The sequence below is a fragment of the Schistocerca piceifrons genome, chromosome 4 (assembly GCF_021461385.2).
Source record: "Schistocerca piceifrons isolate TAMUIC-IGC-003096 chromosome 4, iqSchPice1.1, whole genome shotgun sequence".
NCBI classification, from domain to species: Eukaryota; Metazoa; Arthropoda; class Insecta; order Orthoptera; family Acrididae; genus Schistocerca; species Schistocerca piceifrons.
In genome coordinates, this window is record NC_060141.1 from 378,089,891 (window position 1) to 378,378,248 (window position 288,358).

Consider the following 288,358-nt stretch of genomic DNA (forward strand, 5'->3'; position numbering starts at 1 on the left):
TCGATTCTGAAGGGCTCTTGCTTGTGGACATCATGCCAAGTGGAACCACCATAAATTCTGATGCATATGTGACGACACTGAAGAATCTTCAAGATCGACTGAGTCGTGTTCGGCCACATCGGCAAAAGCAGGATGTTTTGCTGTTGCACGACGATGCACGGCCACATGTCAGTCAAAAAACCATGGAAGCGATCACAAAACTCGGATGGACAACACTGAAACACCCGCCTTACAGTCCTGACCTGGCTCCATGTGACTATCATATCTGTGGGAAACTGAAAGACTCTCTTCGTGGAACAAGGTTTGAAGATGATGACTCCCTTGTGCAAGCTGCAAAACAGTGGCTCCAACAGGTTGGTCCAGAATTTTACCGTGCGGGTATACAGGCGCTGGTTCCAAAATGGCGTAAGGCAGTTGAGAGGGATGGAAATGATGTGGAGAAATGAAAATATTGTTCCTAAAGAATGTATCTACACACTGTAAAACTTTCAAACATGTAGAATAAAAGATGGATTTAAAAAAAAAACAGTGTGCATTTCTTTTGGCGTGACCCTCGTACAATAGCCCACACTAGGCTGCTTCCGTTGAGCGGTGCCTGTTTCGAGCAGCCGTTCACATAGAGGACCAATATCAATTCTTTTGACGATGACCGGTTTCAGTCAGTAATGCCCATCCTCAGATCTCAAAAATGTGTGAAATCTTATAGGACTTAACTGCTACGGTCATCAGCCCCTAAGCTTAAACACTTTTTAACCTAAATTATCCTAAGGACAAACACACACACCCATGCCCGAGGGAGGACTCGAACCTCCGCCGGGACCAGCGGCACAGTCCAAGACTGCAGCGCCATCAGACTGCTCAGCTAATCCCGCGCGGCCCTCAGATCTTTTCTACGCCATGTCCTCAGCACAGCATCGTCACGTAGATCTAAAATAAGGTGCAGAATAGGCCACATCGTCCACACATTCATTTTTGCAACTCGCTGTGCTGTGCTGTGCTGAGTATATTTATATGTTTTGACGATGCCATTAAGGCCTTATCGGTTTAGGATATGGTGTAGAAAAGATCTGAGTATGGTCATTACTGACTGAAACCAGTCATCGTCAAAAGGATTGATGTTGTGATCAAAGACTGCAATAAAAAACATTTGACAGTATTTGATGACTATCCATATACGCTTCTATGTCGCAGCTGGTGATATTTTATTTAATTATTCCAGAGACTCGCTGCATCTAAGTATAGTTTCCCAAACAGAACATTATTTTTACATCATCCAGCTGACGTATTTCGTCTAATTCTATGTAAATCAAGTTTCTATCAACTGTAATTTCAGGAATGGGTGCAACATGCTGTACGTAGTTAGCCGTTTTCAGGTGGATATTCTGGTGTTCAAGTGGTTCAAATGGCTCTGAGCACTATGGGACTTAACTTCTGAGGTCATCAGTCCCCTAGAACTTAGAACTACTTAAACCTAACTAACCTAGGGACATCACATACATCCATGCCCGAGGTAGGATTCGAACCTGATACCGTAGCGGTCTCGCGGTTCCGGACAGTAGCGCCTAGAACCGCTCGGCCACTCCGGCCAGCTATTCCGGTGTGGGAATGTTAATTTAAGTGAGGTGATCAAACGAGTGCTCAATCTATTGAACGGACAACTCAATGCACCTTCTAAACGACCTACAGACGAGATGTAAAGTTGCTGGTAGAGATCATATTTTCGTGACTTATTGTCATCCTTAAACCTTAAAGTTCCTTTTTTTTTAAAAAAAAATTAAAGTTCTTATTTTTTTCTCCGTGAACTGTACATGATGTTAACGCTAGTATCAGCGAGTTGTGCGAATGGAGAAGAGTGTTGTCTGGATTTACTGGAGACCATGAGTTCGATATTGGATTGGAAGCGGTTTGGATTTACAGTTGTGGGAATACAGGTTATTTGGTTTGGTTAGGCGTTGGTTTTTCCTACATAACTGACTGGTTAGCGCCTCTGATTGCCGTGGGAAGGACTGGGACCCAATACTCGTTAGTGGAAGGGAGTGCACACAACCTCGTGATGCTAATTGCGAAGCTACTTGTATGAAAAGTAGCGGCTCCACGGTTTGGAAGGTCGGTAACCGCTGGGAAAGGACTGCACCGACATCATGCCTCTCCTGTATTTTTCTTTGCTTTTGGGTTCATTAGTATTGAATGTGTGCGGGGAGAAGTATTTTCGCCACTGGATCAGTGCTGGCAACACACGTTATGTACTACATACTGCCGATGCTGTGCTGCAAAATCATAGATGGCAAACGTTGGCAGCAGGCGATAATGGCATAAAATCATCAACTACTCGATTTGAACAACGGTAGCTGGAGCCCTAATTGATGAACAAACTAGTTATCTGTTGTTGGTTTGCCGGCCGAAGTGGCCGCGTGGTTCTGGCGCTGCAGTCTGGAACCGCGAGACCGCTACGGTCGCAGGTTCGAATCCTGCCTCGGGCATGGATGTGTGTTATGTCCTTAGGTTAGTTAGGTTTAACTAGTTCTAAGTTCTAGGGGACTAATGACCTCAGCAGTTGAGTCCCATAGTGCTCAGAGCCATTTGAACCATTTTTTTGTTGTTGGTTTGCATGTAAAGTTCTGCGCTAGTTGTTCGTTAATTTCGTGCAAGTGTTCCCATGCATATCTACTGAATTTATTCGCAAAATATCTGACATTTATGACGAGAAAAGTAGAAGTTGAATGCGGCCAGATCAAGGAGAAATGAACGACGAGTTATTTTTTTACAATATGCAAGGATAAAAGTGTTTGCTTGCTAGGAAATAAATCACTATCTGTTGGGAAAGAATACAACATGAAAAGGTACTTTTCTACGAGACACATTGTTCAAGGCAATTGCAGGAAGAGAAAATGAAAACATTATTTTCCAATTTGGACAAACAACGGCGAACGTTTGGCAAACGGAGAACACCGTATGACAGTTTGCTTGGAATTAGTTTTATAGTGAGTAGAAAAATTAACAAATCGTTAAAGCCTTTTCCTGAAGGCGAGTTGGTAAATAAGCGCCTCTTGGAGGATGCAGATAAAAAGAGTTGTAACAAATAAGTTTATCGACATGAACAATCGTTCGCCAAATGAATTTATAATGAATTAGCTGCAACCAGTTGCTTTTATAGGCGTTTATTTTTCGATGATGGCGTTTCCACGATGCCTGGTATCTCATCTTCAGATGTTTACATTCATTTACGTCTTATAAATATGGTTTCTTTATACGTCGTTCCAGAATTCTGCAGCGGAAGTTTCTTAAATGCAGATATTCTAAAACGTCACAAGTAAAGAAACAATCTATATAAATAAACATGTAAACGTTCGTTCGTTAAAAATCAATAATGAATTTTTGACACAACATTGCATTACAATACAGGCATTTTTGTAGATACCTATTCCTTTGTGCCTGTGTTTGTGTGTGTGTGTGTGTGTGTGTGTGTGTGTGTGTGTGTGTGTGTGTAGCTTTTGGAGATTTTTTTTTTTGTAACAACGTTCCACTATTGTTAAATTTATAAGAAATTGTATATCACGTACATTAAAACATTGGTAAAATTATATATTACATATATTAAGGAATAGCTATAGAAAACATACACATGTTCCAATGCAGCATTGCATGAAAATTTCAAAAACTTTCGAGGATTTGCGATTACGAACATTTAAAATTTCTATATAAGTACAAATGTAGATGTTTGTTTCTTCAGAATCTCAAGTTTCTAACAGTTCTTCAAAGATTATTTGAAATTTTGAAACAACATTGCATTCTAATGGTTCAAATGGCTCTGAGCACTATGGGACTTAATATCTGAGGTCATTAGTCCCCTAGAACTTAGAACTACTTAAACCTAACTAACCTAAGGACATCACACACATCCATGCCCGAGGCAGGATTCGAACCTGCGACCGTAGCGGTCGATCGCGTTTTCGGACTGAAGCGGCTAGAACCGCTTGGCCACCACTGCCGGCTGCATTCTAATACTCACGTGTTTTCATATACCTACTGGAATGCCATCTGGTATATATGTAATAAAAGGGGAAACGTTATAAAAATGTAAATGCTGATTTGTTCAAAATCGTTAATCTCAAAAAGTTTTTGAACGATTGCTTTGAAATTTTGACACTACACTGAATTCTAATATGGGGGTGTGTTTAGGTACCTAATTCTTTAATATATGTTTATTTTTAATACATATAATGTGTAAATATGTATCTATGTAATATATAAGAGGAAAATTTTGTTACCAGAAATCTCAAAATGTACCTTTCCGATTTGGTTCAAATTTTTACTCATTAATGGAAATTTGGAAATTTGTGGTAAGTTCTTATGGGGCCAAACTGCTGAGGTCATCGGTCCCTGAGCTTACACACTACGTAATCTAACTTAAACTAAATTACGCTAAGGACGACACACACACCCATGCCCGAGGGAGGACTCGAACCTCCGACGGGGGGAGGCAGCGCGGACCGTGACAAGACGCCTTAGACCGTGCGACTACCCTGCGTGGCTTACACATTAATGTAATGAAAGTTTAGATACATACAGATTATATACTATTTAATACATAAATATGAACGTAAAACATATTATAGTGAAACTAGCGGACCCGACAGACGTTGTCCTGCGTGATATTTCAAGCCATTAGGACACGAAACAAAGTATGAAATTAAAGACAAATAATATAATAATTTCATTATTCTTTATTTTGAAATAACATCAATTTTTTCTAAAAACAATTCGATATAATCAATAATGTTTGTTTAATTTTATCTTAATGCGAGTTGATGGACAATATTTTTAGTCAATTCCCGAGGAGTATAAGTGAATAAAATTGACGGTTTTCCAAAGCGAGAACACGCTACATATAATTGGCCATGTGAAAAGACAGGATTTTCTAGATCGCACCTACAAAGCGACATTGTTTGACCTTGTAACTTATTAACAGTCAAGGCAAATGCCAATCGAATTGGAAATTGCAAACGTCTGAATGGAATGGGTGACTCTGAAGGGATCATTGGGATTCGTGGCAGGAGAACAACTTCACCTTCAAATTTGCAGTTAGAAATTGTAGCTTCAAGAACATTGCCCACAATTTTTTATGACTAATATTGTACCGTTGCATAGCTTAGGTGCATTTAAAATCCGAAGCAGAATGATAGGTGAGCCAATTTTTAATCGTAAGTTATGTGGTGGCATTCCAGGTAAATCCAGCGAATTCAAAAATTCAACAGGATAGTTTATTGCTTCGTCAGGATCGGTAACAGTGTCGATCGATTTGAACAATATCTCATTGCCGGGCAATGACTGTTGTATTTTGAAGTTAATAGCGTCAATATCAATATTTTTTGCAGCTAAAATAGCTCGTTCACGAAGCCACGCATGATTAATATAATTAGATTGTAAATCTGGAAATATGGTTTCAATCAAAGCCTCTTTCGTATTTACCATGTTGCAGAAATTGTCTGGCAATTTGATGCATTGTGTGTCTCCATGCAATGGTATTGTTCCATTTCCAATGTTGAGCAGTTGTTCCGAGAATGATAGTGCCAATGGATCGTTTTGCAGTTGAACACGTATATTTGTGTTTAGATGTAATGTACTGACATTTCGCCATTGATAAGATTGTTTTATACATGCGTTAAACAAGTGAGTAGTTGCTTATTATTTTCAACGAAAGTAGTTAAAGAGACCGTATTGTACTGTTGTTCGCGCTGAATCTAACTGTTAATGATGTCTGTTGCTGGGCAGTTAGGTGAGGGCACACCAAAATGAATGAGTGGCATATTCGAAATCAGAATGCAAATATCTTCAATCTTTATTGGCGCCTCGTTATATATTTCCGGCGAAAAATCGATATTGGGATCTTGATCAGCGATCCGAATGCGATGCAGAATGTCGTCGCTCATGGAATCTTTATATTTGTCCCAGAGGACAGAAGCATGAGATGGAAAACATGTCGTCAATGATATGGCAAGTAATTGGCGAATTTGATGAGGAGAGGAACTCAATGCTGCATCTGCAAGTGTAATATCCCAATGGTTGTCATCTTCCAGCAAATGTAATTCGCGACAGGCATCATGATATGCGTCGCACAAAATGCCATTGACTGTTCGCAAGTACTGGAAGGACGTCGGCCCATGAAAATTAACCAACAATAAACGCATGAAGAAACATTCGCGTTGCTTTGGATGGACTGTGTATAATCGGCCTAATGTATTTCCCATAAATATGCCGTTGTATCCTTCAACCGGAACACCTCGCTTTCGTGGTTCCCACATTTATGACTGTTTGTTCCATGTGAAATATCGTGGCACATCAGTGTACATTAATGTCTTTGCAAGTTGACCGGGAATACCTGGTCGGTTGCATAGTTCGAAAAACTCAGTTAATGTGGTTTTCGGGGCAACTGATGCACGTTGTAGAGCAGTCTCTTCCGTGAAATAAACACGCTGTCCATTTACAAGGTGTACGGCCAAATGTATAAGTGCAGGGTCTCTTTCGTGTATCGGAAAACCCAAAATACGCCAAACTGCTTCATTGCTGCTGATGTATCGGCCCATTTGATACCGTGTTATTTCATCGTTTTCGTTAACATTCTGAACAGCAAATACAGCCATATCACTGCCCTTATGGACATATTTGCATACATATTTTATGGACTCCACCGAACTGCAGAGCTCAATGTTTATGTGTGCTTTGTAGATTTTACACAGCAATGGTGAATACTGAACCACCCAGTGATTTTCAGTGTCAGCTGTTGTACCGTTTGACATGCGTAATTGATGTGATTGACCACCACGGTCAGTGTCTCTACGACGATACAATGGATAGCCATCGATATTAGTGATTGTATCATTTATACAATTTTTTGGAAAACGTTTCTAACATTTTCCATTGTCCATGCACGGCGCCGTCATGTTTATAGCACCGCATGGAACATGGATAATGTTAGCGATAACAATCTCATACAATACTTGATCGATATTCCGATCCGGAATTTCTGCTGAGATAATTTTATCAATTTCTTCAGACTATATTTTGTCGACCAACCAAATCAAAATGTGCGCCTGGGGCAAACCTCGTTTTTGCCATTCAACAGAATACAGCCAGCATCGTGTTTTGCCAAATACAGAGGAATGTATAATCAAGTTCATCAACGATTTTAAGTTTTGTCTGAAGGCACGTGCAGTGATATCGTGCTGATGTATTGCAGTTTGACCTGGCAATAACGCAATTTTAATTTCATCCCATTTTGGAATACACGTAAATGTAATGAACAAATCTGGCCGTCCGTACGCGCGCACAGAAGTCATGGCGTCTTGAATATATTCTTGCATATGACGTGGGCTACCAATATGTGATGATGGAAGAATGTATGAAGTACCGATGTCGTTGATATTAGTTATTCCATCTACGTTACCAACAATAGTACCACGCAAATGAATGTATGCCTCAGCTCGAAGTTTCGCTTGATTATACCTGATGTATCGTAATCGCACGCTTTCAGTTTTCGCATACATATCAACGATATATTGATGCAATAGCTGGCGGCATCGGAGAATATTATTGTCTTCATTGGCACGAATCATCAACCGATATGCGTAGAAGTTCATCGTGCTCATTTTCTTGCTGGTTTCTGCACCTGCAAAGTAAAAATATAATTAAGACAAGAAGAAATTACACGTGCATAAAAATAAAATATTAGGTGATGACATTAGATCGTACCTGTTGCTGGATTTCTTTGTTTGATATTTAAATGATATCCATCTTCTCCTTCCCAAAATATCAATGGATATTGCAAAGCGTCGTAAGATTGATGACTATCTTCAATCGTATGCACTGTGTTATCTCTGCGTTGGATTCGTATATCTCGACGTTCAAATGCGTCGTCAACCATAACAACTGCAACTTCATTAATGGTCGGTGCATTATATCGGCCCGTGTGCTGCCCAGATGGAACTTTGATGTGATGACGATCGTATAGTTGTCGTTTTGCTGTCTGTTTCAAACGGTATTAAACAACTGGACCAACTGGTTGTGATTCTGTAAGAACGGTTCTAAAATAACCTCCATCTGCTCGATATGGTTGTACTGGCAGCGTGCGTTTATTTGCTGCTCCTCATCACCCATGAAGTAGATTTGCAGAAATTTTGAAGCGGTATCAGGCATTGGCATTAAGGAAACAATTTGATGACACACTTGGCCCTGAATCTTAAACGTTGATTGAAAAATTGCGACCATCTTCCTTCTGAACGATTTTTGTTGCTTCAAATGATGTAATTTGAAAGCACGAATTGAATTTGCGAATTTTACGCAAAAACAATTTAGACTGAGATGTAGATCCAGCCAACAGTGTTTTCTATGATTCTGGCGGCGAGTTCAATGGTGGCAATACAACTTTTCCAGACACGCAGCAGAAACCGACCGATTCACCTTTGTATTTGAGTGCATAACAGTGTTGGCGCCGGCCAGTGTGGCCGAGCGGTTCTAGGCGCTTCAGTCTGGAACCGCGCGACCGCTACGGTCGCAGCTTCGAATCCTGCCTCGGGCATGGATGTGTGTGATGTCCTTAGGTTAGTTAGGTTTAAGTAGTTCTAAGTTCTAGGGGACTGATGACGTCAGATGTTAAGTCCCATAGTGCTCAGAGCCATTTGAACCATTTGAACAGTGTTGGCACTGTTTGTTCATAGCACCGATTACAATCTGCGAATGTGACGAATAGTCGATGTCCTACTCATATTCAAACGCAAGGCGAAGAAGTGATGCTCGTGTCAATGCGCGATACACTTGCAAACGCTGTTGTTCACTTGTTCTGAACGTGTCGTTGATGGGCCAGTCTTTTTGTCTCAATGCATTAGCTCGAAGGCTTTCGTTGCGTTGCTCTTGACATTCATTAGCACGTCTGATTGCAGCCTGGTTTCTTAAAGTTTCGTTGTCCGTCAATTGATCTTCTGCCGATCTATTTAACCGACGGTTCTGGACTAATTGTGAATTCCGAGTCCGTCGACCAATATTTCCTCCTCGTCCACGAAGACGTAGCACTGTTTCATGTACGTTAACTTATATGACAATATAATACACTTAATATTCACTGAAATGCGACGCCTGAAATATCAAAAGACACCGTACAAAGAAATTAAATTGTCAGAATAACAAAACACGCATAATATATTACAGTCAAATAAAATGTCGAAAAATAAACAAAATCCTATGCACGTAACTTACATCTGAATAGAATACGCTCAATATTGCACACAAAGATGAAACGCCATCTACGGTGCTGATTTAAGAATGTAAATTTTCCAGGACCCCAGTTGAATGCATTCACAAATATTCATTGAAATCTATCCAGCCGTTTAGTTGCAGTATAGATACCGACGGCAGGGCCATCCGCCCGGCTGATTTGTGAATCTAAACCATCCAGGGTGCCACCCAAACGCATACAAAAAAAAATTCATTCAAATCGGTCCAGCCGAGGAGTTCAGTGACATACACACGTACTGTAGAATTATATATATATATATATATATATATATATATATATATATATATATATATATATATATATATATATATATATAAAGATATTGTCAGCAAAAGTTGTATTTATGGCTTATCGGTTTATGCTTAGAATACTACTTCAGAACCTGAATTTGCAGTAACAATAAACAAGGCTCAAGGTCAGACGGAAGAGGCGAAGAGGAGACGGACGGAAAGGTGGGATGGAGGAGATGGACAGAGATAGGGGGCAGGAGAAGATTGAGAGAGGGATGGCAGCAGAGGATGGAGAGAGAAAGATGTTGGTCTGATGGAGGTGGCAGAAGGAGATGGAGAGTGAGAGGAGGGAGGAGAAAATGAACAGATAGAGAGGAGGAGAAAATGGACAAAGAAAGGGGGAGGGGAGATGGACAGAGACGGGAGAGAAGGGTATTTGGACGTATATCCAATTCTCATGGATATTAGAAACGTGTGCTTCCTCTTTTCTTTCGTTTCCATTTAAGCAGACTAAGCCACATCAGAGCTTGGCTGGTTTCAGCTAATATTCACTGAAAATGGGGTTAACATAAAATGGATGTCCTCTCAAAAACGCGTGTTTTAAGGCATAAATTGTTGGCGTGTCGTGTCGGGGAAGGGGTACCACTCATATCGCAGCGTTACCTCTTAAACGTTAACGTAACAGACGCTATAGTTTTGACTTGATGCGCTAGGAGCGCTACTGTCGTGTAACGTGGAGGCGGCCTGCAAAGCTAAATACGTAAATAAGGCCCACAGATCACCAAAGGTTGTCCATGCCTGTTCTAGAGCATAGGTTTAATTGGAGCCTCCGCCGTGAAATTCATGTGATGTTATATTTGAAACAGATGTTCGCCAGAGGCACGCAGTAGCTTCCGGATGCTGGCAGGAAGGCGGGGGAGAATGTGTGGGGAAGCTGTGGCGTTCGCGGCTTTAGTCACGGTCGCTTTAGGCCAGAGCGTTTGGCGGCCGTCCAGCACGGCTAGTACCGACCGACTAGCAAGCAGCGCTGAGCGGGACACCTGCCCCGCGAGCAGATCTTGCGGGCAGGCACTCTGTGACGCTGGCCGCCGAATCACGCGGTATATTTGCCAGCGGCCGCGCTGTCACCAACGTACCGAACAACTCCATTCCATCCAACTGGCTCACGCCCTCGAGTCCGATGATTCAGTCTGTGTATCGGGGCTTTATTTAGACGCCAATTAACTTTGCTTCTGGTACATCTGAGTCAGAAATTGTTTGTACGCCATTCGCGTAAACGCGAGCTCGAAGGTCTTGGCAAGGTTGAGAAAGTACCGTCACTCACTTCTAAAATACAGTTTGCGGATGACGTTTGGTTTCTGATTGTCAGTCAGCTCAAGTGTGGCTCTTAGGCAGGCTACATCCTTCGACAGAAATTTCGCATTTTCCCAGTAGATCACGTACACTCGACAGCAAAAAAATTAAGGCCATTGTGGACAGAACGACAGAAATTTCGAACTATTTGGCAATAGCAGCAGTAAGGGGGCAGTGCCAAAGAGTACACTCTACAAAACCGAAATGTAATTCCATCCGGACCTGCTGACTTATTTACTTTAAACTCCTTTAGTTGGTTTTAACCCCAGGGATGCCTATTTCTATTTTCTCCATACAGGAGTCTGTGCGACCGTGAAATGAAGATATGTCTGTACGGCCGGCCACTGTGGTTCTAGGCGCTTCAGTCCGAAACCGCACTTTTGCTACGGTCACAGGTTCGAATCCTGTCTCGGCAATGGATGTGTGTGATCTCCTTAGGTTAGTTAGGCTTAAGTAGTTCTAAGTCTAGGGGACTGATGACCTCAGATGTTAAGTTCCATAGTGCTTAGAGCCATTTCAACCATTTTTATGTCTGTACGATCCTCCTGCATGTATGATTTCTTAAACGCGATATTTAAGACTTGAGGTTTCCTTTTGCTGTCTCTATTGCCACACCACACTGGTCAACCAGTGAGTGAATAGAACCCGTCGACTCGCTTAGTTATTTTACGTATAATCAGAATTTTCCCGGATTCTCGGCAAGATCTTTCGCAAAGATATCACTGTGGAAGTGGTTCAATGCTTCGTGCATCGATCGTCTTATAGATGCAAGAATTTCTACGAACTTTTGCTCACAGACATTTCTGCAGTCTTTTATCAACCGAGAAACCAACAATATTTTTCTTTGCATTTTTCGAATTTTATTGTTAAACGACGATTGGTTTTTCCCGTTCTTATTCCGCGTACGAACTTCTTCAGGCGATTTGCAATCGGTTTAAACTTTGCTCGTAATTCCTCTACCTCTATCATACTGTACATTCACTGTCTAAATAGGACGCTTACAACTGCTGATCAGCCCGAACCAGCACAAAACTCACCTACTCTTTTTGATGGATATACTACCTTCAGTAATTATCGTCGCTATGATGGCCTTACGATCCCTAATCCCTGTCTCTATAATGACACTATCCATAAGTTGAGGGCTATTTGCAACGTCTAAAATGTTCCCATTATGTATGGGCTTTCGAACTAACTGCTCAAGGCACTTTTTGGAAAATGTTTTCAGAATAACTTCACAAGACTGTCTGCAATGTGTCCACAGACGTGCCCGTCCATACTCGATACGCTAAAGTTGCCTCCAACTAATATTGCATGATTTGGGTATTACCGCGCTACTGAGCACAGACTTCCTTTAAATGACTTTACAACTTTTGCTGCTGAATAGGGCGGCTGCTCGATAGCTAAGTTCGTCTAGGACGGTTACTGGCGTCCAGATATCTAAGCAGTCAGACTCGATTTCGGCCTCGATAAAATAATATTTCTGTTGATTAAAATGTAAACTCCACCTCCTCTTATGTCTTTCGGAGTTTTCTACTACGGATTTCATCCAGCTCTCTGTTCTGAGTATGTCCGCGACAGCTTTTCTGGAGGTGGTGAATTCAGAGACTTCATTGGTAATGTTTCGGAAATTCACTGGTAAGATCTTGAAATTTCAAGTGTCTCCACTTTGTACGTGATATTACATCGCTTCATACCTATCGACGGCGACCGTTCATCAGAGGAGCTCAGACTTTCGCCTATTCTAAAATAAAAGCGCACTCCACAAGTACTCCGCTACCTCAGCAGCTGTTTCCTCTGCGTAGTGTACCCCAAACCTATCCGCACACTCTATGCGATTTGCAGTGCGTGAGACGAACTACGAGACGTACTTTTCGGTGGTTATACTCGAAAAAGTTTAATAGCGGATCTGGATTAATTCTTTGCACTTCTACGCTTATGAAATCAGTCTAAAGAAGTTCGTTAGACTTGCTGTGCCCCGCGAGGAAGGATTAAGACTACTCGCTGCTTCGAAGTCAATAATCAAAACCGGAACCGCGCGACTGCTACGGTCGCAGGTTCGAATCCTGCCTCGGGCATGGATGTGTGTCATGTCCTTAGGTTAGTTAGGTTTAAGTAGTTCTAAGTTCTAGGGGACTGATGACCTCAGATGTTAAGTCCCATAGTACTCAGAGCCATTTTTTAATCAAAACCCTGTGCCTATCCAACAGCTTTCCGAAAAAATTATAATGTACAGTCACTGTACTGGACTTTGTTCGTCGCTAACAGTTCCGTGTACAGCCTCAAACGGCTACTAACAGTCCTTCCGATGATCACAATTTCAATACAGTAATACAGTTCAATCTCAACAAAGGAAAATTACAGCAGTATAACACTTATATTTTCACAGAAACAAATGGAAGTTATTTGTTCCACTAAAACCTTGACAAGTTCCTCTCGTTCGCTGAAATATCATCGTCCAGTTTGGTACAAATGGTTCAAATGGCTCTGAGCACTATGGGACTTAACTTCTAAGGTCATCAGTCCCCTAGAACTTAGAACTACTTAAACCTAACTAACCTAAGAACATCCCACACATCAATGCCCGAGGCAGGATTCGAACCTGCGACCGTAGCGGTCGCGCGGTTCCAGACTGTAGCGCCTAGAACCGCTCGGCCACTCCGGCCGGCTCAGTTTGGCACTTGGCTCCTCAACTTGATATAAGATGCCTATACTTACCGCGCACTTGCACGCTCACAAAACGGCAAAAGTCACCTAGAAAAAACGGTTATGGTTCACGATGTTGGCCTGAAACTGCTGGTAGAGATATGCGATTATTATTATTAATATAACTCACTGGATTTTAGGAAAGCTGAGTATCTCAAAGATACAGATACTAGTTGTTTTTTGGTATATTTATTCCAAATGACATGTTTCAGGCTCTGCCCATCAGCAGATTTCCTGGTGTAAACAATGTAACAAATAATTAGTTATACATTCTTTTAAAGCACAAAATGATAACAAGAAACCGCAAATCAAACGAAGTATCAGAACCAATATATATAAATGATCTCGTAGAAAGCATCGGATGCTCTTTAAGGCTACTTGCAGATGATGCAATCGTCTACACCAAAGCCACAATGCCAGAAGATAGTAAGAATTTGCAGAGCGACCTGCAGAGAATTGCTGAATAGTGCAGGCTCTGGCAGTTGACCCTGAACGTAAGTAAATGTAACATATTGTGCATACATAGGAAAAGAAATCCACTACTGTACAGCTGCACTATTGATGACAAACAGCTGGAGATAGCGTCTGCCGAAAAATATCTACGCGTAACTACCCAGAGCGATCTTCAGAGGAATGACCACGTAAAACAGACGGGTGGAAAAGCAGATACGAGACTCAGTTCCATCGGAAGAATCTTAAGGAAATGTAACTCATCCACGAAAGAAGTGGCTTATAAGACGCTTGTTCTCCCGATTCTTGAGTATTGTTCATCTGTCTGGGATTCCTGTCAGGTATGACTGATAGAGAAGATCCAACGAAGAGCAGCGCGTTTCGTCACGGGATCGTTTAGCTGGTGAGAGAGCGTTACGGAGATACTAAACAAACTCCACTGGCAGACGTTATAGAAGAGGCTTTGAGCATCACGGAGATATTTACTATTGAAATTTCGGGACAGAACTTTTCAGGAAGAGTCGGACAACATATTCTTCCCCCCCACATCCATCTCGCGTATTGACCACGAGGAGAAAATCCTAGAAATTAGAGCCAATACAGAGGCTTACCGACAATCATTCTTCCCAGGCACTATTCGCGAGTGGAACGTGGTTGGAGGGATCAGATAGTCGTACCAAAAGTGCCCTCCACCACAAACCATTAGGTAGCTTGCGGAGTATATAGATGCAGATGTATACATACTATTTCGTAGCAAAAATAACTTTCACAATTTTTTCCTTACTCATACATTCACGGACCATAAGGTGTCACATATAATTTAAACTTGAAATCAGGGAATGTTGGTCGCGAGAAGGACTACGGAAAACTGCTACTTCAGTGCGCTCGCATTTTATGAAATTGGATATATAGACAACCACCTCTCCCTTTTCTATTTTTCTTTGTGCTCACAGTGATTAGCGAAAACCACATAAAGGATACAAAAAGGAAATAAATTGAACTTTGAAATGTACAGTCCCTTCCCTATGTTCTACTCTGATTAGTGTATCAAGACAAATTTTTCTGTAATTTCGATACGTTATCCTTTTAAGATACAGAAATTTTCTAATATTCTGAAAGGTACAATTTCGTGCCCTTGTATTACAGTGCTGCTTCTGTTATTATGCTTAAGATCAGGCAGACAGTCTCCCTTCCCTTTACTATTTTTTACGTGCAGGCACACTAAATATACTTTTGTTGTTATTTTTTACTGATTTGACAAGTAGTAAACCTTTTGGCATATGGATAGCCGCAGTAATAAACTACAAGATGGCACAAATGCCTTAAGATTTTATGTTTGATGAAAAGTCCAGAAGTGTAATTGCAAATCTAAACTAATATTTTTGTAATCTTCGACAAGTTATGTCTATCCAAGTTAAAAATTCTTTTCTACAATTTTGTAATGTACTTTTGTAATCTAAACAAATCTTTTTGTAATCTTCGACAGGTCTTGCCTTTCCAAGACAAAACATTTTTTTCTACAATTTTGTAATGTACTTTCTTGTACATTGTACTAGTGCCTAATAGGCACACAACACGTACTTTCAGTTGTTATTGGTTACATTTTTAATTTTTAGTGAACATAGCGGTATTTGCATACACGCAATGTCGTAAGGTGGTGCCCTCTTGCACCGCTTGGTTTACCTAGCAAGGGCGAGACCATTGAAGTGGCAGTTTTCCGTAGTTCTTCTCACGATCTACATTTCCGTTTTTCAAGTTTAAATTATATGTCATACCTTTTGGTTCGTGAATGTATGAATAATAAACAAATTTTCGAAGTTTTTTTGCTATGAAATGGTATGTATTGGTTCTGACATTTCGATTTTGCGCTTTCTTGTTAACAATTGGTGTTTTAAAAGAATGTATAACTAATTATTTGTTACACTGTTTACACTAGGAAATCTGATGATGGGCAGAGCCTTAAACACGTCATTTGGAATAAATGCACCAAAAACAATTAGTATGTGTTTGTTTGCGGCTACTCAGCTTTCCTAAAATCCAGTTAATTATAGAACTGGTTCAGCCTGAAATCCACGCCTGCACGCAGCTCACGCACTTTCGAATTCTCTCAACTTCCCATCCAGTTAGAAACAACTGGTTAAAACATGAAGGGTCATCTTCTTCCATATTCTGCAGTACACTACAGAAACACCAGCTCACACAACTTCTGCAGTCCATGAGGGCTACCAGCCGAATTCTCGAGCAACAAACTACTCTACAGAATTATTTAACAGCTAAACTGTGTTCATAAGAATCAACCTGATTTATTAAACATTACACCATGTATACTTCCACGTTTTATGGAATTTCACTGGACATCGTTCCACGTGTAGCCGAACCCAAGCTGTCTTAGTACAGTCAAGTTCGGTAACAGGGATACGTTTTATGCTGTGCGTTACGTCCATATCGACTGAGGTTTAATACGGTAAAACAGCTTCGCCAGTGCGTTTAACTTGGACGGCACATGCCAGCCAACTGGCCCAACTAACCTGCAGTGATGTGAGCTGTTGCAGTTTAGACGTAAAATGAGAAGAGCAGAGTAACAATATAGTTTCGAATGTCATTTAATTTTTAGTAGTCAGTAAAAATTCCAGCAATAACGCACGCTTCGTAGGGGACCAGACGGAAAGCATCACGTGCTCCGAACCCGAGAAAAACATTTCATATTGGATGTGTAATCTGGTACGTTGATTACGAGTCGATCAACAGCAGAATCGACGAAGCCATCAAAGTGGCACATTTTCTGCTCTTATTTTATGATGCGCTGTTCTGTATCCCGCCAGCCTTTGGTAGTAACGTGTAACAAAGCTTCGTGCGTTAGTTCCTGTACATTTCTCAGCGTAAATGTCTTGTTATTTATCATGGCAAATCCCTTAACTTGGCTCCAGATCAGGTCATACTGTAGTGGTTCTTGGCAACTGTAAAGACGTAGGATTTGTGTGGCGTGCTCGATGATGTGAAACTTGTTGTTTTCCATGTTTCTACGACGCTTATCACTCTGGTTCGTGTAAGACCACATCTGTGATATAAAACAATGGACACTGACCAAATATAGAGTATATGATTTCTCATTTTTGTCCTAAAAATTAATTTGTTATGTTCTCTTGGTTCAAACGATATATATTAACAATCTTTTATAAAATATCGATAACTGTTGTTGTTGTTGTTGTTGTGGTCTTCAGTCCTGTGACTGGTTTGATGCAGCTCTCCATGCTACTCTATCCTGTGCAAGCTTTTTCATCTCCCAGTACCTACTGCAACCTACATCCTTCTGAATCTGCTTAGTGTATTCATCTCTTGGTCTCCCTCTACGATTTTTACCCTCCACGCTGCCCTCCAATACTAAATTGGTGATCCCTTGATGCCTCAGAACATGTCCTACCAACCGATCCCTTCTTCTGGTCAAGTTGTGCCACAAACTTCTCTTCTCCCCAATCCTATTCAGTACTTCCTCATTAGTTATGTGATCTACCCATCTAATCTTCAGCATTCTTCTGTAGCACCACATTTCGAAAGCTTCTATTCTCTTCTTGTCCAAACTATTTATCGTCCATGTTTCACTTCCATACATGGCTACACTCCATACGAATACTTTCAGAAATGACTTCCTGACACTTAAATCAATACTGGATGTTAACAAATTTCTCTTCTTCAGAAACGCTTTCCTTGCCATTGCCAGCCTACATTTTATATCCTCTCTACTTCGACCATCATCAGTTATTTTGCTCCCCAAATAGCAGAACTCCTTTACTACTTTAAGTGCCTCATTTCCTAATCTAATTCCCTCAGCATCACCCGACTTAATTAGACTACATTCCATTATCCTTGTTTTGCTTTTGTTTATGTTCATCTTATATCCTCCTTTCAAGACACTGTCCATTCCATTCAACTGCTCTTCCAAGTCCTTTGCTGTCTCTGACAGAATTACAATGTCATCGGCGAACCTCAAAGTTTTTATTTCTTCTCCATGAATTTTAATACCTATTCCGAATTTTTCTTTTGTTTCCTTTACTGCTTGCTCAATATACAGATTGAACAACATCGGGGAGAGGCTACAACCCTGTCTTACTCCCTTCCCAACCACTGCTTCCCTTTCATGTCCCTCGACTCTTATAACTGCCATCTGGTTTCTGTACAAATTGTAAATAGCCTTTCGCTCCCTGTATTTTACCCCTGCCACCTTTAGAATTTGAAAGAGAGTATTCCAGTCAACATTGTCAAAAGCTTTCTCTAAGTCTACAAATGCTAGAAACGTAGGTTTGCCTTTCCTTAATCTTTCTTCTAAGATAAGTCGTAAGGTCAGTATTGCCTCACGTGTTCCAGTGTTTCTACGGAATCCAAACTGATCTTCCCCGAGGTTGGCTTCTACTAGTTTTTCCATTCGTTTGTATAGAATTCGTGTTAGTATTTTGCAGCTGTGACTTATTAAGCTGATAGTTCGGTAATTTTCACATCTGTCAACACCTGCTTTCTTTGGGATTGGAATTATTATATTCTTCTTGAAGTCTGAGGGTATTTCGCCTGTTTCATACATCTTGCTCACAAGATGGTAGAGTTTTGTCAGGACTGGCTCTCCCACGACCGTCAGAAGTTCCAATGGAATATTGTCTACTCCGGGGGCCTTGTTTCGACTCAGGTCTTTCAGTGCTCTGTCAAACTCTTCACGCAGTATCGTATCTCCCATTTCATCTTCATCTACATCCTCTTCCATTTCCATAATATTGTCCTCAAGTACATCGCCCTTGTATAAACCCTCTATATACTCCTTCCACCTTTCTGCTTTCCCTTCTTTGCTTAGAACTGGGTTTCCATCTGAGCTCTTGATATTCATACAAGTCGTTCTCTTATCTCCAAAGATCTCTTTAATTTTCCTGTAGGCGGTATCTATCTTACCCCTAGTGAGACAGGCCTCTACATCCTTACATTTGTCCTCTAGCCATCCCTGCTTAGCCATTTTGCACTTCCTGTCGATCTCATTTTTGAGACGTTTGTATTCCTTTTTGCCTGTTTCACTTACTGCATTTTTATATTTTCTCCTTTCATCAATTAAATTCAATATTTCTTCTGTTACCCAAGGATTTCTACTAGCCCTCGTCTTTTTACCTACTTGATCCTCTGCTGCCTTCACTACTTCATCCCTCAAAGCTACCCATTCTTCTTCTACTGTATTTATTTCCCCCATTCCTGTCAATTGCTCCCTTATGCTCTCCCTGAATCTCTGTACAACCTCTGGTTCTTTTAGTTTATCCAGGTCCCATCTCCTTAAATTCCCACCTTTTTGCAGTTTCTTCAGTTTTAATCTACAGGTCATAACCAATAGATTGTGGTCAGAGTCCACATCTGCCCCTGGAAATGTCTTACAATTTAAAACCTGGTTCCTAAATCTCTGTCTTACCATTATATAATCTATCTGATACCTTTTAGTATCTCCAGGGTTCTTCCAGGTATACAACCTTCTTTCATGATTCTTAAACCAAGTGTTAGTTATGATTATGTTGTGCTCTGTGCAAAATTCTACCAGGCGGCTTCCTCTTTCATTTCTGTCCCCCAATCCATATTCACCTACTATGTTTCCTTCTCTCCCTTTTCCTACACTCGAATTCCAGTCACCCATGACTATTAAATTTTCGTCTCCCTTCACAATCTGGATAATTTCTTTTATTGCATCATACATTTCTTCAATTTCTTCGTCATCTGCAGAGCTAGTTGGCATATAAACTTGTACTACTGTAGTAGGTGTGGGCTTCGTATCTATCTTGGCCACAATAATGCGTTCACTATGCTGTTTGTAGTAGCTTACCCGCATTCCTATTTTCCTATTCATTATTAAACCTACTCCTGCATAACCCCTATTTGATTTTGTGTTTATAACCCTGTAATCACCTGACCAGAAGTCTTGTTCCTCCTGCCACCGAACTTCACTAATTCCCACTATATCTAACTTCAACCTATCCATTTCCCTTTTTAAATTTTCTAACCTACCTGCCCGATTAATGGATCTGACATTCCACGCTCCGATCCGTAGAATGCCAGTTTTCTTTCTCCTGATAACGACATCCTCTTGAGTAGTCCCCGCCCGGAGATCCGAATGGGGGACTATTTTACCTCCGGAATATTTTACCCAAGAGGACGCCATCATCATTTAATCATACAGTAAAGCTGCATGCCCTCGGGAAAAATTACGGCTGTAGTTTCCCCTTGCTTTCAGCCGTTCGCAGTACCAGCACAGCAAGGCCGTTTTGGTTATTGTTACAAGGCCAGATCAGTCAATCATCCAGACTGTTGCCCCTGTAACTACTGAAAAGGCTGCTGCCCCTCTTCAGGAACCACACGTTTGTCTGGCCTCTCAACAGATACCCCACCGTTGTGGTTGCACCTACGGTACGGCTATCTGTATCGCTGAGGCACGCAAGCCTCCCCACCAACGGCAAGGTCCATGGTTCATGGGGGGTATCGATAACTAAGAATTTATATTTGCAATGAAAACTGGTGGAATATTGTGTGCAATATGTAATTTGGAAGATGGTCATTTTTATTAAAAAAAATGGTGATTAGATACGTGTTACTTAGCATATATTTGATGAGTTTTATATTTAAAAGACGTACGTATTCCAAACTGAACGAAAAACAGACGGTCAAAATGAGATTCCAACCAGCGATCCGTGACCGTCAGATTACGATTCTCCAACGCTATCGATACATTATACAACCCATTTACTGATATGACTATATTCATTAAAGTTTCGGAAAACTTCAAAGGCGATTTTTTTCTGTAAAGTTGTAGAAAAAGTTGAGAAAAATCTGTTTCTCGACACTTTTTAACAGCGTTCTATGCGCGTTTATCACTACGAAGCAGGAATCAGCGTCAGCCATTTTCACAGTACGTATTATCACGGCAACAATCAGGGCAAAAGAGTACAGAGATACGACTGTACACGATTTTTGAAATGAAAGCTACTTAGCTAAATCATGGTTACCGGTTCGCAAAATGTTGATGGCTGTTTACACATTCGAATACCTTAAAGTTTAATTTAACGTAAAGGAGGAACAAGATATCTAATACATAAGTAGGACCTACTTCCATGAGTGTACCAACATCAGTGTATGTAAGCTACGGCTACTGACCAATCATCGCGTTTGTGTTTGTATACATCGGGTTTATTCTTATGATGAACGAAGTACATATGAGTACTCGGCTGGTATATATTTAGTCAATCACCTCCTCCCCTCTCTCTCTGTCCATCTTCTCTGCCACCTCTCTGTCCATTTCCTTCTTCCACCTTCTCTACCCCCTGATCTCCGCACTTTCTGTCCATCTCTTCCTTCCTCCTCTCCCTGACATCTCCGCCTCTTCCCTTTCTCTGTCCATCTTCTGCTTCTCTCATATCTCCTGAACTATGGGTCGCAAAACGATATAATTTCGTAGTTACTTTCAGCAGCGTATACGCAACCTTGTAAGAAAATGAGAAACCTACAGCCGTCCTTATGATCTTATTTATTGTTTAGCTACCAGTTTTGGCACTTCAGTGAGCCACCTTCAGGTTTTAGTTGACGGTGAAGGGGCTATCACGACCCATATACAGGGTGAGTTACCTAACGTTACCGCTGGATATATTTCGTAAACCACATCAAAAATACTGGCGAACCGATTTCACAGACCGAACGTGAGGAGAGGGGCTAGTGTAATTGTTTAATACAAACCATAAAAATGCACGGGTATGTTTTTTAACACAAGCCTACGTTTTTTTAAATGGAACCCCGTTAGTTTTGTTAGCAAATCGGAACATATAAACAAATACGTAGTCAGTGCCGTTTGTTGCATTGTAACCTAAAGTTGACGCTTGAAACCTCCGACGTTCAGTTGCATGTTGTAACAAACAAGGGCCACGGTCGGCGAGCAGCATCTGCAGGGACATGTTTACGATGACGACCGTGTTTACGAGTGTGGCTGTAGTGCACTGTTGTGGTTTGGTCTAGCTGTCGCAGTGTCCGCACGTAGCGCTTGCTGCTATTGTTATTCTGCATCCGTCTCCGCACGCAGACCAACTGTAGTACACCGTGTTACCACACGTCTGTGATAGTGTAGTGTTGTAGGAACTGTGGCCATGGTGTATTCGAACTCTGAAAAGCCGGGGATGATACTCATCTACGGCGAGTGTCGACGAAATGCAGCTGAAGCCTGCAGGGTGTATGCAGAACGGTACCCGGACAGAGAGCATCCAACGTGCCACACATTGCAAAACATGTACCGCCAACTGCATGCAACAGGTATGGTCGTAGCACGTAAACGGGTCCGTAACAGGCCCGTCACAGGAGAAGCGGGTGCAGTTGGTGTGTTAGCTGCTGTTGACATGAACCCACACATGAGTACACGGGACATTGCGAGAGCCGGTGGACTGAGCCAATGTAGTGTCATGTGCATACTGCATCGTCACCGCTTTCACCCGTTTCATGTGTCGCTACATCAGCAATTACATGGTGATGACTTTAATCATCGAGTGCAATTCTGTCAATGGGCATTAACAGAGAATGCGGTGCAATTCTGCCTGTTTACTGATGAAGCGGGTTTCACAAACCACGGGACAGTGAATTTACGGAACATGCATTACTGGTCCGTGGACAATCCTCGCTGGCTCAGACAGCTAGAGCGACAGCGACCGTGGACTGTAAATGTACGGTGCGGAATCATTGGCGACCACCTCATTGGTCCTCACTTCATTGCAGGGGCCCAAACAGCTGCAACATACATCGCGTTTCTACGGAATGATCTGCCAACGTTGATCGAAAATTTCCCACTGGAAACGCGTCGACGTATGTGGTATCAGCATGATGGTGCACCTGCACATTCCGCAATTAACACTAGGCTGACCCTTGACAGGATGTTCGACGGGCGTTTCATAGGACGTGGAGGACGCATAAATTGGCCAGCCCGTTCTCCTGATCTTACACCTCTGGACTTCTTTCTGTGGGGTACGTTAAAGGAGAATGTGTACCGTGATGTGCCTACAACCCCAGAGGATATGAAACAACGTATTGTGGCAGCCTGCGGCGACATTACACCAGATGTACTGCGGCGTGTACGACATTCATTACGCCAGAGATTGCAATTGTGTGCAGCAAATGATGGCCACCACATTGAACATCTATTGGCCTGACATGTCGGGACACACTCTATTCCACTCCGTAATTGAAAACGGAAACCACGTGTGTACGTGTACCTCACCCCTCATGGTAATGTACATGTGCGTCAGTGAAAAAGACCAATAAAAAGGTGTTAGCATGTGGACGTAATGTGCTGTTCCAGTCTCTTCTGTACCTAAGGTCCATCACCGTTCCCTTTGGATCCCTACGTAATTCGGTGCTCTCCGATGCACACGATCGAACAGCGGAGGAGTGGTACTCATGCGTCAACTTTAGGTTACAATATCTCCGGATGTAATTAACATTTTACAATGCAACAAACGGCACTGATTACGTATTTGTTTATATGTCCAGATGTTCTAACAAAACTAACGGGGTTCCATTTAAAAAAAACGTAGGTATGTGTTAAAAAACATACTTACGTGCATTTTTTATGGTTTTTATTAACCAATTACACTAGCCCCTCTCCTCACGTTCGGTCTGTGGAATCGATTCGTCAGTATTTGATGTGGTTTACGAAATGTATCCAGCGGTAATGTTAGGTGACTCACCCTGTATACGAAGCATCAGTGGCCAACACGACTGGTGTACGCAGACTGTGTTGTCGTCTCTCCAACCAGCAACTATCAACTACATCACAGTTACAGATAGTCTGCGTGAACCAGTTATGGGTTGGATTGATTTGGGTGAAGAGACCAAACAGCGAGGTCATCGGTGTCATAGGATTAGGGAAGGAAGCCGGCCGTGCCCTATCAAAGGAACCAACTCGGCATTTGCTTGAAGAGATTTAGGGAAATCACGGAAAACCTAAATCAGGATGGTCGGGCTTGGGATTGTACCGTCGTCCTCCCTAATGCGAGTCCAGTGTGCTAACCACTGCTCCACCCCGCCCGGCAGACCAGTTATGGCGATGCATCGTATCTATGGATCGTGATAGCCCCTTCAGCGTTAACTAAGGCCTGAAGATGGCGCATTGAAGTGCCGAAACTTGCAGCTACTCAATAAATAAGATCGTAAGGACGGCTGTAGGCATATCACTCACTTACAATAGTGAACGGCCGTGATTCCCGAGACCTCCAGTCAAAAGGATGGACATACAAAAACTATGTGAATGCTGTCTGCTACAACGGTTGCGAATAGAGTTGGTAGCAAAGAAGCGATAAATGTAAATGTCGTAACGTCTTGCCTGAACGAACGTTTTACTGCGTAAACAGCGACAATGTAGCAAGCGGTCAACTTTTCTCCTTTCATTATTTTGTGAGAATTGTCATGGAGGAAAGGTTTCTTAAAGGGTAGAAATTATGTGTAAAGTTTGTTACAAGTCACGAAGATATTTCGTTCTCAATACTGGATGATTAAAGTAAGGGTTCTCGCGCGTCGTGTTCTACGCTGCTTTTTCACCTACACCCCTTTGATATTGATTATGAACCCCACAGGGATTCTTTCCTGACAGTAAGTGATGTGTGCACCAAGTTTGGTTGAAATCGGTCCAGTGGCTTAGGAGGAGGTGTGGAGGATGCAGAATATATTTATTTTTGAAATAATATTTATGTATGTTTATAATAAAATAATATTATTACAATAATATATGGCTGATCAGTATACGTTAAAACTAACTGAGAGACCGCTTTGCCCGGCTACATACACTATTGGCCATTAAAATTTCTACACCACGAAGATGACGTGCTACAGACGCGAAATTTAACCGACAGGAAGAAGATGCTGTGATATGCAAATGATTTTCTTTTCAGAGCATTCACCCAAGGTTGGCGCCGGTGGCCACACCTACGACGTGCTGACATGAGGAAAGCTTCCAACCGATTTCTCATACACAAACAGCAGCTCACCGGCGTTGCTTGGTGAAACGTTGTTGTGATGCCTCGTGTAAGGAGGACAAATGCGTACCATCACGATTCCGACTTTAATGGTTTAAATGGCACTGAGCACTATGGGACTTAACATCTGTGGTCATCAGTCCCCTAGAACTTAGAACAACTTAAACCTAACTAACATAAGGACATCACACACATCCATGCCCGAGGCAGGATTCAAACCTGCCACCGTAGTCCGACTTTAATAAAGGTCGGATTGTAGCCTATTGCTATTGCTGTTTATCTTATCGCGACACTGCTGCTCGCGTTGGTCGAGATCCAATGACTGTTAGCAGAATACGGAATCGGTGGGTTCGGGAGGGTAATACGGAACGCCGTGCTGGATCCCAACGGCCTCGTATCACTAGCAGTCGAGATGACAGGCATCTTATCCGCATGTCTCTAACGGATCGTGCAGCCACGTCTCGATCCCTGAGTCAACAGATGGGGACGTTTGCAAGACAACAGCCATCTGCACGAACAGTTCGACGACGTTTCCAGCAGCATGGACTATCAGCCCGGACACCATGGCTGCGGCTACCCTTGACGCCGCATCACAGACAGGAGCGCCTACGATGGTATACTCAACGATGAACATGGGTGCACGAATGGCAAAACGTCATTTTTTTCGGATGAATCCAGGTTCTGTTACAGCATCATGATGGTCGCATCCGTGTTTGGCGACATCGCGGTAAACGCACATTGGAAACGTGTATTCGTCATCGCCATACTGGCGTATCACCTGGCGTGATGGTACGGGGTGCCATTGGTTACACGTCTCGGTCACCTCTTGTTCGCACTGACGGCACTTTGAACAGTGGACGTTACATTTCAGGTGTGTTACGACCCGTGGCTCTACCCTTCATTCAATCCCTGCGAAACCCTACATATCAGCAGGATAATGCACGACCGCATGTTGCAGGTCCTGTATGGGCCTTTCTGGATACAGAAAATGTTCGACTGCTGCCCTGACCAGCACATTCTCCAGATCTCTCACCAATTGCAAACGTCTGGTCAATGGTGGCCGAGCAACTGGCTCGTCACAATACGCCAGTCACATCTCTTGATGAACTGTGGTATCGTGCATGGGCAGCTGTACCTGTACACGCCATCCAAGCTTTCTTTGACTCAATGCCCAGGCGTATGATAGCCGTTATTACGGCCAGAGGTGGTTGTTTTGTGTACTGGTTTCACAGGATCTATGCACCCAAATGGCGTGAAAATGTAATCACATGTCAGTTCTAGTATAATATATTTGTCCAATGAATACCCGTTTATCATCTTCATTTCTTCTTGGTGTGGCAATTTTAATGGCCAGTAGTGTATATATGCCAGTCTTCTATTAGTCCATATCCTCCTCCATCCTATCTCTGCCTATCTCTTCCTGCCCCTGTCTCTGTCCATCTCCTCCTCTTTTCTTTCTCTGTGCATCACCTCCTCTCACCTACCTCTGTTCATTTCAACTTCCCCTCTCTTTGTCCATTTCCTCCCCCTCCCCCTTCCCCAAATGAGCCCATCTCCTCTCCTTCCCTCTCTCTGTCTGTGCATCTGCTCCTCCTCCTTTTCTGTCCACGTTATCACCCTCATCCCAATAGGAGGTTGGTTGTTCTTATTCCCACAGTATTTCATTCCAGATCGTAAGTAATAAGTGTATCAAATTTGGCTGAAATCGTTCCAGAACTTTAGATGAGCTTTTTACCTTTGGCCCTACCCGCGTGCGTGCATGTCAAATATACCAGGTGATCAAAAAGTCAGTATAAATTTGAAAACTGAATAAATCACGGAATAATGTAGATAGAGAGGTACAAATTGATACACATTCTTGGAATAACATGGGGTTTTATTAGAACCAAAAAAATACGAAAGTTCAAAAAAGGTCCGACAGATGGCGCTTCATCTGATCAGAATAGCAATATTAGCATAACAAAGTAAGACAAACAAAGATGATGTTCTTTACAGGAAATGCTCAATATTTCCACCATCATTCCTCAACAATATCTGTAGTCGAAGCATAATGTTGTGAACAGCACTGTAAAGCATGTCCGGAGTTATGGTGAGGCATTGGCGTCGGATGTTGTCTTTCACTATACGTAGAGATGTCGGTCGATCACGATACACTTGCGACTTCAGGTAACCCAAAAGCCAATAATCACACGGACTGAGGTCTGGGAAACTGGGAGGCCAAGCATGACGAAGTGGCGGCTGAGCACACGATCATCACCCAACGACTCAATAATCGATTCAGTTGGATCGGAGGACCCAGCCCATTCAATGCAAACACAGCCCACACCATTATGGAGCCACCACTAGCTTGCATAGCGCCTTGTTCACAACTTGGGTCTATGGCTCCATCTGGTCGGCGCCAAACACTGACCCTACCATCATCTCTTACCAGCTGAAATCGGGACATCTGGTCAGGCCACGGTTTCCCAATCATCTATAGTGCAATCCATATTGTCATGAGCACAGGAAAGACGCTGCTGGAGATGTCGCGCTTTTAGCAAAGGCGCTCGCGTCGGTCTTCTACTGCCATAATCTATTAACGCCTAATTTCACCGCAATGTCTTAACTGATACGTTCGTCATACGTCAACACTGATTACTGCGTTTATTTCACGCAGTGTTGCTTGTCTGTTACCACTGACAACTCTACGCAAACGCCGCTGCTCTCGGTTGTTAAGTGAATGCGGTCGGCCACTGCGTTATCTGTGGGGAGAGGTAATGTCTGAAATGTAGTATTCTGGGCACGCTATCGGCACTGTGTATAATACTGAGCTCCCTAACGATTTCCGAAATGGAATGCCTCATGCGTCTACCACTAGGTACCGTACTGCTTTCAAAGTCTGTTGATTCTAGTCGTGCTGCCACAATCACGTCGTAAACCTTTTCACATGGATCACCTGAGTGCGAATGAGAGCTCCGGTAATGCACAGCCCTTTTATACCTAGTTTACACGATACTACAGCCATCTGTGTATCTGCATACCCAAATTCCATGACTTTGTCACATCAGTGTAAAGCTTTTTCGCGGTAAGTCAGCCGGCCGGAGTGGCCGAGCGGTTCTAGGCGCTACAGTCTGGAGCCGGATGACCGCTGCGGTCGCAGGTTCGAATCCTGCCTCGGGCATGGATGTGTGTGATGTCCTTAGGTTAGTTACGTTTAAGTAGTTCTAAGTTCTTAGGGACTGATGACCTCATAAGTTAAGTCCCATAGTGCTCAGAGCCATTTGAACCATTTTTTTGGTAAGTCAACCATCTGTTTCAGTAGAGGCGTCCACGAATACAGGAAGTGGACAGAAAGAATTACGAGGTCTTCTTCCTGTAGCACATGAGACGTGGATGAAAAATTTTCAGAATTACTAGCTATACATATATAGAACAGACCACCTTGAGATTAAGGGACCCCTTGTCCTCACAAGCTACAATAAACAACTTTAAATAAAGCACTAACTGTCATGACACAGGAGTGACTTAAATCACATGAGACTTTACAATTCTGAACAGGGCACTCAGTCGACATAACCCGAGTTGGCCAAGTGGCTCCATTAATGTCACGAGACCAGTTGCAGATAGTCGCAAGGAAATCACTTGACATCCAGCCCGAGATAATTAGTTCACTGATTCTACCGTGGTTTTGACAAAATTTGGGTAGCCAGGACGGCGAACGCACAGATGGCTATATCACATAACGAGATAACAGACGTACAAACAAACAAAAATGCTGTCCGTAATTTCTGAATACCGATGTATAAATCAACGGCGGCCACAAATAACAGAGACTGCTAGCAAAGTGGGCCCTTACACAGTATAGCTCTCGTTCAGGAACCAACAGGACGTGATCCAATGGCAGCCCTTGCGATCAATGACCACAACTGACATCCAGACAGGAAACCAGTCATCACAGCTGACACAGGGTTCTTCCAGATACTCAAATGCTGAGCGCAATTAAAAGTCCAACCGTCCACGTCGGAACAAGTTTCCCACCGGGCGATGTTCACTGGTCAAACAGCAAAAACTGGCACTTCGAACCAACACTGATTACCGTTTTAGATAATTTTAGAACTAAGGCATCCATATCTAAAGTAGTTTATACCGTGTAGCTAATTGACATCCATACAGTATAACACAGGTATTTACATATAGTGTTGGTCCGAGCACGGGGCTCACAACCCGAACCACACTGTTAAGCACTAATGAAGGACTGGGTCCCTTACTTCGATTGCACATAATTGATTGAGGTCAATTCAACACATTTATTTCATATAACATAAATGAAGTTACATTTGAATCTGTCTTACATTAAACAGAAATTAAAAAAAATTCAATATCAGCTGATTTAGTGCGTGAAGCGCCAGTTAAGCCAATAACCAGGTAAACTAAACAATTCACAGTAATTCAAAAGAAAGAGAAAAACAAAATTGAATCAATACGCCCCACTGACAAATATCCAAAATACCTTACAATACTACTCAAAAAATACACTGAAGTAGGGAGCAGTCATTCACCCGACAGAACACTTCAAAATGAGTTCAATAACACAGCTGCGTGCCCCAGAAAACAGCAAGACATTAAATACACTTCATTTGGCAATTAACAAATACTCATTAACATTACGCCACTCCTGTTTGAACTGCAGTGTCCCAAAGAAACAGGCGCTTATTCTGAAAGAACAATTTTTATATGTTTAAATTACAGCATTAAGGAATTCCAAATCTTTCCCCTTTCTAGGCGGAGGCTGAGCCAGAAACACAGAATGCCACAAAAACACAGTTTTGCTGTGAAATCTTACAGGACACTCGGAAGCAGTAACAGACAAGGGATCGGCACCCACAAATAACACAGGCTAAGAGTCAGGCTGGGAGCACATCCTACAAGAACTTGTTCACACTATGCTCACCACAAGCTTTAGACATTCAGGCCGAACATCCGCTTGCGGTGGCTGCCAGAAGAACGAAGCAACCAACAGGCCCACGCCATGCTTCTCACACAGGCACCTCAATTTGTACAAACATCTAGGCCAACACCAACTCCGGACTCCTCTCTCACTGCGAGGCTTGGCACAGTTTATATGAAATGCCTTCCAGGCAACCAGTAACCGCCGCAGGAGTTTCACGATTAGCAAACAGCCCCAGCGTAACAGACATCACACATTTGCTTACGCCCGAGCCACAACTCCGCCAGTCTCACCGGCCGCCCCAAATCAACTGCCTCTCGCCGTCCCGCACGCCCCAGCCGAAAATGTAAAGATCCTCATGCCCGGGGACGCGCCAAAGATAACAAGCCGATTGCTGATGATCGACCAGCGATCTGGCTCAGGTGTTAAAACTTTTAAAATATAAAACGGAATGAAAAATCCAATAGTCCGCAATAGCTGTATTTGCTGATGCTGGTTAGAGACTAACACAAAACAGTTTCTCAACTTTTAACTTCTGCTGCCTAAGCGTACTGCCGGTCACGAATTCACTGACCTTCCTCACAGCTCACTGCTTGCCCGGAACTGACTGAGGATGTCCACCGCGACAGCACTAAAATCGTCTGTCACGAGACGCGGCCTCCCTCTGGTGGCGAATACATTGCTTGTTGCAGAGACACCACCAGCGATGCTGCCAACCAGAGGCATCTATCGACAAGGTGCGATAACGAAAACGGTACCTCGCGCAGCGCAGTTTTGTATGAATCATTTTCCAAATATCATACACTGAGGTGACAAAAATCTTGGGATACCTCCTCCTCATATCACGTCGGATCTTCTTTTGCTTGGAGTAGTGCAGTAGTCTAACGTGGCATTAACTCAACAAGTCTTTGGAAGTCCCCTGCGAAATACGGAGCCATGCTGTCTCTATACCCATCCACAATTGAGAAGTGTGGTAATTTGTGCACGAACTGATCTCCCGATTATGTCCCATAAATGTTCTTTGGGATTCATTCGGTCGATCTGGTTGGTCATATCATTCGCTTGAATTGTCCACAATGCTCTTCAAACCAATCTCGAATAATTGCGGCCTGGTGATAATTCCATAGTTGTTTGGGAACATGAAGTGCACGAATGACTGAAAATGGCCTCCAAGTAGTCCAACATAATCATTTCCAGTCAATTATCAGTGCAGCTGGACCAGAGGACCCAGTAGTTTAGATGTAAACACAAAATGTTGAAATGGCTCTGAGCACTATGGGACTTAACGTCTGACGTCATCAGTACCCTAGAAGTTTAGAACTACTCAAACCTAACTAACCTAAGGACATCACACACATTCATGCCTGAGGCAGGATTCGAACCCGCGACTGTAGCAGTCGCGCGGTTTCAGACTGAAGCGCCTAGAATCGCTCGGCCACAGTGGCCGGCCTCACGTAAACACAGCCCACACCATTATGGAGCCATCACCAACTTGCACATTGCCTTGTTGACAACATGGGTCCATGGCTTCGTGGGGTCTGCATCACACTAGAACCCTACCATCAGCTGTTAACAACTGAAATCGAGACTCATCTAACCAGGCCACTGTTTTCCAGTCGTCTAGGATCCAACCGATATGGTCACGAGCCCAAGAGAGGCGCTGCAGGCGATGTCGTGCTGTTAACAGAACACTCTTGTCGGTCGTCTGTTGCCCTATCCCATTAATTACATATTTCACCACACGTTCGTCGTACGTCCGACATTGATTTCCGCGGTTATTTCACGCAGAGTCGCTTATCTTTAGCACTGACAATCCTACGCAAACGGCGATGCTCTCGGTTGTTAACTAAAGGCCGTCAGCCACTGCGTTGTCCGTGGTGAGAGGTAGTGCCTGAAATTTGGTATTCTCGGTACAGTCTTGACACTGTGGATCTCGGAATATTGAATTTCCAAACGATTTCCGAAGCAGAATATCCCTTGCGTCTAGCTCTAACTACATTCCGCGTTCAAAGTCTGTTAATTCCCATCGTGCAGCCACAATCACGTCGGAAATCGTTCCACATGCATATCTGAGTACAAATGACAGCTCCACCATTGCACCACCCTTTTATACCTTGCGTATGCGGTACTCAAATGTTCACATGTGTGTGAAATCTTATGGGACTTAACTGCTAAGGTCATCAGTCCCTAAGCTTACACACTACTTAACCTAAATTATCGTAAGGACAAACACACACACACCCATGCCCGAGGGAGGACTCGAACCTCCGCCGGGACCAGCCGCACAGTCTATGACTACGCGGTACTACCGCCATCTGTATTTGTTCAAGTCACTACCCCATGACTTTTGTTTCCTCAGTGTAATTTTCCCTTTTCTTTCTGTTGAACTATACAGGAAGTAATACTACCTTCTTTTTTTTAAGATCTCATCTTCCTTTCAGCTGCTAGTATTTTATTTTGCGACTGTAAGTTCGACATTAAGCCATTTTCAACCATCTACGAAACACAATATAAGTTAATGAGAACAGTTTACAACAGTGGACATCTACGAAACAATAACCATAACAGCAACAGCATCTTTGAAGGTACTGCACAGAGTAGTGAAAGACAGATTGGCTCAAATGGTTCAAATGGCTCTGAGCACTATGGGACTTAACCTCTGAGGTCATCAGTCCCCCAGAAGTTAGAACTACTTAAACCTAACTAACCTAAGGACATCACACACATCCATGCCCGAGGCAGGATTCGAACCTGCGACCGTAGCGGTCTCGCGGTTGCAGACTGTAGCGCCTAGAACCGATCGGCCACCCCGGCCGGCGAAAGACAGATCAGTGGATGATCTAAAGGAAACTGGAATTTATAGTACCTTCAAACAACAACCACATTACGTACTCTGTGAACAAACGGAATTCAGAAATAAAAATTTTCTCGACTGTTTTAGACATTAACCTTAATGAATCGTTAAGTGTGCCCTTGTAGTTGTCTGATATATACAATGATACAATGTACTCAAAATCTCAGCACATAAGATGGAATATTGACTACGGTAGTATCGCTGACTAGTTGTTCTTCGACTTGCAATTGTGCATATTACATCGTTATCTCTGTCTAACGTAAACCTATAGGTCAAAATCTTGTATGTACGGTTTAAGGATACTAAAAAGCTACAGAATTGTTTGTACCTAATGTTAATTCCACTGTAAACAGTTTTCATTACGTTGTATTATGTTTTGTAGATGCTTGAAAATGGGTTAATACCGAAATTGCAATCGCAAAATAATACTCTAATAGATGAAAGTAACATGAAAGTCTATACAAATTTTTAGAAGCTATGGATCTGTACTACAAGAAATAATTCCTTGCTATTACTGTCATCGGTGAAACTAATATATGTTTATAACAAGAATAAATGAAGACTTGAGGAGAAGGCTGAGGTGGTTACTTACATACTCCTCAGCCGATTTCTTGGCTCAGCCATTTTTGTTCGAAATATTGTGCCCTCACTCTAACGACGTCATCATCGGAGGGACGTTATACCCTAATCTTACGCTACTGGCCATTAAAATTGCTACACCAAGAAGAGATGCAGACGATAGACGGGTATTCATTGGAAAAATATGTTATGACATGTGATTACATTTTCACTCAGTTTGGGTGCATAGATCCTGAGAAATCAGTACCCAGAACAACCACCGCTGGCCGGCCGGTGTGGCCGTGCGGTTCTAAGCGCGTCAGTTTGGAACCGCGTGACCGCTACGGTCGCAGGTTCGAATCCTGCCTCGGGCATGGATGTGTGTGATGTCCTTCAGTTAGTTAGGTTTAAGTAGTTCTAAGTTCTAGGGGACTGATGACCTCAGTAGTTAAGTCCCATAGTGCTCAGAGCCATTTGAACCATTTTTTAACCACCGCTGGCCGTAATAATGGTCTTGATACGCCTGGTCATTGAGTCAAACAGAGCATGGATGGCGTGTACAGGTACAGCTGCCCATGCACGATACCTCAGTTCATCAAGAGATGTGACTGGCGTATTGTGACGAGCCAGTTGCTCGGCCACCATTGACCAGACGTTTGCAATTGGTGAGAGATCTGGAGAATGTGCTGGCCAGAGCAGCAGTCGAACATTTTCTGTATCCAGAAAGGCCCGTACAGGACCTGCAACATGCGGTCGTGCATTATCCTGCTGAAATGTAGGGTTTCGCAAGGATCGAATGAAGGGTAGAGCCACGGGTCGTAACACTTCTGAAATGTAACGTCCACTGTTCAAAGTGCCGTCAATGCGAACAAGAGATGACTGAGACGTGTAACCAATGGCACCCCATACCATCACGCCGGGTGATACCCCAGTATGGCGATGACGAATACGCGCTTCCAATTTGCGTTCACCGCGATGTCGCAAACACAGATGCGACCATCATGATGCTGTAAACAGAACCTGGATTCATCCGAAAAAATGACGTTTTGCCATTGTGCACCCAGGTTCGTCGTTGAGTACACCATCGCACGCGCTCCTGTCTGTGATGCAGCGTCAAGGGTAACCGCAGCCATGCTGCTGGAAACGTCGTCGAACTGTTCGTGCAGATGGTTGTTGTCTTGCAAACGTCCCCATGTGTTGACTCAGGGATCGAGACGTGGCTGCACGATCCGTTACAGCCATGCGGATAGGATGCCTGCCATCTCGACTGCTAGTGATACAAGGCCGTTGGGATCCAGCAAGGCGTTCCGTATTACCCTCCTGAACCCACCGATTCCATATTCTGCTAACAGTCATTGGATCTCGAGCAAAGCGAGCAGCAGTGTCGCGATACGATAAACCGCAATCGCGATAGGCTACAATCCGACCATTGTGAGTCGGAAACGTGACGGTACGCATTTCTCGTCCTTACACGAGGCATCACAACAACGTTTCACCAGGCAACGCCGGCCAACTGATGTTTGTGTATGAGAAATCGGTTGGAAACTTTCCTCATATCAGCACGTTGTAGGTGTCGCCACCGGCGCCAACCTTGTGTGAATGCTCTCAAACGCTAATCATTTGCATATCACAAGATCTTCTTCCTGTCGGTTAAATTTCGCGTCTGTAGCACGTCATCTTAGTGGTGTAGCAATTTTAATGGCCAGTAGTATAGTTTCAGTTTTTCCTAAAGCGAGCAGTTTACGCATTACACTACGTTTCGTATATTTAGAATGTCTAGAGCTGCCTCAACAATCTACCAGAAGCGAGGAAGTTGTTCCATCCGTTACAAACGTCATTGAGAAGTAAGCTCCGCCAGTAAAACTATTGCTTATTTGTCAGTTGGTCCCTAGCGGACAGCAACGGCCCTCGCAGAACTGTCTGGTCCCGCAAGGATGTTTGGCAGATTTCTGTGGCCTGCCGGCGTTCGCAAACAAACTGTAAAGGCAGACCGCAGCCTTCACGCTCTTGCTGCTACGTTCACACTCTCGCTGCCAGACTTTGATCCTCTGCGTTGGCGCTGACTGGTGCAGGACGAAGCAAGTCTACCACCTTAGCAACTTGTGACGCAATATTTCGTCAGACTGCAAAGTTACGCGCTTGCCGTACGTCTCTCATTTTCGGCAAAATACGACTGTACAAAGTACATGTTTCCGTGCCGCTGTTGAAAGCGTCACGCGCATGCGCAAGACTGAATCAAGAGTGATTGTGATGACCCACCGTAAGTAACGGGACCAATTGTTAGTAAAACATGTAAGAATACGGCTATAAATACCCTTAAGCATTAGACGTCAAATGTTTTCAGAAAAGTGTTTCATTCAAGCCTTGGCCTTCATGAGTAGTCGTGTCTAGCGTGGAGACTGCTTTTACCAATTACGGAGTGCCTCCAAGGCAGAAACTGAAATTCGGGCCGTCGGCACCAGCTTCCACTTTGTCTCGTATCATAAATTTTATGCGATTTTCTTCATCTTTGCCTTTATTTGAAGATCATCTTGAAACACTGAGCTGCCAGATTCAAGCCTATTATTACGACAGGACAAGCTCGATTAGTGTTAATGTAAATTGCAGATTTAATGGTCTCACTGAAGCTCAGTGGCCTGATGCAAAATTCGTCTAGAGGAGTATACTGGACGTTCTTTTCTATGCTCTCGCATCCAAGGTAGTAAAGCCTTCAAAGTATCTAACAGTGGTTCAGTTCTTACGGCGGACTGAGGCAATTTTGGAAGCAATAAAGTTTTTATCTTCAAATTTCTTCTTGAAGATATTAATCGTGTTCCCCAGAACGTTTTTAAAAATAATCAACATAGAAGATGGAATAAAGCAGCCAATTGTTATATTTTGATGTGGTCTTGGAGTATGTTTGCTGTAAACGAAGGGGGAAGTCATTCTGCTGTGGGTGCAGTCCCGCACTGGCCACTGCCACAATGAGGTAGTTGACATTTTAGCGAAGCCAGTTGCATCCACAGGAATGTTCTCGATTTGAAGTTGCCATTTACATACTACCTACAAGAAGTCAAGAGCCACGAAAACAGCAATGGCAAGAGATTTGGAGTGCATCCCAACAAAAGAAGGGCGATTATTTTGCAGCATTACACTCTCAAATTCCTACAAGGCCGTGGTTTACCAGGAAATATTTGTCCCGATTTACGATTTCCACCATCGTTCGGCTCTGCTTTAAGCATGCTTTTCCTCTCACTCTATATAGAATCGACATGTTAACTCCCTGAATCAGCTTCTTCCCTTTCGGTAACTCAAGACATTCGCCTATATAAACTGATTGTTAATTTCATTAAGATTGTAGGGAACAATCTGTAGATTTTAATAGTTGTTGTTGTGGTCTTCAGTCCTGAGACTGGTTTCATGCAGCTCTCCATGCTACTCTATCCTATGCAAGCTTCTTCATCTCCCAGTACCTACTGCAACCTACATCCTTCTGAATCTGCTTAGTGTATAGATCTCTTGGTCTCCCTCTACGGTTTTTACCCTCCACGCTGCCCTCCAATGCTAAATTTGTGATCCCTTGATGCCTCAAAACATGTCCTACCAACCGATCCCTTCTTCTAGTCAAGTTGTGCCACAAACTTCTCTTCTCCCCAATCCTATTCAATACCGCCTCATTAGTTACGTGATCCACCCACCTTATCTACAGCATTCTTCTGTAGCACCACATTTCGAAAGCTTCTATTCTCTTCTTGTCCAAAATGGTTATCGTCCATGTTTCAATTCCATACATGGCTACACTCCATACAAATACTTTCAGAAACGACTTCCTCACACTTAAATCCATACTCGATGTTAACAAATTTCTCTTCTTCAGAAACGATTTCCTTGCCATTGCCAGTCTACATTTTATATCCTCTCTACTTCGACCATCATCAGTTATTTTACTCCCTAAATAGCAAAACTCCTTTACTACTTTAAGTGTCTCATATCCTAATCTAATCCCCTCAGCATCACCCGATTTAATTTGACTACATTCCATTATCCTCGTTTTGCTTTTGTTTATGTTCATCTTATATCCTCCTTTCAAGACACTGTCCATTCCGTTCAACTGCTCTTCCAAGTCCTTTGCTGTCTCTGACAGAATTACAATGTCATCGGCGAACCTCAAAGTTTTTATTTCTTCTCCATGGATTTTAATACCTACTCCGAATTTTTCTTTTGTTTCCTTTACTGCTTGCTCAATATACAGATCGAATAACATCGGGGAGAAGTTACAACCCTGTCTCACTCCTTTCCCAACCACTGCTTCCCTTTCGTGCCCCTCGACTCTTATAACTGCCATCTGGTTTCTGTACAAATTGTACATAGCCTTTCGCTCCCTGTATTTTACCCCTGCCACCTTCAGAATTTGAAAGAGAGTATTCCAGTTAATGTTGTCAAAAGCTTTCTCTAAGTCTACAAATGCTAGAAACGTAGGTTTGCCTTCTCTTAATCTTTCTTCTAAGATAAGTCGTAAGGTTAGTATTGCCTCACGTGTTCCAACATTTCTACGGAATCCAAACTGATCTTCCCCGAGGTCCGCTTCTACCAGTTTTTCCATTCGTCTGTAAAGAATTCGCGTTAGTATTTTGCAGCTGTGACTTTTTAAACTGATAGTTCGGTAATTTTCACATCTGTCAACACCTGCTTTCTTTGGGATTGGAATTATTATATTCTTCTTGAAGTCTGAGGGTATTTCGCCTGTCTCATACATCTTGCTCACCAGATGGTAGAGTTTTGTCATGACTGGCTCTCCCAAGGCCATCAGTAGTTCTAATGGAATGTTGTCTACTCCCGGGGCCTTGTTTCCACTCAGGCCTTTCAGTGCTCTGTCAAACTCTTCACGCAGTATCTTATCTCCCATTTCGTCTTCATCTACATCCTCTTCCATTTCCATAATATTGTCCTCAAGTACATCGCCCTTGTATAAACCCTCTATATACTCCTTCCACCTTTCTGCCTTCCCTTCTTTGCTTAGAACTGGGTTGTCATCTGAGCTCTTGATATTCATAAAAGTGGTTCTCTTCTCTTCAAAGGTCTCTTTAATTTTCCTGTAGGCAGTATCTATCTTACCCCTAGTGAGACAAGCCTCTACATCCTTACATTTGTCCTCTAGCCATCCCTGCTTAGCCATTTTGCACTTCCTGTCGATCTCGTTTTGAGACGTTTGTATTCCTTTTTGCCTGCTTCATTTACTGCATTTTTATATTTTCTCCTTTCATCAATTAAATTCAATATTTCTTCTGTTACCCAAGGATTTCTATTAGCCCTCGTCTTTTTACCTACTTGATCCTCTGCTGCCTTCACTACTTCATCCCTCAGAGCTACCCATTCTTCTTCTACTGTATTTCTTTCCCCCATTCCTGTCAATTGTTCCCTTATGCTCTCCCTGAAACTCTGTACAACCTCTGGTTCTTTCAGTTTATTCAGGTCCCATCTCCTTCTTAAAATCCCACCTTTTTGCAGTTTCTTCAGTTTCAATCTGCAGTTCATAATCAATAGATTGTGGTCAGAATCCACATCTGCCCCTGGAAATGTCTTACAATTTAAAACCTGGTCCCTAAATCTCTGTCTTACCATTATGTAATCTATCTGATACCTTTTAGTATCTCCAGGATTCTTCCAGGTATACAACCTTCTTTCATGATTCTTGAACCAAGTGTTAGCTATGATTAAGTTATGCTCTGTGCAAAATTCCAGAAGGCAGCTTCCTCTTTCATTTCTTCCCCCCAATCCATATTCACCTACTATGTTTCCTTCTCCCCCTTTTCCTGCTGACGAATTCCAGTCACCCATGACTATTAAATTTTTGTCTCCCTTCACTACCTGAATAATTTCTTTTATCTCGTCATACATTTCATCAATTTCTTCATCATCTGCAGAGCTAGTTGGCATATAAACTTGTACTACTGTAGTAGGCATGGGCTTTGTGTCTATCTTGGCCACAATAATGCGTTCACTATGCTGTTTGTAGTAGCTTACCCGCATTCCTATTTTCCTATTCATTATTAAACCTACTCCTGCATTACCCCTATTTGATTTTGTATTTATAACCCTGTAATCACCTGACCAAAAGTCTTGTTCCTCCTGCCACCGAACTTCACTAATTCCCACTATATCTAACTTTAACCTATCCATTTCCCTTTTTAAATTTTCTAACCTACCTGCCCGGTTAAGGGATCTGACATTACACGCTCCGATCCGTAGAATGCCAGTTTTCTTTCTCCTGATAACGACGTCCTCCTGAGTAGTCCCCGCCCGGAGATCCGAATGGGGGACTATTTTACCTCCGGAATATTTTACACAAGAGGACGCCATCATCATTTAATCATACAGTAAAGCTGCATGTCCTCGGGAAAAATTACGGCTGTAGTTTCCCCTTGCTTTCTGCCGTTCGCAGTACCAGCACAGCAAGGCCGTTTTGGTTAATGTTACAAGGCCAGATCAGTCAATCATCCAGACTTTTGCCCCTGCAACTACTGAAAAGGCTGCTGCCCCTCTTCAGGAACCACACGTTTGTCTGGCCTCTCAACAGATACCCCTCCGTTGTGGTTGCACCTACGGTACGGCCATCTGTATCGCTGAGGCACGCAAGATAGTGTCAGTTGATAACACAAAAGTATTTAGTTTATTATCGCGTTATTAAAAATTTACTGTGGGGAAAAAAACTGACGGCTTGAATTTTCAATTTTGTAAATATGCGTTTATGTATTTTCTCTGTAATAATATGTATCTGTGTAAGCAGGTGTTTTTCAAGTAGAGCACAAACTTTGGAGAGCAAATAAAAAGAAATAAGAAAACAAAAAAATTATTAAACTTCACATTTCAAATCTCGAACGCAAGTAAATTGGAGAACACACTGATGGAAAACAACGCAACCCTCACAAGCTCTTCTGACATTCCACGTCATGTATGCCTGCTTAGGAATTCGTATTCCATCACTTCCAACATCATTTATTTGGTTTAATTCAAAGTTACGCTGTTATACTACTAAAGTTGAAAATGATTAAGAGTTTTGTTTCAGCGCTTACTACAATTTCTAGCACAATGAGCCACGATATTATTGCACTTGACCGTTATCGGAAACACACGGTGACGTAAGTAAGTGCGGTGGTGACTAACGAAAACGAATCGCAGTGAAAATGCTTTCAAGGCAGTTGCGCATATGCTATCAACAAGCACCTTTACTCCCAAAAATGGCTCTGAGCACTATGGGACTTAACTTCTGAGGTCATCAGTCCCCGAGAACTTAGAACTACTTAAGCCTAACTAACCTAAGGAAATCACACACATCCATGCCCGAGGCAGGATTCGAACCTGCGACCGTAGCAGTCGCGCGGTTTCAGACTGTAACCGGCACCTTCACTCCCAGGTGCAACAGTACAGGGAGTCCTGGTTAAACGTACAGGGTGTTCAAAAAGTCTCTCCGCAGTGCCGTATGATTGTTAACCTCGAGTGCCGTGTCATTGTTCGCCTGCCTGGGTTACGTCCCTTCAAGTGGACTCTCCCAACATTCCACTGTTACGTTTAACTCACTCAGCGTCAGTAGTATCGTTGGTGTGTGTCGTTACGTGTTGACGTGAACATTTAAGTTTAGTTCTTTTGTTCGTTTGTTTCGTGTTTGTCACTGTTAAAATGCTAACCATTGAAGAACGTGTGTTTTTAGTCGAACCATGAAATTAAATTACTTGTACATGTTGACACACAAGAAACTTAAGTTTGTCTTTATAACTGAATATCCAGTCCTTCAATCCAGCGCACTGCATCTGGAGTTGCTAGCAGGAAGTCGTCTTTGGCGCCGTGATAGGCTCGAACCCTGCATTCACTGACAATGTGGTGAACAGTCTGGTACGGAGCCCCAAGTGTTCAAAACTGGCGGTAAATACACAGTTTCAGTTTGTCAAACGTTTAATTCAGTTTTCCCGGAGACAACACTCCCACATCGCGATACTGTGAGAGATTTGATTAACAAAATTCTAAGTACGGGTTCAGTAACAGATGCACCGAGAAGTGGTCGTCCTAGCGTTTTGTCTGAGGATAAACTACTCGATATTTCCGATAAAATGTCCATGAGTCCGAACAAGTCAGTAAGAAAACTCGCCCAGGAAATCGATGTTAGTGTAGAACGGCCCACACAGCTGTAAGAAAAAAAATTAGAACTTTCCCCATACAAAGTGACAGTCGTGCAAGAACTGAAAAATACTGATCATAGCAAGAGACTGCATTAATGTCAATGGTTCAAATATTTCGTTCAACAGAATGGAAGGGATATTCTTAATTAAACGTTTTTCACTGATGAGGGGTAGCTTCATTTGTCCGGGTACATGAACTCGCAAAATTCTCGTATGTGGAGTACTGCAAATCCATTGTGTATTCATGATGAACCACGTTATTCTGTGAAAATATGAGTTTGGATTGCAAATTCTAGACGTCGGATTGTGGGTCCCATATTTTGCAACAAAACAATAAACGCACAACGACACTGCAGTGATATTCTGTACCCATTCATAGGACAACTTGTGTTAAGTGAAATACTGAACGGTTATTTTCAACATAATGGTGCAACCGTGCATACAGCTCGCCTTGCAATGTCACTACTTGCTGATGTTTTTGGTTATCGCATAATTTCACAGGGACTTTGGCCTCCACAATCGCCTGACCTAACACCACCTGACTTTTTCTTCTGGGGTGCAGCGGAAGTAACTGTCTATAAAAACTGTTCAAAATCCATCAAAGAATTGAAAACTGCAATATTCACTTTCACTGCTTCTGTTACAGAAGAAATGTTATAGCTTGTGTTTGGAAACATGATTAGACGAATTGAATTGTATTCAACAACAGGGGGGACACTTTCAACATTTAATGTGAAAATATGTAAATGAAAATGAATATTCAATAAATTATTAACTTGTATTTCACTCAGTTTCATTTCGGTATATTCACTGCGTCATACGGCACGTGCGACCAACAATCATACGGCACTGCGGAGAGATGAACACCCCTTATAAGCTACAAACCTTACATGTGTTCTACCCACTAGCTCACTCTCATCCATTTCCGACACGTAATTTGTTGAGTTATCGTTATGATTTTCACTTGGTTTATGGTAACCAACGTATTTTCAATCCGAATCAAACTTGTAGTTCAGCAAGAGGTCTTTGATAGTGACAGTGCAGACCTAAAATGCAACACATACACTGATGAGTCAAAAAAATACAGTGTCATCTGTATTCACTGCATCATCTGGCGTTGCAGGCGTGTGACAATGTAGGGAAAGACCATATATAAACAGAGCAGAGAAGAATCTTCTAGCGACGGTATTGTCCGCAGATAGGAATATCCACTGACATAAGCGACTTTGACAAAGGCTAATTGCTATAGCCCGGAACTTGGAAACGAATATCTCAGAAACTACAAAGCTGGTCGAATGTTCGGTTGCTGCTGTCGTCAGCATTTATCGAAACTGGTTGACTGACCGTCAGTCCCCGAGTAGGCGACAAGATGTTGGACGTTTACGCCTTATCACAGAACGTGGAAGTCGGAAGTGTGTTCGCTCTGTAAAGATACGCGGTGATCTGTGACAGGTCTGACGAAACGGTATAATTCTGGTGCACGCGCAGGTGTTTCGTAACACACTATTCAGCGCTCATTATTGAACATAATGCTTCGCAGCAGACCAACCCTACGTGTTCCCATGTTGATCAAATGGCATCATCATTTGCGATTTCAGTGAACACAAGATCATCGACATAGGACTGTGGATCAATGTCAATGTGTTACGTACTCGGGTTAAACACTTTTCTTATTCCAGCAGGTCGATGGCCGTGGTGAACGTCTGCTCGAAACACGCACTACGCCAAGTATGCAGATCAGCCAGCGAGGACAAATGGTTCAAATGGCTCTGAGCACTATGGGACTCAACTGCTGAGGTCATTAGTCCCCTAGAACTTAGAACTAGTTAAACCTAACTAACCTAAGGACATCACAAACATCCATGCCCGAGGCAGGATTCGAACCTGCGACCGTAGCGGTCTTGCGGTTCCAGACTGCAGCGCCTTTAACCGCACGGCCACTTCGGCCGGCCCAGCGAGGACAGAATTATGCTGTGGGGGGACATTCAACTGGGCTTCCATGGGACTTGCAGCAGTGAACACTGTCGGTTCGATATCTCGAAACTGTGGAACTTTACTTTGTTCTGAGCAAAAATACGCTTGTACTAAATTGACCGTCATGATACTAGCATCTGGGAGTCGCGAGAAAGCTTGCTGTAAATGCGACGCGTTCATCCTGAGACTTTGAAAAAATAAGCAAGTCGTCCATGTAGCAAAATATAAATTCCAGCGCGTGTAGCACGTGATGAATAAAACACTGCCGTATTTCAGCAGCGTTTTTATCCCAAAGGGCATGTAACAATACTGGAGTAAACCAATGGGCGTGGCGTCCGCCGTCTTGAAGTGTCTGATGGGAACACAGGAATACGTGAATACACACGTGTGCCTCCAATTACGCTGAGAAATGTACGTCTCCCACCGAATGGTTCACATCCCTGTGGAATAGGGTATCTGTCTGGGATTGTTCTCTAATTTAACACTCGGTAATCTCCGCACAGCCTCCATGTGCAGTCTCGTTTCTTGACCGTACGCAGAGGCAGTGGCGGATACACAAAAGCCTCAAGGAGGGGGCGCTAAAGATATCTTGAGCTAACCTTACTTTTACCGTAATAAAAAATAAGCAAGTCACATGCAAAGTTTAAGGAAGTTTATTTAAACTGATTATACGCATATACAAGACAATGCCATCTTATGATATAAATAAGTTACACTGTGGTTCTCTTCCTTAAATGATGAATTCTATTCTTCCTGTCAAATTGGTTAATTACATCGTCAACAGGACAATCAACGTCAGGGTGAATGTTCATCAGAGCTAAGCCATCCTCCTTCAGTGTCGACCTCAGCCATGTTAAAAAAAACTTCTTTCTACTGCAGCAATGGATGCAGGTAGACAAGCAAATATTTTATACAGCGTGTGCAAGGTAGGATAGTCAGATGTAAGACAAACAGACAACGCTTGCATAACAGAGTGATCATGATTAAGGGCGTTTATGCTCGTTTGCTTGTATTGAAGAATCTCGCCCATTAGTGTTTTTTCAGTCACAAAGAGTGATTCTTCTTTGAAGAAGTTCAGTTACGCACTGATTCAGTTTATCTGCCAGATCATTACCGTCATGTTTCAGTAGTTGTGACAGCAAAAGTATGTTGAATTTTAAATGATAAATATTTTCTTCAGCAACACGTTCTCTCAAGTCAGCCGTAACATGGCCCAGTGCTGGAACAAAAACAGTTATTTTCCAATTTGTCATAGCATCATCATTATGATCGCAGTTTTCTCTGTGCCTTTGTCTGCCTCGTAGCAGTTTTTTAGTGAGAAATTACTATGAATTAGTATTATTAATACTTCACAATCAACTCACTCTTGACTAATCTTCACACTTGCACTTGCTACGACTGAAACCTTCCCGTCTCCTCTACACCTCTTTTGTTGATAACCTTCCCTTTTACAATAACCTATGTAACCTTCCCTTAGGATTCCTATCTCTTGCTTAATAATAACAAATGAAGTCTTCCCTTTGAAATTTATTCTCTTTCTCAATCTTCGCATACAAATTTAATTGCTGCTTATTAAAAGTGATTTTCTGATTATTTCGACTAAACATAGAATGTGTCGTCGTCGTGGCCCTCAGTCGTTATCTGCAATAACCCAAAACTGTTCCTTAGCTTTTTTTTTTCTTTTATTGTTACTGGATCGCCATCTGACTGCTACATCGAACTGCGACATGAATATACTAACTCTGGTTTTATATACTCTGTTAACTGCTGGGGGGCTGTCATAATAAGTGGCTGTATTTATTACCAAAGATGACGTTATTCTTTAATAGCAAAGCTGACGTTATTCTTTAATTAATTTGACTGAAGTTACGTAATTTATAGTTACACTTTTTCTTGACAACAATAAAATTTTTGCAGAGTTTTACGTTGTTGGTTTTTGAGATGGATTATAATCATAAATGCAATATTGCTGGCAAAAATTAATTATATTCTGAACGAAATGATTTTACAAACGTTCAAACGGGACTTACTTTTTACAATAATCTTACAACTAGCATTGCGCAAACATACCTTCAGTAGTCTTGAGTTTCTCAAAAAAATAATTCAATAATATTAGTTCCTCTTATGATAATTCTTAGGTGATGTCTCTGTACACCCGTTTATAATCTCTTATAAATCATAGCTGGTGGCTGGCAGGCAGACCGCTCCTCTCAACCTCTCGCTTCAGACCTGCTACCGACTCGCTTCACTTCTCGCTTCCTACTGACTTCCTACGAACTCTAAAGTGCGGTCTCTCCTGCCAACGATGCTTTCTGGTGCAGACAATCCCTGTTACCATTACAAAATGTATCAATGCGCGGTCTTTCCCGTTCTTTTCTTAAAATGTATCCATACGCGGTCTCTCCCGCCCTTTTTAAAATTCTATCAATTTGTGGTCTCTCTTGCTAACAATACTCTGGTGCAGACATTCCCTGCTACCACAGTTATTTCCAACATGACAAATATTAATTATTTCTACTTAATCCTATTAATAAAATATAAACATCTTTCATAAATTGTGCTTTGAAAATAGAAATATACACGTCTTACATAACCCTCCACTGGGTTTCCTTAAAATTTTCCTACATCGTTAAGTTATTTGGACTCGACGTAAGGAGAAAATTTGATTATAGAAATATGTCTAGTAATAAGTAAGTTAATGATAAAATATTTCTTTCAACAAAGCACATACATATACTGTCATAAGAATTTGTTTTCCTGAGTCTAACAAAGAGAATTTTCAAAAGAGTATACATCAAAATATAGAAATAATATGAGTCAGTAAGCTGAAAGTGTACATCGGGTAGTAAAAGTTATTTATATCTCTAATAGTAATTGATGGCAAAAAATTAGAACATAATTTATGTTTCATTATGATTTTTTTTGGTAAAATTGGCATCTATTAGTACCATATTCAAGGAAGGGAAAAAAAAGGAATTGGATAGCTTGGTCAAAGCACTGGCAACTGTCTGTTAATGCACACAAAAGTCCGTTTCTTTCCCTGACAAAGCACAACACCAGGTTTCGCCATGTGATTCCGTCGTCTCTTTGATCCATAGTTTTAGTGTAACCAAACACTAAGTTAACCGTCGAATTGCCTGAGTTGCCGCAGCTACATCAGGCACAAGTTCCAACTCCTATTATCCATTAGCAGTGATGTTGTGCATCTTGGTATGCAAGCACCTATTGACGTACATCATGACTGTGGTGTGCATCTTGGTATGCCGACACCTCATAGAAAACATCGTAGATTGAAGTAACCTGGGTCACTATTCACTTTGTTTGTGCTCCATAACCATGGGGATGCACAGGAATTAAGTTACAGGTATAATCATTTTGTCAAAAGGTTCACGGATATGGTTGATACCGTTATTACCAAATTTTACATCGTCTCTTTCCTCTGTGCTCATAAAAATTATTTATTTTACCTTTAAAAGGACAAAATATGTCACCTTGTGCGATTGTAGAAAAAGTTTATAGTTTTAAACAATTACATAAAAAACACATTTTCCATCTGTAGTGTATTCAGCCTACAATACACATTACATTACGTGACAGTCAATAACAGAAACAAATATTTCTGTAAGTGGAATTTAGTAGTACATTTAGGCATCAACATTTTAAATAAAATAGACAAGTACCTTTATACAAACTATGCCACTTTCTGTGACTCTAAATAAATCATAATCTGGTGCTCATATAAATAATTACATAAAGACACTGTTACATTACTTCACAGGTTGTGAATTCACAGTTTTTGAAATATGAAAGCACATTTTGATAAAATATGTCACTTTCTGTGACTTCATTATGTTCGGTAATATGTTCGTCAGTTCCGAGTCGTATTGTCTGTCGACTATATATTATGTTTGAGTTGTGTAACACACATCGTCATTGTTATTTAAGAGAAAACATTTGTATTTTACGTAAAGTGCGAATCGGTATGCTGACATTTGGTGTGATCTGTTTTTCCTATGCATGTATCTGATGTAAAAGATATCATGTTCAATGCAGAAAAAAATTTTCGAATAGCAATGTACATATAGTAAGCAATTTAATGTGGTTTCTCCATCCGTAGTGCTGCGCTGCGATGTGTCACCTGTTATCAAAATAAACCATTACTAAATTATATTCCTTACATACTAACATCTTCATTCTCCTCTCTCCTTTGTACATAGTGTCATCTCTCTGCATAGCCTATAATAAAATATTCATTGTTAATAATCATCAGCGCACGGCATGACTTCAATATCTCTCTGTACTACCTATAACATAATATTCATGGTTAATAATCGTCAGAGCACGGCATGACTTCAACATCTCTCTGCATATGGAAAATCGCGTCAGCTCTCGGCGTGACCTGTAAAGCATTTATACACATTTCTCCATATTCAATACTTATATTATAATTAAAACTAAGTTTATTTTGGTGAACTATGACAACAATGCTGCATGCACGGGTTAAAGAATACATCTAATTGCTACTACTGTATGAAAATTATTTGTACGTATTATACATTTACTTTTAAAGTAGCCCTGTTAATTGCTTCACTTAGCTTACATAATGTGAAATAAATGTCCTGCGAGAACGTTTCTAAGACAGCTATTAATGTTCAGTGTATTTATCTGCGGTCGAAATTAGTAGCTCACTGTATTCGGGCTTGCTGGAATGTGTCAAAAAGCTCATTGTTATACTCTCCCTATATGTATCCCTGTAAGAAGGTTTATCTATTTTAAGAATTTCTTTACGTTTGACATATGATGGTTTCCTCTCGATTTTTTTGGTCTGAGTGTCTCAATGTGTACTACATTAGCGTGCGGAATATTTCGAATTCTGTACGGTCCTGCGTATAGAAGTTCAAATTTTTTGCATCGTTTCTTCCCTTTATGTGACAGATACTGGGTACGAACTAGTACCTTATCGCCAATCTCGTACTTGCGTAATCTACTTACCTGCTTCTGCTGTCTCTTCCGACGATCTGCAGCTCGTTTAATGTTCGCTAGTGCCATGTCTATTATCTCACAATGACGAAGTCTACGCTTCTTTGGAAAAGTAATCATTTCAGTAAGTTTATTCGGTGGGTCTTTATTCGTCAGTATTACAGTTGGTGAGAGCATCGTTGACTCGTTAGGTATTGCATTTATTACTTCCTGAAACTGTGAAATGTATTCGTCCCATGTTGTATGCTTTCTGTAGCAATAAATTCTACAAAGTTTCCGGATCTCTTTCATTATTCTTTCTGACGGGTTAGAAGAACTATGATATCTTGATATGTAAATTGGTGTTATGTTCTTACTCTCTAACATTTGTTTCCATATGTCTGACCTAAACTGCGGTCCGTTATGTGAAATAACCTTCTGTACATGTCCTACTATTGATATAAAATCTCTTACAAATGCTCTTGATACTCATCTAGCTGTTGGTTTCCTTAGTGGAGAAAATGTTACAAATTTGGATGTCAGTTCTACGGCTACTAGAATATAACTATAACCTTTACTTGTTCTGGGGGTTTGACCGAAAAGACCTACTGCTGCCATGTGTCTTAACTTACCCGGTATGATGGGATACAGTGGTGGAATATGTGATACTGTAGATGATTAAGCTTTCTGACATATCTTGCAGGATGCTATAACTTTGCGAATGTGTTTTTCCATATTGTTGAAGTGACAATTTTGTCGAAGGTTTAGAAAGCATTTCCTAGCTCCGTAATGTGCATAGCTTATGTGCGTATACCATATCAATTTGCTTCTGATCCCTTCTGGAATGCATAAAAGCCAACTGTTGCCGTCTGGGTACGAGCGAATAAACAGAATATTTTGATGTATAGTGTAATTATGTCTGATTTTTGCGTTCCTCTTGTCTCGTCAAAGCGTTAAAATCTCTTTTAGTGTTTCATCTTTCTGCTGTTCTCTCTCTATATCCTGTAATGCTGATGATATAAAGTTTTCGAAAGCTACTTGTTTGATATACATAATACTATGGTTGTTGTAGCAGAAGGTATTTTCTTTCTCTAGTCGTTTAAACTGAATAGATCTCGATAGTGCGTCGGCAACAATATTCTGCGTGCCTGGAATGTGTACAATAGTAAAGTCGAACTCTTGTAGATATAATTTCCAACGACTTAATCTATCATGCGTTAAGTTTTGCTGATAATAAAAACTGGATTGCTCGGTGATCGGTATATACTGTGGTGTGTCTTCCATATAGATAATGACGGAATCTCTTAAATGCCCATACTACACATAGTGTCTCTAATTCTGTTACAGAGTAATTGCGCTCTGCTGGAGACAGTATCCTGCTTGCAAACGCAATATGTTTAACGATTGTCTTACCGTCCTCCTCTACTTCCTGGAAAATATGTACTCCTAGTGCTGTAGTTAACTATCTGTTGCAATGGAAAAGTTTTGTGTTGGGTCAGGATGCGATAACAAAGGTGCCCTTAGTAACGCTTCTTTAAAATTCTCGAATTCAGCTTCAGCGTCTTCATTCCATGACCATATTGTGTTTTTACTTGTGAGCTGGTGTAGCAAGGGTGTGTCTAATGCTTTATAATGAATGAATTTTCTAAAATAATTAATAAGGCCTAAAAAGCTCCTAAGTTCCTTCTTATATGTGGGCTCGTTGATATCTTTCAATGCTTGCAATTTGTCGGGGACTAGTGCAATACCTGTTTGTGAAATGATATGACCTAGAAATTTTATTGAGGCTTTTCCAAATTCAGATTTACGGAGGTTTATAGTTCTGCTCGAATGTATTCAGTAATTGTTGAAGGGTGTGGTTGTGCTGTTCCCAGTTTTCTGCTGCGATTAGAATGTCATCTACATATGTAGTAATTTTGTTTTTAAGATCCTGTGGGAGAATTGTATTCATGCCTCGTATAAAGGCTGCAGACGAAATCGTTAGTCCAAACGGAAGTTTACAAAATTAGCAGCATTCATCAAAACAAAGGAATGCCGTATACTTTCGGCAATTTGAATGGAGCTGGAATTGCCAAAATCCTGATTTGAGATCGAGGGTGGTATATATAGAGGTGCCATGAAACTTTTGCAGTAACTCTTCTAACGTCTGTGGTCGGTCAGTTTCTGTAATGATTATTTTATTAACCTCCCGTGAATCTAAAACTAAACAGAGTGATTCATCCTTCTTTTCAACGATGTGTAATGGATTTATATATTGGCTTGCTGCTGGTGCAATTATGCCCTGATCATCATTGCTCGTAACTCTTTCTTAACCGCTTCTGTGTATATATGTGGGATTGGATAGTGTTTTGCTTTGAAAGTCTCGTGTGGTTTCACCTGAAATTCGTACATAAATCCTGTCATCGTTCCTGGAACATTGTTAAAAACTGTTTTATGTTGCACAAGAATATTTTCTAATTCTGTGCGCTCTGTGCCGACTTCTGCTATACTGTCTCCAGCCTTGCGTGTAATTGTCTGTAATACATTATACTCCTGTTCCTCTGCCATGTCGTTATTATGTGTATTCGTGTCTAGTGTGAGATAACAATCGTTATCTTTAGAATCTGCAATAATCTCGATCCTGTGCATATTTTGTTCTTCTGAGGATACTGTGTTTTGTTATCTCACTACCACTTCACTGCCTTCCTTCTGTAATGTTAGGTATGACGAATTAAAGTCAATCTTTGCGTCGTACTGTACGAGAAAATTCATTCCTAATATTATATCAATTGTTAAATGTGGAACTATACAACAATTGCTGTGGAAAGTTTGCCCTGCAAAAACAAACGTTAATTGTGTCTGTCTTTTGACTTCAATGATTTTTTCCTGGAAGTGCTCCCTTAACTTTAGTTTTGTGTAACGGGAATACTGGATAATCATTATCGCTATTGCATCTGTTAAATGTGTCTTCGTTAATTACGCACATTGGTGAGCCTGAATCAATTATTGCTAAAATATTTGTGACTTTAAATTTATCTGGATTATTGGGTGGCATATAGTTTTCTGCATGATCGGTTTTTCTTGTAACAATGTGTCTCGCACGTCGTCGAATGTAATGGCATTCTCTATCTTTTCTCTGTCCTTATCCATAGTGTCGTCATTTAGAGATTAATCACAGGCTATCTCTAGTCATAAATGTTCTGACATTTCATTTTCTGTTGGGGAGTGTTGTGCGTTTTCTATGAGCTGTACTGTTCTACCGTTTAGATTATTAGCGGTAGGTGGTGGATGAAATATTGAGTCTGGCACATTCATACGACAATTTGGTTGTTGTGCACTGTTTGAATTTCTATGAAAATTATCATTGTAGAATGCCCTTTGCGGTCGGTGTTCGTTTTCTCTCCTTCTGTCGTCATAACTGTAGTAATACGGCGAGGCACGCGTGTTTCTCTGAAAAGGCTGTCTTTGTTCATTTTGTGTATTTTGCGGCTGACCCATGTAATTGTTTGCACCTGTCGCATTTTCTTGGTGAAGAGTCATGTGAAAGATTGACCGGTTCGGCATTTCCTGTCGTATATGGGTCGTGTTATTTGGATGGCTTTGTTGTTGTCTTGAATTGTAATGTACATTATTATTATACTGCTGTTCATTGAATCCCTGTGTGTATTCTCGATTAAAGTTTTCATTTTCGCTGCGAAAGCGTTTATTATGATTGTTGTTGCCAAATCGTGTTTGCTCAAAATCAGTATTGTTTGTCTGGTTTGCGTTACGTCGTGAAAAGTTCTTATTAACAAACGCATAATCTGCCTGCTGTACCTCTAGCAATTGCAGGACGTCTCTAAATGCGTACACACTGTCATTTTGCTGGCCTGTTAATGATGACACTTTTAATGCTCTGGGGAGTTTTGAAATACACAGCTGTATTTATGCAGATTTACTGTATGGCTCATTGAGGTATTGGTTTTGTTCAACCATATACTCGAAAAATTGTGTGATTGTTGGGAAAGTAGAATTCTCGAAATTTGGCAGATTAATTAGCAGATCTTTAATGCTATTCTGTGTGGTATCTGACCAATATGCTGCTAGAAATGCTTCCTGGAATGCTTCTACTGAAAAACACTGTCTGGCAATTGGTCGCATTCTTCTCGCTGGTTCCCCTTCAAGAAAACTAATAATAAATTCTAGCTTATGTTGAACTGGCCGTGATGGTGGGAGTGCCGCATTGAATTGTTGCATCCAGTCCAGTGGATGTATTTGCGTCCTGCCGTTTTTAAATGTTTTAAACTTTCTCACTGACAGGAAATGCTTGTGGTCGAAACCGTCATATCTTTGTGTGTAATTATTTTCGTAATGTTTTGAATATGAATTTATGTGCCTTTCTGCCTGATTAAGATCTCTTACTCTCTGAAGTCTACCGACATTATATGTATTGTGCATCTGAGGCATGTCGTAATGTGTGTTCTGTTGGAATTGATTGTTTGCAGTTGTTTCTTGTGTGTCACCTATCCTTTGCCGTAAAGAATTGATTTTCGGATGTAACAAATTATTACGTGATTCTAGGTTTGCGATTGTTTGTTGCACATTTGTAATTTGCGTATCTTTACTATTAGAAATCTGTTGAACTGAGACTGGTGTTGTGTCATCTGATTTACTGTCATTGGAAGTATCTAACAGGTCTATTCTTGTAGTGAGTTCGTTGATCTTTTCTGTCAATTCGTTTCGTAATTTACGATTACTTTTGGTTACTTTCTTAAAATCTGCTTTCAAATTTTCTGAGTCTTGATTGATTTCTATGTGTTCCATTTTGTCAGTTAGTGTCAGAACTTCTTCTGTTAATTTATCCCTAATATTCTGGATTTCAGTATGTGTAGAAATTTTCGCCTCAATTGTATGTGATTGGATTTCCGTGAGCCTCTCTTGCATTTGAATATTTGTCTCCTTAACCGTTTCGATTTCTTCCGAAATCGAGTGTATGTGATTGTCCACGTAAGTTTTTCCCTGAGCAAACACTTTCTTTTTGTCGTCCTGTCGCTGTTTATTAATTGTTTGTGATAGTTCTTTTCGTTCTTTAACCTGCGATCGAACCAGTTTGCGGTGACGTATCAAACAGTTTTCTGTGTGATTGTTAAAACGTTCATCAATGTGAGCGTTTTGTTTAGAAAAGTTCTCTGTCACTGTTTCTCGTATGCTTAGCGCGAATGCTTCTTGTTTATCTGTGATTTCTTGAATCTTGGCGTGTAATTCTTGGTTTGATTTTTCAGCGACTGCTTGAATTTCTACTTTGATTTCGTGTTTTAGATTTTGGTACATTTTGTATAATTTCTGGTCTGTGTGTGAGCGTTCTGCCTTGATTTCGTTTTTTAGGTCTGCTGATTCTTGTGCCCTTCTGTTATTAAGTTTTGATTCATGTCTTGTCTCATTTGTAGCAAAAATGCCATTATTGGATCCGTTACGGATTGACCTCTGTGTGTATTTGTATTCGTTGTCACCTCTTCTGTGGTAATCGTGTCACCTCTTCTGTGGTTTCGGAATTTTTGTCAATAAAACTGTGGTATCTGCTACGCAGATTGTGTAGCTGTGTACCGTTTGAATCTGTTTCGGCACGTAATGGAGTCACACTGTTTGACTGCATTGTAGTGGTTTCGTTACTGAAACTATTATGTCTGCTACGCGTAATTTGTGACTGTGTAGCGTCTGTTGTATTTAAAAACAAATTATTTTGCACTAATGTCTCAATATCGGTTGGCATTTCTGAAGTTGATTGTTCGTCAAAAGAATCCGTATTATTACTGTTCTCGAATGTCTGTTCACCTAACATTTCACTACCGCGTTTTTCACACGTATTATTTGCGTCCATTCCTGAAAAGAATTTCTCATGACTATTTTCTAGACTTTTATCGCTTTGAGAACGAATAATTATTCTGCGGAACATTGACTATAATTAACACACGCAACAAAATATATCACTGTTCAAAGCGGATTCAACACTGAGCAAACACTTTTCAACGCAGAATCAATAGAGCAAACAGAATTGCCGATGGGCTGTGAATTAAAGGTATACAGTTTAGTATAAGCGTTGCGCCACTTAACACTAGCTTATTCATACAATTGTCAGAGTCAGTATATTCATTTTCACAGTAGATTCACTAAAGAGTCTTACTGATTGGATGTCGCCAAGTGAAACCTTCCCGTCTCCTCTATACCCTTTTACAATAACTTACGTAAGCTTCCCTTAGGATTTCTCTCTCTTGCTTAATAATAACAAAAGAAATCTTCCCTTTGAAATTTATTCTCTTTCTCAATCTTCGCATACAAATTTAATTGCTGCTTATTAAAAGTGATTTTCTGATTATTTCGACTAAACATAGAATGTGTCGCCGTCGCGGCCCTCAGTCGTTATCTGCAATAACCCGAAACTGTTCCTTAACTTTTTTTTTTTTTTTTTTTTTTTTTTTTTTTTTTTTTTTTTTACTGTTACTGGATCGCCATCTGACTGCTACATCGAACTGCAACATGAATATACTTACTCTGGTTTACTATACTCTATTAACTGCTGGGGGGCTGTCATAATAAGTGGCTGTATTTATTACCAAAGATGACGGGTGTATTTACTACCAAAGATGACGTTATTATTTAATAGCAAAGCTGACGTTATTCTTTAATTAATTTGACTGAAGTTACGTAATTCATAGTTACACTTTTTCTTGACAACAATAAAATTTTTGCAGAGTTTTACGTTGTTGGTTTTTGAGATGGATTATAATCATAAATGCAATATTGCTGGCAAAAATTAATTGTATTCTGAAAGAAATGATTTTACAAACGTTCAAATGGGACTTACTTTTTACAATAATCTTACAACTAGCATTGCGCAAACATACCTTCAGTAGTCTTGAGTTTCTCAAAAAAATAATTCAATAATATTAGTTCCTCTTATGATAATTCTTAGGTGATGTCTCTGTACATCCGTTTATAATCTCTTATAAATCATAGCTGGTGGCTGGCAGGCAGACCGCTCCTCTCAACCTCTCGCTCCAGACCTGCTACCGGCTCGCTTCACTTCTCGCTTCCTACTGTCTTCCTACGAACGCTAAAGTGCGGTCTCTCCTGCCAACGATGCTTTCTGGTGCAGACAATCCCTGTTACCATTACAAAATGTATCAATGCGCGGTCTTTCCCGCTCTTTTCTTAAAATGTATCCATACGCGGTCTCTCCCGCCCTTTTTAAAATTCTATCAATTTGTGGTCTCTCTTGCTAACAATACTCTGGTGCAGACATTCCCTGCTACCACAATTATTTCCAACATGACAAATATTAATTATTTCTACTTAATCCTATTAATAAAATATAAACATCTTTCATAAATTGTGGTTTGACAATAGACAATAGAAATATACACGTCTTACACAACTAGGACTTATTATTTATTTATTCTTCAGTCTTAATATTTCTGCTACTGAATGTAAACTAGCTTCCTATTCGGCGAATAGTCCGTATTTATAACGCTACGTATCGAAGGTTCTCTGTGCGAGAAAACAGTAGAATATTCGCGACTTTTTTCGAACAAATGCCAGACACAATAATCACTAGAATGGCCGCGACTTTTCTCGTGGGTATGCATTAGCTATCAATGTGTCAGACAGAAACGTATAAGATACGATAACGCGGACGCGCATACTACATAGGAAAGCACAACTACTCGGTAACTCGATTTAGTCGAGTCGACTGGCGAGAGAAACGAACGAGTAGCGTGAGGGTTCACTGCTGACTGGCGGGGGCGGCGCGAGTGGCAATGGCAATGCGGGCGGCCCCGCAAGAGGAGGTGGGGAGAGGCGCCCCCCTCGACCCCCATATGTATCCGCCACTGAGTAGAACCGACTCAGTGACTATCTGATGGCCTTGTCACACTCTGGTGTATTTGCCTCTCCATGTTTTGCCTTGCTGCTACAAATTTTCGGGCGTGAGACGTCGTGCTTTGGCAACTACTGGCTGCCCTGGCATGGTGAGAACAAATGTTGAAGACGGCCCTTGTAGCCGAGCGGTTCTAGGCGCTTCAGTCCGGAACCGCGCTGCTGCTACGGTTGCAGGTTCGAATCCTGCCTCGGGCATGGATGTGTGTGATGTCCTTAGGTTAGCTAGGTTTAAGTAGTTCTAAGTCTAGGGGACTGATGACCTCAGATGTTAAGTCCCATGGTGCTTAGAGCCATTTGAACAAATGCTGAATGTTGTGTCGCGCCTTTCACCGTGCCTTTGCTCTTGATAGGATTCTTGTACTACGCTGTGCATTCATTGTATTCGCTAACTGCCGTGCTTGCTGCAGTAATCATCTCTTAATGTCGACTGTGGGATCAGATTTGTGTAAAAAATCAGCACCTATAATTGTCTCTCTGGCATCGGCTAAAATTACATGTCGTGTGCTCTTGAAAGTCAAGATCTAAACTAATGATTTGCCTCTATACGCCTTGATTGCTGAGTTATTTGCAGCTGTTAAATATAGAGAAGTAACTGTGCTGTCCGGATGGAACAATCTTTTAAGTAACACACTGACATCTAATCCTGTATCTGCCAAAAACTTCTTTATAGAGTATCTATTCGTTACGAATAGCTGTTTTGTCCAGTTCGCCAAAGCTGTGAATCCTACCCCCAGATCATGATAGTGCCCGTAAAAGCGGAGCTGCACAAAGCTGACGATTTCATGAGCTGGAGTTGCTGTGATGTGTTGATGTCTTGTGCATATTGCTTCTGTCCCAGCTGCCGGCTCGAAGCTGCCTAGCTGTTTACCTGTTGCTTCCAGTTCGTGGAACGTAACAGCCCATTTGATAATTCCATTTGGACCTGTCCCGCGTATGCTTGACAGATGCAGAACCGACGTCGTCGGCTTACTCGGGTGTACACAAAGGACTAGTGTTTGTGAACGCCTCCTGCGAACCTAGCGCAGAAGGCTCAATAGGGGCACAAATGATGTACTTCTGTTGGGAACTTAAGGACCGATTGTATAAAGTATTTAACCTTACATTAAGACAGAGAAAGACCTTAGACCAAGCTTATCGTGGAAATCTGCATTGTATAAATGTAATCCTAGATCATATCGCCGTGAAGCTGTATCGTATTTGACTGGCGGAAATTCGCAGTTCTGAGTCAGGTTCAGCACTAATCGTCAGTTTACCTGCCCTGGTGGGGGGGATGAGGGTTAGTATAAGTAACGGCAGTGTACGTTTGCTTGCCTTGCCGCCACTGTCCGGTGAGGCGTGTGAGTTTGACAGCTTTCTTGATTGTAGGTTGGTTGGCGGCTCTTCTACCTTGGTAGTAGTGATTCCTTTTTTATTCTGGGCGCTCTAATCACAGTACTCTGCCGGCGGTGTCCAGACCACCGGTTCCGGCTTTGGCGTATTTTTACGTCTTTTCATTTGGTTTATTGGACGTCAGGTAGCCTCACCAAGATTATCATTAGTCAGTCGTTAGACTGCCACTAATCTGAGTTACAACCTTGTGAAGTGAATGCAACTCTTGGCTGCCTTTCTCATCGCTCGCGAAAGTGTTTTTGACCTGACCTACTCAGAGGTCGATTCCTGGGGCACCGTGTGTGACTAGCCCTTGTGTTTTATTATTGTGTTTTTATTTGAATATTGTATTACCAAGTTACCACCATTTTCTCACCTTTTTGGTGATCAGTTGCTTGCTCTTTTGAATTAACCTTGTTATTATATTTGCTGTTTTATTGTATATTTCTAATTTTTTTTAAATAATTGCCTTTCTTGGTGTTACAGAAAGTTTAAACGGTTGTGCTACCAAGTTTACTATCATTTGTCTCACCTGTTTGGTGATCAGTCGCCTGTCTTTTACATTGACTTTTGCTATTGTCTTGCTATTTCACAGTATGTTTGTTATTTTTTTTAAATAATTACCATTCTTGGCCTTAAAGGCCTTCAGCGGTGACTGTCGCTACTTGTCTTAAAATTCTAATATGGCAATTGTATTTTTAGCAGTTAACCATTAAGACCTTGGTGATTTGTTTTCAATATTTTAATATCCGTAGTTTGTAAGTTGCAACAATTTAAGCAATTCTTAATTTATTGCCATTAAGGCCTTCAGCCGTGAAACAATTCTTAAATTACTGCCATTATTTCAATTTGTTGTTGATTTTAAATAAATTGTGTGTGATTAAAAGAAAAGCCAACCAATAGTTTTTGTTCGTGTATACTACAGACAGAGGGACACGACTAGCATGTGGCCAACGGACAAAACTACCGTTTTAATAGAGAAATGGGTAACAACTGCGTTTTTTTAAAATAGAAACCCCCATTTTTTATTACATATTCGTATAGTACGTAAAGAAATATGAATGTTTTAGTTGGACCACTTTTTTCGCTTTGTGATAGATGGCGTTGTAATTGTCACAAACGTATAAGTACGTGGTATCACGTAACATTCCGCCAGTGCGGACGGTATTTTCTTCGTGATACATTACCCGGGTTTAAAATGGACCGTTCACCAATTGGGGAAAGGTCGATATCGTGTTGACGTATGGCTATTGTGATCAAAATGCCCAACGGGCGTGTGCTATGTATGCTGCTCGGTATCCCGGACTACATCACCCAAGTCTCCGGACCGTTCGCCGGATAGTTACGTTATTTAAGGAAACAGGAAGTGTTCAGCCACATGTGAAACGTCAACCACGACCTGCAACAAATGATGATGCCCAGGTATGTGTTTTAGCTGCTGTCGCGGCTAATCCGCACATCAGTAGCAGACAAATTGCGCGAGAATCGCGAATGTCAAAAACGTCGGTGTTGAGAATGCTACATCAACATTGATTGCATCCGTACCATATTTCTATACACCAGGAATTGCATGGTGACGACCTTGAACGTCGTGTACGGTTCTGCCACTGGGCACAAGAGAAATTACGGGACGATGACAGAGTTTTTGCGCGCGTTCTTTTTAGCGACGAAGCGTCATTCACCAACAGCGGTAACGTAAACCGGCATAATATACTCTATTGGCCAACGGAAAATCCACGACGGCTGCGACAAGTGGAACATCAGCGACCTGAGCGGCTTAATGTATGGTGCGGCATTATGGGAGGAAGGATAATTGGCCCTCATTTTATCGATGGCAATCTAAATGGTGCAATGTATGCTTATTTCCTACGTAATGTTCTACCGATGTTACTATAAGATGTTTCACTGCATGACAGAATGGCGATGCACTTCCAACATGATGGATGTCGACACATAGCTCGCGTGCGGTTGAAGCGGTATTGAATAGCATATTTCATGACAGATGGATTGGTCGTCGAAGCACCATAGCATGGCCTGCGCGTTCGCCGGATCTTACGTCCCCGGATTTCTTTCTGTGGGGAAAGTTGAAGGATATTTTCCATCGTGATCCGCCTGACAACATGCGTCAGCGCATTGTCAATGCATGTGCGAACATTACGGAAGGCGAACTACTTGCTGTTGAGAGGAATGTTGTTATACGTATTGCCAAATGCATTGAGGTTGACGGACATCATTTTGAGCATTTATTGCATTAGTGTGGTATTTACAGGTAATCACGCTGTAACAGCATGCATTCTCAGAAATTATAATTTCACAAAGGTACATGTATCATATTGGAACAACCGAAATAAAATGTACCTACGTTCTGTATTTTAATTTAAATAAACCTGCCTCTTACCAACTGTTCGTCTAAAATTGTGAGCCGTATGTTTGTGACTATTACAGTGCCATCTATCACAAAGCAAAAAGTGGTCCAACTAAAACATTCATATTTCTTTACGTACTACACGAATATGTAATAAAAAATGGGGGTTCCTATTTTAAAAAAACGCAGTTGTTACCCATTTCACCTATGGCAGCGTCATCTAGCAGGCCAACCATAGCGCCATCTGGTTTCCCCTTTCAAGCTAGACAAGTTTCGTTCTTTGTAGTTTTTTCGTTTGACGCGTATTTCGTGATATATTTGGCCCGGTGACGATCAATGGACCACCTTGCATATCCATTGCGTGTCGGGATCACGCGGAAAATTGTGCATTCGCTGTTGTAATGCACAAATGGAGCAATTTATCTGACATCTGAAAGGGCATGATCATTGGCTTTCACGCCAAGGGTGGAGTCATTTTGCAAACGGCTAAGTGTACTGTGGTTAAAGTATGCTGTGCATGGCAAAATGACGCTATCAGAAACTGGTGCCGAGACAACCTCGGTGCGTCAGTGGCGTGGGATGACAGAGGTGGACGGCGGCTGCAAAGATGTGTACGGTCTAATAGACCAGTAACTGTTGAGCAACTGACTGCCCAGATCAACCAAGGAGCTACGAACAGTCTCCTCAGGGTCGGATCAGCAAACATTACTGACGATGGGCCCGTGCAGCAGGCACCTGGAACGTATGCTCTCGAAATTACAACAGTAAATCTCTCCTTGACGCACAAAGACTTTCGTGTAGCATCTGCCACTATAGTTTGTTAAACGTCTCCTCAAAGCTCTCGCGCCGAACGAACGATCCAGTGTTGAAATGCGCCGCTCTTCGTTGGAGGTCTCTCTCTCTCTCTCTCTCTCTCTCTCTCTCTCTCTCTCCCCTATCAGTCCTACGTGGTAAGGGTTCCAAAATGATGAATAATACCCAAGAATCGGTCGAACAAGCGTCTTGTAAGCCACATCCTTAGTAGATGACTTTCTTTTCCTTAAGATTCTTCCTATGAATCTCAGCCTGGCATCTGCTTTTCCTATTACTTGTTTCATGACGTCATTCCACTTACTCGGATGTCGTTCTGGATGGTCGCTTCTAGGTATTTTACGGCATTTACTGTTTCCAGCGATTTGTGACAACACTGTAATTGTACAATAGTGAATTTATTCTCTTGTATATGCGCAACATTTTACACTTACTTGTGTTCAGAACCAACTGCCAGGCTCTGCACCTTTCATTAATCCTCTGCAGATTTTCCTGCACTTCGCTGCAGTCTTTTGGATTACCACTTTCTAATAGACGACAGCGTCATCTGCAAACGGCATCAAGGAACTTTCGACGTTATCGACTATATCAGTTATCTGTATTGCAAACAGTAACAGACTTGAAACTTCCTGGCAGATTAAAACTGTGTGCCGGACTGAGATTCGAACTCGGGACCTTTGCCTTTCGCGGGCAAGTGCTCTACCAACTGAACTACCCAAGCACGACTCACGCCCCCCCTCACAGCCTTACTTCTGCCACTCTTTCAGGAGTGCTAGTTCTGCAAGGTTCGCAGGAGAGCTTCTGTTAAGTATGGAAGGTAGGAGACGAGATACTGGCAGAAGTAAGGCTGTGAGGACGGGGCGTGAGTCGTGCTTGGGTAGCTCAGTTGGTAGAGCACTTGCCCGCGAAAGGCAAAGGTCCCGAGTTCGCGTCTCGGTCCGGCACACAGTTATAATCTGCCAGGAAGTTTCATATCAGCGCACACACCGCTGCAGAGTGAAAATCTCATTCTAGTAACAGACTCGTCTCGCTTCCTCGAGGTACTCCTTAAATGACTTTTATATCTGTCGCTTTTGTTCCGTTAAGAACGATGTGTTGAGTTCTATCTGCAAGCAAGTCTTGACTCCAGCCCCAAATCTTTTCCTTGTGTCTTTGTCTCGCATTGGGGCAGGGTCGGCATGGTCATTAACGGATTTCGCATGGTTAGTTTAAAGGGTGGTCGTATGCCCTTCTCGTATGCTCTTCATGTCGCCCTCCCCCCTCAGTTAACTCCCTGGGACAGAATATGTGTACCCCAATTTCACCCCGAGCAGTGTTATTCATGTGAAAATGAGTTTTTCTAAATGTTTGCGAACCATGTAACTGAGGTGGGATTTGGAGACCAGCCTGGTATTCATCTAGTGGTATTTGAGAAACTACCTGAAGGCCACATCCATGCCGGTCAGCTCACCAGCCATCGTCGTTAATCCGCCAGGAGGATTCAAATCGGACCAGCGCATCCCCCATCCCTAAGGCGGAGCCTTAATACGCACAGCTATATCGGTGGATTGACTCTAGGCACAAATCTGGGCCCGATGCTCGGTAAAATCTTTTTTCCACTAAACTGCTGTGCGGGACGGTGTCAAATGCCTTCCAGCAGTCAAGAAACACAGCAATAACCTGAGCGCCGATGTCTATAGTACTCTGGATCTCGAGGATGATAAGAGCGAGCTGAGTTCTTAAGAACTCAGTTTGCGGAATCATGCTGTATTTACAGAGGAGATCTTCGTTTTCCAAAGAGAGCATAATATGTGAGCATAAAACACGTTCCATAATTCGACAACAGATTGACGTCAAGGATATAGGCCTAAATTATGGGCAACTGTCCTAGAAAACTTCTTGTAAATCGGAATGACCTGGACTTTTTTCAGGCGCTAGATGCCTTTCGAGGCTCCAGTGACCTACTATCAACTGCTACTGTTGTTGTTGTGGTCTTCAGTCCAGAGACTGGTTTGATGCAGCTCTTCATGCTACTCTATCCTGTGCAAGCTTCTTCATCTCCCAGTACCTACTGCAACCTACATCCTTCTGAATCTGTTTAGTGTATTCATCTCTTGGTCTCCCTCTACGATTTTTACCTTCCTCGCTGCCCTCCAATACTAAATTGATGATCCCTTGATGCCTCAGAATATGCCCTACCAATCAATCCCTTCTTCTAGTCAAGTTGTGCCACAAATTTCTCTTCTCTCCAATTCTATTCAATACCTCCTCATTAGTTATATGATCTACCCATCTAATCTTCAGCATTCTTCTGTAGCACCACATTTCGAAAGTTTCTATTCTCTTCTTGTCTAAATTATTTATCGTCCATGTTTCACTTCCATACAAGTCTACACTCCATACAAATACTTTCAGGAACGACTTTCTGACACTTAAATCTATACTCGATGTTAGCAAATTTCTCTTTTTCAGAAACGCTTTCCTTGCCATTGCCAGACTACATTTTATATCCTCACTACTTCGACCATCATCAGTTATTTTGCTCCCCAAATAGCAAAACTCATTTACTACTTTAAGCGTCTCATTTCCTAATCTAATTCTCTCAGCATCATCCGATTTAATTCGACTACATTCCATTATCCTCGTTTTGCTTTTGTTGATGTTCATCTTATATCCTCCTTTCAAGACACTGTCCATTCCATCCAGCTGCTCTTCCAGGCCCTTTGCTGTCTCTGACAGAATTAAAATTTCATCGGCGAACCTCAACGTTTTTATTTCTTCTCCGTGGATTTTAATTCGTACTCCGAATTTTTCTTTTGTTTCCTTTACTGCTTGCTCAATATACAGATTGAATAACATCGGGGATATGCTAAAACCCTGTCTCACTCCCTTCCCAACCACTGCTTCCCTTTCATGCCCCTCGACTCTTATAACTACCATCTAGTTTCTGTACAAATTCTAAATAGCCTTTCTCTCCGTGTATTTTACCCTTGCCACCTTCAGAACTTGAAAGAGAGTATTCCGGTCAACGTTGTCAAAAGCTTTCTCTAAGTCTACAAGTGGTAGAAACGTAGGTTTGCCTTTCCTTAATCTATTTTCTAAGATAAGTCGTAGGGTAAGTATTGCCTCATGTGTTCCAAATTTGTACGGAATCCAAACTGATCTTCCCCGAGGTCGGCTTCTATCACTTTTTCCGTTCGTCTGTAAAGAATTAGTGTTAGTATTTTGCAGCCATGGCTTATTAAACTTATAGTTCGGTAATTTTCACGTCTGTCAACACCTGCTTTCTTGGGGATTTAGATGTGGTTATTTCGTATAATATTAATAGAAACTTAACAGGTACCTCATCTGGTCTAGGTGCCTTTCCGCTACTGAGCGATTGTGGCTGATTTTTTATTACATGATCACTTATCACAATATCTGCCATTTCGGTATTCGTGAGGTGAATGACAGGATCTTTTGCGGTGAAACAATATCGGAAAATCGAATTCAGTATTTTGACCTTCTCCCTGTCATCTATCGTTTCAGTGCTATTATGGTCACTAAGCGATTGAACAGATGATTTCAATCCGCTTGCTAATTTTACATAAGACCAAAACTTCTTATAGTTTTTAGACTGATCGGTAGGCAAAATTTTACTTTGAAATTAATCGAAAACTTCTCTCATACATCTTTTTATGCTAATATTCGCTTCGTTCAGCTTTTGTTTGTTAGCTAGGTTTTGACATCAGTTAAATTTGTTTGTAATGGTTAAAAAGTTTGTATGCTAGAAACCAATAAAAAATAAAAATAAATAAAAAAGCTAAATGTGCACTCTCTTTGCTTGTGTAGTAGCTTTATAATATGACTATTAAACCATGGTGGATCTGTCTCATCCCTTAAAAAAATCGCTTGGAACAAAATAGAATAGTGGGACTGGATATGTTCTGGCCCACTCTGCATCCTCCAAAATACTGTGAGCTTAAAATAGCAGATTCAAGTACCTTTTCCTGGAAGTCCTCCATAGATAAATTCGCTACCAAGGGCAAGGAGGTATTATCTGTGGCGACACCATCAGTCTATTTATTAAATTTATTAAATTATTTATTAAAATTCTTTATTAAATAAAAAGTATGTTAAGAGAACATTACATGTCTGAAAAAAATTGAAATCTCTTTATCAAAACTTCTGCCAATAAGTGATGATTCTGAGGGTGGAACTTTTGTGAATGGTATGTTGACGATACATTTGTAGTGTGGGTGCATGGTGAAGATAAATTACAAAAAATTTTCAGCCATTTGAATTCCATCCTAGAGAAATCCAGTTTACGATGGAAACTAAAAAGGAGAGATCCCTTCCGTTTTTGGACGTTTTGTTTCGGCGCAATGATGATGGCACCTTCCGACATATAGGATATCGGAAACTGATGCATACAGATTTACATTTAAGTGCAAATAGCTGCCACCACTCTTCGCAGACAATTAGTGTTCTCAGAACTTTAGTTCACAGAAACATTGCTGATGAGAGCAGTCTACAGGATGAGCTCTACACTTAAAGAGAGTTTTTGAAGCCAGCAGATATCCTCCACAGCAGATATGTAAGGCACCATGAATGAAGCCAAATGTGGTCGGTCATTAGCAACGCAGAAGAAGATACAAAGATTTTATTCCTGGCTTTCCTTCCATATCGTCAAATGTAGGACAGATCCTCTGTAAGCACTAACTAAAAGTGATTTCTCGCCCTCCACCGAAGAAAGTGGCACTGTTTGGCTGCAAATGTGGTCGCTCATACATCAGACAGACGACTCATACAGTCCATGAGGGATATACGAAGCACCACAGGTACATCCATCTTTTGCTGCCAAATAAATCGGCTATGGCAGTATACTGTACTGATACTGGTCACTATATGATGTATAAAGAGGTAGAAATTTTAGCACCTACAGCATCTTTCTGGAACTCAGTGATGAAAGACGCGACTGAAATTCGTTTGGCGACGAATTCAATTAATAAAGATAGCGGCTTCAACGTGGATAAATCATGGGATCCTGTACTTCCTGTAATAAACTTAAAAATACATCGCGACAGTGCAGCTGAGACTGATACATCGACATCCCAGTATGGCTCGATTGCACAGCCACAGATATAATTCATGCATCCTGTGTTTCTTTCCCGCCGATCAACATCTCTGGCACCTGTTTATCTATGGCCACATGCACAGTGGCACAGTCCACGAGTTTAAAAGGACAGAGCGAATGCTGGAGTGTTACAAATAACCATGTTACCTCCGCCTGCAAGAACCCCCGCTACCTGTCCCCACTGCAAAGCTTCACACTTCTTAAAGAACTGCCCCAACCTCACCTCTCCCCCCTCCTGCGACACCTGTAACGAACCCCATCCTACCTATTGCTTGAAGTGTAAAGCGAAACCTCCTCCAGTCACCCCTGAGCTCTCTGTCCCTGTCCGTCCCATCGATGACCCCATCCGCTCCAACAACTCGCTCTGCCCTCCCTCTAGTGCAGAGGACATCATCCATTTCATCACCATTGTGCTCCAAAATATCCACCCCTTCAAAAACTCCCACACTCTTTCCCAAATCGCCCTCGCTGCCCATTCCATCTTCCATCTTACCACCTATGCCACTTATTCCCACAACCAGGCCTACTTCACCTTCAGCCTTCTCACTACCCTTGTCTAACCCTCCCCTCCCATGGTGCAACAACGCTACAGTATCCTGTACCATAATATCCGGTCCCTGCCCACTCACAAACTCCTCTTTCTCCACACCCTCCATCAGCTCCATGTGGATGCCTTCATCCTAAATGAAACCTTCCTTCAACCCCATATCTCCATCTCCACAGCTCCTTACACCCTTCACTGCACCGATAACCTGTACCCTATGGCACGTGGTGGGGTTGCTATAGGCCACCTCAAGCACCTCCCTGTTCGGCCCCAACCTCTCCTCAACAATCCTACTGAGCATCTCACCCTCAGCCTCTTCTTCCCCACCTTTACTGTCACCTGTGCCACCATTAGTGTCCACCCTAGAGCCCCCATCCCGTACAATTTCCTGGCCCACACTGACCGCACCTTCTCCACCTATGTGATTACCACTGACCTCAATATCCACAACCGGGCTCCTGCCGACCTCAAGCAGTGGCATCGGTTTATCACCACCCTCCAGGGAGACCTGGTTCCCCTCCCCCAGCATGCCCGACCCGAATCCATCACCACTCCCAATGTGATCTTTTCCTCTCCCAACCTCCTTGGGCACATCACCACAGATGTCCTTGACCTCATTGGCAGTGACCATGCTCCTGTTCTCCTCACTATCTCTCTTAAACTTGTCCATGATTACTCCCGTGCCAACTGGGATGCCTACCAGGACTCTAGTCACACCCAGGTTGAAGGCCACGACTTTACCCTCCAATCTCCTGATGACATCTCCCGCACTGCTGCCTTCCTGTACCAGACCTTGTCTGAAGCCGTCGCCACCCATATCCCTGCCAAAGCCATCCTCCCTCACTGCCCAGACCTGCCCCCACAGACCGTCCTCCTTCGTGAATCCTGCCGCCTCTACCGCTCTTTTCTCTGCACTCATGACCGGGACACACTCATCCGCCACCGGCAATTACAATGACACATCCGCAACCTGCTTACTGCGAAGAAATGTCGCACGTGGCGACAGACATGCACACAACTCAAAACCGCACTACCAGTAAACTCTTTCAAGTATTGGTCTGCTCTCCACCACCTTACTGGAAACTGCCCCCCCCCCCCCTCAGTACCCTCTCCTCCTTGATGACCGTCCCTTTCCTGACATCCTCAGTAAGGCCAACCACTTTGCCTCTCACCTATCTGATGTTTTTTCCATCCCAAATGATCCCCAATTTGATTATTCCCTCTTCCCTGACATCATCGATCGCATGGATACCTCTGTTCCTCCCCTTGCTCCTAGTTTCCAGTACTTGGGCCACACACTATCATCTGAACTTAACGTTCCCATCACTTCACGGGAGATCAGCCTCACACTCCGCACTAAACACAACGCTGCTCCCAGCCACGATCGTGTTACCTACTGCCACCTCAAACATTGCCCTCCCTCCTTTCTTGCAGTCTTTGCCACCCTTTGCAACGTAATCCTTGCCACCGGCTTCTACCCCGACATGTGGAACCTGATGTTCTCTTAACCCAACAAGCCTCTGCCGATTATTTATCCCTCCTATCAACTCTGATCCTCACTTCCCCCTTCCTTTTCTGTCCTTTTCCTGGGCTCCCTCTCCCCCTTTCCATCCTGTTTTTTTCCCTGCCTACCCCCTCTCTCTGCCTCCCCTGAGTCCTCTCTGGCCAGACATGGGGGTTGAACCCCTCTACCATCCTCCACACCTACAAATCCTTAATCCATCCCATCCTTTGTTATGCCAGTCCCACCTGGATATCTGCCCCCCCCCCCCAAAAATTCTATAAGTCCCTCCAGATCCTTGAGCACCACGCACTCCGTCTTGCCTTCTACATATGCCTCCCGTCCCCCACGTGGATCCTCTACGAAATGATTCCTTCCCCCATCTGCTCCTATTCCTCGAACATATCTACATACTCTACACCTCCCACCCCCTTGATCCCCCTCATCCCCTGGTTGCTCCACTCCTCTCCAACCCCCGCACTTCCACTATTGTATCCCCCCTACCCTCCATCTCCTTTCCCAAAGTGGCTTCCGTCAACTCCCCCTCCCAGATGATGCCCTCCCTCCCTCCATTTATCCCTCCTATCAACTCTGATCCTCACCTCCCCCTTCCTTTTCTGTCCTTTTCCTAGGCTCCCTCTCCCCCCTTCCATCCTGTTTTTTCCCTGCCTACCCCCTCTCTCTGCCTCCCCTCTCTCCCCCGAGTCCTTTTGCATTTCCCTCCTCTGCCTTTCCCCATTCCCTCTCGCATCTGCCATGCCCCCCCCCCTTATGAGTCCTCTCCCTCTGTCGGTCCCCCCCCTTTTTCCTGTCCTCCCCCTTTTTCCCCCTCACCTGTCCAGGTCCCCCCTCCCCCCCATCAGCCCTTGGCTGTGGTGTGTCATCTTCATGCCGACCTTCTAGTGCAGTGTACTGTCGCTGGGTGTGATTTTTATATCTCCTGCGAACAGAAACTAGACTGACGCCGTGTTTTTTTTAATTGTCTGTCCACTATTTTACCTGTCTGCTTCCTGTGTATTTTATTAGCATCACCCACACTTTGTTTTATGTTTTAACTTTACACAATTTTCTGCCGTTTTGCAGTTTAAGTCACCGTTTTATCGCCTGCCTTTATTGTTTCTTATCTTCATATGTTTTAAAAATTCTGTAGGCTGAAGAGCAGCGTACTAAGCTGCAACCAGCCCACCCCCTCAGGGGGAATCGATATTCAATAAAGGGAAAAGAAAAGTGTGTAACTCATCAAATTCTCACGTCTCACACTCGTAATGAAAACCTCTGAACAGCCTATACCATCCTATTTTTCTGATAATGCAGGCGTGCCTCATGTATTATGTAAGACTTTTCAGAACTCCAGTAACAGTTATTTTACGAATTAATACATCCACGTAAGTGGAACCATGATTCGTTAGAAGAGTAAGTTAGATAAGGATCAATTTCTGCATCATATACCCTATTCTAAATCCGTTCACAAAACTGCGAAGTTTGTGCAGTGTCATACAGTTTAAGTTCTTGCACTGCAGTTATTTTATACGGCTGCAACTTAAGAAAGTTCTTAGTCGTTTGAATAGAGCCGTAGGAAATTCCCATTTGCTGAGGAAAGACATCGAACTAATTTTCTAGGAGATCTTTCCGAAGCGTGCGCAGTGTTATCCAGAGTTACTTCTGTGAGTACTATACGTGGTTGTCTGTGTTTCCTGTCAAGAACACTTCCCGTTTCGGGATTAGGAACTTCAACATCAGGAAATTCCTTTTTAAATAATCTCCTAACTGCATGCACTGATTTTGTAAGCACGTATACTCTTTGGCAAATCGAAAGTTGTATTTCGCCATTTTACTTGAAACACTTTCATTCAATACACTGTACTGCGTCATCTAACAAACACGCGCTACCTGGGCAAAAAATAAAAAGGTCTCGCAGAGAGGGGAAACATACTCCCCGCTAACGCTGCTGCCGGCCGGACCGGCAAGAAAATCAGAAAATCCTCGCCAGGCAGCTGCATTAATGAATGATCACCCTTAGAATTCTTGGCGTCTTGTGTTAATGGCAGCTCACGGTGCCACTACAGAAAGCTACAAGCTGTGGCGTCACATTAGTTGCGGGTGTGAACGCTGCTTAAGATGCCGTCCTCATAGGTACCTGTGTTAACATACTACGGATCTGATAAACTAAACTAAAAATTGTTTGAAGTCTGTGCTGTCACAATTCTTTGTACACTGTTTATCAGATATGAATGGAACCAACAGGGTAATGCCCTCGTCGTTGACGGGATATTAAAATGCCTGTACATTATCTTTGTCCGGAAGAAGACTTCGCTGTGATCTTTGAAGTGGCGCGATCAGAGGAATGAAATAAACACACCCACGTGTACTGTCAGCCGTGTGTCTTATTGTTTATAAATTTTTGTAAATATTGTTGTACGAGATGGATGAGTCAACGTTGTTAAGTTATAAGACTCGAGCAGAACAAGCTGTAAGTAACGGTACGGTAAGACCACCACAGTAACCATTTTACAGATTACAATTTCTTCACATAATTTCATCATATTTTTATTAGGAGGCTGCTATTGTTGCGTTAACTAAGGAGCTTGAGAATATAAAAGGAGGGAAATGTGTGAGTGAATTATCGAAAACCAACCCAGAAATTAAGAAATTAGCGGATGCAAATAACGCTTTGAAGTACCGAATACGAATTCTGCAGCGGGTGAGTATTTTATAGGTTTTACAGTGGCTACGTATTTGTTGTCGACGTTACTCTAATATTTGCGTTTGATGTGCGTACTCACGTTTCGAATCCTGTGTGACATGCGGGTTTGGGTAAAAGAAAGGAAATAGTCTTTATTTTGACACACAGCCCCGAAGAAAATATGTATGTTATTACACGAGAAATCTACATACCATCGCGACCTTAGGATGCAGACATACGTTAGTACTTTGTGTACATAATATATGTTGATGAAGACGCCTATGACATTTGATGTGTTGAAAGCTGCCAAGTGCTCTTAAGGTAACATACTTGATTACAAGAATCTCAAGCTGAAAGAATACTTGCAACTGTCTGAGGACTGGCTGATTATTTTATGGCATATTGATAGTAATGTGATATACATTGCTCCCCAGGTTTAAATTCGATTATTTAAGTTATTTAGATACTCTTCAACCCTTGTGGCTATAGCACAGACGTACAAATAGACTGTTTCACATGGATGACTACAGTAAGTGCATACAAGTAATAAGAAATTCCCCATTATTTACATACAAACTCTTCTGCATTGTAAAACTCTGCTTATACTAAATAAAATCAGAAGTTTCTGAAATATCCTGTCATTCATAGTGTCCTGTAGATTCTTAATAGACAATTAATTAATCTCTTATGTGAGTATTTAGGGTGTTTCTTAACAACAGTGTTTGATATATTTCTCAGTTGGTCTTTATTTCTTGTCTTATTAAGTAACATCTGTGTTTGTGTCAAGTAATGTATTGTCTTTAATTAATGAAACTATTGTTCTATATATTTAAGAGCTGGAGATGTTAAAGTTTAGATGTTGAAAGGCATTTTTGCATGAGCAGTTTCTTTTTTATTGGTATGGGTTTTTTTTTTTTTTTTTTTTTTTTTTTAAGAAGATACAAAAATTGTAATACTGCCCATACAGTAATGCCATACTGCAAGTATGGTTCAGAAGGAGGGTGGTGCATTGTACACACAGTTTATTTACATATTGCGCAATCTCTTTCACAAGAAATGGCCTGTTACAGTTCTTAATTTACAGCAGATATTGCCTGTGTGTTTCCTCCATTGGAGCATATTGTGTAATATAATTCCAAAGTTTCATGCAGAGTTTACTAATTCCAGTCTTGTTTCATCTATATCTATGTGATCTTTTTCTTTGTCAGTGGACACCATGAACATTGGCTTTTTCCATTTCAAAAACACGTGTTGTATGTAATTCAAGATAATATTTTACACCTAGGTAACTAATAATATGCAGCTCTGTAACAGGATGTACTAAAAAGGAGTATGTCCTCCTTGAACAGGTTTGAAATTTGTAATGGACGTTCATGGCATTTAGTTACATAGAACTGTTCTTGACCATTTGTGAAAGTGATGTTCATTACTGGCACATTTATTCTTTTCTGACTCTGAGTGCCATTTTTACAGTCCACTATGGCTTAATTGTACATCCATCTTGTTAAATGGTGGGATAAAATTGTTTTTCAGTAGTGAACTACCCTCTAGAGCAACTTGATGGAGTAGCTTCATCTTACAGGAGCTACAAGTTTCCAGATATATATTGACTTGTGATCCTGAGGAAGGAGTCTTATTTAGGTATACCTCTATATTTGTATTTTTGAATTTACAGAAGTTTGAGTGTGGTCATTGATAACTACTCTCTCATTACAGTGGCTGGGCTGTGTTTTCCATCCACAACCTTCAGCACAGTGTAATTCCTATCTCAAAACATGGATTCCTTAATGTGGTGACAGTGAGCATCACACATCTTTGAAGGCTTTGTAGTATTTATTACATTCAACCTCCAGTTATAAATAAATTATTTAAAATAATACATCAAATGATAGAGCAAATCAAACAATTGGAATCGGTCATTTCCCTTGACCTATATAAGTCAACTATAACTGCTGACACGAAAAAACCAAAACCACAACACCTCGAAAATTAAAAACTCAAACATCCCTATGTAAATTAAGACACATTCAATACACAATAAATGCACAAAACATTACAACTCGAGAAAAATAGACACAAAAAAACAATTATGTACCACCAACAAATTTCGACTGGCTATCCCCCCCCCCTCTCTCTCTCTCTCTCTCTCTCTCTCTCTCTCTCTCTCTCTCACTCACACACACACACACACACACACACACACACACACACACACACACACACACACACACAACTAACTCGAACTCCGCACTGTAATGATGTCACACACCAAAATACCCTTACGTCATGGGTCAAAACAGACGGGTGGAATCGGACGCTTCTGTTGATCCAACTTTGCAAACGTGTTGTTGCATGATGATGATTTTTGTCATCTTCAGTGATGAATTGACATTACACCTAAGTGGAAGTGAACACACATAATGTGTGCACGGGATGGTAAAGTTGCAGCGAGATTTCCTTAATTGACTTGTTTTTTGTGCCATATCCTGGTAAATAGTTTATGGGCCTTTCTTTTTCAGTGAAGCAACTGTAACTTGTGTTTCTTATCTTCATGCTTTAGAATTATGGCTCTTTTCTCAATTGGAAGAAGCTGAACCACATAAATTTGCCTCACTGGCATAACTCAGTACGTGACTGGTTAAACAACGTTGTACCATACCGCTGCATTGACCATAAGATGCTAGACGGCAGAACTTGTATCGCAAATCTCCATATTCACACACAATCTGAGATCATGCGATTTTTATCTTGGGGGTTCAGAATGGATCATGTATATGTACTTTCCCTACCAAGTTATATACCTGACTTTAGAAACAGTAATATTGCAACAATTTTTCCAGACACACTGATCAAGGTTTGGGAAGAATTCAGCTATCAACTGGACATGGGTGAATGGTGCTCACATTGAACACTTTTAAGAAAAACTGTTTGAGTTGTTGTTTCATTTGAAGTATTATTTATAATTTTAAGTTGAATGTAATAAGGCCTAGAAAGCCTTAAATCTACGTATTCATTTTGAAACACCCTTTAGTTTGAATATTGTAAGATAATTTGAGAGGTACACAGATTAATACACACTACTATCATCTATATTTGCATGGTATGAAACATTTGGAATTGGTACTTCAGAGGCTATTAACCACATCCCCATTGGGATCAAAAGAATGAGGTGCAAACCCTTGGTTCTCAGATTCAGTTATCTTCAAAGAATTGGACACTAAAGTGATAGAGCTCTATAAGAACATTATTGTCAAGTGTAACAATGGGCTTTCTGGTTGTTTAGCTGCAGGTAATAAAGAATACTGTGATACTCAGTTGGGAAAATCAGTAAAATCGTTTAAGAAAAATTTAGAGGAAAAAGTAGATAATGTGCACATGAAATTAAATTCTGTATTAAATACATCTGTAGAGCATTTTAAACCCTGTTGTTACGTAAAACCAACCAAAAATGAGGAGAATGAATGCCTGACATTTTATTTCAGTGCATCACATCTGGAAAAACTAACCCTTCTCATATTCCGAGTTCTGACAGTGATAAGTAACCAGGCTTAACTATAAATTATATTGTAAAATGTGCTGTGTTATTAAAAAGCCTTACAGTATACAATATTTAATTAATTAAAAGCAGTGATATTATAGGGCATTATCAAACTGTATGAACAAAATATCAGTGAGAGAAATGAGATGGGATCAGGGATGATGAGACAGTTAAACCAGATTTGATACTATGTTTGGCAATTTTTTCCATTTTTTTTAAAGAAAAAAAAAGAGAGATATATACATTAATTTGGCCCAATAAGGCCACTGTTATGTAGTTCTTGCATTGGGATAACAATGTGTTGTGCTTTCTGAACAGCTGCAATATGGAACAACTTCAAAAATCATTTAGAAAGGTCAGGTGGCATATAATCCATAAATGTAAATTTAGGTGCTTCATTCTGTGTTCAGAGGGGAGGGGGGGGGGATGGTTTAAAATAAGTGTAAAATATTATAAAGTAACAATAAATGAGTGATACCCCCTAATGCGGAACTTCGGTGCTACAAGACAGTTGTGCCTGGAGTATTACATGTCTTGAGGAACTACGTCTCTAGGAGGCAACTCAAAAAGTAGTGGAATTAGAAAGGAGAACCGAAAAATTCTCGGGAAAAGCTGTGATTCCACTAATTTAAATGGCATGCAGATTAAAAGAAAAATATAGACCTATGTACAGCAGTAAGCAGGTTTACTGATGCTGTACATAGATTGTATGGTCACATCTGTGGAATAGGCAACACTAGATTAAAAGAAATTAAGCGGGACTTAAATGAATGCCACAAAAGATTCCGTCAGAGAACACAAAGCCTTTGGAATCCTAGTTGAAAATTACACATTCCCAGAGAAAGCTAAAAAGACTACTCGAAAACAGAGGGCAGAGAAACACTAGAAACAACATAGTAAATTGTAGGAGAGATTTTGAAAAGAGAAGAACAAAAGGAAGCTGTCAGACCTAGCTAATAAGTTCAAACTGTACTTTAACTGTGCATAAGAAAGAAAGAAGTGGAAGAAAGAACATTAAATACAGCATTCTGTACACATACTCTTTGTGTATTAATGTTGTGTAGTAAAGACATACAACACTTTTTAACAACTGCAATATCTGCTGCAATGATAAAACGTAGATGTTAACCATAGGGGGAAGTTAATGTGATAGTGCAGCATACATAATGGTAGCTTATGCTTCCACAACACAAAGAGCCATGTTATACAATTCTAAATGAGTAGCAGTAATTCACAGGTCCTAGTAATAAAGGGTACTAGCCAAAAGTAATTGAAATTTCACCTGTGAAATTCCTTAAGTTTTTGGGAAATAATATACAGAAATTATATGAATGCATTGAAAAGATTATGGCAAAAAAAAGATCACTAGGTTTGTAAGAGATTCTTGAAGTTTTAATATCAACGAGGATAGATTGCTACTCACTGTAAAGATAACACGCACACTAAGCTTTCAACCAAAGCCTTATTCAGAATGAAGGAAAAACAGATACACACATGCAAGTAGGCGCACCTCACACACACGGTGGCTATCTCTAGCTGCTTAGGCCAGACTTGATGTTTTCCTTATGGATAGAATATTTCATTGTCTTTTGGTCATGCATCCAGCACAACAGTACTAGGTATACACAGCTGGTTTGTAGAGGTCCTTTCGAGGACAGTGAAGCTCTTATGCTAAAAACTGAACTCTTAGCTGCTGTTATGCTTTCTGCTGATTTAAATTCTGCTTAATGTATCATTGGATAGTAGTCCTCAAGGGTCTTGTAGGGAGCAGTTTCAGTTTTTGAAACTGGAGTCACTGTTCCTTAAAATAGGTAATTAAAGTTGTAATTGACAGTGGGGACAGATTCCAGAGCTCACACCAAGAAAAAACCCTCTAGACCTAACAGAGGTCCTCCATTGTGCCACTAGACAAGCTAACCACTTGCCTATGGTGGAAAAATTATGACCAGTAATGAATGTAAATTTTTGGTGGCTCTTGTAAACATAGTCACAACACAGGGTAAAATGCATATGGCAGTGAATGAAACAGTGATAGGTGAGTGTAGAAAACATGGAAGAGTGGCATGCATGCATGCATGTCAGTGATGACAGTAATGCATGGAGGAAAGGCCTACAGGAGACCTTTATTGAGCAGGTAAAGCAGCAGCAACAGCTGAGTGCAATTAGAGAAGCAACAGCAGCAATTAAAAATTTAGTTATTACTTTTATCCAGTTACCTTCATTAATAATTGTTGTTGTTATGGTCTTCAGTCCTGAACTGGTTTGATGCAGCTCTCCATGCTACTATATCCTGTGCAAGCTTCTTCATCTCCCAGTACTTATTGCAACCTACATCCTTCTGACTCTGCTTAGTTTATTCATCTCTTGGTCTCCCTCTATGATTTTTACCCTCCACACTGCGATCCAATGCTAAATTTGTGATCCCCTGATGCCTCAGAACATGTCCTACCAACCGGTCCCTTCTTCTTGTCATGTTGTGCCACCAACTCCTCTTCTCCCCAATTCTATTCAATACCTCCTCATTAGTTATGTGACCTTCCCATTTAATCTTCAGCATTCTTCTGTGGCACCACATTTTGAAAGCTTCTGTTCTCTTCTTGTCCAAACTATTTATCGTCCATGTTTCACTTCCATACATGGCTACACTCCATACAAATACTTTCAGAAATGACTTCCTGACACTTAAATCTATACTCGATGTTAACAAATTTCTCTTCTTCAGAAACGCTTTCCTTGCCATTGCCAGTCTACATTTTATATCTTCTCTACTTCGACCATCATCAGTTATTTTGCTCTCCAAATAGCAAAACTCCTTTACTAATTTAAGTGTCTCATTTCCTAATCTAATTCCCTCAGCATCACCCGACTAAATTCGAATACATTCCATTATCCTCGTTTGGCTTTTGTTGATGTTCATCTTACATCCCTCCTTTCAACCCACTATCCATTCCGTTCAAATGCTCTTCTAAGTCCTTTGCTGTCTCTGACAGAATTACAATGTCATTGGCGAACCTCAAAGTTTTTATTTCTTCTCCATAGATTTTAATACCTACACCAAATTTTTCTTTTGTTTCCTTTACTGCTTGCTCAATATACAGATTGAATAACATCGGGGAGAGGCTACAACCCTGTCTCACTCCCTTCCCAACCACTGCTTCCCTTTCATGTCCCTCGACTCTTATAGCTGCCATCTGGTTTCTGTACAAATTGTAAATAGCCTTTTGCTCCCTGTATTTTACCCGTGCCACCTTTAGAATTTGAAAGAGAGTATTCCAGTCAACATTGTCAAAAGCTTTCTCTAAGTTTACAAATGCTAGAATCGTTGGTTTGCATTTCCTTAATCTTTCTTCTAAGATAAGTCGTAAGGTCAGTATTGCCTCACGTGTTCCAACATTTCTATGGAATCCAAACTGTTCTTCCCCGAGGCCACCTTCTACCAGTTTTTCCATTCATCTGTAAAGAATTTGCATTAGTATTTTGCAGCTGTGACTTATGAAAATTACCAAACTATCAGTTTAATATCTGACAACACCTGATTTCTTTGGGATTGGAATTATTATATTCTTCTTTAAGTCTGAGGATATTTCGCATGTCTCATACATCTTGCTCAGCAGATGGTAGAGTTTTGTCAGGACTGGCTCTCCCAAGGCCGTCAGTAATTCTAATGGAATGTTGTCTACTCTCGGGGCCTTGTTTTGACTCAGGTTTTTCAGTGCTCTGTCAAACTCTTCACACAGTATTGTATCTCCCATTTCATCTTCATCTACATCCTCTTCCATTTCCATAATATTGTCCTCAAGTACATCGCCCTTGTATAGACCCTCTGTATACTCCTTCCACCTTCAGGCTTTCCCTTCTTGTCTTAGAACTGGGTTTCCATCTGAGCTCTTGATATTCGTACAAGTGGCTCTCTTTTCTCCAAAGGTCTCTTTAATTTTCCTGTAGGCAGTATCTATCTTGCCCCTAGTGAGATAAGCCTCTACGCCCTTACATTGCCCTCTAGCCATCCCTGCTTAGCCATTTTGCACTTTCTTTCGATCTCATTTTTGAGACGTTTGTATTCCTTTTTGCCTGCTTCATTTACTGCATTTTTATATTTTCTCCTTTCATCAATTAAATTCAATATTTCTTCTGCTACCCAAGGATTTCTATTAGCCCTTGTCTTTTTACCTACTTGATCCTCTGCTGCCTTCACTACTTCATCCCTCAAAGCTATCCATTCTTTTTCTACCGTATTTCTTTCCCCTATTCCTGTCAATTGTTCCCTTATGCTCTCCCTGAAACTCTGTACAACCTCTGGTTTAGTCGATTTATCCAGGTCCCATCTCCTTAAATTCCCACCTTTTTGCAGTTTCTTCAGTTTTAATCTACAGTTCATAACCAATAGATTGCGGTCAGAGTCCACATCTGCCCCTGGAAATGTCTTACAATTTAAAACCTGGTTCCTAAATCTCTGTCTTATCATTATATAGTCTATCTGATACCTTCTAGTATCTTCGGGATTCTTCCATGTATACAACCTTCTTTTATGATTCTGGAACCAAGTGTTAGCTATGATATTAATAATAATAGCAGTAATAATTGTTATTAATAATAATGCTGCATAATATGTCAAATTTATCAAAAGATTATTTGATTGAGAAAAGTAACAAATTATGATACAGAATTGCTTTCTAGTTCATAATTTTGGAGGCAAAATATTTAGTGTTGCCAAAGGATGCACATAAAAGTAGAAGTAACAAGACTATCCTAGTTTTCGGATCTAAGAATGTCTTCCTCAGGTAGAAGAGGAGAGGCTGAGGAAGATTAAAAAGGAAGGGAGGCTCACCAGACCTCAGGTTGAGACAGACCCATCTGTAGTATGATGAATGGTGTATCCCTCGTATGTTGGGGTCTGAGTGACCTGCCCTTCCTTTGTAACGTCCTTTTACCTATACTTCTCTCCTCCCTGAAGAAGGAACTATTAGTGCTGAAAGCTAAGTAGTGTGCTGTCACTTTTGATTTTATATGTATCTATCAGCAGCACTACAAATTTTGCCTCGTGAAGTACTGGGCAACAGTGGTATCTCATAGTTCATTATGTTAATTCCGAGTTAGTAATAACAAGAGGATAGGGAAGCTGTTGAATTTGACCTGTTGTTATTAAACCGTCCTTACAGTCTATTGGAGAAATTTAGGAAAATATACTTTAGGAGACTATTCTGTGTACTAATTACAAAAATATCTTGTAAATTCCAACAGTATTATGAAAATGATGGATTGCTTCTCACCATATAGAGGAGATGTTGGGTTGTAGACAGACACTATGAAAAGACTTCTATACATATAAGTTTTCAGCCAAGAGGCCTTCTTCTGAACTAGAAAACACACACATGTTCAAATAAGCCCAAATACACACAGATGACTCTCTCTGGCCACTGTGGCCAGAGACACGTGTGTGAGTTGCGCTTGTGTAATTGTGTGTGTTTTCTGCTTCAGAAGAAGGCCTTTTGGCTGAAAGCTTAAATGTACAGTAGTCTTCTTGTTGTGCCTGCCTGCAACTCAGTGTCTCCTGTATATGATGAGTAGCAAATCTGTCCTTTCAAATAATATTGTTGTTATTCCAGCCTTACTTTCCATTATTTAATTTCACCGAATTCCATTAATTTTACTATCAGTAACAGTCAGCTCAACTGTAAATAGCGTACAGGGAATAAATTTCCCCAAAGAAATGCCTTCAGCTTCAGCTCGAGAATATGTAGCTCTCCCTCTCTCCCTCCCTTTTTGCCCCTCCAGAAATATGTTGAAAATGCATGCTGCAGGGTAACACACACTAATTTGGATGCTAGATAATGACAAAGTTTCCCCATAAGTACCATGTCTACTGTATTTCCTATGTACTCTGATATGTGCATCTATTCCTTTGAAAAAGTTGTGTGTTGTTAACAGCACATTTCATCAGAGAGTAAATATACTGCAGTTTTGAGTAAATGTACTGCAGTTACCAAATGACTCCCCAGCATTTTAACTACAGTAGTGATCAACATGAATTAATATTACAAATTATCTACATGGCATAGTTTTGTACTAAAAATATCCTTTATGCCGTGTAGTTTGAGGTGCCATGTCACAGATTGGGTGGCCCGGGGACTGATGACCTCGGCAGTTTGGTCCCTTAGGAATTCACACACACAATATCCTTTTTGATTAAACTTATTCCCCAAAATATTATCCATTGTGATGCCAAGGATTGAAATTGTTTAAAGTGAGTCAGCATAAGTTAGTGCCAATGAAGTTGGATGATATCCTGATTGTGGACATGCTAATACTCTTTGGCAGGTCGAGAATACTTACCTTCCATCAGTGTTTCCATCCTCTTTATTTGTTACCAATACGTTTCCTCTGGTTTATCAGTTCAACATATATTCACAAAATCTTTATTTTCTCCATGTTTTCTTCTTGTTCTTGTCTGCTAACTTCACTGTGTCATATTTTCGTAATGAACAAGTTACACATAATTTTCTTGTTTTGTTTTCAGTCTATCAAAGAAGAGGAAGAAAAGAATAAACAACAGGGAAAGATCATGGATGGAAAGGTATATTTTTGATAGAGTGAACTAATAACAATAGAAATTTACTTTCCTAAAACTTGTCTTAATACAATTTTGTGTGTGTGTGGGAGCGGGAGAGCGCGCACGTCATAGCAGCTGAGAACGCTATAAATGTGGTACATTTGAGAGGGAATTTTTACATCATTTACGTTTTGTCTTTAATGTATAGCAAATTTGAATGTGGTTTAATAGTTCACTATTTTTGCTACTGTGCGATTTTTTCATAGCAGGTTTTATTATTCACCTTACTATAGCCTGCAGCTAATGTTACTGAGTTTAGGATGACAAATTAACATTGTTATGCCTATCGAAAGCTCTTCATCCAATAGTGTAGATAAACATATTTACCTGAGTATACATTTTTGTAAGAGTCTCGTGGAGAAAATTTTATTTTTAACGTTTTCTGACTAATGAAAGTTAAAAACTTGATGTGAAGTATCTGCCAAAATAGTTAACCTTATATCTATTCTAAACATATGCCATTTATTGATTATCTGCATTTGATAATACATGGAGAAATAAAGTAAACAAAAAGGAAACAGTTTATGTTACTTTGTAGCTCCACTGCCTTTTTTGCTTACTATTTAAGCCAGATTTTTGTGATATCACTATTTTTAATAACAATGGTGGTGGTGGTAGTGGTAGTAGTAGTAGTAGTAGTAGTAGTAGTAGTAGTACTAATAGTACTAATAGAAAAATGCGAAGTTATTGATACTAATAGAAATAATAATAATTACTGATATCATTATCTAGCGCGATTCTTGGAGCTAGTGTGTGATATTGGACCCTGTCCTGAAATCTTGGTTGTTGTGACAGACTGATCTGTAGTGTGGTCCAAGATAAAGAAGGTTTTTGAGTTGATGAAGCCGGTGAAATGTAAATATGAAGTAATTGTTGTGGTATCAGACTGACCTAGGGTGACTTAATATTTGCACATACATCATATTTAAATGCGCTTTGCCATATTTAACATTCTTTCCGTCATAAAAAGTAAAACTGCAGTATAATTTTAGAAAATATTCATTAGATAATGGGCAAGTCTCTGACATGTATTTTGATGTGTATTACGCATATAAATAAGTTACATGGTGGTGTCTGCTGTGTAACTTTTATCAATATTAAGCTTTCAGAATGAGATTTTCACTCTGCAGCGGAGTGTGCGCTGATATGAAACTTCCTGGCAGATTAAAACTGTGTGCCCGACCAAGACTCGAACTTGGGACCTTTGCCTTTCGCGGGCAAGTGCTCTACCAACTGAGCTACCGAAGCACGACTCACGCCCGGTACTCACAGCTTTACTTCTGCCAGTATCTCGTCTCCTACCTTCCAAACTTTACAGAAGCTCTCCTGCGAATCTTGCAGAACTGCCTGCGAAAGGCAAAGGTCCCAAGTTCGAGTCTCGGTCAGGCACACAGTTTTAATCTGCCAGGAAGTTTAATATTAAGCTGTTTCTTCTGTATATGTCGCGATTATTTCTGAGGTATTAGCTGGCTCTGAGCACTATGGGACTTAATAGCTATGGTCATCAGTCCCCTAGAACTTAGAACTACTTAAACCTAACTAACCTAAGGACAGCACACAACACCCAGCCATCACGAGGCAGAGAAAATCCCTGACCCCGCCGGGAATCGAACCCGGGAACACGGGCGTGGGAAGCGAGAACGCTACCGCACGACCACGAGATGCGGGCTGAGGTATTAGCTGGTGTGGTACCTTATAGCAGAGCTGCAGTTGCTTGAATGAAACAAGCAACAATGAAATTTGTAATAATGGTTGTCACAAGCATTCGACTGGTTCTTCCAAGTATGTGGTGATTTCTGAGGTTGCGTTTATAATGGGAACTGAGAATACAGTTGTTTTTTCTGAATGCATAGTGGATGTCACATCTATGTTGATGTGAGAATGCAACAATATCCTTTTGTCTCTTGTTTCCGAGCAAGGTGTCTGCCCACTGTTCTCATAGGTTGTGTAGAACTGGTGGTTGGCATACCCCTTTTCCTTCCACCATGCCACACGGTGAGGATCATTGTTGAGTATCCGTCCAATTTTAAAGTCAGTTGAATTGAGACTGCAAATGGATTCAGGAAAACTGCACTTGAAATGTGGTAGACGTTCATCAGAAACCGAGGAATGTGGCGTACATTCCCATGGTTGGCAGCATGACAAAATTTGCTGTCTGCTCCCCATTCCCCTCCTCAAATTTGTCCTAGTTCTCAGCCAAGGTGGTGTCACTGTTTCCCCTCCAACCCTTCCACATTCATCAAAATAAATCAGCATGTGATGTCAACTGCCAAAGCTTTGTCTGTAAATGAAGACAACCCTTATATTAATCTCTTCCACAATGTAAAAATGTCGACCTCAGCAGCAATAGCTTAATCTGAAAATGTAAGATAACCTTGTATTTTTCAAATGACGAATTTTGGAAATAGCTCTTCTTTTAATCGGGTAAATATTTTATTTGTTACCATTTCATCAACATAAGACTCTGACATGTGTAAAGAATTGTTGCTTTCCATTGGTTTTGACAGAAATAAGAACAAAGAATGTATTGTAGTTAACAACTCTACTTTGTTAGATGCCTTTATTTGTGATTGGCTGGTTACCACAGTAGTTACGCTTTGTGAAAGTTCTTTTCAGTACTAGTTGGCTAAGCAAATATTAGTTCTTTTGCATACAAAATTTTCTTGGACGGTAATGCTTACAGAAAAAGGTCTTCTGTTGGTCTGTTTCATCCTTTTGGATATTAAGTAATTATATCAGTTCTTGTAATTTTAGAAAAGGATGCAAAACTTTATAATACAGCGCACAAGTGGTTATGCTCTCTCAGCATACTATTAAACTAAAAACACAACTTTTCCTTGAGCATCAATGGACATTTCAACATGTTAGTGAGGAAACTGCAGTTGAATAAGACATTTTGCACCAATTCACAAAGATCCCTATTAGTACTGTATAGTACCACTTTCACAGAAGTACTTTGCAGAAGCTCTACATTGAAAGTCACTTGAAAACTCTTGTAGTATGCATTATTGGATTGCATATTTAAAAATAATGTGTTTGTTTGTGGACTTGTGTGCACATGTAGCTTGTTTGAAATAAAATAGTTTATGTTGTTTGAAATCCTTGGGATATATAGTTTACAAGATTTCTCAGTGTTTTTCACCATGTAAGAAGAAAATAGGAATTGTTAATGGATGTGCACAGAGTGGATTATTTTTGCAAAGGCACTTCTGATGACAAACATCATCCGCCATGGTTCACCATGCACGAGTGTTTTGAAGTGGCACCGAGAACCCAAGGGAATGTGTTGTTCATCTGGCAAAGTTTTCCTAGAAAGAATACAAGACCCACCAGAGCTATTGAAAGAGTTAGTAAATGTATAGAATCTGCTGTCAAAACATTTTTTGGAGAACTCACGGGACAACAACAGTGCTTTCCAACTGACTTCTTTTGGAGCGAATCAGATCAGTGAAGGAGTGTGTATGTGTACTTCTAAGGTACAGGACCAAGTATACTATTTGAATGGCTCTTTGTCGCCAGTTAATGTCCCAGGGTTTTTACGAATTTATTTTGTAGCTAATTACCAAGACCAGGCAGGAGTTGGATATTTGTAATTTAAACTCAGGTTTGGTAAGAAGCCTGCAAAGTATACTACACAGTGTGAACCCTTATGTCAACAGCTTTGAAGCAGTATTGCAATCAGTTCCAAATGAGGAGAACAATAACTGCAAGTTTCTACTTGCAGCTGAGAAAAGACAGAGGACCTCACCCGAGTCGTTGTAATGCACCAACTACAAATGAGGTCGCTGCCTGTTAGTCAACCAGGGATGTGATAGAGACATTGTGTTATGTACTTGCGATGATTGTCTTCAGCATATCAGTGAAACAAATCAGGCTTATGATTTGTTACAATATCCATTAATATTTTGTGGAGGTGGAGACGGCTATATAAATTTGCTGTGTATAGTGTAAATAAATGGAAATAGAGCGGAAATTACTAGATGTAACTTAGGAAATCTGGCTGAAGAATCTACAAAAGAAAACTTAATCAAAGAACTGGAAAGCAACCTAACAAAAACTAGGCTTTCCATCAGGGAACAAGATGTCAAAAGCAGATGGAGATACCTGAAGAACAGTACTCAGGAAGTATCTTCCAAAGTTATAGGAAAAAGAAAATGGCCTAACAAAATTTGGTTTAACAAATAGTGTCAAGAAAAATTTCTGGAGAGAAGAAATGCGAGAAAAGTGTGGATTACAGAAATGAACAATATGACACTGAGGGAAAGATATTACAAAATCTGCCAGGAAACACAACAAACCCTTCGACAGGAGAAAAGGGAATACTACAACAATATGATAAAAGAAGGAGAGGATGATTTCAAACACCACAGAGCAAGGCAGATGTATCAAAATATTAAAAAACCTTTGAGTAAATTTACTAAAAGAGAACAGTTTATGTAGGACCAGCATAGAAAAATAGTGACGAGCAAGAGTGACGTACAAAAAAAATGGAAGATATGCTTTTCACAATTACTCACCTGCAATGATCCACAGTCTTACTTTAAATTTGAAGAACCTGATTAGTCAATGTACAATTAGCCACCTCATCAGTAAATTAAATAAACAAGCCATAAAGAAATTAAAGAATAACATGTCTTGTGGTGAAGACCAGATATACGCTAAGTTATTGAAGGATGGAGCATCACAACTGGAGGACTCTTTAATAGAAACAATTTGGAAGACAGAAGCCATACTTGCAGACTGGAAAACCACAATTATATGCCCCATATTTAGGAAGAATGATCCCCTTGTGTGTGACAACTATAAAGGAATTGCTTTACTGGATACTACTTATAAAATCTTATCAACATGCCTGTTAAACAGTCTGATTCCAATTACTGAAGAATTAATTGGTGACCATCAATGTGGTTTCCACAGGAACTGGTCCACATTAATCATCTTTTCACTCTAAGACAGATAACTGAAAACGTGGGGAATTCAGTGTAGATGTTCACATATTATTTGTAGAGTACAAAAAGGCCTAGGATAGCATATACCAACAGACACTTCTAAATATACTGAGGGAATTTGAAGTACCATCAAAGCTAATCAGATTAATTGAAATCTGTACAAATGATACTTTGTCGTATTAAGGCATTTGTAGTAGAAACAGAAAATTTTAAGGTGTTCACTGGACTCAGACAAGGAGACGCCATTTCACCTATTTTATTTAACCTCGTCTTAGAGAAAATCGATAGAGAATTTAGTAAAACTAATCCACCAGGTATCCAAATGCAGAAGATGAACATTACTAGACTTGCATACTTGCCTAGTTCCAGAACAGAATTAATCAAAAGATGCAAAATTAATACAAAAATGCTGAGAAACCAGGATTACATATTAGTGAAGAAAACACAGAATATCTGGTCATAAGTAAGAAAAACCAAAGTGATACAGCTTTGGCTGTAGATGGATTCACTTTCAAAACAGTTGACTGCTTCAAGTACTTCCGGAGTTTGTTTAGTAACAGTAATGGAATGGATATAGAAGTAGATGCCTGTCTAGCAACAGCGAACAAAACACTCTTTAGTTTTATCAAAATCTTATGGAAAAGGTCACTTAGTACTAACTTCAAAATCCGCTTGTATCAATCAACCATTATACCAGTAACATTATACGGATGTGAAGCATTAATATTTAAAAAGAAATATGAAGAAAAACTGTTCATATTTGAAAGAAAAACACAAAGAAAAATTTTTGATCCAGTATATGATGAATATAACATGGAATGGAGGATAAGAAAAAATGAAACGTTAAGAGGGCTGTACAAACACTGTAACATCATAGATGTGCTAAAGACGAGAAGGTTGAATGACAGAAAACAGACTACCTAAAATAGCATTTGGAAGAACAATTCATGAAACGAGAGGAAGAAGAAGACCTAGAAATAGGTGGAGAGATAACATCTGAAGGGCACAACTAGGATGAACACAAACACTGAATGGACAAACAGTGCACTCAACATAAGGAAGTGGAAGCGGCTTGTAGAGCAGGCGTATCATCGATAAGACCTTTGCCACTTGTAAATATATAATAATGTTTATCCTCACATGGGTGCTCCAAATTTTAACGAAAAAAGCTTCTGCAATGCAGCTGTGCAGTTTTCTAATTCAGCTGCGAGAGAACGAACATATATGCTTACAGATGTTTTTGACCAATTTTTAGTTGACATATATGCAGAAATTGAAACTAAACGGTTTGGCATCCTTCCTCATTCGCTAGAGACAATTAAATACAGAAAATTACATCAACCTTATTACAGCAATATTCTGATGCTGAAGACTTGGGTTGGATGATGATTCTCCCTTTCACATTTATTGGTGGTCCCAGGTATATTTATGAGCTTAGTCAGGATGTGTTTGCATATTTTAGAAAATATGGTGATACAGATTTTTTTTTACTATAATCACCAGGCCATAGTGGCCTGAAATGGAGAACAATTTGCTCGTCAGCCAGGTCTCCTACAACAGGCACAACTTGATTTCTCGATTATTTCATTTAAAACAAAAATACCTGATGGACCTTCTTATAAAAGAAAAGGCATTTGGAGCATGCGATACTATATGTATTTGATAGAGTGGCAAAAGTGTGTTTGTCTCATTCACACAACCTTTTGTGGCTTTAAAAGAAGATTAGGCTCAATGACATTGATCGAGTTATTAGCACCGAAATATCAAATTGTGACACAGATCCCATTCTGCACAGGACTGTCAAAACCAACATAATTCATGGTCCATGTGGCTCATTAAATACCAGTTCACCTTGCAAGAAAGAAGGTCGTTGCACGAGGAGGCTCCCAAAAACCTTAGTTGACAAAAGTATTATTGGTGAAAACTGGTATCCATCAAATCGCTGCTGGACGCCTCAGATGGTGGTTTCACAGTTGAAGTTAATATGCATGTTGATTGTGTTGTAGTAGGCGATTGATGGGTAGTACAATCCTCACCAGTTCTTTTATGTGCATTTGAAGCTCACTTGAATGTTGAATACTTTGCTAGCATAGAGTCATGTGAGTAAGGGAAATGACCAGGTAACATTTGGTTTTCAGAGTGCATATCGTGACAAGGTGACCAAATATTAATAAGGTTACTATGTTACTACATTGGAAGCAGTGTGATGGATACTGAGTTTCCCCGTTCACGAATGACACCCTACCAATATGCACTTATATGTTTATTTATAAAATGGCCAGTGAGTCTATTTCACTCTGGAAAATATACAGGAACATATAGAAAATCCTCACCATACCACACTCTTAGCTTATTTCAATCTCTGTAAGGAATATAGTTTTCTTCAAACTCATATGTATAATGATGTACTATCCTACTACACTTATGACAAGCAAAGAGGCATTTTCAGTTGATGCTGACGCAGTCAACCAGTGACAGGGTTTCTAGGTGTTTATCAGCAGTCGCATTAGGTAGAGTGTACACTGTTCATCCAAGTAACAGTGAATGCTATTACTTGCGCCTTTTGCTGCACGCAGTCCACAGAGCCACATTTTTTTCATTTCTGAGAACTGGAAAAGCGTTGAACATTCAACGATTAATGTGGCTTGCAGTGCACAACTTCTGCTAGATGATGACTGAAAGTGGGACGAAATGCTCAAAGATGCCGTAATTGGTGAAAGTCCTAGCTGATTATGCCAATTTGTTTGCAGTTATGGTGATGTTTTGTGGACTTTCCCATCCTGTAGGTTATGGGAGAAATATCAGTGACATGTAATTGAAGATTTTCTTTTTGCAGTTAGGCTTGTTTATTGAAATGATACAGTAGAATCTGATGAGAGTGTCACCAATCGTTGCCTTTGCTTGCTTCAAGGTATTTTTATTTCCATTGGTGACTATCCTTTGAGTCATTACAGTCTTCCAGAACTGCAGGAAACTGCTGATCGTCCACAAGCTAGTCGCGATTATGCTGCAGAGACAAATTATAGTTCTACTGCAAAGGCTGTGATCATGAATAATAAAGTTGGGATCCTTTCTGATTTGCAAAAGTGAGTATATGACAAAATATTATGGAGTGTTAATCAACAACAGAGTGAAACCTTTTTCATCGATACCCCTGGTGGTACAGGCAAAAACCTTCTCCACTCAGTTGTTACTGGCTGAAATCAGAAGGCAAGGGAAGATACCATCAGCGGTTGCGTCTTCTGGATTTGCTGCTACATTACTGCCTCAAGAGAAAATTTGTGCACACTATGTTTGGACCTATGCATAAATGAAACCCCGGTATGTGCAGTATCGCGAAATAGCACCAAAGCAAAAATTCTTGGATTGTGTAGCCTAACTGTTCGGGATGAATGCACCATGGCATACAAAAATGCTGTGGAAGCAGTCAGTCGCACTCTGCAAGACATCCAGTCAAACAATCACGTTGTAGGAGGCATCACTGCTTTATTTCGTGGTGATTTCCGCCAGGCTCTACCCATTATAACTCAGGGAACTAGAGCAGATGAGGTGATCGCATGTCTCAAAAGCTTCATGCAGTGGCCTCAGGTACAGAAAATGAGTCTTACGTGGAACATGAGGGTTCAGGTGGGTGGCAGTCCCCATGTGCAAGAATTCTTGGATGTTTTATTAAAAATTGGTGACACTATGTTGACCGAATTGAATGGTTTAGTGACCCTGCCAGAGAGCTTTGTCTAATTGTTCCTTCTGTGGGGGAATTTATTTGGTTTGTTTATGGAGATCTATCCCACATAATGTGTCATTAGAATTCTTGGCTTTATGAAAGAGCAATACTGACACTCAAAAAGATCAAGTGCCTGCTATAAACCAGAGCATTTTGGAAAAAAATTGATTGGAACAAGGTGTTATATCCCCAACAATTTCACTTTCCATTTCAGACACATGCAGTTTCCTGTGAGCATATGCATCTACAACTTGCAAGAACATATGTTTCGAACACCAATCTTGACCTTATGATGAACTGTTTCTCATATGTGCAACTTTACATAGCTTGCTTGTGGGTCACTAGCTCAGTTAATTTGTTTATAATGGCTCCTGTGAGCAAAACACCAAATGTTGTATGTAAAGAAATACTTCAATTTTTGTAATTTCTTTAAATACACTAGGTTGTTCCCCCAATCCAGTTCTATTGCTATTTTGTGCTTCAAATATCTGTATTTGTGCTTACAAAGACACAAATTCTTTACTGTTGTGCTCTTTTGTCAGCTTCATCTTCATTTTTTATATCAATTTACTCACAGATAATAAGCTTCAGCATTTTTTGAAATTCACATGTATTTGAGATCCACGCACACAGAATCACATGCAAAAGCTAGTTGAATGATAAAGTTCGGGATTTCCAGACAAGATGATGTCCTTTTCTCCTTCCATATCAGAAATTTGACGATCTTTGGCTTTAAGCATCCAAATCTTCATGTTGTTTGGCAAATGGTGGATAAACCTTATACTTGGGTGAAGCAGGAGATGTTTCTGCAACATTTGCTAATGCCTGCGCTGCTTGTAGTATAGCTGTTGTTAGCTCCTGACAACTGTATGCAGTTGTAAGTGTTCCATACTCTTACCTAATTACAAAAGTTTTGAATATCCGATTTACATGCATTACAATCCCTTCTTATCGCTGCTTTTGTAAAAGCAAGTTACACACTAGCTAGTGGGAACTCACTGTGGTTCATTTACAAAAAAAGATATGTATGAGATGTTTGCTGGGAACAGTGCAAAGTAACTTAAGTCCATATTCTAAAGCATGGTCTAGCCCGCACTATATCGAACTTCAAACGGAGCCCATTACAGTAGCACATATGCCAGACAAGTGCTGTCTGAGTGGTGGCACAATGGAGGTCGATAGTAATGTACCAGCTACTTGGTTTCTGTAGGAAGGAACATTGGGTGGTGGCCACTAGAGAGAGAGAGAGAGAGAGAGAGAGAGAGAGAGAGAGAGAGAGAGAGAGAAGAGGACAGAAAGCAGAGGATAATATCTACATAATTTGTTTCCCACAGTTTTAAAAACTGGAAAGACAGACAGTGATGAGCACAGTTAAGGTGAAAGGTACATTATGATTTTGAATTTCATCAGTAACAGTATATTTAAAATAATAACCTATTGAGAAGTTCTGTTACATATACCCTTTATGGCAGAATCTAGAAATTATAATCTTTCAGCAGGCTGCTCTGTCAGATAAAGAAAAGAACTTTTCTGTCATGAGGACCCTATAGGAACAGAAGGAACAAGGAAATAAGAATTAGTTTGTCATTTATTTCATGTTAGAGATTGAAAATGTTGTGTTGATATAATGTTTTACACAGAGCTGTGACAACCATTATTACAGTTTTATAATAGAATCTCTCATAAACAAAAGTAACATAATCCATGTGATGAGTGAAGGAGATTGCTTCTATAATTGTCAGTCAGTCACTTGAATAAACGACAACCATTCATTCAGAGTAATTAAATAAGGAATGAACACACCATTGTAATTACGGGAATCACTTCTCCTGATTCCTCTCTTTAAATTTATTGAAACAACCCTAAAGAAATATAATTCATCCATAAATGAATTTACTTACAAATTTCTTGTATAACAAATTCTACTGTATTGTTTGCCAGTTCCGAACACTTACTATGTGGATTAACAGAAGTGATTCTGAACATTCATAGAAGAGCTGTGTGATTTGTCATGGGTTTGTTTATTCGGGAACAACACAGAAATGGTCAACAAACACAATGAAGTTTTTGTAGTAGTAGTAGTAATTATCAGTCAGAAGACTGGTTTTTTAATGCACCTTTCCACTCTAGTCTGCTCTGTGCAAGCTTCTTCATCTCTGTATAACCACTGCAACCAGTATTCATTTGTACCTGTGTACTATACCCAAACTCTGGTCTCCATCTACAACATTCATTCCCCACACTTCCCTCCTTTACCAGATTGACAATTCCTGGATGTCTCAGGCTGTGTTCTGTTCACCAATCCCTTCTTCAGCCAGGTTGTGCCGTACATGTCTTTTTTACTAGTTCAGTTCAGTACCTCTTCATTAGTTACTTTCTATATCCATCTAATCTTCAACATTCTTCTTGTGCCATACATGTCTTTTTCCACAGTTCAGTGACTCTTTTTTAATTTCTTGATATATCCATCTAATCTTTGACATTCTTCTTTAGCATCTTCAATTATCTTCTTGTCTGAATTATTTATTGTCCAAGTTTCACTTCTGTTCAATGCTACACTCCAGACAATACATCCAGAATATGTTTCCCTGCATTTAAATTTATAACATTTATTGAACGTATTGCCAACATGTGGAGGAACAAAGTCTCATAAAAAACTGAAATGGCGCTATGTAGTGTTAATGTTCCATAGTATTTATTAAATAGTTTATCATGAGTTTAGGAATTTATACTCATATCCTGGTGGACAGCTGGTTGGCAGTCATACTAATATAAAAAGCTGTGCAGTGATTGCAGCAGAGCTGGTAAATGATGGAGCTTTCACAAGTGGCCCGGCCCCTGATGGGGTAGGATAAACCTGTAACAGGATTGGAATAAGAGGTGCTGTGTGGGTAGATTGGGCAGATCTTGCACCTGAGTCTTCCACAGTGATATGATGCTTGTGGCAATGACGTGGGATGGGGAGTGGACTAGGTTGTTGTGGAGGTTGGGTGGATGGCGGAACACCACTTTAGGAGGGATGGGAAGTGTCCCTAGTAGGATGTCCCTCATTTCAGGGCGTGATGATAGAGGTAACCAAAGCTCTTGCAAAGGATGTTCTTCAGTTCCAGTCCGCGATGGTATCTGGTGACAAGGGGGACACTCCCTTGTGCTAGTTCTTGAGGATGGGGAGAGCATTGTGGGTGTGAGGGGAAATGGCACAGGAGATCCGTTTGCGAACTCAGTCTGAAGGAGATTACATGTCTGTGAAGGCCTGGAGTTTTTATTGTTCGATTTTGCTGTGATGTTTTCCTTTCTACTCTTCTCTATAATATTACTCTTTTCAGTGTCTGTTCTTTCTCTCCTTTCTTGTGTTTATTCACCACCCTCCAAACCTCATCTACTTCTGAGCCACACTGTATCACTGATTACCCATGCACAACACAGACTTTGTGGCCGTGCAGATTGTTGATGCATCATCTGATGCCCCAAATTCTTTCCTCTAATAGTTATAATTATGTTTATTCCTATTGAGCCCACTTCATCCCTCATCATGATGTACTTGGAAGTTTTATTTTCCACACATGCTTGAGCAATACAAACTATTGATCCTCGACCTAACCTATCCCTCCTTCCCTCTCTCTTTGCTTATTGCAAAACACACACACACACACACACACACACACACACACACACACACACACCTCGTCCGTCGTTCCTTTTCTCCCACATTCCTGTACATTGTTAACATATTTATGCATGTTTTTACGTGGTTTCCTGTAATTTTTATGTCTTTTCACTTATCAAGCTCCTCTCATAACCATCAACACCTATTTTACCCATTTCTGCATCATTCCTGTTTCCTTTCCGACATTCCTGCCAAATGGACTCCTGCTCCATCTTTCTTCATCAGTTCAGAAAGGTATTCCTTTCCCTGGCTAAAACCTAGTCCCAAATCCTGTTCCTCAAATGCTACTTAATCATGGAATCCTCCCAAATGGCCTAACTGTAAAGATTTCTCTGGCTCCCACCCCTCCTTTCACAATGTCCTACACCTTTACAGATTCTGCCAATCCCTGACCCTCACAATCCTGGCATTGTAAAAACATATCTCCACGGCACAGGCATCCCAGAACCACTTCTGCTTCCTCCACAAGGTACTACCATTATGCAGTCCCTACTCCATATATCACATCTCTGAAATTGAATCCCTTGCTCTCCAGAACCTGGAGGAGCATTTGAAACCACCACCTCCGTAAGTTATTCAACCTGCTGACATATTACTGTCACCTCAGGGCATCACTATCCAGCCCCTACCATATCCACAGTGTTCCTCCTCATCCACCCTTAACAGCAGCTAACCCTGCCTGGTGGACCATTTCAACTTGGCACATTCCCCAAAGCTCCCTACCAACTCTCTACGAAACCCAGCGCCAAGACATTCCAATAACACTGTTAACATTTCCCCTCAACTTCACAGAAGTTTCAGTTCTACCCAAAGGCCTCATCTGTAGCTCTACGCCCAAATTTACTGCAATAACTGCAGACAAAGGTTTCACCATTGTTGTTATGAGTCACTGTGACTACCTGGCGGAAGGCCTCTGCCATTTATCTGACCGCTCCACATGTAAACTCTGCCTCAGTTATCGTATTCCTGAAGGCCAACATTAGCTTCAAGTCCTACTTAAATATCTCCCCTGAATCTATTTCCCTCCTCACCCTTATGACACCACACATACCCAGCTTCTACAAGGTCCCCAAAATCCACAAATCCAACAATCCTGGACACTCCACTGTGGCTGGTTATTGTGGTCCCACTGAAAGAATTTTGACACTCATTGACCAACACCTCCAGTCAGTTGCTCATAATCTAACCTCCTGCGTAAAAGAGACCAACAACTTCCTCCACAGACTCTCCACAATCTCCACTCTTTACATCCTGAATCCGTACTTGTCACTGTTAATGCCACCTTCCATACACCAACATCCCTCATGACCATGGTCTTACTGGTGTTGAAAACTACCTTTCCCAACGTCCTTCAGACTCCAAACCCACTACCTCATTCCTCATGCACCTTACTAATTTCATCCTAACTCACAACTACTTCTCCGTTCAAGGGAAGGTATATAAACAAATTTGTGCCAAAGCCATGGGCACCTGCATGGCACCCTCCTATGTCAACATTTTTATGGACCACATAGGGGAGACCTTCTGTGCATCCCAAAACACCAAACCCATAGTCTGGTTTGGTTCATTGATGATATCTTCATGCTCTGCACTCAAGGCCGAGACACCATATATTCGTTCCTATACAACATCAACACCTTCTCTACTATCCACTTCACATGGTCCTCCTTAACCCAGCATGATACCTTCCTAGTTGTTGACCTCCTCCTCTCTGATGGCATCATCCGCACCTCTGACCACATTAAAACCACCAACAGTACCTGCATTTAGACATCTGTCATCCCATTCACACCAAAAAATTCCTCCCATTTGGCCTGGCCACCTGGGGGCAGCATATCTGCAGTGACAAAAACTCTCTTGCTCAGTATGCTGAGGGTCTCACCAAGGCCCTCACTGGTAGGCACTATTCCCCAGATGTTGTTCGCAAACAGATCTCCTGTGCCATTTCCCGTCACACCCCCAATCCTCCCACCACCCCCAAGAACCAGCCACAAACGAGTGTCTCCTTTGTCACCCAGCACCACCCTGGACTGGAACAACTTAACCACATCCTTCACAAGGGCTTTGATCACCTGTCATGCACTGAAATGGACGTTGTACCTGAGATACCTCCCACCCCTCCTAAAGTGGTGGTCTGTCACCGACCTGACCTCCAGAATGTCCTAGTCCTTTCTTGTGCCACACTCAATCCCAACTCCTTGCCACAAGGATCATATCTATATGGAAGACCCAGGTCAAGACCTTCCCAATCCACCCACCCAGCACATCCTATTCCAGTTTGTCACAGGTTTATTATACCCTGTCAGGGGCCAGGCCACCTGTGAAAGCAGCCATATCATTTACCAGCTCTGCTGCAGTCATTGCACAGCTTATTATGTTAGTGTGACTACCCTCCACCATCAGCTTTTCTGATCTTGTGCAGATGGGAGTTATCCATACAACACATTCTCCATTCTTGTAATTATCCTGGCCTGAACCTACAGCAACATGCTGTTCCTACACCTTCCACCCAACAGTTTCCACCTCCTTTGTCCTATCATCTCCTTCCCATTCTCATCTCCCATCCTGTTTATTTGCCACCTTCTTCCAACACACCTGCCCACCCCCACTCCTGTCCTTTTTTGCCCCTTTTTTCCCTACTTCCCTGCCCCACAACCTCCTGGTGCTGCACCTGTTGGCATTCTAGTCCCTGCACACTCCACCAGACAGTGTCCGTCTCCACTGAACATCGCAGTTTGTGTTTTTTGTATATATAGTTGTCAAGCAATCAAATACCTTTGGCAATAACAATCTTTGTTCAGAAATAGCTGTCATTGATGCTGTGTGTACTATCTTTTTAGTATTAAGCTGTCTGATAATGACCTAGAAGGCCAAAAGCCAGTTCACATCAAAATATAAAATAAATAGTGTGCAACATTAATACTGTGTGTTTCAGTTTTTAACTTAATTTATATTCTATATTAACAAATTTCTTTCTTTTTTCTTTTTTTTCAGAAACATTTTACTGCTGTAGCCAATGTGCATTTTCATTTTATATCCTCTCTAATTCGTTTATCATAATTTATTTTGCTTCTCAAATATAAAAACTCATCTATTACTACAATTACCTAATCTACTTCTATCGGCTTCACCTAATTTAGTATGACTATCTTTAATTACACTTATTTTTCTCTTCTTATTGTTCATCTTGTAACTGCTTTTCAAAACATTATTCATTACATTCAACTCCTTTGTTGTCTCTGACAGAATTATAGTGTCATTAGGAAATCCCAATGTTTTAATTTCTTCTATCTGGACTTTTTGTTTCACTTTAATAGTTGCTCTGTACATTGCTTCCACCTTTCAGTCTTCCTTCCTTGCATAGTAAGGGCTGGCCATTTGAGGTCTTAAAATTCATAGAGATGCATCTCTTTTCTCCAAAGGTTTCTTTAACTTCCCTGTAGGCAGCATATACTGTTTCCCTAGTCATGCACACTTCTACAGGCTTGCTTTTCTCATCCAACCATCACTGCTTTGCCATTTTGAACTTCTGATCGGTCTCATTTTTAGACATCTGTATTCCAACTTCATGTGAGCATTTTGTCCTTTTGTCAGTTAAATTCAGTTACCTCTTAATGATATCCAAGTGTTTCTACTGTGCCTTTTTTTAAAATTAATTAATTTATTTTTTGCCAATTTTTCTTCTACCTTATTCTATCCCCAGGTTCAGTCGATGCTTGCCAAATGCTTTCTTTGAAACTCTCCATAACCAGTAGTTCTTTCTTTTTATCCAGGTTACATGTTTTTTAAATTTCTGCCTTTTTGCAGTTTCTTCAGTTTTAATCTGCAGTTCATAAGCAATAAATTATGGTCATAGTTCACAACTGCCCTTGGAAATGTTTTGCAGTGTAAAATTTGGTTCATAAATCTCTGTCTTGCCTTCTAAATTCAACATATCCATCTCTCATTTAAAATTCTCTAAACGCACCCAATTAAGGAATCTAACATTCCATGCACCAACCTTACAATGCCAGTATTGCTTCTGCTGATGCAGCATTCTCATGAGTAGTAATCGCTGTCAGATCCAATCTTACCTTCAGAATATTTTATGCAAGAGAATGCCACAATGATTAAACCATGCAGTAGAGCTGCATGTTGTAGGAAACCATAAGGGGTTGAGTTACGGTACAAGTAGCTTTTTGTATATCACTGTAAGCTTCACTCTTAAAATTATGAAAATGGACATTTGAAGAAGAAAGTTTGTTTTTTCATCTGCAATAGCTGTAACAGTAAAATTAAGAGAATTTCAGGATTATTCAAAGAAATAGCTGCTGTAATTGGAACACAAGGGTGGGAAATGACTGGTACACACTTTGTCTTCTACTACACACCATATGGTAGCTTGTAGATTTTGCATGTAGCCGGAAATATCATCTATGTTGTCAGTTAAGACTTTGTGAAAGTAATGAAATTTGCCTGCTTATCAAATGCTAAAGCATGAAAAGTGGGAAGGAAAATTATTACAAGAGAAAGTGATGCAAGGAAGATAAGAGGAATAGAAGTCAAGCAGAAAAGGAAGTGAAGACTGGAGGAGCAGTGACACAAGAGTAGAATGAGAGCGAGACAAGAGTTCAGGGACTATTCATGAGGATCACTTCCTATAGCATTAGCTGTAAGGACTAAGTAGTTGAGAAATGACCCTGCAGTCCACCCATCCTGGGTCTCCAGTCAGTTCGTGTCCATATGCTAATGCAGTTCCATTCACTTATTTGCTTTAAGTTTTACCAATTTTACAAATCCATGCTCTACTTATCATTATGGTCTTCTATTATTGTATATTCCTTTGGTGATATGCTTTAGTACCTAGTTACTTATCCATTTTACCAATCTTCTTGTTTGCTTAAACTCTTTCAGTTAATTTGGTAGCAGATCGTATATTCCCATACTCCTATTTTGCCCGTTCTGTGCTGTCTTCTATTGTTTTCACCTCCACCCACTCTTGTTTTACCACTCTCTTTAGCCCAGCCAATTATTTGTCCTAGTTATGGCATGTACTGTCTACTGTTATAAAATTTTAAAAGTCTAAGCCATCATCTCCTTCTTTTTGTTGATCAGACAGCATTTCGTCTAAAGGTTATCTTTTCTCTCAGGCACCGTTTATCACACTCCATATGAGGAAATCTTGATGAATGTTATTCTTTCTACCTCCTCCTCCTCCTCCTCCTCCTCCTCCTTCTATTAATATAGTTTGCAAGTAGTTACAACTGTTACCAACAGTCAACTCTCATATTGTGATCCAGTAAATATAATTTGTGTCCTTTAATTAAATTTGTAACAGCCGTTAAGTTTTTTTATTTGATGAATTTCAGGAGATGGATGTTGACAGCAGTAGCATGCGAAGTGTACTTGGTGAACTCACCATGTTGTTCTCCAGAGCAATAGAAGCAGCATTTCCGGATTTGGCTGATCCACCTGTTAATGTTTCTCTGTCTCCAAAATTTGCAGATTATCAATGCAATTCAGCATTGCCAGTATTACAGCTTCTAAAGGCACAAGGTATTTATTTTATTCCATAAAATTCTCTCTCTCTCTCTCTCTCTCTCTCTCTCTCTCTCTCTCTCTCTCTCTCTCTCTCTGTGTGTGTGTGTGTGTGTGTGTGTGTGTGTGTGTGTGTGTGTGTGTGTGTGTGTGTGTAAGGGGGGGGGGGTCATTCACTCATAGTGGTAAGTATTGTTAATTGGCAATGAAGACTGATGATGATTGGAAATCCCTCTACCCCATTTTCCGTTGATGCCCAAGAACAAAAGCTACAAATTTTAATCTGAGTAACAGTGGGAGATCCATTCAAGAAACAATTGTAAGGGTTTTGGATTAACAATCCTCTTTCATATCCCTTTTCCCAAGGGTGCTAGTCAGCAAGACATGTAGGATTTTGCATATCTGTTGAATGATAGAGGAAAGATACAGGCTGGCTTAAGCTTTGATTTCTGATGCATATCTGTGTAATGATGAAAATTATTATCCTCAGAAAGCAAGGGCGTTGCTCTGTGCTCATCTTCTAACTTTAATATGAGGGTTATTCAGAAAATATGGAACGATCGGTCGCGAAATGGAAACCACAGTGAAAATCCGATGAAGTTTTGCACAGGTGTGTTGGGCAGTGTGACTAGTATGCTCGTCGATTGCGTTACATCGTTCTTTTTAGTTCTGAGCACAAACAGAGCACATAAAGATACCTAGAACAATAGTGTCTCCTGCCAAGTACGAGGGCCTGCTGAGAAATTTTGCCTGAAGCTATGCAGCAAACATTACATGACTGTTGTGCTGTTTCTTCTTCAAGACAATTCTCAGCCGCATTCTGCAGGGGAAATGAAGATGTTCCTGCATCATTTTCAATTGGAAATATTTGATTACCCACAATACAGCCCGTAATTGTCTCCCTCTGAGTTTCATCTCTGCTCACATGAATTGCTGGCTATGAAGACAGCATTTTGGAGCAGACAACGAGCTGTAGGCTTGCATAGAGAGTTGGCGGAACGCACTGGCAGCTGCCTTCTATAACGAGTGTATTGGAAAGCTGGTACAACACTATGTCAAATGTCTAAGTCGGATCAGTGACTATGGAAATAAGTAGCTGGAAGTTGTAGCTAACTGTTGCAAATAAAACAGTTTTGATTTTCACTGTGCTTTCCATTTCGTGACCTATCGTTCCTTACTTTCTAAATAGCCCTCGTATCACCCGGTGTCTGTGTGTGTGTGTGTGTGTGTGTGTGTGTGTGTGTGCAGTGACTGATACATTATTTAATAAGTTATTTGTAAAAAAAGTATTGTATACCAGGAGCAAATCTAATGATTGTCTCTAACTAGAAGTCTGTAAATGTATGTGTATATAAATTAGCTTATTTTAAATTGTTCTAAACTTGGTAAATACTTTGACATGTCCTATATGCTTGTAAAAAGATCTATGGATGAATAAAGCTGCTACTGCTACTACTATATTAGGAAGTTTCTGATTCATACATTTGTTTACACAATGTTTCATAAATCTCATCATGAAGAAGAGTCTTCAGATATGTGGAAGTGTTGAAGTTCTCATTAACTGAGAAATGCATGTTGCAAATTACTGGGAGATACATGAAAATGTACAAATGGATTAGGATAGAAACAGCTTCTACTGGCTACTTCTGCCAAAAATTAAAAATTATACAAACAACGAATTATCACCAATTATTTTACTCTGCTACTGGATAAAGACAGTGCATAGGTGTTTCCATGTATTAAGGTCATTAACCATACACATTTATATTGCTCCTGTATTTCTTTTAATGCCACATACTCAAATTCAATTAGATCATAATCTGGGCTTTATACACTTCATAGACTTCACTAAAGAACTTCATTCATCTATATACCATACATTTGCCCTCCTACATGCCTCTACTACCTTCATGTCATTTTCATTAAAGTAATAATTAAATATTTTCTTCCAGTCTACTTCCTAATCCATTTGTATGTTTTCATATATCTCCTAGTAAATTGCATCATGCATCTCTCCATATTTTGGCTGCCAGTATTCACATTAGTTGTCCATGTCTCAGTGCCCATAAGTCAAAGCTGGTACACTCTGACCGTAGGCTTATCTTTTCTGGCACAGCAGTAGCTTCATTTTGAAAAATGTTTTTAGATTATGGAAAGACTCCAGGCCATTTCTATTCTTCTGTTTATCTCTGTTTCCTGTTCATCTATCCATTTTCTTCAACTGTCCCGAATACAAAAACCTGTCAAAAATTTCTATTTGCTGTATTTGCTATGTGAAAATTAAAGCTGTTCTAAACCCAAAAGTTGGTTTGAACACCACAATATACTAGGCATGTTCATATCGTATGTATTAATACTCGTGTTTGAGTTTCATATGATGGATGTTTTCGGAATCCATGCTGGTTGGCATTAAGAAGGTTATTCTGTTCAAGGTACCCTCATTATTATGTGTGAGCTCAGAATATGTTCTAAGATTCCACAACAAATCAACATCAAGGATATTGGACAGTAGTTTTGTGGATCACTTTTACTACCCTTCTTGTGGATGGGTGTGACCTGAGCTTCTTTCCGAGAACTGGGCACGTTTTTTTTTGTTTGAGGGATCCATGGTAGATTATATTCTGAAGATGGGCTAATTCAACTGCAAATTCAGTATAGAATCTGACAGGGATTCTATTGGGTCCTGGAGCTTTGTTCAGTTTTAACAATTTCAGCTGTTTCTCAACACCACAGACACTAATACTTATTTCATTCATCTTTTCAGTGGCCTGAGGATTAAATTGGAGCAATTCTCTTGGACTTTTATTTGTAAAAGAACATTCGAAAATGAAGTTAAGTGTTTCAGCTTTTGCTTTGCTACCCTCAATTTCAGTTCCTGTCTCTTTTGTTAGGGACTGGACACTAACTATGGTGCCACTAACAGTCTTTACATACAACCAGAATTTTGTCGGGTTTTGTGAAAGATCATTTGACAATATTCTGCTATGGTAGTCATTGAAAGCTTCACACATTGTTCTCTTGACAGCCAAACATGTTTCATTCAGCATCTCTCTATCTCTAGCCCTATCCTTTGTTTTACACCGATTATACAGGTATTCCTGTTTCTATAGAAACCATGGATGTTCCCTCCCATTATGATCTGTTCTACCGAGTACATATCTCTGCAGTACCTGATCAACTGTTCGTTTAAATTGAGCCATGGTTCTTCTACATGCTCATCCCTTGTGTTGAAAGTTTCAGGTTCCTCACTGAGATATGAACCACTAGTTCACTGAACATATATATATTCTTCTGCTCGTTTTAGTTGTCCTGTGTACTTTGGTAATCGTTATTGCCACAACTGCATCATGATCACTGATAACAGTTTCAATAGACATTATCAGAGTTAGGTCTATTTGTTGCCATTAGATCCAATGTATTTCCATCATGAGTGGGGTTCCTAACTAACTGTTAGAGGTAGTTTTCAGAGAAGGCATTTAGTAATATTCCATAGGATGTCTTTTCATACCAATCACTAACAAAATTGTAATTTTCCCAATTGATAGTGGGATGATTCACGTCTCCACCGATGATAACTGTATGGTTGGGGGGCATATGTGCAAGCAAGCTGAGGTTTCCTTTTAAGTTTTCAGTTACATCAGGAGATGAATCTGGTGGGCGATAGAAGGATCCAGTTACCATTTTATGCTCACCCTTAATACTGAGTCTTGCCAAAACACACACACATGTAACTTCAATTTCTGTTGCAGTGGATTTGAGATTCTTGTCTACTACGATAAATACACCACTTCCATTTCCCATTTCTCGCAGTTCTGATGAAACTGAAAGGAAGTGGCAGCATTTATGCACATATTCTTCAATAAGCTAACTTAAGTTTAATCAGTGCCTTGTCTCTCAAGGGCAGTTTGTACACATTCTTTAAAATTGAGTCAGTTACTTCCCCAGCCTCTAAGGATTCTGAGAAAAGTGGTACTTCATGTTTTCATTCACAACTTAAAAATGGTCTGTTGCATCATATCCATTTCTAAAACCAGTTTTTTACATTGCTTTATTAAAATCTAATCTGTTTTTAAAATTGGAAGATGACAATTTAAGTGAATGTCGTGAACATTACAAAGAGGAACAATTCTTTTTCTCTCTCGATTCGTCATGGATATAGGACAGCGGTCGATCAGATATTTACCAAAGAAAAATCACCAAACAGCCATGTGTTTTCAGAAGTCGTTATTTTTATTTACACAACCAGCTTTGGTGTCTCATTAATGCCGTTTTCAGGCCCCTATGCAGTTGTGTAGAGAATCAGATACACTGATGCATGCCTAACTGGAGCCCTCAATACCTGGATTCCGTGAATTTTTTGTGTAGTGTGTAATTTGAAGACATGACAATTCATGAACGTCTCCTAGATAGTGAATGCATCACTGTGTGGTGTAACTTCAAGGCACAGTTCATGATTGGTCCATTTTTCTTCGAGGAACTCAGACCCCAAGGGCCAAAAACATCCAGTATGAGTTGTTGTCAAGTCTTCGAAGTATGCAATCCACAAAAAATTCATGGAATCCAGGTATTGATGACTCCGGTTGTGCGTGCATCGATGCATCTGATTCTGTATACATGGTGGGCATAGGAGCCTGAAGATGACATATAATGCGGTGCTGAAACTGTTCATGTAAATAAAATTACAATTTCTAAAAAGAAAGATGATGAAACTTACCAAACAAAAGCGCTGGCAGGTCGATAGACACACAAGCAAACACAAACATACACACAAAATTCTAGCTTTCGCAACCAATGGTTGCCTCGTCAGGAAAGAGGGAAGGAGAAGGAAAGACAAAAGGATATGGGTTTTAAGGGAGAGGGTAAGGAGTCATTCCAATCCCAGGAGCGGAAAGACTTACCTTAGGGGGAAAAAAGGACAGGTATACACTCGCACACACACACATATCCATCCACACATACACCACAAATTACAATTTCTGAAAACCAAGGGCTTTTTGGTGATTTTTCTTTGGTAAATACTTTGTTTTGTTTTGTCTGTGTTCCTTTTATTGTGAAGTAAAATAATTGCAACATTGTTACATATTTGGGACTTTGTCTTCCCCCATAGACTTCCCATAGACAGTTTTCCAACTTCCTTTTGTATTACCCCCCCCATTTTTTATTTATTTATTTATTTTTTTTTTTAAGGGCGCCTTGTTCCAGTACCATTGCTTTCTTCATACTTCACCTGACTTTACACAATTCATGTTGTTACTGGTACTTTTATTTCATTCCATTTTACCAAATTTTCGTTGTGTCGTTGTGTCTTGTCACAGCCTCTCAAAGACATATCGGAATGGTTTTACTTGAGTCAGCATGTTCTGACATATTCCTGTTATCATGCACTTTAAACTTCTCCGTCTACATCTACCTGATTACTCTGCTATCCACCTTCAAGCTAAATTTTTTTGTGCAAGCCATGATTTATCTTATTTTATCATGATGATCATTTCTCCCTATGTAGATGGGTGCCCACATAATGTTTTCACAATCAGAGGAGAAAACTTGTGATTGAAATTTCGTGAGAAGATCCCGTCGCAATGAAAACGAAAAATGCCTTTGTTTTAACGATTGCCACTCCAATTCACGTGTCATGTCTGTGACACTATCTCCCCTATTTCGCAATAATACAAAACGAACTGCCCTTCTTTGTATTTTCTCAATGTCATCCGCCAGTCCCACCTGACGCGGATCCCGCTCCGCACAGCAATACTTCAGAATAGAGCGGACAAGTGTGGTATAAGCAGTCTCTTTAGTAGACCTGTTGCACCTTCTAAGTGTTCTGCCAATGAATCGAAGTCTTTGGTTTGCTCTACCCACAATATTATCTATGTGATCTTTCCAATTTAGGTTATTTGTAATTACAATCCCTAGGTATTTAGCTGAATTTACAATCTTCATATTTGTGTGACTTATTGTGTACTCGAAATTTAGCTGATTTCTTTTAGTACTCATGTGAATAACGTCACACTTTTCTTTATTCAGGGTCAGTTGTCAGTTTTCGCACCATACAGATATCTTATCTAAATCATTTTGCAAGTCGTTTTGATCATCTGATGACTTTACAAGACAGTAAATGACAGCATCATCTGCAAACAATCTAAGACGGCTACTCAGATTGTCTCCCATGTCGTTAATATAGATCAGGAACAATAGAAGGCCTGTAACACTTCCTTGGGGAACGACGGATATTACTTCTGTTTTACTTGATGACTTTCCGTCTATTACTATGAAGAAAGTCTTCTGGAAAAAAAGAAATGTGGAATCAATTAGACATCCTCTGTCAATAGCACTTATTACTTCATGAGTATAAAGAGCTAGTTGTGTTTCATAGGAACGATATTTTCTGAATCCATGCTATGTGTCAATAAATCATTTTCTTCGAGATACTTCATAATGTCTGAACACAGTATATGTTCCAAAACCCTACTGCAAATCGACGTTAGTGATATAGGCTTGTATTTCAGCAAATTACTCCTACTTCCCTTTTTGGGTATTGATGTGACTTGAGTTCCAGTCTTTAGGTACAGATCTTTCTGTGAGTGAGCGGTTGTATATAATTGCTAAATATGAAGCTATTTTATCAGCATACTCTGAGAGGAACCTGACTGGTATACAGTCTGGACCGGACACCTTGCCTCTATTACAGAGGTTCCCAAACTTTTGTTTGTCACGCCCCCCTTCTGCCGAAAAGAAAACTTACGTGCCCCCCCCCCCCCCCCCAATAAAAAATATAGAGATTTTTATTAATTATCAAGAAACTATTGAAAAATTTGTGATGGTGACATCATGTAACATGGTTGGCTGTTAATGTATCGAGTCACAGTTATTACGTCATCAGTCTAGTCTAATGATTATAAGCCACTCCGAAAGTAAAGAAAGTCCTTGGTAAACAAGGAAAAATATTTGCAACCTTTGCCGATTAGTGGATGCGAGCTATTATTTTAAGTTGAGTGTAGCTTATTACTTTCACTCATTATCAAAAATAGTCACTCAAGTCACGGTGTTAACGAACATCACTGATTTGTACGCCTATAGCGCTCCCCATTGTCATTGCACCTAGGTTGGCATTTATGTCAACGACGACAGTGACCGAACGGCGACAAAGGCCCAGTTCCCAGAACCAGACAAAAAATTAGTTTTACGCAATAATCGTGCAGACTACACAGAACTTTAAAAAATATGAACAAAACAACTTCCTTATCTTGATTACATTCCCTTTCTGCACACCATTTCTTCACCCATATACGATTTTAGGACTACTCTTTGCTTGCCATATCTAGGATAAACTTTCGCTGTGTCTTCATCCAGAAGAAATACTATTATTAGTTGAAATAACATACCACACGTAACATCAGAATCCATAAGGATCACACACAGTATTTATATTTAAATCAGATTCACTATGTTTATTTTATATTGTTTCTTCGAAATAGTTTTTTATAATTTTACAGTATTACCTACATGTAAGGATAGTTAGGATGAAAATAACAAGTTCTCTTATAATGTGATGTATTTATTATAAAAAATTGTTTCCACACACATATGGCAAGAAACAAACAAATAAATCAATGTGAAGGATGAGCTTGCATATTTTTTACAAGATTTTGAATTCTTGGCTGAATAGTAGAAACTGCGCAACGTAAATCATTGGCAATACTGAGTTTGCTTCTAAGCTTATTTTTTATTGCCACTACCGCTGAAAATGCTCTTTCGCACAAATAAGTGCTTGAAAACGGTAAATACAGTTTCAGCACTTGTTCTGCTGTGCTGGGATACACCGTGAGATATTTCACCCAAAATAAAGACTTATCCATCTTCTCAAAGTCATACTTTGCTGCAGAATCATTTTTAATTTCTAAGACTTCCTCTTGTAGTCTGTCTGGCAACACATCCACGCCAACGTGAAATGGATCCGACGTTAACCTATAATAAATTTTATCATCACAACTGTTAGGGAAGTATTGTTCGAATTCATCAGTGAGGTGCTGCAAATGGTTTAATATTTTACTCTTCGTATCAGTATCCTTAAAATCGTTTTGAAAATGGGCTTCTTCTAGGATTCCAAACAATCTGGGAAAGCAGGAATAATTGCAGGCTAAAATTTTACGTTTCCATAGTTGAAACTTATCAGTAAACGCCTTGATGGCATCCCGATGAAAAATTGTTTGACTCTCCACCTTGTAATTTCAAATTCAATGTGTTTAAAGATTCGAAAATATCTGACAGATAAGCCAATGCAACATGAACACCGGGCTTTCTAAATTCCACATACAATTCAGTTTGTTTGTTATTTTCCACAAACTGCATCACTTCGTCTCGAAGTTCAAATAATCTTCCTAGTATATTTCCTTTTGAGAGCCAGCATACTTCTGTATGAAGTACTCTGCTCAGAACAAACACCTGTACTAATTTTGCATTCACGTCATGCACATTTTTCTGGTGACAAAGGGCATAACCCTGGCATCCAAATTATGAACCCGCCAGTTCATTTGAAGCGTATACAGTCTATTAAGGCACTGTAATCGCATCACATGGGGATCTGCGGGTTGACAGGGTAATAAAACGGCATTTTTGCAGTTACGCAGTGTAAGTGATTATTACTCTGATGAACAGAGCCTACTACGGCTAAAAGTTATAACACGATTACGTTCACTTCATGTGTACAAATGTACGGAATAGTTAATACCTGACTTTTCTGTTTTCCAATTGTCAGAAGTAAGTTGTTTACAAATCTGATATATTAGAATTAACGCATATCGCCTTAGTAATTTTGAGAGTTTCTGTGTGTGACATTCTAAACGTGTCATTCTAAACGTGATCTTCAAAAGCTGTATGTTCTAGGATAGGTTATTGAGCTAGGATTGTGGGAAGTGGGATGCCAAACGATTGCATTTAGCACCATAATCTATCATTAATACCTGCACATTCATTTTTATTAAAATATCGATATTAACTCCACCCGCACCCCCCTTGCAACATCATCACACCCCCCCAGTTTTGGGAACCTCTGCTCTGTTAAGTGATTTAAGCTGCTTTGTTACACCGAGGGTATCTACTTCTACGTTTCTTATCTTGACAATTGTTCTTGATTAGAATTCAGGAATATTTACTTTGTTGTCTTTGGTGAAGGAGTTCCGGAAAGCCATGTTTAATAACTCTGCTTTAGTAGCACTGTCATCAGTGACTTCACTGTTGTTATCGTGCAGTGAAGGTATTGATTGCGTCTTGCCCCTGGTGTGCTTTATGTATGACCAGAATCTCTTTGGATCTTCTGCCAGATTTCGAGACAGAATTTTGCTGTGGAATTTATTAAAAGCATCTTGCATTGCATTACAAGCTATATTTCGAACTTCTGTAAAACTTTCACATTCTCTTTAACAGCTGCCTTGTTCCATTTCAGATTGTCTTTTAATTTGGTTTTGTCATACCTGCAACATCATTTGCTGCTTGCACAAGTATGTTCATTAAATTATTTTTGCTTTTGCCTGTGTCTTTGTACCCTTCAATTTAGTAAATGTTGAATGTGTTGCATAATTTATTTATGCATCCCCACTGTTAAATAAATTTTCATAATCTGCATATCTGATTTTTGCCTGATGAGTCTGGTTTTTTGTATCTATTTATACTCTGCATCTTATGAGTATATGATTCACTACTTGGGAGGGTGTCCATGAAAAATGAGGGATCATAGAACAATGAAAGTTTGTGGAAACATTGGTAAAGAAAAGGACACACGGAAGAGAAATAAAAACAAATCATTAAAAGAAAAACATTTTAATCTCCACTTAAGAGGGTGACAACTGTTAATTGCATCCCACGTTTGAGTTCCAGGCTATTGATGTTGCATGGTATGGCGACCATCTGCATCTACATTAGCCTGAAACTGTAGGAGAGATTGCTTTACTGCTGCCGGGAACATCTCAGGTAGAATGTTGGCTTCCTCCCTCACTGTGCTCAGCTTCAACCTCCAACATGTGTTAGTGTCCTGTTGATAAACTCTGTCTTTTAAGTAGCCCCATAGCCAGAAATCACGTGCATTCAAATCTGGTGACCATGGTGGCCTCATAGTTGGGAACGATCGGTTAATGATGCTGTTTTCTCCAAATGTGTTACATTGCATAAGTAACAGAGTGACCTGATGAACAACATGAGGTGGAGCTCCATCATGCGTCAACACAGTTGAGTCCAAAGCACCTTTCTCGTGTACAGCAGGGATCACTAGTTGGCGAAGCTGATTGCAGTAATGTGTGCTGTTCACATTGCGTGTCCTTGAAAGAAAATTGGACCAATCGTGGACTGTGCCTAGAAGCCACATCACACAGCAATTTGTTCACCCTGCAGGGGAACTTAGTGAATGTTTGTTGGCTGTGATGATTCCCAGATGTGGCAATTGTGAGTTTTCACTGCCTCATTGAGCATAAAGTGTGTGTCATCACTCCATAAGATGTTCCAGGGCCACTTGTCTTCAACCTCAGCCCTTCCAAGAAACATAAGAGCAACTCGAATTGGTGAGTCAGTGAGTAATGTGAAGTTTGTATGGATACCATTTCACAATTTTTAGCAGCACATTTCAAATGGTGGTCTATAGAATGTTTAGCTGTTGTGACATAGCTAATGCATACTTGAAGTTCACACATTGAGTTCAGCATTCCCACCTGTGGCAACATCAATCTCTTCAACAATTTGTGGCACAATTGGCCGTCAGCCTCTCCCAGGAGCAATTCCCATATCACCAGCTAATTTGAACCTCCAAATCAGAATCTTTCTGTATTCCTTTAATACATCAATGCTACCAAATAGCAGCAGCATTATTGCTGTTGTTTTGATAAAAGAGCTATGCAAGAAAAGCTCTACTCATTCTGTCCAGACCCGTGTTGACTGTCTGCAACTGTAATGCTTACTAATGTTTGTGTTTGAACCGTATATTGCCGTGTCACTATGGTTAAAGTATACCATGCAAGGCTAAATAGTGCTCTGACAGGGGTGAGCAAGGGCTGTTGAGATGCGTACAGGAAAATAGACGTGAACTGTTGAGCTACTGACGGCCCAGATGAACCAAGGGGCAACCAACAGTTGTGTGCTCAATTTGAGGCCATTCAGTGAATCTTTCTGTGAATGGTCCTCGCATTAGGCCCCTTGTTCATGCACCCATGTTGACTGCTGTTCATTGGCAATGTAGGCTGGAGTTTATATGCCAGTAAACCAACTGGATGTCCACTGAGTGCCAACAGGTGGCCTTTTAAGATGAATTACATTTTATGTTCCGTCGGACAGATGGCTGTTGGCGTATATGATGTGAAACGTCTGATAGCAAATAGCCTGCAACAACCATCAGAAGGGTCCAGGCCATAGGGGCTTTCCCTGGGTCATCACATCATTCTAGAAAGCACAGTGGATGAACACAAGTATGCAACTATCCTTGGGGACCGCGTTTGTTTTTTCTTGGCGTGATGGCTTCTACCAGCAGATTACTGAACGAGTCACACAGCTAGCAGTGCATGAGTGCATGTGCGTGGTTTGATGAAGAGCACCAGTACGAGTTTACGGAACACCCCTGGCCTCCAAACTGCCTGAATTTAAACCAAATTGAGAATCTGTGAGACAACCTTGATCGGGCTGTCGCGCCATGGATCCTAAGCTGAGAAACATACCGCAGCTGACCATGACACAGGAGTTGGCATGCCTCCACATCCTTCATGCATGTCTCAAAGTGATTCGCACTGCAAAAGATGGTTATTCAGGCTTTTGACATGTTACTTTAATGTGACTGGATAGCGTACATTGTTGTTTTCAGTAAACTGTATGAAAGTAAGATTTCTGTCATTTGTGGTACAATGTAACTGAAGTCTCCCACTGAAGAGTTGTTTTTAAATTTTTCACATTTTTACAGTTCCCTTAGCTGTTAGTAGAGCTCTTCTACCTCGTCACAAGAACATGAGTATTTTAGTGCATAAACTTGAATTATTTCCAAGGAATATCTTTTTGTTTGTTTTTAAAACAAGAATTGTTCTTTCTGATATTCCTTCAGTATGTGTGATAGTATTTTTAATTTTGTTGTTAACCGCAAAGCCTACACTTGAATTTACCACCTACCTTGTTCTTCTGTAATAAAACAAGTGTGCTGTTTTTAATTGTATGTGATTGTCATTTTCCCCCACACTTCCTATAGTTCTGCAATATCCGTTTTAATATTGTTAAAGTGTTCTTCCAATTGCATTAACATAACTTTCTTCCAATTGCTTTAACATAACTTTCTTCCAATTGCATTAACATAACTTTCTTCCAATTGCATTAACATAACTTTGGTTCCTAAAGTTCTGCAAGTCCTCAAATACAAGTGATAGAAGCAGTTGGTTTAAAAAAATAATATCTGCAGACACAGGAGTAGCTGGACGTGCACCATGACCCGAAATCATTGCCTGAGCACTGCCAGACCATTACTCCTAATATTACTTCACATAGACGGAAACATCAGCATCTCAGGAACTCCCACATATCAGCAGAGCTTCTGACAGCCCTATCTCTGTATACTCAGTTAGCAGAACTTGAAGAGTTCAGTGAGAAATATGAACTGCTTAACATCAGCTGAGCTTTGCTTACAACAGTCTCAGTCCAGAACTGAATGGCTTTGAATTTCGTAGCCTGTGATGCCAGTAGAGTTCTCATGTCTCCGCGTAGACTTTGTTAGTATTAAATTCAAAAGGTAAGCAAATGTTGTCTCAGCACTCCGTCCCCTGTGAATTGGTGAGCAGCATATCCATACTTGTGCCCCTTACAGTAACGGATGAAGAGAGTTACCGTATGGATAACAGCTGCAGGATGTGAATACCTGGTTTGGACATCGTGATCTAACCTGGTTGGTTAATTTAATCCTCATTAAGATATTATCATCACCTTTTGCAGCCGAAAATCTCACATGTGAAAATAGATCTTTATACCCCTAATCCAAATGAAGTACTGTGGCGTTATATCTCTTTGTCAGTGTTAACTTCAGCCAAAGTTTAACTTAGTGTGGACAGTAAAACTATACAGACTGTATATACTCATATTGTGTAAGTTTTATAAGAGAAAATCATATTCAGAATAAAATATTTTAAATTCTCTACAGTAATTTTTATTTATATGTTTTATACATATTATTCCGACATTATTGTATTGACAAAAAAAGAACCTTGAGTTTTGCATGTATTTGTTGTTTGGAATTACAACTCAGAAACCAATGGAAATATTAGAGAAATCCATTGATGGATTGAAATAGGTTTATTTGGGTAGAGGTCCTACAATAACAAAGTATACATTGTTGTACATCTGTAAGAGTTCAGAATTTTGCAAGGAATTATGTTTTAAGTTAGACTTATTTGTAAATGAATATCAGTTTAAGTGAGCCAGAATTTTGGAAGGAATCATTTTTTTAAGTTATTAATGTAGGATTTATTTGTAAATGAATATCAGTTTTAGTGAACCAAAATTTTATCTTCTTCACAGGTGTGAAAATGTCTCCAGTTGATATTGCAAAAAAGATTGTGGATAATGTACCAAAGAATGATTTAATCAAGGAAATGAGTGTAGCTGGTGCAGGCTTCATTAATATATCATTGTGTCCTGAATTTGGACAGAAGGCTTTGACTGACCTGTTGAAGAATGGAGTAAAACCACCACCAATTGAAAAGAAGCTGAGAGTTGTTGTTGACTTTTCTGCTCCTAATATTGCAAAGGAAATGCATGTCGGGCATTTGCGGTATGTTTTCATTTTTAAGTAAGCTACCATTGTAACTTTTAGAATAATGTTGCCTGAAAATGATTCATACACTTAATTTCTTCGTTGTTTGACAATAAGTTGATATTTCTTGTACAAATTGAAATGCTATGTAAACATGCAGATCCGATGTGGAAGAGAAGAATGAATGCTTTACTGAGGAAATATGTAACATTAGTTACTCTGGTTCATGTCATTTGATTGGGCATCATTGGACAGTCTGCTGTTGCATGGTAAAATTGAAATGATGTAGGAAATATTGGTACGATTATTATTGTTCGTGGGTTTACAATGTATCTATATTTTTTGGTAACCCGAGATTATAATCAAATTTGATTTTCATTGTCGATTCATACTGGTAGTAATAGTTTGTTACTAAGTCTACACAAAATGTAAGTTTGTGCATTATTCTCTCAAGGCTTAAGAAAATGGTCATTGTTTCATTAGGGTAATGAGTGGCTGGAAATTCAGAACAAGTTGTGCCAAGCCAATTTCAGGTCCTTAACAGGGACACTTCACTACAAAGCAACCATGTTAACAAGAGTAAAAGAAGAGCTATCTCAGTCTTGTAACTCACAGCCATATGCTTCAGATGTCCTCTGTTTGAGGTAACAGTAAGATGAGTAGCGAGAAGATTCTAAGGTTTAGTGTGTATTAAGGGTGGTTACTTTATTCTTCTTAGCAATTAAACACCCAGTCACATTTGGATGCATAGTTGTTTCACAATTTTGACAGTCACTATTTTACTCCTTATTTAAAATTTAGCAAAGGCTCAGGTTTTTATTGATACTCTTTTAAGGTCTTTTTACAGTACTGTACTCCTCAAAAGTGGGATTTTATGTTTTATGAAAGGTATCCTTAGTGAAAGCAGCATAGGAAATAATGGTACCCTGAACTATAACACTTAATTCTTGTCCACTGTGCCACTCAGAAGTTCAGGCTTCCAGATTGAACTCCCTGCAGAAGCCATGACACAGTATGTCGCCATCAGCGTAGCACAGTTTCAAGTAGGAGTTTCTCAGTAGCTCTACTTTTTGCCAATTAATACACCAGTAATGGCTTAACCAGGTTTCTTTGCAATCTGGGGATGATCTAGTTCAAAATAATAGAAGCTGACAAAATGACACACTGCCTGTGAGTGTGGGCCACAACAGATGAGGCAGAACAGTTGACAGAGACAAGTGCACCTGTTTCAGTGCTTCTGCATCAAGTGAATGCTTTGGTGAAGCTGGACTGTCTTTACTGCCATGTTTGCAAAATGGTCATTGTGTGCAGTGGTCACATTAAGTGCTCCAGTACCCTCAATCCTGCATATGACTCTTCTACCCATTGATTCCACAAGTACCTCGTGCCCTGTATGATCTGAAATGCTGTTCTGTGGAAAACTCATCTCCTGAAGTCATACCACTCTACCATATTAAAACTTATTGGCAGTTGCTTTCACTTTTCCACTTTGTTTTACATCTCTTCAGCAACTGTACTTAGTAATACACTGACCTTTTCAATCTTGCTAGATGTGTGGCTGCTAGGCCTATGTACTACACCATCTCCCTCAGAAATATTAATTAAACAATGAAAAATCCAGAATGGGCTGATGACAAGATTATGAAAGGATATTAAGAGTCAAAAGGACTGCTAAAAATGTGAGCTTTTGGCCAAAAGGCCTTCTCCTAAAGTAGACAAGATACACACTTTCACACAAGCACAACTCACTGGCCACTGAGACCAGAGACGGTCATGTGTGAGAGAGTTGGGCTTGTGTCAATGTGTGTGTGTTTTCTACTTCAGAAGAAGGCCTTTTAGCTGAAAGCTTGAATACACAGCAGTCTTTTCGTTATGCCTGTCTGCAACTGAATGTCACCACTATATGGTGAGTAGCAATCTATCCTTTTCATAAAAAGTTGTGGCCTCAGTGGCCAGAGACAGTGGTCATGTGTGTGTGTGTGTGTGTGTGTGTGTGTGTGTGTGTGTGTGTGTCTTGTGTCTTGTCTACTTTAGAGGAAGGTTTTTTGGCTGAAAGTTCAGCAGGCTTTTCATTGTGCCTGTTTGCAACTCACCCCCTCTACATGGTGAGTAGCAATCTGTCATTTTCATAGTCTTGTCTGAAATTGTAGTTCTTACTTCTGATACATTGTTTTGTACATTTCCACATTTGGATTTTTTTGGGCGTCGGTTTTTTGGTACCAAAGTTTGCATAGTTTATAGCTTGGAAGAAAGTCATTCACACAAACCCAAAACAAGGGGAAAGAAATGTGAGAAGCATAGAACAGTCTACTTGGCAGCTTTTGTATTGAAGTTATTGACAATAGTAATGTACCAAAGAATGGAAAAGAAAATCTGTGAGATAACAATTATTTTGGCTTTGAGAAGGGTAATGGTACCAGAGAGGCAGTTCCACCGCTATACGTGTTAAAAGAAGCAAGACTTGAAAGAAAAGAGCTGCTTTTCTAGAAAAAAAATGGTAGGCTATGTAAAGTGGTGCAAATATGTGAAATTCTCGGATAAATCGATACGTACTATGGACAAAGTTGGGTAATGTGCAATATGTACAAGAACTGTAAGGGAACAGTAAGAGTGGAAGATCAAGAGAGATGTGTTCAAGTAAAAAATGGCATGAAACAAGAATGCAGTCTTTCTCCATTGTTAATCCAGTATGTCGATGAAGCAATGACAGAAATAAAAGAAAGGTTCAGAACAGGGATTAAAATTCAAGGAGAAAGGATAGGCCCAATCAATGATAAGATTTGCTAATGACATTTCTGTCCTCTGTGAAAATGAGAATGAATTAAATGACTTGTAGAGTGGGATGAAACAGTTTACTGAGTTACGAAAACAGATTGAGAGTAAACAAAATGAGATAAAAGTGTTGAGCAGAAACAGAAATGAGATTAGCGACAAACTTAAAAATTGAAATTGGGGCTGTGTAGAACACAGAATAAAGGAATTCTGTCACCTTGCAAACAAATATTGTCCAACATAGACTTCAATTTGAGAAAGAAATTTTTGATAATGTATTTATGCAGTACAACACTGTATATGGAAGTGAATATGGACTGTAGGGAAATCGGGAAAGAAAAGAGTTGAAGCATTTGAGATGTGTTACAGAATGATGGCGAAAAATTTAAAATTTAGTGGAGTGATAAGGAACAAGGAGGTTCTTCACAGAATCAGCAATGAGAGGGATATGTGGATAACACTATTAACCATTTCCTGATCATTGTTTCCTGTCTACATGCTCCTATTCTGGCTATATTGCATGATGATCATTGCTGTGTTGTACCTCATTGGAATGTTGAAAATTTGTTATCCTGTATGTGACATATTTTGGTTGGGCGAGAGGTGTAACATACGAGGTGCATTCAAGTTCTAAGGCCTCCGATTTTTTTTCTAATTAACTACTCACCCAAAATCGATGAAACTGGCATTACTTCTCGACCTAATCGCCCTGCAGACGTACACATTTTTCACAACGCTGACACCATGATTCCATGGCAGCGGCGAAGGCTTCTTTAGGAGTCTGTTTTGACCACTGGAAAATCGCTGAGGCAATAGCAGCACGGCTGGTGACTATGCGGCCACGGAGAGTGTCTTTCATTGTTGGAAAAAGCCAAAAGTCACTATGAGCCAGGTCAGTTGAGTAGGGAGCATGAGGAATCACTTCAAAGTTGTTATCACGAAGAAACTGTTGCGTAACGTTAGCTCGATGTGCGGGTGCGTTGTCTTGGTGAAACAGCACACGCGCAGCCCTTCCCGGACATTTTTGTTGCAGTGCAGGAAGGAATTCGTTCTTCAAAACATTTTCGTAGGATGCACCTGTTGCCGTAGTGCCCTTTGGAACGCAGTCCTAAGGCATCCGATTTTTTTTCTCTGTCCCAGAACATGGACACCATCATTTTTTCTGCACTGGCGGTTACCCGAAATTTTTTTGGTGGCGATGAATCTGTGTGCTTCCATTGAGCTGACTGGCACTTTGTTTCTGGATTGAAAAATGGCATCCACGTCTCATCCATTGCCACAACCGATGAAAAGAAAGTACCATTCATGTTGTTGTTGCGCGTCAACATTGCTTGGCAACATGCCACACGGGCAGCCATGTGGTCGTCCGTCAGCATTCGTGGTACCCACCTGGATGACACTTTTCGCATTTTCAGGTCGTCATGCAGGACTGTGTGCACAGAACCCACAGAAATGCCAACTCTGGAGGCGATCTGTTCAACAGTCATTCGGCGATCCCCCAAAACAATTCTCTCCACTTTCTTGATCATGTTGTCAGACCGGCTTGTGCGAGCCCGAGGTTGTTTCGGTTTGTTGTCACATGATGTTCTGCCTTCATTAAACTGTCGCACCCACGAACGCACTTCCGACACATCCATAACTCCATCACCACATGTCTCCTTCAACTGTCGATGAATTTCAATTGGTTTCACACCACGCAAATTCAGAAAACGCATGATTGCACGCTGTTCAAATAAGGAAAACGTCACCATTTTAAGTATTTAAAACAGTTCTCACTCTCGCTGCTGGCGGTAAAATTCCGTCCGCCGTACGGTGCAGCCATCTCTGGGACGTATTGACAATGAACGCGGCCTCATTTTGTGCATGTTTCTATCTCTTTCCAGTCCGGAGAAAAAAAATCGGATGCCTTAGAACTTGAATTCACCTTGTACATAAAAATACTTAGGAGAGAGGTATGCTCTTTTTCTTGATGATGTGATTGTCAACGTTGAAAAATCACAGAAGCCATACCACAAGAACATTTGCACATTATAAAGATACAATGAAGGCATACTGTCATTGTTTTCCGACTACGGTAGTTGTTTCGTCCCACTAGTGCCAGATACTCTATGCTGCAGTGGAGTTTACCATCATATATATATTTGTAAAGTTTGAACTACTCTTGTTTACATCATTTCTAATGAATAATCCCTATGTTGATCAGTTAAGGAGTGTAAAACAGCTGTGTTACTAGCAGCAGTCTATGCAAGGTTGTGGTGTGGTGTAGTTGTCCCACCAGTGCTCTGCTACTGTTGCAATGTGCAGTAAGTGCATGTTCCACCAGCTAAGAGTGTCAGCTTTGTTTTTGTGCTCCTTCACTCTGTCTAGTGGAAGACTAGCTTTTCAGAAGGTGTAAAATAAAATATTCCTTATGATCATTTGATATACGAGCAGCTGTCAATCAATGAACAATGAAATGTGTTTTGCATTTGTAATGGCAAATGAAAACTCAGTCTGTGATGTGCAGTGAAGAGATGGAATCAATTTACTAGAATATTATGAAAGAACAACAAACTACCGTAGTCAGTTTTGCTGTTGCCTTAAGTGTAGCTGTTGTTGTTGTTGTTGTTTGCTACTAGAATCGGCAGTGTTTATGTTGACATGTGAAGGCAGTGAGCTATTTGCGCATAATTTTTTTTTTTTTTTTTTTTTTTCTATGGTTAGGGAATTCTTAGTAAAGCCGAGCAGCACAACTATAAAATATTGTTTATCATGAGAGTCATGTTTTCTATTGTGCTCGTTTGAGGCCCAAATAACTTTCATTGGCAACCTCAGAGGATTAATTTCTTTGTCCAGTGAGTGCAATACTCTTCTGTGCAAAAGGAATTCTTCTGGATTAAATTGCAGTCCTGTGTTGTTCTAGACCTGTAAATTCTATGTGAGATGTGGAATTATATGACAGCTCTTCATTGTTGTATTCCAGTCATTCAATAATATTCTTCCACTTTGTTGGTGAATTTTGTGATATTTGGCCAATCTATAAAAATCATAGACCTCTTTATCACATATAAATTGTCTGTATTGGTCTGCTGTCACATAACTGTGAACCGAATTTTGAGGAGGTTGTTGTGCTGTGGCTTAATTTTCATCAAACACTTTCTATAGTAGTGTTGTGTAGTTTGTTTATCTTACACAGACTCCGTATATATTCATTCCATCTTGCAGCCTTCCATTCTTGCCATCTGATGTCTTAATATTTGTAATTTTTTTTCTTTTTTTCTTTTTTTCTCCAAAAGTTTCTTTAATTTCATTTGTGCGTGGCAACTACCTTTACCCTAGTCATTCCAGCTTTACCATTTTGCAATCTGGTCAGTGTCATTTTTTAGATGTCGTGCCAATCGTGATGTGCTGTCTGGAGACCTGTATCATAAATATGAGAGGAGAGAGTCAGATATAGGCATGTGAAATTAAGTTCCTTAAGTCACCTCTAAAAAAATCAGGAGAGACAGAGTCAGGAACAAAACTGTAAGGACGGAACTGCAGGTAACCTTGACCATGGACGAAAGAATGAGTGCAGCTAGAGTGAACTGGTTTGGTCACATGAAGTGAATACACCCAACTCAAACTCCATGTCAATATTTGGAGATGGAAGTACTAGGAACAAGACCCATTGGGTGGCCTAGGAAGAGAAGTACAGACCAGGTTAAAAGGATCTCAAGAGGTTAAGTGTAATGTAGGATGCAGGGGGAGAGAATTCCAGGACAGAAATCGGAGGAGGCATGTCATTCACAGGAAAGAAATCATGATGATGATGGTGCATTCCCATTTGCCTGCTTCATGTAAAGAATTTTTATATTTTCTCTTTAAATTCAGTACCTCAAATGATGTCCAAGAATTTCTACACGTCCTTATGTATTTGCATGCTTGGGTCTCGGCTGCCTTTAGTATTGCATCTCTCAAAGCTATCCATTCATCTTCTACTGTACTCCTTTCCTCTAAGCTAATCCTTGCATACTGCTTCATTTGAAACTCTGCACAACCAGTGATTCTCTCAATTTATCCATGTCCCATATCCTTTAATTCCTGACTTCCTGCCGTCCGTCAATTTTAATCTGCAGTTCATAACCAATGAATTACAGTTGTAGTCCATGTCTACCCTTGTAAATGTTTTGCAGTCTAAAATCTGGCTTCTGTATCTGTCTTATGATTATGTAATCTGTCTGAAACCTTCGGGTGTCTCCAGGTGTTTTCCACATTCAAAACTTCCGTTCATGCTTCTTAAAACAACTGTTGGTAGTTATTTAACTGAGCTTTGTGCAAAATTCTGCCTGGCAGATTTCTCTTTTATTTCTCTCCCACAGTCCAAGTTTTCATACTATTTTTCCTTCTTTACATGTTCTTACTATTGAATTCTAGTCTCCCATCAGAATTAAAATTTCATATCCTTTGTCAGTCTGAATATTTTTTTATAACATTGCACATTCTTTCAATTTCTTCATCATCTACAAAGCTAGTCTTAGACACCTGAATGCTTGTTAACATTGTGTCCATCTTGGCTTCAGAGATATGTTCACTAAGCTGTTCATAGTAGTTTACCCACATTCTATTTTCTTATTCTACATTTACATCTACATTTATACTCTGCAAGCCACCCAGCAGTGTGTGGCGGAGGGCACTTTACGTGCCACTGTCATTACCTCCCTTTCCTGTTCCAGTCGCATATGGTTCGCGGGATGAACGACTGCTGAAAAGCCTCTGTGCGCGCTCGAATCTCTCTAATTTTACATTCGTCATCTTGGGAGGTATAAGTAGAGGGAAGCAATATATTCGATACCTCATCCAGAAACGCACCCTCTCAAAACCTGGACAGCAAGCTACGCCGCGATGCAGAGCACCTCTCTTGCAGAGTCTGCCACTTGAGTTTGCTTAACATCTCCGAAACACTATCACGCTTACCAAATAACCCTGTGACGAAACGCGCCGCTGTTCTCTGGATCTTCTCTGTCTCCTCCGTCAACCTGACTTGGTACGGATCCCACACTGATGAGCAATACTCAAGTATAGGCCGAATGAGTGTTTTGTAAGCCACCTCCTTTGTTGATGCACTACATTTACTAAGGACTCTCCCAATGAATCTCAACCTGGTACCCGCCTTACCAACAATTAATTTTATATGATCATTCCACTTCAAATTGTTCTGCACGCATACTCCCAGATATTTTACAGAAGTAACTGCTACCAGTGTTTGTTCCACTATCATATAATCATACAATAAAGGATCCTTCTTTCTATGTATTCGCAATACATTACATTTGTCTATGTTAAGGGTCAGTTGCCACGCCCTGCACCAAGTGCTTATCCGCTGCAGATCTTCCTGCATTTCGCTGCAATTTTCTAATGCTGCGACTTCTCTGTATACTACAGCATCATCCGCGAAAAGCCGCATGGAACTTCTGACACTATCTACTAGGTCATTTATATATATTGTGAAAAGCAATGGTCCCATAATACTCCCCTGTGGCACGCCAGAGGTTACTATTATTTGACCTACTCCTGCCTAGCTCCTATTTAATTTTTGGATGACGTGGTCGACTCTTCTGTTCTTTGTAACCCCCTCGCCCCCTTTCTAATTTCATCCTACCTTTCCCTTTTTTAAATTCAATTACCTGTCTACCTGGTGAAGAGATCTGACCTTCATGCTCCAAGTAGAACACCAGTATTGTTTTTCCTGATGACAAACTACTCCTGTGTATTCCCCACCTGGTGGAGCTGGTCTTAGCCTTCAGACTCGCTTGTAGACTCATTGCTGCTGTGTTCTATACTTACAGTCATGAGGTGCAGTGAGGTAGGAGATGGTAATAAACAACTGTCACAATGAGCTCTCTTTGCACTCGCTAGACTTGTGAGACATGGACACACTACTGCCGTTTGTCATGGTGCTGTGACAACGAAGGTACGCATTCTATAAGTGTTAGCAGATGAAATGTACGTTGTACTGGATAGACCCATAATAATTCGGAGTAGCTCCAGCTGGGATAGTTTCAAGTCACTAGTATAATTTTATTTCAAATTTGCGTCATTTCATGTTAGGTGAACAAGGCGCCCAAGACAAAGTTATGAAGTTTCCTTAAGTTCCGCTTATTTTCTCTGATGACAATGTCAAATAAGAGTGCTTAAGTTTTATTTTCACACCTTTTTTAATCTCTGAGGAGTGGGATTGAAATTATACAACCTGAAAGTTCTTTCGTTAATTAAGAAATATCATTCACACTATTTAATGAAACAGGTTCCCAAAAACTACTTTCCATTTTAATTTCTTGTGACTGTGGCCTGTTGTGATATTACTGAATCTTTGTCTGTGACTTAGCTTTTAACTTTATTTGGAATCTAGATAAATTAAATCAGATAATGAGCAGAAGAAATGGACCAGTTTGTACAATTTTAATCTACCATTCTTCAAAAATTAAAAAAAGGTATGAAAATAAAACTTAAGCACTCTTATTTGACATGGTTATCAGACTAAATGAGGGAAAATTCAGGACACTTCATTACTTTGTCTTGGGCACATCGTTCATCTAACAAGAAATGACACAAATTTGAAATTAAATTAAATTAATGGCTTGAAACTATCCCAGCTGGGACTATTCGGAATTATTTTGGGTCTGTCCAGTAGAATGTGCATTTCATCTGCTAACACTTATAGAAGGTGCTCCTTCTTTGTCACGGCACTAAGACAAATGGCACTCAAGTGTCTACATGTCTCCCAAGTCTCACGAGCACAGTGAGATTCCGCAGGTTCACTGCGACCATTGTCTTATCAGCAGCTCCTACCTCATTGCACCTCCCAGCTGCAAGTCTGCGACACAGCAGCTACGAGCTTACAAATGAGACTGAAGGCTAAGATGACCAACTCTATAAGGTGGAGATTATCATCAGAAAAAAACAATACTGGTGTTCTAAATTTTGGAGTGTTGCAGGTCAGATCCCTTCACCATGTAACTGAGACATCTGGCCAGGTCAACCAAAAATTAAATAGGGGCTGTGCAGGAGTAGGTTTCATAAATAATAAGAAAATGAAAGTGTTATTAGACTACTGTGAATATCTTAAGGGACATATTATTGTAGCCAAGACAGATACAATATCAACAAGCACTACAGATGTCTCTAAGTTTATATGCAGACTAGGTTTGCAGCTGATGAAGAAATTGAGTAATGCTAAAAAAAAAAAAAAATTGGACTGGTAAAAGGATAAGTAAATTTAATTCTAATGGGAAACTAAAATTCAGTGGAAGGAAATGTAGAGAAGGAAAAATAACATGAAAACTTGGACTGTGGGAGAGAAATAAAAAAGAAAACTGCCAGGCAGAACTTTGTTCAGACCCCAGTTAAATAGCTACTAATAATTTTTTTGAGAAACTTATAGGAAAGGGCAGATGTTGACTACAATTGTAATTTATTGGTTGTGAACTGCAGATTAAAACCGAAGAATTTCAGAAAGGCAGGAATTTAAGGATATGGGACGTGGATAAATTGAGAAAATCACTAGTTGTACAGAGTTTCAAATGAAGCAATATGCAAACATTAGCTCAGAGGAATGGAATACAGTAGAAGATGAATGGGCAGCTTTGAGAATTGTAATACTGAAGGTAGCTGAGGCTCAAACAGGCAATTCTTAGTTTAATTTTCATTTGAATATCATAAAAAATATTATTTCCGTCATTGAACAAGCACAAAGTGACAGTGATAAATTTAGTTTTGTTATAACATATAAAAGCTTTGCTTCTGGACAAATGCTCAATGAAAAAAAATCTTGTGAGCATTTTCTGAAACTATGATGTTTCTAAATGAGAGAGCTAGAAAATTCAAGTATCAAAATATTATGGTGATTAAATAATATGTTCATTAAACTTACTACGTGTGGAATTTTTAATTGCCGGTCATTCATTACCAGTTATCACTGATTTCCCTCTCACTATAGCCAGTATTACACTATCATATTTCTTTGTCAAAGTTGATATGTCAAATATTTGTCAAAGAAATTTGATGGTGTAATAGAGAACTATGTCAAATATCACCTCTTGTCAAATAAATGTGTTCAAATCTAGGACCTCGCCATAGAGTTGATCATGAAAGTCGTTCATCTTCTGTTCACTGCAATGTGAAATGTAACTGCTTCGAGCCTTGGCATTGCTACAGCTATTTGCCCTCTCTGTAGTGTCTTTGTAAACCTGGCTTCAAAGTTGGTTTGTTTCTTCTTCTTTTTCTTCTTCTTCTTCGTCTCAGAGGATGTGGTCACACTCTATAATAAAACAGTCTTCCTTAATTTTCCATTCTAATTTGTCTATTTTTGAGCTCTGGATGCCACAACTTGAAAAGTGCCTCATCTGTTTTGTACTTTTTATTAATTTTGTAGTTGTTGGAAGACTGATTTCACTAATTAAATTATTCAAAATTAAAAATATTTCTTATTGCCCATATAGTGTACTAAACATTTTTTTACCTTCATCTATTTCCATTCAGTGCTTTGTAAATCACTTCACATGTTTCTAGAATTGTTTTAGTTAATGTGCAATGTGATATTCAAGTGCTGTGTTGTAAACTAGAGTAGCTCTCTCACATATCAAGAAATCACAGTGTCACAGTTTGCCTGTCTTCTACGCACACAGCATTTCTCAAGAGAGTATTCTGTTTTGTAATATGAGAAGCCACTTTACTGAGCAAATATTAAAACACACTCATCCATTCGTGAGTAATTTGTGTATTAAGACTTACTTTCTCCACCTGGCAGTTCTCGTAACAAATTTTGCTGAATGCTTATATTATCTCAATGTAATGTCTAGGCCTCCATCCAAATATGTTTCCTTTTTTTTTCTTTCAAATACACACACGTGATTGTATCGTGACAGGAAAAGAGCCTATGGCTATATTTGATGTGCAGCTTTGTCCAGCACGGATGCTGAATGGTTAAAAAGAGACACCAGTGATTTGTGGTCTGTGATGATGAGGTGAAACTTTGAACTGTATAGAAAAACATGAAATTTTTTAAGAGCATACACGATAGCCAAAGCCTGTTTCTCTACTTGAGAGTAATGTTGTTGCGCTGAATCAATGGATTTAGAGGAATATGCAATAGGGCATTCAGAACCATCCACATTCTTATGAGTAAGGACAGCGCCAAGGCCAAACTGAGGCACGTCCGTCGCTGACACCAAGTGCTGGTCTGGCTGCAAAATGACTAAACGGGGAGTCGACTGCAGCTCAGATGTCAACAACTTGAATGCCGAATCACAAGATGGGGACGAATGGAAAGGAACAGCTTTACATGATAATGCGTGGACTGGTTGTGCCACAGTGGGTTTGTCCCGTGCGAATTTGGGGTAGTATGCAATTGTGCCTAAAGATGCTTCTAATTCCTTTATGGACATGGGTTATGGCAACACAATAATAGCATCAATATGCTGGCACAATGATATCCCAGTATGCAACATTTCAAAATAATGTATGATTAAAAAAACTGTGTCTTTTCCAAATTGCATTTTAACCCTGCAGATTGTTAAACACAAAGTAGAGCACGAAGGTTCTGCAAATGTTCCTCTGTAGAGGCACCAGACACTACTATGTCATCTAAATTGCTGATTCAGCATGGAACGGATGCAATAAGTCACTCTGAAAGGTGTGGAAAAATAGCTAGCATGCTTGCCACACTAAAAGGTAGACACTAATATTGATAAAGCCCAAATGGGGTATTGATAATTAGAAGGCGTTTAAATTTCTTGTCGAGTGGCAGCCATAAATATGCCTCTGCCAAGTCAGTCTTTCAAAACTAATGAAACCCCCCGCCCCCAATAATTTTGCTATCAGCATGTTAGGGCACGGCAAAGAATAGATATTGATGGTTAACTGTGGATTAATAGATTTTTTAAAATATTCACAGAGACCTGATTTACAGGTAGGTCTTTTGACTATCACCAGTGGTGCTGACTATTCACTGGAAGAAATAGGGTGAATGACATCAGGCATCTGAAGACCATTAATGGCCGGGCTCAGAGAAAATTGCGGCGGGCGAACTGTTTCATTGTAATATGAGCCTGAAATTCTGTTGCACAACCCAGTTCTGGATAAAATAGAGAGGTAAATTTGGCACAGAGAGCATTCAACCGTTGATATGGAACTTGATAAGAAACCAAATGCTCTTCACCATTGATGACAAATCCAAACAGCTTAAAGGTGTCCAGCCCAAACAGATTTTCAGTGTAAGCGTTGTCCACAACTAGAAATGTTAATGAACATACCACAGCCTTGTAAGTCACAGGTGCAGTAAACTGTCCAAGAATGGGAATTTGTTGTTTGTTACAATTCATTAGCCTCCGTGACACTGGAGTTAAAGTGGGAGAACCCAAATCCACATAAGTATGAGAATTCACCAACATTGGTATTGCACTAGTTTCCATTTGCATTCTCAGTGATTAGTTAAAGACATGTACATCAGTATATAACTTTCTTTGAGACACAGTCACTGCCGACACACTGTTCACATCCATGTTCGTTTCATCCTCACTCAGGTTTGGAAAGGAGTTACGTACTGAAGCAATGTGTCCTTTCTTATGCCATCTATTACATGTTGCTCAGCACTTGGGGCCCACGATCTGTCCATGCTGAATGAATCAGTATGGGCACAAAGGCAGTAGAGCTTGAAGCTGTCACTGTTGTGACACGAACTACTGTTGTCACAAACGCCAATTACCTATATGATGCTAAGACATCTGCTGGACTGCTGCAATAGTGTCTGCGCTTCCTTATGAATTGACTGAAGGCTGGGAGGGGTGAGAGGAACTGATTTCTGAAACTTCAGACCAGGCTACCTGCAGCCTGTGAAACTTCATGTTACGAAACTTCATGTTACTGAGCTATGTTCAATACTTTGTAAACATAGGATTTTCACACTATAGAGTTTGCTCTTGAGCTTTTCTATCAGGAGTGAAATGTGTGATTGCATCATGAACCATTTGATCAGCAAAGGATTCGTTACCACTATTTGTCACAAAATTACAACGATGGCTAAGTCCTTATAGTTTTGCTGCCCATGCCTTGTATGATTGTTTTGCCCACTTTTGGAGTGGTAAAACTCCACATGAGCAGCAATACTGTGAGTACTTTTATGGTGATAGGTAGAAAGTTACTCACACATCTGATCAAAAGGATGACTTGAAGGTTCTTGCAAGTGGGCGAGCTGACACAGCAACTAATACCTGAAAAGTGAAATCCGTGACGAAAAAACGGCCTGGCACTAGTTTACATCTGGTACCCCAAATGCTTTGAAATGTTGCCGCAGGCATCTTTCGTAAGCATCCCAGTCTACTACTGCATCATCTTACACAGGGGATGGCAGCAGAGGTTGTGCCAATGTAGTCATTAAACTGGAAATAGCAACTTTCAATGTCTGCGTTGTTCGAGAAGAGATTTAAGCACTCTCTCTATGGAAACGAAACTCAAAGGACTACTGACTGAAGTGGAACACATGGAGTCGAATACCATACTTGCTTCCAAAAAGTATTCTAACCCAAGAACATTGTAATTTATTGCTCAAAAAGTACTCACACAGACAAGGTACAATCCAATTAGCAATACACAAGCAGCCAACTGAGCATTGGGCTCCAGCCTATATGTTCGTTAGTTCCAGCAGGGGTGCAGTCGGCAGGCTGCACCCGCAACTGCTGTCATATTAGCAGACCAAGTGCGCTCTAGTGCCTGAAACAAGCACAAACTTCATGCCTGAATTATGAACCGGTGTACACACAAAATTAAACAGTGGAAAATCCAGGATGGAATGTAACAATATTTTGAAAAGGAAAGTTGCTACTCACCATATAGCAGAGATGCTGAGTTGCAGATAGGCATAACAAAAGACTGTCACAATATAAGCTTTCGGCCAACAAGGCCTTTGTCGGAAATAGATGGTGCGCGCGCGCACACACACACACACACACGCACACGCACACGCACACGCACACACACACGCAAATGCAACTCACATACACATGACTGCAGCCTCTGACAGATGAAGCCACACTTTGCGTTTGTGTGTGTGTGTGTGTGTGTGTGTGTGTGTGTGTGTGTCCTATTTTTGACAAAGGTCTTGCTGGCTGAAAGCTTATATTGTGACAGTCCTTTGTTGTGCCCATCTGCAGCTCAGCATCTCCGCTATATGGCGAGTAGCAATGTTCCTTTTCGTAATATTGGTACGTACAAAATTGATAGTTGCCAGTGCATTAACTAAAAGGCCTTATAATCTTGCAGAAATGTTAAATATCAAATACTAGAATGTATCCGTCACCAATGAACACTGCTTAGTCGTTATGTCGCAGTGCCCAATGTGTTGTCTCCAATGTTTCCCCCTTCCTCTTTACCTACCCTCAGGATCATTTTCATCCTGTGGCCTTGTGGGTCTTGCTCTTCCTTCTCAACTTTCCCCAACCTCACCTCACCAGTTAATGTACTATTCAACCTCACCTCACCAGTTAATGAACTATTGTTTCCAAGAGCTAGTTAGTGTGTGACTTTTTCTCTTGTATGTGTCTATCAGCAGTTCTGTACATTTTGCCTCCTGAAAGTAAGTACTGACTAACAATTACATCCCGTAATTTATTTGTTTTCTTGATAGAATTTTCCTTTGATACAGCAATGTAGCTAACATCTTCATATTTAGCCCATTAAAATTGTACATTTGTTCTGCAGCTCTACAATTATTGGTGAAAGCATTTGTCGATTGCTGGAGTTTCTCGGTCATGATGTGCTCCGCATCAACCATATTGGAGACTGGGGCACACAGTTTGGTATGCTTATTGCTCACCTCCAAGAGAAGTTCCCAGACTATCAAACAAATGTCCCACCCATATCTGACCTTCAGGTAACTGTTTTATTTATATGTGGATTCATTGGATTTATTATATGTAAAAATCTGTTCTTCTAATAACATTGAGAAAACTTGTATGCGACACAGACACGCACACAAGCGCGCGCGCGCGCGCACACACACACACACACACACACACACACACACACACACACAACCGATTATATTCAGTATGAAGTTACTTGCAGTAAACAAAAATTGTAATTTTCTTTTGTTTTCTGAAGATAGGTAGATATTACAAATATGCTGCATTTTCCTAGGAAAGTTGACAATTAAGACATGCAGTAACTTGTACACCCCCTCTCCACACTCATTTTAAAAGAGCTCATAGAAATCTAATAGCCAGATTACAATTCCGTTTATGTTTTTGATCTCCATGTTGTTTTTCATTGTAGTTTAAGTAGGTATTTTTATTTAGAACATTCTTCAAACTGATTTGTCAATGCCTGTAAATTAAGCGAACTTAGTATATTTTACACGGAAATCACTGAATAAGAGTATGTCAAGGAACCCAGGCATTTCGGTGAAAATTCATGTATGGAGGAGTGACACTCCTTCTAAAATTTACTCTTCTCAGTGCTTATTTCTTATGTACAATCATGGCAAAAAATAAAAGTAAAATAAACCTACGAAACTTCTAGAAGATTAAAACTGTTTGCTGGACCAAGAATTGAACTCGGAAACTTTGGCTTTCGCGGGCAAGTGCTCTACCAACACAGCTACCAAAGCAAGACTTATGATCCCTACTCACAGCTTCAATTCAGCCAGTACCTTGTCTCCTACCTTCCAAACTTCACAGAAGCTCTCCTGCGAAACTTGCAGAACCATCACTTGTGGAAGAAAGGAGATTGCAGAGACATGGCTTTGCCACAGCCTGGGGGATGTTTCTAGAATGAAATGTTCACTCTGCAGTGGAGTGTATGCTGATATGAAACTTCCTGGCAGAGTAAAATTATGTACTGAGTGCAAGTTCTGCAAGTTTTTCCGGAGAGCTTCTGTGAAGTTTGGAAAGTAAGAGATGAGATACTGGTGGAATTGAAGCTATGAGGATGGGTTGTGAGTTGTGCTTGGGTGGCTCAGTCGGTAGAGCACGTGCCTGTGAAATGCAAAGTTCCTGAGTTCAAGTCTCTGTCTGGCACACAGTTTTAATCTGGCAAGAAGTTTCATATCAGTGCACACATTGCTGTGGAGTGAAATTTTCTAAAATAATCCTAATTTAACAGCTATTTTTGAAACTAGGCTGTTAGGACATGGACATATATGTCAGTAAACTGACAGAAATCTAAATTCACAATAAAATGCTGATAAAAGTAAACTGGGGAAATCACATTTTGAACCTCTAGTTTCTGGATATTTTTAGCAGTTCCTTTATTGTAGAAAGGGGTGGAAGGGAAGAATTAGGAAAGAGAGAAGAAAGGTGAATATATGTTTGTGAGAAAAAATTTATACTCCAAATCTTGTATAGGGAAGGAGACAAGATGCTGGAAAGGATGTGAAGTACCAGGGACCTACAACAGTTGGAGTTTAAATTCAGATCCCCTAATAAACAACTGCAAACTGACAGTATGTCAAAGATTAACCTAAAAGTTCAAAGAAAACACATGGTATGTACCAAGATAAAAGAAAGGTAAAGAAATAACATTACATAGTGAACCATCAGAATCCCGATCCATCCACCACATGCAGTGTTTGTACCAATCACATAAGAAATATAAGAAGGCTCAGCTATAAATTTTTTAGTGTTTGAATGTTGTATTTTGAGATGAATTAGGGACTTCTCATGTTATTTTATGCTTTTGTGTTGTATGGTTGAATATAACCACAACTTGAGTAAGAAAATCTCCGAAGAATGCATAGTTCGTGGTCTCCATACTGTGGAGATTTAAGATGTTTAGTGATCGGAACTAACATTGACATTCAGCCTTGGTATGGCAGTTCATAATACAGAAGTTATAGTACAATAACTGTGAAATATGAAAATTCCTTAACTATCAATGTGACATTTCTTGTCATTTTATTACAACAAATCATACCAATAACGAAGCATTTGTAAGTGATCCTCAATATGTTGATGCTGTATTCATAGGTTGTAACACTAACCAAAACGGCCTTGCTGTGCTGGTACTGCGAACGGCTGAAAGCAAAGGGAAACTACAGCCGTAATTTTTCCCGAGGGCATGCAGCTTTACTGTATGGTTAAATGATGATGGTGTCCTCTTGGGTAAAATATTCCAGAGGTAACATAGTCCCCCATTTGGATCTCCGGGCGGGGACTACTCAGAGGACGTCGTTATCAGGAGAAAGAAAACTGGCGTTCTACGGATCGGAGCGTGTAATGTCAGATCCCTTAATTGGGCAGGTAGGTTAGAAAATTTAAAAAGGGAAATGGATAGGTTAAAGTTAGATATAGTGGGAATTAGTGAAGTTCGGTGGCAGGAGGAACAAGACTTTTGGTCAGGTGAATACAGGGTTATAAATACAAAATCAAATAGGGCTAATGCAGGAGTAGGCTTAATAATGAATAAACAAATAGGAGTGCGGTTAAGCTACTACAAACAGCATAGTGAACGCATTATTGTGGCCAAGATAGACACGAAGCCCATGCCTACTGCAGTAGTACAAGTTTATATGCCAACTAGCTCTGCAGATGATGAAGAAATTGATAAAATGTATGATGGGAGAAAAGAAATTATTCAGGTAGTGAAGGGAGACGAAAATTTAATAATCATGGGTGACTCGAATTCGGGAGTAGGAAAAGGGGGAGAAGGAAACATAGTAGGTGAATATGGATTGGGGGTAAGAAATGCAAGAGGAAGCTATCTGGTAGAATTTTGCACAGAGCATAAATTAGTCATAGCTAACACTTGGTTCAAGAATCCTGAAAGAAGGTTGTATACATGGAAGAACCCTGGAGATACTAAAAGGTATCAGATAGATTATAAAATGGTAAGACAGAGATTTAGGAACCAGGTTTTAAATTGTAAGACATTTCCGGGGGCAGATGTGGACTCTGACCACAATCTATTGGTTATGAACTGTAGGTTAAAACTGAAGAAACTGCAAAAAGGTGGGAATTTAAGGAGATGGGACCTTGATAAACTGGCTAAACCAGAGATTGTAGAGAGTTTCAGGGAGAGCATAAGGGAACAATTGACAGGAATGGGGGAAAGAAATACAGTAGAAGAAGAATGGGTAGCTTTGAAGGATGAAGTAGTGAAGGCAGCAGAGGATCAAGTAGGTAAAAAGACAAGGGCTAATAGAAATCCTTGGGTAACAGAAGAAATATTAAATTTAATTGATGAAAGGAGAAAATATAAAAATGCAGTAAATGAAGCAGGCAAAAAGGAAGAAAATGAGATCGACAGGAAGTGCAAAACTGCTAAGTAGGGATGGCTAGAGGACAAATGTAAGGATGTAGAGGCTTATCTCACTAGGGGTAAGATAGATACTGCCTACAGGAAAATTAAAGAGACCTTTGGAGAAAAGAGAACCACTTGCATGAATATCAAGAGCTCAGATGGAAACCCAGTTTTAAGCAAAGAAGAGAAAGCAGAAAGGTGGAAGGAGTATATAGAGGGTCTATACAAGGGCAGTGTACTTGAGGACAATTTTATGGAAATGGAAGAGGATGTAGATGAAGATGAAACGGGAGATACGATACTACGTGAAGAGTTTGACAGAGCGCTGAAAGACCTGAGTCGAAACAAGGCTCCGGGAGTAGACAACATTCCATTAGAACTACTGATGGCCTTGGGAGAGCCAGTCCTGACAAAACTCTTACCATCTGGTGAGCAAGATGTATGAGACAGGCGAAATACCCTCAGACTTCAAGAAGAATATAGTAATTCCAATCTCAAAGAAAGCAGGTGTTTACAGATGTGAAAATTACCGAACTATCACTTTAATAAGTCACAGCTGCAAAATACTAATGCGAATTCTTTACAGACAAATGGAAAAACTGGTAGAAGCCGACCTCGGGGAAGATCAGTTTGGATTCCGTAGAAACGTTGGAACACGTTATGCAATAGTGACCTGACGCCTTACCTTAGAAGAAAGATTAAGGAAAGGCAAACCTATGTTTCTAGCATTTGTAGACTTAGAGAAAGCTTTTGACAATGTTGACTGGAATACTCTCTTTCAAATTCTAAAGGTGGCAGGGGTAAATACAGGGAGCGAAATGCTCTTTACAATTTGTACAGAAACCAGATGGCAGAGTCAAAGGGCATGGAAGGGAAGCAGTGGTTGGGAAGGGAGTGAGACGGGGTTGTAGCCTATCCCCGATGCTATTCAATCTGTATATTGAGCAAGCAGTAAAGGAAACAAAAGAAAAATTCAGAGTAGGTGTTAAAATCCATGGAGAAGAAATAAAAACGGAGGTTCGCCGATGACATTGTAATTCTGTCAGAGACAGCAAAGGACTTGGAAGAGCATTTGAACGGAATGAGTAGTGTCTTGAAAGGAGGATATAAGATGAACATCAACAAAAGCAAAACAAGGATAATGGAATGTAGTCGAATTAAGTCGGGTGATGCTGAGGGAATTTGATTAGGAAATGAGACACTTAAAGTAGTAAAGGTGTTGTGCTATTTGGGGAGCAAAATAACTGATGATGGTCGAAGTAGAGAGGATATAAAATGTAGACTGGCAATGGCAAGGAAAACGTTTCTGAAGAAGAGAAATTTGCTAACATCGAGTATAGATTTAAGTGTCAGGAAGTCGTTTCTGAAAGTATTTGTATGGAGTGTAGCCATGTATGGAAGTGAAACATGGACGATACATAGTTTGGACAAGAAGAGAACAGAAGCTTTCGAAATGTGGTGCTACAGGAGAATGCTGAAGATTGGGTGGGTAGATCACGTAACTAATGAGGAGGTATTGAATAGAATAGGGGAGAAGAGGAGTTTGTGACACAACTTGGCAAGAAGAAGGGACTGGTTGGTAGGGCATGTTCTGAGGCATCAAGGGATCACAAATTTAGCATTGGAGGGTAGTGTGGAGGGTAAAAATCGTAGAGGGAGACCAAGAGATGAATACACTAAGCAATTACTCGGAGATGAAGAAGCTTGCACAGGATAGAGTAGCACGGAAAGCTGCATCAAACCAGTCTCAGGACTGAAGACCACAACAACAACAACAAGAAGTTATAATATAAAGCCCACCAAATATGAACGTCAACAGAATAGGGCAAAACCCAGTATGACATCTCCCAAGTTCTGCTTGTGATGTTGGAGGCAAGGCTGAATGGACCAAGCCTTTGGGAGCCCGATAAAAGCTGTTCTTATAGAAAACCATGCCACCAAATCTCTGCTAACTGGTATGTCAATGTGCTGCCTTAAGACTGGTTACTGCCTGATTGAAAAACATCACTCAATATCCCCAGTTCCAGAAAGTGAATTTCATTATGCAAGTTTGTATGGGAAATGTCCAAAATGCGTACTGACAATTTAAATTCTGTAATCTATTACTGAGAAATTTATTTTAATATATATTTTGGGGCTGCTCTACTTCAAGGCCCTCAACCCTAGGGATACCGATGGGGGTGGAGGTACCTTATGTCCATTTTTGTAAATGTTGTATTCTGGTCATGTACTTTAAAATTTTGAAGAAAATATTTATTCTTCTCATTGGAATCTTCTATCAGATTCTTTGTTTCAATTTTTTCAGTTCAACTTAATCCAAAAATTGAACTGATATCAGGTGCGACTTTTCACAAAGGATTTTCACATATTAAGTATTTTCAGTTTCTGAACCCTACTTATAAATCACAATCTCTTTAAAAAGTATGTTATTGATAAAGTCAATAACAGTTAATAAAATGTATTTTTTTCCCTAGTCATAAAGTACCCCTTCGTCTGATGGTAATATGTTATTGAATATGTGTTGGTGTGTTAAGACAGTACTAAAAGATATTTTCAGGCTCTGAATCCTAATTCCAAATCAGTATGTTGTTAATAAAAATGAAAAAAATAGTTAACGAAATTTGTATCCTTTTTTGTGGCATGCGTAAAGTACTTCCACATTAGTTGTAAACGTTATGGAAAAGGCATTGATATTGATAGAGTTAGTTAAGAGCCGCACGTATTCTGAATGTCAAGTAAATTTTTCTGGCAAAGACAAAAAGTTATGTGTTTGAGTTATAGTATTTGAATTGATAAAACGTTCATTGGTAATATTCTCGGTAAGTTATCTGTTATAAACTAGATACAGAGATTTTTATTTTAATAGCTCTTAAAGCAGCTGCCGAAGTAAAAATATATCGTAAATTTACCTCTGGGAGAAAATTGTGACAAAAATATACCGGCAGTAGTAGATACAATAAAAGTTATAAAAAGGATCTCGGACAGAACTCAGTGAGTTAGTACAAATCAGTAACAAATAACAACTTGACTGTTTGTGATTAATGGCAACCTTTGTGTTTGCCTATCTCACTGTGTTACTGTCATAGCACAATATTAAAGACAGTTTATGTTGCATTCAGCTCTCTCTCATGGCACCCCGTTCTGGGTGTCAGTACGTAGGAAAAATTTTGTGATGCAAAGGAAGCTCGTAAAGGTAATGGAACAGGTGTCTTCTCTAACAGCCATTAAACCAATATTCAGGAAATTAAAAATATTTGTCTGTATGTAATATACACTCTAGTGCAAACATTCATCTTAAGAGCCAGAGACTGACCAGGAATCTGCTTCTGACAAGGAGTATGGGTAATGTGCCCCACAAGAAATTACCCTAATCAGTCCAAGAAAACAATATACATTTAGGAATCAAGTTAAGAACATTTTAGTTAAACATTATTTTTATGCAGTTGATGAATATGTAAAGAAAAATTTGTATTAAATGTATTACATCGCATGCACAACCTTTTTATGCAGCTGATGAATGTGTAAAGACAAATTTGTATTAACTCTGCTAGAATGTTTATTATACTTACTGTTAGTATTACAATTCATATTACTTTGACTCTTACAATGTAACTAAATTGCTGTATACAAATCTAACACATAAGTTACATAATTTTTGTTGAACTGTGCCATATAATTTCATTATTAGAGCTTATTGTTGTGCTTTACTATAGTTCTCTGCTGCATTTTTTCTGTTTCTATGCACACGATTTGTCCTATATCTTTTACACATTGTCAGGATAAAATTCTTGGGAGCAAAATAAATAAAGAAATAATGCAACAAAAAAAAAAGACTGTGTTGTAGAGATGATCTGACATTCTGTTGCTTAGCAGCATTAACATACAACAAACTTCTACATGTGTGGCCAGTCATGAAACATTTTGTTTTATGTTATGAGTGTTTTAGATACATGTTAATATAGCACCTACTCTTTGTCTTTTGCTACAGGCATTTTACAAGGAATCAAAAGTTCGATTCGATAATGATCAAGATTTCAAGAAAAAAGCATATGAATGTGTTGTCAAACTTCAAAAATTTCATCCGGAGGTAACAAGTGCTTGGGAGCTCATTTGCTCTGTCTCAAGGAAAGGTGAGACAAATAAACTGATTTAAATTTAAAATTTTTTTACTTTTGTTTTTGTTCTGCAAAAAAATTTACTTGACGAGTACATACATCTTTACTGTTTTGACATCAAAAGGATTCTTCCAGTTGAATGATCTGATACAGGGCTTCTTAAGATGCAGAAACTCAGCTCAATTTTAATTTTCTCAAATTTAACTACCCACAAGAAGAAGAAGAAAGATAGAAAGGAAGAAAGTCTCTCTGACAATACTGATAGTGTTTTATCATTTTATGCGATTTCATGTGATCGTTATGGGTGTTCCCTAAAGAATTTATCAATTATTGCACATAGTGTGATTGTTGAGAATGTAGGTATTCTCCAATTGAAGTTAGGCTGCACTGTAATTTTAAATAGAACTGCTGTTTTAGGAGTTTATTCTTTCAGTAAAACTGACCTCAGACAGGTATCAACTGGATGTCCTCTGGATCTCTCTGTCCTGCTAGGAGTTTATGCCCATAAATATACCTTCCATAAATTTAATGAAAGTGATAGATATCTATTTTTGATAAGAGTCTTGTAATGCTACATGTGTCATTTTTATGTGTGCAGTTGCATTGCATATTAGTTTTTGTATCTGGCTCGTTACAGGTGATAGTAAACTGACAGCTAATTCAACACACATAACCATTAGTCAATTTGGATCACGTGATAAGCTTGTAAGCATCATAAGCATAATTTTGAACAATTTCAATAGCTCTTCAGATTTATTTCCAATGAAAAGAAACAAATGAGGAAATGTGTGCCTTTGGAAAAGCAGAAAAAATTTTGCTGTGAGAACATGGAAACAATGAGAAAACATGAAAACAAAAGATAATCTGACCTTATTCATATGAAGAAAATATACCTCTCTGGAAATATTAACAACATCCATAATAAAACAAAATGCTCACTGATCATGTGTTGTTATACAGCAGTCTAAACCATGTCCAGCATTGTTTGGACAGTCTCTACGCTGATAAGATGTGTCAGTACGCTTGCCCTATTCAATGCATTTTTACCTTTCTTCCTCATGATTTGTTTTCTCCTTCGGTTGGTTCCCGTATTTGCACACTGTTTGTTTTATTATGAGGTTTCTTTCTCATGTCTCTTCTAATTTCCATTGGAGGAAGTATAGCCCCTTTATTGTTTTTATTCTGTAATCATTCAGCGTCATTTTACTCTCTGAATATTTGTTGTAAAGATAATGCGAATTGAAAAGTAGCATGTTAGTTAAGTAGAAGAGTAATTTTTTAGGCCAGCAGACATTTCTCTGTTCACATAAACAATATGACAGCATCTGATTGTGTCCATCAGTTCCATACACATTCACATTGCATTTGACCATTCGTAGCAGTTTTGAGATTGTTTGCTGGCATGAATTTGTCACTTGTACCACTGTGTTCTTAAATCCTGTGGAAATTAACTATCATCTTGTTTAGCCTTCGATTTTCCTGTCTTCACCATTGCAAATATCAAGCAATTGTGTTTTCTTTACTCAGTTTTGAAGAAGCTAATTCAGCTGTTGTAGTAATTGTCCATGTAAATATAATGGGCAACATGCACCTACTTCTCCATCAAATGCAAAAAGACCAGCCAGATTGTTTAGCATGAACATTTTGATGCCATATTTATGCCTTTTATTTGTATATGTTGTCTAAAGGACAATATTGTCTAAAGGACAATCTCCCGCTTCAAAGAATCATTGCTTAATCTAAAGATAGATCTCTTCCTGAATAATAAACTCGACAGATTCTGTTAATTTAGTGTCGGTCATATATTACACAATTGATCATCCTGTTAGGGTTGTCCGGCTGTAGTTTATTAGCAAACTTTAATGAGCATAAGATGGAATGGATTAGTAAACATTCCTGTTTGTGCATTGTGTGCTACATCATCTGCAATTTTGTGACCATCATCATCCATATCTTCAGATTCTGCACTCTAACGAAACAGATTTGAAACTGCTGTTTCTATACTATCGTGACTAAGGCATGGTTCTATGAGGGTTGGAACTTAAATAGTGGCAACTATTTATTCACAACCGATACAGAAGTGTTACATGTTTGCACCTGTTACTGTCCTTTAAAGTAGCCACCAGCGTTGTGTAGAACCCGTTGCCAGAGATGTGGAAGGTGTAGTATACTGTTAGCAGAGCCTGTTCTGTTGATGGTGTGATTGGACTGGTCTATTGCCTTTCGAATCTCTGGAACAGTTCTGAAGCAAATGCCACGAAGTGGTTCCTTTATCTTCGGAATCAACTCAAAGTCACAAGGATTTAAGTCCAGAGAGTATGGTAGATGGTACAGTACTTCCCAGTCCCATCGATCGAACAGAGCAGCCACAGCTTGCACTGTATGCGCCCGCGCATTGTCATGCAAAATGATGGGTGGGTTGTGCAGAAAGTGTTGCTGTTTCTTTCGCAAGGCTGGTCACAGGTGATGCTCCAAAAACGAACAGTAATACTGTATGTTGATAGTCTGCTGTGGAGGAACGTAATGCGTTAGGATAACAACATCACAGTTGTACACTAGAATCACCATAACTTTAACCATTCTGGGGCTCTGATGCTCTTTTGACTCTCGCGGCAACCCGTAATGATGCCATTCATTGGATTGGCATTTCAGTTTTGGCTCATACGATGTGGCCCATGTCTCATCCAGTGTTACGATACGGTGTAAGAAAGCCTCTCCTTCGTGCTCACAGCACTCCAAGTGTGCCTGAAAAGCCTTGTAACACATCCATTTCTGCATTTCTGTCAAGTCATGTGGAACCCATCGTGATGCAATTTTTTGCATGCCCAGATGTTCCTTCAGGATGCGAAGCATAGTCATATGCGCTAATCCGGTTTCATGGGCGAACTCATGAATTGTATGGTGTCAACTAATCTTCTTCAGAGATGCTAGGATGACCTGCCCGATACATGTCTGCCATAGTTTGCTGACCTTCGTTGAAGGTTTTTACCCAACGTGCCACTGTTCTGTACGGCAATACCGATTCCCCGCACACCTCTTGAAGACCTTAATGACACTGTCGTGCTATAGGACCTCTAGCACATTCAATCTTGATCCAACTACATTGTTCCTGTTTCGAAACCATAGTGACACCATTACGTTAGACCGCTCGCTCACAAGTGACTGTGTCGATTGTGCGCATGCCGGTGACATGGGACAGGCAAGTCCATTTGCTCGGAGGTAAGGTAGGTATGTCAACAATGTGTGCTATCAGCAACAGTAGTAGATTCCATTGCATAGTGTTTCCACAGCAGTGTTGCCACTATTTAAGTTCCAACCTACAATTTTCTTGATATTCCAGCTCTCCTCCTCTGATTCATCTTCGAACTCAAAATCACTATCTTGTAACACATTCAGTACCTGAATAGCAGTGAATTTTCATTTTTCCTACACTTTTGAATATTATAAGATCCTGGTGTCTGTTGATTAGCTGCCATGTTGAACAGTCTAATTTACAGGTAACTAATTGTAAGTGCATGCAAAAAAGAGTTGTAGGCAACGAAATTATTGCCGGAGACTTTTATTGCACATCTGCTGAACGAAAGTGAATACAGTGAAACCCTGCTTTTACTTCCAAGGGACTTCATAAAAATTGTGTAAAATTCAGGAAAATGTAAAATGTGGAAAATAATGTTTTAAGCTGTAAAAGTTATGTATAGGATACCATCCTGCATTTTTGCACACATGTATGGTATGTGCACATAACAGGCATCAAAAGACTTGTCAGTGACTTGCTTATTATCTGATGCAGGTTTATAATCTAGTAAAAACTTCTGATGTAACTGGAACTGATAACTGTCTGGGAAGTAGGATCATTTGACTCACTTTCGTATGTCATAATCAATGTTTTTGAAAACCTGCAGGTGTCGTTCATTATTTAAATAATGAAATACTGCACTAGTCACATATTTTTTCTTGCTTAGCATGAATGCATTTCGAGAATTTTTTCTTGTTAAGTGCAAATATGTACATGAGCACTATAGTTGACTTTTTGATGTTGTGCCTCTTCAGTTATGTGGAAAACCACACACACGCAAACTATCTCACATTGTTTGTGTAACATCACAAAAAATACATACATCAATACTGCACTTGACAACAAGCATAAATTCTCAAAACATGTTTTGCTCAGCATGAAAAAAAAAAAAAAAAAAAAAAAAAAAAAAAAAAAAAAAAAAAAAAGGTTACTGGCACTGTGTTTAAACCAAAATCATTTGAGCAATGCAAAGTGAATGATGGTGTGAACTAGCACTACAAGTGGCAAAATACCGAAACATGCTAAATATAGTTAGACAAAGATGTCACAGTGATCACAACTATCATGAAACTGCATTTGAGCGGTAGAGACAGTTTGGGAATGGTTGTGATTGGTCATGATGTATTTATTCGAACAAACCTAGTTACTCCCATCAGCCAACACGCCAAGTAGAGCTTGGCAGCAGTGGGAGATACGGCACGAATTGTTCCAACTTTTTACACATTTACTGGTTCAAGTCCGCTGAGTAGAGTGCCCTAGTGTCAAGAAACATAACCAGATAATACTTGTAAACACTAATGGATGGTCAGAATAATTCAGCATCATTTTTTTCTCCATCAATCTTTTTCTTGGTAATGCATAAATCGCAGGAAAATTATAAATATGGTGATGCAAAATCAAGTGTAAATTAACATTGTGGACATAGGAAATTTGATGGGAATGATAAAAAAAAACCTCGTAAACAGCGGGAAAATGTTAATTCCGGGAACGTAAAAGCAGGGTTATACAGTGACTGCCACACTGGCTAATTGCTCATGGAAATGCTAGAAGCATTAGCAGCACTGGGCTAGTGGTTCGTGTTGACATTTATAAAAGTCAGCCACAGTAAACATCTTAAAGAAGAAGTGACATAGATTTTCAGAATAGCTTAATTACAAAACTGCTTCAAAATTGGTGCTGTAATAGCAACTGGAAGTCTTAATGTCCCAGTCAAGAATTTCTATGTAAACCTCAGCTGTAATTTTATGTGTGATATTCATGCTCACAGTCAGTAGTAATATCAAACTCATGACATTCAGTCACTAAATCCCAATATAATGAGTTACGAACAGTCTCCATTTCACTCAGTGTTCAGCTTGTTGTTATGCTAGCCAAAAATACCAAACAGTCCATTACTTGTTTGTATGTGGCTTCTGCGAAATATATACGACACAGAGTTAAGACATGTAGTAAGAAAAACCTGTTTCACTTCATCAAAATACCTTATCAGAACAACTAATTATAAACATGCCTTCTTTTGATGGTCTGTGATCCCTTTGGTTTCTCAAAAATGCATTTTGCCAACATTTTAAAAACTGTTGGAGCCCCTGCAAGACAGCTTTATGCACTGGTGATTCAGTTATGATTTCTGACTGTAGCCCACGCAGTACATCCGGCTCCAGAATGTGGGAATCCGTTATAGTGATGGCCAGTGAGAGAAGCACCTGTTCTCGTATAACTCAGAAAAACCACTTACTGACCAATAATAACTCTTAAATAGAGTGTGTGTTAATTTCCCAAATACTATTTTCAAAATGCCACGTGAACTTCAAATAAACATATCTTCACATACTTTTCCCATTCACTACCTACTTATTTTAATAATATGCCACCTGTAATTTGTTTTCGGTTAATGGATTTTTGTGCATGTAATTACATAGGTCAAAGTTTTATTAACATTGGTTTATGGAAATGTATGGACTAGAGTAACAGCCAGGTGTACGATTTAGCTTCTTGCTGCATTCTAGTGCACTGTGGCATGCCATATGGCACTTCACATAGTGTGGGAGCTAGCCACACTGAAGCGCCAAAGAAACTGTTATAGGCATGCATATTCAAATACAGAGATACGCAGACAGGCAGAATATGGCGCAGCTGTCGGCAATGCCTGTATAAGGCAGCAATGGCAGGTTATGAAGATTTAAGTGAGTTTGAATGTGGTGTTACAGTTGGCGCACAAGTGATGGGCATAGCATCTCCAAGGTAGCAGTGAAGTGGGGATTTTCCCGTATGACCTTTTCATGAGTGTACCGTGAATATCATGAATCCTGTAAAACGTCAAATCTTCGACATCACTGCACCTGGAAAATGATCCTTCAAGAACAGGACCAACAATGACTGAAGAGAATTAATTGTTCAACTTCACAGAAGTGCAGCCCTTCCACAAATTGCTGCAGGTTTCAGTGCTGAGCCATCAACAAGTGTCAGCAAGTGAGTCATTCAATGAAACATCATCAATATGGGCTTTTGGACCTGAAGGCTCACTCGTGTACCCTTGATAACTGCAGAGGTTGAAAATACCGCTTCATTTGTAGATTTCTTTATTTTCACATGACCGGTTTTGGACTGTTATAAGCCCACCTTCAGGTGTCATAGCTGTGTTGTGGTCCCCGAGCGCCGCGTGTACCAGGTGCAGTGTAATGCCTATGACCGCAGAACAGGGAGAACAATTTTCTGCACAATACAGAGCTTTACTACTCACCTGGGCCCTTCAGCATTGACATTGCACAATTGATGACTGGAAACATGTTGCCTAGTTGGGTGAGTCTTGTTTCAAATTGTATCATGGAGATGGACGTGTATGGGTATGGAGACAACCACATGAATCCGTGGACCTGGCATGTCAACAGTGGCCTGTTCAAGCTAGAGAAGGCTCAGTAATGGTGTGGGGTGTGTGCAGTTGGAGTGATATGGGATCCCTGATACGTCTAGATATGACTGATGGGTGACATGTACATAAACATCCTGTCTGATCACCTGCACCCATTCATGCCCATTGTGCATTACAACGGACTTAGGCAATTCCAACAGGACAGTGTGACACCCCACATGTCCAGAATTGTTACAGAGTGGCCCCAGGAACACTTTTCTGAACCAGACTCCCCAGATAAGAACATTATTCAGCATATCTGGGATGCCTCGCAATGTGTTGTTCAGGTGAGATCTCTATCCCCCTTGTTCTCTTACGGATTTATGGACAGTCCTGCAGGATTAATGGTGTCAATTCCCTCCAGCACTACTTCAGACATTAGTCAAGTCCATGCCATGTCATGTTGCGGCACTTCTGCGTGCTCGTGGGGGCCCTACACGATTTTAGTCAGGTATACCAGTTTCTTTGGATCTTCAGTATAGTTTCTGCAGAGGCTCAAAACTGCTTTTAAGATTGAACTACATATTGCTACACCACACCCTGGCCAGAACAAGTTCATGGTCGAGATCAGAAATGGAGTGAGTACAGATCTCATGTTGAGGGTTGCATACACTAGAAATCAAGGTGTTGCTGTTACATTAGTGCATTACTGGCATTTCTTCCACTAATTCTGCATGTATGAGGAGTCAGAGAACCATGGCACTTCATTCTCTTCATATTGGTCGACTCATTGTCTCTCACTGAAGCATGCTGGAGTGGAGCTAGTTGTGACTATGTACAGAAGCTGAGTGCATGATTATGCTGCAATGTAGTAGCACAGATAGGGTGAAATGACAGATTGTCAAGATCAGATGGCCTCTACAAAGCTGTATTTTGTGACTGTGGAGGGTGTAACATGAAAATTAAGCAACACAGTGAATACAATCGCAAATGTGCTTCATTGGAGGAAGAGTGATACCTGGAAAAAGGTGGTTGCTATAAACCATGCTTCAGATGAAAACCATAAAAAGTTCATCAATTGCAAACAGAATGGTTGTATTCTTTGTTTATTCCACTTCCACCATGGGAAAACGTTTGTACCATGTCAAGTGAAAACTAAGCCCAGAATTGTCCCTGTTATGTCCCTGTGAACAATATACACACTACATGTGTATTCTAATGGTTATGGTAACCAGCGGTTGTGGGCTGATAGTGAGTTGTGTAGCTTATCATTCATTTCTCTAACTTTTTCAGGAACTGGTGTGAATTTATTTTGATAGCTAGCTGTTACCTGCAGCTGCACTTGCATATCAGTAGTTTTGTTACGATGAATGATGGTGAGGGTTGTATGTGCAGTAATATCAGCTGCCCTCATGTGTCTGCCTGTTTGGGTAAGCATAGCTCATGATGTGTGCCCTGCTCTCCCTGCTACTAGCTGTTCCAATGCGCAAAGTGTTGGCATAGCATTGTCGCTGCCGAGCAATGCGTACAGAGAAGCATGGACAGGAGCATGTATTGTGCTATTGAAGAAGCTACAAATTATACATGTAAATTATGCAACAAATGTGTGGAAGTATGGATTAAACACATTGAAGATGGCATAAGTGTTGTATTCATTACTTTGAATGGTATAATGTAGCACACGTCAACCAATAAAAGCACTTTCACAAATATGAAGAAGGTCAGAAGACAAAGAGTAAATATTTTTCTGTAATTCACGTAATACTCTTCAAGTCAATAAATATTTGTACACTTTCTAAACAGCCTATGTTGTCCATCATGGTTCAAGCTATCTCAGTATCAAATTTCATCAAAATCACTTCTGCAAGTTTGTCATGAAAACATCATTGACAAGGTTCCATTTGTATTTATAATATTAATATGGATAAAACTTTCAATTATGGTATCTTTTCTTTCCATAATTTGATTTTAATGAAATAAAACCTTTGCTGTGCCCGAAGCTGTACTGAAGTTCCCAGTGAAAATACCAGGAAAAAGATTACCTTGCTCAAACGGAACAGTTTGGCAGATTAAGTATTGGTATAGGTTAGTCACCATGTAAAGAATACACTTCATCCTTGTAACGTGTTTTCATGTCACAGACTCCGTAATGTGTCCAAAATGTGTGTATGTCAAAGTAATTGTTAAACATTCTCTGAAAAGAGATTAAGTATCAAAATAAAATTACAGCAGTCTTTGAAAATGTTTTATAGGCAGAAATTGTGAGATCACAGTGATTACACAGAACTCATTTCTGATTTCTTAGCTCATGGGTGTCACAATCCTATTCACAATCCTAACTCGCAGGTCTGCTGCCCCTTCCTCCCTGGTATTAGCCACCTTTCCCCAAGCCCCCCTCCCACATGCCTTTTCCTTTCTGCTCTTATCCACTTCATCTGGTGCAACCCCTTACCCCAGTTGAGCTGCCATCAGTCAGGAAAATGTTCCCATGCAACTTTATATGTATTGTCTGTATGTACATGTGTTGTGTTGGCTGTGAAGGAGGATTCGTCCAAAAGTTTAGCGATTTTGTTTGTCTGTTTTATGTGCCTATCAATTATTCAATGTCTCAACTATACAGTGAGTTGTTACCTTTCCTACGTTCATTATTTGGGAGAACAGCAGCTGGTTTGCAAAAAGCCACTGCCCCTCTCTTACAATATGTAGCTGCTGTTTTTATCCAGTAGTTCAGAGTATTTACTGCACAGAATTGACACAGATGAATGTACGCTGATCAACCAGAACATTATGACCGCCAATCTATAAGGGACATTCAAATGAAACCTGATCACTAGTGTAAAGTAACGGTAATGATTTTATTAACTCAAAAATGTAGCTATACACAGTACACATAATCAAAAATAGTCGCCAAAACTGTTGGCACATTTATGCCATTGTAACACTAACTGGTTGATTCCATCCTTGAAGAAGCTGGTACGCTGCTGTCGGATCCAGGCCTGGACCCAGTCACACACTTCGTTGTCCATTGCAAATTGATGTCTGCTGATAGCTAGTTTTAGAAGTCGAAACACCTGAAAGTCATACAGTGAAAGATTGGGACTGTACGGTGGATGTTCCAGCGTTTCCCACCGAAACTGCTGCAATGTCATCTTCACCGCATTGGCCATGCATGGGCGGGCATTATCATGCATGAGAATAATGCCATTGGACAACATAGCTCGACGTTCCGATTTGTTGGGTTGTCTAAGGTTCTGTAAAGTGGTTTGATAATGCTGGGCATTGATGGTGGTTCCCCGTTCCAGGAACTCGACAAGCAGTAGGCCCTTGTGGTCAAAAAAGGACATCATGACCTTACCAGAACAGGTGTGCACGGCCTTTAATTTCTTTGGAGGTGGTGAAGTTGCGTGTTTCCACTGCTTGCTCTGACGCTAGCTTTCCGATTCAAAATGATGACACCATGTTTCGTCACTTGTGACAATATGCGACAGAAAGCCATATTCCTCATCATGCAGATGACTGAAAGACATCACCATTCGAGTATTGTGCTATTCGACAGTCAGTTGGTGGGGAACCCACTGCACATAGATTTTTCGAAAGTTTAAGTGTTGATGCATTATGGTGTGGGCGGTGCCTACACTAATACCCAGTAACCGATGGATCTTGTCCACGGTGATTCTGTGGTTGTCCAAGACTAAAGCATTCACTTCCGCAACCATTTCCGATGTGATGACACGATGAGCCTGTTCAGGACGAGCATTGTCTTCCAGTGACTTCCGCCCCACAAGGAATCGTTTGCAACATTTGACAACACTTGAATGACTCGATTGTGCCCACCATACGCAGCCTTCATCCGTCGATACATTTCACGGCCTCCAACTCCCTCCACCGCCAAAAATCGAATCACTCCTCATTGTTCCTGCTTACTTGCCTGCATGTTCAGTAGTGGACGATAACTTGTGTGACCACCTTCACTTTGGCATGAAACCACACTGGTGCTACACAACATCAAAAGGTGCGCATGCTTCAGTCTCTCCACCAATAGATGGCGTCCCCATACCCACAGTTACGTGGTGCCACCTTACATGTAAAGGTAGATGCACTGACCAGGTTTCATTTGAATGAACCTCATACTATTGATATAAACCAGTCCAGGCAATAGCTGCATCACCTGGTGAGGAATGACTGTTTGTCATACACACGCATGGTGCATGAAGTATCAGTGAGCGTGCTGTTCTTTTGTAGAATGGGAGAAGCGCTTGATCTATCTGAGTTTGACCAAGGACAGATTTTGATTGCCTGGAGGCTCGGTGTGAGCATTTCAGAAGTTCCTTGACTTGTCAGGTGTTAATGGAATTCTGTGGTGTGTGTCTTCAATACATGGTGAAATCAAGTCCAGACGTCGTGGGGTTGGGTGGCTACCCCTCATTACAGATGTCAGACATTGTACCTTTGGCAGACTGGTAAAACAGGACAGGCAGCGAACTACGGCGGAATTAACATAAATGCTGGGCAGATTACAAGTGTGGCTGAACACACAGTGCACCAAATACTCCTAACAATGTGCCTCCGCAGCCGACGACCCATTCATGAGCCAATGTTAACACAACAACATTGGCAACTGCGACTGAAGTGTACATCTGACCATCATCATTAGACGTTGGCGCAGTGGCAGTGTGTTACATGGTCTGATAAATCACGATACCATTTTCATGGGATGGCATGAATCCATCGTCTTCCAGGGAACGGCTCCTTGACACCTGTACTGTGGGACAGAGACAAGCTGGCGGTGGTTCCATTATGCTCTGGGGAACATTTGCATGGGATTCCGTAAGTGCAGCATAACTCGTGCAGGCTGCCATGATAGCCAAATAGTATCTTACACTGGTTGCAGACCACGTACACCCTTTCATAACAATCATGTTTCCCAATGGCAGTGGCATTTTTCAGCTAGGTAATGTACAACATCACAGGGCCAGGAGTGTGATGGAGTGGTCCGTGGAACACAGTGGCAGGTTCCAGTTGATGTGATGGCCCTCCAACTTGCCAGATCTGAACCAGATCAAACACATCTTGGATGCAATTGAGTGTGGCATCAAAGCTCGTTGCTCCCCTCCCCAGAATTTATGGGAATTAGGTGATGTGGTGTGCAGATGTGGTGCCAGCTCCCTCCAGTGACCTACCAAGGCCTCATTGCTTCCATGCCATGACGTGTCACCAGTGTTATCTGTGCCAAAGGTAGACTTACCGGAATTTGATTGGTGGTCATAATGTTCTGGCTGATCAATGTATGTGGTAATAGAAGCAAAAAATTTTCCATTAACCATGTGTCCGTAAATAAGTAATTTATGGGGTAATTTCGAATGTGTGGTTACATATCACCACTGACTTCAGTATGAAATATTGACCTAATTAGCACAAATATATTTAAAGTGTTAACTGTTTGATTAAGTCCCTAACTAACTGATTTTGAATTCTGTCTATGGGTCATGATTGGGTATGTGGTACATGCATGATGGAGCACTGGCACATTTTCTTGATGATAAAACACATCGATATGGTCAAAGTCAGGAAGTTGTTTCTGAAAGTATTTGTATGGAATATAGCCATGTATGGAAGTGAAACATGGACGATAAATAGTTTAGACAAGAAGAGAATAGAAGCTTTTGAAATGTGGTGCTGCAGAAAAATGCTGAAGATTAGATGGGTAGATCACATAGCTAATGTGGAGGTAGTGAATGGGATTGGGGGGAAGAGAAATGTGTGGCACAACTTGACTAGAAGAAGGGATCGATTGGTAGGGCATGTTCTGAGGCATCAAGGGATCACCAATTTAGTATTGAAGGGCATTGTGGAGGTTAAGGCTCATAGAGAGATGAATACACTAAGCAGATTCAGAAGGATGTAGGTTGCAGTAGGTACTGGGACATGATGAAGCTTGCACAGAAGAGAGTAGCATGTAGAGCTGCATCAAACCAGCCTCTGAACAAAAGACAACAACAACAACAACAACAACAACAAGGGTCGAAGACGGATGGATAGGTGCATCTTGTGCACCTTGGACATCAGTATCCCCTGACCTATATCCTGTGGACTCCTCTGTCTGTGGTAATATCAAAATTGAAGTGTATAGCACTTCTGGGGATTCACTTGGACAATTGGAGCTGTCTTGACCAGATTACAAGGTGATCCTTGGGTGTTTGAAAGAAATTGTAACTTTAACACACTGCAGATGTGAGTGTACAACACACTTCAGAGGTGAGTGTAGTATTGCATCACAGTGAAAGGACAACTATAGAAACACTACTGTTAATAGTTAAAAGTTTATTGGAAACTGTTATACATAATGTAATGAAGTAGTATTGTATTTATTGCCGAAGAACACGATGAAAGAAATTTGAGCTAAATTAGATGTGGAATTAATCAAAAAGTTTACATTTAAAATACATTGTAATAACTAGGAAAATATTTTGTACTGAAGTCAGTGACTCCTTTTAACCACAGAAAAGCAATTATTTCGCATACGAGTTGCTTGCGGTCCCATGTTTACATGCATGTCCAAAGCAACATTGCATTGTAATTCGGAATAACATAGGAACTGTAATATTGATATATCCGCCAACATCGGGCAAGTGACATTCAAGTAAAATGCTTCCCCTGTACAGGATTATACATAATGAATGTACAAGTACAGGAATGTACAAGTACAGGTTTTAGACACATGGTTGACGACATACGGAAGTTTGAGTCTAGCCATGAATCATGCTCCAGTAGCCAAATGAAGTGGTAAGGAGACTGCTCACAATAAGCAGTCCAGCACAAATTTTCATTGTCATCATTTGCAACTGTAAATACATTTCGTGTATGTAATAGAGTTTGACCATATTTTATGTGAAATTACGTACACGTCTGAGATGAACATTGGTGAAGTTTAACATTCGTTGAAGCAATACTGGCCAAGATACATTTACTGGTTTGACTCAAAGTGCAACTTTGCACAGTGCGAACATGGGACTACGACGACTTTGAGCTGTTATGTCTCTGGTAGCATTTGTTGAATGAAATGGAAGTTAGCCACCTTTTACAACTGTATGCATTCTCTTGAGAATAACAATGAAAAGAATTTTACGAGTCATATTCAGCCAAAAAAATTTAGGCAAAATCGCCCAAAAAAATCAACAACCAAAAAAATTTCAGGGTTTGACTTCTTATATCTCTGGGACTAAAGGTGTGAACCATGGCGTGTAGTAGACTAATAAGACAAGGTTGTGTGATATAATGTTTCATTTATGTACCACATTCCAATACTGAATAAATTAAGTGTAAATTGAAGATTTTGTAAAGAAGTGAAAATGTGGTTCTTTGAACCTGATTTTACAAGTAACTTAAGTTCTACAAAGCTTTCCAAACTGGGCACATTTGAAAGACCATAGTTTTAACCACCTAAAATGTATTTTTGATTATCCAACTTGGATTAACAATGCTAGATAATTTTAATCAAAGTTGGGTGCAAAAATTGTGATATGGAAAAAAAATTTAAGCTTTGGATTCTTACAGCTCAAAGAGTAAACTCACGCTGAGCATGAAACACAATACACGGTATCTCGGTAGCACAAGGATGTGGAATACAAAATTTCTTTCACCTACTCTTTTCCAATAATCTGAAAATTCACCAAAAAGAGAAGATGAAAGCAGTATGTATTTGACACTTCTTTTACAAATACTATTTTCTATTAAAGCTTCAAAACCAGTCTCATTCGAAAAAGCGTACTTTTAGCCACCCAGAACAGTATTTAAAATTTCCAACATGCATTGTGCTCTTAGAAAATCTGTTTTGCATAATTGATTTCAGACTAATTTCATTTGAAAACAGCATGTTTTAAATCATTCAGGAAATCACGTTTGATTTTCTAAAGTGCACTAACAATACCTGAAATGATGGGCAACTTTGAGGGAATGTACCATGGCAGCCGGCTACATTACAGCAACCTGTTGTCTGTGTATTGTTGCGTGTGGCATTTGTTTTTAAATTTACAAGTAATGTCTCGCTATATTGCATTGATGTATGATGACATTATCACTACCTGTTCAAGAACAGGAACCGGCAACCACATCACCGTAAGGGTATTGCCCAATAGCTGTGAAACACCAGCCATAGAGAGGTGTCTTCATTCAGGTCCTGGAGCCTGTAATCTGGTTTCTTAATTGAAGGTCAAATGCCTTATGGTCTTACTTTCCTGCTTTCGAAGCCATTTGCTAAGTAAGTACCGTATCCTTATTTCTCAATCCATAGGAGTATCTCAGGACAATCAAAAATTAATACCAGTTTTGGTTTTAAACTTCTCAATATTGCGGTTTACATTTTTCAAAATTTCTTAGTCACTTTCTGCTGCTCATCTTCTGGAAATTGATACTGCCAGCCAGATGATGATATTGAAGGAACAGAGGACGTGGAAATGAGATGATGTTGTGGTACCCATACAATCTTTCAAGGCAATAAAATGAATGAACCAGGCCTTGAGTATGCGGAAGTTATATCAGTGCATCATTTTATTCCATTGAGATGTCACTATGTTGCAATGTTGAGAATCTTAAAATCAAAATTGATTACTTTTTGCTTGCTAGGCTTGAGAACCTGTATGAAGAAACCCACCAGGGGCTGGTATTGCACAGCTGTTGGGTGAGACCCCTATGTTGGGGTTGCCAGTTCCTGATTTTGAGCCAGTAGTTACATGTCACCATGAATCAACGCAATATTGTGAGACATTACTTGTCAGTTTAGAAACAAAAATCACATGTAACGAAACACGGACAACAGGTTGCTGCAGTGTAGGCTGTTGCTGCGGTACTTTCCCTCAAAGTTGTCTGTTATTTTCAGGTGTTGTTAGCACACTTGTGAAAATCAAACAAGCGTTCCTGAATGTTTGAAAACATGCTCTTTCTAAATGTGATTAGTCTGAAATTAATTATAGGAAACTAATTTTCTAAAAGCAAATTGAATATGATCTATTTGTGTAATTTTTATGAATACCAGGTTTGAACTGATTTAGTAGAAATGTAGAAATAAGTATCTGAATGATATATTGTGTTGAAAACCTAATGTTACTAAGCTGTTGTGCCCAAAGTTTCTTGTTTATCATGCCTTTAATCAATGAGATAAAGAAGCCAAAGTTAAAACTTTATTTGCAACATGATTTTTTTCTGCCTAACTTGCTGCAGTTGATGTAGCATTGTTAGCCCATGTTGGAAATTTTACCCACTGCTCTGTAGGGCCTAAAACAAGTTTTTTCGAATGAGACTGGTTTTGAACTTTAAATAGAAAACAGTACTTGTAGAAGAGGTATCAAATATACACTATCTACACCTTCTCACAAAAATGATCATCTTTTTGATGAATTTGCAGATTATTTGAAAATAGTACATGAATGAAATTTTGTATTCTACATACTTGTACTACTGAGCTATTGTATATTAAGTTTCACATTCAGCATGCGTTTACTCATGAAGATATAAGAATCCAAAGTTTACATTTTTTTCATGTCACAATTTTTGCACCCAACTCTTACTCAGATTATCTAGCAATGTTAGTCTGCATATACCTATTAGGTGATGAACACCATGATCTCTCTAATGAGCCCAGTTTGGAGAGTTTTATAGAACTTAGTTTTTTGCAAAACCAGGTCGAAAATACTGCATCTTTTTACTGTTTTACAAAATCTTGCATTTAATTTATTCAGTATTGGAACGTGGTATGTGAATGGAACTTTATATTTGAGAACCTTGTGTTGTTAGGCTACTACATGTCAAATTTCACGTTCTTCATGCCTTTAGTCCTTGAGATACACAAAGGCATGCTTTGATGTTTTGGGCGTTTTTGTGTAAAATTTTCTGGCTGAATATTGTTCATAAAATTCTTTTCATTATTATTCTTAAGAAAATGTTAGAGTTGTACTAGATGGACGAATTTCATTTCTTTCAACAAAATATTGTCCGATATGTAACAGATCTAAAACACTAGAAATTCACACTCGCTCTGCACAATGTTGCAAATGGAGTTAAGCAAGAGACTACATCCCAGTCAGTACTGCTTCAATTGTTGTTAAACTTTACCACTGTTCATCAGTGACATGTTCAAACATTCACATAAGATTTCGTTGAAATCCGTGTTAGTCAAGCAGGAAAATGTTCTGAAATTAGGTAATTTGACATGGAATGATCGTGCTTTGTAATATCATATCATCATCATCATCATCATCAGCATCAGCATCATCTTCATCTTGTTCATGATGATGACATGGTTTTATTTGAGTGCTTTTTTATAGGACATCTTCACAGTGTACGTACTAAATATTTAGAGGCATTAAAAATGTCGAAACTAAGTACGTCCAAGAATTTTTTAATATGCTGTGAGAGGCTACTTTTATAATAATTTTTTCCATACTGTTTGAGACAGCAGAATCAATCTTATCCTACACTGCTTTCCTACTAAAGATTAAAGTGCCTTAGCCTGTAATATTATCGTTTTTTTGCAGAGTTCCAAAAGGTGTACGATAGATTGGAAATAAAACTGGAGGAGCGGGGAGAGTCCTTCTACCAGTCAAGAATGGAGGCTGTTGTGAAGGAATTGGATGAGAAAGGTATGTTATTTGCTAGTGAAAAAAATATGTTTAACAAAATAATTGTCCATTTTGTGCCTCTGCCAGTATTTGAAAATTCAGTGAAGAATGATGTCAATATTTGCAATAAACAGTTGTATAACTGTTGTTCAAATTTGTGTGAAACTGTTTTGGTACATGACTGTGCAAACAACGGAAGTCGCGATATTCATTGCACAATATGCTGATCTTTTTTTAGGGTTCCATACACCAATCAGTATATACGAAACCCTTATTGGTTTCACTTTCTTGTCTGTCTGTCTGTCCAACTGTTAAAACCCTTTTTCTCACATACTAAGGACTACAGTCCCTTGGCAATATAAAAAATTGAAACTTCTAAGTCAGTGCCATTTATGTTACATATTTTGACACTCACGAACTCACTCATCAAATTTGTAGAGTACCTCCCATTGACCTAGAATCATAAAACTTGGCAAGAAGCAAAGTTTCACAGTAAAAGTAAAAGGGAAAAAATCATAAAATTGGTAATTATATCACATGAGAAAGAAATTTTTTTTTTTTTTTTTTTTTTTTTTGCGCTTGTCATCGGACTGTCTGCTCGTCCGTTTGTTAAGATGCCTTTCTCTCTGGAACAGGTAGACGTATAAAGTTTCATGTCACATACTAAGGTCTTTATTCCCATGTCGGTGTAGTACATGTTAGCTTCTAAGTCGGTGCAATAAAAGTATATGGCCGTCTATGTCCCTTATTCTGATACTCACAAACTCACTCATTAAAACCTATAGGTACTGCCCACTGACATAGAAACATGAAATTTGGCAAGAAGGAAGGTTTCACTTTAAAAGTAAAGGGGGAAAATCAGAAAATTGTTAATTTGTTATTGTACCACACACACAATATTTCTTTTGCCATTTCAAACAATGGAAAATCCAGGATGAGAGAGAGAGAGAGAGAGAGAGAGAGAGAGAGAGAGAGAGAGAGAGAGAGAGAGTGTGTGTGTGTGTGTGTGTGTGTGTGTCATCTGTTTTCAACAAATGCCTTGTTGGCCAAAAGCTCTTTTGTTATTTGTTACGTGACTTAAGGCTTAAAATTAAAACGTTTTCAGTAGTCTCGGAATTCCTGAGATCAAGATCTAGCCAATATCAATGTCGATAATGGGCAAAGACCCCCGAGATTCTCAGTTCAAAAATCCTCGAGACACTCAGTTCAAAAATCCTTGAGATTCTCAGTTCCTGGGAAGGATGAACTGTCTACATAAATAATTAAGTTTGTACGGAACCCTCAGATTATGAGTCCTGCTTGCACCTGGCCAATTCTTTGTAAACTTTTAGAATGTACTGAACTTAGTTTTTCTCAGTATTAATCAACTAAGTTAAGTCCAATTGTATGTGAATATTAATCACTCCCTGAAATAATCTTCTCAACTATTGATAATAATGGTGTTATTTATTGCCTTATATACTCTTTGAATTAAAGGTACACCATGATGTAATTTTATAAAAACATTTCATGACTTAACAGATGGTCTTTCTGAAGAATTTGCCAGAAAATCTGAACCGTATATTATTTGTGCTACATCCGCAAGTAGCCGGATACTGGTGCCCATGTCAGAAAACAGGAGAGAAACGGTGATGATGCCAAGGCCAGAAGATCGCCTGAACCCAGACCAGAGTCGATCTACCGGGCTGAGCGAACGATGGACCCGACACCACAAGAACAAATCAATAGCAGCCTATGCAACAACAGTGTGCAACAGACCTTTGACACAACTCTGTCAGTAGGTCAAATATGAGCCACAATCCAAATCGAGACCAAAGAGGAAAACCAATACCAAAGTGAGGTCGTTGAGGGGTAGACAGTAGTATGGTGGAGACTGTAACAAATGCTATCAGACGAAGTACACAGCTGACTGAGCGGTCGAGAGGCAGTGGTATTTATACCTGCTGTGGGGGACACCATTGACCGGTGTATTCATGTGATAAAACTGTGTCGCACTCACTAGGCGAGTGCAGCCCTGCAGTGATACTGCCGTCTATCGTCCATCGTGATCCATTTGCTCCGGTGGACCTTCAACTTCCGCACAGCCCAATACCAGAATTAGTGTATGTATATTGTTAATTAACCCAAATTCTACAGAAATGAGATTGCACTTTGCAACTAGTTCTTTACAGTCAGTAACTACATTTATTATGTGTTGAAAGTATTTACATTTTCTTAAAAATATGTTTTGTTGCTGTGTGTATTTTTATGTCAAATTTTAAAATAGTGTTTGGCTCAGTGGCTCTGCCAATGATTTGTATGTAAGAAAAATGCCAAGTTGCGCTATGGTTCGGATTCCACCTTAAACTGTACTGTAGGTGTCCCTACAACTGTCTGGATGAGTTGTTTCAGAATTCTGAGGTAGGAAAAGTTATACCACCTCAAGTAGGACCATATCTAGAAATGTTCAAACCAACATTGGGTTGAACGCAGCTTAAAACTGTATTTGTTGTTCTATAACTGGAAAAGACTATAGATTACAGTTTTTGTTATGTATGAGATGTACTTATTTTATGTTACATCCTTTTTAACTGCTCTGTTCCCTCCCCCATAAAAAGGACAGTGGAATACCATATAACCTTGTGAACTGCCACAAAATAACAAGCAGTGGAGGGAATGTTATGAACATATCTTTCTTCATTGGCATCATGAAGGAAAACACTGTTATATGGTTACATGATGACAGTTTGATAACACTTGTAAAAAAACAAACAGGAGGAGTGTTTGGGAAATGGATTGTAATTTTATCCCTGAATGAAGGAAAAGAAATATTATAATTTTACAACCACTGCAACAAAGTGTTTGACTGTTTCTCTAAAACTTGAAGGAATGCCACCAAAGTATTTTTTATTTCCAGGGTTCATCATTAACTCTCCCACACACAAACAGCTACTTAGATAAAAGTTTCAGGTAAAGGAAATCACTGCACTCCTCCCATGGCCTATTGTGTTGGCTAATTCAGCTTGACTTCCAAAATTTATGTGTGCAAACTGCTCTGAAAATAATAAAATTGCAGCTCACAAAAGGCCTGGTAGTGTTAGTTAATTCAGTTAACAACTGCACATTGCTGCCTTCTAAAATCTGATGACTGTAAAGCCAAAACTGATTATTTGTGCAAATAAAATATAACCAAGACACTAAATTGTATGATTTATTTAGATATCAATGCCACAGTTTTCTTAAAAATATCAAAGTGACCTCATCTCATGGAATGTAAGTTGTTCTATGACTTGTGGTGTGCCATCCACATAAAAATTTATAACACTTAATTTGATATAGTTGAGAATATTGACTCCTTTACGTAATATATGTTTTCACAGTCACACATTTGTCTCCATTGAGTAAAGTGTTGTGGACTAATGTTAATCAGATGGGCAGCTAGGTGTAGGACCATTTTGGTGAAACTGTAGTCAAGCAATAGTATTACTGCTGAAACCCTTTAAAATAATCTTTGACTTGTGAATTGCCATTGGCATACTTATGGCCCCTCCACCGGGTACATGTTTTTGTGAGTTTGTTACATCCATTTTGTGTTGTTGTTTTCTGCCACTAATTTGCCATAGTGGAACCTACATGGCTACTTTTGCACCATAGTTTGTAACCACATAGAACTTTATTGAGAATAAATTTGTCAGACAACCAGTCTGTATAATGCACAGAGATTTAGCTCAGGCACAGGAACACTGTTTCTGGTAGCCCAAAGAAGGTGAAAAGGCACTTTGACTGATGAGCTGCAGTACATACTGGTACACATCAATGACAGGTTTTAAGTACATCAGAAACCGCAAGAGGCAATGTGTGCAGCTTGCCAACAGGGTACTGTTCATGCTTCTCACAAGTCAGAACAAAGAGTCCTTACATATCTTTAAGGAAAATAAATAAAAACCTTAGTTCAGCTACTAGCACCAGGGAAGAGCCCCTTGGGAGGATTATGGTGGAAACTTGATGGCGTGCCGAATGGAGAAGATGGACTCGAGTGTAGCCAGTGAGGCAAAAAGGAGTGTCCTGTTGAATGTATGTATGTCAGTGGACAGCAGGTTTTGCACTAGTAGGTTATAGGAACATACTTCCTTTAAAGGCTGAATGCCACACACACTTAAGCAAAGATCACATAATATTTACTTTACTGAGACACTGAAAACAGGCCCATACCCCAGGCTGGTCTCAAATTGTAGTATTAACTGCTATGGAACAACTCTTAAAACAATGAACTATGTCATCCCCTGTAGGCAAGGTGCTGATCTTCAATGACTGTGACCAACCAATATGAGAAATGAGGATGACCCTATCAAGGCAGTTTGGATGTGGTTTGTAAAAGTCCAAAATTACATTATGCAACCAAAAACTTAAGATTACTGATTGATATTCTGAAATTTTGCTTGTTTTATTTTGAACATACATAGTTTTCTTTGTCTTTTGTTATTTATGAGACAATAATCAAGGTGAATTTAAAAAATAATGCTAAGCCATCTTTTCATTAAGACGTTAATAGAACTGTATAGTGTTCTGTTAGTTGCTGCTTAACAGGTATCTATTACTATATCTGTTCTCTTGTCTTTACAATAGCAACTCCCCGAGTTCTTAAAGCACTCATCTGTTTTGAAAGTGAATCCATCTGTGAAGTTAATAGAAAAAGAGAACTCGTTTTTCAGCTTTGGAACAGATTTGTAAGATGAAACTGACATGAAACCAAAAGTAATTTATTTGCCAGGAACTCGAGCAGAATTAAGGATTTCTCAATTTTTTGTTGAAGAATAATATGATTTGAAGATCTTGGATTATTACCCTTAAACAAGGGCAGTTTTTGGGTAGTATAGCACATTGCTATCCTCTTTTGTATGTTTCTTCATAAATGACAGTGACAAACCATTCGTAATTGAAGGAACTTCCTGACCAGTTGTTATAAAAATGGATTTTTCTGAAAACTAAAAGCAACAAAGTGTACATTTATTTTTTAAATAATGAAGAATTGCAGGAATTAATGTTTTTTTATTTGAAATTTGTTTTCTGTTTATAGACCCTTTTTATTCGCAAACGATTAATAAATGTTTTTATTTGTGTAAATCAAAAATGGTTCAGATAAGTTCTTTATTCATTGTGCAAAAAAGTCAGCCAAACTCTCCAATGAATGTACACTAATTGTAGATAAATATGGAATATTGTGTTTCGTAAGAACATTGACCATACCTCCATTTAATGTGCAAATTGTGTTGTTATACATTAAGAGGAACAGATGGTACGTGTGTGTGTGTGTGTGTGTGTGTGTGTGTGTGTGTGTGTGTGTGTGTGTGTGTGTGTGTTATGATGACAATATTCTGATTAATTGTTTATTCTTTTTGAGCTATTACTATACGTTTGTGGATGGTTAGTCTTAAAATGCAGTCCAAACATAGTGCAACAGAATCTGTTTATGCATCTTTTGTACAGGTTTTCTGGAGGAAGATGAAGGGAGAAAAATTATGTGGGGCCTAGACAAAGATGCTATTCCACTAACAGTTGTGAAATCAGATGGAGGATTTACTTATGACACATCAGATATTGCTTGTATTAAACAACGTATTGAGGAAGAGAAAGTTGACTGGATCATATATGTTACTGATGCTGGACAGGTTTGTGATAACTTATTTATTTTTCCATAGCATATAACTGATGTCTAAAAAATGAGACTGACAGGAAGTGCAAAATGGCACAACAGTAATGGCTGCAGGACGAATGAAAGGCTGTAGAAACATGCATGACTAGAACAGAGATAGATGCCATCTATAGGAAAACTGAAGATATCTGTGGGGAAAAGAGAAGTAGCTGTATGAATATCAGTAGTACAGTTGGCAAGCCAGTTGTAAGCAAAGAAGGGAAAGCTGCAAAGTTAATGATTATGTAGAGGATCTGTATGAGGGAAACAAACTTGAGGACAATATTATAGAAACAGAAGAGAAAGTAGATGAAGATAAGATGGGAAATATGATAGAATGGGAAGAATTTGGCAGGACACTGAAAGATATAAGTGGAAAACAGAGCCTTGGAGTAGATGATGATCCTTCAGAATTAGTGATATCCTTGGAGTGGCAGGTGTGATAGAATTATTCCACCTGCTGTGCAAGATACATGAGACTGGCAATATACCTTCAGACCTCATGAAGAATGTAATAATTCCAGTTCCAAAGAAGGCAGTTGCTGACTGGTGTGAATATTACTGAAATATCAGTTTAATAAGTCATGGTTGCAAAGTATTGACACGAATCATTTACAGAAGAATGGAAAAACTGGTCAGAGCTGACCTTGGGGAAGATCAGTTTGGGTTCCAGAGAAATTTCGGAATGTAGGAGGCAATAGTAACACTATGACTTTATCTATAAATATAGACTGAAGAAAAGTGAACCTACATATGTAGCATTCATAGATTTAAGAAAGATTTTTACAGTGTTGGCATGGTGTACACTTTTTGAAATTTGAAAGTTGCAGGGATAAAATACATGGAGTGAACAGCTAGTTGCAAGTTATATAGAAAGCAGACTGCAGCTATAAGATTCAAAAAATCATGAAAGGGAAGCAGTAGTTAAGAAGGGAGTTTGACATGGTTGTAATCTAGCCCCAGAGTTACTCTAACTGTACACTTAGCAAATAGTAAAGGAGACTACTGAAAAATTTGGAGCAAGAATTAAAGTTCAGGGAAAAGAAATAAAAACTTTGAGGCTTGCTAATGACATTGTAAGTCCATGAAAGAATTCTTGGAAAATCAGTTGAATAGAATGGTTAGTGTCTTGAAAGGAGATTATAAGATGAACTTCAATAAAAGTAAACATTGTTAATCGAATGTAGTCAAGTAAATCAGGTGATGCTGAGGGGAATTAGGTTAGGAAATGCGACACTAAAAGTAATCGATTAGTTTTGCTGTTTGGGTGTAAAATAACAGATGATGGCTGAAGTAGAGATGATATAAAATGCCAACTGGCAGTAGTAAGAAAAGCATTTCTGAAAGAGAGAAACGTGTTAACATGTAACTGAATAACTAATGAGAAGATATTGAATTGGGGAGAATAGGATTTATGGTACAAGTAGGCTAATAAAGTGCTGCATTGATAGGCCACTTCCTGAGGCACCAAGGAATTGTTGATTTCAGAATGGAGGGAAGTGTTGTGTTAAAAATTGTAGAGGAAGACCAAGATATGAATACAGTAAGCGGGTTTAAATGGATGTAGGATGTGGTAGTTCTGCAGAGAAGAAGAATCTTCTTTTTTATTTTGATTTTTTTTTTTAAATTGTGACTTTTGCCTTTAAGGCCATACAGCCATCTGTCAGTGTTTTGAAATGTTACAGAGTAAGATTACATTCATCTAAAAATTTCATGATAGTTTTAAAATTAATATATTCTTTTGATGAAGGAGTGTTGCTACATTAGTGGTCAGTCGCTGGTGAGACCTGAGTAACTGTTGTATGAAATCAGTTTGCTGGTTTGCATACAACTTATATTTGGGAAAAAAAAAAAAAAAAAAAAAAAAAAAAAAAAAAAAAAAAAAAAAAAAAAAATAATGTGATTGATACCTCGCACTTTTATTCCATCAAATTCACAATAAGGATTATCTCAGACACTTACTCGGCAAAGGTGGCAGGGAAATTATCCACAATTAAATCTCATGTGAATTATGGAACTTGTAAACTTTTTATTCATCTTAATAGTTCAGAATCAGGGCTTCGAGGGAATGTGTTTTTCTGTAATATTTCCTTTTAATATGTATTGATGATTGATATTCGTAGTCTTGTTGGTGCCTTGTTCTTATATGTAATGTATCTTCATGTCTGATGGCAGTAATAAGATGTTTTTAAAAGTATGGTTTTGGGTGATGGTTTTTGTTAAGTCATTGATCATTTCATGATATTTAATGTTAGTGTGTCCTTCGATCCACATAAATTTTACCTTCTTTTCAAGATTTTCATTGTCCATGGTAGCTTTCATTAAGTCCATTACCATTGGATTAGTTTTCTGAAGAAGGGTTGGTGTCTGGATATCTTAGAGCAAGCTTCTGCTGTCTATTAAAATTACTCTTTCCATCCTCCGCCATGTACACATCTCAAAAGCCTCCAGCCTTTCTCTGTCTTTCTTCCTCAAAGTCCATGTTTCAGCGCCATACTGAAGAACACTCCACACAAAACATTTCATGAGTTTTTTCCTCAGCTCTATGTCCAGGCTGTTTCAGAAAATTCTCCTTTTCTTATAAAATGCCTCTTTTGCCATTGCTATCCTTGTTTTAATTTCTGTGCTGCACTTCCAGTCGGTGTCTATCCTGCTTCCAAGATACTTAAAATATTGCACCTGTTCTAATATTTCCCCATTCAGCATAATTTTTATTTCTTTATTTCCTCCTAATGCCAATACTTTTGTTTTCTTTTTATTAATTTTCATTCCATAATTTTGTACATTAGCTTCAATGGTGTCCACTAAATCCTGTAATTCTTTTTCCCCTGTGGCTAGAAGGACCATGTCGTCGGCAAACCTCAAACACCCTACTCTTCTTCCTCCAGTTTCTACTCCTTTGTCATGTAATGAGCATTGGTCAGTCATATTTTCCAAGTAGAGGTTTGAAAATGTAGGTGATAGGCAGCATCCTTGTCTTACTCCTTTCCCGAGTCTGATCCAGTTTGTACTTTCTCCTCTCACTTTAACTGAGGCTTTTTGATTCAGATATAATGAGTTTACAAGTCTTGTGGTTTACCAGTCCACTCTCTTTTCTCTCATTATAGCCGCCAGTTTGTCCCAATCCACATTGTCAAATGCCTTTTCTGGATCGATGAAGCACATACAGAGGTCTCTTCCTTTTTCAATAAACCTTTCTCCCAAGATTCATAGGAGCCCTATTGCATCTCTGGTGCCTGTATTCCATCTAAAGCCAAACTGATCCTTGCCAAGATTCTTCTCCATTACTTTTTCAAGTCTCTTATTAATTATTCTTTGGCTGCGTGTGAAATGAGGCTGCTTGTTCTGTGCTCACTGCATTTCTTGGTTCCTTGTTTTTTCAGTAATGGAATCATTACCATTGTCAGAAAGTCCTCAGGCCATTCACCACTGTCATATATTTTATTACATAACCTCAATATTTCTCTTATTCCATCTTGGTTCAAGCATTTTAATATTTCTCCCAGTGACGTATCTGTACTTACCGCTTCAATTGCATCACAGTCCTTTTTTAGCCATTTTTTCCTAGCCTGCTCTGTTTCTCTTTGCAGTTCATTATTTAACCTTCAGTACATCTTTCTTGCATCTTCAGTGTTCTTGTTTTTAAATTTTCTTCGTTCCTGCATCTTGGAAATCATTTCTTGTGTGACCCATGGTTTGTTTGTTTGTTTTGCCCTTTTCCCTTTTACATATCCTATATTTTGCTGTCCTGCTTAAGTGATACCGTCTTTCAGCTTATTCCAGTACTTGTCGACATTATTAGATGGTTCTTTGTCTCGTAATGTGTTTAGAAACTCAAGTGACAGCATTTCCGTAATTTGTTCTTTGTTGAATCTTATCTTCTCTAGATCCCACTTCTTCACTGTGGTCACCTTCTTCAGTTTTTTCATTCTTATTTATATTTCTGCCATAAGTAAGTTGTGGTCGCCATTAATATCTGCACCTGGTAATGTAAGCACCTCCTTGATTCCATTCCTGTGTCTTTCTGCTACTAGTATAAAATTGATTTGGTTTCTGTATTTATCCCTACTGAGGTCATTTGGCCATTCATCTGTATCATTTCTCTTTCCAAGACCATCACTGCCTTCTGTTTTTCCCTCTTTCCCTTTTCCCACAGTGGCGTTCTAGTCTCCCATCACTGTTTTGCAGCATTTTTTTTTCGTCCATTATTCTCTCTATTACATTATACATTTCTTCTACATTTGGTAATCATGTTCTGAAGTTGGTACATACACCTGGACAATCAGTAAATCTTTTTGTGCTCCTTTCAGCATTACACCAATAACTCGGTCATTTGCTTAGTTCACATATTCCATACATTTAGCCAATTCCTTTGCCATAATCATTCCTTCTCCATTCATTCCTTTTACTTCTCCTCCTGAATAGTACAGTACATATTCATCTGACTGTAGCTCCCTACATCCATTCCATCTTACCTCGGCAGCTCTTATGAGGTCCATATGATTCTTTTCCATCTCTCTTTTAAGGTTTTCTAGTTTGCCTGCTTGTAGCAGAGTTCTAACATTCCAGATACCAATTCTCGTTTTGATTTTTGCCTCCTTTCGAGGTATAATTACTTGTTCCATTATAATGGAAATGGACCCTTAAGAGACACGTGAAGAATGGAAAAATGTGGGTGTCACAGAAGTGCGGAACTAAATGAGGAGGTTCATTGTAACATTGGAGAAAATGGCAACATTTATTCTAACCTTCAACATCTGGAATTAACTGGACATATTCTTGCAACCTGTATTGTCTTAAAGCTCGACTGTTTGTTCCCAATGCAATGTGATACTTCAGATGTCAAAATTTTGGACATACCACTGTGGCATGTAATGAGTGGGCTGTATGTGGAAATTGTGGAGGCTCTGCTCACAAACTGAGCAACTCTTGTATACTTCCTCTGAAATGTATAAAATGCTATAGGGATCACCCAGTATAGAGCAGGAAGGTTCATAATAAGGAAAGGAAACTTCAGAAGTTGAAAGTTATGAGATGCATACTCTGTGGTGAAGCTAAAAAAGTCTTTTGCAGCTATGCAACCTCCACTGTTTGCTTCTTCTTTTGCATCAGCACTTAAGAAGCCAGTTGCCTAGTGTGATGCCTTTACACAACCCAGACAACAGATTTAAGTATGAGTACATACAATGTGGGGTACCATATCACTCGGAAGGAAGCTGTATTAAGTCTGCTGACCTCTTGGATAAATTACCACTGCCGAAGGAAAAGGACAAGAATAACCTTCATTAATCAGTGGCTCACACAGGTATTTTGTATTGCTGTGTAAGTTTAATGGATATTGGTTGCATTTGGAGGAATTACAACTCTTGGCCCGGGAGAGTCAGTCTTCGATCTGCTTTCAAGCAAATCATTTTGAAATCACTGGCACACTTGAGTTCAGGTGCACAGCTTTGCAGCAGTTCAGACACCATATACAGAAAACCTTCGTGTCTTGAGGTGTGTGAGAGCACAAGTGAAGCAAGTGATAAAAAAATACAAGAGGAACTCCTGGAGGGACTACGTGACTTCCATTAATTGGTCCATTTCCACTACACAAGTTTGGGACTAAGGCAGATTTCAGGCTAGCATATAGTATCCCCCCACCCCTTTACAGCCTTGTTGAGACATGGAATCTTGGTGGACACATATAAGGACAAGGCTCAGGTTTTAGCCAAACACTTTTTTATTGTGTCTGTGTCATCCTGACAAACTCCAGAGTTTCGGATGTTTCAGAGGACTGGAGATGATGATGCTTCATGTCCTGTGTAATGAAGAGGTCTCCAGTCTTCTATTCTTCATGTCGGGATTGGAATCAGCTCTGTCTGCAACCAGAAACACTGCTCCAGGTCCAGATCAGTTTCATTATGCCATGCTGCATCATCTGTGCCCTGGAGCCGAAGACAAACTATTATCTTCTTTCTATCAGATCTCGTTTGATGAGCAGTACCATATCACATGGAATATTAATTTTCTTATGGAAACCAGGCAAGGATTATGCCAACCCTAATAGTTACCAGAGTGTAGCTCCTACCACCAGTATGTGTAAGACTTTTGAGCACGTGGTCAACTGGTGCCTTGTCTGGGTCCTCGAATCCCAGGATCACCTGTGCTGCTCCCAGTACTGTTTCAGGTGCTACTGTTTCACACTTGATACCTTAATTCTCCTGGAGACAGTGATACAAAAATGTTTCATACACCACATCCATTAACCAGTGTGTTTTTTATCTTGAGAAAGCACACTGCACCACTTGGAGATACATCATTATTCACCAACTTCACATATGGGGACTATGTGGATATCTGCCAATTATTATTCAATCCTCCCTTGTCTGACCACTTTGCTCAGGAGAATGGGTTCCTCCAAAGTAATACTCTGTGTCACTGTTTGCATCCACTATACTACCAATGGGATCTCCTCTAGAGTCAGAGGCCCAGTTAAGTCTTTGTGACCATGTGAACTGCTCTTCCTCCCATCTTATGATGACATAGTAACTTCGTCTGACCATAAGGAGACTGGAAACTTGTGCCCATATAACTGATTTCAGTTTCTCACATGAGGAGAATACATGTGCCAGCTTTACCTGTGCTCATCACACTTTTCACTCACTGAATCTCACGATGGGGGGGACACTATTTTAAATTTTAATGACAATATGCGATTTTTGGACCGAGAAACATCCTTGAACAAAGGGCTTCATATCATTGAATATTTCAAAGTGCCTCAGTCGAAAGTCATGGATAGCTAACAGGTCCCCCTCCTTCAGTTTTATAGGGCATGTCAGATCACAGTTAGATTATGGCATTGTGGTTTGTGGATCAGCCAGTATTTCCGACCTCAAGGTGTGAGATGCTGTTCGCCATGAGGACATTCGAATATCGACAACTGCCACTCAGAATTCAGTGGCACCTCCTCCTGGCTCATCAGGCCCTGAAAATCTCAGTGTTCTCTCAATCATTGACATTTAGTGTGGCAGTACACCTCAGTTTCAAGTGGCTGTTCAGGAATTGCTCTGATGCAACCAAACATTCTGGCTTACATGCTACCAACTGTCATGGGCCTGGCTGTGCCATATGTCTGATTACACAACCAGGAATGGGACAAATTTCTGCCTTGGCATATTCAGAGACCCAAAGTGATTTTAAGCCTGATGCAGTACAAGAAAACTTTTACTCCAGCTTATATTTTATTTTTACAACTTTATTTTCTTCAGTTTTAAGTACTTACCACAGTGTTATTATTGTTTGTAAGGATTGATTCCAGCAAGAAAATGCCCTCAGTTGTTCAGCTGTTTTCCGTGATATGATGTACCAAGTGCATCTTCCAGAATAATTTTAAAAACATGGTGCAGAACTATGTAGCATTATGGCAGTCCTGGACGGCATTCAGAGATACTACAGTACAAATTTTCTACTGTTTTCTCATTTGCTCAGTGTGTTACAAGCAGTCCACCAAATGTACCTATTAGACTGGTTGATACAACTCATACATGACCCTTAAAAGCAGCTCCAACACTGAGGTAAGGTGTTGATCCCTTGCAGCGCACCTGAGGACATCGGAAATGACATAGCCAACGAAACAGCCAAAGCAGCATGTTGAGATGGTATTGTAAGTCAATGTGCCACCCCTTGCATGCCGTTGTCTCCTTATTTAACTGATGAATCATATGTCATTGGGAGCTGAACAGTTGGAGGTGGCAGACAGCAATTTTTGGTCACTCAGATCGACCACACAGACATGGCGGATTTCATTCCAGCCACACCGATGGAAGGTGGTGGTGCTCACCATATTACACTAGCACGTAGCCCTGTAACACATCATTTCCTCCTCTGGCAGTAGAATACACCACTCTGTGAAGTTTTGGGTGCACCGTCTTTGGTTCAACATATTTTGGTAACTTGTGTTTATTGACACTGACACCAGTGTAACACGGATTTTGAAATTTTGTGAATAATAATAATCATCCTCATCTTGAAACAATCTGTTGAGTTTCTGTATCAGTGGGTAGTCAGTTGCAGAGTGTGTTTAAAGGAGAAATATATTCGTAATTAATTTCCATCGTAAGGTGTTCGGGATTTCTGTTGCTCGCAGTAACAATGGATTTGTTGGCATGGAATACATAGCTAGGCGAGTCCTGATGCATCTAAACTGGATTTTTTTCTAGTTTCAAAACTGACTTCCTGTTGTCTCTGCAGAACATCATGCTTCCATAGTTGATTTTAACTCTTATTAGACCCCTGTATTTAATAGTAGAAGATTATGATGCATTCCCCATCGTAGTTTCATAACAGAGCGCAACCCATTGAGACAAGGCTGGATCCTCTCTATGAATATGCAATATGTCCCATCCATGAGACTTGTAAGTCCAGTATTATTCCTAGAAGTTTAATTTGAGTCTTCACTGGGAAAATCTGGCAGCTTGGTTCTCATGTTTGCTGTGTAAACATTTTTTGCTGTGTAAACGTTAAACAGAATTGGACTTAATAACAAAATATCAATCCCTGTGGAAGGTCAACAGTGGCATACCTTGGATCTGTAGTTTTATTTTTTAGTCCTAAGAAGACAGTCTTTTTAATGGAAGGTTTGCGTATACCATAAATGAAGTTGTAGAGCAGTCCAGTCTCTATCATTCTCTGCTTGCACGGGATAGACTAGTATGGATAGATGCGTAAAACCAGTCTCTGAACAGAAAACCACAATGGCAGTATATGAGCAAGTACTGTGGGTTGAAAGAACGGTGAATATATTTGAAACATTACCAAAACTCCTGCTAATATTTTTGCAGAGTAATTTTGTTGTTGTGTTGATCCATACACAATACTTGGCATTGGTAGAAACTATGCCACCCACTTTGAGAGTTGAATCATTCCATTAGTATTTGGCAGAGGAGGAAGTCATCTTATTCCATGTCGTAGATGTTCAGTAGTTTTTAATCAAAGAACAATGCAGAAGAAATGTTAGGTTAGTTTCTTAGATAGAACATATGTTACTGGATGTAATAATAGTACTGTCATATTGAATGAATGACTCAGCCTCTGTTTACTTACTTTCCAAAAACCTGGTCTCAGATGTGTGTAAAGCAAATTGTATAATAAATTCATAATATTTAATATTGATTTGATAGATGACCATTAACAGCCCTGTACCTCCATATGTCTCACATATTTCTGTGTCAAATGGGACCATGACCTTCATTTTCAACTGCATCTACAGTCTCAGCTGTTTCTTTCATTTCAGCAAATATTATCATTAAATTGTGCTACTTGTGTTGTTCTAGTATCAAAAACTATCTATTTTCGTCTGTGCGTGAGCGTGTGTCTGTGGTTGTGTGTATGTGCTTCTCTTTAGCTGTCATAACTCTACTTGCATACGTTACTACTGTTGGATGTTATATACATTTTTGTATTGTAAATTATCGTCCAGCTATTTACCGTGTGACTTAATGAAACCTTGAGTCATTCAACTCTGTAAAAATTACACAGATTAATTAACTTACCAAACTAAATTACAGTTATTGTACTCTCATCATTGTTTTTGCATGTTTAACATAACATCTCAATGAGCGTACTGTGCACACGTATTGTTAGTTACACTTCTGCTTGCACCATCAACTTCGTTGTGATGCATAGCTGTCAAAGTCAGTAAGTGGATTACTAGTCCTTTTATTCATGCACTCAATTTAACACCACTTCCATTTCATATCGGACCTGTCACTGTATTTACTTTTTCACCTTCATTATAGGCATCTTCATTATTAATTATAACTTTAAAATTTAGGATGTGTAGCATTCTGCAGCTTTCATTTGTGTCATAAATGACGTTTTATTACAAGCAAGTCAGTCATCATGTCACATAAAGAAAGGGATTATAAAGCAAAACCGGGGTCTACACGGCCCGGGACAAATGGAAAAAACAGGAATTTTTGTCTCTGGAAAAAATCTGGGTAAAACTCAGGAATTTTTCAGTGTTTTTGTTTTCAGTTAAGTTTTTGTAATTTTGACTGGTAAGAACTGATATTCTAACAAAGAATTTTACTTTAGCCCACTACTACAGAGCAATATTGCAGCAATAAAACATTAATGAGAGATTAACACCAAAATAAAACATTAATTGCAAAGAAAATGCGTCATTTGCAACAAAACAACACAGTGCATGAACAAGTGTCTGCCAACTTGCCAGCTGCAAAATGTTTCAAAGGCCTTAGGACAAAAACTATGCAACAATTCGTAACAACAAACTTCTTTCAACGAGCGCGACATCACATTTGTTTGCATTCCTAAAAGGTTGTGGGAAAATATTGTGAATGCTGGTTTGAGAAGCGTTAGTTTCAAAGTAAATTTCCTTTTACACAAGATGAATTATGCTACATGTGAGAATGTGCAGTGAATTTCTTAAATCACGGAGCATTTCAATTTTATTCAAAACGTAGTGCGTTGCGGACCAGGCACGTACAAAAATTTCAGGCCCAGAAGACCAGCCATTTAGGCCATTGTTTAAAATTTTACTGGCACATTTGCGTCCGGTGTACATTAAGAGGGACACACACTAAAAAAGACTAAGCTTTTAGATTAGTCTTTCATATTTATTTTAGTTCTTTCATTACAAATTATGCAATAATGATGGAAAAAAGTATAATTATCCTTCAACAAAAATGGTGAGGTGAGTTCAGCAATTTCACACGTAATTAACTTTTCTATATAAAAGTCATAGTGCTTGACAGAACATGTATTCGGCCCTGCAACCCATGAAATGTTCAGTGCACAGCAGTGTAATGTTTTATCATGCTTGACAGAAATATTCAGCTGCTGCAATTTAAACTGCCTAACTGCACCCTCATAAAAAGCAACAAAAGATTTTTGATGACCAGCATTATATGTGAAAGTCAGCTGTTCTTGTAACTATACTGTATGTATATTAAATTAAACAGTTAACCTTTGCTGTTTGTGTGTTCTTTTTAAGTAATAGTACCCAGTACATGGCCCTTGACAGGGTGCTCATGAGAGACAAGAATATCGTTAGGAGAGCCCCAGGGAATTCTGATAGGACTCCTTTTATTCTCTGTATCGTAAATGACCTGACGGACAGGGTGAGCAGCAATTTACGGCTGTTTGCTGATGATACTGTGGTGTATGGGAAGGTGTCATCATTGAGTGACTGTAGAAGTGTATAAGATGACTTACACAAAATTTATATTTGTTGTGATGAATGGCTGTTTGCTCTGCATGTAGAAAAACATAAGTTAATGAGGATGAGTAGGAAAAACAGTCCTGTGATGTGCAAATACAGCATTAGTAGAGTGCTGCTGACACAGTCACATCAGTTAAATATCTACACATAACACTGTGAAGCGATAGAAAATGTAATAAGCACATCAGGCTGATAGCAGAGAATGCAAATACTCAACTATGTTTTATTGGGGGAATTTTGGGAAAGTGTAGGTCATCCATAAAGGAGACAGTGTATAGAATGACAATGCAACACATTCTTGAGTACTGTATGAATGTTTGGGATCCCTGCCTGGTCAGATTAAAGGAAGACAGCAAAGAAACTAAGAGGTGGACTGTTAGATTTGTTACTCGTACCTTCCATCAGCAAGCAGGTATTACAGAGGTGCTTCTTGAACTCAAATGGGAATCCCTCGGGAAGACCGTGCTCTTTCCGCAAGGCAATAGTCCACAAATTGAGAGAACTGGCGTTTGAGTCCAACTGCAGAAGGATTCTACTGCCACCAACATTCATTTTGCATTAAGGACCGTCGGGATTAAATATGATAAATTATGGGTTGTGTGGAGGTTTTAGATAGTCGTTTTCCCTCACTTTATTTGCGGATAGAATAGGAGAGGAAATGACTAATAGTGGTATAAGGTACTCTCCACCGTATACCATATGGTGATGTGGAGAGTATGTTGTAGATTTCGTCCCTGACTTCAGTGTTGTCTTACATCAGGATATCTGTCCATATCACAAGACCAGAAGTGAGCCATGGTTGTTTGGGGAGCATGTTGATCTTTGATCAGCAAATTCATCTGTTCTGAACTCTGTGGAATTCTTTTGGGATGCTGTGGGGTGTCAGCCCTATGTCCATGTTACCAGTTATCTGCTCTCTAACCATGAGTTCAAGGCAAGCTTCAACAACCACCGTGCTTCTTAGTGGTGGAACATTGTGTGTCGTAGGGAAAAGGAATTCTGGTTAAACAATCCAGGTCACGAGGATGGGGGGGGGGGGGGGGGGGAGAAGGCCCTCAATCTCAAGATGTGCTGTACACCAATGGGATGGACGGCTGTTCATACAAAACATTTGGTAACGAGCAACCTCTGGGGAACCTGCTGCACCTCACTAGAATTAGGCTTACCCAGGAAACCAGCGCTCTCCCTGATTAAGTTATGGATCCGCAGCACTCTCCCTGGTTAAGTTACAGATCCCTATCTGTCTGTGAGAACACCATGAAACCCCACAAACACAAAAACAAGTCCCTACACAACTAACAGGCCTCAGCAGAATAGTGCCTCTGGAATTGAATTAGAAAAATGAACCTTGATGGTTGTAACAGGGCACAACAATGTCAGATTGTTTTATTATGATAAAGAGAGGTGATGGGCTTTTGAGGAAGGCTCCCCCTTCCACATCAGCAAAATGTCAAAAAATATTTCTATAACTGTAAAATCAGACGACTTCACAGTGGCAGCTCACACACACACACACACACACACACACACACACCACACACACACACACACACACACACACACTTACTTTTGCATTTTTAATAGTGTCTGTCTCTTCCAAAAATTCAATGTAACCTTGAACTTCTTTCAGTACTCAACAGCCATTGACATTATTTGTGCATAATAATGCACATAGACTGAATTGTCTGCTACAGTATTTATACATGCATATAACTGGTATTATACTATACGTCAGTTATTTTGACTGAACAGCTAAAGGAGTGGGAAATGGAAAGCATTATAGAAATTTGAAATTTGATGAAGAGAGCGAATGATGAGTTGGAGAAGACTGCCACTCTCATTCTATCTTTCAGTTCATCTGTTCTTCCATAACACTTACCTTCGCTGTTTAGTCCCCCTTAAACATCCCAACAACCACCACCACCATAACACTTCTAGACCATATTTATTCGACTGAACGTAACATCTTTTGTGACCAGTCCAATGTGATGCTAAAAGTGTCGAAGATACAGTCACACCACAGCAAGGCAACATGTGCCAAACAAAGGATAGTTTTTACCTGATCAGTGTCAAGCTTGTCTAATCACTATGCTCGGAGCGAAAATTGCCAATGTTTCTAGTAGAAAAGGAAATGCGGAAAATTAAAGTGACCAAGATAATTCTGTATACTGAGGCAAAAACCTCCTTTTTTCAACACCCACATGGTGAAAAGTTGGAGTGAAAGTCAGCACTACCAAGCGAACACAGACAGTATGTATTGGCACAAGCGTGTATGCATGTAAATGTACATGCAATAACGCTCATACTATGTAGCCTTCAGTTACTATGAGTTCCAGCAGAGGTCATTACCAGGTTACAAAGACAACCTTCTGCCACAAAGCTAAATGCAAAAAGCTGTTCAACCTTATGCAGACAGCATGCATAACAACAACAGAGTTAATCCACAGCCAAAAATAGCCAAATTAAAAAAAAAAAAAAAAAAAAAAAAAAATCTTGTATTAAACCATCAGGTCGTCTGAGGTTAGTATTAACTGATGTTGGTAACTATGAAATGGATCTGTATTTTATATGTTGATGAAGTCAGTGGTAGTGTTGTTACGGCTCCTCTCACTGTCCAACATGTGTTACCAAAAGAGATAGTGGAAAAGAAAACTCCTTCTGATCACTCCCACACTGCAGAAGAGTATGAACGGGGTAAGAACACACATGGAAGAAGTAAGACCTTTGACACAGGGCAAATGCTTGTTCGTGTACATACCAGTCACATTTCAAACTTTCAGATAACCCTATCATCAACAGGAGTGATGACCCACCTTATGAAAATGTAGACAGCAGTTACCTTATCCATGAACTCCGTCATCCTGTTCTATTCCTCAGAGATTTCAGTGCACATCACATGTGTAGTAGTGCTCCACATACATATGCCCAAAGAGTGAACATATTTCTCTTGTCTGATGATGTCTGCCTCTTCAATACAGTGAATTTGACAAGTCAGCATTGCAGATGGATCATCCACACTGACTGTCACTTTAATCTTTAACACCAATACCATCATTTAGGAAGTGAAGGGCTATTAGCACTCTAGTGGCGATTTTCCCATTTGGATCCACTTGTCACATAAATCAGCACCTGTGAGCAAGCCACTTAATTGATGATAAACAAAGCTAACTGGACACTGTACAACAACCTGGCTGTATTCCAACATCAGTCCAGCATCCAGTACATGACAGAACGGACAACTAACATCATTCACTGGGCTGCTGAAGTTCTCTATCTACAGGTCTCTCACTAAATATGGCAGGTGGCCAGTGTCATTTTGCAGCAAGAATGCCACTTAACCATCAGGTATGGGAGGCTGTTCTACGAAAGTTTCAACTTAGTCCATCTGCTGACAACCTTGTAGCATTTGGCACTGCCCAGGTACAAGCTCGGTGCACCATTAGACAGAGTGAAAAGCAGTCACAACAACAATTTTTGTATTGTGTTAACCTTTTCACACCATCAGTAAAGATACTGCAGTCGATGAGAAGGATCAGTAGGAAAGGCAAGATATCTACTGCAACAGCCATTCAGAACAGTGGCACCTGATTACACCAGAAGCTGTAGCTCAATGGTGAAATAATTTGGACAAATTACATCTAGCGTCAGTCAAAATCCCACTTTCCAGTGCAGGCAGGAATTAGCTGAGAGGACATGGTTGGACTTCTGTTACAGTAAAACTGAAGAGTACAACCACTTTTTGTGGATGAAGAAGTTAGAGTCTGCACTTCTGTAGTTCACAATACAATACCAGCACCAGACAAAGTGCCCTATGATGTGTTGTGACATTTGAATAATAAGCCAAAGCATACACTTCTTATATTTAAGAAATCTGGCCTGAGGGACAATGCCATGATTCTTGGGGGTAAGCAATTATGATCCCATTTCTGAAGCCTGGGAAGGATCGCACCAGCCCAAGTAATTACAACAGTAACTGGCACTTACAATTTGTATAGAAAATGTTGAAATGAATGACCAGCAGCCAGTTACTATGGGTTATAAAAACTGGGTAATCTCTTCAGTTGCCTTCAGTGTATGTCTTCCATAGGTATCACTCTTTATTTGACAATCAAATACTCCTTTAGGCAGCAATATGAGAGGCCATTTTATTTACATGGGCTGCACTTGATAGAAACATTTTTATGTTGCTAAGGCATTGTATGACACTAAATGGTGATTCTTCCTATTACAGTATGACTCTTCCTTTCAGAAAGTTATTTTAGATTCAGGTTTGGTTGTTTACTCTCAGACTAACAAACTCAAGAGTAAAATGTCCTAAGTGTTACTATGGTTGTAATAGGCTCAACAGCATAATGGCCACAGTCAGGAGCCCTGTCCTGTTCAATGCCATCTTTATGAACGATTTTAATTCTGATGTAATGTTCTCATGCCTCCATCCGAGTGGCTGCTTTCAAATTCTGTTATAGTTTGATGAGCGCTATTCTCATCATTTTCTTTTGTTGGTCTTACAGTCTTGAAACAACTGCTCAACGATTACCTGAGCTGCGACTGAGGAATACCACTATTGGCTTCAAGGGATCAGTAAAACTCGTGGGCCTCGTTTTGAATGAAAGACTCTAAAATCAAGAGCTCTAAAGGTTGTACACATCTTACTAGTGCCTTAGTGGCAGATACTGTGGGGGTGGAGGGGGGGGGGGGGATTAGGGCTACAGATCCTCCCTGTTGTTATTTTGAGCCTCTGTTTTGGCCACAGCTGTACTATTACTGTATTGTCTATGGTTCTGTACAACCATCCTCTTTAAAGATCTTGGACTCATTTCACCATGAGGACATTAGATTGATGACAGGAGCCTTCAGGTCAAGTCCTATATGAGTATCTATGCTGAGGCTGGCTGTCCTCTACCATCTGTGGAAGTTCCTCATGGTGCGACATGGTTATAATGTCCAGTCAGTTCCCCAGACTCTGGCCTTCAATCTTCTTGTATGATTATCAGTAGAATGAAGGTACGCATTTAAATCAAAGGAGATCAAGATGATCATTTTGGATTGCAGCAAAGGAGCAGATTTGCAGTGTTTTTGTGTGGTGGACCTGAATATTTTAACACAGGCTTGTATCCCCATGTTTGTTAGTGAAACAAGATTGTTTTTAAATTTGCCAAGGTACCAGAAATCTTGTACACCATGTTTTATTTTTAAACAAACCTTTTACAAGTTTTTGGAGTTGAACTGAAATTTGACAGTTATTTATACTGATGGGTCTAAGCAGGGCCGTACCATCAGCTGTGCAGTAGTTTTTCTTGATGGGTCCTTAGAATTAGACTTCCAGACGAATGGCAATGGAGCGGATAAGATCCAACTAACAAAATAACTTCATCTGCTCTGATTCCCCAAGTGCGCTCGACAGCATTCAGCCATTGTAACCAGCAGACATAGCTGCACAAATCTAACAAGACACTTTACCTGCTGCAATGACAAGGAGAGAAAGTATATCTATGCTGGTTACTGGGCCACACAGAAATACTGGAAAATGAGCAAGTTGAGATGTCAGCAAGGAATGCATGCAATGAAAGCAATGTACTGCTGTATTCTGTCCCCTTGTGTGCTGGTACCGTGTTGTGAAAGAAAGCTACATGTATGTGGGAGGATGCATGGCTGGAGGAACAGAATAATGCATGAAGGCAGCTGAAGCCTACAGTTTTGCATGGCAAACATAGCTCGTCAGAGTGACTGAAAGAAGTGGCTTTAACATGACTGAGAATGGAGCACTGTCCTCTGACCCACAGGTACCTCTTCCAGTGGGAGGTGCCTGTGGCACTTACTCAAATAGAGTATTATGAAAAGGATAGATTGCTACTCACCATATAGCGAAGAAGTCGAGTCGCAAACAGGCACAACAAGGACACTACTAAACATGTAAGCTTTCGGCCAGAGGACCTTCTTCTGAAAAAGACAGCGTACACACAGATTCACGCAAACACAGATGACACACACATGACCGCTGTCTCCAGCTGCTGGGGCCAATTATGTTTTATATTCTGCCAAGAGAGCAGCAGTTTTTCTTGAGAAGAATTTGTTCATTGTTGTAAATAACGATGAGATGAGTATGGAAAAGGCTTTATGACTTTTTTTTTTGTGGGGCTCCTACCCAGACTATTGGGTAGTTTAATTTAATGCATCTCAGAGTGGTTTGTGCATCCATTATTAGCCAGTAATCAAACCAGCCATGGTTATCTTAATCAATTTTACAATTCTGATGGTGTTCATTTCTCTTTTTAATATATATTGTTACACTAAGTCTCAAGTTTTTATTCTAGCATTTTTAACACCCTTGTCTGTAGCTGTTGTACGTCATTTTATGTTCTCACAGTGGCTGGATATTTCTCTGGTCTGTGAGTGGTAGTCAGCAACATCTACTGGGGAGTAACTTTCAGCATTTCCTTCAACTAATCTTTGTTTCGTCATCTACTTTATCATGTCTTTATTGTAGTTTCATGTACGCATGAGGAAAAGGCATGACCTTGACCACACATACACTCCCACGCACAAATTTTTACTGTCCATCTTATTGTGTTGAAAACCATTAATTGTGTCTAAGTTATTGCCAACAGTCTTTCAGGTGTCTGATGTGTGCCTGTGGTTCATCATCCAAGAAAATTGCATACAAGGAGAAACTAATTTCACTAAGCTTTTAATTTGTTTGTGCAAGGATGCTGATAACAATGCCATTGAGTGCCCTGAACGGCAATGCCATCCTCATCATTTGTACCCCCCCCCCCCCCCCCCCCTCCCGTTCCACACCACTCTACTGCACACTCCCTCCTCCATGTTAATAAGAGGACTTCTACTGTTCTAATGCCATTGGCATTCATCAAGTCTCCAGTCTTGTTATTTGTCCTAAAACATGTCATCTTTTGTATTTTGTGTCACTGACACCAGTGTGTTATGACCGTATATTTCACTGTGATGTCGATGGGGCATATTTCAAGAATGACAAGGAGAACTTCTGCTGGTAAAGGTTTCTGTCAGTCTCAGGTGAATTCCTCACTGTAGGGCAGTTCAGTTTTGTACCAAATTTAGCAACTGTGCTCAAGAGCTTGCTGCAAAGTTCAAAGTGCCCATCGGACTTGAATTGTAGTGAAGTACTACAGCCATCGAGGTTAAGTTGCAGCTGCCAGTGGAAGTGGTGATAATTTTATGCATCTTTTTGTAGACTGTATGTATTTGTGCCAAAAAGTTCTTTCCATCAGTAAGGAATACTCTTTAGTGAATGCCAACAATGCAGAGTGATTGGACTGTCATGTAACTTTAGGGTTGGATGCAATGTACATAATTTTTTTTTTTTTTTTTTTTTTTTTTTTGCCGTTATTTTTAATTTAGTACTTCCACACCATTGCTGCATCTCTCAAAGAATGTGATTTGCATTTTCTTCAAGCTTGTGGCTGAAATTCTCAGACAGCAGCTCTAAGATGTCATCAGCATGCTCTACCATTCAGTCCAAATTATCAGACCACCCAAAGGTATCACAAGCAGACTTTGATAATATTACTTATTACCTTTGCTGCCCAGTCAGCCATTTGACTGTGTGGCCCATACTATAGTTGCCTAAAATAATACCAAAACTATTTTGGGACCTGGGGGCCTCTTCGGCAAACAAAAATTGTGAGCTACCATTCATTATTGAACATAAACGCATAGTCCAATTTAAGTGTGATCATCACTCTTGCTTCTTGCTATGCAAATGGAGGTAAGGCAACATTGTTTTTATTCTGTTGTGGTAATAATGTCGTGATTGATGGTTATTGTCTGAGTCCTAGCTGTCATTTGGCAAAACAGTGTGTAGTAAATGTCTGGCCAAGCTCTCTTACTGCATATCATTATCCCACCTGTCTTGTGAAGGGTGGGCTGTATGGTGGGGATCTTGATGTCGTTAGTAAGAAAACCTGGGTCACATTTCATTTGTTCATGCACAGTACTTATTCTTGGTTGTTTTTAGTATTAGTTGAAGGTGCAAGGATAAGTCCAGTGCTCTGTGCATTTCATCCCTTTGTAGTGAGTGCTGGTAATACCTGCATTTGTTTCATACATTAAAAAAAATGTCAATTCTGTACTCTTGATTGTCAAGTATTGCCCCTTTGGGATGTTCCTGTAGTACGCTTACTAGGAATGTGTACCCTGATGTATATGTTTTGTGACCTGTGGTCTAGGTCAGAAGAAGCATTTCGTAATGATGACATCCAAGTTTGCCAGTTTGCACCCTTCCAACAGCAGTATCTCAACGATGTGATAGAAATTGGAAGTTTCCCTGCCCTGCCCCCATGCGTTAAAGACATGGTTGCTGATGATTATCTGCTGTTTAATGTTCCATGGTGTCAAATTTGTTAGTGGCTCCTGATTTGCTTGGATAATATCTATATTAGAATCCTCACTAGCTCTATTTGCTAAAGTGTTACTCTATCCTTGTTAATTGACAGCAATGAGATCTAATTCATGAATGTTTTATTAAGAACACAACATGCCATGGAATGGACCTCAAGAAAACCTGTGTATAACAGTTGGGTGGTCATCATATTCTGGTATCACATTCTCTGTGTAATTTATTCTTTGGTCTTTTCTCTTCAGCATCCAGCACTTACTGTAAAATAGGACTACATTTATTTTATATTCTTATGAGCCAAAGACAAGGTACAATGCTATACGCTTCAGTTAAATGTTTTTAATTAATTTGCCATTTTTTCCTCCAGTTTACATCTCTTATTAACTACTTCACACACAATTAATTCATACATATGAAACATAGCACAGGAGCACAAGGCAATTCAGTCTTACTGTTTCAAAGACACTTGCATTTTTGATTGACTATTTTAATTGAATTGATGCTTACCAAATTTTTCCAGTCGAACAGAATAGATAATTTGTAACAATATCATGAAAAGAATAGTTGCTACTATCGAAGATGCTGAGTCACAGATAGGCACAACAAAATGTCTGTCAGAAAGTGAACTTTGAGCCAACAAGACATTCTATGGAAATACTCAACAAACATACAGACACTCACACAAATGCAGCTCACACACACTTGACCACAGTCTCTGGTTGCTGAGTGAGTTGCATTTGTGTGTGTGTGTTGTCTATTTCCGATGAAGGTGGCTGAAAGCTCACTTTCTGTCAGTCTTTTTGTTGTGCGTATCCGCGACTCAGCATCCCCGCTGTATGGCAAGAAGCATCCTTTTCATCATATTGTTACATTCCATCTTGGATTTTCCAGAATAGATAATTTCTATGAACCATACAGCAGGAGATTATGAGGTACATAAAAACTGATGGATTTATTGACTGAAATTTCTGTGCATTGTGGAAAAATAAAATAATTCGCAGTTCTTAATTCCAGTGCTTCCGCTATAAGTTGTAGTGATAAGCAGTTTACTTGACCTTGTCGTTGCAGATGCATATATATGCTAGTATCCTGTTACTTCTGTGGATGTAAGAAAGAATTGTTACGTTTGAAGCTGTAGTTAGTTTGGAATTTTGTATTTATATCTAAATCAAATGGTCATACTAACTCAGATTGTATATTTCAGGCAGGTCACTTCAAAGTGCTCTTCAGCTGTGCAAAACGTGTTGGTATTCTGAAACCAAATGTCCGTGTTGACCATGTGGGTTTTGGGCTCGTCCTTGGAGAAGATAAAAAGAAATTCAAGACACGTTCTGGTGAAACAGTACGGCTTGTAGAACTACTTGATGAAGGTATACATATTGTTCTGAATGTGTTAGTACATTATAATTTCTAATATTATTTTTGAAATTTTGTATTAGTTTTTGCTGAGGAATACACTAGGACTGTGAAGGTTCAACTAATTCCATACATAATATATAAATAAATAGGTTGTCTTCTAATCCTCTTTGCATGTTTGTTCATTAACATATACCTTCTTTAAATTAAATGAAAGACTGTGCATTTTATGCTATTATTACTATAGTTTATGTGCAAAAAACATAGACATTTTAAGGCTATTAATCAGTATTATGTGCCTCAAATATAATGCATAAAAGGAATTAATACGTGCCAGCAGAAAATCAGAAAATAATTTGTTATATTTTTTCTAAAGGTCTTCGCCGCTCTTTGGAAAAACTGAAAGAGAAGCAACGGGATCAGGTACTTACACAGGAGGAATTAGTTCAGGCCCAGGAAGCCGTAGCATATGGTTGCATAAAATACGCTGACTTGTCACACAATCGAAATCATGACTATGTATTTTCATTTGACAAGATGTTAGAGGATCGTGGCAATACTGCTGTGTATTTGCTATATGCTCTGACTCGAATTCGATCAATAGCACGTACTGCTGGACTTGAGTCATCAAAAGTACGTGAAGCTGTTGGAACTGTACCTGTTTCGATCACTCATGAACGTGAATGGAAGCTTGCAAAGGTAAGTAGAAAATCTATCCTGCAGCCGTATGAAATTATTTTCACTGAGCTGCCTTTGTACACGTAAAAACTTTATTTGATACAAGACTTCGTATTAAAGTATGAGTGTGAACTCCAACTGTTTATCAGGGATGTTAGTTGAGTATTCACTTGTAAGGCACGTATGGTCTATGGCAGGAGCTTCAGAAAACACATAAATAGCTACTTGAAAATTCTGTCTTGGCGCGCCGCCCAAAAACCATTAGCGGGCTGCTATTTGCCCACATCTGGTCGGTGGTATCTTATCATTGAGCAGTTTGATAGGAATATTTTAACATCTATTATTTCCCTTTGTATAGAAAAGATGAAGTGTAGTGTACTGAAAATATGAACCCCAGGAGCTAATGAATTACTGCTGTATTTAGGTTTACGATAACCCATCTGTCAAGTTTATAAGGTTTTAATACATTGTAATATGTCACTGTCTGTCTAAAAATCAAAGTCTATTGGAGGCATTTGGTGTTGCTAATCATTTTGTTCAGATTGCAAGTGATTCTTCCAACAGTGCTTAATGTTATTAGATTGCAATTTTTTTAGTTCTTTCAGTAAAAAATCCATTCAAATGCACTTAACAACTAAACCATGTTGTGATAGACTGGTAGATTAATTTTGCCACTGAAAATTTTTGATATTTGCCGGCCAGAGTGGCCATGCGGTTCTAGGCGCTACAGTCTGGAGCCGAGCGACTGCTACGGTCGAAGGTTCGAATCCTGCTTCGGGCATGGATGTGTGTGATGTCCTTAGGTTAGTTAGGTTTAATTAGTTCTAAGTTCTAGGCGACTGATGACCTCAGAAGTTAAGTCGCATAGTGCTCAGAGCCATTTGAACCATTTTTTTTTAATATTTATTTTTTCAATGAGATATGCCAAGTAATCACACTATTACAAATAAACTTTCTCGAAGAGTACAGTGTTAACTGAAGCAGTCTGTGCACTGTAGGGAGAGAACCAATAGATCCGCCACAGTCAGACCACAAAACAAGTAGGTATATGACACAGTAATTAAAGTGAAATCATTTTTAATGTGATAAAGAACCAATATAATGATGCGAGCAAAAATAAAAGTTTGAAAGTAAACAAGATAATACTTGTATTTAGACACTTCATTGGCGAATACTGTGTAGATGTAGGACTCGTAATAAGTACATTGCCTTTTGTTAAATTAGATTGCAACAGAATAGTGAAAATGACAGTAAAATCAAAAATACTTACTTCAAGACAAGCTTTAGATTAAATTATGAATAGATATTTTAAAAAGAAGTGTAGACTGTTGATTTTTGTTAATGTTGATTTTTGTTAATGTTGATTTTTGTTCTTACCCTAGCTATAATCAGGATCATATAAACTGGAATTAAGCAGAAAGTGAAAGAAGAACTACATTGAAAATTCCTAAATTAACACTATATTTAGTTTGGTGCAATCTTCCTTGGGTTAATCTATTGACAACTTGACTTGCAAATGTAATACTATGGATAGTTGACAGGCACATATACAAGGTTAAAATCTTTGCCAAGCTTTTGGATACTGTGCTCCCCAGAGCGTGTTACGTGACTGCATCAGTCTGGATACTGCCACTCCTCACTTCATCATATGCATTTTTACAGATACTTTTGAAATGTCGACACAGTTGTCGCACCCTCCTTTACTCATTACTGTAAGCCTATAAACTAGGTTTAACTCCTTACGAATTTGATCAGCTTTACATTCTTTTGCACGCACAACTCGGAATTACAGCAGATATTTCCCAACTGGACGAACATCAATTTCCATAGCCATTGTAGTTTGCTGTCACTCAGCAAACACTTACTGAATCAAAATGACAACTTCTGTGGCTTTGCAAACAATCAAAAGATGGTGCTGCATTCGTGCCACTTTGAGCAGCCAACATTGAAATACAAACAGAGAACACGTACCTTGTAGCTCTCTCTTTCTTTCTTTCTTTCTTTACATGGGAACAGGCCTTCCTCTGTCTGTAGGTGTCACTGGATATAGGTGAGGAGGGGCACATAGTCAGCACACCGCTCTCCTGGCTGTTGTGTTTTTTTGTGATGAGAGCCGCTACTTCTCAATCAGATAGCACCTCAGTTAGCCTCACAAGGGCTGAGTGCACCCGGCCTGCTAGCAGTGCTTGGCAGACCTGGATGGTGACCCATCCAAGTGCTAGTCAAGCTGTAACAGTGCTTAATGTCAGTTATCTGAAGTGGAACTGGTGTTAGCACTGTGCCAAGTCCATTGACACTTTTTAAATACACGTCATATATTAAAGTAAATACTAACCTAGGCATTTGTCACTCCTCATTATCATCAGATGGAAATTTTGGCTTTGAGTTTGTATGATAGTATTAAAGTTATCCAAATTATTACTTGAGTTATTTTTCTACTCATCATAAGGTTTCGAAATATAGTCACATTTTGTAATTTCTTTGTAAGTACTTGTTTTATATCTTTTCATAAGGTATGTAATAGGCATGTTTACCTGTTATGCTTAATTATTGTGTAATTTTCACCTTAAAAAACCTGAAACCTAGTAAGCATAATTAATCTAAAAGTGTCTCCACTGTATGTACATTTTTATTGCTGTTGTTAATTATGAAATTACTTCAGAAATATGTTACGAATATTTATTTCTCTGTTACAGGTGCTGCTTCGTCTGCCTGAGACTTTAGAAAAAATAACAAAAGATCTCTGTCTCCATCATTTATGTGAATATCTCTACGAAATTAGCTGCACTTTTACTGATTTTTACGATGCTTGCTACTGTGTGGAAAAAGATTCTACAGGTAAGCATAAAATTCTTTTAATAGTAGTTTGTCTGTTCAGAATTTTGAGTAGGTTTCCATATATATATATATATATATATATATATATATATATATTTTTTTTTTTTTTTTTTTTTTTTTTTTTTTTTTTTTACCGTTATCTTTTGTGAGTATGATTTTTTTTTACAAACATTGCAAAACACAGAGTTAACTGAATTATTATTTTGCCTTTTTCTGTCCTTAGAGTGCTGTGAATTGTGAGAAATAGTGAACATTTGCAGTATAGTTAGTACAGAAAGAGCAAAATAATAATTGATGTCAACCCAAATAAATGTGTAGTAGAATTAAACTGGTATTATACGTATTACTGTCAGACTTATAATTGGTGTAAAAATCACCAGCAAACTTATTTCCTCCTAATGAATCACTTACTGCAAAAAAGCATGGCTAATCATGGTAAGTGGTGTGAAATTGTCACAAGCACTGCAGAAAATGCATTGTTAGATGTAAGTGTGAATGTGGTCATGCTGAGCTAAATTTCTTTATTTACTAGACATGAATTTTTATGGAATGAAATGAGCTGCTTTTGCATTGGGGAAGGAAGACTGAATGAGGCAACTCAAAACTTACTTTTGTGTATTACTTACTTTTGTGTATTACGAATGGATGACATCTGTGGAATTTTTGAAACCTGTGCGATATACAGAAACACATTGTAGACACAGAATGCTACTCCACCAGTTACGGACAGGCAGGAAAAATTGGAAAGCCAGTGGAAGTTGGAGGAACTTGGAGACTGAAGTTTCAGTCATTAAAAACATTATTTGTTGAAGGAGGTGAACAAAATGGTTTCAAAAAGTTAATGTGTGTTTAGTCCCTGAAGACCACACAGTGTTGAGGGATCCCCAAGTCGTCATCTGCCATGTGGCATCATTTGGAGACTGTATACAGGAACATGAGGCCTCACCTCTCTTTCAGACCTTCAAGCCATTGTTTGTCATTGTGATAGTTCCTCAGGTGACCTCATAAGGCTAAGTGCATCCTATTCCAGTTCTCTTACCAAGAGAAAAATCGCAGCAGTACTGGGAATTGAACCCATGTCCTCATAGCAGTCAGACGTTGTGATTGTCGAGCTAACAAGAAGTGAATTATTAGAGCACTCTGAGAATTGTAATGACTGTAGTAAAGGCACAGTTCATGCTGTGTGTGTGATGATGATGATGATGATGATGATGACATGAATGAGTGGATTAGGAATGGGGGGGACAGAACAGAGAAAGGCGAGACTGGGGAAGAAGGGTTGGATTCAGGTTTCTTGATGTTTCAGTTTTGGGGCAGGTTGGAGATGGGTTTTGGACAGGAGCTAGCAGAGATTGAGGGAAAGAGTATTATGGTGTAGTGATGTGTTTCAGTCGCAACTCCGATATATGACAACATAGTCTTTAGATGCGGCTTTCCTGAATAAATGCTTTACTTCACAAGAGCTCTTGCCACATCAGATTTGTAAGTATTGAGCTGTGATTAACTTCCTCTGTTGTTATTATTAGGAGATTTCATTGGCTGTTAGGTACTTTAGTTGGCTGATTTATGTCATGTAGACATTATGAAGTCACGGAATTTCCGTATGCTACAGGCATCCTCTCACGGGGCATGAAAATTTTTGTGTATAAGGAGCTGATGATGCCACATTGTGTAATTCAACATTCAACTACATTCAGAGTGTGAAAGGAAGAATATACCATGTCAGGTTTTTGCCTCGTGGAGAGTAACATGGCGAGTGCCATGCAGCATACATCACAAGCAAAGCTTGTATCGAGTCACATGGAGTTGAACGCCGTATTTGGTGGTTTTTATATTATAATGCACTTGCTTGCTTGTTCCGTTCCATCAAACATATCGTATGTTAAACAATGGAAACTCCAGGTAGGAATATCAACAATGTAGGAAAATATAGATTACTACTTACCATAAAGAAGACACATTAAGTTGCAGACAGACACAATTAAAAGACACTTACGTAAAGCTTTCAGCTACAGCCCTCATCAGCAAAAGAGAAAAATATACCATCATACACACAAGTGAGCACTGCTCATGCACACATGACCGCCACCTCCAGTATCTCGGGCCGGAATGCCAATTTGTTCATGAGGCTGTTTGCAGGGTGTACACGACCCGGGAGATCTGGGAAAAACCCGGGAATTTTTCATTGTTTTAGTTTTCAGTTAAAAATTTTGTAATTTTGACTGGTAAGAACTGATACTCTAACAAAGACTTTTACTTTAGCCCACTATTGCAGAATAATATTGCAGCAGTAAAACATAAACAAGGGAAAGAAAACCAAAATAAACTTAAGTTGCAAAGGAAATGTGCCTTTTCCGACAACAAACGACATTGCACACACAAGTGCCTGCCAACATCAAAATGTGTCAAAGGCTTTAGGGCAAAGACTATGCAATACTTCATAACAACAAACTGCTTCCGATGACAGTGAGGTCACAACGGTTTGCATTAGGTTCATTTGAGCAGTTGCCAGTGGGCTCATGCGCATGCGCAGTTGATTCGCATATGAGCAGAACCTGCTTCCGCTTATGGCTGTTTGAAGTACGGCTGTTAGCTGTATTAGCAGTAGCAACAAGCAATCGGACACAGCCGGAAAAATTCTTCTGGCAAGTCCAAGCTGCCAAATTCGGGCATGCACAGAGCAGTCTAAGTAGCAGTGGAGAGGACGCTAGTCTCCACGTGACCTGTGTTTAGGTTTAGTGATTCTGCTGTTTCTTCTTCGTTTACAACTCTCACGTCAAATGAAAACAAAACGAATTTATGTGGCCGAGAGCTAGCAAGTGAATTAAAATAGTCATATAATTACAAAAGACTGAAATGTTATTAGTTTTAGTTTCCTGGTTTTATTTTAATTCCAGGTTTTGGCAGTCAAGCATTAATTGCCTTTCAGAATACTGAAGTTATTTATGTCGATTTGCTAAAGAAATTTGGCCTTTATTAATCTTTTCTGCAGATGCAGTCAATTTATTTGAAACGAAGCATTTTATTCCACAGTACTGGCTAGTGTCAACTGTTAACTGAATTACAAGTGCCCGTTTTTATCTCCTGGCACATATGGCATTATGCCATAATAAAGAACCAAGCATTAGATACTGGTACTCCCAAGATAATTTGCAGCCCAAAAACCACACTGAAAAGCTTAACATCAGGTTGGGGCCTATTTCTTTGTGAATCTGGACATACAAATGCGCACTTTCTGCCAAATTATGCATTTTAGTCTGGTTTATGAAATTCCGATGCTCTTGGGGTACCCTCTGATGCTCTGTTTCATTTAAGACGTAATGTAAGCTCTGTTAACACTTTACAGGTACGAACATGTGGGCTTCCTATGTCATTGTAGCTGCGCGCGCGCAGTAATGCCATTTTCTGGTGCTCTCTGACAACTGCTGAAATGAATCTAACAGGTCATGGGAAATACTGTGAATGGTGGTTGAAAAGCGTTACTTTCATTTTACGCAAGATGAGTTATGTTATGTGTGTGAATGTGCTTTGAATTTCTTAAATCACAGAGCATTTGATTCTCATTTAAAGCTTAACACCGTGATGACCAACCACTTAGCAGAATTTCATGCCTAGACACTTCTGTATTATTTTAAAATTTACTGGCACATTTGTGTGATGTATTAAAGTGTAACATGTGTAAAAAAGACCAATATTATATGTGAAAGCTTTTCTTGTAGCTACACAATGCGTATTAATTTAAACCATTAACTTTTCATATTTATATGTTCACACTGCTGAACAGTGATGTTGGTTGCTGTTGGCTGACTACATAACGTGTCGCATGCTCTGAAGATCTATCATTGGCTGGCGAGATCATGTTACGTCAGCTATGATTAGCTTACTAAAGTCAGATGTCATCTGAAAGGGTATATCACATTTTAACAGAAGAATTAGAAATGAAAAATTTATCTGCAAGACGGGTGCTGCTTACTAAAGTGCATAGCAGTCCTGATTTCAATGCTTCAGGAACTAACATGCTGTGTTCGGTGGAATTCAAATATATACTTTCGTAAAACAAAAATATGCAGCGTACACGCTGCTGCTCGTGAAACATATTTCCAAAATGAGTCTTTTTTTTTGGGGGGGGGGGGGGGGGTCATACTCTGAAGTGCCAGGGAGTTCTATGTCAGTGTATAAAACCTTAACCATTCAAAGGGTTGCTAAGTTTTGTGGTTCCAAGAGAAAGTATTCTGTCACCTAACCTGGAAAAAGTGTATTTTTAACTGGTACATCTGAGAAAATCCAGAAATTCTTTTTTCCCTTGTCCACGTATACACTCTGTGTTTGGTTACAATAGATGTTTCGAAATCACAATATTTTATTTGGTGGTATCATCCAACCCATATGAAAGCAATTTTAAATAAGCTGATATATAAAGCTAAAACAGGGAGTCTGAGATCAGAGATCTGGAAAATGTATTCTGGAAGAACTACCATAGGTAACAAAAAGCACAAAGATAATCATCAGAAAGTGTTCAGCCCACAGCATTCCCCCCTTTCTTCAGAGCTGCGGGGGTGGTCTGAAAAGTTCTCAGAATGGAATAGAAAAAAAGTCCTTACATCATTGAAACTTTTTTTTATTTTTCAATGTAGTCTCCTTGTAGATTAATGCATTTGGTCCAACGATATTCCAGTGCTTTGATCCCATCTCGGAAATGAGTTTCTTCTAGGCCTGCAAAAGAATTATCAACTCCAGCTATCAGTTCTTCATCCACCAAGAAAAATTTTCAGTTTTGGAAAGAGATGGAATTCTGACAGAGCCATATCAGGTGAATAAGACGGGTGTGGCAACAATTGATACCTTAGTTCGTTTAATTTTGTCATGGCAACAGCACATGCATGCGAGTGCGCATTATCTTGATGGAAGATTACTTTCTTCCTTGCTAAACCTGACATTTTTTCTTGTATCTTTTGTTGCTGTTTGCCTAGGAGGTTAGCATAGTATTCTCCAGTAATTTTTTTCCCAGTGGGGAGTTAATCTACAAACAGAATCCCCTTTGCATCCCAGAACACTGATGCCATGACCTTTTCCACCAAAATTGTCTTTGCTGTCTTTGGTGGTGGAGAATCAGCATGTTTCCACTGCTTTGACTGTTGTTTTGTCTCTGGGGTATAGTAGCTCACCCAAGTTTCATATGTCGTCACAAACTGGAGCAAAAAATCTTGTTTGTTTCTCCTAAAACAGGCCAACCATTGTTCCGATATGTCCGTTCTCATGTGTTTTTGATCCAGTGTCAAGAACCGCAGCACCCGTCTTGCAGATAAATTTTCATTTCTAATTCTTCTGTTAAAATGTGATATACCCTTTCAGATGACATCTGGCAGGTGTGTGCAATTTCACGCACTTTCAATCGGCGATCCTCCATTACCATTTTGTGCACTTTTGCAATGATTTCTGGAATAATGACACATCTTGGCCGACCACTTCCTGGCTCATCATCTAAGCTCTCCTGACCAATTTGAAATTCATTTGTCTGCTTGGCAACAGTTGAATATGAAGGAGCAGATTACCAGTGTATTCTGGAAATCGGCATTAATGTCCTTTGCTTTCATACCTTTCGTTACGAAGTATGGAATTCATAAAAAAATCTCATGAACGTAGTACCTTTTTTATCCTGTGTGGTGTGGCTAGAAATTGTTTATCGTCACTTGCTCCAGTGGGCACACCGAACCACAGGAAACCAAACACATGTTCCTATAGGTCCGCAGTAAACTGAGTTCGCAATGTGAACAAAGCACTGTCAAGTCATCGGGATGTAGCGAAGTCAGCATAGGTTTACAACAGTTACAAATCGGTAACCACTCGAGGCCGGAAACAAACCAACAAGAAGTCCTGAGCATTGGTATCGACTTTTTGAAACCGTCTGTACAGTGATGTGGCTTAAGACTCAAGGTGTCATACCCTGCAGCCACTCACTCTGGTGCGCCATTGTGAGTTTTTGATGAAGAAATATTTTGGAATTTTATGTGACGCTCATTACCTACCTTTAAGAAAGTACTGATGTGTAGGTTGGTTCTGTGGCATAATAGAGAAGATATGGGCCTCATATGCAGAAGGGTGTGGGTTTGAGTCTCATTTGGTGCTTAACTTTTATTTTATTTTTTAATCTTTATCGAAATGATTTTGATCATTATTTTTATTAAGATATTCAATGTAATTTTTGGTTGTATTCCTTTGTCACATCACCTTACTCGCAGTATGAACTTTTTTATTTGTTCCCTTTTTTTTTTTTTTCCTTGCATCATTCTTTTTCCTCTCAGAATTTTTGTGAATGTGAATTTAATGACAAGATTGAGATGGTTGAAGACATCCGCCAAGAGTGAGCCTCTTTGACAGGATGCAGGAGAGCCCCAAAAGGGATGATGGGCATTGAAGTCGCTGCAATGGTGTCAGAAATATATTTTTCGGTACAAGATGTTCTTTTTTTTTATTTGGTGGTAATTGTCTTACAAACATTGAAAACAAAAATTCTTATTGCACTACGGACAAAATAATGCAGATGAAGATCTAAACGAAAGTAACATGAAATTCAAGCAAAATGAGTAATAGAAATAATGACTTCACTAACACGGACGAAAAAGTAGGAGGATAAAAGGAAATAAATTAAATCAAAATTAATACATAAAATTAATTGAAATAGTGTGAACGAAGTTTTCAAGAGGAAAAAGAATGATACTGAAGGGAAAAAAAAGCAATTGAAAAAAGGTGATACGACAATTAAAATGATGTGACAAAAGAGTAGTAAAAAATTACATTTAAACCAATTATTGAATAAAAATAATGATCAAAGTCAACAAGTGCCCACCAGGCTGAGTGGCTGCAGGGTGTGCTACCTGTTATCTTAGCCTACACTACTGCATAGACATTTTCCAAAAGTTGATCCGATCTCTGGACCTCTCCTTGTAAGTCAGCAAGGAATGATCATGCCGCAAGCCTGGGCCACAGGCTCAGTGGCAAACAGTCGCCTCCTGGTGGTGCCATATGGCATGCAGCTGCTGTTTGCAGCCTTAGCAACTTTGATATGTTCACGTCTGCACTAGGCAGAAAATCCACTTTTGGGTACAAAACTTCTGAAGAGAGGGCGAAACCGGAATCCCTGCCAATGGCTCGAGCTGCACGTCCTCCACAGCCAGAGTGAGTGGGAGATGGCACCATCTGGATGGATTGTGGCCCAGTAATGTTCTGTGGGGAGTAATGTCCTCTGGGGCATAACTTATGTGATGCGGGTGGTGCCAATGGTTCAGCCTCCATTGGCACCTCACCCCGAAAACTTGCACAATCCCACGATCATTCGGAGTGGACGGCTCCGGCAGTAGGGACAGCAGCTGTGCAAAGTGTGCTGGGAAGGAGGAGAACCTCCATTGGCTCCGTTGCTTGTTAGCCTCTACTTCCCTATGATGCCTTGCAGTGGGTGGAGGGTAGAGGTTGAAAGAGCAGGCCCTGAGATTAGTACAGTTCTGTGACTACAGCTTTGTGACGAGTCTAGTGGTGCTGCCCCATCTATGCCAGAGGAGGATTCCGGGCTGGCAAGTCATGCTGTGGGTGGAGGTGATTGCTGTGACAGACCAACTGCTGCTTGCTGACAGCCACCTCGAACATCTGTTGCCACCTATTGTCAACTGTGACACCTAGGGTCAACTTGAGGTTTCAGCTGAATGTGCGAGCCCACACGTAAGAGCCAGTGGGGTGCAGGGGGGCAGAGTCTGTGCCACCAGATGAGGTAAAACACGGTATGTGTTCGGCACCTGTGCAAAATCTCAGCTAGGCTACATCCATTGACAGGGTTGGCCCGGTATGTGGCCAGAAAGCTGGCGCGTGTATCTCTTAAGTTTGCTAGTGTCAAGATTTTTTTCATCTGTGACTTTAATGTCCTGACCAACTACTCAGTTTCCAAATCGGATGCCGGATGAACAGGGTGGTGGTCAGGTGCTCAACACCATTACATATATAAAATCCAGTAAAACTGTAAAATGTGGGATGTTGTTGTAAACAAATGTAACTGAGGCCCCTTCTTTAGCAAAGATAGTAGATGAGGCTTGGGCTGTGGCCCCAGAGGATGTTTCAGACATCTGCACTACATACAAAAAATTTGAAAGGGCTTCAGTGCCAACAATCACACCAGTCCCTGGAAAAGGCAAAATCCAAGTCTGCTCTTTGCCATGGGTGGTAAGGGTGTTAAAATGCTGTGCTGGGGCTGACTGGTTTTGCGCATGGTCGTAGCAGTTGCGAACGGTATGTTCTGCACCATTGCTTTTGTTTAGCACATTCCCCAGTACGCAGTGCGTATGATTTGCAATATGTGGGGGCAGAGCACAGGAGGGACAAGCACCAACTTGAGCCTAGCTGCAAAGACGTGCATTTGGTGACCATAGTATTCGTTCAGCAAACTGCAAACTTCATACTACTAGGGTCCGAGACTGGGCATAATTCTTGTAACATTTTGTAGTATTTACTGGTATATGACAGTAACAGTGCAAAACAGTGTTCAGGGGTCATCAGTTTGACTTACCTTGCAGTTCAGTTCAAAATGCTGTAAGACTTTCCAGCTCTTTGTTGCCTTGTTGAAGGAAGTGAATAGTAGAGGGGGGGAGGCATGGAAACAGCAGCTGCCATCTGTTGTTGATTCTGGAGAAACTGGAAGAGCATATGTGCTGTTCCCACTGCTGTAGCTGCAACTGCTGCTGCCACAACTTAAACACAGGACCCATGATTCACTAATTGAAAATGCATGATGAAAAAGTTCCTCGCCGCCAGTTACCTATCCTGCATAGCGTGGTAGAAACTGTTTATCGTCATTTGCTTCGGTGAGCACACTGAACCATAGGGAAATGAACACATGCTCCTTTAAGTCCGCAGCAGAGTGAGTGCGTGAAGTGAACAAAGCACTAACAAGTCGGGGGGGGGGGGGGGGGGAGGCAAAGTCTGTGTAGCAATACAGTGTTCCAAATTGGTAACTACTTTAGACTGGAGACAAACTAAGTGAATCTGACTGTGCAGTGGCGCAATATAAACAGTTATAAAGTACAGCAAGGAATGAGCAACGTCACGAGCCCGGGTTACAGTCTCAGTGGCAAACAGTCACCACTTGGTGCCACCAAGTGCCATGCATATCTCTGCAGTAGCTCCCCTTACAACAGCGGCACGCACCTGCTACTCGCAGTCGTAGCCCTTCTGACATGTCCATGTTAGGTGGGGAATCTGAATCACAGTCAGATACAGAAGTACCTGCTAGTCAGTAAATAAGAATGATTTCAGAATGCTGCACAGAACATTGATGCCATATTAAATATCATGATTTCCACAAATCTACTGCTGCAGAAAACAGCATCACAGTCAAACATACCATTATGTTTTCTGGAAAGAAAATATTATCCCATGCATCTACCTACTTGGATTATGTCATTAAGAAACCACTTTGATCAGAATGTGTAACAACTACTTTAACGGAGACAGTGGCTACATACTCTTCTCATAGACATTGACATAGCCTCTGGTTTCATGTGGAAGTTCTGTGACTTCGTGACTGGCATAATTACACCAACTAATGTACTTAATGGCCTACTGAAATTTCCTGATGATGACGGCAGAGGAAGTTGTCAAAAGCTAGAAGTTGATAAATGTGACTTGACAAAAACTGTGTGAAGCATTTATTCATCTCCCATGTGTGTGATAGGGAGAAGCTGGTGTTTGAAGAGACGGTGGGTATTCAGGTGGCACAGGTTGTGAAGCAGCCATTGAGAACTAACATTTTGTTTTCCATACCATATCCCACCATTAGGTGGTCAACTCTACTCTTGCCCACAGTTTGGCAGTGGCCATTCACACACATAGACATCCGGTTGATGGTCAAGACCACAAAAAATGTGCAAAAACTGCAGCATAGCTTACAAATGACATGATTGGTGTCTCAGATAAGATAGAATAGGCCTGTGATGGGATGGGAGTAGAATCTCCTGGCTGGGTTTATCAGACAGGTCCTGCACCTCGTTCTTCCACAGGGTTTGTGCTATGACCCATGTGTAAAGGTGTTGAGAGTGGGCATGGCTTAATTATGGGTAGCATATCGGGTAGCTTGTGTGGGTTGTGGAATTGGTATCACTGGAGGAGGAACGGTAAAGCTTGTGAGTTGTGTATTAATTTCTCTGCACGATGATGAGTAGTTGAAGCCCCGGCAAAGGATATGGTTCATTTATTTCAGTCTAGGAGTAAATTGAGTGATGAAGAGGACATTACTTTGCAGCTGATTCTTTGGTGTTGTCAAAAGATTAGAGAGTATGAGGATATGATGCAGCGAATTTTTATGCAGACTAGGTATGGAGGATAGTCGTGTCCGTGATGACCTTTGTAAGGCTTTCAGCATACTGGGCAAGGGGTTTCGTGTCATTGCAGTTGGACGATCCTTGGGTGGTCAGGCTATATGAGAGTAATTTTTTGGCGTGGAAGGGATGACAGCTGTCGCAATGCAAGTAAATGGGTATGGTATGGACAGCAGTATGGAGGGAGACATCAGAGAGGTTGAGTTCAACATCCAGGAAAGTAGCAGATTGGACTGAGCAGGAGAAGGTGAAATGGATCAGAAAGAAATTATTGAGGCTGTGGATGAATGAGAGCCCAGCATCCAATCTATGCAAAATCTTATGTCTTCCATACACCACACCAAATTGTAACCCCTTGCCATATGGGTCATACCCTTGACCCCTGTGGTAGACCTGGAGACAGGACTTGTCTAATGCACCCACCCAACACAAACTAGTCTATCACATAATGGAATTATCCTATCTTATAACAAACAGGGGCACCTATGGAAGCAGTCATGTTTTATACCAGCTCTGCTACAGTTTTTGCACAGCATTTTATGTGGGTGTGACCACCAACGAGCTGTCTACCCAAATAAATCGTCTCTGCCAAACTTTGACTAATAGCAGGGTCAGCCATCTAGTGCCAGAACACACTGCTTTACAATCCGTGCTACCTGGATTCCATTCCCCAACACCAGCTTCTCTGAATTACATAGATGGGAGTTGTCCTTGCATCAAATCCTTTGGTCCTGTAATCTTCCTAGCTTCAATCTTTGCTAGCCCCCTGCTCCACACCCGTCCTTTGACCCTAACTTCACTCATCTTGCACCTCACACACTCTTTTCCCCAAAGTCTTGGTCCTTTTCCTGTCTCTCCTCTGTGTAATCATCATCTTGTATCACACGAGAATTACTTATACCGGTGCCCTTGCCACATTCTGTCCCATGCAGTTGCTGCCTTTCTGTACTCCTGCATTCCACTCCTGTGCATGTGCTACTTTTCCCTCCCAGCTGACAGCTATTCTTCTCTGACCCTCCCTCTCTCCTCCTCCCTCTCTCCTCCTCCTTTCTCTCCTCGCCCACTTCATCCAACACAACCCTTTCTCAGGCTATAGTAAAAATTTAAAAAATAAGTTGGCGGAGGAGCAAGGAACTAATAAGAAAAGGAATAATGTGAAATGACAAACCAGGGAATGAAGAGAAGTATGTGAGAGATAGGGAGGATTGGGGTGTGTAGGAGAAATTATTATAAACAGGGGATGATGATAATTGTGCAAGAAAAAGTTAAACTGCCAAAACAGTGAAATAAATTTAAAACTCTCAGGTTCTGTTTTGAAATATAATACATGCAGTGGACATTGCCAGTATAGCACGTCTGTTAGAGTTACTGAGATAGTGGTAAATGGCATGTTCACTCTGTTTCAAAATGGTAGGGGTTAAAATACACGGGGTGGGCAAAAATATGGAAACACTAAACACATTAGCAGCATAACATGGTGTTGGATTATATTAGGCATTCAGAACGGCTTCCAATTGTCATGGAATGGATAAATACAAGTCCTGAATGGTTTTCAAGGGAACCTTAAACCATTCCTCCTGTAAAACAGTGGCCATTTAAGGTAGCGATAGCAGTCACACACCCATCTCTCCAAAGTAGACCATGAGGGCTCAGTAATATTGAGGTCTGGTAACTGTGGTGGCCAGGGAAGATGTGACAGATCATCCTTGTGCTCTTAGAACCAGTCCTGGACAACGCGAGCTGTGTTAAGAGAGTCCCTGTCATTGTGGAACACAGCATCGCTACTGGGGAACAAACATTGCACCATGGGATGGACCTGATAGACAAAATGGTCACATAATCCTTGGCAGTAATGCGACCTTGCAAAGTAACCATGGGGCCCATGGAATACCACGATTGGCGGCCCGAATCACCACCAAACACCTGTTATATTTCAGTCTTTGGGCGTAAACTCACACAGGGGGACCATACAAATTTCCACTGACTGAATTTATTTGTATTGACAGTGTGTGCCGCACACAACCACGACTTCAAGTGGGAAGTTGCAGCCTTCAACCAGTTTCATGAAAATTGAATTAGAAACTTTTAGGCATGCTTGCTTACAGTACTGCTTAGGGGCGCAGTGAGTCGCAGTGAAGAGAGTAAGCACTTAGTTTCATAAGCGTGCAGTCTCTGGGTCCTCACCATCGGTACTTTTTTTATTTCTGTGTAATTATAACAACAGTTGTGTTAAGACTGTGCAAATTATAAAAATTTAATAATACCCATATTATTATTATTATTGCAGCTACATTTGTGACAAGTATAATGAGTAACCTATGAAGTACTGCACAAATCAGGATGATACTAATTGTAGGATAATGGATAACAGTAATTATTGTGACATACAGCATGTCTAATGAATGCCGAATTTTTCCATGGGCATGGGTTTTTCAATGTTTATATTGCAAAACAAACTTGGTTAAACTCATGAACATTTCTCAGCTGTCCCACAGTTTTGCACCATATCACACATATTGTAGCATGTCATCGAATACTGATGCAGATTTCTTCAAAAGTTAGAAGTGACAGCGAGATTTGATCCAGAGCTTGCACATAAGAAATTAAGTGTTTATATGCTCGGCTGTGGACACCATGGTTACTAAGTGATCCTACGAAGTCTGTAAGCAGGCCTAAAATTTTCTATCTCAATAGCATAGAAAATGGTTGGAAGTTGTGTCCTCATGTTTACATAGTTGAAATTCTATTTATGCTCTGACACACCCTGTCACTATGAATCAAATCAGTGAGGGGAAACTCATATGGTCCCCTTTTCAGCTAGTTGTTGGCTACTATGTGAAGTAAGACTCATCTGACCAAATGACTTTCTTCCATTGATGGGCATTTGCATCACTGATGAGCATTTTGAAATTCCAGCTCGCCCTGCCTTCTCCTGCGTATGGAGCTCCCTTTGTGTTGTTTTGGTGCTGACAGGGTTCACAAGTGCGACAATCCAGTTCTACAGTGATTTTGCAGCTGTTGTCCTTTTATTTTTCATCACATTGTCTTCAATGACCATCTGCCACGATCACTCATCACATGTGTGCCAGTGTTGTGACTTAGTGGATGTTTTCCTTTTTCCTGTTATGTGGTGTACACACGATACAGTGTCTCTCGAAATACCAAACACTTCACCTACTGTGGCTACGGAAGCACCCACCAGGCAAGCACCAACAATTTCCCCACATTTGGAGTCACTGAGCTCCAACATAGTGCCGTCACAACTACACAGAACACTGTTCTGACTACAACTGACATTGCAATTTAATGAGGACCTTGCACAGGTACCATTTGTGGTCAGATACAACAGCACAGCCTGTGGGCTTGGCTAGCATTTGCATTTGTCTTCAACTACGCATTTCTCATGGTGTTTCCATATTTTTGTCCCACTCCTGTATATGTGAGCAGATCATAAGCTTGGAAGCTGCCAGCAGCTGTAAATTACACAGTGAGAGAAAAAAGGAATTCCCAGCTCCGAAAGAGTAATTATTGCCGTCAAACATTTCTATCTTGTGAGTGGGACTGACAGAGATAACACATTACAGTAGAAGTGATACTGGTTAAAAGAAAAATTCACCAGCTTGTGAAAACTGTTACAAGGTGTTGCTTGGCAAATCAGTGCCAGATTGCTGACATGAGTTCTTGGAAGCTAGTGAGCATTATTGTAAATGATGGTACAAACATGCTATCCTTTATGAAATTCATAAAGAAGAAATGTTACAGATTGTGGTTTTCGTTTATTGTGTTATGTACTGCTTTGGCTGTCTTGTTTTTCATTTTGCCAATAGCGGCTGTCTTACAGTTGTTTTTAACTATTGTCAGTAAGCATGTGTAAGTTGGACTTTGCATTTATTCATGTATTTCCCAAAGTGAGTTTTGCATGTACTTAAATTTCCATTGCTTGAGTTCATAGAACACACAAATTTTGTACAGTAGATCTCAAAGTTAAGCCACACATTCAAAAAGATTCAGCAAACAATCAGCAAATAAATTTAATAATAGTGTATGCTTCAATAAGTTTCACAGAAAACTGACCACTATATGTACTGCATTTTATCACATAATACCGCCCTTTTTTCCTTGAAAAAATTTCTTGAAAACACTAGGGAGAGAATTAAGTGAGTAGTAGAGTGATGCTTGTAGGAATTCAGAAAGGAAGGGATACACTGTATTAGGTAGGTAAAAGTTTTATTTACAGTAATTGTGAAAAAAGTGGTACCTACCAGTATTTATTTTAATTAACACAAAAGAACTGGATTCGTACCGTGGTTTCATTATGTCTACAGTGAAAAGCAGCAATGAGTTGTTTAATTGTTTCTTTTCTCTCACTATTCTGTGGCCTCGCTTTCATCGCTATCATCACTATTTTTAGGCTCAGATAACATATTATCTTCTTCATTTTCACTGTTCCACTGTCAATGACACAAGAAATCCTAGTTTTTTAAAAACTCTTCTTAACAATATCGACACTTATTTTCCCCCTCGCACTGATTAACCACTTGCACATCATCGGTATTGCTGGCTTCCTTATATTGCCTCCTGGAGTCATGTGATGAGTTCTCTCTGCCGTCCATCCTGAATACAGGTGTCTCAAAGATGTTCTTTGAAAGGCTTGTTGACACTGACATCTCAAGATTGAAGAATGGGCGTTAAATCTCCAGGGATGATGACAGGATGGGGCTTCATCTGTTTCATTTTCTCCTTTGCAGCTTCCAGAAGGTGATCCTGGAAGCTGTCTTGGACAAGAAGGGGCTTCCTTTGTAATAATAGCCCTGGTCATCTTTCCTAGACTTTCTCCAATCAATCCACCATCAAATCTGCTATCATTCAGCTCTTTTCCTGAACTAGTAAGTGAATGCCATGTGTGGTAGTCTCCTTTGGTAATGTCTTCGTTTTAAAAATGGTGTGCTGTGGAAGTTTATTGCTCTCTCCTGCAATGCACAGGATCACTGTGCATTTTAATAATCTCTGCTCCAGTTGTCTTCACGAGGACACTTTTTGAGCCAGTTGGAGCAACAGTGGTGTTATGCAACGCGTTAAACACTGGTGTCTGGTCAGTGTTACCAACCTGGAAGAGGAAATAGTCATATTGCTGTTGCAGTTGTACTATGTAACAGTGGTACCTTATCTGTGTAGTGTTGAGGTAAATGCTGGCATGAAGATGTTTTCCTTTGTAGATTGAGATTTTGCTGTCTCATAAAACGAATCATCCAACCAACGCTTGCTTTAAAATTCTTTCTGTCAGTGTTCAGCATAGCAGCTATCTCACAAGCATTGTTCTGAATCTGAAGTATCTACACTAGCATAATAGAAATGCAGTAAACACAACTGTGGATCATCACACGACCCGGCTCTTCATGGGTAGAGATGTTTGTCGACTATACCACGTCCATCTGCAAGAGATCGGCCACCTAGAAGAGGCATCTGGCCATGGCTGCCGGGATGGCAGCTCTGTATACTTCTAAGCAGTTCATTGAACTACCCTTTGCCGGCAGTGTGCCACCCTGTAAAGCCCGTTTGGCGAATGTATTTGCCATAACTATTTGCGATCATGTGCCTGGCATATCAGAGTAGTTCCTGGGCTAACTGCGACCTCTGGTGTAGCTGTTCTGCAGGCTCCGTGAATGGGTAGCGGTCCCTGGCAGCTGTTGGTGGAGGCCTAGTGTGTTGTGACCGCCATTAAATAATTGTGTTGACAACACAGATGACCCAGGTTTTCCTGGTGAATATACACCCTGTGATGCAGGCCTCCCATGGTGGCTGGATGTGAAGTGGGGTGCCAATGCAGTAGGTGCTATGATGTATGAAGTGGGCAGCCACAGCAGGATTGTTTCGTAAGAGACAGCACAACCATCATTCCTAAATTCATTGACATAAGCAATTACACCATTATCAATTTTGGGATATTTCACTGTTTTCAGACCCACGGAAAGATTTGGAGCTTCCCTTTGTAGCCATGAGTTCATGTTTTTGTCTCTGCCAGTACCATATTGAATTAGGATCTGTGGAGAAATATCTTCCAGCATCTTTCACTCCATTTCGATTGGTGTAAAATAACGCATTTAACTTAAATTTTGCCGTGTATTTTGTGTATTTTGACGTTATAACAACTTGTAACAAACTGACAGAAATAAGTCTGAACTTCACTTTTCAAATTTACGGTATGTTGTTACAATGGAAATATTTGTATCCCACTGCTGTGTACATTGGTGTCCATCGTCAAGTCATTTGAAGGTTACGCCAATAAGGATGAACCAATAGAGGGAGTTGTGCTTGATATTAATAAAATAACTTTTTCATTATGAAAAGTCGTATGGGGGAGGGGAGTATGAGAGGGGGGAGCTTAAGCAATAAAATGTAGTGTTATAATAGGTAGTTAAATAAATTGTGGGGTTTGCCTTTGATGTTATCCTTTTTTTCAATGTGATATGTGTATACTATACAATTTTAAAATAAATTAGAAGTAGAAAGCAAAGTTTATTGCATACTAACATAAAGTGTTTGTTCCAGGTGAGATCAAAGCAATAAATATGGGAAGATTGCTGCTGTGTGAAGCTGTTGCTCTCGTTATGGAGAAGTGTTTTTATCTGCTTGGAATCAAAACTGTTTCACGAATGTAGTGCTTAAAACAAGAAAAATAAATAATTTATTTGTGTTGTTTTGTCTTGTGGCTACCATCTCCAGTGTTAGTAACCATAAATGAATTGTGCACCAGACATTGAGTAAAAAAAGTGGCATAACTGTGCTTGTAACCAGAAACGCATCTGAAAAATTAAGTTAGTTTCTGTAACTAGTACAGTTAACGGCTGTGGAGATATTGCCATATAACTGGCCATTCCAAATGGTTTGTATCTGTCCATTATTATGAGTGCATATGGTCTGTTTATGCCTTTGGATGTTCCCTCTGGCCCTGGGGTTAGGTAGTTGATAGTCTGCTATGATTAGAGGTACAGAATTGTTCATAACTGAAATTTCATTCTGCTCTCCAACCCTTAAAAACAATACTTTGTGAGGCTGCATGGGAAATTTGATAGTTCCTCTACCACCATTAACCCCAAGAACTTCAGGTTAATAGATTAAGAAACTGTGTAATTGCGTTCTGCTGCTGGGTTTCTCTCAGGTGAATCTGTAAGAACGTTGCTACTGTGGCAAAACTGTCATTGCTCATCACTTCGACAATGTTATGTACCATAACTGAAAAACTATTTACTTTTCCCTGCAAGACCAGGTCTAATTTTAAACAGGCTTTGTCATCCTTACTAAATGCTGGATTTTGACTCATGTGAAGCTAAAATAACATATTCACATTTGTGTGCTTTTCTATTGCTTTATAATAAATCAAATTGTTGTAAGAACTGAGAAATAGGGCCCAATGTTGTGCCCTTTCGACACCTTTCTCAGATGCATTCATCTTTCGGGTGAACAGTTAGACAAACAGCTTGTGGTCGATGAACAGGTGTAATTTGTGCCATATAAATTGATATGATGTATTATACTGAGTGGCATTGTCCAGAAGGCGTGATTTTTTGGCAAGCCGACTTCTTGCTGTCTTCATGCATGCCTAATGACCAACAATTTTTCTGCTGGACATCGTAGAACAGGTTGTTCTTGCGTACCAGCTGACAAAGAGAACTGCATGGTCCTGTTACTACATCAAATATATAAGCAAAAAATATACAACCTATTAGGTGATGGTGACTTCAGGAAAAATGAAAATTATCATACCAGCTGAGTGAAGAGGAAGATCATTGAGCTTCTCTATAATACATTTCCAGTTAAGAAGATGCTGAAGAGACTTTTTCCACAACCAGCTATGCCATGTAGACTTTATGGACTACCTAATGTCCACTCTGCCAAATTTTTAGCAACATTGGTGCACTAGTTTACTTAACAGTGATGCTCAGACCTTTGTGCGCAAATGCCGGTACCACATATGGTATTCATCCCACATCTTCCAGGAGCTCTAGAACTTTTGACTGGGCCAAGAGGACCTCATGATGATTTTCAGTGTTGTATCTCTCTCTACAAGGGTACGTCCGAGAGACTCTAAGCCTCGTAGGAGAAAAGTTTGGGCCAGCACTAATGAAACTGTCTGAATTCGTAGTTACATCGATCTACTTCTATTTGATGAAAATTACTGTGAACAAACAGACATACTATTAATAGGGTGCATGGTATCGCCAGTAGTTGGCCAGTGTGTTTATTGGGACATCTGAAGAAGCAGCCCTGCGAGTTGGCAGCCTGCAAGTCTTCATACGTTTTTTGATATGTACTTGGGTGACATCACACACAAGATTTCTGCAACAGCTAGAAACTGACACATACAGCTATTCTAGTCGCATACCTCCAGCTGTCATGCCTCTTCACAATGGAAAAGTGTCCTAAGCACACTAGTGCACAGAGCACATGAAATCTTGGAACATGAAAGTCCAGCAGATGAACTGCAGCACCTAAAGATCGTGTTCCATATGAACAGTTACAAAAACCATCATATACAACATGTCTTAAGACCAAAGAAGCCAAGACCACAGCCTGCTGTAGATGAGGAGAAATCTGTTATGACAGCATTTATCCTACATCAGAAACGCACCATATCAGAATAATATGGAAAAATAACATGAAGTGCATGTTTTACTTACCAGCCTTGTTGGGATCAATCAAGGATGACCTGGGACTCTGGAAATCGGGAGTTTACCATATACCTTGCCAGACTATCCGCATGGTACAGGAGAGGTGCAGTGAGCATATAAGCAACAGGGGCAGCAAACAACTGACAAAGTCTGCTGTAGCAGAACACTGCACCTCCCACAGACATGCAATGGATTACGATGGCACTGATGAACTAATAAATAATGACTGCAGCTTTCAGTTAAGCAATGACTGGGACCCAGCCATGATCTTGGCCAGAGCACAGCAGCAATGTATGTGGAAATCCGTTCCAATATGTGCAAATAAGTGTTCCAAATGCTGAAATGTATAAGACTGGCACTATGCTTCAGCACATACACACCAGGGAAGATGTTGATAGTAGTAGCTGATAAATCCCATTAAGGCGTAGGTGCAGTTTTTTCCGCTCAGAAGTTCAGATGTCTTGGAGCAACCAGTCTCATTTTAAAAACTATTTGACAATAGCCCAGAGAAATTATTGGCAAATAGAAAAGGAAGCATTAGCTATGCTTTACACTATAAGAATAGTTCATATCTGGAATATTTCTTACTTAGTCAGCCAGATGACATCCAGAAGGTATGATATTTCTGCAAGCCGATTTCTTGCTGTCTTCTGGCATTCCTGATGACTGTTTTCTGCTTGGTGTCGCCTTTGTATGGGAATTCCGTTGGATCATTAATCTCAGTAAAGCAAACTTTGTGATTTATTCAGATCTTTCGCAATATGAAATACATGGCCTTTACAAGTGTGGCTAGTGCCTCACCATACTACTTATCACATTGTAATTTGATATGACTTCATGTAAGACCTATACATACATTCTGTAAAAATTTCATCGAAATTGTAGAGGGTTAAATTTAGGGCACTTGACATGGAATGATCTTTCTGGGTATTGGTACAAATGATTTGTGTAAAACACACAACAAAAAGTAAGAAATTGGGGACCTTATCAGATTTAAAGTAAGTAAATATTTAATCTCATTAGTCTCTTCTGAAAATTATGTTGTATATAAATGAAAATTTAAGAACATAAGGATACTATGATGACTACAGGGATAAAAGGGGCAGAGGAAAATTTTTCTACTCGTACCATTTAAAATGAGTCATGCTGTATTGATAGCATTAACAAGCTGATGGATGAAAACCCCGGAAAGCAGCAATACAGTCTGGCAGGAGGTTACAACTGAAAACTAATTTCTTACAAAAGAGGTTTATGTTCCACTCTATCATTACAGTTCAAAAGCTGGAAACAAAAGGACTTGTAGTGCTCTACTGTAGATGGGCTGTGGAATGTAAAAGAATGCAACCCGTATCTGAATACGTGCACACTGTATCATATCAAAGTCGGTACAATAGATCTACGTCCTCACTGCTTGAAGGCATTGCCCAAACTGTCTTTCAGATATCACTCACGTTTGTGTTCTAATTCGACCACTTGCGATACTGTTTATTGTCACGGAGGTCCCACAACACACACACCCCCTTTTCTGGTAGTGATAGTGCAGGCAGTGTGAGAGGAGATGCGCGGAGTGCAGAAGATGACAAGACAACATGGAGGTGATGATCATTGTGCGCCGTGGATCTGATGGGTGAGTTGTCATCTGTGGCAGAGCCAGTGAGAGGATGCGGTGTTTATCGCATTGTGTACAGGTGATAGTCATAAAGGCATTGTGTGATGCAGCAGTTGTTGTGTTTGGGGGGGGGGGGCAGAAAGCTCATGGGGGCAGAGGGTGTCGGTGAAGGTGTGTTATCCAAAGAAGGCAGGTGGAGAGCCGTGATGGTGAGAAAACTATTGGTGGAGAAGCAGGAGGTGAGAGCTGCGATATCGATGTTGAGCAGTATCTTAAAGGTTCTCTTGAAATGACAGGCGATAGAGCCATCTGTGGTATGAATGCTGACCCTTAAGGAGGAAGTTGTTGTCGAGCAACTTGATGTTAAGGACTTCCAGAAGAAATTTGTTACATCAATGTGCAGCTCAGAAGCCCAGGGGCACTTCTCGGGTGGGGTGTCATCTGATGGAGTAGTTGGGGGCTGTTGGAAGTGTTCATTGCCTGGTAAAGCATCTTGCAGAGCCCATTCTGGCTTAAGGTGATTGATGGACACTGTTATTGGTTTCCCAAATAATAGTATGTCAAAGGTATGGCCGTCCCATTGAAGTACCTGTGGGGACTCGAATATGGGGGTTAGAAAGCTGGTCAAATTGTGTCATCGCATAACGTAACAAATGCGCAATTTTTTAGAGTGTTGTGGAAAAATATCGTAGGTGCAGAGTGAGGAAGAGGGGAAGGTATGTGAATGTGGCATTCAACTCTTGAGACCAGGTTGGGAGGCGTAACCAACAGTTACACAGTCAGTGAGCAAGTTGAGCACTTCACCAACAAAATTTCAGTTGGTGAAGCCCCAGGGTCACGTTTGTGGGCCATAGACATTTCCAGGAGTAACCGTGGTAGAGTATCTATCGAGAGTCCACCATGGCACTTGAGAGCTACATTCAAGGTGCAATGCCACCACTCAACGAACCTATTGCTCTGGGTAGTACACTGTCATTCTAAATCGACAGGTGCCAACCATGTTGTACAGCTCTAGGAAAAGAGCCAATTGAGACTGCCGACCTAGATCAGTCATTATGGGCGTCAGACTTCCAAAGCACGAAGTCCATGTGTGACAGTGGATTCAGCTGTACAGCTTCTACCCATCGAGTGATGCAGTTCATCACTGACAGGCTGTACTGATAGTTGTCAGAGATTGGAAGTGGGTCAGTGCGCATGCTGGAAATGCCCTTATGATATTTCAAAGCAACCTAGGTGCAGTTCAGCACGACATGATACCTAGCACCTTTAGCATGGAAAGAATGCCCAAGTCTAGAGCTTACACTCCCCCCACATTAGGCCATACAGAATGGTCCATCACCAGGTTTGTAATTGAACAGACACTAGTGTGTTCCAAGTTATGTAACAGATTGAAGATGACATGTCGATATGGTTGAGGAATAAGGGATATGTCTGTTCTTGTGAGACGTCTCAGAGGATCAGACAGATCACATCAGAATGGGCTGAAGTTCTGTCAAGATCTTCGTGGAGGAATCAGGAACACAAGCCTGTAACTGCTGGTCTTATAGTCAAAGTGGGATGACATGATGTTGGTGCACAAGAAGTAATCTACCAAGACATTTTCTACACCTTTCATACTGAGGACATTGGTGGTAAACTGTGCGATGTAATCCAACTACCAAAACTGTCAGGGGCAAGTGTCCTTGGAAGAGTTTTAGATGAATCTGCAAGCAGTCAGTGGTCCATGTGAATAATCAGAGGATGCCACCTTGGTGTCTTGCTAGAAGTAACTTACTGCTTCGTAACTGCTAATAGCTCTCGATCATACTCTGACCACTTGCATTGCAAAGGTGAGAGCTTGCACGAGAAAAAGTGGAGTGGCTGTTGAACACTCCCCACTTCTTGCTGTAGGACAGTGCCAATAACACAGTTGTTCACATCCGCTGTTTTGTGAACTGGACGTCAGTGACGGGGTGCAGCAAAATAGCGTCTCGCAGAAGAGTGTTCGTTAATATGTTTGGAAGCGGATTGCATCTCAGAAGATCACGTGGGCTTCTCTCCTGTAGTGTTTTTGCTGCTGAGCACTTGAATGTTGCCTCAAGAGAAGCTGCCTGCAGAAGGTGCTGGCAGTAAAAATTAACCATGCTTAAAAATTGGCATACTCATGATAGTTCTACTGCCCAGGCACTTGCATGCATGTGATGAGGGGTAGGGCAGATGCGGGAAGTGTTTACTATGTGACCGAGGGAACAGACTTCTTCTTGTCAGGGTAGGCATTATTCTTTTTTGATAACAGTTTCGCTGCCAGAGAGAGTTGCTTTGTCGTCTTAATAAGACACAGCCAGGGCAAAGGCACAAAGATATGAGCTGGTGCCAGTGCCATAGCCATAGAGATTCACCACTTGCGCGAGTTCCACCAGTGCCGTGGGCGGCGCTAAGGATGAAGATATCGACCTCGCCTCGGCCAGTTGCCGGCCGAGTACAATCCGCCAGTGACCGGACGACAAAGGACAAAAGCATACTCGGAAGATAGAAGAGTAGTTCTCGCCCACTTGGTTATAGATCATCGTTCAGGGCTGACCTTAGACAGGGAACGCCGTTTACTGAACCATTAGAAGTGAGCAGACAGTCGTCGTAAACAAAGGGCCTTTATTGTGTTATATAACATGCAGTGTTGCAGACTTCTTATTCAACAAGTCACAATGATAAGTAAACCTCTGTAACTCTTTTGTGGGACATAGCTGTGTAATAGTGACAGAGAGAAATTGTCTTAGTGGTGTACTGCACCCGAAGCCGTTTCACGAACTCAGCATACCCTGACAATATTGGCAACTCGGCTTCCACAGCAGTAGTGAGGAGGCCTTTACAAAACTGGCGACGGGGGTTTACAAAAAGTGTGTCAATAACTTGAGTGATATGCATGTTATGGGAATTTTCATCCTGTGAGAAAATAAGAATATCATTGAGATAAGCAGAACAGAACTTTAACTTGAATATTATGCTGTCAATAAAGCGTTGCCAGGTTTAGCGGTCTGTGTGGCATCAACACAAACTCATAACCCCAAAAGGCCGTTTTGTGGATATTGTTCTGACGCAAAGGGATTTGCTGTATGCTTCTTTGCAGTCAATGACACTAAACACAAAGGCACTCGCCAGATAATGAGTAAAGCCCTGGGTGTTTGGGACTGGGTTGTTGTCAATTATAGATCGAACATTGAGAACCCTGTAATCATCACGCAGCCTGACAGACCTGTCTTTCTTTGGAACTAATTTGATGGTTGACTCTCAGGAACTATCAAAGGGCTGCATGATCCCAGCCTGTAGAAGTTCAGTGACCGCTGCCTTAGCAACCCTGAGTGTATCCGGCGATAGTCTGTGCTGTCTGCAACATACTGGAGGGCTGTTTTTGGTGTTGGTCTTATGAACCATTCGGTTTTTAATGGCGCACTGCACAAACAGCTGTTGTGAGGAAGAGCACAAAGGCGTATCAGAAGGGTGAGTGAAAAGTGTGGTACTGACCTTCAGATGGTGAAGATGCTGTAGATATAGCTGCAGATGACGAAAGAGCTTCACGGTCACGTCAGTCCAGAGAGACAGCAGGTGCGTCGGAAACTGGCAGGGTTCCTTGCCATGTGGATTTTCTCCTCAAGTTTGTGAATTACGCGCTGGTGATGTCATTTCCGTGTTGCAGATGGATGTTCGTCGTGTGCGAGTCGAAATAGAGCTGCTGTAGTTTCTGAATGTGATCGATGGCGTAAAGGGGGCCTGGAGGTACTTGTGGCCATTGAGTGTTCAGTTAAGCAGCAGAAGCTGTCGTGTAATGTGGATGGCTCTGTTGTGCCAGGCCACTGAGTGGGTGTGGCTGGAGATACATGTCACAAGTGGCCGCTAACAGTGTGAGTTAAAACATCACTGCACGCACAGTTTGGGAACCAAGTCCAAGTTTTGAAGGAAGTCGTCACTGGCTCACTGTCATGTGCTAATATGAATGTCCAGATGAAAATGTCATCAGGTTCCATAGACTCATATTATCGAGCCATTTTCTGCGTGAAATCGGACAATTGAGCAGGCAGGCATCGAAGAGGGAGAAGAGGTTGGCAAATAACCGATTCCATGCTGGAGTCGTAAAGGAAGCATTGATCACTGATGCGGTCAAGAATGAAGAGCCCGTTGGCATAAGGAGAGCGAGGTGGGAGAGAGCCTGCATCGTCGTTCAATGTGTCTTGGCAGCTCAGACATCTTGCACAGTTTGGTGCGCCTCCTGCAAACCATGCAATAAGTTTTGGAAAGTTGCATGGCGCATGACAGTTGCAAGCAGTGTCACCGAAACGTGTGTTGTACCGGCAGGTGTGGTTGGCAAGCGAGTGGGGGTTTGTTGTGACGGCATGTAGTCATCACTCTGGCCAGTGGCGGTGTCGTCAGGGGTATGGGCGAGATCAGCTCGGCTTGAGGCAAGTGGGAGGTTGGTTGCACTCCAACTTTGGTTGGAAGTCACAGCCGAAGCCCTCGCTGTCTGTATTATTAATATGCTATTGATGTTGAATGTGGCATGAATTTAGTATCTCTTGTTCGTGGGCAACCTTAGCCAGTTGAACTGCAGTGGAAGCTTGACGCCCGCACCGTCCATAACCTTTGGTTAGGCATGAGGTGCAAACCTATTAGAGTGCCTAACTGATGCCATAGTTATGACAGAGTCATGTTCCTTAATTATTCATTGTATAATCCGTGCATCATAAAAATAAACCTGTTGCAAACATTGCACTACGTATTCTCCCGCATTTGCTGGAACTTCATTGGATTTTCGTTTCAGTTGGGACTGCAGCCAAGCTGTCTCGAGTATTGTCAAGTACGATAATACTGGTACGTTTTGTGTTGTGCATTACGCACATCACACATAATACGGGACAACAGCTTTATCGGCGCATTTAACTTGGACAGCACTGGCCGGTCAGCTGGTACAGCTAGCCTGCAGTGACGTGGTCAGCTGCAGTTCACATGTAAAAAGAGACGAGCCATACAGCTTCGAATGTCATTTAATTTTTATGCGGAATGAAATAATACACTGCAAATCTACCACAATACGCTCCTAAGACGACTAGACGAAACCCTCAACACGTTATCCTTTTTAGCTAACGTACTATTGTAATTAAAAACAAGAATGAGGAAAATTCCTGACTTAACCATATTGTAATTTTTCTTCATAAGCTGTGTGTAACGTAAGAGAGTATTGAAGGATTTCACCGTATAGTTAAACTTGAAGTCACTGAGGGTATTACTTAGTCAGTCGTCTGGCAATCTCTTACCTCCTTCCTTATCCGAATCCGAGAAATACATTTCGGTTCTAGAAGTGTCACCTGCTACGCTTATACTGAGCCTATCAGCGACAGAATTCACGAAGCCAATCACGCGCAGCATTTTCTCTTCTTTTATGACGAGCCGTTTTATATCCCGCCAGCGTTCGGCAGTGACGTGTGAAAAGGCTGCGTGCGTTAGTCCCAGTGCATCTGGCAGCTTAAGTCTTGTTACTTCTCGGGTCAAATCCCGCAGCCTGGCTCCAGATCAGTTCTGTTGGGTCCATATTGTAATGGTACAGTAGCAAATGTAAAAATGCAGCATTTCTATGATGTGCTCGATGCTGTGAAAATGATTGTTTTTGAGAACTTTTAATATTGCAGTGTGTCAGCAATCGTGAATAATTTAATGATTATAAAGAATCCGCCTCGATTGCAAATAGAAACCGGATGTTGACCTAGGTTTCGGCGCGGATAACCACGTCTTCGGAACACACTAAAACTACAAACTCTCTTTAGACAGTTTGTAGTTTTAGTATGTTCCGAAGAAGGCGTGGTTATCCGCGCCGAAACCTAGGTCAACATCCGGTTTCTATTTGCAGTCGAGGCGGATCTTTACAATCATGATTGTTTTTCATTTTTCAACGATTCTTATCTACCTCTGTGGTATAAACCGATGGACATACGGTAGTCCAAATAAAGATGATTTGGTTTTTCATTTTTGCCTAAAAAATTAAATTGTTATGTTTTCTTGTTTTAAGCAAGTTTTATGAACTGCCTTTCATAAAACATCGATAATTAAGAATTTGTATTTGAAATGGAAGCAGGAATTTCGCGTCCAATATGTTATTAGAAACAAGAAGACGTGCATTATTCAGAAAAATGATAGAGTTTTATCATTACGAGATGTCGGTATTTCAAATTGAATGAGGAAAAAAATTATATTTGAACCAACGTACGAATAACCGCATACAGTAATGGAAACAAGTATGCACTATACACATTGGCCAGTCGCCAATGCAGCTATGCTTGTATATAGAACGCGAATGAACAAGCCTTCACAAACAAAATACAAAAACGTCTGCCAAGTTCTTTACTGCGCTAGGAATTAAGTATTAATACACCAACAGAAAATGACACTTCTAACAAAGCTAGAACATGTTTAATAATTCGTATGCATACCCTTCCGATGTATTACTGCTCGCAACCTCCGTGGCATGGAATGGCCCAATTTTCTTGTAGTTTCCGACGTGATACCTTCCCATTCTCGAAGGAGAGCCTCTTACAAAGAGCCCTTACTACGGATGTCGTGTTTTCTCACTCGTGTTTCCAGCTCACTACATAAGTGGTCGATGGGATTCAGGTCCGGACTCTGAGCTGGTGTTTTAAGAGTGTGTGGAGTGTTGTAGAGTACAGCCGGGCAATTTGCGCCATATGTTTGGGATCATTGTCCTGTTGGAAGCAATAATTTCTAGGAAGACCCAAGGCGTCAACACTCTGTTGTAAGTTCTGTTTGAGAATGTTCGTATATACAAATCTTTCCACGGTACTTTCCACAAACGCTAATTTTCCGACACCAGAGGTTGACATACAGCCCCATACCATCACTCCACCACCTCCGTGCTTCACCATGGGTTGAATGTTGTTTCTGTCGAGGTCTGTATTCGGTCTTCTCCAGACCAAGATCCTACCATCATTGTGCACGATATTAAATTTGATTTCATCACTAAACAATACAGTATCCCAGAAGTCTGCTGCCTTGGATACATGCTGTTTCGCGAATTCCATCCGCCACTTCCTGTTCTTTTTGCTGATGTAGAACTTTCCTCTCGGGACCCTGGCTCTGTAGCCCGAACGATTGAGAATGGTACGAAGTGCCCTTGGAGTTATGCTCTTTCGGAAGTGGTCATGTACATATGCGAATAGTGCCGACGCTGTCGTTTTCGGGTTTTTCTTGATGATTCTAACTGTTAGTAGCATTCTGGTCCTCCTTGTTGTAAGCTTCTGTGGACGACCGTATCGTTCACTGTTTATTACTACATGTCTGTCCTTATATCGATTAATGATAGATTGCACTGTCGCTCGGCTTCGTCCTCTGATGTTCGCGATTTCGGCATACTACTTGTGTTGAAGAAATTGGGCGACAACGATGTTTCGTTCCTCAATGGTCGTTTCCTTCCCCTTGCGGCCCATTCTGCTGTTACACGGTAGGCCTACCAACGTCCGACGTTCTGTTGCTTTTCGGCCGCCACACGAATACACAAGTGTGGCATGCACTCCGGAGCTGCGTCAGCCGTTTGTTTGGTTGAAAATAGTCTGCTGTATGAATACATTTTGCCCTGTCGTAGACTGTGCGGAGTGTAACATATTTTATTTTCCCAGAATAGGTTCATGGCGTACGGGAAGCTTCATTATCAAGAACATGGTTATCTGACGCTGCATCATCGTACTTATTCGTATCGGCGCTGTGGGTGATTTACTATCCCAACACACCATCGTCGTTTGTCACCACCTACTGTATGAATACTTATTTCCATGCCTGTAGGTTCCATTACGCTACCAACTGCGCCACACGTTTAATGAAAAACATTAAGAACAGCCTATTTCTCGGCACTTTTTAACTGTGTTCCACGCGCATATTTCATTACGGAACAGAAAACAGCCTCAGCCATTTTCATACTGCGCCTTAACAGCGCGACAATCAGAGCACAACGCTGCAGAGGCTGTGACTCTACACAAGTTTTGAAGTAAAAACTACGTAGCCAAAACGTGATTAAGAAAAACGTTGATTGCTGTTAATACATTTGAATATCTTAACGTTTCATTTAACGTAACTTAGTAATAAGATATCTAATACATAAGTAGGACCTACTTCCAAGGGCGTAACACCACCAGTGTACGTATATGCTATGGCTTCTGACCAATCGTCGCGTTTGTGTTTGTTTACATCAGGTTTATTCTTATGATGAACGGATTATAGATATGTGGTGTAACTTCTTCCAGGGAGTGGGAGAGGCAGCGGAGGAGTACTGTTTCAGCAGCCTCGTATTTATTGTCTAAGGATAGGGTGAAGATGATATTGCTGATCGTGTCTGCATGTTCACTCAAGTGACTAAGCCGTGTGATGAACTTAATGGTGTCACTGATGATCCAACTCAAAGAAAAACTGATTTCCATTATGATGAACCATTGGTTTGATTGATCCAGCAGAAAAGGTGGTATATGAAGAGGAGACCCAGTCCAGTAGGTTGCCACAGTGACATCCATAGAGGAAGGACAACTGTACAGTTTGGCTTCCTGTGTGGCATGACTTCATGCACAGTACGTGGGTCAAAAACTGGCTGCGTGAAGCCCAGAGCGAATGAATTTATGTGACACTGATGACACCTTGGCCAAAGTGAGCAAATGTAAAGCTGACTGGTCAGATGGTTGTGGCTAAAAAGTAGCCTGGTTTGCGAGTGAATTTTCGTAAGCCACCAGTGCAGCATTCTATTATATATGGGGTGTGAAATGTACAATAACACAACTTATATCTGAATAAGTGCACACCGTCTTGTATCAAAGTCAGCACAACAGAGCTATGTCTACAATGATTGAAGCTATAAGCTGAATTGTCCGTCAGAGATCACTTGCACCTGCCAGCGATAGTGTTTATTATCATGGAGTTCCCAAAGATACTATTCATATCATTAAAATTAATGTTGATTTCAGCCTGAAAGAAAAACAGTGGGCAACACTATATGACACAAGAATATTGTGTGGTGTTTTTTGTTCCAGAGCCTGTTCGATGTGATAAACTCTTACGTGAAAGTTGGAGATAATGAACATTCCAGTAGAAAAGGAATGGACACCTCTGAAAACGTGAAGCCGTAGTTATAATGTGTACAGTATCTCGTGAAAAACATGACGCCTTGTTATTCTTTACAGAGGAAGTGACTCTAGATCTACTTGTATTGTCTATGTGTAAACACTGGTTTGCTGAAATAGAAGCAGAGTATTACAGCTGTACTTGTGTGTGTGTGTTTTAGGAGATGGCTCAGTGCGACAAAAGTGGATTTACAGAACTTGTGTGGATATTCACCTAGAACAGGTTACTTTTCAGCTACCAAATAGAAACATGACCAAATAACAATTCTGAAAACTTAATTAAACAATTGGAAAGCTTACCTTTGGAGTAAACAACATATTTTATCTGACATTAAAATAATATTTCTAGTAATGAGATCATAAAGATGTTTTTAGGTGCGTTCAAAGCTGTGTTACCTACTACACAATGGCAAGGCAACAAATGTGTGAAGATATGGCACCAAGTGATGAAGTCAGTTGCATATTCGAGCACCTTAGTCAAATTTGATGAAATGTTTTTACTGAAACCTACGAAAAAACATACTGGTAAATCAAAAGGGATACAGGAAACAATTAGGAAAAGTTGTGGTGCGCTACTAGACTGGCTAACATAAAATGCATTGTTTGGATACTGAATAATCACATAAAGATACTAAGGATCCACTTCATTGTAATTATCTGCAGCCCAAAAGAGAACACATTAACCAAAGAAGGAAAACATGTTTAGATTCACTGAAAAAATTCACAATTCTAACAAAGCAGCATGGGACCTGTTCCAAAAAATAAAAATAAAAACATTTTTGTCATATCCATCTCCGAACAATTTTAATCGCTATTTCATGAGGAAAAACACTGCAGATGGAGTGCCTGAAATGAGAATACCTAACAAATATAGTATGTAAAATTACATAGCAGATGCACCTAAATAACATTAAGTTGTAAATATTTACAAACCATCAGTGATCTGAGATATTCATATGTCCTATGTCGCTCTGAAAATGATACTCAGTGAAATTGCCCAATCACTACGTAGTTAAAAAATGACTGTTTCCTGGTAACATATCAGACTAACTAAAATTAACACACACAGTAGGCTTATACAAATTTACAAAAAAGGGACACCGGTCGCGCTTGGAGCTATAATTTGTTCATGTCTTGCACCAATTCAAAGAGGTGGGGTGGAGAAAAAGAAACACGTCCCGCCAAACGAGTATTACCACATTGACAGCTGAGGAGAGGTTAGGGGGGGACAGGCTGTTCGGAAGGAACAAGCCGTGTAAGGTCGCCACTGCTGGCAGCAACCGGACACAAAACATTAATGGGCCGAAGTCGACCGACCTATGCGTATCTTGAACTAGGGGTGTGTGAAAAAATAGTGCAGGCTTATCTATAATCTTGGTATTGAACAATGTGATGGCATTCATAATGAAATGCCAACTTTCACCTTATTTTGAAGACAATAACGTCTTTCACAGTGCGACTTGCGGCTTTTGGAAGAGCAACTCCATGACAACAGAACTGGACTTATAAATACAAGACGAGCTTTTGAAGGAGGATTCTAAAACAGTTGTACTTTGTGACCATAGTACATCCTTTGCGTCCTGTCAGATGTTGACCAGCTCCAGGGTTACTGTGCAGAATGTTCTGTTGCTGCAGAAGAAAGTAATTTCGTAGGGAGGAAAAAAATGTTACCCAATCTTGGTGTGATAATCTAAGAGTCTCATTTACCTGGAGCTGAACTATAACACATATTCACCGTTTCAATACTCTGAATGTCAATACAGACAGGGCAAGATATTGATTTCTTAAGACACAAGATTTTCCAGTGGTGGGCCGTGAAATGTTTAGTAATCAGCCCACACCAGTGAACCTGTTTAAAGCAAATATGTTGTGTCACGTAAGAGAACACATTTTTTTTTCATAGTGATATAACAATGACTACCAGACTTGCAAATCAGTAATTAGAAAATTCCTGGCGGATTAAAACTGTGTGCCGGACCGAGACTCGAACTCGGGTTCTTTGCCTTTCGCGGGCAAGTGATCTACCAACTGAGCTACCCAAGCACGACTCACCACCCGTCCTCACAATTTTAGTTCCGCCAATACCTCATCATACCTTCCAAACTACACAGTTCTCCTGCGAAACTTGCAGGACTAGCACTACTGGAAGGAAGGATATTGCGGAGACATGGCTTAACCACAGCCTAGGGGATGTTTCCAGAATGAAATTTTCACTCTGCAGCGTAGTGTGCTCTGATTTGAAACTTCTTGACGGATTAAAACTGTGTGTGCCAGACAAGGACTCGAACTCGAGATCTTTGTCTTTGACTGGAAAGTGCTCTACCCACTGAGCTATCGAAGCACGACTCCCGACCTGTCCTCACACTTTTAGTTCCATCAGTACCTCGTCTCCTACCTTCCAAACTTCACAGAAGTTGTACTGCGAAACGTGCAGAGTGAAATTTTCAGTCTGGAAACATCCCCCAGGCTGTGGCTAAGCCATGTCTCAGCAATATCCTTTCTTCCAGTAGGGCTAGTCCTGCAAGTTTCGCAGGAGAACTTCTGTGAAGTTCGGAAGGTAGGAGACGAGATACTGGCGGAAATACAATTGTGAGGACTGGTCGTGAGTCTTTCTCTGGGTAGCTCAGTTAGTAGAGCACTGGCCCACGAAAGGCAAAGGTCCCGAGTTCGAGTTTCGGTCCGGCACACAGTTTTAATCCACCAGGAAGTTTCAAACCAGAGTACACTCCGCCCCAGAGTGAAAATTTCAGTCTTGCAACTAAGTGCTAAGACATCACCAACAACACTGATACTGTGCTTTAAATGTTACTGTACGTCCATTTAATTGTTGTATGATTAACACATGCGGATTCGAGCCATCATGTACCAAACGCACAAATATTTGGAATAAGTTGCCTCCTTTGCTTTGGTGTTTTACCACCAACTCTTGACGATGTCTTTATTTTTTACATTGAAAAAAATGGTTCAAATGGCTCTGAGCGCTATGGGACTTAACATCTGTGGTCATCAGTCCCCTAGAACTTAGAACTACTTAAACCTAACTAACCTAAGGACATCACACACATCCATGCCCGAGGCAGGATTCGAACCTGCGACCGTAGCAGTCGCGCGGTTCCGGACTGAGCGCCTAGAACCGCTAGACCACCGCGGCCGGCTTTTACATTGAAAATGCTGTTTTATTTTGCGGTCGGTGTAGGCCTGATTGTTGTTCGAATTCGGTTATCAGTTTTCAACTATGGCAACAGCCTTGCTTAAGCACTGTTTTCCTTATTCTCAAATCATATTTAGAGTAACTGCTTTTTTTTGCAGATGAGGAGGAGATTACTAGAGAATGATTGTGGTCTTAATTTAATTTTCACACTTTACTTGTAGCTTGACGTGACTGGCATAGTCATTTCTTGAAAATTTGGTTGTCTTTCTCATTTTGATTTTATTGAAAGTCAATGGTAACGTTAACCATTAACGTCAGATGTTTGCATGCCCGACCATTGCACGTTTTGTCCATAGCATTTTAACACCACGGGTACGAGAAGTTATCAACTACACATTAAAAGCCTATTTAGGTAATTTGATTTGATACAGATCCTTGCAGGTTATCTCTTATAACGTTTTGGAGCATGAGCGAAAAATACAGAGGCGAGTTACAAGAGTGTGAATATAGTTTTAACTCACAAATGATGCAGCAGTCACAGAGATCATTCCTTCCACCTCAACAGTGGTGTATATGCAGAAGATAAAACTTTTTAAATATAATCTACATATATGTTTGTGATCGTCTTGCGACCAGATTTTCATTCGCCTAGTCAGTTTCAATTCGTTCACGATTAACACTACAACCGATAAGCGTCAAGAAACTCACTGCCCGAAAAAGCAACGAAAACTGTGTGCTGGTAAAGCAGTCAGTATCGAAATGGTTGATAACATCGATGGTTAATATAGACTGCATTATTTTTCATGTGCTTTATAACGTCAACACGTGTTCTATATTTACCTTCAGCGGGAAAAGGGAGTGATGATCTTAATTAACAACATGGCAATGTGAACGAACGGGTTAAAAGTTCGATTAGTTAAGCAAACCTGTAAGTTCCATTCCTCGCTTATAGGGAATAGTAATGCAACATCTTAGAGATTGGACGTACGAATCCATTCAGTTGCTATGTCGGGTTTCCGGAATACAGTTAAAATTTTCTTAGTGTTATTATCACACTATTTGAAATCTGCAGAGCTGACGAATCAGGTATGTTGAAACTTTCGATATTTTTTATGTTAGAATTATTGAGAAAAGTTTTGTTTCTTTATTGTTTACCTTGTATGTGTGAATAAAAACACCCTTCACTGCTTGCCAACGAAATTGTTACAGTAGTTAAAAATAACTAAGTTCATATCAAATTGAAATCTGTGGAGCTGATAAAAATGGAATCTTGTAGTATTTTTATAGTAATATTCGATTGTAAGTTTCTATTACAAGTTTATCTTGCATGCCCGAATGAACTCGAGCTTTGCTGTTCCTCAAGGAACTAAGAAGTAACAGATTTCAAAATATTTAATTACGTTAGTATCACATTAAGATAGCTGTAGGCGTGCTATGCACACTGGTGGGTCCAATAAAAGTGAAACTTCGGCGTGGCTGAAACATGTATCAAAATTCGTCTTACAACAGTTGCAGTCCGCGTTATTGAGATATTGGCTGTATGTGGCGTGCAGTTGTAATGAATAAATTCTGACCGACTCAAGCGCTATCTTCTTGCATGATGCCATAAGCGCGATAAGGTTCACGTATAAAGTACTTGACACAAGAGTGGTGAAGATTAGCTTCTTTCCAGCTTGTTCTTTGCTATGTAATGTAACACGAAGGAAATAATTTTGTCTCAGATGAAAGACTCAATTTCCCTTAAATGATTTGAAAACGGGTAAAATATCCAGCAGAACCCTTAAGTACTAGCTTCATTTAGATCTTTTTTTACTGTTCGTATACTTTTTTTAAATAGTTTCTGTAAATGTCTGATAGGTTGTGAATTGGCAATACCACAGCTCTAGTAACCAGTTATAGTCCAAAGGTAATTGTTGTTCTCTGCAGAAGCTTGCACTGTTGTAGTTATTCAAGAGGAATGAATTACTTCTCACCTTTCACTGAAACGTGAACGTTCAGTCAAAATAGCAGAACATTTTTGCGACAGTTGATTGATATTTTTATAAGTATTTGAGATATCATGTTTCATAAAATAGGCTAGTACTAAAAATGTTAGAGCTGTATGATGCCGTGATGATACAAACTTCCAGGTATGATGGAGAAGAGTAAATGTATCAGTGTGGCATCCTGGCCTGGAAACAACAGAGTCGAGAGTTACTCGTATAAGCGAAAATCGTCCTGATACCTCCGACACTTTTTTTTTCACAGGAGGTAATATGGACAAAAGAAGAAAACACTGCCTACTAGATATGAGCTCTAAAATGCATACCTCAGGAGGTATAGCTTGTTAAATAGAAGAGATTTGTTTCACAGTAGCAAAGATGAGCAAATGTTCGTAGCTCTTAAGGTATGCACGTTAGAACCAGTGTTTACTGGACTTTTTTTCATGTTTTGGTCCATATGAACACCTCTCAAAATATAGAAAGCAAAGAGTTTGCAGAAGAAGAGGTCCACTATCAGAGGTAACAGAACGATTTTCGCTCATAATTTCCGACTCCGACGTTTCCGGACCAGAGTCCCGTACATTAAATTTATACATTGACCCTTCTCCATCATCCCTGAAGGTTTGTAGCAGTGTGACGGAATCACCCTGTGTACTCTGCAAGCCATCTTAATGTGTGTGTGGAAGGGTACTTGCTATCACTGTTTTTCCTCTTCTCTCTCCCCCCCCCCCCCCCCCCTTTCCTTTTCTAGTTGTGAATGGTTCACGACAAGAACGATTGTTGGTAAGTCTTCCAGTCACTTAAAATATTTGTAATTTTACCTTCATATTCATTTCGCCAGATATACGTTGGAGGATAAGGCTCAACATCAGCCTTCGATACTGCCAATCGGGGTTGAACCGTGACGTCGTAGAGAAGTCACTCTTTAACGAGCTGACGCTACGATTTGTTCCATGGAGGTATTCGGTCTCCCCACGATCGCTCAAAGACAAACCATTATCTTTGGTTGTCTTAGTAAAAAGAGGAAACAGTAAGCAAAATTTACGTGAAATCTGTATTATTCATGAATAAATTTTCCCTTCGTATATAAAATTTTTGCCTGGCCTAGTAATCCCGGTTGTAGAGGAATGTTAGAAACAAGTAGTTGGTTTTGACCAGTGACGTAATGGCTGCTGTGACGTCGCGTTTTGCTGGGTATTTTGAATTGAATTTCTGTGTAGTCTTATTACATCCATGGAGGTAAAAAAAGAATGGAGGTGGCACTACAGACTTACTCTGTACGATGTTTCGAAACCAGAGTGAGCGCGGCCCGTCGCCATTTTAAGTAGCCTGAGACATCAGCAGACTACTGTTTACGATTGCTTTTTGTTAACTGTTTCTGTCGTGTGCGCGCAACCGCTGTTTTGAATACTAGAAATTATAGAGCTTAGATGAATAACACGGTGTCAGGAAAGCAATTTCGAACGTTTTTCTGTCCTTGAATGAATATTTCTAGTAATACGGCACATTTGGCCTTATTAACGTAACTTGTTATTTTGCTGCTATTCCTCGGACAAATAGAAACAGAAGGTAGTCATGCGAAAAGCATGCTTTCATAATCCACTTAACTCCACTTTTACTGTACTTGTATCGATATCAATTGAAACTGGAACTCCGAAACCAATTATTGTTTGCTTACTGGTATCGCTACTGCTTCTTGTTTATTACATTTTCAGCTTTTAACTCGTATGTCCAACAATTTTAGTGTTCACGTTTGCAAAAAAACTTACCAACGTGTTCTTTACCAGCCCATAAACGTGTGCAGTGAGGAAAGAAGCTATGCATGCTATCGTATCTTGTGCACGTCAACAAAGTTAATTATTATTGAAATGTCAAAGAAACAGGAATGCATAGAGGTATACCTCAATGCAGAATAGAGTTCATGTTTTATTAGGTTGTCAGTGCATTACTCTCACTATAGTTTACCCATCTTCTCACTTTGAAGTCTTAAGAATGTTGTGTCATTCAGTGTGTGGCCAATAATAGCAACTTAACTGCGTAAAAAAACGATATAATTTTTTAAACTTCTTCCAGCATTGTAGAATGCTACAAATGTGACAAACGCTTAAGACCCCTTAAAATAGAAATTTTGCTTTAACATGTGTATAACTTTTTAATAATGACAGCCGAACCTCTGTAAGGTGTAGGCCTACCTTTCCAATAGTAGCCTGTTTGCTTCTTTTCCCGCAAGATTTCTCACTAATAACTCTGGCAGTTTTTCAGGAATAACCAAATATAGCACAATTGGAGTGTGCGTCTACTTTGATCATCTGCTTGATTTTACTTCTGAATTTCATTTTGAGGTTTTCAAAGTATATAAGTCTACATCATGCTTTGTGATATTCCAATAGTCAGTTACTTAGTTTCGTTTTCCATGTGCCATTTGCACGATAAATAGTAATGAAATGGAACGAGTCATTATATATTGACATAATTTTTTAAAACATATCTCCATGCTGATTATTTATTAGTATTTACATTTTTTAATTAAAGACAGGCAGATGTTAGTAGTTCCTACCCATCACCATTTACACATTGTAATAACAGATAATCTTCAGCGGAGTAGTTGTCAAAGAGAAACTTCTCAGTTTAGTTTCAAATTTTACGTGGCAGTGTGTCAGGCATTTTATATCAATGAGTAAGTGACCAAAACTTTCCGTTGCAGCATTGTGACCCCCCCTGTTTGTGCTATAGACAACCTTAATGTGGCGTACTGAATGTCATTCTTTTCTTCTGGAATTGTAAATACACGGTGGCAGTTATTGAACTACATGAACAAAACGTAAATTAGTTACGAACTATGGCGTGCACGCACTCTATTCAACATGCAAACGTCACTACAGATATTCAGATTTAGGTCATTGACGATGATGTGGGGTAGACGAATAGCGAAATTTTGCATGGCCTGCTGAGTTGTTGGAACATCGATGCTGTCGATGACCTCCTGAGTGGCTATTTTCACCTTAGCTATGATTTGGGGTTATTGCTGTACACCTTGTCTGTAATATAGCCCCACAAAAAGAAGTCGCATGTGTTCAGATCCGGAGAACATGGCGGACGATCAAGGCCCATGCCAATAGTCTCTGGGTACCACAGAGCCAGAATGCGGTCACCAAAGTGCTTCTTCAGGACAACAAACGCTCTCCTGTTTCGATGGGGTCGAGTTCGGTCTTGCATGAATCACATCTTGTCTAAATCAGGGGTACTTTGGATAACGGGGATAAAATCATCTTCCAAAACGTTCACGTACCGGTCGGCAGTCACTGTGCCGTCAAGGAATATCGCACCGATTATTCCGTGACTGGACATTGCACACCACACAGTCACGTGTTGAGTCTGAAGAGACTGTTCGATCGCGAAATGCTGATTCTCAATCCCCCAAATGCGCCAATTTTGTTTATTGACGAACCCATCCCTAAATGAAAGTGGACTTTGTTGCTAAACCATACAGCGCATACTAATTCTCATCATGCTCCGTGGCGAACCGTGCAGTTTGAACGCCCTAACGCAAATCGTTCAGAAGTTATGACGATTTAATTTCATGTACGTCATAATTGGGACCCTGTATGTACATCCTTGTTTCTGTTGATGTTAGGATGGCGGACATCGGCTTCAACTTTGTAACGTAATGACATCTCTTTCCTTTTTTTACCTCAATGCTTACATCCCATCGATCGTAATCTCGTTGGTTTATAGAGAAAGTAATTTGTTAATCTTTGATATTTATCAGAAACGAAAGTCTGTCTTTGACGTAAGTATGGCGCGGGATTTGTAATTGCTTTCGAATTATTAGTGGCATCGAGAAATATGGAGCCAGTTATGGGGCTTAGTTCTGCTCCTGATTATGAAAACAGTGGAAAGTAGAGAGAGTGGAGAACCACAAATTTCTCACGTTCGCTTCACTGTTGAACTGAGTAAACCAATGAATGTCATCAGTTTCAACACACAGTGAACTGGTTATTGTAGATGTAGTGTTTGTGGTTTGCAGCATGACATTGTCCAAGGTTTCTAAGAAACGCACCAGCGGTTTATATATGTGGCAGTGTTCAAGATCGTGAGTGGCAGTATGTTCATCGACGGACGTGGTTTGAGAAATCAAGGCTACCTATGAAAATTGTTTTATTACTATCCTACTTTTTGTTTGCGATCTCCTGTTTGGCTCGCTGCTCATGAATGTGAGACAGACCGCAAAACTGTTACAGATAGGTATTCGTTTTGCCTGGAAATTTCTTCGGATTTTGTGATGAAAAATGGCAAAATTGGTGGGCCTGGGGTTATTACAGAAATTGACTAGTTACAATTTGCACAAAAAAAAGAAAGGTGAGAGAGGGTATGATGTTTTTGGACCATGGGTGTGGGGCACAGTTGTTTCAGGTAATCATTCCTCTCCATTTAGCAGATGGCTCAATTTTAATGCAAGATGGGTGGGATAATTACAAGGGGTTAGATGAAGTTGGGTACATGCATACAGCTGTGAATCATTCCGTTGAATTTAGAGACCAAGAAACAAGGGCAAATAAAAACAGAAATGGAGAGTATTGGGGGGGGGGGGGCTATAAAAAGTATTATTGGACCCGGAAAAGTTTCAGTGCTGCAGAGTCATTTAGATGAGTATGCCTGGAGAAAAAATATTCCACAAAATCGGTGTTTGTTTGGCGTTTTTCTGGGAGGTGCGGGCAGAATGTATGTGCCAAAAAAGAGAGTTAGGTTTCTGTTTTGAAATGGTGGTGGTATTTTTTTGTTTTTATTTTTTAAATTTTTGTAATTATTTTTCTGTTGTTAATTTTTCGTTGCATCTTTTGTTCTAAAGCCATAATATTTCATAGTTAGCCTACCTGGAGGGCGGATGAGAGGGGCACTCTGTTGTCCTTGGGATGAGAAATCGTCCCTGAAGACGGAAGAACCAGATTGGTCAACGGCATCAGAATGTGGAAGGCAACGAGAAACCACCACATTAAATATCCTAAGGATTTCTGTAGTTACACATCATGGCTGTGTTCAAAACCAAGTTTTCCGGAGTTTCAAGTCCCCCTATCGGCGGTGGGGGGGGGGGGGGGGGGGGGGGGTTAGTTATGAGCAACGGTGTCACAAAGAAGAGATTATCGTTGAAATATAGTATAAAGATAAGCACATGGAATGTGAAGACGATGGCTCAGGCTGGACAAATCAACAATGCAATCCAAGAAATGGAAAGAAAGCGCTTCAAGATCATGGGCATTAGTGAAATGCGATGGCCAGGTTCAGGTTCTTGCAACATCAATGAACACAGAATTTACTACTCAGGAACACCTAATGGATAGTATAAGTCTGGAGTGGGATTTATAGTATCGAAAGCAACCGCAGAATGTGTCACTAATTGTGTACATGTTTCAGAGAGAGTGACGTTACTCTAAATAAGTGCTCTAGCCGCACAACTGAACATTATTCAGGTCCACTCACCAGCAACAGATCATAGTGATGAAGTTGCAGAATTTTATTTCCAAATCTCAGGCGTCTTGCAACAACTACCGAAGAAAGATCCTACAATAATTATGGGAGATTTTAATGCTAAAATTGGAAGGGGACCCGAAGGCGACATTATAGGCCACTATGGACTTGGTGAAAGGAATGAGAGAGGCGAACTACTCAGTGCATTTGCAGGAGAGTGGAGATTCGTAATAACTAACACATTCTTCACACTACCACCCAGACGTCTCTAGACCTGGAAATCCCAAAGAGATTCAGACGAAAATATTACCCGGAATCAGATTGATTATGTCTTGATAAATCAAAGGTATATAAACAGCTGTCTCTCAATGAAAACCTATCCAGGGGCCTACATTAACTCAGACCCCGTTCCCCTAGCTGGTGTCTTTAAAATCAGAATGAAGGGAGTTCAAAAGAAAAAAAGTCAAAATTTATGATCTCTGCAAACTGGAAAGAGTCTTCCATAAGAGAAAATGCAGGAGTTCATCCTAATGATGAACTAAAGTCTCTGTCACGTAACTTGTGCACCGAAGAGAAAATTAAATAGATAAACTCTATAGTGGTATCAGTTAAAGAAGAACATCTACATCCAGTGTCACCAAAAAGGAAGTCATGGATGACTGAAGAATACTTAAAATGATGGACAGAAGGAGGAAAGTGAAAAGTAATCCTGACGAATACAAAAATATCAACGAAGAGATCAGGAAACGGATACGAGAAGCTAGGGAAAGAGAAATACAGGAACAGTGCAATGAGGTAGAGAAATTACAATTGATGCATGATAGTTTCAATATTCATAAAAAAAGTCAGGGAAGTGGGGTCTACTGAAGCACGGGATACAACCCGTCGGTTTTAACTAATGACGTCATACGTTGTTCTTAGATATTAACGTTTTTACTTTCCAGCCATAGATAATAAATCGGTTGTCTGCTGCGGATAGACGCCATCATTGTACATTAAAAAAATTGAATGTGGTTTTAAAAGAGAGCGCTAGATATTGCGTAATTTTTTTTTCGTGTGCATTGATTTAAATAATTGGTTGTTTGCAATTCAATCGGTACTTAATTTATTCTTAGTGAGTTTGAGATAATTTGGGTTCGTAGTTTTTTTACTTTAGGAGAGCTTTTGGTTTTTCATTTTCGTTTGTAGGTTATGGATTTGTCTATTCCAATGAATCTGGATGATTTAAAGGAAGCTACGGGCGTAGACATGTTGGCCACGATTCGATTTTTACAAATGTGTGGTCTTGTTGCCGATTATGTTCGATGTCGTGGGTGCGGCGATCATACGCGCTTGACAAGTGTGTCTGTTCGCCGTACTCACGACTTATTCGTATGGCGCCGCAGCAACGATCGGTTGTGGCGGTCCATGGTTCGAGATATCTAAGCTCGCTTTGAGGGGTATCATAAAAATTACATACTGTTGGTGATTGTGTGCATGAACGTCGTGGGAGTGAGCGTACAGTTGTAGATTGGTATCCTTTTGTAGGGAAGTTTGTGGGGAATACATAAAGTATAAGGGGCCGTTGGGGAGAGGGAGGGGGGGGGGGAGGGTATAGTCGAAATCGACGAGTCACATTTTGGCAAAAGGAAGTACGATGGGGAGGGGGGGGGACCTCTGGTAGGATTATGGATTTGGGGGGCTGTAGTTTCAGGTCAAGAATGTGACGATGTAGTTTTTAAAGTAGTTCCCAATCGAACGAAGGAAGTTTTGGTCACGTTAATTAAAGATCATGTTGCAGAGGGTTCCTTAGTGATCTCAGATTTTTTTTTTTCATATAGGGATTTGGGGAATAGGGGTTTTGAGCATCTTGTTGTTAATCACAATATTGAATTCAGAACTTTATCCACTGTGGCTGGTACAAATAGCATAGAAGGTTATTGGTCAGCTATTAAATCTGTTGTAGGGAGGGAGAAACGACGGATTTCGACACTACAGAGTCACTTAGATGAATATTCATGGAGACGTAGTGTGCCCGATACGTATTGCCCGTTTAAGTGTTATCTTAAACGTGTTGGGCAAATGTATCGCCGAAAATTTGTTAGTTAATTTCGAGTCATTCCATATCAAATCACCCAATAAAAAATAAACTTTACACACACCTTAGATTTTCATGAAATTTGGCTCAAATGGTTCTAATACCATCCTGACAACACCTGCAAATTTTTTGTAGTTTTTTTAATAAATTTTTAAAGTTTTTATGTTTTGCGTTTTCCGAACCATCAGAAATGGTAAATTTAATTTGTATTCAAAACTTTAAAATTCCTTATCTTAAAAACTCTTTTAGATAACATCATGAATTTTTGCAGCAAGTTTATCTATTATACATATTTTAAGATATAAATGATACTATTAAAATATATTAATATTTTCTGTGAAAAAAATATATATGTATTTTTTTTTTTTAACGGATGTTTTGTTTTATAAGAATTGCAATATCTAGAGTCTCAGACCTGATAGAATGCTCAAATTTGTTTTAATTTACTCTTAAACATATAGGCTACTTGATAAAACAAAAATAATGATGGCTGTTTAACATGTTTATTAATTATAGTAGATTACATTAGAATTGTGTACAAAGGTAGTGTACTTACGACACTTATGTATAACCCAACTGATTGCTTGAAACATTAAATTTTTTGAGTAATTTTGTCCTTTTAATAAACATTAATGCTGATTCAAACTGTTTTTCCACTTCATCCAAGAGCTTTCAGTTCTTTTGATACAGTCTTTTTTGAAGTAATACATTCTTCCAGTGCCGCTTGATTGAGATGCGTCTACTACACAGACTATGTGCTCCAAAGGCACTATGCAAGAATCTTCTCTTTCAGGTCAATAAAATGATGCAGCTGGTCCTGAAGGACGTAGAAATAGAATTTCTGCATCTTCTTCATCATTGAATATTGTTTTTACCAGTCCAAAGTACCAGTTACCCACATAATTTGCAGCCACATGGCTATTTATGGATGGTTCAACACGAACCCAGTCAGAAGAAGAATGGAAAGAAAAGACTAAGGAGGGTTTTACACTATCTGTAGTCCTTCTAATTTCAAGGTTGTTTGTTGGAAGTGGTTTGAAGTTATGAAAACTTCTTGTTCCAGGAATGGTTCGGGTTGCTGAAAAACGTTTTTCTAGTTTTAACCGTAGCAAATCAGCTTCTTTTTTGTCAATAAAGTGAAAATGAATGTTTTCAATATTTTTTCACAAAACTTGTACACATCGATTGCTGTCATTATTTGTTCTTCGTCTGAAAGCTGTAGAGTGGCTTTCCTTAAAATTCTTTTAATAGCTCCTCCTAGGCCATCACAAATTGACTTCCCATGACTTGTTGCAAAAAAAGAGTGTTGGGCCTTCAAATTAAAGTCTCTCAAGTGTTCAGTCAAATTTTTAAAACTATTTCTATTTTTGTACTGTCCAGCACAACAATCTGTAAAGTAGTGAACTGAGTCAATGTCAGTATGATGTAATGACAGCCACTTTGTAATTTCTTTTTGTACAAAGTTAACAAAACCAGTGTCATGTTCTTGGTCATCACTAATAAAACAATGGTTGGAAACAAAAACATTGTTTTCCTCATTTCTTAGAAAAACTCCAACTGGGTGTAGAGTACAACCACCTCTATTCCAGTGGTAACTTTGGATCTCATTTTGTATGACAAAGGAATAATTTTCACTGAAATCCATCACAATAATTGCTGTTTTGGGTGGTGGGTCTTCTTTCAATCTTTTAAAGGCTGCTGATTGGGATTTTGCTATAAACGAGTGCGGGGTGAACTTTTCCGATGACCTAACCAATAAAGAAATGTAGTCTTCAACACTGATAGACTGTTTGATCATTTAGGCCCTGTCTGTGTTAACCCACTGACTGATTACAATTTCTTCTTCTAAATCATGATCTTCACTTAGTTTTTCAGTTAAGTACTCAGTTAGTGCAGTATTTGCAGGACAGCTGTCGCAGTGATGTAGCATGCAGTTTTGGTTTTCCGTGTTGCACACAAGCATCTTAATTAGGTCTTTATAAGATTCTTCAATATTCACAGCATCCAGTAATAGTTTAACATTCTGGTGGATACTGCATAAACATACAGTGTGTGTGCCTGCAGCACCAGCAAGGATGCACCATTTAGGTCTCAAGAAACAAGATTTTGAAAATCCTACTTCTACCTCAGGATTCTCCCATTTGAAAGAATAATAGAGTTCTCTCAAGTTACACAAAATGAGTCCTTTTTGGATGTACACATTTTTTTGAACACTTACTTTGTCTTTTGTTTCAGGTAGCACTCTGGAACTTTCATCCTTTTCATAAAAATCTGTTACAAGTCTTACTGTATTTTCAGAAAGAGTTTTACCTTTTTTTGGACCAGGAGTTTCCAAAATACCCTTTTCAGATTTTAGCTTTCTAGCTTGTCGCACCATGTACTCACTTACATTAAATTCTTTCATCACTCTATTTCGACTCCAAGAATCTGGAGCCAAGATCAGAATCTGGATTTTTCTAGACCTCCCAACAGATGAAATCTTCTCTTTCATAAGAGAAATCATTACATCAAAATCCTTTGCTTTCTCAACCACACTTGTATCTTCGTCGTCATCATCAGAACTTGGTGCATCATATTTTAATGCTTTTGAAACCGCCTTTTTTGCAGTCTTTTCAATACTGCTAACCTTCCTTTTAAAATAAGGCCCTTTACTTCGTTCTGACAAGCCATGAAGCTTTATCGGTGTTAAACCTAAATTATCAAGAGCAATGTTTGTTTGTACGAGGGATTCATTTCTGGATTCCAATGATTCTAATTCAACCATGACTTCATCATCTGTTTCACTTTCAATGACTTCAACTCTTAATTTTTTCCTCACAAAAATTACGGCATGTTGAGCAAAGCTTTTGTCCACATTTTATGCTAATATTTTTTGTCAGTAATTGTTTAGAAAGATCCAAGCCTACACTTCTCAAAGATTTTTTGATGGGCTTTTTGTGTTTTTTAGTGGGTCTGCACGTGTTGTTTGATACTTTTCAAAAACATTTAAAAAGTAGTAGCTGTGGTGTGAACATATATTCTTAAATTCACACAGAGTAATTCCAGATCGTAAGTGGATCAAATCTTTTTCTTCCTCACTCAATTCAGATACTGGTTGTAACTTTTTTGAAGGTGTGTAGGTTGTTTGGAAACAGTCAGATTTTTTAAATAACCCTACGCTACAGGTTTGAATATCTGACATACTGATTTCACTTTTGGTCTGATTACTGTTCTGGTTACTTTTATAGGATATTAGAAAAGAATCTCTGTAAACTAAGTAACAGTACTTACTGAAAGTTCGAATAAACTTAATAAAGTACTATCCAAGCAGTATTTAACACTGTAATAATTTTTTACTTCAAAACACAGGAGTAACAAAACAAAATCCAAGCGTACATTGTTACTCCAAGAAGACAAAAACTTATTTTCGGTGTCTAAGTCACGTGGTACTTTTTATTTTTAAAATATAATTAATATTATTTTAAAAATTAGGTAACTATTAAACAGGTTAAAAAGCCAACATAATTTTTCTTTTATCTAATAGCCTATACAATTAAGAGTATTTTAAAACAAATTTGAGCTTTCTATCAGGTCTGAGACTCTAGATATTGCAGTTTTTGTAAAACTAAACATCCGTTAGCTAAAAAAAAATAAAAAACTTGTAAAGTTTTTTTCATTTGGAAGATTTTAATATATCTTTATGGTAATTTTTTTCACATTTAGATATAATACACAAACGTATTCCAAAATTTCATACTGATATCTTGAGTATTCTTTAATATACAAATTTTTTTAGTTGTGAGGACACGTTTAAGTTACGATTTCCGACTGCTGAAACAACGCCAAATCTAAAAACTTTAAAAATTTATAAAAAAACTATAATAGATAGAGCAAAAAATTTTTACAAGTGATTTCAGTATGATAAAAGAAGTAATTGTACCAAGTTTCATCAAAATCTGACATGGTTGGTGTCAAGGCCTGGGTGACTTGACATGGAATGACCCTTTCAAATTGGGAATGGGGGTGAATGTGTGTTTGTGTGTGTGTGTGGGGGGGGTGGGGGGAGTTCGTTTCTTGTGTATGTGGGTATGTGATTTTTGTTGATGTCTTTCTAGGCGAACTTCGTTTTTTATTGCGGAGGAGTTTCCGTGTGGTAAGTTCAGATTTTTATTTTACTTCATTTGTCTATTTTGACAAATGTTGTATTACATTGTTACCTATGTTTTCGTCAACTGCAGTACGTAATACAAATTTTGTAGCTATTGCTGTTCTTCCCTTTCACTATAAGCGAAAAGACCACCGCACGTAAAATTTGTATCCCGTACTTCAGTTGACGTATAAAGGTCATCTGAAGTACGGAATACTGGTACTTCCTAGACGAAAAGAGCGATATATGTAACATTGATGTGATTTACCTATGTAGGACAACTGAAGAGCAGGATACAAACGTTATGTATGACGCTATTATTCGTCTTTCGTAGCACTAGTATCCTATTCTTCAATTGACATACATACGTCAGTACACAATACCTGTGTGATAAATGTCGTTAATTCCCATTCGTTAGTACTACTATTCTATTCCACAGTTGCCCTATATAGCTCAACTAAAGAATGGGATACAAATTTTACTGCTGTTGGTTTTCTTGTCGTCGCTAGCAAGACTATAACTTTCAGTCGATACTATTAGCGTTCAAGGCAAAATAATAATAATAATAATAATAATAATTGTAACCCTTACTGAAATACGGGATACAAATTTTGTGTGTCGTCTTCTTGCGCCTTCGCGTAGTTCAAATGAGGTACAGGTTGCCAATGTAACGTACGTCCATTTCCTCGTTTTCGTTAGCGGTATATATATATATATATATAAAGGTCAACTAAAGTATGGGATACAAATATTACATACGTAGATCTTTCCGCCGTCGGTAGTACTACTATCTACGTAAGAACAGACCATTAGTGGTAGCGGAGGCGAAAGAAACAACACATGTGAAACTGGTATCCCGTACTTCAGTTACCTATATAGTTGAACTGAACAACAGCATACTAAGGCTAACGAAAACGAAGAAATCGACGTACGTTAAATTTGTATCCCGTACTGCATTTAACCTATACAGCTCGACTGAGGTTCTAGATACAACTCATATGTATTTGACGTGAGGTATTCAATGCTACCGCTACTTCTATAACTTTTTTCCCATTTATTTTCCACAGAAGAACTAGGACACAAACAAGCGATATCCTTAACATTAAGGTCGATATACTACTGGCATTGATATATGTCTACCATATTTTTTCTCTCCTGTATCTCTTTGTTTCTGAACACTTCTCTCAGCTGTTACATCTTTGTAATAAATGGTCTCTGGTAAGTTCTGACGTCATTGGTCAAAGCCGACCGGTTGTATCCCGTTCTTCAGTAGATCCGCGAAGTGACAGGAAATTACAGAAAAAGAACGGGAAACAGGCTGGTGAATAATGAAGGATAAATAATAGCTGGACAAGATGAGCTTAAAGAAACATGGAAAACGTACATAGAACAACTCTTTTATGACAACCGGCCAGAACTTCCTCAAATATATTGCTAAAGAGGACCTAGAATTCTGCTGGAAGAAGTACAAGCTGCGGTAAATGGAATGAAAGATGGTAAATCACCTGGTCCCGACAATGCGAATGCCGAAATTCTCAAGCTGCTGTGTGAGGATAATTTAAAATGGTTGACTGCAATATTCTATGACATCTGCGACTCTGGTAACATTCCACGGGAATGGCTTAAATCCGAATTTATTACATTGCTCAAAAAGCCCGGAGCTAAGACTTGTGGTGAATACGGGACCATCAGCCTCATGAGTCACCTGCAAAAGATCTTTCTGAGGGTCATTCACCAAAAAATTTACAAGATCTGTGAAGAACAAATTTCTTCTACACAGTTTGGTTTCAGAAATGCATTTGACACGCGCGAAGCATTATTTAGTATCCAGATACTATTTCAGAGGTGCAGAGACGTGATTTGCGACATTTATACCTGCTTTATTGATAATCAGAAGTCTTTCCACAGAGTAAAACACCAGAATATTGTTGACATTTTAAGAAGCATTTGTTTTAATGATAAAGACCTACGTATAACTGTGAACGTATATTGGAACCAGTCGGCTTCTGTGAGGCTGCACAGAGAAAATACAGAAGACATAGACATTCCACGAGATAGGGTTGTATGTCATCCCCACTGATTTTCATCATCTATTCACAACACATCTTTAAGGAACCTCTTGATGAAGTAGAGACGGGAGTACTTTTAAACGGAAAATATATCAACAACATCCGATATGCTGATGACACAGTAATATTTTCTGATGGTGAGGGTAGTTTGCAGTACCTTGTCGATAGACTTGCTCAAAAAGCTCTGAATGTGGTCTAGATGCCAACCCTCAAAAAACGAAAACGATTATAATCAGTAAAAACAGAGTCTCTACGTGTCACATTAAGATAGGCCAAAATCACATAGAGCAAGTACATAAATTCACGTACCTTGCCGCTACAGTAAATGAGCAATGGGATCTTTCTGATGAGGTGAGAACTCGAATTGGGAAAACTAAGGCTGTCTTCAATAAGATGAGTAACCTTTTGAAGAATCGTGGCTTAACAATGACGACGAAGATCAGACTTCTACGCTGCTACGTATTTTCTACTCTCTTCTATAGTGTTGCAACATGGACTCTGACAGAATCGTTGGGTAAGCGGCTGGAGACTTTTGAGATGTGGCTGTACACAGGGGAATGTTAAGAATACCGTGGACAGCGCATGTCACAAATATCGAGGTTCTACGAAGAATGAAGGAAGAGAAGGTAGTACTGGCCACCGTGAAAGCAAGAAAGATCCAGTTCCTGGGACACATCATGCGGAACAACAACGGATAGCATCTCCTCCAGACAATCCTGCAAGGAAAAATACCAGAGAAGAGAAGCGTTGGCCGGAGAAGAATATTATGGCTTAATAACATCAGAACGTGGACCTCTAAAACATCTACAGAGGTACTCAGAGCTGCAAGTGACAGGAAAAGCACTGCCGAGATGGTTGCCATTAACCGGAACGAAAGAAGAAGCCTTGGTTTCTTGGGCGTCAACCTGTTGGGCACACTCTGCTGCTATTGGTAAGTGCTGTTACGAAAATCAGCTGTAGCTTAGCACGAGATCTATGTTAGGTGGAATGTGGAAATTTCACTGAGAGTTGTGTAAAGAAAGGAATGTAAACACTAATGTACGATTGCCAGATTGATCTGTATCGCATTTCGACATACCGGTATATGAAGCTCTTTGCAATAACCTACTTGTATTTCTGACCTAGCCGAATATTTGGACGATGTGACTCAATTACGACTTAACAGTTCAAAATAGCAGCTGGCGTTATTTACGAACGGTTGTCATTGGCTAAAGACAACATACTGACGATTCAACGTATAAGTTGCTCCATTGTGATGCTCATTTGGCAACTAGTTTAGAATATGTCTCGATTTTACCAGATTTTGCTCATTAGAAATATTTCGCTATTTCTGAATATAATGTAAGCTACATTTATTCGCGAAGCGCATAACATTTCCGACAACATGATTGGCTATTTATATGCGACTGTTGTGTTGTGTTGGCTTCCGATCATTCAACTTGAGAGCTATTATAAACAGACCGTGGAAACGTTCCTGACTGCGTTAAGTGCACCTCTAGTTTACATCTGTTTGTGTGATGGTTTTGACCTCTTTCGTATAGTGCCATGCTTGTTTTAGTTACATGGAATGTATTTTCCTTAATTCCGTCGATATCTGTACCATTAATATATATTTATTAATTTGGTAGCTCCTGTCTTTTCCAACAAATAGTGATAGTTGTCTGTTGATTCGATTTAGTGTCCAACTGCTCATCTACAGTATTTGCAAATGCGTTTTGAAATCTTCCTTTGGTATACAACTGAAATGTATTTTCGAATAGTTTCCATGTTTATGAGAAACATTTATTTCCTGTTCATGCTGTGTGTTCTAACGTCCACATTAGTGGTTTAGTGTATTTTTACTATACTCACTTCCTGTTTATTTCTAGTAATCATTCATTTTAATATTTGTAATTCTAAGCGTTTGTTTCGATATAGTAAGTTTTGTTACTCAAAACAGTTTCTCTTCATTACGTTCACGATATCGACAATGATTAATATCACATTCGGCATAATATTTACAACGTCGCTCGCCAAAGCCAACGACGCGTGTTGAACATTCCTCTTCTTGGGGAAAATTTGGGATCCGTCGAAGATATAAAACTTGTAATGAATGAAATCTCATTGTGCTTGCGACCGGCTCTAGTTACTAGTAGTGTTGCTAACTCTCCAAAAAAGCTTATTTGGCAACACTACTTGTTACTATTCTGCCATAGTATTTCGGCGCATCTTGCCTCGCAAAGGTCATGTACTTCGCTGAGAATGCGACAACAATTGATTTGAAATGCACGACGTGCTTTAGGGAAACTCCATGGTAGCTCGGTGTGGCGAGTAGCGTAATGCATAGGAGTCGGCATTTTAAATTTTGTTAGTTGCGACGAGTTACGGTGGCAGGTTCCCGGCCTTACTGAGCTAAAAATTATTATTCTGGTTCCTGAGATTGATTTCCGAAGTGATCTCCATAGATTTTTTTCTAATTAGAATATAAAAAAATCTGGTATACTGGGCCGATACAACCATGCATGATATTGAGCAAACATATGCTTTTTAATTAAACCAAAGATTGTAAAATTTCTTATATTTAGAATAAAACTAGCTTCACTTCGGAGTCTTCTAAGCATAGTACCAGTTTAACAGGAAATAATCTATCAGCCAGGAGAGAAGTCCCGTACATCTACATCTACGTGATTACTCTGCTATTCACAATAAAGTGCCTGGCAGAGGGTTCAATGAACCACCTTCATGCTGTCTCTCTACCGTTCCACTCTCGAACGGCATGCGGGAAAAATGAGCACTTAAATTTTTTCGCGCGAGCCATGATTTCTCTTATTTTATCGTGATGACCATTTCTCCCTATGTAGGTGGGTGCTAACAGAATGTTTTCGCAATCGGAGGAGAAAAAAACTTAAAACGAATACACCCTGTTTACATTCTTCCATTGTCGTCGTTGATTATTTGATACAGGAAAGGTGTTTATGTTTTTGTCCTATAGCGGAGCTTTCCAAAATCCAGCTCATGACGACTCCTTTGTAATACATACTATTTCAGGAGACACCCCTACGCTAATATTAATAAAAAGAGATTTTACTAAAATGAATGATATTTCAAAGTAATACTAATTTTATATTTCATTTCTAAGTACAGTATAATTATACATTAAAACTGTTTTTACAGATATGAAACTTTTCAATATTATTATGAGTTCAGTGCATCATGTGAGCTTGAAGAGAATTACAAATTTGTCTTTTATTAGCTCGGACGGAGGGCAAAGTCACACGGATTTCTTCATTTTAACTTTCTCAAACTTCCCCGTTTAACTGTTTTTATATTAATCGTAATAGAAAATGAAGTTTCGCACAAAAATTTTGTAGAGAATTTCAGCAAAACGATGAGTGCTGTTTTATTTAGGCGAGGACAATCTTGCTGAATAGAAATCCAGAAGTTGCATAAGTCTGATTTTTGGTACTTAAATTTTAAATTTCCTTTTTTTAAAGTTCTTCCACTCCTTCCTCTTCAACATATTGAATTTCACAAGTACTGGAAAGCGCGAAAAAGCTTCTTAGACAGTCATACTGGTTTGTATCTAGTGTTGGAAAATATCCATTTGACTTGTTTTCAGTTGCACTAAATGATCATGAACTGATGGTTGTATTTTGTTACTAACTGCACATTTAAATGTCAATGGAAACATTTTAAAATTACTTTCTGTTGTTTCCTCAACTATACCTCGGCTTTATCTCTTAAGATTACAATTTGTCTGTGGCCGTAAGGAGATTTCCACCCTTACCTAGTAGACGAGCATTTGTCTTCTTGAGTATTTCAAATAAATCAGAAAGGAAACTAGCTTTTTGCTCCAGAGGTCCTCTTTTAATCCACCCAGAAACTCTGGTTATTTCTTGCTCAAATAACTGAAGTGTTACATCCTTGAGTTCATACACACGATAAAGTCTTCCTTCCTCAGAATAGCCAGCTGACTTCTGATGAATGAGGAGGTTATAGTGCTGTGTTCCTAGCTCGGCTCGTATCTGCATTGCCCTGACTTGAGATTCATGCTCTTTATCTAATTTATCATTTTATGCCTTGCGCAGAACTGATTTCAGTCATTTCCAATAGCATTTGCTACGAACGCTTCTTTATGTAGGAAGCAGTGTGTAAAATCAGTTTTAGTTTCGTTGTTTGGCCAGTACCATGAATGCATTTACGGAACTTCACACGTTCGGGCATAGGACATCCTTCATCTCAACACCACGTCAACCTTATTTTCAGGTATTCTCAATTATACAACCCCATTTTTGTGTTTTTGCAACTGCAAACACAAGTTTGAGTCCCATTAATTGAGTATTGTTCATAATAAACGTAAACATGGTCCGTAGTAGGCTGTAATGCGATGTTTATTTCATCGTGCGATTAGCTAATTTCGACTAAACGTCATTGTCAAGCACAATTGTAACATCTGTATTTCATGTCATTTTCAAATCACACTTTATTACGAGTAAAAAGTAGTTACCATGTTCTCGTGCACAGAGCAAAGTTCAGAATATGATCCTGAAAGGTGTCTGTAGTTTGGATCTTTTCGTAAAATGACGGAATATGGCTACGTTTTACTCTTAGTTAAGAATGATTTGAAAATGACATGAATTACAGATGCTACAAATGTGCTTGACAATAACTCCTAGTCGAAGTTAGCTAATCGCAGTATTAAATAAATATCGCATTACAGCCTAATATGGACCATGTTTACGTTTATTAAGCACCTGCAAGCTGTGGATCCGCACAAATACAAAACTTAAATAATTGTTGCTCTGTATCTACTGAGGCTTCAGACGCATTGTCTGACTTGCTCTTCATCTGATGTTTCATAAACCTCTCTCTGACAATGAAGTTATCTATCTCTGATGATTTCTATAAATTATTTCATTTTGAAAGGAGTAAAATAATTACAGGAAGGAAACAAAGAAACAGACCAAAGGAAACGTGTGCAAACTTCCACTATCACCACAGAAATAGCTTATTAAGACATGGAGCATAGAGAGCGCTTATGTACAGCAACAGAAGTGAGTCATCTAATCCCGTAATTGGAAGCGGAATTCAACTTAGCGATAACTCGTTTAATAGGTGATTTATGGTTACACTGGTCGAAGGGAAGGATTTTTGTATTATTTTATTACAAGCTGATTTTTTAAATTTTAAATTTATTAGTACCACGACACGCTTAATGCTACAATTCAACACCCTCGGGTGTTGGGACACCCAGTTTGGAAAGCTCTGTCCTAGAGAATCTTTCATTGGTACGCCACTCTACACAAAGAAACAGGAATGCTGCAGTCCCTATAAGAGACAAAAGTTATGAAATACATAGCGCCAGACACATCTCATCGCACGTTCCAGGAGAATTTTTGTGCGTATTCAGTAGAACTATCTAACAGAGCCAGTAATTATAAATAAAATTTTTATGTTCCAAAGAAGATAAATTTCTACACTTCAAAGCACGTCATGTGTATTCGATACGTTTGTTACACTGAAAATATTGGTTCTGAGATAGTTAAATAATAACTGTTTTTGCTATTTAGACCGTGTAGCAATTCCTGTTGTGAAAATAGTGGTGCGCTGCTCAAGGGAAAGTAGAAAGGTACACGAAGCGACGTAGTGATCACTTCCACGACTGCTTAAGGAGGTGGTCATTTGCGCCGAAGACTTTATACTTTATCGCAGCGAGTGTTACTCTTTCAATAAACATTTTTAATATTCTGCAAACGTCATTGGGTATTTCTGTTACTACGATGAGCAGCAATTTATCTGAAACTAGAAATCTGAAATTTAACAAGGTTATTTGAGGGCCCTTCCAAACAAAAACCCATTTGATTTTGGGGAACAAAATCACGGACATAAATAGATAATTGTTTGATTATAACTTGTAGAGGAGTTTTCGAATACTTTTGAACTTTTTTTTTCACGCCGGCGCTGCGAATTGTGTTTATCGCTGTGGGGCCGCTCGCATTCGTTCATCTGACGGCGTTGCATTTCCTGTTTCTCGCCATGGAGGAGCGGTCGTATCCAAATGCCCAAGGCTACTCAAAAAATGTTCAAATGTGTGTTAAATCTTATGGGACTTAACTGCTAAGGTCATCAATCCCTAAGCTTACACACTACTTAACCTAAATTATCCTAAGGACAAACACACACACCCATGCCCGAGGGAAGACTCGAACCTCCGCCGGGACCAGCCTCACAGTCTCAAGGCTACTGTTTTAATATATCGACCTTCTAGTTTTAAAATAACGAGAGATCAGGAAAGTAATTTTATAGTAAATTAATCACAAATTATGAGCTACGTCGTTCGTTCAGAAAGCTCTCTCGCTGAAGGATCACACAAAATTATATTTAGAGCTATTATTTGCGCCTGGCTGCTAAGTAATATATCACACGTTATTGATGTTATTGTATTGCTAGTAGCATAATTGGGAGAGTCTAGCGTGAACACCGGTGGTACACGCCATCCGATGGGAGGTTCTAGCAGGAGTCGCCCCTGGTAAACGCCGGCGTGAACGTGTTACACTTCAGTCTTTCTTGAGCAACAAAACTGCATGCAAAACTATGTTACTAAATTCCTAGAACCTTCTCTTGGTTTTGATTGCAGGTTGGCTACTTAAAAGATTCCAGGGGCAACAAGAATTCTGTATTCAGCATTTCTTATTAGAAGAGGTATTTTGCTGTCGTGCCCCATTCGTACGAGGACTGCCCAGGAAGTAATATACCGCTTTTTTTTCTCAGCCGAATACAATGCTGCGAATGCGAAACTTTAGGTATATATTATTTGTACTCTCCTGAGCGAGCGCGCCAAGTTTCCGTCACTTCCGACAGTTAGCGTAGCAGTTATAAAATGGCACCTGTAGGTAAAGTACGTTGCAGGCAAGTGCCGTCATTGAATTTATCACTGCAGAGAATGAAATTGTGGGGAATATTCACAAACGCTTGTGCAAAGTCTATGGAGCATCTCCCGTCGACAGAAGTGCAGTTAGTCGCTGGGCACGGAGGGTGAGGTCATCAAAAGGCGGTTCAGCGCAGCTCCACGGTTTGCAGCGGTCGGGCAGACCATCCACGGCTGTCGCATCTGACATGTTGCAGCGAGCTGATGTCATTCGCGAGGACAGATGCATTACGACTGGGCAGTTTGCGCTGCATCTGTCAATCAGCAAAGGAAGTGTGGATGCAATTATCTGCACTCTTGGATATTCAAATGTGTGTACAAGATGAGTCCCGCGGTGTCTAACGGTGGATCATAAATCGCACAGAAAAAAATACTTGTTTTGATTTGTTGCAACGTTTTGAAGCTGAGGGGGGAGACCTTCTTGTCCCAGATTGTGACAAGTGATAAAAACTGGGTTCACCATTTTGAGCCCGAAACAAAACGACAGCCGATGGAATGGCGCCATTCCCATTCCCCACAGAAGAAAAAATTCAAAGCAACTGCTTTCGCCGGTAAGATAATGATCACCGTTCTCTGTGACTGTGGAGGTGTGATTCTCATTGATGCGATGCCAAGAGGCGGTGCCATTAATTCAGAAGCATATGTGAACACATCAACAAAACTCAAGACGCGCTTCTCGCGACTTCGGCGCCACAGCAACCCAGGAGACGTTTTGCTGCAACGCGATAACGCTCGGCCCCACCCAAATCTGATGACTGATGAACACATTGCAAAACAGGGTTGGATAGCGTTACCTCATCCACCCTACTTCCCTGACCTAGCCCCCTCGGACTTCCACTTGTTAGGGCCGTTAAATGATGCCATTCGTGGAAGACATTTTGAGGACGATGAGGAGGTGATTCACACAGAGAAGCACTGGCTCCGCCACCAGGACAAGGATTGGTACCGACAGGGCATACACGCCCTTGTTTCGCACTGGAGGATGGCCATAGAATGAGATGGAGACTACGCGGAAAAATAGGGTGTGTAATTGTCATTATGTTCAATAAAGAATTGTTGAAGAAAAAAATGCAGTGCATTACTTTCAGGGCAACCCTCGTAGTTTCATCTTTCTCAAATTTCTTATGGGTGTATTTAACACCTATATTAAAAAAAGTACACTTTCCTATCACATGTCGACGCCTGCAGACAATGGATTGTTGGACGTTTGATTTTGTTTTATTTCATTATCCGGTTATTGAGATCATCAATCTCATTCCCATTTATATTCCGCGCCCTTGTGTAGCCAGCTGGATGAAATGGGAACAAGGATACACAGTTGTAAGTTAGAGGCAGTTTCTTTCTTTCTTTCTTTCTGTGGATCGGAGGGAACATTCGCTGGCTTTTTTTAAAAAACTTGACTGGCTGATGGGAACTTCAAAGGCAAAAGCACGTCTCCCTACCAATTTTAAAATCAAGGGTTTTGATTCGTTACGTGTAGAACATTAAAATAGCGTCTGGAAAGTTCTCTGTTCTGAAAGAACTGAGGCGAGCGACCGCCGGCTTTTTTTAGGCCCCTGTGGTTGATATAGCGCATCGCGCTTTTTAGTGGGCGTATGTGTAGAGTTGTAAAACTACTGTAGATTACCGTAGACTATCATAAATTACCGTAGACTGCGGTAGTTTTGCTAGTAGTTTTGGTCAGTTAAGATCGTAACCACGTTAGTGTAGGCTAAGTCTGTTGCATACTAATCTGGCGTTACCTCATTTCGATCGCTTTCTTTGGGTATGCGATCAGTATCTTAACTTGGGTCCCCTAGAAGCCAAAAGAGGTGAACTGTCTTGAAACTGAGTGAGGATATACAGTATCGTTCGCACGGACATCAGCTAAATTTTAGGCTGTATTTTTTTTAATGTGTATACTATATAATAAGGAACGATTGTCAGCAAAAGTAGCAGACTTTCGTGACAAGTTTCTTTAAAAATTTTAGACAGTAGTCTTAACAAACATTCAGACGGACTTAGGATACATATTTTTTAAAACAACAATGTACAGATTTTCTATTAAAACCAACTGCGAGAAAGGAAATGCTGTGTTGCGAAAATGTGCGATTTCGTTATCTTTCTCGCAGACAATTTTAATTACGATAGATGTATTTAAAAATTAGACAAATTGTTTCTCCCATATATATTCATTCTGCTTATATATAATTTTAAGAATTTAATCTAAAATTGTATGCGCAACTATGCACTGTTTTATTTTCTTCCGTACAGTCTCTTCTAACAGAAAATCATTATTTATCGGCTTATGATCAGAATATTACTATGGAATCTGAATCGCCCGAAGCTTTGTAATTCGACCCGTTTGAATATGAAAACTATGCGAATTACTGGCATTGAAGCTAGGCTACTATCCTCACAGATCCAGCGACAGGAGAGGTATGAAGTGACTTCAATTGCCAATAACAATAAACAAGATTCAAGGTCAGAGAGAGGGGGAAGAGGAGATGGGCAGAGAGAGGGGAGGAATGGACATAGAGAGGGGGAAGAGGGATGTGGACCGAAAGAGGGGGGAAGGGAAAGTGGAGAGAGATAAGGGAGGAGGAGATGCACAGGCGATGGACAGACACAGGGTGAAGAGGAGATGGACAGAGAGAGAGAGAGAGAGAGAGAGAGAGACGGGGGGGGGGGGGGGGAGGAAGGAGATTAGGGTGTATCTCCGATTCCCTTGCATATTTAGTAACTGCGAAGTATTGCTGGGTTCAGTAGTGTTTTATAAAAGAATATTAGTAAAGATTGGTTAAATTAAAAAAAAGTACACATTAATTTTTTTCCATATACATGTATTTTATATTTGACGGAAATGCTTGCAGAACATGGACCTTTGTTTAAGAGTTTACTATAGCTAGGAATCAAACCCAGGTCTATTCCATGACAGGCGACCAATTTACCACAGAACAACACTTCCTATTGAAAAACCTGCCTTACTTTAGGATATTAAAGGCTCTCGGAAAACTCCACAGTCGATTTTGTCGAGAATTTTTGAGAGTTTTTTTCGAACTGCTTTGGGATTTGATATTTGAGTTCTGCACTTTCGGTACCATAAATATAAAAAAAAAAATACAAAATTCCGATTCCCATGTGGTCTCTTTGTTAGAACGTTTTCCGTTTCCACACTACAACTGATTGTGCCGCTGTACGTATGATGGCTGTGATGATGGTTTTAAGCTCAGACCCCATTTCGAGGGACGCTGCACTACAGCTTGTGATAAGTTGGAAATTTAAGTCGGTCAGCGATCGTGTTCGGATGACCGTTCGTAAGAAGCGGTAAATCCGGATTCGAGTCGGGGTCCGGCACAAGTTTTCAACTTTCACCACTGCATCATCACAATACTCCGTGCGGTTTGAAGTCACGAATTCCCACTCATTCTCTATGTCGTATAAAATTTTCAGAATGTTTGGTAACGATCAGAGCCGCAGGTGTGAGGTGGGAAGGGGTCACGGCGCCCGTGCACCTCCCTCTCCCCCCTCTCGAAATGTTAGGGCTTATACTAGAAACAATGGAAATTTTATAACACCAAAATGTTTTTTAAAAATGTTATTCATTCTTGGTTATGACTGAAAGTCAAGTGAAAAGAGTTTCAGGTGTAAAGGAGTTGGAACATAGCAGAGGAAGATTCATGAAACTACACTCCTGGAAATTGAAATAAGAACACCGTGAATTCATTGTCCCAGGAAGGGGAAACTTTATTGACACATTCCTGGGGTCAGATACATCACATGATCAAACTGACAGAACCACAGGCACATAGACACAGGCAACAGAGCATGCACAATGTCGGCACTAGTACAGTGTATATCCACCTTTCGCAGCAATGCAGGCTGCTATTCTCCCATGGAGACGATCGTAGAGATGCTGGATGTAGTCCTGTGGAACGGCTTGCCATGCGATTTCCACCTGGCGCCTCAGTTGGACCAGCGTTCGTGCTGGACGTGCAGACCGCGTGAGACGACGCTTCATCCAGTCCCAAACATGCTCAATGGGGGACAGATCCGGAGATCTTGCTGGCCAGGGTAGTTGACTTACAACTTCTAGAACACGTTGGGTGGCACGGGATACATGCGGACGTGCATTGTCCTGTTGGAACAGCAAGTTCCCTTGCCGGTCTAGGAATGGTAGAACGATGGGCTCGATGACGGTTTGGATGTACCGTGCACTATTCAGTGTCCCCTCGACGATCACCAGTGGTGTACGGCCAGTGTAGATCGCTCCCCACACCATGATGCCGGGTGTTGGCCCTGTGTGCCTCGGTCGTATGCAGTCCTGATTGTGGCGCTCACCTGCACGGCGCCAAACACGCATACGACCATCATTGGCACCAAGGCAGAAGCGACTCTCATCGCTGAAGACGACACGTCTCCATTCGTCCCTCCATTCACGCCTGTCGCGACACCACTGGAGGCGGGCTGCACGATTTTGGGGCGTGAGCGGAAGACGGCCTAACGGTGTGCGGGACCGTAGCCCAGCTTCATGGAGACGGTTGCGAATGGTCCTCGCCGATACCCCAGGAGCAACAGTGTCCCTAATTTGCTGGGAAGTGGCGGTGCGGTCCCCTACGGCACTGCGTAGGATCCTACGGTCTTGGCGTGCATCCGTGCGTCGCTGCGGTCCGGTCCCAGGTCGACGGGCACGTGCACCTTCCGCCGACCACTGGCGACAACATCGATGTACTGTGGAGACCTCACGCCCCACGTGTTGAGCAATTCGGCGGTACGTCCACCCGGCCTCCCGCGTGCCCACTATACGCCCTCGCTCAAAGTCCGTCAACTGCACATACGGTTCACGTCCACGCTGTCGCGGCATACTACCAGTGTTAAAGACTGCGATGGAGCTCCGTATGCCACGGCAAACTGGCTGACACTGACGGCGGCGGTGCACAAATGCTGCGCAGCTAGCGCCATTCGACGGCCAACACCGCGGTTGCTGGTGTGTCCGCTGTGCCGTGCGTGTGATCATTGCTTGTACAGCCCTCTCGCAGTGTCCGGGGCAAGTATGGTGGGTCTGACACACCGGTGTCAATGTGTTCTTTTTTCCATTTCCAGGAGTGTATATGATGCTTCACCTCTTGTAAAGCAAGGTAATAGTGAGCAGCTTCATAAGATTACTAAATCTTTTTTGTGTAAAGATTTCTCTATAGCTCGAAAAAGATCGGATTAGGACAGATTTTGAGTTAATTAGCTTCCTTAGTCCCCAGGCTCAGTGCCGTACTTAGCCACACAGGAAAATAATTTGGGTGTGACATTGCTGCGTCTGAGCTATTTCAGAATAGAACAGAATCGACTGAAGGTTTGTATCTTTGTTCGAAAACTTGTGTAAAGTGAATAGACGCCTTTCACGCAGAAAACAAATCCCTTTGATTTAGATGTTACACAGTGAGTTGTCAGAACTTTTTTTCTAGACATCAGAATAAGATTCTTGAGTTGCAGCACCTTGTCTCGAAATTCATTGGAAATTTTGGAAATTTGTGGTAAGATCTTATGGGACCAAACTGCTGAGGTCATCGGTCCCTAAGCTTACACATTACTTAATCTGACTTAAACTGACTTACGCTAAGGACGACACACACCCATTCCCAAGGGAGGACTCGAACCTCCGACAGGGGGAGCCGCGCGGACCGTGACAAGGCGCCCTAGATCGCGCGGCTCGAAATTCGAGTCAACTTTTCAGATACACATTCCACTATTCGCGCCTATAGAAGTGAACTCCCAAGTTCAGAAATTACTGTAAAAAGTGAATTCGAGAGATGGAAGAAGAAATGGGAGAATGGTGACCAGAGTGACAAGCCGAAGAACGCAGCAATCGAAACATTAGGGACGTGCTCGAAAACTTCCTTCACAAACACTCGAACACTGCTTCAATATCTGCTGCCCTTCCTGTATCAACCTGCAGTAGTGAGCGAAGTTTTAGCTGCGTGCGTGGATTGAAAACTTACTAGCGGTCGACAGTGAAAGAAAAGATATTGATGTGAATCGCGACTTTATAACTGACATTTTAGCTCGATCCCCTCGACAGTTTGACTTTCGTTTGTAGCCTTCTATTAGTTTCATAGAATTTTTCGAGGTATTTGCGTTTCTATTGCGTTCTATGTGAGACTGATACCTCAGTAAGACTGCTTTAAATTAAATAAACATTTATCTAGTAGTTTTGCGGAAATTTGAGCTATTAACACGTTATTTGTCATTTAAGGCAAATGAAAACAGCAGATCAATTCTTGTAAAGGAGCTTCAAGGATCCCACAGGAAATTGTCACTGGCTGGCCACTTACGTAAAATATGGGCGAGCCAGTCATCCTGTGAACAAATGAAGACCCTCTCCCTAAAATCTTGGTAAAAACATTGGACAAGTCACAGAACTTTAAAACTTTGACCACGTGCGTTTGAGTATTTCCCAAAAGAGATGGCAGAACCGTCATCTCTTTTAGGAAATACTCAAACGAATGTGGTTAAAGTTTTAAAGTTCTGTGACTTGTCCAACGTTTTATTTTCTTATTGAGCATTTTTCATCTTTGCGTGTGTGCTTCCATTTTACTAAATTTGTCCACATTCGTTTCTTTTAATGTGTGTTAGGGCGCTGATGACTTCGACGTTGAGCGCCCGTAAGCCCCAACACTAACACACACACACACACACACACACACACACACACACACACACGCGCGCGCGCGTGCAAACACACACACACACTTAAACGGTTTAATCGAATCCGTATTTGTATTGATGAGCCAAAACAGTATGATCACCTGCTTAATGGCTTGTTTGTACGTCTTTGGAAGAAATACATCACTGATTCTGCGTATCAGGGAACCGACAGTTTGTTGTGGAGGTATGTGGCTTTAGATGTCTACGCACAAGTCATGTAATTCGCGTAAGTAACGGACAGCTGATTTGCGTGCGCGTTGATGGCGCCCGATAGCGGCCCAGATGGGTTCCATAGGTCACCGAGACATCAACGTGAGTTCACTGTAATGCTCTTCAAGCCACTGTAGCATGATTATGATTCCGAGACATACTGCTGAAAGATGACATCGCCGTCGGGGAAGACATCAAGCATTAAGGGATGCAATTGGTTCGCAGCTGTCAGCGTCCCTTCGATTAACAGGTTCCATGGAAGCGCAGGAGAATGTCTCCCGTAGCATAACACTGCTCCCACCATCCCGCGTCCTTGGCGCGCTGCACGGGCCTCCGTTCACGTCGATGAGGGCATTTATGAAGACCATCGATCTAGTGTAGCAAAAATGTGATTCACCCGAAGATCCGACACGTTTTGATGGATCACGGTCGAATCCCGATGGTCCTGTTCCCATTCCAGTCACAATTGACGATGTCGTTGGGTCAACATGTGAACATGTAGGGGTGGTCTGCCGTGGAGTTCCACGTTCAACAATGTTCGAGGAACAGTGTACTCCGAAACACTTATGCGTCCACCAGCATTCTGCTCTTTCGACAGAGATGCCACAGATCACCATCTATCCTCCTTTACAGAGAAGTTTCCGAACGCCATGTTCTGTGAAGAGTCGTGACCGCCCAACCATTTAGCGCCTGGTGATAGTTTCACTGTCTTTCTACCTCATTCCGTAGATGCTCACGACAGTATCACGTGAACGTTCGACCAACTTCGCCGTTTTGGAGATACTCGTTTCCAGGCTCTGCGTGATAGTAACCTGCCCTTTGTCAAAGTCGTTTATCTCAATGGATTTCCCCATTTGTAGCCCATATCTTCGTTAGGGTGATGCCCCGCCCGCCTCTGGTCCGTTTACATACTTTTGTCACGGCGTCACGTGTCGGCAACGCCACAGTGGGCAGTGATATTAGAATGGTTTAAATGGCTCTGAGCACTATGGGACTTAACATCTGAGGTCATCAGTCCCCTAGAACTTAGAACTACTTAAACTTAACTAACCTAAGGATATCACACACATCCATGCCCGATGCAGGATTCGAACCTGCGACTGTAGCAGTCGCGCGGTTCCGGACTGAAGCGCCTAGAACCGCTCGGTCACCGCGGCCGGCACAGTGGACAGTGATCATAAGGTCTTGGCTTGTCAGTATATACTATAATAAAGTCGCACTAGGTAAAATTCTCCTTTCAATTTGCCCCCCCCCCCCCTCCCCAGAAAATAGTCCTGTGCGCTGGCCTGGTAACGGTAGAGTGGTCTGTCTGCAGCAATGCCGCGGCACAGCCTGTGGCGTGCGCGCTGCCCGCCGGCGGTGGAGGACCGCCTGCGTCAGGTGGCCGAGGGCCGGCAGCGGCTGCTGCTGCTGCGAGAGCCGGGGCCCACCGCCTTCCTCGTGGCCGCGCCCGGCGTGCACAGGAAGCCCCACCAGGTACTCCCTTTCTTTCATTCTTACTTACGTTCTCCACGTCTCTGTAGTCGAAGTCTTAACACGAGCGTGTGGAAAGGCACTCGGAGGTAGCCGGTTCGAATCCCGGTGGAGGATGAATTTGTCACTGGCAGTATTCGACTGGGTAGGAAAGGAGAGGCGGTGGCATGAAGTTCCTCTTATTTTTGTTGTGGTCTTCACTCCGGAGTTTGGTTTTGTGCGGCCCTCCACTCGAGTCTATCCTGTGCTGGTCTTTCTATCTCTGAATAGCTACGTCCATTTCAACGTGCTTGCCGTATTCGAGCCATATTCAACTGCTACAATTTTTATTTACACTGAGGTGACGAAAGTCATGGGGTAGCGATATGAACATACATACTACTGGCCATTAAAATTGCTACACCACAAAGACGACGTGCTCCAGACGTGAAATTTAACCGACACGAAGAAGATGCTGTGATATGCAAATGATTAGCTTTTCAGAGCATTCACACAAGATTGGTGCCGGTGGCGACACCTACAACGTGCTGACATGAGGAAAGTTTCCAACCGATTTCTCATGCACAAACAGCAGTTGACCGGTGTTGCCTGGTGAAACGTTGTTGTGATGCCTCGTGTAAGGAGGAGAAATGCGTACCATCACGTTTCAGACTTTGATAGACGTCGGATTGTAACCTATCGTGATTGCGGTTTATCGTATCGCGACATTGCTGCTCGCGTTGGTCGAGATCCAATGACTGTTAGCAGAATATGGAATCATTGGGTTCAGGAGGGTAATACGGAACGCCGTGCTGGATCCCAACGGCTTCAAATCACTAGCAGTCGAGATGACAGGCATCTTATCCGCATGGCTGTAACGGGTCGTGCAGCCACGTCTCAATCCCTGAGTCAACAGATGGGGAAGTTTGCAAGACAACAACCATCTGCACGAACAGTTCGACGACGATTGCAGCAGCATGGACTATCAGCTCGGAGATAAAGGCTGCGGTTACTCTTGACGCAGCATCACAGACAGGAGCGCCTGCGACGGTGTGCTCAGTGATGAACCTGGGTGCTTGAATGGCAAAACATCATTTTTTCGGATGAATCCAGGTTCTGATTACAGCATCACGATGGTCGCATCCGTGTTTGGCGACATCGCAGTGAACGCACATTGGAAGCGTGTATTTGTCATCGCCATGCTGGCGTATCACCCGGAGTGACGGTAGGGGGTGCCATTGGTTACACGTCCCGATCACCTCTTTCTTGTTCGCATTGACGGCACTTTGAACAGTGGACGCTACATTTCAGATGTGTTACGACCCGTGGCTCTACCCTTCGTTCAATCCCTGCGAAACCCTACATTTCAGCAGGATAATGCATGAGCGCATGTTGCAGGTTATGTGCGGGCCTTTCTGGATACAGAAAATGTTCGACTGCTGCCCTGGCCTGCACGTTCTCCAGATCTCTCACCAATTGAAAACGTCTGGTCAATGGTGGCTGAGCAACTGGCTCGTCACAATACACCAGCCACTATGCTTGATGAACTGTGGTATCGTGTTGTAGCTGCATAGGAAGCTGTACCTGTACGTGCCATCCAAGCTCTGTTTGACTCAATACCCAGGCGTATCAAAGCCGTTATTACGGCCAGAGGTGGTTGTTCTGGGTACTGATTTCACAGGATCTATGCACCCAAATTGCATGAAAATGTAATCACGTGTCAGTTCTAGTATAATATAGTTGTCCAATAAATACCCGTTTATCATCTGCTTTTCTTTTTGGTGTAGCAATTTTAATGGCCAGTAGTGTACAAATGGCGGTAGTATCGCGGGAATAAGGTATAAAAGTGCAGTGCATTCACAAAGATGTGATTTGTTCTGAGATGATTCATATGTAAAGGTTCCCGACGTGATCATGGTTGCACGTTGAGAATTAACAGACTTTGAGCACGGAATGGTAATTGGAGCTGACGCATGGGGCATTCCATTTCGGCAATCGTTAGGGAATTCATTATTGCGAGACCCACAATCTCAAGAGTGTGGCGAGGATACAAATTTCAGACATTGTCTCTCACCACCGACAATGCAGTGGCAGACGGCCTTCACGTAACGACCGAGAGCAGCGGCGTTTGTGTAGAGTTGCTAGTGCTAACAGACAAACAACACTGCGTGAAATAACCGTAGAAATCAATGTGCGACGTACGACTAACATATCCGTTTTGACAATACGACGAAATCTGGTTTTATTGGGCTATGGTAGCAGACGACCGACGCGAGTGCTTTTGCTGACAGCACAACACTGCCTGCAGCGCCTCTGAGCTTGTGACCATATCGATTGGCCCCTAGACGACTAGCAAACCGTGGCTAGGTCAGATGAGTCCCGATTTTAGTTGGTATGAGCTGATGGTACGATTCGAGTGTGGCGCTGCCCCTACGAAGCCATCGATCCAAGTTGTGAACAAGGCACTGTGCGAGCTTGTGGTGACTCCATAATGGTGTGGGCCGTGTGTGCATGGAATGGACTGGGTCCTCTGGTCCAACTGAATCTATCATTGGATGGAAATGGTTATATTCAGCTATTTGGAGACAATTTTCAGCCATTCATGGACCTCACGTTCCCAAACAACGATGGAATTTTTCCCGATGACAATGCGCCATGTCACTGGGCTACAATTGTTCGCCATTGGTTCGCAGAACATTCTGGATGGTATGAACGAATGATTTGGCCACCCAGGACACCTGCATGAATCATATCGAACATTTATGGGACTTAATTGAGAGGTCAGTTCGTGCACATAATCCTGTACGGGCAACACTTACGCAGCTGTGGACAGCTATAGACGCAGCAAGCTTCGGTATTTCTCCAGAGGACTTCCATCGACTTACTGAGTCCATGCCACGTCGAGTTACTGCACTACACCGGACAAAAGGAGGTCCGATACGATATTAGGAGGTATCCAATGACTATTGTCACCTCATTGTATTAACAATGAAGCAAAACACCAAAAATAATCAGTTCCGTCAGCATTTGAGAAAGACAGCTGTACATTGGCCTCATACACGATCTCCTAAAAGCTCAGTGTCAAAATTGTACATATAGTAGAGGGTCCTATAGTGATTACTTAAAACTAAGGAGCTAATGGTCGGAAATGAGTATTTGGTTTTTTATTGGACTGAACAAAATGGCTTAACTATTCAAAAGGACAATCGCCAGTAACACGCACGCATTACAACGATGCGGAAATTATTTGGTCATATTTGAATGGGCACATTGTTTGTGATAACTGATGTAATAGCTCCGTCGTCAGTGCTCTTTATACTATATTCTTGTTCGCGTACATTTCACGGGCAAGTTGATATATACCTGTTCATGAATCTTCTGAAACTGTTCAGTTCGAACAGTTCTTTTTCGAGAACTTTAGCCAGTTTTCTACAGTACCTTGCGCCTGAAGTATTCATTGTTGACCATAAGTTTCTTATCTCAGCCTACTCACAAGAGAAGTACGCTGCTTGACCAACTAAAAGCGAATAAAAATGATTTTAAGATACGGAAATATGTCTGTTCTACCACCCATCAAGGTCATTTTTCTGTAACATTCTGAATTTTTGTTGAATCAGTGTTTGAGCCTTAATTAATTTAAATACCACAAAAGTCCAGGTCGCAGAAGAAACAATACTGTCTAACAGAGAATTACGAACGGCATATTCACAGAGTTATCAGTGAGGTATTATGTGGCAAAAACCTAAACATTTGCTTCAAACAATTTGTGGAATACATGTAGTAATTACAGTCATATTTCCCAAAAATAGAAGTTGCTGTGCCAACGTACGCTCTTCCCTTTTGCATCGTAGAAATGAAAATGTGGAATTTGAATGAAATTATTAAAACACAGCTGAACTGAAAATCATTGGCAGTATGATCAATGTGGCTTTTGACGTTGGGCTACTGCCGTGCTGATTCACCCAGAATGATGAGCCATGTCCAAATGTTGCTCTTCTCAAGTCTGGCTCCTATTTTATTCGTCTGTGTTTTAATCATTGTACTGAAACTCCACATTTGCATTTGTACGAGGTATAGAGGGAGGAAGAACGTGTGACAAACCAACTTCTATTTTGGGAAATATGGCTATTTTAGTGCTGAATGTATTTACGTATAGGGTGGTCTGTTGGTATGAAACCACTCTTCTAAACGCCAGCAATTTGGAACGCCGCCATCTTCGATGCAGCTCTTAATTTTCATGTGGATAGGGGATCATGTGGCACATAAAACTAGGTCTGGCCAAGCTTTACACTTCCGGAACGCGCTCGCGCCCCGCGAACCCAACTGTGTGTGCTCAGCGCTTCGGTTTTCCCCACCACTCTGCTCTTCTGAACAGTTGTGCGGATGAGATGGCTATGTACCGAAGGCTGCACATGAGGGGACCTTAGGAAGACGTGTTTGCAACACAGTGCAGCTACTTCTAAGAGGCAAATATTTCAGGATAATTTTGCAGGCAAGGTTTTATCACATGTGTTTCTTTTCAACTTTTAGTTTTTCTGCCAAAACAATAAGTTTTATTACTTGGTTGAATAAATACATTAGGTAGTTCCAATACGACGAGCAAACTAGAAAAAAGTTTACAAACAGACACTCAACATAAAGTTGTGATGTTTTTATGCATTTCGCTTTTAAAATATGTAATATATGTGGAACTATGGTTTGAGATACAAAAATGCCGAATTACGCAGGCAAAATATGTTAAACTAAAATGTTGGTGGGACTATGTCAACTTAATAACAGAAAAAAAACGTTCGCACACCTGTGCTGAACCAAACGATGAAATAACTTTAGCGGCTTGTCTGTGCAGTCGAGGATCCTCTATTAGGGCAACTTTTTATGAAAGTCTTGTAAATTCCTGGACTGTAAAAACAGGCCGCTGAACTGGATGCTACCTCGCTCGCCTGTGAGCTAAAGTTGGAAGTAATGAGGTACAGTAGCAGCCAAAAGCCAGAGCGATCTGTTAAGCAAATCGAAATCCGTCTTTAATCGTGCAGCATCTTGGAATCTCTGTGAGAACTCATAATGAAACGTTTCAATGACGTCTGGTCCACAAATGTGTGCATCGAGTTACGGGAAATGGTCCCTATCATGAACTTGAAGCTGAATTTTACATAGGATTATTTCACTTTTCTTTAGTAGCATCAATCTCGTCCTCCACATCTGTCACCAATGATTTCCTCGTGCATTAAGACAGTTAAAGAATACAAATAATTGGTGATGTCGACCAAAAAACATTTTATCACAACTATACTAACCGTTAACTCAGATTTTTCCCTAAAGGCCGCTTCAGTTTCAGTCAGCATTCATCGTCGATCGTCAGAAGATAAATTCATCATATCGTTTTCAGGGCTGGTGTTGTAATGACGTTTCAGTATGTGTTTTTCAGCTCATAATAGTGCGTTGCATATTAAGCTCTTGTCATGCTCCTTAAACGATCGGAAAGGGAGGCAATTCCTGTTCGGCATTGAAAGATGTGGCTTTCCACTTTTCCTTTTTTGAACAAGTATGTACGAGGGTAACTCAGTTATCCGCAATTTAGTTATATTTTTGTTTATTTTGGTAGTGCTATCGTTTTACGTTGATGATGCATGCTTTGTTTATTTGTTGTTATAGCTTTGCAATTTTCAAGCTGCTAGGTTAGTTTCGTTATCGCTGCTGTGCTATTAATCACGGCTGCTCCGCTGTTTATTTGCACCAGAGAAGAGTAGCGTTCAGTGATGCGTTTTTTGTGGTCGTAATGCGTATCAGGGGGTGAAATTCATCTAAGACTTTCGGTACAGTACGGGAACAGTGTTTTGCCACAACGGAGTGTCTACGAATGGATTGAAAAATTCCGAAATGGTCTCACAAGTATTACGCACGATGAAGGAATCGGACGACCGTTTATCGCCACAATTGAAGAAACCATTGAGCGTTCACGTGAAATGATTCTCTTATACAGACGATTAACTATTGACGAAGTGGCATATCGTCTGCAAATTAGTCACGGTTCTGCCTGCGAAATCATCCACAACAGACTTGGGTTTCATAAAGTTTGTGCAAGATGGGTCCCAAAACAACTCACACAGTTGCATAAACAAACGGCTTGGAACCCGCAAAAAACATTTGGATCGCTACGGTAACGAAGGGGACAACTTCTTAAACAGGATCATTATTGGTGACGAAAGATGAATCCATCATTACGAGCCGGAGAGTAAACGGCAGAGTATGGAATAGAAACATCCAAATTTGCCGTGCAAGAAAAAGTTCAAGACCCAACCGTCCACAGAAAAACTGATGCTTACGGAGATTTTTGGGACGCACAATGTCTAGTACTGGAACATTATGGGGAAAGGCGCACAACAATAAACAGTGTACGTTACAGTGTTACTGCCAGGCTTACGCCTGCAATTCGAAGCAAACGCGGAGGATTGCTGTCAAAAGGTGTTGTTTTATTGCACGACAATGCCCGTCCACAAACCGCTGCCCACACTGCTGAAACGCTGCAGAAACTCAAATTTGAAGTACTGGATCATCCTCCATATAGTCCCGATCTTGCACCTTCTGACTATCACTTGTTTGGTCCACTCAAACAGGTATTAAGGGGCCGTCGATTTGCCTCGGACGAAGGAGTGAAAGAAGCGCTGCATTCCTGGCTCGCAGCTCAACCGAGAACCTACTTTTATGAGAGGATCAGGAAGCTTGTACAACGATGGACCAAGTGCGTTGAAACGCAAGGAGGCTATGTCGAAAAATAATGTTCTTGTAAGTTTCCTATTTGATCACAATAAAATTTTATAACTACTTTGCGGATAACAATTGACTTACCCTCATAGATGCCGTAGTATTCCAAATGCAGAATGTACGTTGATTTAACACAAGTAGTACTGTCAGCGAACTACTTGGCGTCTGAAAAATCGACTGCTTTGCTCTCGCGGCACCCAGCTGCAGCGTTCATTTTCCTCTTCCTCCTCACCTCTCAACCCTACTCTACTGCCCTGGGAGCGCTAGGCAGGAGTCCGGCCGGAGCGCTCGCACTCGTGAAGCGCTTTTTGGCCAGGCCTGCGTAAAACTGATAATCGTACGAAAGAAGTAATGGTGCCTTTCATTTGAGCATGGATTTATTTATTCCCGCGTTATGACATGTCCCTTCCTTGCAGGCGGCATTAAAACGGATGGTGTTAACATAAACAGAATGCACTGAGCTTGATCTAATATCAGGGAAGAGTCGCACCCGTGTTATTGCAGAGGATTTATACCGACACCACCCAGTCATACCACTCATTACTTGCAGTGCAATAGTGAAACTTATCGCAAAATTCTATGAAACTGGCTCTGTCGCAGACGATCCAAAAGCTCGACAATCGAAAATATCTACGGACGAAGCAACATCGTCCAATGTTCTGCCGTCTTTAAGTAAGAGTGCAGGGTGTTATAAAAGTTCAGTGTCAAAATTGTGCATATGGTAGCGTAGTACACACAACACCTCGCAGCAAAATGGGGTCAACCATACATCCATACATCAGTGATGAGAATTTTCGCCTCACGTGAATATTGTACCCATGTTGTTGTTGTTGTGCTCTTCAGTCCTGAGACTGGTTTGATGCAACTCTCCATGCTACTCTATCCTGTGCAAGCTTCTTCATCTCCCAGTACTTACTGCAACCTACATCCTGAATCTGCTTAGTGTATTCATCTATTGGTCTCCCTCTACGATTTTTACCCTCCACGCTGTCCTCCAATGCTAAATTTGTGATCCCTTGATGCCTCAGAACATGTCCTACCTACTGGTCCCTTCTTCTTGTCAAGTTGTGCCACAAAGTTCTCTTCTCCCCAATCTTATTCAATACTTCCTCATTAGTTATGTGATCTACCCATCTAATCTTCAGTATTCTTTTGTAGCACCACATTTAGAAACCTTCTATTCTATTGTTGTTCAAACTATTTATCGTCCACGTTTCACTCCATACAAACACTTTCAGAAACGACTTCCTGACACTTAAATCTATACTCGATGTTAACAAATTTCTCTTCTTCAGAAACGCTTTCCTTGAAACTGTCAGTCTACATTTTATATCCTCTCTACTTCGACCATCATCAGTTATTTTGCTCCCCAAATAGCAAAACTCCTTTACTACTTTAAGTGTCTCCTTTCCTAATCTAATGCCCTCAGCATCACCCGACTTAATTCGACTACATTTCATTATCCTCGTTTTGTTTCTGTTGATGTTCATCTTGTATCCTTCTTTCAAGACACTGTCCATTCCGTTCAACTGCTCTTCCAAGTCCTTTGCTGTCTCTGACAGAATTACAATGTCATCGGCAAACCTCAAAGTTTTTATTTCTTCTCCATGTATTTTAATACCTACTCCGAATTTTTCTTTTGTTTCCTTTACTGCTTGCTCAATATAGAGATTGAATAACATTGGGGAGAGGCTACAACCCTGTCTCACTCCCTTCCCAACCACTGCTTTCCTTTCATGCCCCTCGGCTCTTGTAACTGCCATCTGGTTTCTGCACTAATTGTAAATAGCCTTTCGCTCCCTGTATTTGACCCCTGCCACCTTCAGAATTTGAAAGACAGTATTCCAGTCAACATTGTCAAAAGCTTTCTTTAAGTCTACAAATGCTAGAAACGTAGGTTTGCCTTTCCTTAATATTTCTTCGAAGATAAGTCGTAGGGTCAGTATTATCTCACGAGTTCCAATATTTCTACGGAATCCCAACTGATCTTCCCCGAGGTCGACTTCTACCATACAAAAATCAAATGCTACATTATCTCACCGAGAACGAAACAGACCGCGGGGTTCAGTTTCCACAGTGGGTGACGCGCAAGCTGGTCGAAAACTGTCGTTTCTCCTATGACGCACTGTTTGTAAATGAAGCTAATTTCTTTGGTAACGGAAAAATAAAGAAATAGAATCACAGGTACTTTTCGGATATCAACCCTCACTGTATGGATCCATCGAAGGTAACTGGCGTTTAGAAACAAATTGTTTGCTGTGGAATATAGAATGCTTCTTCATTCAGGGTGCAATAACAGCAGCCTGTAGTTTGTACTTGTTCGACCTAAAATTGCTGCCGTCACTGCTGCCTGAATACGGGACAATTACAACTGCCTTTCAGCTCGATGCTTCCCCACCTCATTATGGCCTAACTGTACGGGCAGACCTGAACGTCGAATTTCCCAGGAGCTGAATGGGTCATAGAGGTCTTATGGAGTGATTGCCACATTTCCGGGATTTAAGACCATTAGAGTTTATGTTGGGGGGGGGGGGGGGCGTGTGGAGGCAATTGTGTGTGCCTCACGGAGCAGATTGCTGATGCTTGTGCTCGCATTCCGATATACACATATTGGCTTAAGTCCACAAGGAATGGGTGAAGCTGATAACAACATTCTTAGAAAGTGCTGGAGAACATGACGAGAACATTGTGTAGCCTTTAGCATTTGCTTGTTCTCCACAAAATGCGACATAACATGAGAATAAATAGAGCTATGCTATTGTTTTTTTGCGTAATTCTCTATCTGTTTCATATGCGACATGACTTCTTTCTCCATTTGAAAATTACTAGTGGCGTCCAAGATGGCGCCTTCCAAACTGGCCACCATACTGCTAACATAGCCTCACAAGTTCATCCACTCTGTCATCTCATATTACTTTATTTCATGTTTATCACCTGTTTTGTTTTAGAGGGGTGCTTCTACTTGACTTGATGTTTATCATCTGTTTTGTGTTAGAAGGGTGCTCCGACTACTGCAGACCACCCTGTATGGTGCTGCAAGCAGCTGTTTAGTTTACTACCAAATAATCTCTCATTTACGTTTCTTGTGAATCTGCTAATCATAATTATCTTCAACTATCTGTGCTTCATTTGTCTTCACATACGTTAAGTTTCAAACATCGATTGCACACAATCGATTTTGCAGGTAGATGGACTTGATGAGTGGTGGAACAGAGACCTATCCGTACTTTAACATTACTTTTATTCAGTGTTAACTATCCTTGCCTGTGTAGAAACCTGTACCAACCTTGTAAGGGAACTGAACACTTGACTATTGAGACAACAAGTTCGATGTCAGGCATTGTGATTACGCTGAAAGATGGCGTGAGGGTGGGTGTAGCAATGGAAAGTATCGGCCAGCCATGCTGGCTGAGGATTTCAAGAGCCTTAATAGCCCTTTGTGAATAGATAGATGGAATGCGGCCCTAAGGGAGTTGCCGAAGGGTCGGTACCAGGATCAGCCGTTGATCGTATGGGAGTGGGGAACCCAACGGTCTAGGTAGCTTTGCACACACAACAGATTAGCAGAGTTCTCCATAAACTGAGCAAACGAATCACATCCCTGCATTTAAACTGCGTATGTCATATTTAATGTAAATGCCGCTCCCTATAATAATCCTTCTAGATGACTTCGTAGAAAACCGACTCTTTGACTACATGTCTATAGGCAAACAGAGTCGGTCTCCTACCAAGTAATCTTGAAAGATTAATTACCTTTTCAAAGTACCAGTTAACATGAAATGACGTTAAACGCTGAAGTAGCGTGAAGGAAGGCTGTCCCAAACATCCGTTGGGCGAGCTGCCCAGGAGACGATACCACTCGCAAAAGCATTCCATCCTGGGCACTCGAGAGCAGTGGACACTCGCGAGCCGGCGGGTCAGTACTGCACAACATTGGTGAGATCTGCTGTATCATTTATTTTGCTCCCGTGGCGTTGTTTTCTCCTATTCACATACATTTCTTGGCTTAACTATTTTTAGTGCGAGTAATGGTAGCGTAAGATACGAGGGTAATCCCAAAAGTAAGGGCCGGCCGGAGCGGCCATGCGGTTCTAGGCGCTACAGTCTGGAACCGAGCGACCGCTACGGTCGCAGGTTCGAATCCTGCCTCGGGCATGGATGTGTGTGATGTCCTTAGTTAGCTTCAATTAGTTCTAAGTTCTAGGCGACTGATGACCTCAGAAGTTAAGTCGCATAATGCTCAGAGCCATTTGAACCATTTGAACCAAAAGTAAGGTCTCCTATTTTTTTATAAGTACAGAACTCTGTTTGTGTGGCAGTTGGTCACACTGTTATGAAGAGTACTTCACGTGCTGTGTGTAAACATGCGCACGCCGCGCTGAGGCGCTCAGTCTTGGCTTGGCAGCCGTTGGGAATGGAGCTCCCTTTGGATGTTACCGCCAAGTGCGAATTGCGCGCAGTTATTCGGTTTTTGAAGGCAAAGGACACTGCGCCGACTGAAATCCATCGTCAATTGACGGAAGTGTAAGGTATATACAAACGTATAAACAGCGCTTGCGCAAAGTTATTAAAAATTTTGTTTTACGTGGTGCGTGTCAGTTATAATAATGTTTAACACGTTGTATGCAGGGTCTTGGCTGTATCTGTTTTGAGACAGACCACAGATGTAAAGGTGAATGTCGGAGCCGATTGTGTTTTGGTAGTACAAAGCAGTGATTGGTCCGCTGGTTTCTGTAGGTTACGGAATCCACACGCGCAAGCACAATACACAAACGCATTTTTAAGTCCTAATGCATACATTATACCATCGCAATCTGTAAGTTTTGGACACCCTGTACAGGAACTGTAAATAGACGCCAGAAATAGTTATTATTCCTGGAATTTTCTGTCACTGCCGTTATAAATTCCTGAACTGAACATTGCGTTAATCCATTTCTATTTTTTTATCTTACTCGCTGTGCCCAATCTATTTTGGCAGCTTTCTGAAATAGTTTCGTTCATGCTCGAGGGGGGACTTACATGAAATTTCTGTTTATTTATTATTTATTAGTAGACCTCTTGGACAGTAAGTTCCCAAGTTCGAATGATGAAATCGCATCCGAAGTACCTGAAAAATAATGAAATGTGTGAAGATACCTTCCTGCAAAGTCCACTTTTTGAAGCAACACTACAATACCAGCGCGGCAAACAACGAACAGAAAAGATGTGCGCAGGATACATCTAGAAGGCTTTGATATGTACCCTTTGGTTTTATAGATTACGTGTGACTCTGTTCAGTTGGGGAAGGGCATTGGTAGACTCAACCGACTTACAAAGAAGATGATAGACACTCTTTAAGTGTATTATGACAAGACTATCAGACAGATCCTATCCAGCATAAGTGACATGAAAATCGCAGTATGGGCATCATATTTCCACATGGCGACTGATGAAAATCCCATTCATGACCTGTTAGCCGGTATAAGTATCTACAAGCTCAGAGGGACAACAACGCCTATATTTACATGGGTAGGCTTCTAAATTGTGTCCTGGATCCTGTCAAGCCCACTACCAGCTTTCTGGCTGATCCTGAACTTTTAAAAAAGTGTGTTCGTAGCAAAATTAACTCATGTGGAAACGATGCCCTAAAACCATATTTTGATCTGCTACAGTTGTCAGAATTGCGATTTAGGATGCAGTTCTTGTATTTAATAATGGAAACATAGGTAAGATAAAGGTATTAGAGAAAACAGGCTTTAAGATAAGAAATGTCATTTAAGATATCTTGAGAAAAATAGATTTACAGCGCCTCTCTGCAGCTGAAAATTCAGTTGAAGACCTGGTAAAGGAAAGAAGGCAGAAAAGAAGAAACCAGAAGCGAAGCTTTGAAGGGAAAGGGGACCCTGAAGGAAATCTGGGGCCTTCTGAAGAGGTGTCATAAGAATAAAAGCTAGGTTTAAATTTAAATTGCATTTCCTGAAAATTATATTTTGTAAAGTTTTTGTGCCTTTTCCCCAGAATCTATGAAGGCTATAATTATCAATTTTGTACACTTATTTCTATAAACCCAATAAATGTTGTCTCATGAGTAAATTTTGAAATTTTGAGTGTAACTGAGATATGGGGCAATGTGCACGTAATTTTGCATGCATTTTATATGATACAGACTTAAAATTAAAACATTATTAAAACTCTCTTTTTCAATATATTGAAAAATCCTAATGAGGGAAGCTTACTATTAGCAAAGAGAATAAACAGAGAAAATTTTGTAGAAATCTCTTGAATAGCTTAGCTACGAAAAAAGTAAATACATTATTTTTTAAAAATAAATTTTTAAATTCCATAAAATAGTTAAATATATGTAATCCAAGGAACTTAACAGAAAATGTGTTAATTTCATGTAAAGCATGGTATAAAATTTCATTTTCGTATCTTCAAAACTGTGCGTCTTTTAAGTAGTATGTTTTTTTCATGAACGTCCCCCGTTAACGACAGCCTCTTTTAGACAGATGAGAAGAGTAACTAGTGGGGTGTTGTGCTGGCAGGTGCTGCTGAATAACCCACACACGTGCTCGTGCCCCGTGTTCCGACGGGAGCGCGACCTGTGCGTGCACATCTGCTGGGCCCTCGTACGGAAACTCGGCCTGCCGCACAACGACCAGCGCTGCTTCCAGGTGAGGTATGTCGCACTTCACGTACCGTTACAGTCATCTACTGCTTTGTTCTTCTGCAATCATTTCCTTCACTTCTTTAATTCGTAGGAATAAGTAGACATAGGCGTTTAATCCTGTGATGCATTATGATTTACTGATTCTTCCAGTAATTATTTTTTTTATTTATGAATTTGGCCACCAATGGACCGCATACAACTTAAGACTTATGGTGTTTCTTTTTCATTCGTTCTTTCCAGTACTTCTTCAGTTTCTCGCCAACTGTCCACACTCGCTTGGGTCCAGGTTTTGGCTCATCTTCTTCATAGGTTGCGTTTTCTATCAGTAGCCTGAAGTAATTCCTGTCACGTACTATTTCTTCTGTAACACCTATTTTGTTGGCGTCTTTCTTTACTGCTTCTATCCATCCTACAGATTTTTTCAGCTTACTAACGTAATTAAAAATTTTCTTTGTAATCCGTGTTTCTTCCATTCTTTTTAAATGTCAATAAAATTTTAACCGTCTCTTCCTCATTGTATCTGTGATCTTTTCTGTATTTTTGTATACGTCTTCATTTCTCCTTTTAATCCACCTATTTTCCTTGTTTTTCTCAGGAACTAGAATTTTTCTTAGTATTTTTCCCTCTCTTTTTTCTAGTTCTGTTAATTCGCCTTTCTTATTCAGTGTTAGGCCCTCTGATCCATACGTTGCTTGTGTCCTAATAACTGAATTATAATGCCTAATCTTCCCTTGTATGGATATTGATTTCTTATTGTAGCAGTTTTGTGTTAATTTATACGCAAATTCTAACTTTTTTATTCTTTCTTTATTTGTTGTGTTATCCAGTCCGTTGGCTTGGATCCACTCCGCCAGGTATTTGAATCTATCAACTCTTTTAATTTTTCCATATTTTGTTTTTATAAACTTTTCTTTATTATTTTTGTGTTCTATATACTCGATTTTTTCATAGGATTCAGCAATCTCGTGTAACAGATCAAGCACAACTGTTGCGGCTATTCGGTTTTCAGTTATCAATGCCATATCATCCGCAAAGGCTAAACATTTCACTTCAAATTTGTTCTTTCCTTGGCCCATGCTTATACCCTTTGTACCTCTGTTGTTTAATGTGCTTTCCCATGTTTTTACTATTTTATCTAAAACCAAGTTAAAGAGAATTGGGGACAGTCTGTCTGCTTGTCGAACTCCTGTTTTGATTGTGAATGGTTCAGAAATTTTGCCTTGAAACTTAATTCTTGATGTTGTATCTGTGAGCGTTTGTTCAACAAGTCTTCTGGTGTTTGCGTCTATCCCTGATTCATAAAGTATCTGGCATAGTCTTTGTCCGTCAATTGAGTCGTAGGCCGTCTCGAAGTCTACGAAAGTAACTACTGTATTTTTATTTTGTATAGCTCTCATTCTCAAAATTGTTTTTCCAGTTGTGATTAATAAGACGATCTTTTTTCTTGTGTTTTAGAAACGGCCGCTAAATGGCGCTGTTGAGATGTGAAATTATTAATGTTTTAATATTTGTCATTTGTTATTACTAAAACAATAGCAGTTCATGCACTATCTGATCAAACGTATCCAGAATGTAATGCAGAACTGACCACTGAATGTCACGATAGACGGACGCGCCAGTATAAAAGGAGGCGGGGAGTATTCTTTTGTCAGTAGAGGAGGAGGAACAATAGAGTGGCTCTGTCAGGAGCGTTCACCGACTTCGAAGTGGGCTAGTCACTGGATGTTACCTGAGTAACATACCCCTCAGGGACATTACAACCCTTATAAAGCTGCGCAAGTCGATTGTTGGTGATGTGATTGTGAAGTGGAAACGGGAAGGAACGACCGTAACTAAGCCAAGACCAGGCAGACCTTTCGTACAGGGAGCGACAAGCATTGTATGAGTGGGTGTAAGACATCGCATGTAATCAGCGGAAGGAATCATTCGTGAGATTCGACTGTGCGCAGGGGTTAAAGAGAACAGATGACAGAGGTCGAGTAGCTCCTCATAAGCCACGCCTTTTTGTAGTCAGTGCTGAGCGACGCTTGATGGGGTATATAAAGCGACGTCATTGGACAGTGGATGATTAGATACAAGTGATCTGAATCATGACTCGTGGTATACCCTGTGGCAGTCCGATGGAAGGCTTTTGGTTTGGTAAATGCCTGGAGAACGTTACCTGCCATCATGTGAAGTGCCAAGTACAGAGGAGGTGGTAGTATAGTCTGAGGATATTTTTCGTGACTAGGTTGCGGTCCTCTCGTTACTTAAGAAAACGCTAAATACGGGAGGATATGAACACATTTTACAGCATGGTGTACTGCTTAAAATAGAAGAATATGTCTGAGACGACAGTCGTTTGTATCTGCATGACAGTACACTCTGTCACAAAACAGCATCTGTGAGGCAATGGTTTGCCGACAGTAACATTTCTGAAGGGACTGGCCTGACCATAGTCCAATCTGAACCCAAAGGCACACCTTTGGGATGAGTTAGAACAGGGCCGGCCAAACGCTGCACAGTGTGCAGACGTGCGGAAGTGCTGCACATGTGCGCACGTGTGCGACAGGGAGCGACAGCGACATCTGTTATTAGACATGTGTCCTAAATGAACGGCGGCGGCTCCACTTTCCTGTTTATGTGGTACAAGCAAGAGCGCAACGTACCCAGTCTCGTTTACCCCTGGTGACAGTAACCTTAACAGAGAAGTACTGAGAAATGGCAGGTACTGTGAAAAAGCAAAGGACGCGAGACCTATGTTCTCAGTCGTTTAAAAATGACTGGGAACTGCAGTTATTTTTTGTAGCCGTTGGTGAAAACTCAGTGTTTGCTGTGCCGCCGAATAATAGGCAACCAGCGTAAGTTTTCAATTGAAAGACACTACAATACATATCACAAAGACGAGTGTAGTGTACTCAACGGTGGAGAACGGCAAGCAAAATTAAATGTCCTTAAGAAAATGGATGAGACACATCAACTCGATTTTACTGTACGTCAAAGTAACTGATACTTCTTGAACTCTTAGTTTCTTGTGTTACATTTATGTCTATTTTACTGTACGCTGTACAACGTACTGTTTTCAATTTTACAGAATGACAACCACACTAAATCTTCATTGCGAGCAAGTTTTAAAATCGCATTAAGAATTGCACAATCTGGGAAACCCTTTTCCGAGGGGGAGTTTGTGAAAGGGTGTCTGATTGATGCTGCAGAACTTGTGTGTCCCACGAACGTTAGCAGGTTTCATGAAATCAGTCTATCCAAACAAACAGTGACAAGACGTATCAGTGCTATGGCCGGCGATGTGCACAGGCAGCTAATAAATAAGGCTAAAGACTTTGTTGCGTTCTCTGTTGTGCTCGATGAAGCAAAAGATCTTACAGATACAGCCCAGGTTGTGATATACATACGAGGTGTCGATAACGCACTTTGTGTAACAGAGGACGTTTTGGACTTAGTACCTTTGAAAGGGACCACTACAGGTGCGGACTTACTCCAAGCTGTCGAGCAAGCGATTGATCGTGTCGGTATGAACTGTAATCGGTTAGAGCACCATCAATGCAAGGCCATCAGAGAGGACTCATAGCACGGATGCGCAAAAAGCTAGGGCGCACAGACGAGACGTTGTATGGAATTCACTGCATTCTGCATCGAGAGGCGATTTGTGCAAAATCAGTAACGTTAGCAAACGTCATGCAAATTGTTGTGCGTACTGTAAATTATCTGAAGACACATGGGCTTAGGCATCGCCAGTTTTGGCGGTTCTTGGAGGAATTAGGAGCGGAGTACGGCGACATACCTTACTATACCGAAGAACACTGGCTCAGACGAGGTAAAATGCTGAAAATATTTTTCGATTTACGTTTGGTCATAGTAACATTCTTACATGAGAAGGGAAAAAGTGAACCTATGTTGGAAGACCCTTGTTGGATATCAGACCTTGCATTTCTCGTGGACATTACGTCTCATATGAACAGCCTGAACGTCAGTTTGCAAGGTGAAAATAATTTAATTTCTGACATGTTGGAAAAAATAAACACCTTTGACAGGAATTTTGCGCTTTGGGACAGACAGCTATTGACAGAAAACACTGCACACTTCCCGACTCTTGGACTGGTCCATGAAAGTGCTAGATTTCAAGAATACGTGTCAATAATTGTAAAAATTAAGGAAGAATTTCGAGCACGATTTGCAGATGTTACGAGTTTGTCTCCTGTCATTCGCCTCTTTGCTCGACCGTTCTCGTCGTCAGTTGAAGATGCTCCGAATGATCTACAGATGGAACTGATCCACCTACAGTGCAATACAAGACTGAAGGGCAAGTTCTTTGCAGTGCAAAGTACAAAAGAATTCTACGAAAATTTTTCACAACAAGAATTTCCACGCCTGCACCGAGAAGCCGCGAGAGTTATGTCCATGTTCGGGTCGACATATGTTTGTGAAAGATTTTTCTCGGTGATGAAAATGAATAAATCAAAGTTTCGATCAAGCATAAGTGATGAAAACCTTCGGAACTGCTTGCGTTTGTCAATGAGCCGTGCTTTTATGCCCGATATTAACTATATCATTTCTCATGACCAGTGATAAACGTGTTTGTATTTATTCCTTTCATAATTAAAAATTATTGTTTACTAACTGTGTATTATTGCCTCATTCTGCCCAAAGTTACATTGTTATCAGGAAAATTGGTCATTAAACCGTTTGTTCCAATGTATACTTACATTTAAGGTTTTTTTTTTAATGTGTGAAGGGCTACACTCAGCTGAAGTCGATAAAACATATCATTCATCTAATTGTTATTATGCAGATTTCAGACGGAACTGATGAAAGATACAGGAATAATGGTATTGAAATAACAGGTGATCATCGAGAGGTCTGCGGTTATCATTCTGTTCAGAGGTCAGTGAGACAGAAATTATGTGGGTGTAACTGAGGGCACCGAGAATTAGTTATAGGAAACCTTGCGTTAGTTTAACGTTATTTGAAATCATGAATAAGGTTCGTTGGAAGTCGCTGTGCTCTCTTTCTTAAATACTAGATCAAAAACATTAAGCTGGCTTAATAAAAACCCACGGTTATTAACTGTATTACTTGTCTTACTGGGTTAAACTGTTAACATAAAAGTAGACGTCTCAATGAGTAGACTGTAATAGGATTTTAAATGTTTAATACGCGAAATACCTTCCCATGGTTGGCTTACAAGCTATGGAAAGAGCACTAGAATGCGCCGGTACAGAGTATCCCAGCAAGTGGATAAAGCGACATCTGTGCGTAGAAACATGCACTACATGGACGCTGACGGCTGCGGCGCGCACGCTGTGATCCGGAAGTTGCACATGTGCAGGAGCACCGCGCGCGTGCAGAATTTCTGGCCGGCCCTGAGTTAGAACATCGACTTCGCTCCAGACCACACCGTTCAGCATCACCACCTTCTCTGGTTTCAGGTCTGGAGGAAGAGTGGGTTTCCATTCCTCCACAGACATTCAGGAACCTCATTGAAAGTGTCCCATAAAGAGTCCCAGCCGTCATAAAGGCGAAGGGTGGCCGCATTCCATATTAATGTCTACTAATATATGCCCGGGTACTTTTCATCAGTAAGTGCATGGTTAAGTAGCTTGTTGACAGTGATGAAATGAAAACTACACGTGAAGGTTTTCGGCGATTATTCTTTTACGATTTTCGTAAAGAGCTAACTGAACTGTAAAGCTTTCAGTAGCTTCGTTCTACTTCCGGTAATAAATCACCTTCACAAAATATAGGTTACAACCGTTATGCACGTGAAAGACTTTACTACATACGATTTTGCTGAACATTCAGCTGTGAGAAAGATCAGTCCCGAAAGTAATCCCACAAATTAAACAAAACTAAGAAACAAGTTCATATCTATTGATGAAGTACTGAAAAATGCTAATATCTATTTGACTTTAACTTGAGTGCATAGGTGTTGTGACTATTAATGGCCTGAAAATATTCCCTTCCTTGTACAAGATATTGATCCATGAATTAACAACAATGCGATCTGTCTTCCGTTGATGAAAAATGAAATAATAATCACACGTTTCTAGCGCAGCGCAACACATGAAGGGGTCTCCAAGAAAAAGTAATGCAGACTTACAACAAAGATGTTCAATTATCCTAACATAATCTGCAAGTGTAGCAGCGTCTTCTTTTGTAGAGAAAGCGCGTGAAATGCAGATATAAACAGCACCTTGTATCGCCCAACACCTGGTATTAAGAAGAATTAGTTGCAGAAGAACCAACTCTGGACGTATTCAGAACTGCAGCAAGGTCTCTAAGCTCTATGCAGCTTAACCTGCATTATAATGGTTGACATTTACATGCAAAGAAGAAAAATACTCTATCTGCAAAAACAGTATATCACGCTAGTAATTCCGCAGAAGGTTGATCGTTTTCTGTGAGCTGTGTGGGCAAAGCACAAACAAGCATGTCAAGCTTGGCCGTAAACGTTTAGAAATGAGTGTGAAGGAAAATAGTACAGGATGTATTTGATATTAATTCCCATTATTATTCATTAACTAAGCATGAAAGTTCACTAGCAGTAGATACATTTGCCCTTCAAGGTGCAACAGAAATACAATACCACATATTCTCGGAAACAGGAAAGAACTACATATATTCTCAGACTCCGGCAATACTAGTAAGTGAGTCGTAAAGCAACGTGAAACACGACCTATATCCATGCATGACTTAATGAAAGACTGATGTTGATCCTTGGAGAAAGCCACAGTCGGAACAAATAGACAGAGCCTTTGATGTAAATGAAAACACCTGCAAAGCTGAAAAATCATGCAATAATAGAATTAGGCAAATTTAACTCTAACAAGCAACACTCTCACTAGAAATCCTGAACCCTTCAGGTTAGAAATGTCTGTCTAACGTCAACGTCTAATACGTAGAACAAGTTAACCGCGACAGGCGCCGACCACATGAAGAATCAGGGCAAGAACAAGCATAAGAGCCTAGCTGCAATGTGCAAAGGTACTCATTTACAGGTCGACAAGTCGGCCAATCTGCTCCCTCCAATCCTTCGCTCCTCCCCTCCCCCACCCATCAGTGAGCCAGTTGCTGACCTGTCTGACTGTGAGTGAACACACTACGATTGTGTGACGAAAAGAAAAAGAAACTTTCTTGGACTACGACCTCACATCCCGAAAGGTTTACCAGCAGCTATGACATCCGGTCGTGAAAGCCTTCATTCTATGATGTGGACCTGACTGCTACCAAATCGTACACCACAAAGGTGAATGTGTTGGGGCAGACAATTTGAAGGGGGATTGGCCGACAGGTTGGCCTGTGAATGGGCAGCTTACATGTTCGACTCTTGCTGTACAGTTTTATGGTAGTTGGGTCCAGCATTCAGGTGTGTTTACTCCACCTGTTATCCCTGATCTCTACCTGCCACCCCACACTCCATCCTTTTATCTTCTGTTTTGTCATGGTGAAACCTGCCACACAGCTGGATACACGTCGGATCCATCATGTAGTTGCAGTGTGCCCACAAACCGTCACATGATCAGCAACTTGCTTAGTTGTGGGGATGGAGGTGAGGAAGAGGGATGAGGGTTGGATGACTCGTCGGCCCGTGAATGGGAAGCTAAAGAAGTGTGCTTTGTTTCTTGCCCACATGGGTCATGCAAACTCAAAGCCAAAAGCCGTCTATTCACAGCCTGACTGATCAGCCAACGTCCCCCACCACCACCCCCGTGTGGTTCGCCTGTGTGTGGGTACACTGGGACTGTGTGACAGACCCTAACTTCCTGCATTGATGGAATGTGGGACATCAGACAGCAGTTAGGGCAAGCAAATAGAGGTCAACCTGCAAACCGACGAACCCAGATCACGGACCCAGTCACTATAAAATCGCCGACACAAGGGTAAATGTTTCAGGGCAGACCCTCTTGGCAGGGAGCTTGTATCGGACAACTGGTTGGCCTTTGTGTGGAGGCCTTAACCATCTAGCCACCTTTTTGGTCAACAGAGCACTGCCTTCAATCTACAGTGTGCATATATGCTTCACTATACAACCAGAGATGGTCCCTAGCAGCTGAAACTATTGAACACTTCCTAATGACTTCATTTCGGCCGGCCACGGTGGTCTCGCGGTTCTAGGCGCTCAGTCCGGAACCGCGCGACTGCTACGGTCGCAGGTTCGAATCCTGCCTTGGGCATGGATGTGTGTGATGTCCTTAGGTTAGTTAGGTTTAAGTAGTTATAAGTGATGACCACAGATGTTAAGTCCCATAGTGCTCAGAATCCATTTGAACCATTTTTTTTTACTTCATTTCGGTTACTTCCTTTCGTATTTTACATTAATATGATTTAGCTTTTTTGATGGTAATCGAAATAAAACACATTAGTTAACGCTGAAAGAAAATAATTGATGTCCAGATTCTAACACACGTATCCTGAACCAACTGTCTATCTCAGGAAATTGAAGCCTAACAGGGGTGTATGACTCGACTGAATCAGAGACCTACCTGTTTGTCCTGATTCTTCTATGACCATCTGCATATCTTCGACCTGTTAAAATTACCTGACCTTACCTGCAGTACAGCTGCTGTTACGTTGTGTTCCATCATGTGATGATAAATTAATCCAAGACAACTACATTCTGGGAGAGGTTGGTACACTTGTAAATGAATAGCCGAAAAATCTGGTAAAATTTGAATATATTATTGAGGCTCAGCGAACTTCATTTTTATAAGTGTACAGCTGCTACATCAACTGCACAAAGATAAAACTGCTTTTGACAGAATTCAGGGATCTCACCCAACCATAACTTTTTCCTCTTGACGTGGCACTATGAATACTAAAGAAAAAGTCACTCCCATATTAGTTTACAACCCTAAGCTGCCACAACTCTGTTGTACTGTGCAGCATATGATTCATGCTGTCTGCCATCATATGCTTTGCCCCTTATTTTTCATTGTCTAAAACTGTGTTGATTGTCACAAATCAAAATACACTTTATCAACAACAATCAAATGCGCTGCTTACTGACTGTACCTGATTACAAATTGTTAACTCAACACGAGAAAAAAACAAAGTTTACTATGTCGTGGGGGTGTAGCTAATGTTAGCCACACATGGTACATCTTCCAATACCAGCCGTGTTCTAACAATGGTGCAGCGCCCCCACTGCTTGCCATTCTGGGCTACAGTGATGTCAGGCCATCCAGTGTAAAAACATTAATGCTTCTAATATAATAAAAGCATAAGTCGATGACTACAGTGCAAACACTTGCAGAATTATACATGACATAATTTCTCCTACCTCCTAACTATGACAATCCGTAATTTCATGATGGACTGTTTCTACTCTCCCCTTCTGCGATCCCTTGGACTCTTCCATCAAATTGTAGTTGAGCGATGTCCGTTCCCGCAAATTACGCAGTACTTTCATTTCAGTTGTGAGTGTTCTTACGACAGCCTTCGTACTTCCAGACGCCGTAGTGTGAATTTCCATTATGCTGACTTGCGTTTTTGTTCTCACCTCTACCCGTGTCCATGATAATGGTCGTACACTGCCGCTGTCGGCTCCCTTGAATGTGGATCATTAAACACAATTAAAATCCAAATAACTCGTGATTCTTTACTTCGACCACTTTGCGGTTTTCACCATTTCATGTATGAAAATTTTATTAATTTTATTAAGATATTTACATCTATTTTCAAGTGATTCAACATGATGTCCTGTCTCCTTCATTACTTTAACCCATCAACTTACTAACGCCAAGATGAGGACGCCCAGTGAGGTATCATACCACTGCTATGTCTCATTGCGTAATGATTAATAATATGGAAAAGTTTCTAGCAGATGGCTTCAGTACATGCTCAAAAAAATCCACTGAGGAAACGCAAAATCGATGTACAACTTCGTGACAGGGGTGTGAAACCTAAGAACGTAGTCGGATGAACCGGAAATTAAGCAGCATTAAACTATGTGGTTGATCTTTGATGAGCGGAAAAGCAACAAAAGTGTTTTCATTCACGAAGCACTTCCGAGGAAATGTTCGTTTGTTTCGTTACTTACAGAGTACATGTCGTGACCGTTGCTTTAGAGGACTGAAGAACACTTAATGTTGTATGGCACAGTTTTATTTGTTTGCTGCCAGTCGTCTATATTGTCAGGAAAACAACCAAAAATATCATTTTCATTACGACAGTGCTACCAGTCATACAAGATGTCACCCCAATTGACTATTTGACGAAGAAAAATTAATGTCATACCGCGTGGGTAACCTGACTTATCGCCTAGCAACTTCTCATTGCTGGGTCATTCCACACCAAGTGGTCTAAAACTGAAAAAAGTTCCCACCGTCATGGTCTCCAATTTTCGTCAAATTTTAACTGTAGCTTTAGTCAAGTGTTGAAGTAAGTTTCCCAAGATTTCAGGCCTCTAGCTGCAATAGCTGCTGATCTAGACCCCCTTGTCTGAAGTGTACTTAGTCCGTGTGCATGCAACATAAAAAAAATGTCATATTTGGAGTCTAATAAAATCGAAACTAATTCATAAGAATGGTTAGTAAGATGCGACCCTGTACAGTTTTTTTTGCTGATTCCAACGAAATTATGTATAACATTACTCATGGAAACCCCGGTCAAATAACTCGACTCAAAGTATACTTCAAAATTTGTCGTGACACAACGCGACAAATTTTGACCAATATTAAGACTGCAATGATTTCCTTGCAGTTGAAGATATGGACTTGAACTTTTGGCCAAGCTTCATGCTTGTGCTAGACATAATGCAGCCGGATTTGCAATGATCCAGGCCATATGGTCGCCCTGCAGTATCTCTTCAAATTAGGCAGTGTCAGCACAAACGGTAAAATTTACCAAAGTTTCAAGCCAATTACTAAAAAATAGTTGGCCTGAATCTGCTTGTGAATAGTATCACCTAAAAGAGAAACTCTTGCTCTACAAGACTGACATTTGTTTTTTTTGCAACGCGACCATTAAGTACTCATTAACTCACATCAAAGTTGTTATATTTTGTATGCGCGATGCACTAATTTTTCTTCATTTCTAGGAATTTGAATCTTAATAGTCGCTTAGAATTACTGATATAATTGGATATTTCATTCGTGTTTTATTCAGTGATTGGCCAGTGAGAGATGTCAGAAGTTAATGAAGAAGAAGAATCGTTGGCCCCCTGTTCAATTGGAAAAGATGCTGCTGCATCAAAGTGCCATGTTATCTTCTATGCTAAGAAGACTGGATTCAAAGCGTTTAGTGATTTCACAGAATGTGACCAGAAATTGCTTGTTTCGCGTTCAGAAGCCAAACTTGACGAAAATTCCATCATTTGCTTCCACCATGAAGCCCTCTTCCTACATGAATATCAAGCGATGCAAAAGAAATGTTGCAATCCATTCAAGAAGAGGAATCACAATGTAAAAGCTGGACTTAGACTGCTTGATAATGAAACAGCTGCCAAACTTTGCCTGTTAAAGAAAAAAGAAGTGATTGATATAAAACCTGGTCAGAAGCTTTGCCCTCGCTGCATGTCGGCACTGAACCAAAAGCTAGAAGATTCATCATCACTATCAACCCAATCTGAACAAGATTTCACAACGGATGAAACTGAACCAGCCATCAACAAAAGTTTATCATTTATTGGTACTTCACCATTGAAAAGAAGACAACTAAGTAAAAGAGATAAGCAAAGCTATGCAAAAAGAAAGATCTTGGATGCACAAAGTTTAATTGGGAATCAAATTGCTGCTGCTGTAGGAATCAATTACGATGAACAGCCAAGTTCAAGTAAAAGTCGCCCATGCAATAATTGTGCAGATCTTGATAATCTTATAGAAGAGTTGAAAGAAAAATGTAAAGTGTCAAATCGTAGGACAAAAGTTCAAATATTGACCTTGGTTCCAAGAAGCTGGACAATTAAAGATACGACAACAGCATTTAATGTATCAGAAAGAATGGTAAAGCAAGCGAGAAAACTGAAGAATGAGCAAGGTGTTCTAGCTTTTCCAGCAAATCGGCAAGGAAGGAAGCTTTCAGATGAAGTTGTCCAGAAAGTACATGACTTTTTTCAAGATGACGAATTCAGCAGACTTTGTCCAGGGAAGAAAGACTGTGTGCCTGTGAGAATTTCAGGAACAAAGGTGTACAAGCAAAAGCGGTTGTTGCTTTGCAATTTGAAGGAAATGTACGTGTCTTATCAGAAGCAAAATGGACCAGAAATTGGCTTCTCAAAGTTTTGCGAGCTTAGACCAAAATGGTGTGTTACAGTTGGCTCTGCTGGAATGCACTCAGTTTGTGTCTGTACAATACACCAAAATGTCAAGCTTATGCTCACTGGTGCATCAATCAATGAAGACTACAAGGAAATTCTTAGCAAAGCTGTTTGCAGCTTGGAAAACAAGGATTGTATGCTTCATCGTTGTGAAAACTGCCCTGGTCCAGAAGGTGTAGAAGCAGTTATTGCAACATATTTTGAAGATAATGACCCTGAAGAACTGATTGAGTACAAACAATGGATTCATACCGACAGGGATACTTTAGAAACAAAGCAGCTTTCAACAGAAGAGTATGTTGAAGATATTGCAGCAAAAATTTGGAACCTGTCTTGTCATCACTACATTGCCAAGCATCAAAGCCAGCACCTGAAAGCTCTCAAAACTGATTTGAAAGAAGGCGAATTCATAATACTAATGGATTTTGCTGAAAACTATTCATTTATTGTTCAAGATGCAGTGCAAGGCTTTCACTGGGAAAACAGTCAAGCAACAGTTCATCCATTTGTAGTCTACTACTGTGAAAACGAAGAGGTGCAATGTGTGAATCTTTGTGTTATTAGTGACTGCCTTCGACACGATACGATTACTGTCCATGTTTACATTGGAAAAGTAATCAATTACCTGAAGATGCAATTTTCCAAAATAAGCCACATCCACTACTTCAGTGATGGTTCAGCTGCACAATATAAGAATTTCAAGAATTTTCTCAACTTATGCTATCACAAAGAAGATTTTGAAATAACAGCAGAATGGAATTTCTTTGGAACAAGCCATGGAAAGTCGCCTTGTGATGGCATTGGAGGCACAACAAAACGGTTGGCAGCAAGAGCAAGTTTGCAACGTCCATATGAAAACCAGATTCTAACACCCAAAGATCTTTTCAACTTCTGCAATGATAATATCAATGGAATCAAATTCTTTTTCATCAGCAAAGAGGAAGTTGAAGAAGAAAAAGCTTCTCAAGAAGAAAGATTCCTGCAAGGGCACACTCTAGCTGGCACAAGAGAAAACCACCATTTTTTGCCCATTGATATGACGACAATTAAGGTCAGTAGAGTTTCTAATGATGCGACATCTTTTTTGGCCAAAATTAGTGCTGCTGAAGTAGTAGTTCAAGTCATGGATCTTCAGCCTGGGCAGTATGTTGCTTGCATTTATGAAAAGAAATGGTGGATTGGAAACATCGTTGAAATCTCAGTCGAACAGAAAGATGCTTTCATAAGCTTTATGCATCCTCATGGTCCTGCAAGTTCATTTTATTGGCCCTTAAGACGTGATACTTGCTGGATTCCAGAACAACTTATCATTGGTGTTATTCCAGCTCCATCAGTGACATCATCTGGTCGGCAATACAGTTTTCCTGAAAGCATTCTCTTGCAAATCAACGATGCTTCCAGAATGATGAAGTAACTGAGGAAGACAGGCTTGGGAACCTGCATAAAGAAACCCACAATCAGGCTTGGGATCCTGTGGTAAAGACACCCTGTAATCAGGCTTGGGAACCTGCAGTAAAGATACCCACCCGTGGCTGTTACTGCATGGCTATCGGGCGTGGCCCCTATGGCGATGGGGATGCTGGTTTTATTGTGATAACCAGTAATGGCTCAGCCATCATGGACCAACGCAGGGCACTGCGCACACAAAATATAAGATACTTTGACCTGAGTAAATAAGCACTTAATGGAAGCGTTGCAAAAGAAAAATATATCCATCTTGTAGAGCAAGAGTTTCTCTTTCAGATGATACTATTCACAATTAAATCCAGGCTGACTATTTTGTAGTAATGGGCTTTGAACTTTGGTAAATAAAGCCATTTGCGCTGACACTGCCAAATTTGAAGAGATTTTGCAAGGCGACTATAAAGCCTGGGTAGTTGGAAATCCAGCTGTATTATGTCCAGCACAAAGATAAGACTTGGTAAAAAGTTCAAGTCCATATCTTTATCTGCAAGGAAATTATTGCAGTCTGAATATTGGTCAAAATTTGTCGCATTAAGTCACGACAGAATTAGGGGTACACTTTGAGTCGACTTGTTTGACCGGATTTTGCATCAGTAATCTTATAATTAATTTCGTTTGAATCAGCACAAAAAACTGTACAGGGTCTCATCTTACTAACCATTCTTATGAATTGGTTTCAATTTTATGAGACCCCAAAAATGGCATTTTGTCTGATGTCGCGCGCATGCGAACTTACTACCCTTCAGACAAGGGGGTGTAGATCAGCAAGTATTGCAGCTAGAGGCTTGAAATCTTGAGAAACTTAATTTAGCACTTGACTAGTGCTACAGATAAAATTTGAAGAAAATTGGAGACATGATGGTGGGAAGGTTTAGACCACTTGGCATGGAATGACCCTGCTCCCTTATGTCAAAATGAGTGGAAATCTTTTTTCATCATATTAAGAAGATGTTGAATACTTTCCGAACCATCATCCAGTCACCGTCAGCGTGGAGGAAAATTTTCTATGATTTGTTTCAACACATGGAATAGTGTATAAAATTTAAAGGCAAATATTTTGAGAAACCTTAAAGCGAATTGTTTAATTTAAGTCTTTTTTTAGCTAGTAGCCTCTGCATGCTTCTGTTGGGCCTCCAGGCGTTTCGTCTCACCTTAATCTTGTACATGATACCCCGCCGAATCAGAATAGTGTTATCTAAGACTGGATGTTCAGTGCTGGTTTCTGCATAATGAGGTCACGTATCGGTGAAGTGAGTCAATAATTGTTACAGTGCGAAAAAGGAGGGCTGCCTTAATCTACCATACATCAAGATTACCAAAAACTAGGCTAGTCAAATAACTACTGAGAACTTTTGGAAATATGAAACCAAAAATAACTTGTTCAGAGGGCTCCAGGATGATTTAACAGCGTGAAATATAACACTGTAACAGATAGAACGCAGAGAAGAAAATACGGTTCTGAGGAACAGACACACGAAACTTCAAAACATTTAAACGAAGTCAGTACAACATAACTGACGAATAAGGGGCAAGCTGAAAAACCAAATCTTTGCTTGAAGATTTAAGTGTATATGGACTGAATTAATTTCTTCTATTTGGGTGTACACTATGTAAAAGAAATTTCACCATAATGTCTTTCTTCCATTGTCTTTGTGAAAACTTACAGGCGGCGTAAATAGCACGTTTTCAGATGTCCAGCGATGTTGACGATTCCACTTTTGGGCCCTACATATCGAAGATTGATTTAGGTCGTAATCACCAGTTGCTTTGAGAAATAGTTTCGCTTTTGCTCGCTGCCTTGATTCCATTCAGAATGTGTTAAATCCAATAGCTAAGCCCCGTACCAATTTTGTCATTAGCATCTCGCCAGCCATCTCATCCATCAGAGCTTAAATCGCCGGGGATACGTTTCACTGAATGATGAAGAGGATGCTGGATATCAGTGGCTCACCAAAACTGCTTACTTCCGGCCGAACACCTGAAAACTTACCGTCTCCTGGAATGCATGTAATTCTATAACACAGGAAATTTCACTGAGTTAGTCACTATGCCACATCTCGTAACGGATTACGATTTTCTTCGACCATGATTGAATTTCATTGTTTAGTGTTCATGTATTTCTTTATGCACATCGTAACTGAATTTGACACCAAACATTTTTAATGGAGTAGCTTGAATATATTTCATGTAATTACTCTGGTATCTGCTTTCAGTTTCCAGTTTTCGTTTTGTTTCCTTCAAGCTTCCGCGAAACGATATGTGGGATGGTACAGATCAATTATCAAAGCTCGTTGTAATATTATAGATGACACGGAGACAAATAGTTAAGTGAGGGAAATCCGCAAAGGGGGTACCGAAATGGGCCTTATTGTTTGTTTGTAGATCAGTTTATCGCCTAGTTTTATGAACTTAGTTTCTAAATAAAACTCTGAACAAAACAGCGTCATAATAAAATAAACACAAAACAATTAAAATACTTTAACAATAATCTAACAAAACATTAAGCAGATGGTTAATGTTTTGGTCGTTTTATTATTTTCTTTTTTATAGGAGTTGGTTATTTTATTATTGGTTTGTTTTAAATTGTTGCTTTACTGTATTTCGTGGTGTCATTCAAACATTTAAGTGATAAAGAGTAGCCCAAAAGATGAAAAACATCATAAGCAGCTCTGCATTCTTTTTTGATTAAAGTTATAGTGTAATTGTCATTGCCCTTTTGTGATTGATTTCCAAAAAGTTTTGTGCCAATTTTACGTGTCCTGTCAACCCTCATAAAGATGAAGCCTTATGGAGAGAAAAGCACATTTTCATTATCCTTTATACAGACACACTTTTTACAACTGTCGTATGACCTCAGTCAGATTACTCGGCTGTACTCCCCGTTTTGTGGTTTGTTGGCTAAGTCAATAAAGATAACACAGAGAATGCACTCTGGTGCCGATTTCATGTTTGAAAGTAGGATGTTTAGTACGAATTGGGTTAACAGGTTTACAGTTTGGAGAAAGGCAAGAATTTACGTTTTTCAACAGGGATATGCCTAGTAAAATATTTTTGATTTCCGAGCCAACTTTCAGATTAAGGATAATTTTACTGAATGCTACATTGGTAAATATTTCCTTGGATAAATACGTTGATGGGATACGATCCCTGATATTTCCAGGGATTAGCTGGTAATCTTAAATTCTATTTCCCTACACACTAATTTCTCACGCTTAGAAGTTTTGTCGTTTGTGTGGTTTCTTATCTTTAGAACTTTTTCTTAAATTTAGTCTTCTAGTGTTCTGCAGCGGTCAATTAGGTGTATGTGTAACCTGGAGTAATTAATATTTTCGTGGTATTCCATATGAATAGCCTACCATTGCCATTCAAATTTTAGAAATTTTAGATCACATTCGCCCAGGAATCTGACCTCCAACCCCACTCCCCTTTCACTCCCCCTTTATTCTCATCAGACCACTGTCAGATAGATGTCTGTATTCATTTAGAGTCTACGTTGGCTTATCCGTTTCAAATTACTCTGTTACTGAAGTAAATTTTACATTTTATTGACAAATTTGTCTGCCCATATTGAATATCCCGTTTAGAATGCCCTCTTTTACGTTTCAAGCTGTTTTGAATAGTTATTTTTGATTCTGAATTTAGACATCGTGTAGTCATGTGAAGTAACTATATTTAAATATCTTCACAGTTTCTTTCTGTTCACGAAGCTGAAGCTTTTCTTGGGCGACCAAAGAAATGTCTGCTTTCGCACTGAACGATTGAAATTTCTCAGTAAAGTGGTTATTATACAGCACATTTTGCTTTTGACTCTAATTTTCATTTTCATCCAGCTGTTGTTATGATTCAATTCCACGTAGAGTATTACTTTTCTCTCTTCTCGATCACTGACTTGTCATGTAAACTTTTCAAGTGGTTGCTAGTGTTGAAGCGGTTAACATCTTGAGAAAAAATGTCCTATTGCAGTGATACCTTTGTAGTTTCACGCTATGCTGTAGTCGCTCGATGATGCGTTGTTGCAGCATTTTCGTTGTCCTTAGTAAATATGTCCCGATTATTCCTTTTTTAAAAATAACGTATTTCCTGTGAGTACAGTTTAGATTTCACATTATGGTTTAATTCTTCGCATTACACTTTTTCCACATGTTTTGCACTCCAAGTACAAGGCATTGCGTGCGCAATGAAATCCGTATCTACTCATTACTCGGTCACTGGAGGCTACTGTCAGATATAGCAATATGCTTTATTCAGTTTCGACGTTTAATTTATTTCTTTCTACGTCTTTCAGTTTTCTGTCGTACTAAAACACTGTTAACCATGTTGTCGACAGATTTTACGTTAAGACCAGACATTGCATTTTTTAACTTGTACGTTCCGAAAAAAGCCCTTGTTAGCAGTTTCGTTATTCTCGAAACTGTTTTGATAGTCTCCTCCCACACGATACTTAAGTGACTCTCTCAACGTACTCAAGGATTTCATCTTTAGCGAATCAAATTCTAAAGTTGCTCATTACGTCGGAAATGATTCTCCCGTAACTGTATGCAAAGTAGGAGCTCTGAGCTGCTTCCGAGAAGAGCTCATTAGGCGTATGAAACTTCTAATCGCTTACGTTTAACAATTGTAATAGACTGCACTGTTAGTGGATGGTGAACAGCATTTTCTACGTTGTTGACATGATGTATCATGTTACGGATATAGTTCCTGTTTCTTAGGATGGGTCTTGGCAAGTGTGTTACAACGTTATCGAAGCTATAGCAGTACGTATGTTAAGAAATAGAGCATCTCAGATTTTGATATTTCTTGTTCTGACCTGGTCATTTGTTATTCTACTTAGGGAAGATAATCTGCAATGGAGCAGGTGTAATGGAAATACACCGTATAGTCAGTCACAGGGGGCTGCGAAAAACTAGGATATCTCTTTGATTTTTTACGAAGATAAGTTCTTGAACGTAGTTATCTGGAGTAACCTTATCAAATACTTTCAGTCAGTTAAGTGCATCGACACCAACAACTCCCCGCGTAAGACGTCGTCAGCGAAGAATAAGAAGTGACTGTAAATGAAGAGGACATTCATTAATTACGTCAGAGATTGCCTTCAAAATTTGGATCCTTCTTCCCTCTTGAAGAGATTTGGTAGGATGTGGTGGGACCTCCCCATCTCCCTCATGTGAGGTTTATCCCGTAGTCAGGTAATAAAACCATGTTTTATTTATAAAGTATATTAAATAGTGTTTTTTAAGACGTGATTAAAAGCACTTTGTTTTAAACTTGCCAATTATGAACAGAATTTGGACGGAAGATACACTGAGACAGATTGACAAAGAGAGTCTGCGAAAATAGTATTAATCGTTTTGACGAATCCCTAACGTATGACCTCTTATTAGTACATTATTTATTTATTTATTATTAATTCCTTTAACTCCGTATGTGGAGCATAAGGCTGCAACAAAGGATCGCTATTTGTTCTGTCTTCTGCTTGTATCTTCACTTCTTCCCATCCTATTCCTTGCTGTGGACGCTCTGCTTCAACTGATCGTCTCCACCTCATTCTGGACCTGCCACGTCTCTTTCGTCACTGTAGGATCCACTAAAGTTCTTCCTTCGCAGTATGTTCATTTGGTCTCCTAAATGTATTTCCTAACCATCTCCACTTCCTACTTCTTATTTGCAGCTAAATTGGCTTCTGGTTGTTTCTTTCTCAGAGTGTTTCGTTAGAGATGACATTTGGCTACCATACTCCCAGGATGTTCCTCAGACATCTATAGCTGAATGTCTGCAGCTTATGGATTAGCTGTTTTGTCACATCCCAAGTTTCACATCCATATACAAGCAGAGATTTTACATTAATTTCAAATATCCGCAATTTGATCCTCAATATTATTGCCCTTGATCTCCATATAGAGCGGAGAGTAGTAAAAGCGCCTTTGGCTTTGTTGATGTGGTTGTTAATGTCCTATGTTGCACCACCACACGGTGTAATCATGCTTTCAAAGCAGCAAAACTTATCCAACCTTTCGAGTACTTGTTTCCCAAGCTTAAGCTCTGGGGTGTTGTTATCACTTGCTCGCATGGATTTTGTTTTTTGGGCATTAATTTTCAGACCGACTTTCTTCGCGCATATTTAAGATCTTATAGTTTTTCGTTTATGTCGTTGAGGCTGTGGGATAGAATGCAAAGGTCATCTGCAAAATCTAGGTCCTTTAGGTGTGTACTATTGCTCCATTTTATTCTTTATCCATTGCTTGCCTCTTTACAAGTTTCAGTACTACGTTAAATAGTATCGGTGGCGGCATGCAGCCTTGCTAAACTCCTGTTTTCACTGCTATTGAATCTGAAAGCAGACCTTGATGTTGAACGTGGCACTTGTAGTTTTCAAACGCGCACTTGACAAGAGCAGTTATTTTCTTGGGAATTCCAAAAATTTGCAGTGAGCTCCATATTTTTGTTCTAATTATACTGTCGAAGGCCTTTTCAAAGTCTACAGACAGCATGTAACGTGGCAATTGGTATTCATATGAATGTTCAGCTATTATTCTCAATGTGTTTATCTGGTGAATGTAAGAGCGACCTTTCTTGAACCCTGCTTGTTCTCTTCTTATTTTCTTGTCTACATATGATGTTATCCTATTTAGGATTATTCGCTTGAGGATCTTGCTTGGAATTGATAGCATGGCAATGTCTTAACAATTATCACGAACCGATAGGTGTCCTTTCTTGAAGAGCTTGATGAGCATACCTCTCTCCGTTCCAGTCATTCGGTACTTTTGATTCATCCACAGTGCTGTTAGGAGTGGATGTAAAATTTCTGCTGTTGTAGAGGGATTTACTTTGAGTAACTCTGGAGTGATGTTGTCCAGGTCCGGAGCTTTTCCATTATTTGTTGGGCTGCTTTAGTTTTAGCTTTTATATACATTAAATATCATTTAACCTCTACTTCCTTGCAGATGAATGACGCTATGGTTTTTACCTTCCTTTGAACCGTATGATGACGTAGATTTTCAGTATTTTGATTTAGATGATTCTTGTCGTAAACTTCAGTTTAGCTTCCTCCACAAACGGTTAACTTTTTGCTAGCACATGTGTTTCGACTTGCCGCCCGTCGCTTAACATACGCATTGTGAAAGTTTCGATATAAATACATATTGAACACAATAACTTCGGTTTTATATGCGTTGATATGCGTTGCAGAATATCACGACTGCCTCACTGACTGACACAGAGTAATTTCGACCGGTGCGGCAGAGAAATCCCTGAATGAAATCTAATACTTGTGCGGCGATTGTTTCAGCTCGTGGAATCCCGGATATGCACACGCGTAAAGCATTCAGTTCGTTTCAGAGAGGCTATAAAGGCTGGTGGGCACTTTAGTATTGTCTATTGCTCGGAATTAATTATACAAAACAAAATGTCATAATTTATAATAATCTGTATTCTCTGAATATATATTTGATGTGAAATTTTATTTGCCACCCCCCCCCCCCCTCCCCCTTTGCTCTCCTCTCTCAAATGAGATTGAAATTTTGCCGGACCCCTCGCCCCCGCCTATTTTGAGCACATGTAATTAAAGGACGCCCTCAAACTAGTCTTTTTTTGAGAGTCCGTAACAACGAACCGTGGATCTAATGAGACAGAAGTGAGCATCTCTTCGACCCCTCTAATCTGTCAATCAGTATCTGTCGACGTGAGTCATCGTTTTGTCTTATAGAATGCTTTGTGAGATTGCAATTAGTAGACACGTGTCCGCACAATACGGATCCTAGTAGCAAGAAAAAGTCTCCGAAGACTGCTAGTGAGCAGGTGAAACCATCCATAAAAAGTTATTATTGCGATAAAAATAGTCAATAAATTTAATTCGAAGTTTAACCGTTTTCGACTGCACGCTGAGCGTTATCAGAAGGCATTTCTCTGAGCTTTTTGTCAATTTGAATTTGCCACGATCTCTCATGTGATTCGTGCGTCTTGGAGTTCTAATGTAAGAAAAAGTGTAGTCGTGCGCCTTTCGAAATACTTGACAAACGTAGTGAAAAGTAAAAGTAGGATTTTTGCTATTGGGGCAGGAAAACAGCTGACTATGGTCGAAGTAAAGAGGGTATAAAATGTAGATTCCTACTAGCAAGAAAATCTTTCCTGAAAAAGAAAAACTGTCGACATCAAACGTATATGTGAATGAAACTTCCTGACAGATTAAAACTTTGTGTCGGAACGAGACTCGAACTTGGAACCTATGCCTTTCGCGGGCATGTGCTCTACCGTCTGAACTACCCAACCACGACTCACGACACGTCCTCGCTGCATCAATTCTGCCATTACCTCGTCTCCTAACTTTCAAACTTCACAGAAGCTCTTCTGCGAACTTTGCAGAACTAACACTCCTGGAAGAAAGGATATCGCAGAAACATGGCTTAGCCACAACATGGGGGATGTTTCCAGAATGAGATTTTCACTCTGCAGCGGAGTGTGCGCTGATATGAAACTTTCTGGCAGATTAAAACTGTGTGCCAGACGGAGACTCGAACTTGGGACCTTTGTCTTTCGCGGGCAAGTGCTCTACCATTTGAGCTACCCAATCACGATTCACGATCCGTCCTCACTGCTTCTATTCTGCCAGTACCTCGTCTCCTACCTTCCAAACTTCACAGAAGCTCTTCTGCGAACATTGCAGAACTAACACTCCTGGAAGAAAGGATATCGCGGAGATATGGCTTAGCCACAGCCTGGGGGATTTTTCCGAAATTTGATTTTCACACTTCAGCTGTGAGGACGGGTCGTGAGCTGTGCTTGGGTAGCTCAGATGGTAGAGCACTTGCCCGCGGCCGGCCTGGATGGCCGAACGGTTCTAGGCGCTACAGTCTGGAACCGCGCGACCGCTACGGTCGCAGGTTCGAATCCTGCCTCGGGCATGGATGTGTGTGATGTCCTTAGGTTAGTTAGGTTTAAGTAGTTCTAAGGGTTAGGGGACTGATGACCTCGGAAGTTAAGTCCCATAGTGCTCAGAGCTATTTTTTGAACTTGCCCGCAAAGTGCAAAGGTCCGGAGCAAGGTAGCACAGTCGTTCACACAGTGAACTCGAAATCGGGAGGAACACGTTCCATATCTCCGTCCAGTCATCCACATTTTGGTTTTCCACGATTACTCTAAATTGCTCCAGGCAAATTTCGGAATGGTTGCTTTGAAAAGGACACGGCCTATTTCCTTTTCCAACCTTTCGTAATCCGAGCTTGTGCTGTCTCAGTAATGACTGCGCTGTAAACAGGCCGTCAAATTCCAATGTTATTTCCTTGTTCCCTCATAGGGAGAACGTTATTCCTTTAAGAGAAAGTATATACGAATGTGGCCAACTATAATGAACAAAAATGTTATGAAGAATGGCACCACTATCTGGACACAGTCTTAGATTCTAAACTGCTCGATAAAGTCTTTACAAAATAACTTTCTGATTGCTGTAGTCATTTTTAGGGTTCCGTACTTCAACTGGTATAACGGAAGCGTTATAGGATCACTTTATTGTCCGTCTGTCTGTCTATTTGTCCGTTCGACTGTTGAAACCTCTTTTTCTCAGGAATGAGTAGATATATCAGGTTGAAATTTATGTCACATACAAAGGTGTATTGTGATCTCTTGGCGGTGCGAAACATTTCAGCTTTTAAGTCAGTGCAGTCCGAAGATACAGATATTCATAGAGACTAAGGGTATCGTCAGGAGTGCCCCACGGAAGTGTCATAGGACAGATATTAGTCTCTATATACATAAATGATTTGACGGACAGGGTGGGCAGGAATCTGCGGTTGTTTGCTGAAGATGCTGTGATGTACGGTATGGTGTCGAAGCTGAGTGACTGTAGGAGGGTACAAGATGACTTAGACAAAGTTCCTAGGTGGTGTTATGAATGGCAGCTAGCTCTACATTTAGAAAAATATAATGCGGATGAGTAGGAAAAACAAACCCGCAATATTCGGATACAGCATTAGTAGTGTTCTGCTTGACACAGTCACGTCGTTTAAATATCTGGACGTAACGTTGCAAAGCGATATGAAGTGGAACGAACATGTGAGGATTGTGGTAGAGAAGGCGAATGGTCGACATTGGTTTATTGGGTGATTCTAGGAAAGTGTGGTTTATATGTAAAGGAGACCCCATATAGGGCGCTAGTACGACCTATTCTTGAGTACTGCTGGAGTGTTTGGGATCCGTCCATGTCCGGATAAAAAGAAGGACGTCGAATCCTTTCAGAGGCGGTCTGCAAGGTTTGTCACTGGTAGGTTTGAACATCACGCAAGTGTTACGGACATGCTTCGAGAACGAAGGGGAGTCCCTGAAGGGAAGGCAACATACTTTTCGAGGAACACTGTTGAGAAGGTTTAGATAACCGACATCTGAAGCTGACTGCAGAATGATTCTACTGCTCAAACATACATTGCACATAAGGGCCACAAGGATAAGATATGAGAAATTAGGGCCCATAGGAAGGCATAGAGACAATCGCTTTTCCCTCACTGTTTGCGAGTGGAACAGGAAACGAAATGACTAGTAATGATACGGGGTACCTCCCACCCTCTCGGTCGGGCCGCGGACTTCACGGCTTTTATTTTAACGTAGTCGTCCCCTCTTAACGATGAAATTATCTGCATACATAATTAAGTATGTACGGAACCTTTCCTTTTTTTAACGTTTGTAGATCAGCTCAAAGTGTTAAGTTATGGTTTGCAGTATTACAATGAAGCTCTATTTACAGCTAGGTCTTTCAGCGAACGACTTGGAGGCTCTTCTGCAGAGAGCAGAGAGCAGCAGGGCCCAGCCGGCGCGGCCTTCAGGGGACTATGAGGAAGGCAGCTCTTCACCGAGGAGGACTCCCAGGGGCACGGAGGTGTCCCGGAGGCCGGTCACGCCCTCCACCACGTGCCCCATCTGCATGGAGACTCTGCTCGATGTGCGGAAGCCGGGTACGCTACACATTCATTATGACCGGACATCGAGTCACAAAATGTCACGTCAGATAAGCACACCGGACAAAAGATTAGTCACTCTCAGGAGAAATTGCGCTAATATCGTGGAACAATGCCTCTGACTCTAATTACGGCCTCAATTTAGCGAGGAAGTGAGTCGACATGTTCCTGCAGCCAGGCCGTATCGAGCTGAGGAAACTCACTGATGGTCAGATCCCACAGAGCTACCAAATCGCGCACTGTTCCAAATAGTCACATACACTTTCTATGGAATTTAAGATTGGATTATTTAATAGGCCAGTCGAGGTACGATATGATGACTGTGTGTTCGTTAAACCGATAAATTATGCATGGCTGCCCTTGAACACGGCCGTTGTCATTTTCGAAAGCAGGAGTGTAAAAGAAAAAGCAGCAGTTGATACTGAGAATGTCGGGATACATACCCTGTTCACGGCAACTTGAGAGTGTGCTTCCAATCCATGACGCGAAAAATGCACCCAAATATCACAGATCCACCTTTGGCCTTAGCGTCATCCTGCACACATTGCGGGTTCAACGATACATTGGGTGGTCATTGCACTCAATGATGTGCATTATTTGAAAAGAGGCAAAATTGCATCTCATCGGAACATACCGCTCGCCTCCAGTTACTGTACAATTTCTGTGTCCGGCCCATGGAGACGTGCAGTTTTATTTTCCACTGTGAGCAATGGTATTTTGCTAGGTACACGATTCCAAATGTCTTACAGTTGCCTTGTCAGTGTTCGCTCAGGAACTGGTTGGGCTATACTTCCATTCAATGACACCAGCAGTACCTTCCCGGTTGGACACTGATTGTGAGTGACAGAGCTTGACACTCGTCCCCGATCCCTATTAGTTAGGATTTTTTTATGACCACCGCTCTTACACCGTGGTACATGGCTGCGAGTGGTACACCATTAATTGTAGACACGCTGAACAGCCCCCGTTGATAAACCAACAAATCGTGCAGCTTCATTCGCGTTGTGATCATGGGCCCGTCCAACCGCGATAGCTGATGTCTACCATTCTGTCACCTCTCCACGGCGACGCATCTTACTGTGCTCATTTCGTACAACCGACTGACACATATTCATCCATTCACTGCAATGCCTGACGTCAGTGGTGGAATGTCATATGACTAACTGATACTAGCTGATACTCCAGCTACAAATTGACCAGCATGCTCTTTCATCTTTTGTCCGGTGAGCTTAAATTCACAATGTTCCCTACTAGGGGACTCAGATACTCGTAACAATTTGGTGTTTTCATTGATAAATACCTTATTTATATAGTAGATTATGTAATTAAACAATATTACCATACTGTTTTAAAAGGGGGAATCAAATGAAAACTGTACAGACGAAAAAAAAAGAAAATAAACAATTCATTATTTCGTAAGCAACTGGCGTAAATGCTGATACATTTGTTTGTTGTGTTATTCGGTAGTACAGCTTCATCTAGTACCGTGGGAGATATTCCGTAACGTCTTAACAGATGTCCTATCCATAGATTTTCAACGATGTTAGACGCATTAGGATATCAAAATGATTTTGTTGTAACAGACAAAAATTGGTGCCAGGCCAGGACTAGAAGCTGGATCTCCCCGTTAACGCGAGCGGTTATCTTAAACGCCTTGGCCATCCGAGTGCGCTTTCCTCCGACCCAAATTTCCAGCCTGTTTCACACTGATAGCGTAGCGTCACCTATCCATGAACTACTTTCTCGACATTTCGGATTCCCGCAAGATTCCGGGCTTTGTGTGCATCCGCGCTGAAAGAATGGATATTTGATCGCTGCACCCTTTACATTGTCCTACCACCCTTCCCTTCTTCTCTCCAGTGTTTTCCATATACGAGGGCTGTCCAGAAAGTAAGTTACGATCGGTCACGAAATGGAAACCACAGTGAAAACCAGAAACGCTTTATTTGCAACAGTTAGGTACACCTCCCACCTACTTCTCTACATAGTCGCCGCTCCACCGTCAAGTTTTGTCGTATTGTTGTATCAACTTCCCAATATCCTCGTCATAAAAAGCAGCCGCCTGTGCTGTCCGTCAGTTATCTACACTGGTCTGCAGCTCATTGTCTATGAAAAAATTTTGTCTTCGTAGCCAGCGGTTCTTGTGGGCAGAGATGAGACCCAGGGGGAGCCAATTACGGACTGTATTGTGGGTGATCAAACACTTCTCATCGGAAACGTTGCAGGAGCGTCTTCACTGCCCCTGTAGTGTGCGGCCGAGAATTGGCATGAAGAAGGAACTGTTCGACAGTTGTGTTATGTGGGCTGCATGACACAGGCGAAATCTCTAACCAGGCCCTCACACTTGGCGGGAGACGCTATTCCCTATGCATCTTTACGTGCTCACTGTTCATTCAAAACTGAAAATGGCAAAGAGACACTATCGATGGGCGTACTAGAGACACTGCCCAACACATTTGTGCAAAGCTTCACCGGATTTTCCCAGTGGTTTCCATTTCGCGACTGATCGTAACTTACTTTCTGGACAGCCCTCGTATTACTTTCCTAGCCGATTCTGCGGAAAAGCCTCCTCATTCCTTACCTTATCAGTCCACCAAATTTTCAACATTCTGCTGTAGCACAACATCTCCAATGCTTTCCCACCGTCCTTGCTTCACTAACTTACAATGCTGTGCTCCAGACGTTCAATCTTAGAAATTTCTTTCTCAAATTACGACCTATGTTTGATGCTAGGAGCCTTCTCTTGGCCAGGAATGCCGTTTTTGCAAATGATAGTCTACTTGTTATGTCCTTCTTGCTCCGTCCATCATGGGTTATTTTGCTGCCTATGTATCAGAATTCCTTAACTTCATCTGCTCGTGACCATCAATCCTAATGTTAAGTTTCTCACTTTTCTCATTTCTGTTACTTCTCAATACTTTTGTCTTCTATTTACTCTCAGTTCATGTCCTGTACTCATATCCATCTTATATGATACTAATATTGAAAATGACTGATTTAGTAAAGCGCCTAGGAGCGCAAATACAGCTACCATTTTCTAAACACAATTTCGCGAACCCATCTAATGCTCGATGGCAAAGTAGTTAAGACAACAAATCCTTCTGCCTTAGCGACACACCTTAGTAGTGAGTGAAGCGATTCCTAATCCGAAGTCATTAGTCGTTCGGAAATAATATCCTTATTTCTTTGGTTCGTAAGAATGAAGCAATGAATTAGAAGCTTTCGCTAGGGGCGCTTAATAACACTGTTTATAATAGCTGCAGTTTGGAAGACTACTATAGAATTATTTATTAAAACTCGTTGTTCTACCTTTTGGCACAATTTGTGGTTGGAGATAGTTTCGGCATTCTGTGGCTGTGTGCGAATGCATTT

General features: G+C 40.3%; 1 protein-coding gene across 2 annotated transcripts; it reads left to right on the forward strand.

Moving 5' to 3' along the window:
• Nucleotides 1–70,352: 70,352 nt before the first annotated feature.
• Nucleotides 70,353–200,081, forward strand: LOC124795070 (arginine--tRNA ligase, cytoplasmic). Of its 2 annotated transcripts, none has more exons than XM_047258879.1 (13): nt 70,353–70,511; nt 70,596–70,742; nt 80,780–80,836; nt 98,561–98,747; nt 112,257–112,509; nt 127,978–128,149; nt 135,503–135,644; nt 152,803–152,907; nt 158,353–158,534; nt 179,360–179,525; nt 179,888–180,210; nt 182,886–183,027; nt 199,935–200,081. In XM_047258879.1, exons 1-13 carry the CDS (start codon nt 70,464–70,466, stop codon nt 200,042–200,044), a joined length of 2,034 nt encoding a protein of 677 aa, XP_047114835.1. In that variant the 5' UTR covers nt 70,353–70,463; the 3' UTR covers nt 200,045–200,081. The 2 variants fall into 2 exon arrangements, with proteins under 2 accessions (XP_047114835.1, XP_047114836.1); XM_047258880.1 differs by having other exon boundaries at nt 70,364–70,521.
• Nucleotides 200,082–288,358: the final 88,277 nt, after the last annotated feature.

Coding starts and splice junctions, on each gene's coding strand:
- LOC124795070 (XM_047258879.1), top strand. CDS start 70,464: ATGGATGAGTCAACGTTGTTAAGTTATAAGACTCGAGCAGAACAAGCT. Junction 70,743..80,779: donor GAATACGAATTCTGCAGCGG/GTGAGTATTTTA, acceptor TTTTGTTTTCAG/TCTATCAAAGAAGAGGAAGA. Junction 98,748..112,256: donor ACAGCTTCTAAAGGCACAAG/GTATTTATTTTA, acceptor TCTTCTTCACAG/GTGTGAAAATGTCTCCAGTT.